The sequence below is a fragment of the Nematostella vectensis genome, chromosome 1 (genome assembly GCF_932526225.1).
Source record: "Nematostella vectensis chromosome 1, jaNemVect1.1, whole genome shotgun sequence".
In the NCBI taxonomy this organism is placed as follows: Eukaryota; Metazoa; Cnidaria; class Anthozoa; order Actiniaria; family Edwardsiidae; genus Nematostella; species Nematostella vectensis.
This window is the reverse complement of record NC_064034.1, coordinates 20,054,468-20,337,983: the sequence shown is the minus strand read 5'-3', so window position 1 is coordinate 20,337,983 and position 283,516 is coordinate 20,054,468. Positions and strand designations below refer to the sequence as shown.

General features: G+C 41.7%; 26 protein-coding genes and 5 long non-coding RNA genes across 36 annotated transcripts in view; 16 read left to right on the top strand and 15 right to left on the bottom strand.

The window, feature by feature from the left end:
- Window positions 1-4,699, top strand: part of LOC5504951 — a 9,479-nt gene extending 4,780 nt beyond the window's left edge. The window contains exons 3-10 of the mRNA XM_048728326.1: window positions 1,242-1,485; window positions 1,960-2,096; window positions 2,225-2,477; window positions 2,760-3,023; window positions 3,264-3,464; window positions 3,819-3,909; window positions 4,135-4,210; window positions 4,544-4,699. Coding sequence (XP_048584283.1) covers window positions 1,242-1,485; window positions 1,960-2,096; window positions 2,225-2,477; window positions 2,760-3,023; window positions 3,264-3,464; window positions 3,819-3,909; window positions 4,135-4,210; window positions 4,544-4,636 — 1,359 coding nt within the window. The 3' untranslated portion in view covers window positions 4,637-4,699. The remainder of the gene's footprint in view (window positions 1-1,241; window positions 1,486-1,959; window positions 2,097-2,224; window positions 2,478-2,759; window positions 3,024-3,263; window positions 3,465-3,818; window positions 3,910-4,134; window positions 4,211-4,543) is intronic.
- A 1,347-nt stretch (window positions 4,700-6,046) lies between these two features.
- On the bottom strand, window positions 6,047-7,739 carry LOC116612527. The gene is made up of 4 exons (XR_004293949.2): window positions 7,560-7,739; window positions 6,753-6,858; window positions 6,488-6,538; window positions 6,047-6,225 (listed from the first exon to the last, which is right to left on the bottom strand). It is a non-coding gene; the product is annotated as an uncharacterized LOC116612527 (long non-coding RNA).
- Window positions 7,740-12,692: 4,953 nt separating this feature from the next.
- LOC116612530 (extensin-like) lies at window positions 12,693-15,515 on the bottom strand. The gene has a single exon (XM_032373306.2). The coding sequence runs from the start codon at window positions 15,513-15,515 to the stop codon at window positions 12,693-12,695; it is 2,823 nt and encodes a 940-aa protein (XP_032229197.2).
- Window positions 15,516-17,354: 1,839 nt separating this feature from the next.
- LOC5504936 (multiple PDZ domain protein) lies at window positions 17,355-39,312 on the bottom strand. Its single transcript, XM_048728431.1, has 37 exons — window positions 38,996-39,312; window positions 37,982-38,579; window positions 37,568-37,811; window positions 36,968-37,108; window positions 36,316-36,498; window positions 34,106-34,202; window positions 33,906-33,997; window positions 33,447-33,624; window positions 33,010-33,102; window positions 32,734-32,807; window positions 32,502-32,574; window positions 31,832-31,926; window positions 31,289-31,463; window positions 29,910-30,076; window positions 29,475-29,649; window positions 29,068-29,238; window positions 28,673-28,852; window positions 28,317-28,473; window positions 27,385-27,423; window positions 26,822-26,977; window positions 25,832-26,087; window positions 25,065-25,211; window positions 23,631-23,877; window positions 23,228-23,305; window positions 22,447-22,958; window positions 21,822-21,926; window positions 21,619-21,693; window positions 21,185-21,542; window positions 20,661-20,812; window positions 20,441-20,524; window positions 20,012-20,129; window positions 19,810-19,885; window positions 19,618-19,648; window positions 19,265-19,381; window positions 18,680-18,827; window positions 18,290-18,395; window positions 17,355-17,765 (listed from the first exon to the last, which is right to left on the bottom strand). Exons 1-37 carry the CDS (start codon window positions 39,009-39,011, stop codon window positions 17,495-17,497), a joined length of 5,985 nt encoding a protein of 1,994 aa, XP_048584388.1. The 5' UTR covers window positions 39,012-39,312; the 3' UTR covers window positions 17,355-17,494.
- Window positions 39,313-39,865: 553 nt separating this feature from the next.
- Window positions 39,866-55,030, bottom strand: LOC5504935 (ATP-binding cassette sub-family D member 3). The gene is made up of 29 exons (XM_048728390.1): window positions 54,928-55,030; window positions 54,393-54,578; window positions 54,071-54,107; window positions 53,933-53,982; window positions 50,235-50,286; window positions 49,664-49,752; window positions 49,219-49,288; window positions 49,098-49,124; window positions 48,891-48,961; window positions 48,622-48,691; window positions 48,459-48,512; window positions 48,313-48,369; window positions 47,022-47,074; window positions 46,770-46,859; window positions 46,179-46,248; window positions 46,026-46,095; window positions 45,778-45,875; window positions 45,058-45,149; window positions 44,836-44,948; window positions 44,262-44,334; window positions 43,092-43,155; window positions 42,820-42,897; window positions 42,652-42,717; window positions 42,446-42,559; window positions 42,067-42,117; window positions 41,924-41,968; window positions 41,388-41,492; window positions 41,210-41,266; window positions 39,866-40,797 (listed from the first exon to the last, which is right to left on the bottom strand). The coding sequence occupies exons 2-29, from the start codon at window positions 54,539-54,541 to the stop codon at window positions 40,720-40,722; spliced, it is 2,043 nt and encodes a 680-aa protein (XP_048584347.1). The 5' UTR covers window positions 54,542-54,578; window positions 54,928-55,030; the 3' UTR covers window positions 39,866-40,719.
- Window positions 55,031-55,246: 216 nt separating this feature from the next.
- On the bottom strand, window positions 55,247-56,865 carry LOC5504949. Its single transcript, XM_001625754.3, has 3 exons — window positions 56,746-56,865; window positions 56,415-56,617; window positions 55,247-56,288 (listed from the first exon to the last, which is right to left on the bottom strand). Exons 1-3 carry the CDS (start codon window positions 56,831-56,833, stop codon window positions 55,647-55,649), a joined length of 933 nt encoding a protein of 310 aa, XP_001625804.3. The 5' UTR covers window positions 56,834-56,865; the 3' UTR covers window positions 55,247-55,646.
- A 1,378-nt stretch (window positions 56,866-58,243) lies between these two features.
- LOC125565515 lies at window positions 58,244-59,553 on the bottom strand. Its single transcript, XM_048728392.1, has 3 exons — window positions 59,391-59,553; window positions 59,022-59,230; window positions 58,244-58,855 (listed from the first exon to the last, which is right to left on the bottom strand). Exons 1-3 carry the CDS (start codon window positions 59,500-59,502, stop codon window positions 58,763-58,765), a joined length of 414 nt encoding a protein of 137 aa, XP_048584349.1. The 5' UTR covers window positions 59,503-59,553; the 3' UTR covers window positions 58,244-58,762.
- Window positions 59,554-60,020: 467 nt separating this feature from the next.
- Window positions 60,021-60,602, bottom strand: LOC125563048. The gene is made up of 2 exons (XM_048727732.1): window positions 60,466-60,602; window positions 60,021-60,289 (listed from the first exon to the last, which is right to left on the bottom strand). The coding sequence occupies exons 1-2, from the start codon at window positions 60,548-60,550 to the stop codon at window positions 60,021-60,023; spliced, it is 354 nt and encodes a 117-aa protein (XP_048583689.1). The 5' UTR covers window positions 60,551-60,602.
- Window positions 60,603-61,562: 960 nt separating this feature from the next.
- LOC5504948 (homeobox protein ceh-62) lies at window positions 61,563-63,090 on the top strand. The gene is made up of 3 exons (XM_001625768.3): window positions 61,563-61,769; window positions 62,030-62,229; window positions 62,450-63,090. The coding sequence occupies exons 1-3, from the start codon at window positions 61,679-61,681 to the stop codon at window positions 62,960-62,962; spliced, it is 804 nt and encodes a 267-aa protein (XP_001625818.2). The 5' UTR covers window positions 61,563-61,678; the 3' UTR covers window positions 62,963-63,090.
- A 1,582-nt stretch (window positions 63,091-64,672) lies between these two features.
- Window positions 64,673-68,702, top strand: LOC116618136. The gene is made up of 2 exons (XM_048727723.1): window positions 64,673-67,360; window positions 68,481-68,702. The coding sequence occupies exons 1-2, from the start codon at window positions 64,673-64,675 to the stop codon at window positions 68,700-68,702; spliced, it is 2,910 nt and encodes a 969-aa protein (XP_048583680.1).
- Window positions 68,703-72,030: 3,328 nt separating this feature from the next.
- Window positions 72,031-72,982, bottom strand: LOC125565531. The gene is made up of 2 exons (XM_048728393.1): window positions 72,846-72,982; window positions 72,031-72,669 (listed from the first exon to the last, which is right to left on the bottom strand). Exons 1-2 carry the CDS (start codon window positions 72,928-72,930, stop codon window positions 72,401-72,403), a joined length of 354 nt encoding a protein of 117 aa, XP_048584350.1. The 5' UTR covers window positions 72,931-72,982; the 3' UTR covers window positions 72,031-72,400.
- Window positions 72,983-74,057: 1,075 nt separating this feature from the next.
- LOC125563043 (homeobox protein ceh-62-like) lies at window positions 74,058-75,467 on the top strand. The gene is made up of 3 exons (XM_048727718.1): window positions 74,058-74,145; window positions 74,406-74,605; window positions 74,827-75,467. The coding sequence occupies exons 1-3, from the start codon at window positions 74,058-74,060 to the stop codon at window positions 75,337-75,339; spliced, it is 801 nt and encodes a 266-aa protein (XP_048583675.1). The 3' UTR covers window positions 75,340-75,467.
- Window positions 75,468-79,985: 4,518 nt separating this feature from the next.
- Window positions 79,986-90,418, top strand: LOC116612535. Of its 3 annotated transcripts, none has more exons than XM_032373317.2 (4): window positions 79,986-80,158; window positions 88,389-88,515; window positions 89,096-89,560; window positions 89,942-90,418. In XM_032373317.2, exons 2-4 carry the CDS (start codon window positions 88,426-88,428, stop codon window positions 90,038-90,040), a joined length of 654 nt encoding a protein of 217 aa, XP_032229208.2. In that variant the 5' UTR covers window positions 79,986-80,158; window positions 88,389-88,425; the 3' UTR covers window positions 90,041-90,418. The 3 variants fall into 3 exon arrangements, with proteins under 3 accessions (XP_032229208.2, XP_032229207.2, XP_032229206.2); XM_032373316.2 differs by lacking the exon at window positions 79,986-80,158 and adding an exon at window positions 82,531-82,797; XM_032373315.2 differs by lacking the exon at window positions 79,986-80,158 and adding an exon at window positions 86,048-86,313.
- Window positions 90,419-94,548: 4,130 nt separating this feature from the next.
- LOC5504947 (von Willebrand factor A domain-containing protein 7) lies at window positions 94,549-102,546 on the top strand. The gene is made up of 6 exons (XM_048725835.1): window positions 94,549-94,571; window positions 97,311-98,366; window positions 98,696-98,959; window positions 99,602-99,919; window positions 100,148-100,387; window positions 100,976-102,546. The coding sequence occupies exons 2-6, from the start codon at window positions 97,502-97,504 to the stop codon at window positions 101,542-101,544; spliced, it is 2,256 nt and encodes a 751-aa protein (XP_048581792.1). The 5' UTR covers window positions 94,549-94,571; window positions 97,311-97,501; the 3' UTR covers window positions 101,545-102,546.
- Window positions 102,547-105,877: 3,331 nt separating this feature from the next.
- Window positions 105,878-107,057, top strand: LOC125568117. Its single transcript, XR_007312109.1, has 3 exons — window positions 105,878-106,144; window positions 106,684-106,808; window positions 106,931-107,057. It is a non-coding gene; the product is annotated as an uncharacterized LOC125568117 (long non-coding RNA).
- A 569-nt stretch (window positions 107,058-107,626) lies between these two features.
- On the bottom strand, window positions 107,627-110,221 carry LOC5504946 (protein zwilch homolog). The gene has a single exon (XM_001625753.3). It carries the CDS (start codon window positions 110,138-110,140, stop codon window positions 108,140-108,142), a length of 2,001 nt encoding a protein of 666 aa, XP_001625803.2. The 5' UTR covers window positions 110,141-110,221; the 3' UTR covers window positions 107,627-108,139.
- Window positions 110,222-110,902: 681 nt separating this feature from the next.
- Window positions 110,903-112,126, top strand: LOC5504945. Its single transcript, XM_001625765.3, has one exon. It carries the CDS (start codon window positions 111,100-111,102, stop codon window positions 112,111-112,113), a length of 1,014 nt encoding a protein of 337 aa, XP_001625815.2. The 5' UTR covers window positions 110,903-111,099; the 3' UTR covers window positions 112,114-112,126.
- A 4,573-nt stretch (window positions 112,127-116,699) lies between these two features.
- Window positions 116,700-123,785, top strand: LOC5504933 (bcl-2-like protein 1). Of its 2 annotated transcripts, none has more exons than XM_048727256.1 (3): window positions 116,700-116,806; window positions 120,538-121,189; window positions 121,921-123,785. In XM_048727256.1, the coding sequence occupies exons 2-3, from the start codon at window positions 120,674-120,676 to the stop codon at window positions 122,029-122,031; spliced, it is 627 nt and encodes a 208-aa protein (XP_048583213.1). In that variant the 5' UTR covers window positions 116,700-116,806; window positions 120,538-120,673; the 3' UTR covers window positions 122,032-123,785. The 2 variants fall into 2 exon arrangements, with proteins under 2 accessions (XP_048583213.1, XP_032229199.1); XM_032373308.2 differs by lacking the exon at window positions 116,700-116,806 and adding an exon at window positions 120,231-120,402.
- Window positions 118,038-120,169, bottom strand: LOC116612533. Its single transcript, XR_004293950.2, has 2 exons — window positions 119,192-120,169; window positions 118,038-118,834 (listed from the first exon to the last, which is right to left on the bottom strand). It is a non-coding gene; the product is annotated as an uncharacterized LOC116612533 (long non-coding RNA).
- A 451-nt stretch (window positions 123,786-124,236) lies between the features above and the next one.
- Window positions 124,237-129,459, bottom strand: LOC5504944 (protein Abitram). Of its 2 annotated transcripts, XM_001625751.3 has the most exons (11): window positions 129,311-129,459; window positions 129,197-129,248; window positions 128,845-129,051; window positions 128,201-128,270; window positions 127,442-127,568; window positions 126,477-127,353; window positions 126,074-126,177; window positions 125,447-125,630; window positions 125,083-125,168; window positions 124,718-124,796; window positions 124,237-124,366 (listed from the first exon to the last, which is right to left on the bottom strand). In XM_001625751.3, exons 1-6 carry the CDS (start codon window positions 129,396-129,398, stop codon window positions 127,286-127,288), a joined length of 612 nt encoding a protein of 203 aa, XP_001625801.2. In that variant the 5' UTR covers window positions 129,399-129,459; the 3' UTR covers window positions 124,237-124,366; window positions 124,718-124,796; window positions 125,083-125,168; window positions 125,447-125,630; window positions 126,074-126,177; window positions 126,477-127,285. The 2 variants fall into 2 exon arrangements, with proteins under 2 accessions (XP_001625801.2, XP_001625802.2); XM_001625752.3 differs by lacking the exons at window positions 127,442-127,568; window positions 128,201-128,270; window positions 128,845-129,051; window positions 129,197-129,248; window positions 129,311-129,459 and having other exon boundaries at window positions 126,477-127,286.
- LOC5504931 (trafficking protein particle complex subunit 5) lies at window positions 129,446-135,443 on the top strand. The gene is made up of 7 exons (XM_001625763.3): window positions 129,446-129,576; window positions 129,644-129,732; window positions 132,620-132,746; window positions 133,056-133,113; window positions 133,205-133,264; window positions 134,494-134,558; window positions 134,723-135,443. The coding sequence occupies exons 1-7, from the start codon at window positions 129,463-129,465 to the stop codon at window positions 134,819-134,821; spliced, it is 612 nt and encodes a 203-aa protein (XP_001625813.2). The 5' UTR covers window positions 129,446-129,462; the 3' UTR covers window positions 134,822-135,443.
- On the bottom strand, window positions 135,397-139,489 carry LOC5504943 (cell division cycle protein 20 homolog). The gene is made up of 7 exons (XM_001625750.3): window positions 138,969-139,489; window positions 138,606-138,737; window positions 138,113-138,309; window positions 137,817-137,911; window positions 137,352-137,586; window positions 136,285-136,410; window positions 135,397-136,138 (listed from the first exon to the last, which is right to left on the bottom strand). Exons 1-7 carry the CDS (start codon window positions 139,402-139,404, stop codon window positions 135,845-135,847), a joined length of 1,515 nt encoding a protein of 504 aa, XP_001625800.2. The 5' UTR covers window positions 139,405-139,489; the 3' UTR covers window positions 135,397-135,844.
- A 126-nt stretch (window positions 139,490-139,615) lies between these two features.
- On the top strand, window positions 139,616-141,424 carry LOC5504930 (glutathione peroxidase). Its single transcript, XM_001625762.3, has 2 exons — window positions 139,616-139,819; window positions 140,824-141,424. Exons 1-2 carry the CDS (start codon window positions 139,682-139,684, stop codon window positions 141,265-141,267), a joined length of 582 nt encoding a protein of 193 aa, XP_001625812.2. The 5' UTR covers window positions 139,616-139,681; the 3' UTR covers window positions 141,268-141,424.
- Window positions 141,419-179,043, bottom strand: LOC5504942 (rapamycin-insensitive companion of mTOR). Of its 2 annotated transcripts, none has more exons than XM_032373310.2 (45): window positions 178,888-179,043; window positions 178,770-178,820; window positions 177,653-177,750; window positions 173,239-173,300; window positions 171,360-171,491; window positions 171,125-171,136; window positions 166,283-166,334; window positions 165,790-165,916; window positions 165,056-165,225; window positions 164,571-164,638; window positions 164,422-164,489; window positions 164,262-164,344; window positions 164,094-164,181; window positions 163,769-163,859; window positions 162,718-162,784; window positions 161,659-161,739; window positions 161,175-161,275; window positions 159,429-159,528; window positions 158,720-158,791; window positions 158,592-158,633; window positions 158,330-158,389; window positions 158,154-158,200; window positions 157,478-157,613; window positions 156,829-156,888; window positions 155,634-155,782; window positions 155,432-155,558; window positions 155,236-155,331; window positions 154,731-154,799; window positions 153,739-153,815; window positions 153,397-153,475; window positions 153,222-153,331; window positions 152,873-152,960; window positions 152,387-152,479; window positions 152,087-152,193; window positions 151,395-151,713; window positions 150,949-151,121; window positions 150,358-150,613; window positions 149,425-149,732; window positions 148,960-149,176; window positions 148,075-148,296; window positions 146,862-147,379; window positions 144,047-144,221; window positions 143,123-143,556; window positions 142,491-142,632; window positions 141,419-141,770 (listed from the first exon to the last, which is right to left on the bottom strand). In XM_032373310.2, exons 1-45 carry the CDS (start codon window positions 178,910-178,912, stop codon window positions 141,714-141,716), a joined length of 5,709 nt encoding a protein of 1,902 aa, XP_032229201.2. In that variant the 5' UTR covers window positions 178,913-179,043; the 3' UTR covers window positions 141,419-141,713. The 2 variants fall into 2 exon arrangements, with proteins under 2 accessions (XP_032229201.2, XP_048583211.1); XM_048727254.1 differs by having other exon boundaries at window positions 148,969-149,176.
- On the top strand, window positions 166,330-167,929 carry LOC5513841 (golgin subfamily A member 6-like protein 22). The gene is made up of 2 exons (XM_001633980.3): window positions 166,330-166,510; window positions 166,998-167,929. Exons 1-2 carry the CDS (start codon window positions 166,409-166,411, stop codon window positions 167,739-167,741), a joined length of 846 nt encoding a protein of 281 aa, XP_001634030.2. The 5' UTR covers window positions 166,330-166,408; the 3' UTR covers window positions 167,742-167,929.
- LOC125562702 lies at window positions 168,356-171,104 on the bottom strand. Its single transcript, XM_048727255.1, has 2 exons — window positions 170,266-171,104; window positions 168,356-169,616 (listed from the first exon to the last, which is right to left on the bottom strand). The coding sequence occupies exons 1-2, from the start codon at window positions 170,639-170,641 to the stop codon at window positions 169,201-169,203; spliced, it is 792 nt and encodes a 263-aa protein (XP_048583212.1). The 5' UTR covers window positions 170,642-171,104; the 3' UTR covers window positions 168,356-169,200.
- An 8,283-nt stretch (window positions 179,044-187,326) lies between the features above and the next one.
- On the top strand, window positions 187,327-189,364 carry LOC116621131. The gene is made up of 2 exons (XR_007308008.1): window positions 187,327-187,632; window positions 188,786-189,364. It is a non-coding gene; the product is annotated as an uncharacterized LOC116621131 (long non-coding RNA).
- LOC125562632 lies at window positions 188,060-188,712 on the bottom strand. Its single transcript, XR_007308007.1, has 2 exons — window positions 188,532-188,712; window positions 188,060-188,287 (listed from the first exon to the last, which is right to left on the bottom strand). It is a non-coding gene; the product is annotated as an uncharacterized LOC125562632 (long non-coding RNA).
- A 4,682-nt stretch (window positions 189,365-194,046) lies between the features above and the next one.
- On the top strand, window positions 194,047-210,576 carry LOC5504941. Its single transcript, XM_048727252.1, has 8 exons — window positions 194,047-194,180; window positions 195,681-196,111; window positions 196,341-196,508; window positions 196,805-196,881; window positions 198,146-198,198; window positions 198,310-198,413; window positions 204,699-204,758; window positions 210,452-210,576. Exons 1-8 carry the CDS (start codon window positions 194,152-194,154, stop codon window positions 210,535-210,537), a joined length of 1,008 nt encoding a protein of 335 aa, XP_048583209.1. The 5' UTR covers window positions 194,047-194,151; the 3' UTR covers window positions 210,538-210,576.
- A 15,931-nt stretch (window positions 210,577-226,507) lies between these two features.
- On the top strand, window positions 226,508-247,209 carry LOC5504926. Its single transcript, XM_048727707.1, has 7 exons — window positions 226,508-226,638; window positions 227,146-227,576; window positions 232,984-233,151; window positions 233,432-233,508; window positions 233,921-233,973; window positions 234,085-234,188; window positions 246,893-247,209. Exons 1-7 carry the CDS (start codon window positions 226,610-226,612, stop codon window positions 247,207-247,209), a joined length of 1,179 nt encoding a protein of 392 aa, XP_048583664.1. The 5' UTR covers window positions 226,508-226,609.
- Window positions 247,210-268,532: 21,323 nt separating this feature from the next.
- LOC116605921 lies at window positions 268,533-283,252 on the top strand. The gene is made up of 7 exons (XM_048731694.1): window positions 268,533-268,684; window positions 269,756-269,786; window positions 270,517-270,706; window positions 276,993-277,299; window positions 279,361-279,505; window positions 281,636-281,959; window positions 282,434-283,252. Exons 1-7 carry the CDS (start codon window positions 268,622-268,624, stop codon window positions 282,712-282,714), a joined length of 1,341 nt encoding a protein of 446 aa, XP_048587651.1. The 5' UTR covers window positions 268,533-268,621; the 3' UTR covers window positions 282,715-283,252.
- The last annotated feature ends 264 nt before the right edge of the window (window positions 283,253-283,516 follow it).

Below are 283,516 nucleotides of genomic sequence, written 5' to 3'. Positions count from 1 at the left end.
ACTTGATTCGACTTCACTGGCTTGGAGCAGAAACCACAAGGAGACTTGTACACTGGCCCAGGATTGAGCTCGACAGACCCACTAATAAACAGCAACGAAAGTGCAAGACAAAATGGTGGCCTACTGTAAATGGCCGATCGGCGAGTTGATGCACCTGGATAAAATGACTCCAGGCTTGCCGAAGATAGTAGTGTTTGCCCAGAAGGCACCTTCGCTTGTTTATCCATCTTTCCAGAAGAATTTGGAGACCAGAGGCTCAACGACACAGCAAGAAGAAACAAAACTGTGGGAGCTATGAATTTCATGGCCGCCATCTTGGAAGACCGCGTTTGTCAAAAACGACAATTTTTGGCTACATTTTCTTAATATTTGTTCAGCACTGGCTATCTGGTCTACGTATGATGGAGGTAGGGGCAGTGAGTGGGGAGATGGGGGGAGGAAAAAATCAGTGGAAATGGAAGGAAAGGGTATGAAGTGTGATGCTGTGTGGTAAAATTTGATTCGATTTCACTGGCTTGGAGCAGAAAAAAGATACAGCCAAAGATACAGTTAGGAACTAGTATTTTTAAGAACGTTTGATTGTTTAGATAACTCAATAAAGAGTAGTAGGTTTTTGCAAATAAATCCCGTGGCACGGTCGCATTGTACTGATTCACAAGGCAATGTGTATCTGAAAAATTGCATGCAATAAACAGAGCAATTCTATTTCAATGGTTTCACTCCAAATACGAGGCAATATGAACTAATCAGATAGGTAACACAAGAGCAATCAAGGAGACCCTTCATCTTCATCTATTAAACTTAATTTTCGCGACGTCAAAATTTCGCGATTTTGGGATGGCGATATTTCGCGATTTTCCTATTTTCGTAAAAACCAGATAGCTTTATTTTCGCGATTTCGCGATTTTGGGATTATAAAATCAAGCAAAGCATGTGGAATTAAGATGTGCTGTAATCATCAAAACTGAAACAATTGTAACAAAAAGATGCGTGGGCTAAATTAAGTTTAAAAAAAAATCTATACATAAGATGACTAGACAAGGTGTTTTCATAAAGCTTATCAAACGGCCAATATTTCCCCAAAGGCTTCTTGTGTACTTACTTCATTTTCGTGCATCCTAGATTTCGCGTCACTTTATTTTTGTGAATTTTTTAAAATCGCGAAATTCGCGAAATTAAAGTGACGCGAAAATTAAGTGTAATAAGGTACATGACCTTTAGCCTTTTTTGTTTTATTTCAGAATTCTAAAACACTAGCTTGTGATAAGTACACCGTGCGCGGTAAAATCCTGTCAAGAGCCCTCGGGGTCATGCATAATCTCTCAAAGCGAACGGAATGTCGACAGACGGTGATTGACAACAATGGCCTAAAAGCGTTGGTGCCATACCTTTCCGACGATGTGCCGGTATACTCGGCCAAGGCATTGCTGGCTCTCGCGTATTTGATCGACGAAAACAATAACAACGTCATCATGGCTAGCGCAAGTATGTCCTCCCCACCTAGACTGAAAGGAAGCACCCACTCCTGGTATTTTATCGAAAATGAAAACAATAACAGCATCATCATGGCTAGTGCAAGTATACCCCCTGCCCCTTATACTGAACGAAAGTACCCCCAAGGCGCGTACACAGGGGATGCGCAGGGCGCGCGCTCACCCACCCCTTGACTGCCAAAAAGTTGGTTATTTCTTAAGGAATCTTTAAATACTGTGCTTTTTCCATATGAAACCTATGACTGCGCCCCCCTAGCCGGTCCAGGGTACGCGCCTGACCCCCCTGTGCTAGTATCAATTCGAGAATAATGTGCAGTGCAAGCATGCTCCCCTCCACCTGGTCTGAAAAGAAGTACCTCCCTCCCGCCGCCGCCTTTGCTAGCTCTCGTGTATCGGATCGACAACGAAAACAATAACAGCGCCATTATGACCAGTGCAAGACAATACTTCGATTTCTTCTGTTTAGCTCCGATCCAGTTTCTGATCAAGTTGACGGATCGAGCGGCGCAAGACACCGCTCAACGCAGATGTCTCGGGTTCTCCACCAGTGAGCTCGCAGATGGTTTGGCGCAGATTGCATCAAACGACAAAAACAACAAACTGGTCAGTTAACACCAGCGCGATATGTGACATGATTTAAGATGATAATATGAGTATATATCATATAAGTATATCACGCACATTTATATATTTTGATAAAGTAGAATTATGTAACACATATGTCTTTTCAGATCGGTTTGAATGGTGCTATCCCTGTGCTAGTGCGCATGCTCAAGACTGCTCAAGATGACGAGGAGAGGGAAAATGCTGCTCTCGCTTTGTGGAGGATGGCGTTTGACAGTGACAACAGGGCTAAAATTGCCAAAGATACCGAAGCAATGAATCACTTGCGGATTCTGAGTCAGAGCAGCAACAGCAAAGTGAAGAAAAATGCAAATGGCGCCCTGTGGGAAATCGAAGGAAAACAAAAAGCACAAAAAGCAGGCAAGAATTCAGTGATTTTGCCCAACTGTGCAAGTGTCTTATGTTTTATATTCTCTTTCAGTGTTTTTGCCCAACTGTGCAAGTGTCTTATGTTTTATATTCTCTTTCAGTGTTTTTGCCCAACTGTGCAAATGTCTTATGTTTTTATTCTCATTCAGTGTTTTTGTTTATATTCTCATTCAGTGTTTTTGCCCAACTGTGCAAGTGTCTTATGTTTTATATTCTCCGCATTTGAGTCATATGGGCTTCCTTTTTATCGTCCATTTTTCTTACTTTATTTAGCCGCCACTGCTGCATCAAAAGCCCCAAAATCTACCACTGCGCATGCGCCAGAAGGTCACGTGATGATCAGCTACCAATGGGATGTTCAGGACGTGATGATTCAAGTTAAGGAGCTTCTTCAAGCCAACGGTTATCACGTGTGGATGGATATTGACCAGATGGAAGGCTCTACACTCGAAGCCATGGCCAACGCCGTGGAGAAATCCGCAGTTGTTCTCATGTGTGCGTCACGCAAGTACAAGGACAGCGTTAACTGCAGATCGGGTGAGTAACGCCATCCTCATGTCACGGAGGTACAATTACAGCGTAACTGCAGACCGGGTGGCAAGGACACATTTAGCTGTAGATCGGGCGAGTAACGCCGTCTCATGTCACGAAATTACCAAAAGATTGTGACCTGTTTATCGGGTGAGTAACGCCATCCTTATGTCACGCACTTACAATAACACCTTATCATGTCACACAAGTTCGAGGGCAGTGTTTTTATCTCCATGTATTTCTCAGAGGCGGAGTATGCGTACACCCAGAAGAAGCCCATCGTCCCGCTGATGATGGAGAATGGGTATAAACCTGACGGCTGGCTCGGTATGATCATGGGCTCAAAACTCTACTTCAATTTCGCGCCTGGGAACAATATCCGGGAAACGGCCGAAAAGCTGATGAGGGAAATCGGGGAAAAGGGAAAATCCGGCCCTGTGAAGGCAGGTCAGTAAAGCTATTTGAGTATTCCTGTCTGCAACATTTATCATAATTTCAACATCGTCCTCGTCGTTATCATTATATCGATATCTCACACCAGCTTTTTCATCGTCGTTGATATCGTCATCATCAACATCGTCACACGTTTCAAATATCATTTTCATACCATCTCCATATTGCTTATGTCGTCATCATCATTACCATACCATTTCATTATCATTCGTCATCATAATTAAATACACAGAGTCACATGATTGAAAATTATCGTGCTCCTGTTAAAGAACATTTGGTGCATATAGCCAATTGCAAGTATGATGCAAGTGAAGCATTATGAATAATACACGAGGCTTATTTCCGTAGACGTCGTCGATGCAAGCCCTTCAAAGAAGACTGACGTCTCTGACTGGGACGTCAATCAAGTCGTCACGTGGATGAATAACCTCGGACTAGAGTGAGTATAGAATGGATCTGTTATTTTATTAGCATGTTAAGCAAACATGAGCAAACATTGCTGACACTGTCGCGCTCGGTTTGCCACAAAACAAAAAAAAATTATGGTGGCTTAAAACATGGTGTCCCCCCCATGGGTAATGGACGGAATGTTTAAATCCTCCCCCCCCCCCCCCCCAAGCATGCCACGCTAACTTCTGTGATCACTTCCAATTTCTTTTTTCAGAGAATATAGCGGGACGGTCAAGCAAAATAAGGTCAACGGAGCGAAACTCAAAAAGCTTGCGGCGCTCAAATACGAGGTATGTACACGCTAGCCCCTCCACAGGTATCTCAAAGAGCAGAAAAAAAAAGAGAAAAAAACTGATTTGGGCAAAATAAAAATGTGGCAAAAATACGGAAGTGAGAAACCGGCTTTCCCTCTCTATTTGTCCTTAGTCTCCCTACTCCGCAATTTCCCCACAGGTAACCCGTTTTTTCTCTTCTTTTCTTTACAATGCGAGTGGCCTGCGGAGGAGGCTATGTACGTGCCACTTTGTTATTGTTTAAATGAATGGATTAATGTCAATTATTAACCTACAATTGGCTTATACAGCCTTATTATAGCGTTTTTATGTTTTGCTCGTTTGTCATAGAACGCCAAAAGCCTGTTCAAAGAGGACTGGGGAATGGACGGAATTGATGCCGCTACTCTCGCCGAGAACTTGAAGGAAATTACAGGAAATTGAGGAACAAAGGCAGGGCTCAAAACAATTGAATACATCTGAATTAAACAGCGCTGAATTAAAGAATTGTTTGTATGTTGTAATATAGACCCAAGCCCGTACCCAGAGGGGAGGGATGTGGAGAGGGGAGGGGAGTGTGTTATTTAATTGTGTCGCATTGATTATTTGTATGTGTTGCTTAAGAAAAACTAAACAGCAATAGGCTCTACGTTAAAAGAACAAAATGGAGGGCACATGCCCTTAAAAACTATATAGTCGCTACAACCCCCACAAAAACTGTTGACCTATTTCGCAAAATCGGTGCCCCCATTTGCGACAATGGGTGCATACCGGTTAACCTCTTGACAGGCACGCCTATTTCCCCCTCCCCCCCCTGAACAAATGTTGTTCACGTAGGCCTGAAACTACCGCAACCGCATACTAATGAAAGGCGCCCAACATTTGCACGGGGGGGGGGGAAGGGGAGTATTTATCTGTGTGACACATGATTGTGGGATTCTGTGAAGATGTATCATCGTTGAATGGGTCCATTAGTTTAGGCACGGATTGTAGCTTATGTGCATTTTATTAAGAAAGCCTCTAAGGATGCAAGACTTCAAGATCTGTTGCTTCTGATTTTTATTGCTGCAAATAACTCTTGTAACTTGTTCACAGTTTGATAGTCAAGTTAACAACTATGTAAGAACCATAGCCAAAATCCCAATGTCATGTGATTGTACGAAACTTCCCCCACATAGGATTTTCTTTGGTGCTAAACAAATTTCTTTTATAGAGTCGACCTTCCGATTAAGTAGGAGGTGGTTATTCCGAATGAGGAACGTTCACGTATAACGTTTACGGGAAATGCGGAAATTTGAACCCCTAGGAGAAAAAAATGCAGGAGCAAAAACTCCAAACTTTTCTTGGGGTGGGGGGGGGGGGGGGGGGCACTAAACCCCCTCTAACAAATCCCTTGCAAGTGTGCATATCGGGCTATTGAGAAGTAGGTTACATTTTTTGTGTGGATTATCAGCATTCCATATCTTTCAATTCGGTCGATTCCATTCAATTTACCGTATTCTGTTATTCTGTTTATCTTTCAATTCGGTTGATTCCATTCAATTTACCGTATTCTGTTGACCTCAACACTGTCTTTTTTCTACTGATTATGGGCAAAAAATAAAATACATGGCCGTGCTTACTACCCTCGTCAGCCACACCTTTGTTTTCATTTAATATTGGAAGGGATATAATGTGTTTAAAATAACCATCTAAAAAATGTTTAATACTTGATTTACCAAGCAAAATATCCCATTGGCTTCCTCAAATTAGCCGATGGAAATCTATTAGCCGATGGATGCTTTTTCACACTTTTTTAACTTTGACGATAAAATGAAAGCTAGACAGAGGCTAAATGACTCAATTACTAAGTTATTAGGTACAATATATGTATTTTATTTTACAAAAATATGTTACAAAAATATGAATTGTTCTAGCGTAGAAAACCCCGCCCTATATTAGTTGTTGGTATGCGCGTGTGAGTCAGCTGTTGCATCCGGGTACTTGCATCCGGGTACTTGACTAGTGCGTAATGTTTTTGTGGTGTCGTGCATCTGAAGGAGAAACATACAACGGAAATTAAAATTAAAACAATGAATTTCATGAGACGAACACACTTCCAATGATCGCTGGGGGGCCAATATAAAAGAGATGACAATATTTAACGTGTGACAACAAAAATAATGTCAAGAAAAAGCAATGAAAAATAAAACGATGAAAATTGTAAAACTCGTACTTTGTCAAGACTTCATAACTTTCCTAGATCGTGTTGCTTTATACAGATAGTACTCAAAGAAGTACTAAACTAAGTCCTACCATTCTATCAATCTTCCTCGTCTCAATTTAACCGCAGGTCACTTCTTCATTCTGTTGAAAAAAGATTTCCTTTTAATATAAGCTCATGGAATTTGCTATTATATTCAATGATGAGAATGATTATATGATGGCTATAGTACATAGTAAGATAATAATCGTTGCACGGAACCAATAAAACACAAACATCTGTCAAAGGGAAGCAAACTCCTCTCCCCTCCCCCACCCTCTTAGTAAGTGGTCACGTGTGGTCACGTGGTGTACTCACTGTCTGTAGAAGCGAAGAGTAAAGCAGATCAAAATAAGAAGAGCTATCACCAACACAGCGATCCCAATGGCAACAATTAGCACGATCACTTCATACTTGCTCATCGCTATGGCAACAAAACACATGACGTCATCACAATGCAATGACATTATTTATGATCATAAGAAATTATATTTTCTTATTAATGACATTTGATTGAACTACTCCTTAATCCCCACTTAACCCGATCACGTCAGTTTTAGATACACGCACAAGGCAGCTAGATTATATTATATCATATTATATTATTATTCGTTTTTAGTAGATGACCGATGTTACGAACTATGTGTGTTATACGAAGACTAGAAAACAAACAGTGAAATTCGATGCGAAATTGATGGGACATTAAAGTTTATTATTTATATAATTCATAATTCTTAATAATATTGATAATAATTCACCATTAGGCTGGTGTAAACTTCGACGATTCTTTTTAGAAAAATACAGTATTGATAAAGTCTGTCTATGCTATTCAGTATAGAGTTTAACGGTTGTGTTTTGGTCTAGCACAAAAAATTGCCCATTTACTAGCATTGAACAACGTCTAATAGAGATATCGTCATTGAGTTATAGAATAGTATGTGAGCCTACATTGTTAGAGTGTTTCTCATTAATCAATGGAATACCCTTAAGCTTATTCAGTACTGTTGCACTCTAATGTCTTTGCTCTCTTTACTGTTGGATTCACGTCTTATACTCTGACTCTACCAGTTTTTTGCACAGTTTTATAAAAATCACTTTAGTACGATTGTGGGAATATTTACCTACCTGCTACTGGTGAGACTAGGGCCAACAAAGTAACAATGAACAAACAAAGCTGCGATATAAACCTCATGGTTGTACACGGACACCTAAAGACCTGGATCAGGAGGTTTCAATCAACTTGATGTAAAAGCAAAGTTTGTTAAAAGTATGCGTGTCTCATTCATGCGCATATCTGCGTGGTAATGCAAATTCCGATCAAAAGCAGTCAGCCGCGACCGGGATACAAAGGGCGCTAGACTGAATGCGCTTTCTAGATGATTTCTACACAATTCGTGACGCATGAGCCGAGCACCTTACTATGAGAACACTGTCTTCATCTCTGGGAGTCATGAGTTGTAATTAAAAAAATCTAAATAAAATCAAGTAATGAAAGGCCATTTCATTACGAATTTTTTATGCAAAGGCTTAGTACTCTTAACTATCATCATGGATGATGCTAATGACAGATATGCTAAAAAGTTTTCCAACATATTAGATGCATTTGACCTAAAGCAGCACGTCAAAGGCATAACGCATAAAGATGGCCACACCCTAGACCTTGTAATAACTAGGTCTGATGATGACATCATCAAAGGGATTTCTGTCCGGAACCCGATGATTTCTGACCACCATGCCATACACTGTGAACTTGACCTTTGCAAACCACAGTTTGCGAAGAAAGTCGTGAATTTCAGAAAGCTTCGATCGGTTGACATAGACCAACTTTCTGAAGACCTTCTCAAATCTGAACTTTTTCAAAACCAACAAGTGAATATTAATAACCTAGTTATAAAGTATGACAACACCCTTAATGCACTGTTAGACAAGCATGCCCCAGTAAAGGCGAAACTTGTTACCATTCGCCCAAAAGCTGCCTGGTATACACCCGAGGTCTCTGAGGAAAAGAGAAAGAGACGGCGCTTAGAGAGAAAATGGGCTTCCACTGGTCTTCCAACTGACCGTGCTAATTATGCTACCAGTGTGGGGTAGTCTATAATCTTATTGATTCACTTAAGACCTCATACTACACATCGATCATACAGGAGCATTCTTTGGATCAAAAGGTTCTTTTCAAAATCATTAACAAACTTCTTGAGTCAGTTCAATATTACCCAGTTGCATCCTCTAGTGAGGTGTTAGCCAACAACTTTGCTGATTTCTTTAATGAAAAAATATCTAAAATCCATCTAGATCTAATGGAACAGCAAACCATGGTTGGCCCCAACCCTTATTGTGACCATACGTGTACAGTGGAAATGAGTGAATTTGATGTAATTTCAGAAGATGATGTTAAGATCCTAGCTCACAAGCCTATATCGAAGTCTTGTAATCTTGATCCTTTGCCGGCCTCCCTCTTAAAGGGATGCTTTAGTACACTCCTTCCTATAATAACCTGGATTGGTAATGCCTCGCTTTCATCAGGTGTAATGCCTGACCCAATAAAAGTTGCTGAACTTCACCCTTCATTGAAAAAGCACAATGCCAATCACCTACTTTACCCTAACTTTCGTCCAGTCTCTAACCTACCGATGGTTTCTAAGGTGATCAAAAAAGCTGTTGCTGAACAATTGACAAAGCATATAGTTAGCAATAATTTGGATTTTTCCCTCCAATCTTCTTATAAGAAATTCCATTCCACGGAGACAGCTCTTATTAAGGTGCAGAATGACATCTTATGTGCTATTGATGGTTGAAACTTGGTATTGATGCTACTGCTTGACCTGTCGGCGGCATTTGATACCGTTGATCATTCCATTCTTCTTTCACGTCTCTCATTGAGTTATGGCCTGACTGGCAATGTTCTCGCTTGGTTCCGCTCATACCTTACATCCCGCAAACTGTATGTACGGGTTGAGAACTGCAAGTCATCTTTGCGTAGCCTGGAACGAGGTGTTCCTCAGAGCTCTGTCCTAGGCCCGCTACTCTATCTTGCCTATACTTCGCCCATTGCTCAGATCATAGCACGACATGGCATTCTATACCACCTTTATGCGGATGATTCACAACTTTACGTTTCTTTTCGAGGTAATTCACAAGATGAACTTTTGATGGCTAAAACTAAAGTTGAATGTTGTGTTCATGAGATCAATGCCTGGATGGTGCATAATGGGCTAAAACTAAATCATGATAAATCAGAACTTATTCTTTTTTCCTCCAAGTTCTGTCCTGCCCCTAGTCTTGAACATGTAAAGGTGGAATCTGGGAGTAATTCTTGATAAGTATCTTTCTTTTGAAGATCATCTCAAAACAGTATGTAAATCTGCAAGATTCCACCTCAGAAATATTGGCAAAATTAGGAAGAATTGACAAGAATTCCACAGAAATACTTATACATGCCTTTATCAGTTCAAAACTAGACTATTGCAATTCCCTCCTTTATGGATTACCTGACTACCAAATTCATAAATTACAACTTATTCAAAACACAGCTGCTCGTATTATCAGCTTAACAAAAAAGACTGAGCATGTAACACCTATCCTGCAAGATCTCCACTGGTTACCAGTAAAGTACCGGATAATTTTTTAAGTTTTACTGACCGTTTTTAAATCTCTCAATAAAATGGCTCCACCATATATTAAAGATCTATGCAAGTATAAAACTCATTCCCGATCACTACGGTCTGCTTCTCAACAATACCTTCAGGTCAAACGGGGCAATTTGAAGACCTATGGTGACCGCGCTTTTTCGATTGCGGCTCCTAAACTATGGAATGAGTTGCCATTTCACTTAAGGACAATACAAAATCTTAATACTTTCAAGCAATGCCTTAAGACTCACGTTTTTAAAGAAGCATTTAATTTATAATTAGTTTAAAATTCCTTTTTTTAAAGAAGCATATTTTAAAGAAGCATTTAATTTATAATTAGTTTAAAATTCATTTTTTAAATATCACTGTTAATTATACATTACATATATATATATAAAATGATGGTTGAAGGCTTTCATAGAAAGTGCTCAATACTCGAAAGTAGAGCGGTGTATAGTGTTGGTTTGAGAAAAATACAAACTACATAGGTTTCCCTACAGGTCTGTTTCGTGGTTGCCCACTCATCAGGGGATTTAATGAGAATATTCCTACCATCGTATATATACTATTAACATTGAAATTTACATAATAATAGACTGATAGTTTTAGCTAAGGCGGTAAGAGGAACAATAGCGAGTTACATTAAATATGCGGGGCGAAAACTAACAGTGCGGAACGTGTGAAAAATTGATAGCGCGAAAATTTAACGGTGACGGGATTAACAGTTCTAATTGTTTCGTAGCAGGGCTTTGTTTCTGTGGCGGCACGAGGACACGAGTTCATTGCGTTTATTTAGAGTTGATAGTTTGGGTTGGCAGATGATCGTCAGCTTTTCCTTGAGGCAGAGGTTGCAACGCTTAGTGGTACTGTTGTAGGCGGAGTGGGAAGAAAGAATGCGCCATGAAATAAAGTACTCAATCATGCTGTCCTTGAGAGTCCAGACGTGTTTGCTGAGTTCGGTGGAGTTTCTGTGTTTGGCGTGTCGGAATGATGCGGTGTGGTTTCTGTACCTGGTCTTGAAGCTGTTTTCAGTGAGCCCGACGTATGTTTCCGAGGTGTTGTTGTCTTTTCGAGTTACGGTAGCTTGGTAGATAACAGATGTCTGTAGGCAGTTTCCGTCTAGAGGGCAGGTGTCTTTCTGTCGGCAGTTGCATGTCTTGTTGTTGGTAGTGGTAGGGGCGGAGCTGGCGGTCTCGGTAGCCGACGATGCGGTGATGATGCGCTTGTTGTGGTTGTCGATGATCTGTTTGGTGTTGTTCATGCAGCTGTAACTGATTTTGATGGTGTTTCTGTTGAAGATTTTACGGAGGTGGTTGTCTTTCGGGAAGTGTTTGTCTATCAGGGTGAGGAATCTGTGGCCGATGTTGGTGCTGGTGTTCTTGCTGAAGGGCGGGTTGTACCATAGGATGTTGTTGCGTTTGCGGGTTTTACGGTTGGTTACGGTGTTGGGTTCGTAGCGTAGCGTGTAGTTGTATCCGCTATCGTCGAGTGCTTTCTGGTAAGGTGGCGCGGTCTGGTCAAAGGAGGCTTGGTCTGAAGATAGGGCAGATAGGCGTCTGTTGATACCAGCAGGGATGTTCTTGGTGATGGAGGGCGGGTGGTTGCTCTCACGGTGGACATATTGTAGCGAGGAGTTCGGCTTTGTATAAGGCTGGTGTGCATTACGTTTTAGGTCGAGGGTGACGTCTAGGAAATTGACAACTTGTTTGTTTGCCTCAATGGTGATTCGGAGTCCGTTGTTGTTGAAGATGCGGCATAGTTCCTTTTTTAGGTTTTCGGTGGCTCTGGGTGTGGCGTTGGTGATGGCTAGTCCGTCGTCGCGGTAGAGTCCTACGTTCATATTGAGGTCCTGAAGTTGGGAGAGAAGGAAGTTGCCTACAAGTTCACAGGTTCCTGCGCCATCGAAGCTCCCCATCGTAACATCAAATATCGTGTTGCCTTTCTTCTGCCAGGGTGTTTGGTTGTGGACCAGGAAGGAGCTCTTGGAGTGGGTTATAATCTCTTTTTCATCAGGGGTGATTTCGTCATAGTTGGAGGCGAAGTCGAGTGCTCTTGATAGTAGGTCTTGGCTGATAGATGGGTAGAATTCTACAATGTCAAAACAGATGAAGTTGAGTTGGTGTTTGTTTTCGGCAGCCTTGAACCAGTCAATGACGGCTTTAGTGCTTTTCCATTGGTTGAAGTTTCGTTTCTTTGCAATTACGCTATTGATATATATATATATTTAATTATAATATCGATTTTTATAAATGTAACATTTCCTATTAGACACAATGTACTGTCAGGGTGATTTTTTAATTTTTATTTGTGTAATGTTTATTTGATTTATATATAATTGTAAAGTGCCTAGGGCAATTATTGATGAGGCGCTATATAAATGCTGATATTATTATTATTATTATTATTATTAGTTTTGTTCTTTTTAAATAATGTTGTTCTTCATTACTCGGGTTACCTGTGGTAGCACGAGTATTGTTCTTTCTGTAGGTCTCTTAACGTTGTCAAAAACGTATAACCCTGCGGTGTTGCTCAAAAAAGAATTTCTTATTTTATTTTTACGATGCGACGGGAAGAATTCGGAGCGACTAGAACAGCCACTAATAGCTGGGCTTGGACGTTGTGTTGTGGGCTAGTTGCTATGTGTTGAGCTGGTTGCATGGGATGCGAGGTGGGTTGTGAGCTGGTTGATGGTAGTGAGCATGATGGTTGCATGGGGTGTAAGATGGGTTGTGGGCTGGTTGTATGGGGTGTTAGGTGGGTTGTGAGCTGGTTGCATCGGGTGTGAGGTGGGTTGTGTCCTGGTTGCATAGGGTTTGAGGTGTATTGTGTCCTGGTTGCATAGGGTTTGAGGTGGGCTGGTTGCATGGGGTTTGAGGTGGGTTGTGGGCTGGTTGCATCGGGTTTGAGGTGGGCTGGTTGCATGGGGTTTGAGGTGGGTTGTGTCCTGGTTGCATCGGGTTTGAGGTGGGCTGGTTGCATGGGGTTTGAGGTGGGTTGTGGGCTGGTTGCATGGGGTGTGAGGTGGGTTGTGGGCTGGTTGCATGGGGTGTAAGGTGGGTTGTGAGCTGGTTGCATCGGGTGTGGGGTGGGTTGTGTCCTGGTTGCATAGGGTTTGAGGTGGGCTGGTTGCTTGAGGTTTGAGGTGGGTTGTGAGCTGGTTGCATCGGGTGCGAGGTGGGTTGTGTCCTGGTTGCATAGGGTTTGAGGTGGGCTGGTTGCATGAGGTTTGAGGTGGGTTGTGAGCTTGTTGCATCGGGTGCGAGGTGGGTTGTGGCCTGGTTGTATGGGGTGTGAGGTCGGTTGTGGGCTGGTTGCATGGGGTGTTAGGTGGGTTGTGAGCTGGTTGCATCGGGTGTGAGGTGGGTTGTGTCCTGGTTGCATAGGGTTTGAGGTGGGCTAGTTGCATCGGGTGCGAGGTGGGTTGTGAGCTGGTTGCATCGGGTGTAAGGTGGGTTGTGGCCTGGTTGCATCGGGTGTGAGGTGGGTTGTGTCCTGGTTGCATCGGGTGTAAGGTGGGTTGTGTCCTGGTTCCATCGGGTGTAAGGTGGGTTGTGTCCTGGTTGCATAGGATTTGAGGTGGGCTGGTTGCATGGGGTGGAGGTGGGTTGTGAGCTGGTTGCATGGTAGTGAGCATGATGGTTGCATGGGGTGTAAGATGGGTTGTGGGCTGGTTGTATGGGGTGTTAGGTGGGTTGTGAGCTGGTTGCATCGGGTGTGAGGTGGGTTGTGTCCTGGTTGCATAGGGTTTGAGATGGATTGTGTCCTGGTTGCATAGGGTTTGAGGTGGGCTGGCTGCATGGGGTGTGAGGTGGTTTGTGAGCTGGCTGCATGGGGTGGAAGTGGGTTGTGAGCTGGCTGCATGGGGTGGAGGTGGGTTGTGAGCTTGCTGCATGGGGTGGAAGTGGGTTGTGGGCTGGCTGCATGGGGTGTTAGGTGGGTTGTGAGCTGGTTGCATCGGGTGTGAGGTGGGTTGTGTCCTGGTTGCATAGGGTTTGAGGTGGGCTGGTTGCATCGGGTGCGAGGTGGGTTGTGAGCTGGTTGCATCGGGTGTAAGGTGGGTTGTGGCCTGGTTGCATCGGGTGTGAGGTGGGTTGTGTCCTGGTTGCATCGGGTGTAAGGTGGGTTGTGTCCTGGTTCCATCGGGTGTAAGGTGGGTTGTGTCCTGGTTGCATAGGATTTGAGGTGGGCTGGTTGCATGGGGTGGAGGTGGGTTGTGAGCTGGTTGCATGGTAGTGAGCATGATGGTTGCATGGGGTGTAAGATGGGTTGTGGGCTGGTTGTATGGGGTGTTAGGTGGGTTGTGAGCTGGTTGCATCGGGTGTGAGGTGGGTTGTGTCCTGGTTGCATAGGGTTTGAGGTGGATTGTGTCCTGGTTGCATAGGGTTTGAGGTGGGCTGGCTGCATGGGGTGTGAGGTGGTTTGTGAGCTGGCTGCATGGGGTGGAAGTGGGTTGTGAGCTGGCTGCATGGGGTGGAGGTGGGTTGTGAGCTGGCTGCATGGGGTGGAAGTGGGATGTGAGCTGGCTGCATGGGGTGGAGATGGGTTGTGAGCTGGCTGCATGGGGTGGAAGTGGGTTGTGGGCTGGCTGCATGGGGTGGAGGTGGGTTGTGAGCTGGCTGCATGGGGTGGAAGTGGGTTGTGGCCTAGTTGCATGGGGTGGAGGTGGGTTGTGGGCTGGTTGCATAGGGTGCGAGGTGGGTTGTGAGCTGGTTGCATCGGGTGTAAGGTGGGTTGTGGCCTGGTTGCATCGGGTGTGAGGTGGGTTGTGTCCTGGTTGCATCGGGTGTAAGGTGGGTTGTGTCCTGGTTCCATCGGGTGTAAGGTGGGTTGTGTCCTGGTTGCATAGGATTTGAGGTGGGCTGGTTGCATGGGGTGGAGGTGGGTTGTGAGCTGGTTGCATAGTAGTGAGCATGATGGTTGCATGGGGTGTAAGATGGGTTGTGGGCTGGTTGTATGGGGTGTTAGGTGGGTTGTGAGCTGGTTGCATCGGGTGTGAGGTGGGTTGTGTCCTGGTTGCATAGGGTTTGAGGTGGATTGTGTCCTGGTTGCATAGGGTTTGAGGTGGGCTGGCTGCATGGGGTGTGAGGTGGTTTGTGAGCTGGCTGCATGGGGTGGAAGTGGGTTGTGAGCTGGCTGCATGGGGTGGAGGTGGGTTGTGAGCTGGCTGCATGGGGTGGAAGTGGGATGTGAGCTGGCTGCATGGGGTGGAGATGGGTTGTGAGCTGGCTGCATGGGGTGGAAGTGGGTTGTGGGCTGGCTGCATGGGGTGGAGGTGGGTTGTGAGCTGGCTGCATGGGGTGGAAGTGGGTTGTGGCCTAGTTGCATGGGGTGGAGGTGGGTTGTGGGCTGGTTGCATAGGGTTTGAGGTGGGTTGTGAGCTGGCTGCATGGGGTGTGAGGTGGGTTGTGTCCTGGTTGCATCGGGTGTGAGGTGGGTTGTGTCCTGGTTGCATAGGGTTTGAGGTGGGCTGGTTGAATGAGGTGAGGTGGGTTGTGGGCTTGTTGCATGGGATGTGAGGTGGGTTGTGTCCTGGTTACATAGGGTTTGAGGTGGGTTGTGAGCTGGTTGCATGGGGTGGAGGTAGGTTGTGGGCTGGTTGCATGGGGTGTGAGGTGGGTTGTGAGCTGGTTGCATGGGGTGTGAGGTGGGTTGTGAGCTGGTTGCATGGAGTGGAGGTGGGTTGTGGCCTGGTTGCATGGGGTGTGAGGTGGGTTGTGAGCTGGTTGCATGGGGTGTGAGATGGGTTGTGAGCTGGTTGCATGTGGTGGAGGTGGGTTGTGAGCTGGTTGCATGGGGTGTGAGGTGGGTTGTGAGCTGGTTCAATGGGGTGGAGGTGGGTTGTGGCCTGGTTGCATTGGGTGTGAGGGTGGTTGTGGGCTGGTTGCATGGGGTGGAGGTGGGTTGTAGCCTGGTTGTATCGGGTGTGAGATGGGTTGTGGGCAGGTTGCATAGGGTTTAAGATAGGTTGTGGGCTGGTTTCTCAGGTCGTGAGGTGGGTTTAACACATTGACCCCTCAACCGGCCTGTACCGGCTTTGGGAAGTACCCACAACCCAAAAAATTCATAAATGCAAAATAAACACAACAAGATGAAGATACTCAGGCATCAGTCTAAGGGATAAATGGTCTTGAAGATATGCATCCAACCAAGGTGTTGGCATCTACTCTTAAGCCAAATAATAGCACAGGTTCTTTGACAAATCTCAAATCGAACAAGGAGAGAAAAGCAGAATCACCCCTCTCAATAAAACGCTCAAAATACCGCACAAGGGAGAGAGATCAGCAAAGACAGCTCAAGACAAAAATAGATACCTTTATTCTGACCCTCCAGGTACATTTCCATGGCCTCAAAACACAATGTCCACTCCTTGAAGGATTGTACAACCACGAAGATGTCTTTACGTATTGCAAAGCATTCTGGGAGATCCAGGGGAAAATTCACGAGGGGAGGGCCAGTCAACACTCCTCTCCCCAAAGTCAGATGTTTTTTTATAAGTTCTTTCACCCCGAAGCCAAACAAATCAATTCCAGGTCATACAGACTCAGAATAGCAGTGTAAACAATTTTGGAATCAATTTAGTTTCAGAAAAGACAGCATTTAGGAGAGCTGTGGTGATTCATTAGAAAATTATTTTCTCATCCAGGCAAAGCCAAACAAGACAAAATAAACATGAATCCACCTTTGCTTCCACCTTCAGCACTCAATTATGCCCCAAAAGACTTCATGATGTCCTGAGACACTCTCCTAATATGCTCATAGCTGTATTTTTGATGAAAAATACAAGCAACCATCAACTTGTGCTCGCTTTAGCACAACGACGAGGGATTAAAAGTGGGGACCGCAAAGCACTGTTGGAAAGCTTGGATACCGCTGACTAGGTGCAGGTGTGTTTGACTTTGACGGGCTGTATAAAACTCAGAATAGAGGTATCTGTTTTCAGTCTGCTTTTTGTAAATTCAGCTAAAAAAAAGCCAGGAGTCAATGGGTTAAAGAATGAAAATTATTCAATACATATTACATACACATTTATTCGTTTGCTAAAGCACAAACAATACCTAGTTGGTTCGTTATAAAAGGTGAGATAATATATTTATCTTCATCACTGCTTTTACTGAGCCCCTTGTACTATCGTTCCCCGAACTAATTTAACCCAAAATAAAAACAAACAAACAAAAACCAATACGACATCAAGCTAGTTCCTTGGCCAGAGTAGGCATTCAACTGTGGCAAGTACCGCTTTTGACTTATTTGTCAGCACAATATCAGTCCAAAATCAATTCGCGAGAAATCCTTTCCTCAAACAAAATTCTAATAAAATGGAGATACATCTCTCAAGTGGTATGTACAATGTGTCAATGTTTCCTTTATAATGTGTATCAAATTTCTCGAGCCTATCAGAATGCTTCTTCCTATATGGTGCTCTTTCAAGCCTTAATAGAGTACTGTGAGTATTATTTTTCCTCGGGTTTTCTTCAGTTGCGACACCGCGGACTCATGGGATACCCCTACAAGGCTTTGCCCGTTGACGGCGATGATCTGATCACCTCGCTTGAGCCTGCCGTCACGTGACGCGGCGCCTGTCGGGAAGACTGTCTTGACGTAGATGGGCAGGTCGCCATGGGGACTGCCATGCCCCCCAACGATACTAAACCCCAGTCCCTCGGGGCCCCGCTCCAGCTCGATGATTTTGGTCTGTAGAGGACTGGTGAGGAAAAGTGAGTCTGTTTAAAGTGCTGTAGCCAATATAGGAGTTGCGCTAAGAGATCACATGATCTTTCTGGGTGGCAAATTCAAAACAAAATAAGCAAACAAACAAAAACCAGAAAACAATGCGCCCGTCACATCAGAGAACGACAAAAAGTAAAATCTTTAAAGGAAACTAAACCCTTTCTGAAAAAAAATTCTGCTTTTTTTCGTAACCGCTGAAAAAGTTGCTTTTTGTTACTGTTATTTCGCCGCTATAAGCCTGAGCGCTCGTGATATCTTAGCGTAGGCTCCCTATTAAGGTTAAAAGAGGAGACCTAAGGTCTAAGTCTCGCTTATCCGAGTATGAGCTATAAAAGATGAATATCATTAGGAAACAAGCGCAAGAAAACGCAACTGCTTGATTTGATCGCGCTTGCGCTTGTGCAAGGCCGATTCTCACTTGTGTCGCGCTTGCATTCTGGTGAGAACCAACCTTTACGGTTATAGTCTTTTGGCAATACTCTCTCTAGATCCCCATACCTTTCGCTCTCCTCTTCGTCGTCTGATTGGCTCGGTGAGTCTTGCTGCACGGGGAGGGGTGGTGTCGCACGCTGGTTAGCTTCGGGTTCAGAGGGTATATCAAGATCTGCACGGCAAAAAATATTCAAATTTCATAAAATAACTATTTATTACAAAATAAGCCAAAGGGTGACGGACGTGGATTACATCAATAGAAGAAGAGAGGTTACGTGGCGTGCTAGTGATTAGAGGGTAATTGGGCGGGGTAGGGAGAGGTGTGGTAGCGTGCTCCTTCTGTCTGTCTGTCCGTCCGGGATGTGGAGGGGATGGGGAGGGAGGGGTGTAGTAGCGTGCTCCTTCTGTCCGTCCGGGATGTGGAGGGGATGGGGAGGGAGAAGTGTGGTTACATACCGTAGTTGACAGGAGGGAAGGAGTTCTCAATACTGCTTGTTGACTCGGCGCCAATCTGAAGCTGCGGTAGGCTGCTTAGTGACGAAGGCCGAGAGCTATTACCAGGCTTGAGCCTGGCAACGTTCAGTAAGACACGGCCAGTCGTCCTCTGCAACCAATAACAAACCGCGTCAACATACGAAATCTGAAACAACAAACCACATCAACACAGGAACTCTGAAACAACAAACCACATCAACACAGGAACTATGAAACAACAAACCACATTAACACAGGAACTATGAAACAACAAACCACATTAACACAGGAACTATGAAACAACAAACCACATTAACACAGGAACTATGAAACGAGAAACTACATCAACACAGAAACTCAAAAACAATAATCTGCCTGGGTGTCTTTTGGACGTCACGTGGGCGATCAACACAAAATGGTTTAAAGGCAGATGAAATGAACTCTCTGGTTTTGCCTTATATCTGCATTCTTTATACAGGCCCCTCTGTAAGAAGGCAGACCGGCTAGAAGAGGCTTCATTGTTTTAATTCAACACATTAAAGTTAGCAATGCTTACGGCTGACTAACCTTGAGGAGGCTGGCGGCCACGTCCTGTGTTGCGTTTCTCAGGTCTTCTCCGTTCACAGACAAGATCTGATCCCCGGGTACCAGCCGCCCATCCCTCTCTGCGACACCTCCTCGTACCTGCACACCAAACAACCAGCTTGGACAGGTGCGACTGATGGATCAACCCCAACAATAACCCTTGTCCTAGCCGAACCCTAGCCCTAGTCTTAACCCAACCCAACCCAACCCAACCCTAGCCCTAACCCAAACCTTACCCTAACCCTAACCCTAACTCTAACCCTAGACCTAGTCTTATCCCTTTCGGCGACCTCTTCTAGGACCTGAACCACAAAATGAACAATTCGAGAACTCACCACATCAGAGACAAAGACTCCCGTGTCATTTCTATAAAAGAAAAAAAACAAATACCATAAGCATAGATTGTAAAAAAACAACAACATATAATGGGAAATAGCGCCCAGGGTGTTGGTGTATCCAAGGTGTTGGGCGTAAAATGTCACGACCGGTCGAGCGCTCCTGGGTACAAGACTTAATACATCACCTACCTCCTGCCAACTATGCTCAACCCCAGGCCCTGACCGGGCACCTTCAGCAACTCCACATTCAAGTATTCAAACGCATCTAGAGAAAGATGGTGGTGTTAGTATGTTGCCGTGTGCAAGGTGATTTAGATTAATTATCCAACCTAATATATCTGAACTTCCAGAATGCGGCAGGCAGTGTGCCAAGAAAGTGGTCATAACTTACCTTCGTCCTTGTACTGAGACTCGTCCCGTAGTACTCTAAGCCTGACTATTGCTGGGGTCTGACGCAGCGCATTGATGGCCATGTCATGAGTGGCTTCCCTTAAATCACAGTTATTCACCTGAGCATCGTAAAAATAGATCGTAAAATTATAAACAAATTACGCAAATTCGATTGTGAAAATAATCTATTAAAAGTGGTCCCCCGCCCATAGCCCGCGGTCCTCTCTAGTGGACCTAGTATACTTACTTGAGGCACGCCCTACTCACCTCAAGTATCTGGTCTCCCGCCCATAGCCCGCGGTCCTTTCTAGTGGACCTAGTATACTTACTGAGGCACGCCCTACTCACCTCAAGTATCTGGTCTCCCGCCCATAGCCCGCGGTCCTCTCTAGTGGACCTAGTATACTTACTTGAGGCACGCCCTACTCACCTCAAGTATCTGGTCTCCTGCCCAAAGCCTGCCGTCCTTTGCAGCTGCTCCATCTTCGTACACTTCGTGAATAACGATTGTTCCCTGAGAGACAAATCAGTTACTACGACTTACAATAGAACTATAGTAAAAAATGTCCAACTACTTAACCGCTATCTGGCCTTTGTCATTCAAACAAATGGAATAGTACTTGGTGGTTTTTTATTGGTCAGTCCCCTACCAGCAAAGTATCCGCGCCGCCAACAATACTCAGTCCCAGGCCTGTTGATCCCTTGGGGATTTCTATCAGACACTCCTGACCGGGGATGATCGGGGTGGTTCGGGGGTCTGGTGCGGGATCATTTGGAGCGGTAGCCGTTACAGCAACTGACACTAAGAGAAAAGGCTTGATCTAAAAAAATGTCGACCAACTACTCCTTTTGCTATTGGTTACAATTGAAAGTACAACGGTTTATATGCAAGAATTACTTTCCACAAATGAAGCATGATACACTATTTACGATATTTGACGGAAAATATCAGTTACTCCCTTGAATTAGCCGATTGTGAAGTGGATTCTTTGAGTACTCGGAAGTGTGCGTCAAATCGAGCCGTTGTTCTGATGGAATGGTTAAAAACTCACCGAAATTTAAGCAGATTTAGTTCGATACTGAAATAAATATCTCATTTCCATAGGTTTTCTTATCGTACGAAACCTCACGCAAGTCGGATAAACGGAAAAGAAATGCTTCCTCCTTCCTATACCTGGCGTTGGTTCCTTTGCATTCACTGGCTTATCCCTGGCATCAGGCTGCCCTGGGGGTGAGGGTCGAGCAAGCACAGGCTGCGTTGGGGGTGAGGGTCGGGCAAGCACAGGCTGCGTTGGGGGTGAGGGTCTGGCAACCACAGGCTGCGCTGGGAGTGAGGGTCGGTCAAAGGCGGGCTGCGCTGGTGGTGAGGGTTGGGCCTGTACTGGTTGCCCAGGGGGCGAGGGACGAGACATAACAGCCTGTGCTGATGACGAGGTCGGAGTTGGCGCGGGCTGGGCTGGTTTGGTTGTAGGGTGACGTCTAGCGATCACTAGAGACACTTGCCCCTCAGTTCTCTTCAGAATACGAACCGCCTGCAGACAGAAAAGGGTAGAAGAAGGATGTCAGTGATGGATATTAAGTAGGTGTACCGGTCATTTCTAAGCTCACCTCTGCGTGGGAAAGACCGACTATGGCCTGGTCATCCACAGCGATAAGCTGGTCTCCCTTGCGCAACCTGCCGTCCTGAAATGATAACATAAATAAATGATAACGATAAATGATACAGATGAAATGATAACACTTCTACCTCCTGATGTTTCTATCTCTTGCAAAAGCCAATACAAACACACCAGCATAACAACCAAACTCACCTTAGCTGCCGAGCCTCCCTCAGTAACGCTTTTTACATAGATACCAGTTTCGCCTTCTCGGAAGCCCGGCCCTTCAACCACAGCAAACCCAAGACCAGTGGGTCCCTGATAAAAACACACGCTAAACTGTACGTGCATTGCTACAATACGCTCACGCTTTTCAAATGCAAAGACAAACGTTGAAGATTAAATATGAGAATTACAGGTCTGAGAAAGGCTACTGTCTATAGGGGAACGGCCATTTGATATTTGATATTTGACGGATTGAAAACGAAAATACCCCCCCCCCCCCCTAAAAATTAAGCGTTACCCTTAAAAAACACAATATAAAAGAGCAGCATTTAAAAAAACAAAAACGAAAAAACCAACCAAAAAAAACAATTGAGCAGGAAAACAATGCCCCCTTCTCCCTGTCCCCTTTCTCCTCCCTGTACCCATCCCCTTTTCCCTGTCCCCTTTCTCCTCCCTGTACTCGCTCCCTCCACCCTGTCCCCTCTCCTTCATGTACCTGCCCTCTTCTCCCTTGCCACCACTAATGGAAAATGTCTCCTCTTGCCACCATGCACTCCCCCTCACCTCTCCTATCAATCCACCAATGATCGTGTACTAGTTGTTACCACCGTACCTTAACAAAGTCGATGTATTCAACCAGCTGTCCACCCGACAGCTCAGCCAACAGAGTCGGCGATACCGTGACCGAGCCAGCCTGGGGACTAGACCTCTTCAAGCTGTCAGTGCTGCGTTCGGGCTTTGGCGCCACGGGGGGAGGGGTGCGGCGCGGCCCTGCTGCTACCTCCACCCCCCTGGGGGATATACTTGGCGTGCTCTCCGTGGTCTGGATGTTCGAGGGCTTGATGTCTGGTTCGGTAGAATGTGGCGATGCCTGCTGTCTCGTGCGGCTCAAGTACTCGGCGGCCTCACGTGATCGTCCCAGCGCAAGCTCCACGCTAGTGCCTGTGTTTTTCAGTACCGTGGAGGCCTGGTAGTGGGACATCCCTCGTACAGGGGTTCGGTTGACCTCGAGAATCTCGTCGGCTTGTTTGATGCGGCCATCTTGTTCAGCCGGTCCGCCGGGTTTGACGTCCACTATGAAGATACGATTGACGGCGACGCCCTTCCCTCCAGCGATACTCAGACCTGAAAACGTTACGCTATGATATGTCACACTAACACATATCGCTATGTCACGCAATGATAAGGCTTTTCACGCTAGAACAGTAACGCTTTGTCACGTAATGATAAGACAAGTCACTTAAACACAACAACGCTATGTCACGCCTCAATAAGTCAAGACGCTAACAGTAACACCAAAGTAACGCCATATAAAGTCACGCTTTCCCAGTAATGCTCTGTCTCTACAGGTCATGCGTTAATACAAAAGTAACGCCGTATGTAGTCACGCTTACCCAGTCCAGTGTTACCCTTGGATAGGCTCACTAACAGGTGCTCTCCCGTAACATCCGGGTACTTGGCCTGTAGCTCTCCTGGAAGCACAAGAGAGTAAGAGTAAAGGAAGGTTTATCTTTTACAATGTTGTTCTTGCCTCGAGTCTATCTGGTGCTGTGTGAACGTTACCTATGCCATTAGTAGATGGTTTTAATCAGGCCCTTTAATAGGTACAATGAAAAAAGTTGGTATACACCTTTTCAAAATTTCAAAATTTGTCGTCATTGCAAATGTCAAATGCCAATTGTCAGGGAACCTATAATGCAAACAGCATAACACTACGAATTCTGTTTGCTCATCAGAGAGAAAGGTGGGCTTTCTTTGGGTATTTTGGTGGACTACGCGCCACTACGCGACACTCACGTATCCTATCCTCGTAGGAAGGCATCTCGCTGTGGTCTGGAGCCGACACGTTAGCTTCAATGGTTTGCTCCTTATGAGGCGCGGTCTGCTCAAGTGATGGGAAGTCACGTGATGAGGAGTCACGTGGTGGGGAGTCCAGGTTCTTGGCCGAGATGGGGATATCCTTGTGTAAGTCATCTCGCGCTGTGATTGGCTGGCTGGGTTCGTAACTCGTGCGAGCATTGATGGTGGTCACGGGACCTTCGAACTGCAAAGAAAAGATAAGCACTTTTGTAACGATTTTCAATATACAGTTTTAAAAGACTTAATTCCATGGAGATCATTTCAGCGCCGACCAAATTACAGCATTCTGTTAGTTATCAGTCGCTAGTCGATGTGGCGGCTGCTATGGCATTGAGACTCGGTTTCAAATATTCATGTATATATTTCTCCCAGTTCTCCTTCGCAACACTATTACGAGATAAATATCACATGCTATAAAAACTTTTTAGAATACTTATGAACTCTGTACTCGCCTTGTAGTTATTTTTCTTTTTCGAGATAAATGTCACAAGCTCTTAAAACGTTTTAGCACACTTAGGGGCATTAATGAACTCTAGGCGTAATTAATATGTTCGAAACTCTTTAACGAAACTGTTCAACAGTTGGGAAACTTGTAGTTTTGGGAAGACAAGAATAAATCTGGTAAATACCTGGTAGAGCGAATCACTAAACCTGTGAGCTTTGGACCTACGGAATCTGAAAGGCATGTTGGCTGTATTCTGGTGTGAAGGCGTTAAGGCATAGTTACGAGTTCGGAAAAACATCTGTTACACCTCGCCCGACCTCGCCAGACACGTAACACGGTATAACAGACACCTTAATCACTCAAGCCCGCTATGCCATTAGAGAAATATGTCTAGTACTTGATCAACCAATATAATTATACTGAAAAGATGGAACGAATCCTTTCGTCAATTGAGTATGTTTGTTATTCTTGAACAAATCTGCAGCGATTGTATAAAAATAAAAAGGAATTCGTCGCGAAAGGAGGATAATACGCGGTTAAAGTCTTTGTTCTCGAGCTAACCACAATCGAGTGTCCAATGAATAATATATGAAGAGGCATCTCTAACTGGATCCTTAAAAACTCATCAGGTATGCCTGATATGAACAATATTTAGAAATCGGAGAGTAATAACAACGATGCAGGCGCTTGCTACTTCACAAGATACTATTTTCATTCGCATAAACACAAAATGATAATAGCAACGGCAACAACAATAATAATTTAATTATCCTACAAACATGGGTGCAAACAACACGCACACACACACACATTAATATAAACCACTGTTTTCGCCAACAGCTCAACGTTTCGGGCAATATTTGAGCATCTTGCCATCAACCATGATTGTTTGCAATGGCAGGTTAAGTGTCCGCTATCGTACTTACACTGCTAGGACTACCCATTGTGTCCAAAGACAAAGGATCTTCCTTGTCCTGGATAGTCCGGATCACAAATCGGACAGGACTTCGAGCTCGTCGGATCACTTCCGCAGCTTCCTCGTGAGAGGCGTTACGGAGGTCGTGACCGTCGACCTTTGCGGGTAGAACACAATAATCAGGTCAAATTTTACAGTATCAATTGCAATAAGGTCGTTCTACTATATTTGTTAGCATTTTATTTCCACAATCAATACATTTAGTAAAGGGAGGAGGAAAGAAGAGAGGAAATAAAGCCTCCCTCCACACACATATTTCCACCCCCTCCGCCCCACACTTACCCCCTTCCCTCCCTGCCCCCCCCCCCCCCCCCCCGACAACTCTAACACACAGTAAGGAAGATAACTAAAACAATACGGCATACGCGAAACGCTGGCGTATACAGGAATAGGAGGAACTGGGAGGAACTGACTGGAAGGAAAGGAGGGGAGGGGAGCATTTGAGGTGCTGTTGGCAGTTGGCTCTGTTACGCCAGTCCCTCTAACCACTGGGTTTGGGGTTCGATTCCCATTTCCCGACGTGAGTTGAGTTAGTTGGTTCATTCCTTTATTCCAAAGGAATTTTCATCGGGTTCTATCTAAGCTGCGTTCCGTGGTCAGACATGAGTCCAATGGTGGCTGCCTGAGGAACTTCTCCTAAATTCGACTCGTCCACGTTTTATCTGCACTCTCGTAATTCAGCGTTCCGGCTGCAAGGGGGGTATTTGATTTATCTACCTCTAGGATCTGGTCTCCGGCCTTAAGCTCGCCGAGTCGGGCCACCGAACTATTCTCCAGCACATGTCTGACGTGAACACCCTGCCGCTGACCACGCTTGTTGCCCGCAATACTAATACCCAGGCCCACCTCGGGCTCCCGTCGTAGCTCCACAACACGAAGTCCGCTTTCGGTCTCTACAAAAGGCACGTCGAACGGCGTCAGGAACGCGGGGCTGTCTTCACGAGTTGACGCTTCCTGCTTATCAATGGAAACCCTGATGAGAGAGGGAATGAGTTCTTTAAGCATTCGTCACAAGATACGCGGGTCTCCCTTTATCTCCCTGTCTACAGCCCATTTCGTCCTCCATCACCATCACGTGGTATTCTACCGCACTCCCCTTTCCTATCGTGTAGATACCTTATCGAAATGTCACGGGGTCCTTCTACGGCACGTGGTACAAAACAGACCATGTCTACCCCTCATTTTCTATCGTGTAGATACTTCACCTGAAACTCGCCGAGTCTTCCTCCATATCCTTCACATGATGGTTACCATACCTACTGGCCCTACACGTGTCTTATCTGCCTGTCTATCCCTCATTTTCTATCGTGTAGATACCTTATCTGAATGTCACGGGTTCTATCTCCGGCACGTGGTGTTGCGAACAGACCATGTCTTCCCGTTCTTTCCTATCGTGTAGATATTCTACCTGGTAGTTGCCGGGTCTTCCTCTATCTCCGGCACGTGATGTTACGAGCTGATCATGTCTAACCCTTTCCCACAAATTAATATCGTGTAGATATTCTACCTGGTAGTTGCCGGGTCTTCCTCTATCTCCGGCACGTGATGTTACGGGCTGATCATGTCTAACCCTTCCCCACAAATTGCTATCGTGTAGATATTCTATCTGGTAGTTGCCGGGTCTTCCTCTATCTCCGGCACGTGCTGCGAGCTGATCATGTCTAACCCTTCACCTATCTAACCCTTGCTATCGTGTAGATATTCTACCTGGTAGTTGCCGGGTCTTCCTCTATCTCCGGCACGTGCTGCGAGCTGGTGGACTGGAGCGAGAGTTGAGATGACGAACAGCTGTCATCTATGAACGAGGTTGGCGAATGAACTCTGTTCCTCACGTCTGTGTGTGTGCCCTCAATAAACGTGAACCTACAAACATAATCAATTCCAATATTACCGGAATCAAATACCAAAATAAATCGTGGTACCGTCATCGCTGGCACCGTGGTCCACGCACAGAAAATGAATAAAAGCGATCACAAAAAGTTGTTGTGGTGGCCATTTTTCGTTGACATCCATATTGCTTGAACCACTCGAGTATATTTTAAAAATTCGCGAGGAAAGACATAAAAGCCTTTATGACCAAGGGATAATCGCATGTAAATAAGTCGTTCCTCTTCTTCAATAAAACGAGGGAACACTCTAACACAGCTTATTCGCTCCATTGTGTTTTTTCAACATTCATGAAATTCGAAATTGTTTGTTGCCAGACAGGGAATTCTGCAATTGCTTCTCGATTTTCTCTGGGACAAGAAGCATTAACGGTATTCACTTACACAATGTCTTTCTGCAGAGATTGTTTTCGAAGCACGGCCCTGTAAGAGAAAAAGTATTTTTGAGCAGCTCTTAAACATTAAGGTAAAAGTTTAGCGTGTCCTGTAAATACCGAAATAAATGATTCCTCCATTACCGGACAATTCCCCGACTCCTGCCGTATACAAGGTGGTTGCACTGTTGGACATCCTAGTTAGTCTGGATAGCTGGATAGCTCAATCAAGCTCTCCTACCTTGCCGCATGTCTGGATAGCCCAATCAAGCTTTCCTACCTTGCCGCATGTCTGGATAGCCCAATCAAGCTTTCCTACCTTGCCGCATGTCTGGATAGCCCAATCAAGCTCTCCTACCTTGCCGCATGTCTGGATAGCCCAATCAAGCTTTCCTACCTTGCCGCATGTCTGGATAGCCCAATCAAGCTCTCCTACCTTCCCGCATGTCTGGATAGCCCAATCAAGCTTTCCTACCTTGCCGCATGTCTGGATAGCCCAATCAAGCTCTCCTACCTTGCCGCATGTCTGGATAGCCCAATCAAGCTCTCCTACCTTGCCGCATGTCTGGATAGCCCAATCAAGCTTCCCTACCTTGCCGCATGTCTGGATAGCCCAATCAAGCTCTCCTACCTTCCCGCATGTCTGGATAGCCCAATCAAGCTCTCCTACCTTGCCGCATGTCTGGATAGCCAATCAAGCTCTCCTACCTTCCCGCATGTCTGGATAGCCCAATCAAGCTCTCCTACCTTGCCGCATGTCTGGATAGCCCAATCAAGCTCTCCTACCTTGCCGCATGTCTGGATAGCCCAATCAAGCTTTCCTACCTTGCCGCATGTCTGGATAGCCCAATCAAGCTTTCCTACCTTGCCGCATGTCTGGATAGCCCAATCAAGCTTTCCTACCTTGCCGCATGTCTGGATAGCCCAATCAAGCTCTCCTACCTTGCCGCATGTCGGGATAGCCCAATCAAGCTCTCGTCATTGACAGCTACGATGTGGTCCCCAACACCAATACGTCCATCAATCGCGATGGCACCGCCCCTCATGACTGACGTCACCACACAGCCGGACCCGTCCTCGTCGCCCTTTAGTGATACACCTAGAGAGACAACAAGTTTGCCGATCATATCCCGATAATTCTCCGAGTTCGCCTATGGTATCCAAAAAAAACCACAGAGTTCGCCTATAATATCCAGAAAACCCACCCAGTTCGCCGATCATACCCTGATAACTCAACAAGTTCGCAGGTCATATCTCCATAACTCAACAACCCCACCGATCATATCCCGAGAACTCACCGAGTTTACCGACCATTTGTCGTCTGATCGTAATTGTTTGCATCCGGGACTTGACTGAGTCCGGGAGGTTGTCCAGGTCTAGCGAGTCACCCGAGAAGAGTAATGGCGGCCCAAAGTCGAACTTTGAGGATTGCTCGCTCGTGACCATCGAATCTGTGTCACTATCTTTGCCGTTATTTTCTGATGAAATAAATTTAATCGAACAGACAGTTTAAATAGCTAACGCTCGAAACGACAGCACAACTACTCTGTTTCACAGAGACGTACAACATACTTTTTTTAACATTGTTTTGATTTATGGCTTGTCTCCACCCCGCCTATGCAGAATATCTACTTTTTCCACAGCTTTTTTGTAGCATTTCTAATACTACCGATATTTTCTATCCGTCGCGTACCGATATTGTCCATCAGACTTATGTCGGCTTTGCCAGGTCTCGACTCATTGTCCAGGTCAAATGTCGGTAGAAAGGGTCGTTTGGTGTCAGGCAGCGACTCGCCCTGGTTGCTATCCTCCTCGTAGTCATCAGGGACAGGGATGGGTTTGGCCACTCCGATGATCACGTTACCTGTAAACAAAAATGTCAATCAAACATGTTAATCAAAACAGGGACGGACTTGGCCACACTGATGATCACAAAGAGAAAAAATAACTAAAGAAGAGCCTACAATATATGGCTTAATTCATGAAGGATGTTTTATCTTTATGGCTAAAAAAATCACTTGTCCTAATTTAACCTGTTTTTCAAAGTCTGGATACACCTGTTTCGAAAGGTTGCACGCAAGAAAAAATTTGATGTCTTACCCCTGTTTGTGCCTTTGAGCGTCTGTACGGCAAAGTCAAGCGATGCATGCTCTAAGTTGACTTCATTAACAGACATGAGTCGGTCCCCAGGATGGAGACTGCCATCCTGTTCTGCCACACCTCCATGCACAAGACTTCGGATCACAATTACTGTCTTCTCGGGGTTTGACGGGTCCTAATAACAGAGTACACCCATGTGATAACCAACCACACCCATAAGATAACCAAACACACCCATAAGATAACCAACCACACCCATAAGATAACCAAACACACCCATAAGATAACCAAACACACCCATAAGATAACCAAACACACCCATAAGATAACCAATTATTATTATTATTATTGTTATTGTTGTTGTTGTTATTATTATTAACCCATCAGATAATTATTAATAATTAGTTGCAACTATCCATACACAACTTCAAATACCTGGTAATCTAGGATGCTAAAGCCCAGGCCTTTATCCGCCTTTTCCAGCTCCACATATTCTATCTTGTTTGACCACATTGACTGGTCACTAACAGACTTCTGGCGGCGGGAGGATGATGGACTGGGGCCAGTACCCACAGGCGCATCAATAGTAGAGCTGACATCATCTATACAGGGTACATACGGAATAAACATACAAACATATGATTACTTAGTGAGGGCTAACCTCATCTATACAAGGTACAAACGGAAGAAACATACATACATATGATTACTTTGTGAGGGCTAACCTCATCTATACAAGGTACATACGGAATAAACATACAAACATATGATTACTTAGTGAGGGCTAACCTCATCTATACAAGGTACAAACGGAAGAAACATACATACATATGATTACTTTGTGAGGGCTAACCTCATCTATACAGGGTACATACGGAATAAACATACAAACATATGATTACTTAGTGAGGGCTAACCTCATCTATACAAGGTACAAACGGAAGAAACATACATACATATGATTACTTAGTGAAGGTTAACCTCATCTATACAAGGTACATACAGAATAAACATACAAACATATGATTACTTAGTGAAGGCTAACCTCATCTATACAGGGTACATACGGAATAAACATACAAACATATGATTACTTAGTGAAGGTTAACCTCATCTATACAGGGTACATACGGAATAAACATACAAACATATGATTAATTAGTGAAGGCTAACCTCATCTATACAAGGTACATACGGAATAAACATGCATACATATGATTACTTTGTGAGGGCTAACCTCATCTATACAAGGTACATATGGAATAAACATACAAACATATGATTACTTAGTGAAGGCTAACCTCATCTATACAGGGTACATACGGAATAAACATACAAACATATGATTACTTAGTGAGGGCTAACCTCATCTATACAGGGTACATACAGAATAAACATACAAACGTATGATTACTTAAGTGAGGGCTAACCTCATCTGTACAGGGTACATACGGAATAAACATACAAACATATGATTACTTAGCGAGGGATGGCCTCATCTATACAAGACACATGTGGAATTTGATTACTTAGCGAGGGATGGCCTCATCTTTACAAGGCACATGTGGAATTTGATTACTTAGCGAGGGATGGCCTCATCTTTACAAGGCACATGTGGAATACGATAACTTATAAAGGGATGGCCTCATCTATACAAGACACATGTGGAATTTGATTACTTAGCGAGGGATGGCCTCATCTTTACAAGGCGTATGGAATATTATAATTCAATGCAAAAAATACATATAATATTTTAATCAATTCTCATGGCAATAGCAAACATTTTCATCACAGTGTCCCACAGTCTGACTTACCTAGCTGAACCGTTGGCAAGCTCTCGACCTCTGACTGACTCATGGTGACTGATGTCTCTGGTTCTTCTGGGTAATCTTTCTTCCTGGCTACTACCAGTCTGAACTCCATGGGAAGTGACTGGATTAAAGTCACTACTTCATTGTGACCGAGATCCAACACTCCAACACCATTAACCTGTTGGTGGGAAAATGCTTGTTGATAAAACAACATACAGTATGGAGTGAGAAATCCTTATACAGCAAAAGAACTAACAATGTATAGTTCTACTAGATAACAAAAGAAACAGCTGTTTACCCTAAAAATAGAAAAGAATACAGAATAGCTGTAGAATAACTAGGTGGAATAACAGGACTTAGGGATCAGGGAAATAACTCAACACAAAGTTGATCTGGAATGTTTTCACCTCCTTGAGGTGATGTTGCTAGCATTAGTCCTTATGATTCGTAAAAAAATATTTTGAGGGGGGTACAAGTCCCCCTGTCCCCCCTCCCCCCTGCTATGGCCCTTTCTATCTGTGGGCGGCTGACACATGGTTCACAGACCTCGATCAAGTGATCTCCAGACTGTATGATGCCATTCTTGCCAACAGGGCCTTCAGGGTTGACTGCATGTATCCTATGCCATGGCATTGAGCCATCTATACACAAGAAAATACATAGGGAATAATTAGATCATGCCAGTGAAGTATTTACATACATTGCTATACACACTTTGAGCCATCTATACACAAGAAAATACATAGGGAATAATTAGATCATGCCAGTGAAGTATTTACATACATTGCTATACACACTTTGAGCCATCTATACACAAGAAAATACATAGGGAATAATTAGATCATGCCAGTGAAGTATTTACATACATTGCTATATACACTTTACCAAAAGCCCAAAACCAGAACAAACTTCACACATTGTTTAAGAAATGGTACTGTTAACTTTGTTAGGAGAGCATGAAGGAGAGAATGAATTTTGATTAACCAATCCTTTGTTTTTCTTTCCTTTTCAGAGTTTTTATTAAGTTTTAGAGTAGGTAGGTGGAAGTTATTTTATTTTATTAGTTCAAATTACACTTAAATCATTCTTTTAGAAGCTGGCACTCAGAGGAAAATAGCTGGTGGTTCCACTGGCGGACGGGTCCTAATGAAACCCCTGCAAAAAAATTCAATATAATGACTGCAAAGAGCATAAAATGACAGCTTACTCTACTAACCTAGAGGATACTGAGTGCCTTCAAGACTGATCCCAAGTCCACCAGCTGGACTAAACTTAGTCATCTCAGCCACCTAAAGAACAGAGATATTACAGGGGTTGTTATTACACAATGTCTTCTGTGGACAAAAGTGGGATAAATTTTGTGGAACAAAAAATGTTACAAAAATGTAGAAATAACCAAAACTACAGTATACATCCTCCCTTTTATAGAAAGGTTATTTGGAACTTACCAGTATCTCCATATTATCACCAATTATGGTCTGATAGTGTTGTTTTACCGCTTCTGTGTCCAGGGTCTGGAGTTCTGGGACAAAATATAACAATATTTTAACTTATGAAGTATTAAGTAAAGAATATTAATAATAGAATACTGTAGGTTGTCAAAACCACCCCTATCTATCCAGCTGCCACTAGATGTAGTCTTTTAGTTAAATTCATAGTGTTGCATCTTGCAAAAATCGATCTAGTGCAGCTGTAGTTGTGTTGACTAAATAAACTCTACAAACCTCTTTGCAACTCCGCTTCAGCCTTAGCATCTGCTGATTCCACTGCAATTGATTTCTCAGGCTGGATGACAACCGGAGTAACTGACCTAGGACCTGTATGCACAAACCAACAGATTAGAACACATGAATTAAATTGGTATTAAACTTCTTAAAATATGTACTATAAAAAATATCTTGACACATGCCTTGTGGGTGGAGTATTGACTACTATTCAGCATGTATTGACTACTATTCAGCATGTATTGACTACTATTCAGCATGTATTGACTACTATTCAGCATGTATTGACTACTATTCAGCATGTATTGACTACTATTCAGCATGTATTGACTACTATTCAGCATGTATTGACTACTATTCAAATGTGACGTTAGCCCCCTCCCTGGTGGTTGGACCGTTGACTAAAACTGCTTAGTAGGGTGCTGTCTAGTACTTACTATGCGAAGATTGAGGTGTTTGCCTTCCTGGTGAGAGGGGTGTCGATTGTGGTGTTTCTGGCCTGCTATGCTTGCCGGGGATATGCCGTGCGACCTTCAAACTAACAACTGGCCCAGTTTGCTTCAGGATTTCGACAGCTTCACCATTGTTCTTCCCATGAAGGCTAACACTACCAACCTAGATAAAAACAGTTTGCAATAAAATCATATTGAACATAGAAGATCTGTTATAAGCCTAGAAATATTTCTAGGCTTATAACAGATCTGCTACGTACCTAGAATTATTTCTAGGCTTAGAACAGATCTGCTATGTACCTGGACTATTTGATCAATAATCCTACTCTTCCAATATTTCTAGGCTTATAACAGATCTGCTACGTACAGTACCTGGATTATTTGATCAATAACCCTACTCTTCCAATATTTCTAGGCTTATAACAGATCTGCTACGTACAGTACCTGGATTATTTGATCGTTGACCCTCAGCCTGCCATCAAGTGCAGCAGTGCTCCCGTGTGCTATGCTTTTGATAAATATCCCTGCAAGCTCATCTGTAGACAATACATATGGAGTAATATGTGATTCAATATTCTATTTAGTGATGAAGAATATACAGTGACTCTAACACAATAAATAAAATAAAGAAGAGGTGGGAATACCTGAATTAGCTTCACCGATGTATCCAGCAATGGTTATTCCCAGGCCCCGGGTTCCTTTGACCAAATCAACATTAAATAACTCCACATCTTCCTCGCCCTACAGCAAATACAAACAAGGAGTTATTTAGTAATAAATTTACATAATTTACATAAAATGCATGTAAATTGGCAGCCAAGACAACACAAGTATTGGTAGCCAAGACAACACAAGCATTACTAGCCAAGACAAAACAAGCATCGGTAGCCAAGACAACACAAGCATTGGTAGCCAAGACAACACAAGCATTGGTAGCCAAGACAACACAAGCATTACTAGCCAAGACAACACAAGCCATTTTAGCCAAGACAACACAAGCATTACTAGCCAAGACAACACAAGCATTGGTAGCCAAGCAACACAAGCATTGGTAGCCAAGACAACACAAGCATTACTAGCCAAGACAACACAAGCATTGGTAGCCAAGACAACCCAAGCATTACTAGTCAAGACAACACAAGCATCACTAGCCAAGACAACACAAGCATTGGTAGCCAAGACAACACAAGCATTACTAGCCAAGACAACACAAGCATTACTAGCCAAGACAACACAAGCATTGGTAGCCAAGACAACACAAGCATTGGTAGCCAAGACAACACAAGCATTGGTAGCCAAGACAACACAAGCATTGGTAGCCAAGACAACACAAGCATTGGTAGCCAAGACAACACAAGCATTACTAGCCAAGACAACACAAGCATTGGTAGCCAAGACAACACAAGCATTGGTAGCCAAGACAACACAAGCATCACTAGCCAAGACAACACAAGCATTGGTAGCCAAGACAACCCAAGCATTACTAGTCAAGACAACACAAGCATCACTAGCCAAGACAACACAAGCATTGGTAGCCAAGACAACACAAGCATTACTAGCCAAGACAACACAAGCATTACTAGCCAAGACAACACAAGCATTGGTAGCCAAGACAACACAAGCATTACTAGCCAAGACAACACAAGCATTGGTAGCCAAGACAACACAAGCATTACTAGCCAAGACAACACAAGCATTGGTAGCCAAGACAACACAAGCATTACTAGCCAAGACAACACAAGCATTGGTAGCCAAGACAACACAAGCATTGGTAGCCAAGACAACACAAGCATCACTAGCCAAGACAACACAAGCATTGGTAGCCAAGACAACACAAGCATTGGTAGCCAAGACAACACAAGCATTGGTAGCCAAGACAACACAAGCATTGGTAGCCAAGACAACACAAGCATTGGTAGCCAAGACAACACAAGCATTGGTAGCCAAGACAACACAAGCATTGGTAGCCAAGACAACACAAGCATCACTAGCCAAGACAACACAAGCATTGGTAGCCAAGACAACACAAGCATTGGTAGCCAAGACAACACAAGCATCACTATCCAGAACAGCACAAGCATCGCTGGCCAAAATCACCCAGCACTGCTGGCCCAGCAATGTTGGTGCTGTTTGTACACCATGTCACAAGGCACTACATTTCCTTTGCTCTTGTGGTCAACCAAGTGAAGGAGTAACAGCAATGCTGGTTAATGTTGGAGCTGTTGACACTTGCTTTTTAATCACCTGGTATACTGGTATTTCTATGATCCAAATTTCACAAGTAAAGATCCATAAAATCCATAAAAGTATTTTATAGATTTTATCTGATTATTAACTATACCCTTGGCCTCAAGATTATCATGACTTTTATAAAGAAACAAATTGCGTCTTTGCGTGTCTGTTGGTTGAGAGTTGAGTGGGATGACATACCGCTTGGATGTCTTTGAGTGTCTGTTGGTTGAGAGTTGAGTGGCATGACATACCGCTTGGATGTCTTTGAGTGTCTGTTGGTTGAGAGTTGAGTGGCATGACATACCGCTTGGATGTCCTTGTGTGTCTGTTGGTTGAGAGTTGAGTGGCATGACATACCGCTTGGATGTCTTTGTGTGTCTGTTGGTTGAGAGTTGAGTGGCATGACATACCGCTTGGATGTCTTTGAGTGTCTGTTGGTTGAGAGTTGAGTGGCATGACATACCGCTTGGATGTCCTTGTGTGTCTGTTGGTTGAGAGTTGAGTGGCATGACATACCGCTTGGATGTCTTTGAGTGTCTGTTGGTTGAGAGTTGAGTGGCATGACATACCGCTTGGATGTCTTTGAGTGTCTGTTGGTTGAGAGTTGAGTGGGATGACATACCGCTTCCTGTGGCACCGCCTGTGGGGGGTCCTGAAGGGGCTCATTCTCCACCAGGCGGGATATGACGAGTCTGACGTGGGACCCTGCATCGCGCAGCACCTGTGCCACCTGCTCACTCCCCATGCCGCCGACATTCACGTCTCCTATCTGCATAATCTGGTCATGCTCCTGTAGACGACCATCCTATGGCATATAATTTGATGAAGTTTCCTTCGCTTAGTAAAAGCAGTGGCATACTTCCAGACAGAGCAAAAAATGGCATAAAATTTTCCAATTCTCAATATATAAGCTCAAGATTCCGCATACAAGGAGTTCCTCTGACCAAACGCTTAATTCCAAATTTTAAAGAAATTTAGAAGATATAAAATTTAGATATAAGCAAGCAAAGTTGGCTTAATTTTTGATCAGAGCCCGACTTCTCCCTAAAAACGAGGAGAATTCATACTTTAAACATTTGAAAATTGCACTTCAAGCCTCATATCTCGAAGACGATCCATTACAGAAAAACACTTTTTGATATGTTGGTTTATATAACATAAGTAAACTCTATGCAAAAATTCAAGTTTACCGAAGTTAACCAGACCTTACTTTGGGAAAACTTGCCATTTTTTGCTCTGTCATACTTCCATAAATTTGAATGTAAAAAGCCCACCTTGTCAGCTACCCCTCCAGGGAGGATAGTCTTGATTGACACTCCAGAGCTCCGCCCTCCAATAATGCCAAATCCAAGACCTGTTCCATCATTGTGTAGGTCTATTGTCTCAATTTGCCTCCAGTGGGTTCCATCGTCAGCCTGGAATTATACAGTTGGTAGTTTCATTACATCAACATTTCACAGCTCAACAATTCTGCACTTTTCTAACAGTCATACATTTAAATTCAATTTTTCAAAGGCATTGCTTACTTTCATCAACTAATTTTATATTTTTACAACTACAACTTTACAACTTTATTGGAGCGAAAGTCTCTGTCAGAACAAAGCCTCTTTTTCTCCGACTTCCTAAAGCTTGAAATGTCCGAAGAACTACTCTGTTTATATGGCTTCAAGCTAATGCTGATTTATTCCCCTAACAGTTAGGGACATACATGCCAGCTTAATCAAATCAAGAAAATAATGAAGCTTTTATTTGAGGAGGGGACATAAAAAAGGGAGACAATTTACTGTGAATATCATTAATGAAAAAGTAAAAAAAAAATCATTTTTTCAAAGTTTGTTACAAATGCACCCCCTTTTGGAAATACAGATACTTACTGGGATGGTGGTCGATGCATCGGAGACCAAGCTGACATTAGACGGAGTTCTGGATATCACAGAACTGGCACCAGATGTGGTGCGTGACGTCCCTGTCCTGGGAATACCACCTCGTGCAACTATCAATTCTACCTCCCCCCTGGTCTTCTGGAGCAAGACAATGGCTTCCTCGTGAGATATACCACTGTCTAGCTGCTGCCCATCAATAGACAGGATCTGGTCACTCTCCCGTAGGCGACCATCCCTGGGATAAAAAAGCATAGCATTTAGTGAAACAATAGCCGGATGCGACCATCCCTGGTATAATAAAGCAAAACACTCAGTGAAAGAGACAATAGTAAAGAACTACTTCATCTGAAGCCAAAAAAGTGCAGCATTTTGTGAGAGAGACAATAAAAGCTGTCCTGAACATACCTCCCAGCAACACCTTCTTCTTGAATCTCCTGGATAAAGATACCAAGCTCTCCTCGATTCTCACTTTTCAGTCCAACAACACTGAATCCCAGCCCTCCTTGGCCAGGCTTATTAAGAACAACCGTCTCCACCTCACGTCCCTGTGCAAGCCCTTCAATCTTTGCCTGAAATGCTTCGTCTTCCCCGTACTTGGATTTACTCAGTTCTTCAAGCAACTGTTCCCTGTTTTCTTCAGTATAGTCTTGTCCATCAGGAAACACATGCATGTCAGGTTCGGATTCAAGTGACAGGACACCCCGTTGGGAAAGAGGTGTGCCAACATCCACTTCTTGATCCACACTCTCCTCAAACGGGACCCCTTGGGGGAAGATCAATTCCCCATTTGGAGCAAAGTCAAAACCCTTGATGTTTTCATAAGACGTTCTGTGGTACTGTGTGTTTAGTTCTCTTAGAGACTGTTGCACTGCTAGTAGCTGATGGAATAGAGGGCTTTTCAGCATGGCCTTGATTCGCTCCAGATCCTCACCATTGTCGTAATCGCCCTGTGATTCAAGCTTTCTTTGGAAGCCATCAAGAATCTGCACAACTCGCGATGTCTCTGCAATTTAAGGTGCATAACTTGAACGCAAAAATTCAACTACAGTGTAGCCATTTAAACAACGATGGATAATAACAAACAAATATTCTTTAACTTGATAAGAAACGAAAACATCAAAGGGTTGAAAATTAGGAGTACTCCAACCAAAATTGTATGCATACAAACAAAGTAAAATCAAAATATAGAAGAAAATAAGAAATACTCTTTACCATGTAGCATTTTAGTAGTCGAATAAATCGGCTAATAGTATCACCGATGACATCGAGATTTAGGAATTCGCCATATTATTGTGATATGATAAACGTGCACGAAATGATTACTTACTATTCAAAACCAGTCTTCAAAAGGTTCTAGCAACATATACATAAATACATTAAGGCTATTTATAATGCGCATATGAAGAGAGGCGTTCTTACCTTCTAATCCAGGCATGGCTTCGGTGTTTCTGCTCTACAGGTTTTTGTTGTTTTGCGGTAGAAATTATTTTAACCTGCAACTTTCAAGTGGACTTTCGAATGGCCTGAACGAACAACTTTAAAGATTTTAGGAATTAATACATAAAAATAACATCACATTCTACACCGTCCTGCTAGACAATAGGCATAAACTCTTGCTGAACCGCATTTGTGATCTTTTTTTAAGTATTTCACGAAGGAATCACCGAAATTCCAAGCAAATACCACACGATTTTGAGATATGTTGAGCATGTAAATACGGAAAGATACGAGACGCTAGTTACCAGTCTTTCCGGATAACAACAGCCAACCCGTTATTGCCTCCGTGGGAATTTTTTTTTTATCTGGATGAGGTTCTATCCTCCTTGATTTCATTTTTTTAAATCTTTTTTTACTATGTACTGTTTTTTTGCCTGTTTAACGGACCTTCCCGTGCCCAGGGTTACAAAACTTTCTTTTTTAACAAGCGGTAAAAATATGCGTTAGAGACATTTGAAGCGCGAGCAAAGACCGCCGTATCTCCGAACATGGAGACCTTCCATTCCAAGTCGTAATACAAGCAGATAGCCAGGTTTTTTTCGACGGGGAACGTGCAGGGGTAGATATTCTCCAATAGGAAAAGACCGCTTTGCGGTTAAGAAGGGGTGGAGGGGCGGGGTCGAGGGGGTTTAAGGAGATGGGCGGGGTCGAGGGGGTTTAAGGAAATGGGCGGGGGCTAGTACACTACTGGGTATGTATCGCCGGACCCAATTCAACTGAACCTCCCGCTCAAAATTCTAGATATTGGTAACACATACAGTTGCCAGCAGATGAGTCAATAACTGGAGAATATTTATCGTGCAAAGGAGTTATTTTTATTTCAAATATTCATTAAATATCAGTATACCATCATTTATTAATTATGCAATTCGATATATAAAAAAGTACAAAGACAACAAAAGACGGGTAAAACTGTGTTCCTGCGATTGCAAAATAGTGAAGAGACTAGAAAAAAAAAGAAGAAACAGAGAAAAAGGGTTTTGGAGGATTAAAAAAAAATATCTTTGGTTCCACTTTAATTTGTTTTCTTTTTACGAATAAATTACCCATGACATCAAAAGCAAAATCTAAAAACATGCACTGTTTCCATCAAACTGCAATCAACCCGCTCATCACATCTAACATATTCCTTCTGAAATGGATCAATAACAGCTCTTGTTATATGGCAACGACTGTACGCGCGCTTTGATTGGCTAATTGCTAGTCACGCTATTCCCGTATTGCCTCAGAGGGCATTACGCGCGTATTGCACTACGGAAAATTTTTAAATTTTTTTAAAATTCTTCCCTTTTCCCTTTTTTACAAAAAGATAATGAAAATGCCATAGAATAAACAACTTAGTAACCTCGATCGTTCGGTCATGCCGGGAAATATCAAACTTCTGCTTTGCTGCATCGTAAGCCTCGGTCGAAACGCTAAGGCCTCGGTTTGATTTTTTCCGGCATGACCTCGCTCTCGGTTAATAAGCAGTCATTTTCCCCCTCTCAATTGGACCAATAATAGCCTCGGTGTGCTGAAGACAATTTCAACGAGATCTTTTGATTTGCACAAAAATGTAGGAATGAAGACGATAGCGTAGATATAGCACCCGAAGAGTGTCAGCGTGGGGCTGTAAAACTTGTGGTGAGATGGTGTTTTCGTGACGTCTATGACCCAAAGTCGATAGTAGTGGAGTCCATGGGGCTGTACTGGTAGCTCCCCCTTCCATCCATGTACAAGACGTACTGCAACATTACAACGAGCATGAGGAAGATGTCGCATCTCAACACGAAAACATGAGTGAGATGTTGCACGAAAACACGGCAACATGAGTGAGATGGTGCACGACAACACTACAACATGAGTGAGATGTTGCACGACAACACGGCAACATGCATCTCAACGCGATAACACGAGTAAGATGTTACATCTGAACACGGCAACATAAGTAAGATGTTGCATCTCAACACGACAACATGAGAAAGATGTTGCATCTCAACCTAGGTTGGGATCAATTCAAGTCAGACTTTTAAGGTTAATTTTTCTAGTCTAGCATATAGGTCCGGCGCTATAAACGCTGTGTTGATAATGGATAATTGAAAAGGTTACATTAAAAAAATACATTCATTAAATTATTTTAGAATAGTCACAGCTTACCTCGTGGTACTTCCAGAGTGATTTCCGGTGCGACACGGTAAAGAGCGTGATGCCAACCTGAAAAAAAAAACAGTAATAAATAATAATGGGAATTTTCCTCGTGTAAAAATAAAGAGAAGAAAGAGAAGGAAAAATCAACCTGTAAGAGTTAAAAAGAAGAGCTTAGGAAAACCAGTACCTCTCTGCAACGTGTGTACATGAAGCCCTCCACGTCCACACTCACAGCACTTGTGCACTCATCCAAGATGGCAAACTGAGGCTGGTGATAGAACAGGCGGGCCATCTGGGGACATGGGGATATAGTTAATGGATATGAAAGGAGATATACATTAGAACAAGGGGAACATATGGCGAACATGGTGGATAAATTTAATGGATATAAAAGGAGAGATACACGTTAGAATAAGGGGAACATATGGCGAACATGGTGGATGTAGTTAATGGATAGAAAGGAGAGATACCCGTTCGAATAAGGTGAACATATTGCGAACATGGTGGATGTAGTTAATGGATATGAAAGGAGATATACATTAGAACAAGAGGAACATATGGCGAACATTGTGGATGTAGTTAATAGATATGAAAGGAGAGATACACGTTAGAACAAGGGGAACATATGGCGAACATGGTGGATGTAGTTAATGGATATGAAATGAGATACACTTAAAGACAGGGGGACTGACTGAGAACTTACATAACTGCTAAGATACCTACCGCTATCCTCTGCTTCTCACCGCCACTTAAAACATCCATCCAGTCCTGTACAAATGAAGAAACGATAAGGAACAGCTACTCAAAACACGTGTATCAGATGTGTATTACCAGTATTTAAATGTATACAGTAACACAACACTTACCTGAATGGTATCCCATCCACCCTCGCGATCCAAGATGTAGCTCAGTTGAACCTAGGGCAATTAACAAGTTTCTTTAGACCCCACACGTATCCTCTTTCTTTTGAAAAAAACAACGGTTTTGTTATGGAACAGTTTCATTTCAAAACGGTCCGTACCCACGAAAACCCCCACTACTATATGCCAACTTTAACAGTTTTTTAAAGTAGGCGAATAAGGTTGCGAGAAATGTGCTACGAGATTGGCACCACATCACTAGCTTATCAACTTGGCCAAAAAATGATTCATTTAATAACACAATGGAATTCATCTAGTAATAAATTTTCTAGTTATAAAGTTCGCCACAATAGCGAACATCGCATCCTAACACGTTGTTCATTACCTGAGTAAGAAATTCCTCCAGCGCCTTATCGCTGATGCCCTTGCGTCTTTGGTCGGCCTCTGTGTCGGGGTAGACCACCTGGTCACGTAGGGTGCCCAGGGTCATGTAGGGCCGCTGGTGAGATAAGCCAGTAAACACGTGAGGAAAAAGGAGTTTATATGTCGCAGTCATGTGGTTGTAAACAACCACAACAACATGAGTGTTACCTGAGGGATGTAGAACAGCTTGCTTGGGTGTGGCTTCACTAGTTTACCGCTGAACAAAGGCCATAGCTGCGTGACAAAAGAATGTATAAAATGTCATGGTCGAGGGCCAATAATTTAGAAGATCAGAGAACTTAATGTGTGGAAGTTATTTTCTTTGGCATGGATTACCTCGCCGAGGATCCTGAAAAGGGAGCTCTTGCCACAACCATTCGGCCCACATACCAACACGTTCATTCCAGACCGAACCTGACGCAGAAAAGTAGGTAAGGCAAGATGCACACAAAGTTTATCATGTAATATATAGTACATATGAACTCTATTCGTGAGGAGACCGTGACACTCAAAAGTAACATAAAGGTTAGGAGTAACAGGCTACAGTAATAGTAACAGCCAATATTTTTCTGACAGGACACACAATATGAAATATAAATGACACTTACCTCGAATGTCATGTCGTCTACTAGTACGTCCCCATTAGGAGTGACAAGGGGAACATGCTCAAACCTAGAGACGATCAAAACAGCACATGAAAAGTCTACAAAACTAGTCCCAAATAGCACATGACAAGTCCACAAAACTAGTCCCAAATAGCACATGACAAGTCTACAAAACTAGTCCCAAATAGCACATGACAAGTCTACAAAACTAGTCCCAAATAGCACATGACAAGTCTACAAAACTAGTCCCAAATAGCACATGACAAGTCTACAAAACTAGTCCCAAATAGCACATGACAAGTCTACAAAACTAGTCCCAAATAGCAGATGACAAGTCTACAAAACTAGTCCCAAATAGCACATGACAAGTCCACAAAACTAGTCCCAAATAGCAGATGACAAGTCTACAAAACTAGTCCCAAATAGCACATGACAAGTCCACAAAACTAGTCCCAAAAAGCACATGACAAGTCTACAAAACTAGTCCCAAATAGCACATGACAAGTCTACAAAACTAGTCCCAAATAGCACATGACAAGTCTACAAAACTAGTCCCAAATAGCACATGACAAGTCTACAAAACTAGTCCCAAATAACACATGACAAGTCTACAAAACTAGTCCCAAATAGCACATGACAAGTCTACAAAACTAGTCCCAAATAACACATGACAAGTCTACAAAACTAGTCCCAAATAGCACATGACAAGTCTACAAAACTAGTCCCAAATAGCACATGACAAGTCTACAAAACTAGTCCCAAATAGCACATGACAAGTCTACAAAACTAGTCCCAAATAGCACATGACAAGTCCACAAAACTAGTCCCAAATAGCACATGACAAGTCTACAAAACTAGTCCCAAATAGCACATGACAAGTCCACAAAACTAGTCCCAAATAGCACATGACAAGTCTACAAAACTAGTCCCAAATAGCACATGACAAGTCTACAAAACTAGTCCCAAATAGCACATGACAAGTCCACAAAACTAGTCACAAATAGCACATGATGACAACCTCGTGAAACTAACCAGTTACAAATAGCATATAAAAAAAAACCCATTATACATAAGCCCTACTCCAGAATACCAAACCAACCACCACTTTACGTAAAGAGTCTTCAATCACAAATAAACTACACGTTTCCACCTACATGGATTAACCATACAAACCTGATCAGATGATCAGTCTCTACCATTTCCCCACGGCTACGGGTCAGCTCCTCTATTGATACTTTTTTCACTCCTTGAAAATAAAGGATACATTTATTTCATGGCATTTATAATGGCCATGCTAGTGTTCTCATTAATTATATTGTACATATGGAATGGACGAGAATATGGCCCACCCTCGGCCATGCAAAACCCTGTAAGAGCATACCGCAACTGGGAGATGGAACTTTTGATAAAACATGGTAATAATGACATGATGGAAAAACCTTGCACATGCACGCTGGGAAGAGATACAAAAAAAAACCCATGATTTCTTACAATAACCATAGATTCTTTGCGTTTTGGAGTGATGTTCTCTAGTCAAAACATTTGTACTGTGGGGGCAAGTTGCACATCCTCAAAATTTTTGCTTAGGGATTTAGTAATTTAAAACTGTCTTTGCGCTTTTTTACAAAAGCTACAAATTTCAATGCCTGTCAGATTAAACTTTAGAGCTATTACTGTTGCTTGGAATTCTGTGCCTTATTTGATGTGAAATGTGCGTATTTGAAACAATTAAGATTATCATGTATACCTGTTACTTCAGACTCATCAACTGGTCGACGGCTAGATATCAGTGTTCTCTGGTATTTGCCACTGTTCAAATCTTTTAGGACATCAGTCAGCTCAGATACTCTTGCAGTGAACCTTGAATCAATCAATAAAAATGGGAGGGAATCTTCGAGCCCAGTCTGTATAGCCTACTGTTAGTCAAATAAGCCTATGGTTTTCAATAGTGTTTCAAAGTATCTCTTACCCAGCTAGCCTTGTCATCTCTCTACCAGCCAGGACAAGTCTTCCAATGGCCTCAGCCATCTTAACCAGCATACGACCGCTACGATAGTAATCCTAAACAACAACAAATATCACAAATAGAGACAATGAAAATAATACCAGCATATGGCCATTAAAGGTAGTAATCCTGGATAACAAAAATCTAGACAATAACAATAACACAAAATTTGTCAAATTTGGTTTCAGGCTAACCACGAAGAGGCTTATATCAGCTGATAATAGAGAAAGATAATGTAATGTCATACCCATCAGTTATACAGAACTGGTGCGGAAGGCATAACACTGAGAGGCTTCAAATCAATTGCCCCCATGTTATTAGTAAAGCAGACATGACTGAAAAGTGTTTCAAATGAGCTCATCTCACATCAAATAAGGCAGAAGAGTAACAGCAAATAAAATAACAATTACATTTTATTAAGAGTTACATTTTTGTCAAGTGTTATTGAAATTTGTAGCTCTTGTCAGTGGTTCATAAATAGAGCAAAGATGATCAGGGGAAAATTACTGAAAAATCCAAAATCTCGAAGGTATACAATTCAAAGACACGGTATTATCAGTTTTGTTACGAAAAATAATTACAAGGAACCAACAGCCATTGTAGAAAGTTGTGGCTTCTTTAGTGTCTTGTCAAAGTGTGCATGTGCAACATTTTTCGGTCATGTGGAACAGGCTGATACTTTACCTCCATTCGAACGCTATGTGAGCTGCTGCGAAGCTGAGGGTTGTCATCTGTGAGAAATGGTCTGCTGACAACGTAGAATCCACAAACTGTTGCCAGATCTTAAGAGAAATGTGTGATATTTGAATGGTGGAGAAGACATAGATATAACTCCATACTAATAGCTAAATCAAAACAAAGGATTTAATTGAGGTTTATAGAAAAAAAAATGCATCATTGTACCTAGTGTATAATGTGGAATAAATACTTACATTTTGCAATAATATTATCCACAATTCCCATGATAAATCTGAACTGAACAAAGTCTTTCAAGTGACACATCTGAAGGTAGAAATTTTGATTCAACGATCAGTTGCTAGAATCAGTTGCTAGCTTTTGTTATCAATAACGGATGTGCAACATACCAGCCTATCAAAGGAGCTACGGATTGTCAACTGTTCTCTTTTGTTCCCTTGGTAAAATGCAATCTCCTCACTAAAACCAAATAGACAACAACACAATAACAACATGGGCATGTCCTCTTCTTAGTTTGTTGACTTTCTATATTAAGTTCTCTGAAATACAGGCAAAATTGGAAAGAACCATAAATAAAACTAGTGAGATAACAGTACCTTCTTATTAGTAAGATATCTAAACTCACCCACCAGGTGATACATTCCTATTAGTAATAAGCCTGGAATTGATGTATCCAAACTCGCCCTCTAGGCCATACGTACCTATTAGTAATAAGCCTGGAGTTGACGTATCTAAACTCGCCCTCTAGGCCATATGTACCTATTAGTAATAAGCCTGGAGTTGACGAACAGTATCTAAACTCGCCCTCTAGGGCATAAACACCTATTACTAATAAGCCTGGAGTTGATGTATCTAAACTCACCCTCTAGGCCATACGTACATACATATTATAATAAGTCTAGAATTGAGTATCTAAACTCTCCCTCTAGGTTATACATATCTATAAGTAATAAGCCTGGAGTAGGACATACATACTGTACCTATTAGTAATAAGCCTGGAGTTGACGTATCTAAACTCGCCCTCTAAGTGCTGCTCCTGAACAGTCATTCTTCCAACAGGGCGACGCAACCTTGAACATAAAGGTATAATTTTAATTAAAGGGTGTTTCTTGCTAGAGATTTGCAGAATGGTTTTCATCTGGAAGATTCAACCGTTTTGGTAGGATCTACCTTTCAATTTATGTGTGTCTACAAGGAATAGTTTCTAGCCATATTTTATTTCCACGGCATACCTTGTAAGTACAAAACCTGAGATGGCTAGATAGGCAAGCATGATGGAAGGACCCTAGGGAAAAAATTGCGTTTAATCATATCGTTACGATGCTAGCCAGACAAACACAAGGTTAACAGAGACTGACTACTAAAGAATTCAGGGTTAATCCATCTTTTAACACTACCTTTTTGACCGAAACCTTCAGATCAAATAGAAATAAAGGTAACAATTAATAATAAAAGGGTACTTTTCTAGTTTTTCATAAAACAATAAAATTATCTGTATTTCTAGAAGGTAAAATAATGATTGCATTTTAAGACTTAATTATGTGTACTGAGAACAGCAGCCTGCTAGCCAGCTCTCAGTTGGGGATATTCAGAAATGTTTTGTTTTTGAATATTGGGAATTCTGTGAAGGCTGGGGGGCGCTGGGGTGAGGGTGCAAAGAAATGAGAGCCAGCAATAAACCCCTCATATTGAATCTTCTGTGTTGGCCCATGAACACATGGCTGTGATTGGCTGAATTTGACATACATGTCACTCAAGCTTCTGAACGTGCCAAATCCTGTTGCAAATAGAGTCAGACCAGGACTTCAATGTAGCAGAAAGCAACAACAACAAAAGCGACCTTGTGCAATCTTTACATAAGTTGAAAGGCCCAAATGCAACCCCGAATGCAAAGCAGCCTGAATCAGGGAAAAGTCATGCAATGTTGCGTTTTTTCTAGGGCACTTGCCTTTAATCCTACAGTGAGAATTGTGTCGCAACAACATGGAAGGAAGGAGCAAACAAATTTTCAAACTATACCCTTGTTTCATTCTTTAGGATGTTGCACTCATAAGTTATACGAAATTATCATTACAGGTCTTGAGATTGGCTGTCGACATAGCAGAATTCGAGCATTTTAGCATAAGCTTGTGTTAATATGATCTAAACCCTTGTTTACTTTTGATTGATCAGCTAGATTTCAAGCCAAGTTAAGCCAAGCATGAAGTGAGTTGAGATTCAAAAAGATGGGGATTTCTTGCTGGCTCTCATTTTCTTCGCAATCCACATAATTACCAATATTTGAAAACAAAACATTTCTAAAAAGTCTGAATGAGAGCCGGCTAACAGGCTACATTAACAGTATAATTAATTTATTATTTATAAAATTTAACTTAAATAGTTCTATAAAATATACAACTCATTTGCAATTCTCCTCATCATCAACACATATCATCGGTAACATGATGTAAACACAGGAGAATCTGAAATTCCATTGCCTTATCACCAACACATATTATGTGTCATATACACAATGACAGATACCTGTAATCCAATTGCGCCACTTAACTTGTGAACATAGATTACAATATCCAAGAAAGGCTGCAAATCAATTAGAAAAGGCTTAGAAATGAACATTTGCTTCATGACAATAACATCCAATTTATGAACTTCAGTGTTACCATACTCACCTTGCTGACATTGGAGTACAGATCAGCCAGACAAGCACAAAATTTGTCCACATCCTATCAAAATAATAAAGTCTGCCATCACTTCAGAGTTATGTAACTGATTGAAAAAAAATTAAGAAGAGTGCTTTACTCATAAAATCGAGCAAAATATAAAGTGGAGTACCTGTGTCAGAAGCTGATCAGCATTTGCAATTCTGTTATCCAGATTGCTCATTTTGTAGTAGGTAAAACCACTATAGACATTAAAAGAACACTTAAGTTTTCCTGCAAAATAAACAACTAGGACAACAATACAACATATTAGGTTTTCTGCAAGATATCCCACTAGGATAATGAAACAACAGATTTCCTGAGGTACAACTCCCGTCAAAGACTCAAGAATCTCAGGTCTAAAGAGAAGAAATCTCTTAAAATGCTTGAATTGACACCAACCTGAGATATTGTTTTGTTAAATGCATTGTAAGCCTATCTCTGAATAGCAGTTTCAGCATATTAAGTCCATACTGAAATGGGTAGAAATCAAGAACAAAATTACTTTGTGTCTTGCACAAAAATCTTAACAATGAGTGAGTAATACAATATGCATTCAATAACACAATAAACACAGTTCAAGCAATTCAGTCAATAATACTTCCCTACCTTTAGAAGCTGGTTTACCAATGCAATCTAGAAGATAGAAGATAATCAAATGATTAGATGCTTACATTGAGTATTATGCAATAAAACAGATAAGTCACAAGACATCAAAAACCAAACTTACCAGTGGCATAGAGCAAACTAAGTGCAGCAAATTCTCTTTGAAACCGTCATAATTGCTTGTAATAATTGATCTACAAAGCAACACAAATTTTAATAAACAAAACAAAGAGAATAGTCCGTCCTTCAAGTGAATAAATCTACTGTTAGCAAGATATTCAAATTTTACACTTATTATAAATATAATAACGATGAATGATAATCATACTCATACAGACATCCGATTAAACATATTTATGATAGTATATCATATGTGTGGTGGCATGTACCCGGAATTAACTGAGAAAAGGGTGTGCAGTCATTGTATTATATGGAAAAAGAATAGTATTTGACAGTCTTTCATTACAAAATGATGCTTTTTTTTGGCCAAGAAAGGGGGTGGGTGCGCCCCCTACGCACCCTCCTGTGCTGTGCATGGGCCTGGTGTGTGTGGGCACAATGTCAAGTACCTTTCAATCACTGTGCCGTTATGAATCATCCAGACATCACAGTAGGTCCGGGCGATGAGAGACAAGGCCACAAGAGCTAGATAACCAGTCTGTATCAACAAAAAAGTATAAAAAAAAGAAGCATGTCATATGTCGTAATAGAAGCAACAATCATGTGCCACTCACAACGATAACCATAGGTATGGTAAACTTATGGCTAACTTGCTATAATCATAGAAGCAATGGAAGAGGATGCAACAGGTTGTAGTAATAAAGCTAATAAGCATGCCATGGATGAGTAATTTGAATCATAATTTTATCAATTCAAATCCAAAAGTTCATTTGCTCGAAATTTTTGTGTCTACTTAAATTTCTTGTTATGGTGTGCCCAGCCTTTGCTAATAGCTCTAAACAACAAACACTTCGTGCATCAGAATTGCCTTTAACTTCTTAACAATGCTAAATGGTTTTGGATAGATGAATGATTCATATGGCTAATTTAAACAAAATTATAAAAGTTGCCGGTATCTAGTATTTGGAAATGCGTTCCAGGCTCTCGGTATCTAGACACTTTGTTATAATTATATCTCACCTCGCGACAGAATACTCCTGGGATGATAATCTTAAGAATCTTGATCAGTCTCCTATAACAAATCACATAACAGTCAACTCTCACCTTCACGCACCCCCTACTATGGACACCTTCACATTACAGACAACTCTCACCTGACAGACACCCCCTACTATAGACACCTTCACATTACAGACAACTCTCACCTGACAGACACCCCCTACTATGGACACCTTCACATTACAGTCAACTCTCATCTGACAGACACCCACTACTATGGACACCTTCACATTACAGTCAACTCTCACCTGACAGACACCCCCTACTATGGACACCTTCACATTACAGACAACTCTCACCTGACAGACACCCACTACTATGGACACCTTCACATTACAGTCAACTCTCACCTGACAGACACCCCCTACTATGGACACCTTCAAATTACAGACAACTCTCACCTGACAGACACCCCCTACTATGGACTCCTTCACATTACAGACAACTCTCACCTGACAGACACCCCCTACTATGGACACCTTCACATTACAGACAACTCTCACCTGACAGACACCCCCTACTATAGACACCTTCACATTACAGACAACTCTCACCTGACAGACACCCCCTACTATGGACACCTTCACATTACAGTCAACTCTCATCTGACAGACACCCACTACTATGGACACCTTCACATTACAGTCAACTCTCACCTGACAGACACCCCCTACTATGGACACCTTCACATTACAGACAACTCTCACCTGACAGACACCCACTACTATGGACACCTTCACATTACAGTCAACTCTCACCTGACAGACACCCCCTACTATGGACACCTTCACATTACAGACAACTCTCACCTGACAGACACCCCCTACTATGGACTCCTTCACATTACAGACAACTCTCACCTGACAGACACCCCCTACTATGGACACCTTCACATTACAGTCAACTCTCATCTGACACACACCCCCTACTATGGACACCTTCACATTACAGACAACTCTCACCTGACACACACCCCCTACTATGGACACCTTCACATTACAGTCAACTCTCACCTGACAGACACCCCCTACTATGGACACCTTCACATTACAGTCAACTCTTATCTGACAGACACCCCCTACTATGGACACCTTCACATTACATTCAACTCTCACCTGACAGACACCCCCTACTATGGACACCTTCACATTACAGTCAACTCTCACCTGACAGACACCCCCTACTATGGACACCTTCACATTACAGACAACTCTCACCTGACAGACACCCCCTACTATGGACACCTTCACATTACAGACAACTCTCACCTGACAGACACCCCCTACTATGGACACCTTCACATTACAGACAACTCTCACCTGACAGACACCCCCTACTATGGACACCTTCACATTACAGTCAACTCTCACCTGACAGACACCCCCTACTATGGACACCTTCACATTACAGACAACTCTCACCTGACAGACACCCCCTACTATGGACTCCTTCACATTACAGACAACTCTCACCTGACAGACACCCCCTACTATGGACACCTTCACATTACAGTCAACTCTCATCTGACACACACCCCCTACTATGGACACCTTCACATTACAGACAACTCTCACCTGACACACACCCCCTACTATGGACACCTTCACATTACAGTCAACTCTCACCTGACAGACACCCCCTACTATGGACACCTTCACATTACAGTCAACTCTTATCTGACAGACACCCCCTACTATGGACACCTTCACATTACATTCAACTCTCACCTGACAGACACCCCCTACTATGGACACCTTCACATTACAGTCAACTCTCACCTGACAGACACCCCCTACTATGGACACCTTCACATTACAGACAACTCTCACCTGACAGACACCCCCTACTATGGACACCTTCACATTACAGACAACTCTCATCTGACAGACACCCCCTACTATGGACACCTTCACATTACAGACAACTCTCACCTGACAGACACCCCCTACTATGGACACCTTCACATTACAGACAACTCTCACCTGACAGACACCCCCTACTATGGACTCCTTCACATTACAGTCAACTCTTACCTGACAGACACCCCCTACTATGGACACCTTCACATTACAGTCAACTCTCACCTGACAGACACCCCCTACTATGGACACCTTCACATTACATTCAACTCTCACCTGACAGACACCCCCTACTATGGACACCTTCACATTACAGTCAACTCTCACCTGACAGACACCCCCTACCATAGACACCTTCACATTACAGACAACTCTCACCTGACAGACACCCCCTACTATGGACACCTTCACATTACAGACAACTCTCACCTTCATACACCCCCTACTATGGACACCTTCACATTACAGACAACTCTCATCTGACAGACACCCCCTACTATGGACACCTTCACATTACAGACAACTCTCACCTGACAGACACCCCCTACTATGGACACCTTCACATTACAGACAACTCTCACCTGACAGACACCCCCTACTATGGACACCTTAACATTACAGTCAACTCTCACCTGACAGACACCCCCTACTATGGACACCTTAACATTACAGTCAACTCTCACCTGACAGACACCCCCTACTATGGACACCTTAACATTACAGTCAACTCTCACCTGACAGACACCCCCTACTATGGACACCTTCATATTACAGTCAACTCTCACCTGACAGACACCCCCTACTATGGACACCTTCACATTACAGTCAACTCTCACCTGACAGACAACCCCTACTATGGACACCTTCACATTACAGTCAACTCTCACCTTCACGCACCCCCTACTATGGACACCTTCACATTACAGTCAACTCTCACCTGACAGACACCCCCTACTATGGACACCTTAACATTACAGTCAACTCTCACCTGACAGACACCCCCTACTATGGACACCTTAACATTACAGTCAACTCTCACCTGACAGACACCCCCTACTATGGACACCTTAACATTACAGTCAACTCTCACCTGACAGACACCCCCTACTATGGACACCTTCACATTACAGACAACTCTCATCTGACAGACACCCCCTACTATAGACACCTTCACATTACAGTCAACTCTCACCTGACAGACACCCCCTACTATGGACACCTTCATATTACAGTCAACTCTCACCTGACAGACACCCCCTACTATGGACACCTTCACATTACAGACAACTCTCACCTGACAGACAACCCCTACTATGGACACCTTAACATTACAGTCAACGCTCACCTTCACGCACCCCCTACTATGGACACCTTCATATTACAGACAACTCTCACCTGACAGACACCCCCTATTATGGACACCTTCACATTACAGACAACTCTCACCTGACAGACACCCCCTACTATGGACACCTTCACATTACAGACAACTCTCACCTGACAGACACCCCCTACTATGGACACCTTCACATTACAGACAACTCTCACCTGACACACACCCCCTACTATGGACACCTTCACATTACAGACAACTCTCACCTGACAGACACCCCCTACTATGGACACCTTCACATTACAGTCAACACTTTCTTTATTTTTAGTCAACAAAACTTCACAAAAGCAAGGACACATGATTTGAACTGGAGTGGCCTTCAGACAGAGGAGGGGGAGGGGCAACCAACCTTGGAGGACAAAAGGTCTGATATAACAAAAAGGAGTTTAACAAGATTATCAAATTACCTGAAAAATACAGCATCTACGGCTGCTCTGTCCTTCCTAATAGCTTTATCCTGATAAAAGTATACAAATATAAACACACTTTATATTTTTTTAAAGAAAAAGACATGGTCATTATTCTACAATATACTAACTTAGTACCTGCTCTAATGAAATGTGTAGGTCAGTTGCATCTAGTCTGAAAGAAATGATAAAATCAATAAAATAGAAAAACTTCTTGCAAAATAGTTCGGTAACAAAATGCATACGGGCTTTAAACAGGTCAGGGCAACCTAACAACAACTTCGATCACTTACAAAACACGGTCAAATAAGACTTCTTTACATAACAAGACTGACCATAATACCTACGAGGATAAACAAAAACTGTACTGAAATGTTTCATTGCCTTGTTAATGCACAAAAACCAGACTCAAAATGAGAATGCAAATGACCAAAAGATCTCTCAGCCGAGCTCAACTTACTTTCTCTTCCTCCTCTCATGCTCTTTTAGCTGCCTCCTCCACAGCACGTAAATCGCAGTGGCTGCTGTTGCAATCAGAGCTCCCGATGTCTTGGGAGTGAGCCATTTTTTCGGGTCCGGTGGAGCAAGCTTACTGAACACAGACACCATATTGGATTGCTTAGCCACCGCTCCTTGTGGCCCAGCTGCAACACAGGAAGACCGCAAAGTTGATATGATTACTTTTGCACACATCTGGAAGGCTCCCAAGAGAGAGTTTGAGCTGCCAACGTGGACCTCATGGCTAGGAACCTGGTTATCGCCTTCCTGATGCCCCTAATTTTTATTGAATTATTCGCTGGTGTAGTGTTGGGGCCGAAATGTCCAGCATAGCCGTAAAACCATCGCTCGAAGTTATTTCCTTTTTTTTCGCGTTTAATCACAGGTAGCCCAGGCTCACGGCGAGTGTAGATTTATTACAGATCCACCGATCCTTTCAAAATCCAAAATCGCACGGCAAAATAAACCTCGCAGAATCATAGCACACATATTTATCCTTCCAACCATACCCTTTGATCGTTTATTCGTCCCCGTTTTGCCGTTTGAGCGGCGAGAATCTTTCATTTGAATTTGAAAATATTCGTGATAGCGACGCTCGATGGGCCGTTGGAGAAAAAGACAATACACGCCATGCCAAATTATACCAGCCGGGGTAGGGTGCTTCGCATCAGTTTGACCTTGCCTTGTATCTCAGAGTTTACCGACGTCCCTCTAAACCTAATTACCACCCCACTTAAAGAAAATGCCGAAATAAAATCTGTCAATTTATCATTTATTCATTTGTTTGTTTATTTTATATTTGCAAACAATAAAAGATTGTTTGCAATCAATTCTATCTATAAACGCAACGAACATTCTCGGTACCGTATATCTTACAATAAGATAACATGTATTTTTTTTTTTCGTTTCATTTTTTGGGATATTGGAATGATTTTTTTAAGCAAATCCCTAACGGCTTTTTCGCCCGTCGCGCCGCTTGGTCAAACTGATGCGAAGCACCCAGGTTTAATTAATCACCATCAACCGTCAGTGTGCAGCCTAGGGAAGCTTGTGCTGTTATGCGATGATTCAGCATCACGTCTGGATGTATGGTCCACTTTTTTATTTAGTTTTTTCTCTCTATTTTCTCCTCAGATACGATGTTACTTCGGTAGAATAGTTTTAATTATTTAAAAAAAAATCGAGCAAAAAAAGGAATGTTACTTAATATTAATGATCATGATGAAGAATGGGGACCCAGAACTGCTAAAATAACAACTATTGATCGGACGTATATATCGTTAGTAAAAAAAAATACACAGAAAACCAACAAAACAAAGCAGTTTTCGGATATTTTAATACATGGGGTGTATTGAAATATTACATATAGAAATCGATGACCCCTAAGCCTCGGTGCAGTGCGGTCTTGTAGCATCTCTAGGATCTGTGTGTTCTGTTGCAGTATCATCTCCATCATCCGCTTCATCTCACCCATCCGTGATGACATCACGTCGTCAATCCCGTACGCTCTGCGCATGCTCTGTGGGGCAGTGGGGGTCTTTGGTCTGAAGTGCTCGTCGAACTCGGCGCCAAAGATGTAAGCGGGAAGCTCCTTACTCTCGGCTGGTCTATCGTAGAGAGGAGTGGAGCAGTACCGCGGGGAGCCTGGGTACGGAAAACAGAACATACGCGTGGAGCCTAAGGAGGAGTCAGACAACTGTGGAATGGACGGCGACGGACATGATTGGTCAGCGGCTGCAAGATGGTCATGTGATGAGAAGCTCCCGGTGTGGATGGAAATAGCCGCTGACTCAGAAGCTGATGGTGCGAGGTCTCTTAACTGGGCTCTGTTCTTGGCACGTTTTTGCTTGAGCCATGACTATAAATAAAAAGAGTATATGAACATTAATATTAACTGTAACGATTTCATGCCCCTTGCGAGATGCCTTTGGCGCAGAAGCCTTCTTGGCTTGATGATTTATTATGTTCTCATCATCTTCTTCACCTTAATTCGTTTGACGGGAGCTTTGATCTCGGCGGCGAGCTTGTGACGCGCAATGGTTGTCGGGAAGTCGTTTTCCATGAAGGCAGCATCAAGTTTATTCACTTGTCTTTTGCTGAGCTTACTGCGCATGCGCTTCGCAGTTCCTCTGATCCGTCTTTTCCGGTGAGGTTTGATTACTGCGGGGCTTCGCACAAGGCCTGAATCTGAAGGATGAGATAGAAAAAGAATTGTTAGTGCGGGTTTCAAACTGTCAAAATCACATTTTTTTATCGGGGGTAGTTGGCTCTTACGAGTCGGTGAAAAAAAACACGTAGAAATGAACTCGGCTTACCGCTGGACCGTGTCTCGGAGATATCGCTGTCACCGCCATACGTCAGAAAGCGTTTGACTTTCTCGATTGCGCAGGTTGTATTGTTCATGATGCCATAAGATGTTTGGTATGTTATGATCAGTGTTTGATTCAGAGAGTTTATATACACCTCATTCATAAAGAGCTAGGATAAACAAACACAAAAATAGACTTGCTAGACAATAGCATTGGAGGTGTGAATTTTTCATTCCTAGAAGTGCGAATTTTTCGGAATTTTTCGCTCTTTTGTTTCGCTCGATGCTTTTGTTTCTTTGTTCGGTTCATTAGCGAAGTTTTCCTCTATTGTTCTCATCTGCGCCACTTGTAAACTTGGTTTACTCAAATCAAATGAGAAACAAAGCTAAGAAAATGTGATGGATGTTTATCTGGTTCCTAGCCATATTGCACTTCTAAAATAGTTTCTTGAAAGTTTCGTTTTTTTCCATTTCAAAACCAGTTTTCAACGACTTCTACCAGAGCATTACTTTTGTTGTGCGACTATTCTACAACATCTCGATATAAATATTCTAGAAATCCTAGTTCGCTCACCGGATCTCAATATTGACCTTCTATCACCTTTTCACCTTCCATTCTGAATACTAAGTATGCACCTGCTAGTCAGAGGCTAGTCATACAGGTCATGCGCAGTGTTACTTACTCCAAAACCAGTTTAACGTTAACTCAAGATGAACATCTAATTTCCAGATATGTCCAACAAGCCAAACATATTCCTCAGCCTCATTATTCTATAGTATTTTATATGATTATTGTTTCTAGTCAATTAACGCGCTTTAGTACTCATCATTTCTAAAATTGTACCTTTTCCTTAGATCAACATCAGTTTGCAATTATTGCATCACCTTCGTTAGAGCAGTCAAACCAGTTTTTGCCAAATTGTTAATTAGTCAGTATAAATAGAAGTTCACTGTAAAACATATTGCACTTGTAATAACGACAGCTTGCTGTGGAGGCTATCGAGTAAGTTCTGTTGGCTTTGGAAGACAATCCCTAGTCGAGGAAGAGGTCTAGTAAGGATTCCCTTCTATCAGCCTCGCCTAGAATGAGCTTGAATACCTCCCTGCTTGCTAAAATGAGCTTGTCCTTACAATAAACGCTACTGTGAACCAGCAACCAGCCGTTCGTATTGTGACCTCCCGCATGCACTTTGACCTAGTTAACCCCCCAACAACACTTTATTTTGTTAAAACCCAAAACCTTGATCTCACAAAATTGTAAACATTGTAACTCAAATAGGATAGTTATCCATCAATAGAAATTGTAATCGAACTTAATTCTCTCTTGTACAATCCTGCATCCGATAGAAAATTCCTAATTAAATCGTAATAATCTCCCGACTGAGAGAGTTCGTTTGTGTTGTTGGTATGACCATGCTCCCTGTGAGAGAGTTCGTTTGTGTTGTTGGAATGACTATGCTCTCTGTGAGAGAGATTATTTGTTTTGTTGGTATAACTTTGCTTTATTTGCTTCTCGGGCGCGCCAATGGAGGGTAGTGTCTCGTTGTTCACCTCTGCACCATGTGATAGACCATCTCTCCTACTAATGTAATCAACCTTTGCATTTTGTTGAGGAGTCGTCGAGAGTGTATCGGCCTTTCGTGTCTCCTCGCTCTTGGCCTGTAATAGTTCATTTGTACTAACGTACCTCAATTCTGGGTGTGTTCGCAGAAAAGAGAGAGAAGCAACAGAGGGCGGCGTGTTTTCCTCTCTCGCCTCGACACCTGGCGCTGGATCCCAAACCACAAACTCACGCGCTTCTGGCTCTAAGAAATGCCTCAAAGGCACAGTGTTAGAGTAGTTAAACCTTGACGAGTCCTCCTCTAAGCCCTGGCCAGACGGTGATGAGTCGTAGAGAGGGCTAAAGTGGCTCAGGGGTTTAGTTGTAGAATAATCAAGTGAATTGCCGTAGTCCACTTGCGCGCTATCATTTCTTTGCGATGGAATTCTCTTGTAGCAGTCATTCCAAGATTCCGCTTGTGTAACTAACGTTTACGCTTCTGTTGAACGCTACCTGATAATTCGTCCCAGTTCTCTTCCATCTTTTTAAACCTGTTTCGGCGGTTTATGAACCATTGCTGAGAAGAGAACAAACAGAAAAATAAAACAACACGGAAAAAAGTTTACGCTATTCGATTTGTTTCTGCCTTATCAATGACAATAGTATGACTACAACATGGCTACAGACATTGTGTACAAATTAAAGGACTGTCCTGTTTTATGTTTAGTTCTGTTATCTCCTACCGTGATTCGCTTCTCGGTGGTTTGTAGTTCTGATGCCAGCATTCGCACGCGAGCCTTGCTTGGTCTACACGTTTCTTCGTACACTTGGAGCAAGCGAGTGAGTTTCTCTCCGTTAAACTGCAATCGCGCTGGGGCCAACCCTTGCGCTCGTCTTACGGCCTCGCCGAGCAAAGACACGTCGTATGAAGTGTTGCAAACTGGCCTGTACCCTGGTCGTGGAAAGGGTTTATAAAGATACTGCAAAGATAAGTCTTTTGAAGGGGGAAGGGTTGCAAAACGGCCTGTGTTCTGAGGTCGAGAAAAGGGATTATACTCAATAATTTGGAAGCGGGAATTGAAAGCTAACGCATGAAAAAAAAATCATCTTACCAATAAACCAATCGGAGCCATCGTGGTACGGTAGTTTGTTGTGAGCAGCATGATCTAACTGCGAGTTTGAAGTGCTTCTATCGATATAACGTCTCTCTTGCAGTATCTCCATCGCTAAGCACGACAAATGTAACGCAGAGATCGCGGCCGGATTTATCGAGGACTCTAAATAAACATCTTTTGGATTGAAAATGGCGGCATACTTCGCATTCCTCAGGGGAAAATATCGTGCGCGCGCATGGAATACGGACGCTCATTCTAAAGTCTCACGTGCTTTATTTATATTTGTGTTGTTACATGGTTGGATGAGGGAACAGGTTGCTTGTTATCCTTATATAAAAAAGTATTAACCTAAATATCTTTAATTGCTACGTGCATTATGCGTGTCACAAGTGAAGGTAGGAGAATTTTATTCGTGCGCTTTATTCTTTGTCACGTTATCTATTCTCATAAAGCTGAGTCTATGTGGATGCGCTTCTGCCTAAAGAAATCACTCCAACAGCAGCTACAAAGAACAACAAATTTGTCGTTAGCCCCCAGAGAAACACTACAAAACTGCTCGGTGCACACGGTTATATCAAGCAGTTTTATCGACAGGCCTCTAAGCATCGTCATATTTCTATTCCATCCTTACGCCGCTCCTTTTAAGCACAAATCATTAATCAAAGTTCCACTTATGGAGACAAAGTTTTGCTCGAGTTGGTCAAGTGGAGGCTTCTCTATCACTTCTGTGGCTACGTCATCACCGGAGTCACCATCAACGTCATCACTGACGTCATGAGCGTACACGGGCTTTTGCTGGAGTTGTTTGACATATAAATTGAAGCGCGTTCTGCTGGTCTGCGGTATCGCCATGCTGCCGCTGAGCACTTTTTGGTGACTATCAATCATGGAAATGCCTAAAAACAATGATAAATCATCTTAGACCGTATTTCATAATACCATTTTTAAGGCATATATACACGTGTAAAAGAAGCAGCATCTACCTAAATTTATTGTGAGATAGCGTTTTCCAAAGCCTTGGCACTTAATGGGAAACCACAAACACTGTTATACCGCGTGAGGTGGTACATACCGTAGTATTCGTTGATGGCAGAAATTGAGCTTTTACCAAAGTCGAGTCGTCTTCTTGACGTGTGTCTAGCTTGCGCTGAGCTCATGATGGACGAATGTCTTGTTTTCTGATGATATGTTCTTAAAGTGGAGGCGGTGATTGATTTTTAGAATCTGGTATTCATAAGGTTGTAAAAGAAGCCAAGCGCTAAACAATAGAACACACGAAAGTGATGGGAGTTGAATAGAACAAAACTCTTCACGGCGGCTGCTCACGAAAAAGTGCGAAAAATATTTTTCCTATTGTTCCATTGAAATTCACGCGACTTTTGTTTGACTATTAGTGTTGTGCGATCTTGTGCTTCCAGACGTGACTCGATGCTGGGTGTATGAAGTTTTATCCCTTTTTCACGAAAAAATATAAATTATTGTAAGATAATGTTTCCAATTTGCGTTTGGTAAATATAAAATGTTTTCTAACATAATATTATTTGTAACAAAAGATTCTGTACCATAAAATCATTAAACCCTACAGAAATCACAACTGTTGCACATGATACACAAAATGTTTATTAAGTACAAGGAAGAAAGTAGGAGAAGTTCCAGACATTTATTGGCTCAGAGCAGGAGTAAGCTAGAGTGATTTCTTAAACATGCGTAGCTGATACGCAAACGGAGTGAGACAAAAACTGCGGATTTTTTCGTTGCGTACTAGCGTATGCGTGTGAGAAAAAACGCCTACAGATCCGATAAGGAATAGGAGTGATACATATTTCTTTATATTATTTTCAATATTAATGCTTTCTATGTCAGATCAGAATCAGCGAGTATAGTAACTTGTAATAAAACCCGTTGATTTGCTGCTCTCTGCTGCTACAAGACAGACACGCGAAAGATAGGCTTGTTTACTGCATTTTGCCATATCAAATCAACTACTAAAACATGTATCCTTGGTTCAATGTTTCTATGAAATTCCTGGGTAGAAAAGCTATTCAACTTGGTTTATGTGCTATTGTTGTCATTTGTGTTGACGCGAGAACAATAGTCGTGGATTTAGCTCCTCCCACTAAGAGCGCATAAATACCCGGGCATGTGATCAACACTAAATCATAATCCAATCAGTGCAATACCAACTAGATACATCAGAAACACCGTGTTATTAATCAACTTTGAGACAGAAGCAGTTCAGCCTTTATCAACTTCTGCCAACTTGGAGACTCCCTGTTACGCTGAGAATGGGTTCCTACACATGCCGCTGGTCACGTGTCAAGCGTCGCCTGTGTTTCGTGGACGCCCCTAGTGCATCTCGGGCCAGCAAGCGATATGGTGAGTAGTGCACGTGTTCTTTGTCACGACGGATATAATGGAGGATATATTTTGTGTTAAAACCCATCTTAACAAAGATTGGCTGCCCCTTCCCTTCTTTTTATACTTTTTTCAAACGTATTTGACTATTCTAAATCGAAGAAACAACTTGAGCCAAATATGAATGTTAACGCTTAGCACCCATGGTTACACTTAAAAGGAGAAAGACCATGCTATCATATAAACTGATGATATTTCATTTGTATTTTATTTGTGTCCAGACTTCGTTCCGCTGGTTGAGCTAGAGCAACCCTTCACCTCTCCCCCACACACCACTCCTACATCAGTGCGCGTTAGAAAGTTCTTCTCGGCTGCCGACAAGAGCCGCCTGCTACAGGAATACGAGAGTAACATTCACCCGAATAAAGAGCAGCGTACACGACTCGCGCAAGAACTACGGACAAAAGAGAAGCGAATCCGGGTAAGGTTCATATAAATCTGCCAGAAGTCAGACCTTATGCGAAACATGTGGAGCAGTACATTCTTTTAGAAGTGTAGTTTTTTTAAAAATTTGATAGGAAACCGCCTCTCGGGATTACTGAACTCTTGAATGTTATGCGTAAATTTTTGACTGTTCAGGGATTGTTTGTCGCAGTGATGACTAGCTATAGCTAATTTCGCGTTTACTGTTGCTATTCTAGACTTGGTTTGCTAACAAGAGAGCCAGGGATCGTCGAAACAGGAACAAACTCTTCATTACGATGCTGCGCGATATTCGAAAAGCCGACGAGCGACAGCGGTGGGCTCACAAACGTGCTCTCAGGGAATCTCTCGATCAATCAGTAACTGCCACGTCACTGTACCAGCCATTCGGGACATCTCTGAACCAATCCTTAGCTGCCACGTCACTCGAGGCATCTCTCAGCCAATCAGTAACAGCCACACCCCTCTACCAGCCCTTGACTCAGTCCCTCCCGTCCAACAATCTGCACCAGTCTCATCACGAAGACAGCTTTCTTGATCAGCAATTTGCTGATCAGTCACCATGGCAACCGACCCCTGAAAGCTGTATCGAGTACACGCAGCCTTTTCCTGATAAAAGCTTCAAGACGACTGGTTCCCATGGCAACAACATGTCTGTAGATTATAGCTGGCTGATCTCTATGGTAACACCGGGATTATACGATATCTCTCCAAGTGCTGGATGTCACTAAAAGTGCACGAAAATATGATTATAATTATATAGTTATTCACATCATGTATATATAGCCCCTATTCAAGATATCATCATTTCAATTGTATTAGTAGATTTCAAAATAAAATAAAACATGCAATGTCAAAAGGTCTCTTTAGGCTCAACTCGCCCCCTTTCCCCTCTAACCCCCCATTCTCATTATGCCAACAACCGCTTACAAGAGTGGATTGCGTTGAACTCTGGGTAAAATCTCTTATCATAAACTGAATATTATTATATAATACTATATTACTAATATACACCTCATTCATAAAGAGCTAGGATAAACAAACACAACAATAGACTTGCTAGACAATAGCATTGGAGGTGTGAATTTTTCATTCCTAGAAGTGCGAATTTTTCGATGCTTTTGTTTCTTTGTTCTGTTCATTAGCGAAGTTTTTCTCTATTGTTCTCATCTGCGTCACTTGTAAACTACTCAAATCAAAAGAGAAACAAAGCTAAGAAAATGTGATGGATGTTTATCTGGTTCCTAGCCATATTGCACTTCTAAAATAGTTTCTTGAAAGTTTCTGTTTTTTCCATATCAAAACCAGTTTTAAACGGCTTCTGCCAGAGCATTACTTTTGTTGTGCGACTATTCTACAACATCTCGATATAAATATTCTAGAAATCCTAGTTCGCTCACCGGATCTCAATATTGACCTTCTATCACCTTTTCACCTCCCATTCTGAATACTAAGTATGCACCTGCTAGTCAGAGGATAGTCATACAGGTCATGCGCAGTGTTACTCCAAAACCAGTTTAGCGTTAACTCAAGATAAACATCTAATTTCCAGATATGTCCAACAAGCCAAACATATTTCTCAGCCTCTTTATTCTATAGTATTTTATATGATTATTGTTTCTAGTCAATTAACGCGCTTTAGTAATCATCATTTCTAAAATTGTACCTTTTCCTTAGATCAACATCAGTTTGCAATTATTGCATCACCTTCGTTAGAGCAGTCAAACCAGTTTTTGCCAAATTGTTAATTAGTCAGTATAAATAGGAGTTCACTGTAAAACATATTGCACTTGTAATAACGACAGCTTGCTGTGGAGGCTATCGAGGAAGTTCTGTTGGCTTTGGAAGACAATCCCTAGTCGAGGAAGAGGTCTAGTAAGGATTCCCTTCTATCAGCCTCGCCTTCTGAGAATCGTCTGATCGTTACCTCCTAGACGAGCTTGAATACCTCTGCTTGCTAAAATGATCTTGTCCTTACAATAAACGCTACTGTAAACAAGCAATCAGCCGTCGTATTGTGACCTCCCGCATTCACTTTGACCTAGTTAACCCCTGACAACACTTTATTTTGTTAAAACCCAAAACCTTGATCTCACAGAATGGTAAACATTGTAACTCAAATAGGATAGTTATCCATCAATAGAAATTGTAACCTAACTTAATTCTCTCTCTTGTACAATCCTGCATCCGATAGAAAATTCCTAATAAAATCGTAATAATCTCCCGACTGAGAGAGTTCGTTTGTGTTGTTTGTATGACCATGCTCTCTGTGAGAGAGTTCGTTTGTGTTGTTGGAATGACTATGCTCTCTGTGAGAGAGATTATTTGTGTTGTTGGTAGGACACCTCCACGGCAGCGGCACCTCCACGGGTTGCCCCACGTTAGAATTTGTCTGTCTGTTTTTGTCCAACGTTCAATTTCAAGTCTATCTTGCGGCCGGCATGTGGCCTATTACATCAGCTAAATGGCAGTCCTTATTCCTGGTGTGTTGGTGGCCCTGTTTTATCATCATTTGGCCTTGTTTCAGTCAAGATCATGGGTTCCCGAATCCGAGTGCTCATGTCCGCCATCTTGGAAATCCGATACGTTCTCTGAGCTCGAGAAGGGTTTATGACAGCGCTACGCTGAAGTCAATTAGGAAAACACAACCCAAGCAACGTATTGATAAAGAACTGTGGCTTCGTTTGAAGGATCTAGGCATTAGAAAACCTTTTAGATCCTCTCGTAAGTCCCGAGTCAACCGTTCGGATGGTCTCCCTGTGCCTGAGACCACAGGTACCCCATCAGTCGATGATGTCGCTGCTGGAACTCTTAAAGCTTCAATTCCTAGTTTGGTTTACAGTAATATCAGATCAATTCAACACAAGATCGATGAGCTTCAAACTGTTGTTAATCTCAATAGACCCCAAATCGTCTGCATCACTGAGTCTTGGCTGCACCCTGACATCCCGGATGCTGCAGTTAACCTCCCCGGGTTTTCGTGCTTCAGGCGCGATAGAACACACACGTCTGGTGGTGGTGTATGCGTTTACGTCGACTCTAACATCTCGTGCACAAGACTGTCTGACTACGAATCACAGGACATCGAATCGATATGGATTGATGCTAGACCACGCAGGCTCCCTCGCAAAATCTCCAGGATATTACTTGGATCTGTATACCACTCCACTAGTTGTGACGAGGTTGAGAACTGTAGGCTCCTAGAACATCTGCAGTCTAATACTGAGAGCTTCCTACGTAATCATCCAGAGGGACTTGTTCTTATCTGCGGTGATTTCAATCCCACAAGTACTCGGTTCAGTGTAGTCGCTACAAAGCGTGCTACGGGTCTCTCTCAGATCGTCAAAGTACTGACCCGTGATACCGGCATCCTCGACTGGTGCCTTACCAACATGCCCAACTCCTTCGCTCCTGTGTGCCAGCTGCCAAAGATTGGAAGATCCGACCACTACACGTTGCTTATAACGCCTATTCTGAGGTCTCTCAAACCTAGGGCTAAGACAACTATTTGGAAACGTGACCTCCGGCCCAGTAAGATCCGGGACTTTGGCTGTTGGATAACGCAGCAGCGCTGGACCGAAGTATTTGACAAACAGCTGGTCTCTGAAAAATTCCAGGCATTTTCGGATGTTTTGTATATGGCTGTCGATAAGTATCTCCCTCTCAGGAAGATATCGATCTGCAGTAGTGATAAACCGTGGGTATCCAATAAGCTCAAGTACCTTGTTTCCAAACGCCAAAAGGCATTACATCAATTTGGAAATGACTCACCGCAATTCAAAATGTACAGAAACTCTGTTCAGGAAGAGTGCAAAAAAAGCAAAGCCTCTTACTATAAGACCAAAGTCGCCAAACTCAAGAATACCAATGTGAAAAGGTGGTGGAAAGAAGTCAAGGGTCTATCTGGGGACAGCGGGTCTTCACGTGACTGGTCTCAACAGATGTTGTGTGACGACATTCCAACAACCTCTGACCTAGCTACTAGATTTAACAATTTTCTCGGTAGTTTAACTGCGCACTTTGAACCACTCCCGCCTCAAGCACCTGGGACATTTTACCAGGTCCCTGATGATCTGTTGATCGATAATAGGCGTGCGTACCAGGCCCTCCGTCAGGTGAAAACCAACAAGTCATCTGGTCCTGATCCAATTCCAGCTAGGATCTGGAACACCTTTGCAATCGAACTCGCTCCTGTGGTTTGCGATCTATACAATGCGTCGCTCATTCAAGGATACGTCCCTGCTCCACTAAAGCAGTCTGAGATCTCGCCCATCCCCAAGTGCCCCCGCCCTAAAGTAGTCGAAGATGACCTACGGCCGATCGCCTTGACATCACAACTCGCCAAAGTACTGGAAGGGTTTACGCTTCAGCCACTATTCCATCAAGTGCTACATCAACTGGACTGGTTACAGTTTGCAGTCGCTGGGAAGTCTACTACTGAAGCGCTGGTCTATTTGATGCACATAATTTTCGAGGCTCTCGACAAAGGGGACTGCTGGGTCAGACTGTTTTTTTCTGACTTCAGTAAAGGCTTTGATTTAGTGGACCATAACGTTCTAATAGCAGAAATGAGTCACCTAGGTGTCCATGAATGTATCATTCGATGGGTGTCGTCATTTGTATCCAACAGGAGTCAGTATGTTAAGATAAGGGATTCACGCTCCCATGTAATATCACCTAAGGGAGGAATCCCACAGGGCACCAGGCTAGCTCCGTTACTATTTGCAATATTGGTGAATAGGTTAGCGCGCGACTGGCAGTATCGCATCAAGTATGTAGATGACGCTACAGTTTTTGAAATTGTTCCAAGAAATTCTCCTAGCTACCTTCCGTTTGTTGCGAATGACATAAATAGCTATGCCCTTGCACGCAATATGCGCCTTAATGCCAAGAAATGCAAAGAAATGGCCATGTGCTTCCTTACTTATAATTCTACTGAGCTTGCTCCTATGCTCATAAATGGTTGTGTTATTGAGCGCGTGGATTGCTATAAGTTGCTTGGTGTCCACATCACCAGTGACTTCTCGTGGAATACTCACTGTGATGCTATCGTGAAGAAGGCCACCAAGCGTTTGTATGCAATCCGTGCGCTCAAGAAAAGCGGTCTATCATCAAACGACCTTATTCAAGTATACTGTAGCACAATGAGACCTGTGCTTGAATATGCTTCGCCTGTCTGGTCGGCATTGCCAGAGCACTTGGTAGAGTTAGTGGAATCGGTCCAAAAAAAAGTGCTGCGCATAGTGTTTCCAAACCTCTCTTACCATGAGGCATTATCACACGCTAGATTGGAAACACTATGCCAGCGTAGAGAAACGGCATGCATCGCTCTCGTGGCAAAGGCCAAACGCGGAGGCCCCCTTAAACGCTTAATTCCTATTCCTGTAGCAACGCACCATGGGTATGGTTTACGGTCCGGTACGGCGTCTGTTGTCCCCATCTGCGGCCGTACGAATAGGCTCAACAATTTCTGTACTTATCGTTATCAACAAGTTATGTAAATGTAAGATAACATGTATTTTTTTTCATTTCCTTTTTTGGGATATTGGAATGATTTTTTTAGCAAATCCCTAACGGCTTTTTCGTCCGTCGCGCCGCTTGGTCAAACTGATGCGAAGCACCCAGGTTTAATTAATCACCATCAAACGTCAGTGTGCAGCTTAGGGAAGCTCGTGCTGTTATGCGATGATTCAGCATCACGTCTGGATGTATGGTCCACTTTTTCTTTTATTTTTTTCCTCTCTATTTTCTCTTCAAAAACGATGTTACTTCGGTAGAATAATTTTAATTATTTAAAAAAAATTCGAGCCAAAAAAGGAATGTTACTTAATATTACTGATCATGATGAAGAATGGGGACCCAGAACTGCTAAAATAACAACTATTGATCGGACGTATATATGGTTAGTAAAAAAAATACACAGAAAACCAACAAAACAAAGCAGTTTTCGGATATTTTAATACATGGGGTGTGTTGAAATATTACATATAGAAATCGATGACCCCTAAGCCTCGGTGCAGTGCGGTCTTGTAGCATCTCTAGGATCTGTGTGTTCTGTTGCAGTATCCTCTCCATCACCCGCTTCATCTCACCCATCCGTGATGACATCACGTCGTCAATCCCGTACGCGCGTGTTTGGCTCTACGCGTGCTCAGTGGGGCGGTGGGGGTCTTTGGTCTGAAGTGCTCGTCGAACTCGGCGCCAAAGATGTAAGCGGGAAGCTCCTTACTCTCGGCTGGTCTATCGTAGGGAGGAGTGGAGCAGTACCGCGGGGAGCCTGGGTACGGGAAACAGAACATACGCGTGGAGCCTAAGGAGGAGTCAGACAACTGTGGAATGGACGGCGACGGACATGGTTGGTCAGCGGCTGCAAGATGGTCATGCGATGAGAAGCTCCCGGTGTGGATGGAAATAGCCGCTGACTCATGCCCCTTGCGAGATGCCTTTGGCGTAGAAGCATTCTTGGCTTGATGATTTATTATGTTCTCATCATCTTCTTCACCTTAATTCGTTTGACGGGAGCTTTGATCTCGGCGGCGAGCTTGTGACGCGCAATGGTTGTCGGGAAGTCGTTTTCCATGAAGGCAGTATCAAGTTTATTCACTTGTCTTTTGCTGAGCTTACTACGCATGCGCTTCGCAGTTCCTCTGATCCGTCTTTTTCGGTGAGGTTTGATTACTGCGGGGCTTCGCACAAGGCCTGAACATGAAGGATGAGATAGAAAAAGAATTGTTAGTGCGGGTTTCAAACTGTCAAAATCACATTTTTTTATCGGGGGTAGTTGGCTCTTACGAGTCTCTTATACGGTGAAAAAAAAACACACGTAGAAATGAACTCGGCTTACCGCTGGACCGTGTCTCGGAGATATCGCTGTCACTGCCATACGTCAGAAAGCGTTTGACTTTCTCGATTGCGCAGGTTGTATTGTTCATGATGCCATAAGATGTTTGGTATGTTATGATCAGTGTTTGATTCAGACAGTTTATATACACCTCATTCATAAAGAGCTAGGATAAACAAACACAAAAATAGACTTGCTAGACAATAGCATTGGAGGTGTGAATTTTTCATTCCTAGAAGTGCGAATTTTTCGCTCTTTTGTTTCTTGATGCTTTTGTTTCTTTGCTCGGTTCATTAGCGAAGTTTTCCGCTATTGTTCTCATCTGCGTCACTTGTAAACTTGGTTTACTCAAATCAAATGAGAAACAAAGCTAAGAAAATGTGATGGATGTTTATCTGGTTCCTAGCCATATTGCACTTCTAAAATAGTTTCTTAAAAGTTTCGGTTTTTTCCTAATCAAAACCAGTTTTCAACGACTTCTACCAGAGCATTACTTTTGTTGTGCGACTATTCTACAACATCTCGATATAAGTATTCTTGAAATCCTAGTTCGCTCACCGGATCTCAATATTGACCTTCTATCACCTTTTCACCTTCCATTTTGAATACTAAGTATGCACCTGCTAGTCAGAGGCTAGTCATACAGGTCATGCGCAGTGTTACTTACTCCAAAACCAGTTTAGCGTTAACTCAAGATAAACATCTAATTTCCAGATATGTCCAACAAGCCAAACATATTCCTCAGCCTCTTTATTCTATAGTATTTTATATGATTATTGTTTCTAGTCAATTAACGCGCTTTAGTAATCATCATTTCTAAAATTGTACCTTTTCCTTAGATCAACATCAGTTTGCAATTATTGCATCACCTTCGTTAGAGCAGTCAAACCAGTTTTTGCCAAATTGTTAATTAGTCAGTATAAATAGGAGTTCACTGTAAAACATATTGCACTTGTAATAACGACAGCTTGCTGTGGAGGCTATCGAGTAAGTTCTGTTGGCTTTGGAAGACAATCCCTAGTCGAGGAAGAGGTCTAGTAAGGATTCCCTTCTATCAGCCTCGCCTTCTGAGAATCGTCTGACCGTTACCTCCTAGAACGAGCTTGAATACCTCCCTGCTTCCTAAAATGAGCTTGTCCTTACAATAAACGCTACTGTGAACCAGCAACCAGCCGTCGTATTGTGACCTCCCGCATGCACTTTGCCTAGTTAACCCCCTGACAACACTTTATTTTGTTAAAACCCAAAACCTTGATCTCACAAAATTGTAAACATTGTAACTCAAATAGGATAGTTATCCATCAATAGAAATTGTAATCGAACTTAATTCTCTCTTGTACAATCCTGCATCCGATAGAAAATTCCTAATAAAATCGTAATAATCTCCCGACTGAGAGAGTTCGTTTGTGTTGTTGGTATGACCATGCTCCCTGTGAGAGAGTTCGTTTGTGTTGTTGGAATGACTATGCTCTCTGTGAGAGAGATTATTTGTGTTGTTGGTAGGACTATGCTCTCTGAGAGATAGTTCGTTTGTGTTGTCGGTATAACTTTGCTTTATTTGCTTCTCGGGCGCGCCAATGGAGGGTAGTGTCTCGTTGTTCACCTCTGCACCATGTGATAGACCATCTCTCCTATTAATGTAATCAACCTTTGCATTTTGTTGAGGAGTCGTCGAGAGTGTATCGGCCTTTCGTGTCTCCTTGCTCTTGGCCTGTAATAGTTCATTTGTACTAACGTACCTCAATTCTGGGTGTGTTCGCAGAAAAGAGAGAGAAGCAACAGAGGGCGGCGTGTTTTCCTCTCTCGCCTCGACACCTGGCGCTGGATCCCAAACCACAAAGTCTCGCGCTTCTGGCTCTGAGAAATGCCTCAAAGGCACAGTGTTAGAGTAGTTAAACCTTGACGAGTCCTCCTCTAAGCCCTGGCCAGACGGTGATGAGTCGTAGAGAGGGCTAAAGTGGCTCGGGTTTAGTTGTAGAATAATCAAGTGAAGAGTCGTAGTCCACTTGCGCGCTATCATTTCTTTGCGATGGAATTCTCTTGTAGCAGTCATTCCAAGATTCCGCTTGTGTAACTCGTTTACGCTTCTGTTGAACGCTACCTGATAATTCGTCCCAGTTCCCCTCTATCTTTTTAAACCTGTTTCGGCGGTTTATGAACCATTGCTGAGAGGAGAACAAACAGAAAAATAAAACAACACGGAAAAAAGTTTACGCTATTCGATTTGTTTCTCCTTATCAATGACAATAGTATGACTACAACATGGCTACAGACATTGTGTACAAATTAAAGGACTGTCCTGTTTTATGTTTAGTTCTGTTATCTCCTACCGTGATTCGCTTCTCGGTGGTTTGTAGTTCTGATGCCAGCATTCGCACGCGAGCCTTGTTTGGTCTACACGTTTCTTCGTACACTTGGAGCAAGCGAGTGAGTTTCTCTCCGTTAAACTGCAATCGCGCTGGGGCCAACCCTTGCGCTCGTCTTACGGCCTCGCCGAGCAAAGACACGTCGTATGAAGTGTTGCAAACTGGCCTGTACCCTGGTCGTGGAAAGGGTTTATAAAGATACTGCAAAGATAAGTCTTTTGAAGGGGGAAGGGTTGCAAAACGACCTGTGTTCTGAGGTCGAGAAAAGGGCTTATACTCAATAATTTGAAAGCGGGAATTGAAAGCTAACGCATGAAAAAAAATCATCTTACCAATAAACCAATCGGAGCCATCGTGGTACGGTAGTTTGTTGTAAGAAGCATGATCTAACTGCGAGTTTGAAGTGCTTCTATCGATATAACGTCTCTCTTGTAGTATCTCCATCGCTAAGCACGACAAATGTAACGCAGAGATCGCGGCCGGATTTATCGAGGACTCTAAATAAACATCTTTTGGATTGGGAATGGCGGCATACTTCGCATTCCTCAGGGGAAAATATCGTGCGCGCGCATGGAATACGGACGCTCATTCTAAAGTCTCACGTGCTTTATTCATATTTGTGTTGTTACATGGTTGGATGAGGGAACAGGTTGCTTGTTATCCTTATATAAAAAAGTGTTAACCTAAATATCTTTAATTGCTACGTGCATTATGCGTGTCACAAGTGAAGGTAGGAGAATTTTATTCGTGCGCTTTATACTCTGCCACGTTATCTATTCTCATAAAGCTGAGTCTATGTGGATGCGCTTCTGCCTAAAGAAATCACTCCAACAGCAGCTACAAAGAACAACAAATTTGCCGTTAGCAGCCAGAGAAACACTACAAAACTGCTCGGTGCACACGGTTATATCAAGCAGTTTTATCGACAGGCCTCTAAGCATCGTCATATTTCTATTCCATCCTTACGCCGCTCCCTTCAAGCACAAATCATTAATCAAAGTTCCACTTATGGAGACAAAGTTTTGCTCGGGTTGGTCAAGTGGAGGCTTCTCTATCACTTCTGTGGCTACGTCATCACCGGAGTCACCATCAACGTCATCACTGACGTCATGAGCGTACACGGGCTTTTGCTGGAGTTGTTTGACATATAAATTGAAGCGCGTCCTGCTGGTCTGCGGTATCGCCATGCTGTCGCTGAGCACTTTTTGGTGACTATCAATCATGGAAATGCCTAAAAACAATGATAAATCATCTTAGATCGTATTTCATAATACCATTTTTAAGGCATATATACACGTGTAAAAGAAGCAGCATCAACCTAAATTTATTGTGAGATAGCGTTTTCCAAAGCCTTGGCACTTAATGGGAAACCACAAACACTGTTATACCGCGTGAGGTGGTACATACCGTAGTATTCGTTGATGGCAGAAATTGAGCTTTTACCAAAGTCGAGTCGTCTTCTTGACGTGTGTCTAGCTTGCGCTGAGCTCATGATGGACGAATGTCTTGTTTTCTGATGATATGTTCTTAAAGTGGAGGCGGTGATTGATTTTTAGAATCTGGTATTCATAAGGTTGTAAAAGAAGCCAAGCGCTAAACAATAGAACACACGAAAGTGATGCGAGTTGAATAGAACAAAACTCTTCACCGCCGCTGCTCACGAAAAAGTGCGAAAAATATTTTTCCTATTGTTCCATTGAAATTCACGCGACTTTTGTTTGACTCTTAGTGTCGTGCTATCTTGTGCTTCCAGACGTGACTCGATGCTGGGTGTATGAAGTTTTATCCCTTTTTCACGAAAAAATATAAATTATTGTAAGATAATGTTTCCAATTTGCGTTTGGTAAATATAAAATGTTTTCTAACATAATATTATTTGTAACAAAAGATTCTGTACCATAAAATCATTAAACCCTACAGAAATCACAACTGTTGCACATGATACACAAAATGTTTATTATACAAGGAAGAAAGTAGGAGAAGTTTTAGACATTTATTGGCTCAGAGCAGGAGTAAGCTAGAGTGATTTCTTAAGCATGCGTAGCTGATACGCAAACGGAGTGAGACAAAAACTGCGGATTTTATCGTTGCGTACTCGCGTATGCGTGTGAGAAAAAAACGCCTATAGATCCGATAAGGAATAGGAGTGATACATATTTCTTTATATTACTTTCAATATTAATGCTTTCTATGTCAGATCAGAATCAGCGAGTATAGTAACTTGTAATAAAACCCGTTGATTTGCTGCTCTCTGCTGCTACAAGACAGACACGCGAAAGATAGGCTTGTTTACTGCATTTTGCCATATCAAATTAACTACTAAAACATGTATCCTTGGTTCAATGTTTCTATGAAATTCCTGGGTAGAAAAGCTATTCAACTCGGTTTATGTGCTATTGTTGTCATTTGTGTTGACGCGAGAACAATAGTCGTGGATTTAGCTCCTCCCACTAAGAGCGCATAAATACCCGGGCATGTGATCAACACTAAATCATAATCCAATCAGTGCAATACCAACTAGATACATCAGAAACACCGTGTTATTAATCAACTTTGAGACAGAAGCAGTTCAGCCTTTATCAACTTCTGCAAACTTGGAGACCCCCTGTTACGCTGAGAATGGGTTCCTACACACGCTGGTCACGTGTCAAGCGTCGCCTGTGTTTCGTGGACGCCCCTAGTGCATCTCGGGCCAGCAAGCGATATGGTGAGTAGTGCACGTGTTTTTTGTCACGACGGATATAATGGAGGATATATTTTGTGTTAAAACCCATCTTAACAAAGATTGGCTGCCCCTTCCCTTCTTTTTATACTTTTTTCAAACGTATTTGACTATTCTAAATCGAAGAAACAACTTGAGCCAAATATGAATGTTAACGCTTAACACCCATGGTTACACTTAAAAGGAGAAAGACCATGCTATCATATAAACTGATGATATTTCATTTGTATTTTATTTGTGTCCAGACTTCGTTCCGCTGGTTGAGCTAGAGCAACCCTTCACCTCTCCCCCACACACCACTCCTACATCAGTGCGCGCTAGAAAGTTCTTCTCGGCTGCCGACAAGAGCCGCCTGCTACAGGAATACGAGAGTAACATTCACCCGAATAAAGAGCAGCGTACACGACTCGCGCAAGAGCTACAGACAAAAGAGAAGCGAATCCGGGTAAGGTTCATATAAATCTGCCAGAAGTCAGAGCTTATGCGAAACATGTGGAGCAGTACATTCTTTTAGAAGTGTAGTTTTTTTTTTAAATTTGATAGGAAACCGTCTCTCGGGATTACTGAACTCTTGAATGTTATGCGTAAATTTTTGACTGTTCAGGAATTGTTTGTCGCAGTGATGACTAGCTATAGCTAATTTCGCGTTTACTGTTGCTATTCTAGACTTGGTTTGCTAACAAGAGAGCCAGGGATCGTCGAAACAGGAACAAACTCTTCATTACGATGCTGCGCGATATTCGGAAAGCCGACGAGCGACAGCGGTGGGCTCACAAACGCGCTCTCAGGGAATCTCTCGACCAATCAGCAACTGCCACGTCACTGTACCAGCCATTCGGGACATCTCTGAACCAATCCTTAGCTGCCACGTCGCTCGAGGCATCTCTCAGCCAATCAGTAACAGCCACACCCCTCTACCAGCCCTTGACTCAGTCCCTCCCGTCCAACAATCTGCACCAGTCTCATCACGAAGACAGCTTTCTTGATCAGCAATTTGCTGATCAGTCACCATGGCAACCGACCCCTGAAAGCTGTATCGAGTATACGCAGCCTTTTCCTGTTGAAAGCTTCAAGACGACTGGTTCCCATGGCAACAACATGTCTGTAGATTATAGCTGGCTGATCTCTATGGTAACACCGGGATGTTACGATATCTCTCCAAGTGCTGGATGTCACTAAAACTGCACGAAAATATGATTATAATTATATAGTTATTCACATCATGTATATATAGCCCCTATTCAAGATATCATCATTTCAATTGTATTAGTAGATTTCAAAATAAAATAAAACATGCAATGTCAAAAGGTCTCCCATTCCCATTATGCCAACAACCGCTTACAAGAGTGGATTGCGTTGAACTCTGGGTAAAATCTCTTATCATAAACTGAATTGTTTGTCGTGACCATGTATAGTATCGGGTAAAAATGAATGATACGAATGTCGGGGGACGAGCGTAAATCTAGAGAATTCATGCTTAACGTGCGGTGCTGCGGACACCAGACCTGTAATAATGGGAGTCACATGACCTGTCCATGCTTAACGTGCGGTGCTGCGGGCATTAGACCTGTAATAATGGAAGTCACATGACCTGTCTATGCTTAACGTGCGGTGCTGCGGGCACCAGACCTGTAATAATGGAAGTCACATGACCTGTCCATGCTTAACGTGCGGGCTGCGGGCATTAGACCTGTAATAATGGAAGTCACATGACCTGTCCATGCTTAACGTGCGGGCTGCGGGCATTAGACCTGTAATAATGGAAGTCACATGACCTGTCCATGCTTAACGTGCGGTGCTGCGGGCATTATACCTGTAATAATGGAAGTCACATGACCTGTCCATGCTTAGCGTGCGGTGCTGCGGCCAATAGACCTGTAATAATGGAAGTCACATGACCTGTCCATGCTTAACGTGCGGTGCTGCGGGCATTAGACCTGTAATAATGGAAGTCACATGACCTGTCCATGCTTAACGTGCGGTGCTGCGGACACCAGACCTGTAATAATGGGAGTCACATGACTTGTCCATGCTTAACGTGCGGTGCTGCGGACACCAGACCTGTAATAATGGAAGTCACATGACCTGTCCATGCTTAGCGTGCGGTGCTGCGGCCAATAGACCTGTAATAATGGGAGTCACATGACCTGTCCATGCTTAACGTGCGGTGCTGCGGGCACCAGACCTGTAATAATGGGAGTCACATGACCTGTCCATGCTTAGCGTGCGGTGCTGCGGCCAATAGACCTGTAATAATGGGAGTCACATGACCTGTCCATGCTTAACGTGCGGTGCTGCGGGCATTAAACCTGTAATAATGGAAGTCACATGACCTGTCCATGCTTAGCGTGCGGTGCTGCGGCCAATAGACCTGTAATAATGGGAGTCACATGACCTGTCCATGCTTAACGTGCGGTGCTGCGGACACCAGACCTGTAATAATGGGAGTCACATGACCTGTCCATGCTTAACGTGCGGTGCTGCGGGCATTAGACCTGTAATAATGGAAGTCACATGACCTGTCCATGCTTAGCGTGCGGTGCTGCGGGCACCAGACCTGTAATAATGGAAGTCACATGACCTGTCCATGCTTAACGTGCGGTGCTGCGGGCACCAGACCTGTAATAATGGAAGTCACATGACCTGTCCATGCTTAACGTGCGGTGCTGCGGACACCAGACCTGTAATAATGGAAGTCACATGACCTGTCCATGCTTAACGTGCGGTGCTGCGGGCATTAGACCTGTAATAATGGAAGTCACATGACCTGTCCATGCTTAACGTGCGGTGCTGCGGGCATTAGACCTGTAATAATGGAAGTCACATGACCTGTCCATGCTTAACGTGCGGTGCTGCGGGCATTAGACCTGTAATAATGGAAGTCACATGACCTGTCCATGCTTAACGTGCGGTGCTGCGGACACCAGACCTGTAATAATGGAAGTCACATGACCTGTCCATGCTTAACGTGCGGTGCTGCGGACACCAGACCTTTGGTTAACTCTTTGATCATCCGCGCGCTTTGATTGGTTCGCTATGTCGGAATAATGGTCTATTTTTTCACTGATTATCGAAAACTTGCTTTTTACGCCCAAACTTATAGAGCTTCACGTCAAAATAGTATGTTAACTTACAATAAATCTAAATCATAAAGTATTTATGGAATATCGGTTTCAAACTCCCTGTGTTTGACGATTTCCTGCCAAATGATTTGACGCGCGCGAAATTTTCACATTTGCTGGAAATTTATGGGAGAATAAAAGCAGCAAATCCTTTGTCTCTTTATAAAAAGGAAACAACAAATCACTTAAAGTTTTTTCCTTCATAACCTATCCATATTCAAGTTTCGTTTAGTGAGCTTATTTTATCGCCTGTGGAGGATTCAAAACGAATGAAACATTCCAACGATCAAATTCGGTAAGAAACAGTGGATCAAATTAATACTCTAGTCTAAAAAGTAATGGTGGTCAAAATCGAGAAATGTCTTCAATGGAGGTTCTGTATTTTGTGATGGTTAAAAACATTGGTTGGAAGTCAAAATCGATTTTTATCATTTGTCGGAGCTAACAAAACCTTGAAAAAAGGACACTAACATATTGAATGTTTGAAGCCTCGCCTACGGTATGTAAGGTTAACAAAGTTGTAAATCTAGCATAATGGTAATAAAAACAGCAACATGTCTTGTTCAGTCTCCTCTCGGAGAATACCGGTGAATAGTCTATTACCTTCGGCGAATAAACACGAAAAAGAGTTTATAGTAGTGTACATTCGTTACTTTCTGGGTATGATGGCACGAGATACTAGTTCAGTTAACTAGACTTCTTTTTCGGAGAACGCAAATAGCTTTTGACGGGAAATAGCGGAATCTTCCTTCCAGGTATACCCGATACCTGGGCCAAAATCTCAACTCAAAACCAAACGTGTAGACTTTGTCACCCATTGCCATTAGCAATTGATATTTAGGAGACTGAATGCATCGATTTATTAGAAAGTAACTTGGTTTAGGGACTCGTCCATTACTGAAGCCCACGGGCACTCAAGCACACTCAGTTGATTTTTGTTTGTCTTTGGCACGAAAAAAGTCCAGAGCGGTCATTTCCCAAAATAGACCTCAATTTATTTCACGATGCGTCACAGAGAGCTATGCGTGGCGTAACCGTATAAGACAGGGCTAGAATTATGGTTATTGCTTGAGGTGTCTTTGTTGTGCAGTTTGCTAGATAGCGGTGTTCGGGCCGCTCCATCTTCAGCTTAGCCGTAAATATTTAAACTGCCATATTCTACTTTTATCCTGAATTCGGAGGTCGATCCTCGGCCAGCCACCCCATATGCTTTTTATATTTTTGTTTGTTTTGCTTGCGGCCGAAAAGACGATCAGTTTTTAAGTCAAATGACGATAAGATTCTGAGTCAAGTCACTAGGCGGACAAATGACGACGGAGATTCTCTCCTGCAGATGGGCGCTAATTGGAGTCCCGTGGCTCTTAATTCGAAAAAGTAGACATATTGCATGTCCCGTGCGCGCTTAACCGCGCCCATATCATATAGGCTACCCCCCCCCCCCCCACACACACACACACACTGGTTGATCTCCGCTAACTACAATTAATATTGTGAATTTCTCTTTATCGGTGCATGGTAAACTTTATCAACTAAGTAATACTTTTTTTGTTCTCTTAGGATATAAAAGGCAACCAAATGGGGGACATTCCAATGACGCGAATGCAACACTTTTTTCTCTACTTGTGATATTCTAGAAGAAGGACATTTCAAAGCGTGAGTGCAACACCCATTCTTTTCTCTGTATATGATTTCTAGGAGGGGCACAAGTTTGGCGGTATTCGATACCCACACTCACTCCAAATCTTTTCTCTTCTTATATGAACAAGTGTACGAAGATAAGTTGACCATTAAAGGGGCACACGTTTAGAAAAGCTATATCTTGTTATGTAAACTCTGGTTAGAAGTTCATTGTATTGTATTGTGTTTTGCTCATCGTAAGAATGATCCATGAATCGCTGGTATGTCGCACAAAGTTTGATATGTGAAGCGTTCCATCCAACCACAGAGGTCAAGCCACAGACTGATAACTTGAGCCCTTATCACAAGTTTACACCAACAAACCGCTTCACACTGTCCTTGTCCGTTCATAACGTGCGATGGTGAAATTTGTACTGGTCTTCTTTAACCCATCTTTAGCATACCGCGCTTTTCATGGGTAATGATATTACGCATCAGGCTTTGATGAAAACATAAAGACTTGTCTATAAGATAAGATGGATTCGCTTGACCTGATTCGTAAAAACGCAAACAAAACGACAATTAACATAGCAAAAATGGGACTTAAAATACACAAATAGGACAAACTAAACAGCATAAAAAGGTACTATGTTCATAAAGTGTGTGTTGCCTATTTATTGCGCTTTAAAGATAGCCTTTTTCAACTATCGCCACATGACACTACCATTACAGACACCGCGATAGATACACCTCCGCCTACGCGTAGGGCTCGCTTTATGGCGTCGCCGTACGAGAAAGTTCTTCTCCTTAAGGTAGCGTAGTTATGTCTTAATATCACATGAATACCGGAGATCGGAAAGACTTAGTGAACGGAGAGTAATCAGGAAATCGCTATTTCGATTAAGTGGCATCTAATAGAGGAACATCGCGAATTCCAAACATCTTCAGCTTGTCTGCGTTGGACGGCTTGTCAGTATGAACACGCGTCCTTTTCGCGACTATCGATGGACGCGTCCACCACACCTCGGTATGACACTCGTATGGACGCAAATAGACCGCGGAAACACGCAGAGAATGATGAGAACGCCGCGCCATTAGCGAGGACTCGAGAATTCTTAAAAAGGAGAACCGGAATTTGGTCCAATGATAAATAGGGATCGCGTGAATAGTGTAATTAATAGTAAACTGTGACGACGAAGACAACAGACGAGGTATTGAACAGAAAAAGGACGAGATTGCACGGCACACTACACAACCAAGTAAGTTAAACAGAACCGCATTTTGTAGCAAATCAGTGGTTTTCAAGTAAGGTAAACAACATATTGGGGGATGTTACACAGAAGACACGTGGAACAATATCTTATTTGTTATCGTATGTTTTTATAGAGAGATATATTCTTTTTTGTAACCCGTATTTTAAGAAGCATATAGAATTAATATATTTCGTAATAATTCTAATTAATTTTTCACATTTCGCATGTTTCAGAACCAATTAGCCGAACTATGATAGGAGATTATTACATGAAAAATGAATGATATGAGAATATATTTCGATGATAAGCTTTGTTAGACGAAGAAATATGCAATGTGTCTATTACTAGACAACGAAGCTAATCGCGAGATACTCAAGCCATACGTCTGGTCCCACTTGAGAACGTAAAGATGATATTCGCTGATATGTTCGTTCCGCCGTAATCGACGGTCAAACACACTGTTATAATAACAATAAGCCTGTTAGCGTATAAGTGTGCAGTCGAAAGACGATATAGCTGTTCTTTTTACGCCTTTTAAGCCTAGACACTCATGGAGCTGTGCTAGAGGCCATCAGGGAAACACATCGCGCGGACATCGCGTCCATAAGACGGAGTGCGACATCTAAGCGTGGTGCGTCTTTCTGTTAGCATGTATAACAATGTGTTCACAGCTAATCATTCCACACTCATCGCCTTGATTGTCATTATGACCCTCTTATCGGTTGCTTTCAACGCTAGCCAGAAATAACGCACACAGCCCAGTGCCGCTCGTAAACAACACAAAATGAGGGCGCTTCTACAACACAGCGCAACTCGGCAAATAGTACAACGTGCTCGGTGTGTGTATGTGAGGGGAGAGGGGAGGGGGATCCCAAGCCATTTGGGGGGAAATCAGTACCCCCAAAAAACTTAACTGGGTTTTCGCGTCCTTACTGAAAGCATTAAAAACAGAGGCTAGAGAAATGATATTCTGTAATGCTCCGCTATTTATTAGATTCAAAGATTTGCATCCACAAGCAAATCATATGCTCTTTTCATGGCACTAGCATGGAATCTCAAAGTTAACACGTTTCTTTCTGATGAAGATGCGAATAAGGCAGAATAAACATATTGGACTTGTACAGTTATGCCTTAAGCCACTGGGAAGCATTTATCATCTTTATGGTTTTGTATTACACAATGCAGCTTTGTTGTTTTGTGATGCCATTTTTTCTATCATTACACTTCCAGGGGAGCGGCTAAAACCTGTAGTCTGGTTTCTCTAGTGTGAAATTTCTTCTTTTTATTCAAAGGTTTGCTAAATAACCCTTGACTTTGCGAAAATGTTTACCTAGTCACTAAGACAATAAGGCGATCGCACAGAAGGTATAACTTTTTTTAAGGGCCTCTTCCGATCAGTTCCCACGCGCCCACAGCGAACCTCACAAAAGTTGACTATCGTGGTCAACGTAATATGATAGACTATCAATATGGATTATTGATATGGTTCGTCATAAGATAGACTATCGATTGCTAAATATAACAAGAGGCTTCCGAGATGAGCTTTTTATAATCAAAATTTGTCTGTCAGTTAACCGCAAATGCGCAAGATAGCGTATGATGAGCCGGCGATCCAGGACCACGCACGGATGACATAGAATTTACCGAAATATTCTATCGCCTCCGGCTAAATCCCGCAAATACCAGTCATCCATTTTCAAAACAGCCGCACACAAACCTTTTTTTAAATCCCATTTATATGTTCTTTATCTATTGTAGTATTTCCTTTTAAACAAATAAGTCCTTTTGCGTAAAGTAAGATGTGCTACTGGTTCTACGGTATGACCTTGGTGAGGAGGCGGGGACTAAGTACTTGCGTCAGTAACTTCTATGTCCAATTAACGTTTCCGGAAGAAAGAAATAACTGTTTTTAAATGCGTTACTTGAGCCTATTTAAACCATAACAGGAGCACAATTAATTCAAAAGTTATTCGGTCCGTGCATTTCTACTACAAGGGCTGTCTCAAATTGGCTTTTATTAACCGGTTCTTTTAAGCTTTTTTTTCTAAGGCAAAAAAAGGTAAGGAGAGAAGACGTAGCTACTTTGGTTAGATAACACAACCAATTGGTATCAGTTCTTTATTCAATACTCCAGCGTTCTCGTGAGTTCAATAACGTGAGAGGTAGATCAGAGCTTAACCATGAGACCAACTATCTCCTTTTAATTTGTGTACATATCACTTCAAAGTGTCGCTCGATGCCGGGATAATAGCGCTATGGGTTTAAGTTATCCCTTTTTGAGGTCGATTAGTGTTCTCGTTCCATTAAGTATCCCATCTGCGAGACTGTCTGAGGATGCTGAGAGTGCCAATCACTGTCGCGCACCGCGCGCATCTCCATTCTGAGTGAAGCGCGGCTCACGGGAGCGCCGTGTCCGAGGAGCGAGCTTTAAATATCACTCTATTATTAGAATCAGGTTCACTCCAGCGTGTCATACGGGGGATACATGTCATACCTATGCGCGCTCCTGGGATTCAGATGCGTAGCTTAAGACCTAAGAGAGAGGCTATTTCCATTTATCCTCGCGCCCGTGTTCACTAGTAAGTCACCAGCGCCTCGGTTGTTGGGGATGAGATTGTACTGAAGAAGTTTATGTCTTGTAAGAGGTATGTTCACGAATTTTAACTCATTTTGACCATTTATAAGTATAATAGAAAGCATAGATTATCTAATAGCGATGTTAGGGTAACTGTCGTGTGATGCGCGTAGCATGTGGCAGTTATCCAAGCGTGAGTCTTTATTTATGCATAATTATATTATAGGATACAACGTGTTACAATAAGATAACGAGGCAAAGATTGACCCATTTTGGTACATTCGTAGTCTTTAATTTCGTAGATTTTTGATTTGGGTTTTCGTGTGTAGCATTCCAAATATACGTGCAGGACTTTTAAATAAATCCTCTACCAAAGGCCTTGTTTACATAGCAGGCATACCAGGACAGGCGTGCTGGCTGATAAAACCTTACCCTCGCTAAGATCACGGTTCGCCTAGCCTTGGAACTCTCCTTGTAGTAACTCATTACAGACACCTCAGAGATACTACCCGTATTTTCTTATAAATCTAAGAACCGTGAAACTTAGGTAGTACATGGAATTGAATGCCCCAGGCGAGAACCTGACACGTTTTTTTCCTAATCCACGTGAAGACGCATTAATAGGCTCAAAGCGTAATATTCACGAGAAATGCTTCTAGTTAGCAGACTCTCCCATAGCCTTTGACTCGGGGATACAACAAACCCACGCACTTAATAAATTTCCCAAGAGCAACAAGAGCTACCTTAGCCATATAACAGGTCTATATTTGTATTGAAATTAATGCTTATAGTAAAAAGGGATATCCTTTATACAATATTTGGTGTTTTTTACCAAGGGAGCATGACTTCATGAATTCACGCACTCGTGTTCTGACTGATACGCAAACGCAACGCAAGATATAATTTTCCAATTCTCACTGGAACGCACGAGCAAGTGCAAGGAATGTAACTTCTTCATTTGCCTGCGTTTGGCCAATTTCACTTGCATTTGTGCTTGTGTTTTCACCAAGTTTTATGGGATAAGGTTGTCAGCTCGAATAAACCACATTAAGGAGCATTACGTTAAGAAGCGATACGCACAATGCAGATTTAAGGGGAGGGGAACGGGGGTGAGAAATTTATATCACTTTACTTGTCTAGTGTGAGGTGGACAACATTCGTTCAATAAATACCATATAAGGTAATTTTGAAGGACCATATAAGGTACTTTTGGAAGTTCATGTATAACGCAAATAATTCTATAGCGCAGCGACGAGAGCTTACGTAATGAAAAAAAAAACTGAAAATAAAAAATTGGGAGGGCAGGTCGTAGGCAAATATGCATTTGCACCTATTTCAAAAATACGTTCTCAGCGTAAAAGGCTGATGGTAATTACTAAATGACAGTTCTGGTATCGAAAATACCATGGGCCATATTTTTTGTAATGCCGGACATATAGATGGTGATGTGTTTATTTATTATCTTCATTCTTACAAAAGATTTTTCCCATTGAGTGCTTGGTATTTAAACTACCATTTGTCATTCGCCATTGACACTGAGAACCTTTATCGAAATAGGTGCACCTTATTGCTCCTGTACATTTAAAAACATAACTCCGAAAAAACACAAAGAAGAGCTTTTTAAGTGTTCTTAGACCGCGCTTGGACTGGCATGAAACACTGGATCCTTCGTGCACGTAAGCCGTAAGCCATACAAACACCTGTTGGGTATGACAAGACGAACTTAATAAAAACGAACTTATTGGTACAAGTAACACCGGCCACACACCAGGCCTCACGTGATCTGGTCACATGATCAACACCTGATGTGGTTCGAATGCGCTTCGTACAACAAATACGACATTTTCGTAATTGCAACAGATTTTTAAAAATACGTTCCAGTATCGTGCGTGTCTTTATTGACTTAACCATAAATGCACTCACATATAAGTGAAATTATATATTTCTTACTTTCATTCCGGGCCAGATCCTGAATAATACGCTTTTTGCGTGCTCTGCAGACATTGTGTGGAACTTCTATCAAAATCCCTATTGAACACATGAGAGGAACTTGAAATTAATAATGCATACTTAAAGAAAAATCCAACATCTAACAATTCTCTGTTTTACGAAATACAAAAGCCTTCTAAAGAAGACAATGTATGTTTTTTCTCATTGTATTTCGATGTCTACGCAGGGTGGGTGGGTGGGGGAACACATTGACTCCCATATTGGAGAAAAATTGATTGCTAGATTGTTAGTGCACCAGTTTTCAAACTTTGCAGTGTTATGGGTTTTTCTTCCATGTAAAGAGGGCGGGCGTTCTTTTGACGGTAATTTGCTTGTCCTCGTGCGACACACTGTTCGTCTAGTTTCGTATATACGTCCATATTGTACGTATACCAAAATATACGAGCACCTTTTCAATTTTCGATTATTAAAAAACTCAACTTTAAGCCGAATAATGTGAAATCAAACAAGAACTCATCAATCATTTCATAAAAAATCTTATTTGTTTCTAGACAGAACTGGGTGCTTACGAAGCAAGTGGTTTCATTTACCTTTCTTACCGGAAATTAAAGTTTTTTGGAAATGAATGTGTTTCCCTGTGTGTAGTGGCTTTCACGAGTCATTGTCACTTCATTAACGTCAATTGATATAGTTTGTCTTCTCTCCATTATTTCTAGCGTTTTTTATTTACTTTTATGTATTGTCGCTACGAATTAAAAGCACACAAACTCATCAGAAAGAACTACTTTCCAAACATCCTGTGTTAAGCCTTGACGGATAGCTCCATTGAAAAGGAGATTTCACTTTATTTTCGTGTTAATAATACGAAAACATTTTATGGCCTTTTATGCCAAATACATACGATTCACATCATGCCTAGGTACATCTGTGTATCGCTAGATTAGCACACACTTGTTCGCTATCATAACCCACACATTTTTTAACCCTCGAAACTCGCAACTCGAAGCGGATGGCAGACTTTGACAAGAAAAGTCTCAAACAGGAACTTGCGAAAGCATTTAAGCTGGTACAAGATGGTTTCGCTCCTTTGACCTAAATTGGATTCGCGGGTGAACGCGTAATCTGTTTGTGTAATGATGCCACGGTAGGGGAATTCCATGGATTCCCGATTGACATTCTAGGGTGGGCGGGAATCGTCGCCAACTCTCGCAAGCACGCACCAATTACTAAAATTTCAATAAACACAACACACAAATATTCCATAGAAACATTCATGATCGTGCCATTAGGCTAATATACGCACCCTAAGATGATTCTATTAGCCCATTTCGTTACGCAAGGGTGTTCTTTTCTTACTTGAGAGCGTGTTTAGAATAGTGCTGCCGGTTATAATCAACACCCCGATGATCGTCTACTAGCAGGGGTCCTATATTTTCTGTTTATAGTGTTCCTTGGGTGGGATTAACGAGTCTTTAAACGCGGCACAGTTATTAATGGAACTTTAAGCCGATGACGTCAGCCAAGCGGGCCATATATACCGCTTAGATAGACGGCGCAAGGTAGATCTGAACTCAACAAGCCCGTGGCTACGATATTACCCTGAGTAGTTCAGCGAGTGCACAGTTTTCATTCATAGGTAAGGATCTATTTTGATGTGATTTAGAACTGCTTTGCGATAAATTGCAATTTTTTCTCGTCGAATGACGAATGTTTCCTTGTAACAGTTGAGTCTTTTAGCGTTTTATTCCATTTTTTCGGTATTTTTATGAATCAATAATTTTTTTTTTAATTTTGAATACGTTTGTATAAAAGGCGTAGCGACCGGACGCAAGCTGCTCACCTGTGGCTCCTGCTGCTGGATGCCTGCTCCGCTCGGTCATGACACACATCATATAGCCAATATCTTAATTATCAAGAATTCCTTTTTTTTCGCAAGCGAGCCGTATTCTCATCTACATTATGCGTCTTTTAAATCAAAAGTTTTGCCCTTGAATGAATAACTAGGTGCGTCACGTTAGTAGGGCGTTTTGAAATGAGCAGAAGCGCAGGACGCGTTTCCACAGTTTCACAGAGAGCGTTATTAACGTTTGTGATATGTTTCAAACAAATAAAACGAATGAAGATTTTTGACAGACAAGAAAGCTGTTAAAACAACTCTTTAAGATTTCCGTCGTGAAGGAATAGTGCATTATCTGTTGAGAATTGGGAGAAGATTGAATTATACAGACTATACAATGACATTGACATTTCAGCAATTCTAAAAATCCGGTGAAAATAGACACAATTGATTGAAGAGAAGTGTTTATGTGAACATGATAGGAATATTTGTCGCGCTAGTTTTTTCTTTCGTCTATCGTCGTCATCATTAAGTGTAACGCGTACTATCCCTTGTGCGTCTAGCATGGCTTAAACGCGAGCAATCCGCCAATAATCTGATATATAGTAGCGCGCACTCGGCACGGACTTGAAAGATGCGAAGAAAAATGGGAGGACTTCGCTTAGTGAAAATACATCCGCGAAGTGGTTTGTGAGGGTGGTTTTATTCTACAACTCTACAAACAGTTAGTCGGAAAGTTATTTTTGTAGTTCTATATAACACAGAGCGGGTAGCTTCCTAAAAATATAAAAAGAACGTGCCAGCAAGTAACATGTGATAACGGCACGCGCCGTAGATCGCCAACTTCAGCTTGCTCTTATAGATAACACACTTGTCCATCGCATTCCTCGCAAATCTCATACATACTAGATTTTCATGCCTTATATAGCACTGGGTCTAGCGCTCAAAAGGACGAAAATGCTTTGAGTGATTAGAAATTGGTTAGGCTAGACAGACCTATGGAAATAGACCTACAGAAATATTGTCAATAAAAAAATAACTAAGAATCGATTTTTTTTCTTGTCTGTCGTGCCAGACATTTCTCACGCTCTCTTTTCTGCTTTTGTTGCTTGAAGGGCATCGATTGTGGGTACTGTAATTTGGCATTATTTTATTATCAAGGAAATTAACACTCGGAAGACTGTAAACCGCCCGCGACGCTCATCAAATAATAGTCCACCACACGGATGTTAATTGAGCCATCCTAAACACTTATCAACTTCCATATCAAACTCTCTTTATCTTGACTAGTGGGGATGATTTTTGTTGTTCAATTGCTTCCGCTTTTTGTGGGAGCTGATAAGGGGTGGATCGTGTGCTTGATGGTCGCCGCTATGTTTATTGAGTGTGCGACGAACACAAAGTATTGTGCTGGCTATGGTTGCTTGATGAGGGTTGATCCCATTTCTCCCAAACACCATTTCAATGTCTACGCCAATATGATAATTCGCTATGACGAGCTATGTGTACACTGCAGTGTGTATAATGAAAGAATATAGAGATGAATAGGGGCAGATTAATGTTATTAAAACATCTGCAAGTTAAACGACCTTTTATTAATACATCATTGTACCATTAGGTGCAAATAAGAAAAACAAGAAAATAACTAATGGAGTTGTTTCCCTTTTCCAAACGCATTTATCAATGGTTTAGAAATAGGAAAAAGAGCGCTTACCATTTAAACGTTTGGCGTAACTTTAGCTTGTCTTTGGGAGCTTACCTAATCAAGACCCTTTTTGTATGACTTTTTTTTTGTCAGCGAGCTATCCTCGTGCCCGTGCTTATGCTCGTCAGTTTATCCCAGTCTCTTTGCTAAATGTCTTATCCTGTTGCAGGATCATTTAATCTGAACGTACTTATATAGCGACACTGATGGCGAACGTACTGCTTGTGTGCGCGCTGTTTGTACTAGTGGTGAACGCGCAACCGGTGGATAAAACAACACAAGATCTTCAAAGAGACGTGAGTAGTTTATACCGTAAGGGCTAGGGTTAGAAAACTGATGCTAGGGTAAGAACCAAGAAAACCCTCCAAGTAAACTTTAGTGATTTCTATCGTGAAGGGATAGTACGTGCATAAATACTAGTTCTAGGATCGTGTATAATTAGCGCACTTCGGCGACAAGGGACAAAGAAAATCCTCCAACTAGACAAGAGAGTTTTTTTATCGTGAGGGTTAGGGATGGAAGACTAGTGCCAGGGTTAGAGGACCAAAAAAACCGTGAAAAAGTTAGCGAGTGGTAGTAGTACTACCGGGGAGCGTAAAGTTTTTCTCATCTGAGTAAGGATTAGGGGGAGGCATCCTAGCATTGTTTAGTTGACGGTGGTCCTTGTTCGACAATAAACGAAGGGTAAAACATATGAAATTTTGCCAAGTGGAATTTACGAGATTTGTGTGACCAGCTCGATTGTTTTACCCGGTACCGGACATGGCAATCTTTGCTAGGGTCGACGTTAGTTAAGAACGGTTTCAAATGTAATCGTTCTAAGCTTCTGTGATAACGTATTCCATTCATTCAAAGTTTCGTATCATTCCACCGCAGAGCTCATCGAACGCCAGACGAACAGTGGCTGAGTACATACGGGAGCTGTTACAGTTATCAAACGAACAGGGTTACGAGAAGATAAGACCATCTATACGAGATGAATTAACCGAGAAAGCGCGGGAGAATGAGGCATTCAACAAATTCATCAGCTCCTTGATTAAGGACAAACAACAAAGTGAGGAAGAATCACAGCAAAGTGACGCGCGGACGCCACAGGGTGATGTCCTCGCTGACATCAGGAGGGGGATGAGTGATTCGGAGCAGAAGCGAGGAAGGTGTCGGCCCGGAATCTGGTACTGTCCCAAGCGCGATGCAGAGAGATTACAGGAGAAGAGACGGCTGTCCGCGCAAAAGTCAGCGGCACCGCGTCGCTGTCGCCCTGGTCTGTGGTACTGCCCCCAGGACGAGGGTGAGGAGACCAAAAGATCATCTGTTCGACTACAGAGACTTGATAATGCACAGGTATTTTATTGCTTAAATGCTTTTGTATGATTAAGTGGGTAAGAATTAAGAACATGTATTCGAAAGTGGAAGATATGACTGTGATACAACGGCGCAAGAAAGAGAGGGTTGGGGGCTTAGGAGTGCCTAGGGAGGGTAGCGAAGGAAGAAGGTTTTTTGGGAGAATAGTATGGGGTATAGGAAGAATAATATAATGTGTGGGAAGAATAGTATAAGGTTGTAGAAAGAATTATAGTATAAAGCGTAGGATGAATAAAAGATGGTTTATAAAGTAGAGAGTATGGAGGGTAGAGAGAATAATATGGATGTACGAAGAATAGTACAAGTAGTAGAATCGATTAACTGCTTCTACCATAATATCGTCCTTTCATTTTCCATCAGTCAACCGACAAAGAGAGCGATCTCAGGAAACTAGCGCTGACGAAAATTGACGGTGATGACGATTGGTTCACGAAGATGATGGAAACAACCCGAAGATAAGACGATAAGGGCGCGAGGAGACTCCAAATGAAATGCTATATTTTTAGTAGGGTGATGTTCTAGTCACCTCAAAAAGAAGAAAGATATGTCAGTAGAAAGAGCGTAAAGAATGTATGTAAAGACGATATCGTTTGGTAAAAGGAACAAGTGAAATGTGGGTGTATATGTGCATGACTGAATGTCAAACATAATTATTCAAAATATCATTTATTTATAATACCTGGGAACCAGAGATTTGTCATAAAGTTAAACCTCCCTTCTGGTTCCTGGTAGTACAAGCATGTGACAACAGGCCCGCCCGCAAGTGTTTTGCGTGACAAGAGAAACTGTAAAAAAGAGATCAATCATAACAATTAAAGCGTTGGTTCCCAGACATGACCGATTTGTGGTATGGAGTGTATTCGTTTAATTAGAGGGGAATATTATAGAGGGAAATTTTGGAAAGAGAGTCGAAACTCAAGGGAGATTGCTTTCAGTCAGATATGAGCTGAACTGAGTTGAATATGAGTTTAATAGATTGAGCTTATATAGATAGCATTCCGGCTAACAACTTTTATATGTTTTCCTAGAAGGGCGGAAAAATTGTTTTAAATATATAAACCTTAAAATCAATATTCATCTTCTTCTAGAATGGATATGCTTACGTATACCTTTTACAGTTATAATGTTCACAAGGTTTTCGTTGTGAGAACCAATCATAACACGGAGGGGCCGACTCCGCCATCGGTGAGACGGGTAGTGCAACTAATAAATCTATAATCATACTACTTCGCCTATTATCAAGCGCTACCAGCCACCTACATCATCTTTTGTATTTATTTACAAGTGGTTATTAAAAATAGCCAAGATGGGAATCGACATTGCGCGCGGGTAATACCATAGTGTCCCTCTCTTATCATATGCTCTCTTTCTTCTCATGTGTATTAAACAAACTCAATTGATAGATAGATACGTTTAATTCACCCTTTTGCAGTGGAAACTGAATTACAGGGAGTGCGCAATTACATTGATGACTATACAGTAAGACAATTAGCATATTTAACAGTCACAAAATTTGACATTCTGTTAGTATTACATTACATTGAATGAGCGATCAGATCTTAATTCATAAGGGTGTAAAATAAGCGATTTTCTGCAATTTTTTAGGTTAGATTGCGGATTTTGGTCATCTAAAGACTTAATAAACTATGTGCAGAAGTCAATACAAATTATCACAACAGCTTTTACAGCCGATGGAAGTGTATGCTTTCTCACACTTTTCAAGGATAAAAATATGTGGGTGACGACACAGACCCTTAAAAAATTCCGACTTAGGAGAGACTTTAGAAAGAAAACGAATAATGAAACGAAATATTCAACTTTCCAATATCAATCAATGGCTGTCGTTTATAGTCTAAAAAAGCCTTGGGCGAGCGCGCGGGAGACCTGTGATATTCTAAAACGTTAGGGACTAGGCTTCATTTCCAAGATGGCTGCCAGCAAAATCGTAGTAATGCACCAGTCCGGCTCCTAGAATCCCGGGATTTAATACCTGTAAAACGGTGGGGGGGGCATCAACAAGCTGGGAAAGGGGGCGGGGTATTAACGCTTTACGTCTGTCTGATGACTCATTTCAATGACCACTTCCGGTGGAATGGCGCACGCTGATTGGCTGTTGAGCGGTCTGGATCCTGCTGTAACGATCGCGGTCGTTACAAAAACTTTTCCGGACAAACGAATCAACCACAAAAAGGTTGTGTTTTCTACACTGTAATAGCAATTTGTTGCCTCTTTTCTGCAACGATGAGTTTCAATGTTCATATTCAGACAGTGAGTTTTACTACGAGAAGCTTACTATCTTAACTTTGTTTACCTTTACAGTTGCTTCTGACAGTTTCGCTGATGTTCGTGAAGATTTTGTTCGCAATGACCTTCAGTAAAATCCAGTTCGTATTTCCACACAATGCTTCTAATCATCCACAAATGCATAGCTTCTAATTAAGACAACCTTTGAATTTTTACCAACAATTTTGTGAAATAATTTATAGTCCCAATTGATCGTCGCTTTCCACTCGAATTGATCGTAGAGATGTTTTCTTTCACTTGAATTCTCCACAGACAGTAAGATATATTGCCTAAAATACTTCTCTTGAATGAAGATATATTATGCAGGAAAATTTCTTGAGTGATTTGTCTTTATTCCCCGTATAAAGAGACGATTTGCTATCTTTTTTTATCGCAAATCAAATTTCAGCAAACTTGAAATTGTCGCGCGCGTTGCAATCATTATGGCGGGAAATTGTCATAACACAGGGAGTTTGAAGACGATTTTCCCTAAAGACAACTAATCAAAATGAAATAACATAAAAGAAATGATGTTTTCATGTGAAGGTCGGTAAAATCGGCGTAAAAAGCAATTTTCGATTTCATTTTACAAATCGACTCGTTATTTCGAGCTTGTAAATCCAGAAAGGGTTCCTTCTTTTACTTTAGCAGCATAAGTTTTCCTTCTCGCACAAATATTTAAAAAAGCCATAAAATAAATAACTTATTAACCTCGCTTGCTCGGTCCGTACTGAGAAGTCTCAGACCGCGGGCTTTTTGTACAGACCCCGCGGTCTGAGACTTCTCAGTTCGGACATCGCGCTCGGTTAATTACTAATTTCGGTCATCGTGTCGATTTGGGTTTCCTGTGGAACAAACCGCCGCCATCTCGGAAACGAAATCTCACGTCCCCTCCCCTCATCGTCAATTAGTAGTCTATGCGTTGCCTTTCCAGCTTAGATTTGGACGGACTCTGTGGAAACCAAGATTTGGTCTACCTTTGGCAGTCCGCGATTCACCGGGATTTTTCGCACTTGCCTTGTGTTTCCGATAATTGTTGAAAGCTCCTTCTTCGATTTATACCGACTACTTTGCGAACCTCTGTTGGGACACAGCGTATGAGCAGCCCACCCTGGTCGAAGTCCATAGTGAAGACCACGCCCCGGTTATCTCAGAAAGATACGTATGGCAATGTCTGCAGCATTTGAAGAACACTGCAACCGGACCAGATCTCATCCCATCTTGGATATGGAAAGAACACGCAGAAATATTTACATCAATCATCTGCAAGATTTGGAACTGGTCTCTTGAATCAAGTGTTTGGCCGTCGTCATGGAAACGTGCCCATGTAACCCCCCTACCTAAAGTGGATGTACCAAAGGGCAAGACCGAGTACAGAGGAATCAACATTACGCCTGTTATCGCCCGAGCTTTCGAAAAAGCTGTTTATAACATTCACGTGCGAGAAACCGTAGAAGAACTTCTGAGTTCCACTCAGTTTGCATATAGAACTGGCGGGAGTTGCACAGACGCGCTACTATGCATGCAGCACTCGGTCTACGGCTATCTAGATAGTCCGGAATGCAAAGCCGTCAGATTGTTTGCGATGGACTTTTCCAAAGCGTTCGATAGCGTAAAACACGTAAATTTGTCATGTAAGCTTAAACAATTACCATTAAGTCCCTTTATTGTTAATTGGTATCTGAGTTTTTTGGCTAGCCGCCAACAGCGCGTGGTATACAATGGGTTTGAGTGCCATTGGAAATGTGTAAATCGAGGTACAACGCAGGGCAGCGTTAGTGGCCCGTATCTTTTTAACATATTTATCAATGATTTAGAAATCAATTTATGTAATCAGCCCGCTCTGTTTAAATATGCTGACGACTCAAATATTGTTATTCCTGTCTGGGCCAATGGCGAATGTCGCACGGACTTAGTAGATTTGTTTTTAACTTGGACAAAGGACAATGGCATGGTATGTAATTCATCTAAATGCAAAGAGCTAGTTTTCCGCAAGAAAGGGTGTAATCAGAATATCGAGTTAGTGAACAACATTCCGCAATGTACGGTATTACCGATTCTAGGGATTACCTTTCAGTCTAACGGCAAATACAGTGAACATGTGCGTTCCAAGTTAACAAAGGCAAATAAGTGTCTTTACATTTTAAGATCTTTAAGAAAGGAAGGAATTTGTCAAGAAGAACTCGATCACCTCTTTAAGTCTATTGTCCTTCCTAATTTCACTTATGGCTTGTCCGTTTTTGGTGCCTCAGACTCGGATCTCACAAACATACAGAACTTCCTAGAGAGATGCTTTAAAAGGAAATACATTTCAAACATTGTAAACATCCGTAAACTTCTAGAGGAGGCAGATAAGAAGATTTATCGTACTCGCTTAGATCAACCTGAATATCCTCTGAGCAAAATCCTGCCTAAGAAAAAAGACCAAAAATACAACCTCAGAAAAAGAAATGTGATTTATCCTAGGGTTCACTCAGAGCGATTCAAAAATACTTTTGTCAATAGGCTTGTCTTTAAATATAGTGACATATAATTGATGTAGCGCATTTACTTATAATCGGTTTCTCCTACATTTTGTAAACTTAGACATGTTGATTTATCTAAGGCAATAAAGATTATTATTATTATTATTATTATTATTATTATTATTATTATTATTATTATTATTATTATTATTAATACGATGGAGATATCAAAGAATTATTTGGTAAGTATGACGACTTATGATCCGATGTTTTACGGGGTTTGCTTATCATGGCTTTCGAAGTTTGTCATTTGATAATAAAAGAACTCGGATAATCAAACTAGCCCCTCACCTAAGGGCAAAGCGAAAGATATTCAAACAGCCCAAATCCCATTGCCTAGGGATTGTACTGTAAGGCTTTGTTTATAAATGCAACTGAGCGAAATAACTTTATAAAGGGAAGACAAACCAACCAAATTCTTAGAATGACGGGTAAATAATAAGCATTCAGTAGATCTCTGTGTTATTTGATGAGACTTGTGTATAAAGGGGAATGTAAAATCAATCCGAATAATCAAATTTTTCTGCCCCGCTTCTCGGCCCTTCTAATATCAGACATATATTTTTTTTGTTTTGTTTTTTATTTGATACTGGGTTTGCAGTATTTTATATTTTGAGTCTATTTTTCCACAGCAATGTCCAGTCCAGAACTAGAACTATGATTGCAAGTTATTGCCCAAGAAATAAAACAAAGTTGATTGCTACATCGCAGGCACAGAGGAGACACAGAGATTCTTTAGAAATCAGTGGGCTTCAGTGAATACTGCAGTGTACTTACATGCAGAAGCTATTGTTAGGGGGAAGCAGGAGATCATAAATTCTGTATAGTTCACTATATGTTAATACATGAGCAGTAATCTTTTCAGTAGCTATTGTCATGGCCACCACTTAGACCCAAATAGCTTACTGCGTACGTACAGGCATGCAGCTCGGGGTGGGCACAGGGGTTTTGCCCCTCCCACTCAACCACCAAAAGTAGTCTTTTTTTAAATATACTTAATTTCCATAATATCTATACTGCACATCCACTCCACAGCTAATTAGATTGCTTGTTATGGTTATCAGGCTTTACCTTTCCTTTTCTTGACATACAATGCCTTTAATTAAATAATTTCTTTTGTTTAATAAAATAAAGACTACAAAAAATTTGTCTTTGTTCTATTTCTCTTATAAAACAAGCAGAGAAACCATGAAACAGGGGGTTAATGATCAGCCAAGAAAAGTGGCTGCAAAGAAAAGGGGGTCTTGCATAAATCTGGCTTATGGAAAATGTGCAAACTGCCCAACACAAAATCTAAAAGTATATAGATTTAACCCTTGCAATTGAATGACCAACCAATCTATGAGCTCGAGCACTTCACTTCTCCATGAGAACTTCTAGTAAGTAATATATAATCTTTCAACAAATCTAATTCTCTGATAGTATTGAAGTTTGCTCGCTATCTATGGATGTCTGTTGATTTTCTCAATTTGGGGGTAGCCTGTGCTGAATTGGGTGTACCATGCAACCGCCTTTTCCTGCCGAAGTTAAGTTCACTGAACATTGCAGCTCAAAGAAAGGTAAGCAGGGTTATACCACAAGGCCGCCTAAAAATAAAAAATAAAAATCAAAAAAGAAAGACTTGAAACAAATCATATGTCAGCCCCCCGCGGAGCGCATTATCCAAAATGGAAGCCGGGTTATGCGAACTCCGTGTTTTCGGGGTTTTCGTGCCACTTTTCAACATGCTCCGCGGTTCCTGTGTACAATTGAAGTATGGATTTCTATGGTGGGTCGTTATCGGAAAACACCGGGGCCATGAGCCGGGGGTTTTAACAGCGTCACAGGTCCCAGTAGCCGGGAAAGTAACGAGCATTTCACACCACATGAATGATTTTCCCCGCTATGTCCAAGATTGACTGATATGCTACCCACTCCCAGATAGATATGGATGTTTCCTTCTACTCGAATTTTTATGTTAACAAAATGGAGGCTGACAGAAACACTTTAAGTCAGAAGTATGTATTTTGTTGTTGTTGTTTTTTTCATCCGTATGCGTAAAAAACAAGCTGTCCGTAATAGTGGGATGGTGGTGTCGCTAGAAGGCGAGAGTAGACTCGTGGGATGGGGGATATCCCATAAAAAAGACAGGGCCGATCGTCGGCAATCTCAGTTTGGTTTGGTCAACAGCGCATTGGACAGTTTTCAATGAGAGTACCCGATTTACGGTTATAGAGTTTAAAAAAAGTGGCTTTTTTACGTAAAAATGTTGAAAAAATAGGCGTTTTGATGGTTATTATTTCTCAAATTTGCGCTTAAAGCTTTATTGAATCTACGGTTAACGGTTTACCCCCTTTAAGCACCTCATATTGGGAGGGTCGTGGCAATTTTAGAAATAGATTACTGTTATAGTTACTGTCGGAAGTCGGAAGTTTTCAACACTCAGTCGACGCAGTTGAAAATTAAGTTTCTGGATACTATTTAGGACACATAATTAAATGATCTTTCGTTTTTGGTCGTGATTTCTTCCACGGGAGCATGCGGGCGGGTAATTTTATTCTTATTTTTCTATGTTTTTATTTTTTGCTAAAATCTTAAAACTTAGGCTTTTCGCGTGTAGAAAAATGATTCATCTAATCATAAGCACCATTGAGACAGTTTAGCGCAATGAAATTGTTTTCCGAACACAACTTTCGGCGTATGGCGCGATTGGATGCCTATCTTTTGCCTGATTTCTTGTTGTCAAAGAGCGCATGATCCTAAAGGTAAAATGGAAAAAGAGCTTAAAATAAAATAAAAAAAAGTTGTATGCTGCACAAATTCTGGCGGCACGAAACTATTTTTTTGCGTTTATGGGAAAGCAGAATCGCCCCATAAGAAATAGCAGTTGGTAAAATATTTATCTTTGTTGAAAATAACCACGTCGCTCCTCATTTTACCAGTTACCATGCATGTTGCGGTGCAAAAGGTGGTGGAGATGTTTGGTCCTATGCCATTACCCTTGAGTTTAGTCTTCCGTCATAGCTGAAGCAGCCTGTGTGACGCATACGATGTAATATAACACCAATTTCCGGTCAGATTTTCGCCTACAAAACATTCGACGCACTCGCGTAAGAAAATAGACTGCGAAATAATGGGTCTAGCCCGAGCAAGCGTGGTAGTAGCCTTTGTGGTTGTATTCTTTGCACACTCGGCATGGCCAGCGGGACTATTCTCAAGTATGGCCTCCGTTAGAAGCGACTTGATGGCTTTCTCTAGAGGATCAACGAGAACAGTGACAGTCACAAGGCCTGAGCTGAAGAAAGTCACCCCAGTCGTGAATCCCGTCCGTCCTAAGATAACTTCCACAAGCGACAGAAAGCTAAAAGTATTTCCCATGGTTGTGGGTCCTGTGGGACCTAAAGGTTCTAGAGGGAGACCTGGAGGTGGAGGCGGATGGGGATGGGGATCGCGACCGCGACCGCGACCACCACCAGCACCCAAAACAAAACTAGTGTACGTCAAACAAAAGAAAACATTTCCCTCTCGCACGACGCCTTCTAACAAGTTTCTAGAGGCTTTGAACACAATCGAACGCGCAATAGCAGAGGCGAACGCAGCAGCTAAATCAGGCGTTGGACTTCATTATTCCGCGGCTAAACTCACCGCTATTCGTGATAAGATCAAGCTTGCCGTCGATAAGAGAGGCTTCCCTGTCGGTCGCGCACTTCTCGGCAAGGCCTTATGGCTGATTAAGCATAACTCTACACCAAGGCGCGGGAAGCGAGCGGCGCAAGTAGACGCGTCGACTTACATGTCTGAGCTGAAAGTCTCGATGGGTCCTGCGAAATTCGACGAGTTTATGGCGGTTCATGGTGATGTGACGCTCATGTTCGCCATCGATACCACTGGCAGTATGTCGGCGGAGATTGAAACAGCTAAGAAGATTGCCGTGGACGTGATCAACTACCCGCGAAACAACCCCGTGAATTACATACTGTCTCCCTTTAGCGACCCAGGTAAGCGAGGAGCGTTTGATTGTTATCTCGGGCCCCATCTAAAATATGCAGTTAACAATCTAAGGAAGTCGGGGTAGTGCATTCTTTCAAGTTGGAGGGGGTGGTGGTAGGGGTACATTAAGAACAGATTCGTAATACAGCTTAACCGAAAATCCTTAGACGAATTGTAGAGCGACTGGGTAGGAGACTTGTTAAATCGCGACCTGAATCAAGTACGAACCATGCTCGCCACTTGTGAATTGCAGGTGCATCACAATTTCTTCCTGTTGCGTCTATGCACTGCAACACGTTTGTCAAATTCATACTTATATATTTGGCATTCGCCTCAGATACCGGCCCTTTGATCTTCCGTGACCTTTCCCAAGGCGCAAAATTCGTGGACGATATCAACAAGCTGCGAGCTAAGGGCGGAGGCGACTGCGCGGAGCTTGCGTTCAAAGGCATACTGGACGCCCTGATGGAGGGTCCGGACTGGGGGTCCCCCATGTACGTATTTACAGACGCCCCGCCCAAAGACGCCACACCGGATAACATACAGAGTGTCAAAGCAATGGCGGAATATCTCGGCGTTACCATCAATTTCTTCACTACAGGTAAACGTCGAGGCTATTGAGTAATATCTTATTAAAGTTAAGAGTAGACGTTATAAAATGGGTATAACCAAATCAACCAATCTAATCAATAGCTTTGCGCCTGCAGAAAAGATGGCAATAGGAAATGGCAAAGCCATAAAAAGTACTGATAAGTGGGGAAACAGCAAAAAGATAGATATATTAAATAAATAAATGAAAAAAGAAAACAATAAAGAAATCGAGCCAATTGGTCGATAATCGAACACAGAAGTCGAATTAATAAAAAATAGACCATACTTCCAGACATAGGCTGAAGCACCGTATGGCAGCATAAAGCTTTACCGCTAAGCTGGAAATTTAGACCGTAACACCGCTATCTAGCGAACTGTACAATACAAGGACATCTTCGATACTGGAATATTTTGAAATCTATCTATAGAATCTATCATTCATATTTCTTCTATCATTGCCATCTGGGACAATATCTAAAAAAAGCGCAATACTTTATGCCCGAAAATAATGTCTCGCATCCCTTATGGCAATCGTTGTATTCGGCATGCCTGTTTTACAGTATTGGAGCGGAACTCTGCCCCATTCAACAAATATGCAAATCACATTAGCATACAGTTTTATAAAACTCTTACTATGGTCTTGACTTGTCAGGCATGTGTAATCAGGCGGGAAGTAACGCCATCTCCCTTCCGTCCCCGGATCGCTTCAAGGAAATTGCTGAGGCGACTTCCGGTCAGCTGTTGACCCTCAAGAATGTCTCCGAGCTCCAGCAGCTTGATGCACTGACCGGAAGTGTCCTTGGCGGATCTAATATCATCAGTGCTGGCTCAAATTTCGTAAACCGGAAGAAGCGAAGTCCTCAAAACGGAAGTTATCGGTTCAAGGTGGACGACTCAGTGGAACAAATGTCAGTCTGCATAACTACTTCCGGCACCAATAAAAACGGCATCGAACTACAGGACCCTACAGGTGTGTGTAGCAGTATGCTTAGTATTGTTCGGGAACCCTGTGTGTTTATGCATATCTGTCCTTAGTATAACACCTGTGCTTATTATAGTTTCTACTATGAATAACAATCACATCCGGTCGTTTTTATCAGTGTTTGATATTCTGTGCTGATCATTGTTACTAAGGATTACCATAATATCCGGTCGTTTTACTCAGTGTTTGATATACTGTGCTTATTATTGTAACTAGGGATAACCATCACTTCCGGTAAGACGTCACTTTCCAAGGTATCAGTCTATCAGGTAAAAAACCCCAAGGCAGGGGCCTGGACCCTAGTGGTGCCGTCTATCGCTGGCCACCATGAATACTTTGTCAAGTCCACGAGTGACACCAACATAGACTTTGAGCATTACTTCCTGTTTGAGATGACGTCAAGAAAGCGCGGGAAAATAGAGCGTGCCGAGCTACCTCTGTCGTACTCTCTGAAAGGTGGGTCGTTTCGTTGACACTCCAGTTGATTATAAGAATCACCCCTCGGAGAGGGGGGGGGGGGGCAATACTGTCCAACACTGTCCCACATTGGTCATTTGGAATGGCAAATTGTCAAGCACTAGTCGCAAATGGCCAAATGGTAATATTATGTTGTGGGATGAAGGATGGGGGAGGGGTGGGTCTTTAATCAATACATGAGGCCAAGGCATACGGATGTGGCGAATGTTGGATTTGGTGAAAAATTAGGGGGAGGGTTAGTCCAATACTTAACAGATACTTAACTGCAAGTACCGTGGCCAAGGCATGGGGCTATGGCAAATGGTGGATTTGGTGAAAAGTAAGGGGGAGAGGTGGTTCCCTTATACTTAAAAGATATTAAGCACTGCAAGTACCACGGCCAAGGGATAGGGCTACTGTATTGTTGGCAACAAAATGACTTAGTAAAAAAGAAGTTATTCTAAGCCTTTTTAATACATGTTTTGGACATCCACCGTCCGCCTTATAACCTTTCTTATGAACTCACACAATCTGTCTTACAATCCATTCGTTAAAAAAACAGTAAATGAATAAATGTTTTCCCGTCAGGTCGCTCCATCAAACTAGTGATAACAGTAGCAGGCGCAGATAAAGTGAATCGCGAGACCGTCACTCTAGAGCTGATCAACAAGCAGGGGGGGCACGTCAGGGATGTACCACTGAGGTCAGTAGACGCAGCCGGGGTGCGCTATCTCGCCATATTCACCCCTCCCTCAACTTCCTACAAACTCAAACTCAAGGGAAGCACGAAAACGGGACGAGACTTTGAGCGCGTGTCAAGAAACATCGTGGAACCCAAGTCAATGCTGTTGCGTATTCTGGACTCGGTGACTGATTTCACCATTTCGCCTGGACGTAGAACCAGCATCATGTTCCAAATGTTCTCCGCGGCTCCCTCGAGGAAGACTATTGAAGTGAGCGTGATTGACAAGAAGAAAATCGGAAGAGTTTCGCGATCCACCCGAACCATTACTCCAGGCCGCTCGATCTTCATCCCGATTAGTTTTCTGGCTCCCCGCGGGACTCCTGTGGGAGAGACTATCACGGCTGTGGTGACGGTTACCGTAGAGGGGACTGGGGAGAGGGTGTCGCAGGCTGTACAACTTATCGTGATGTAGGCATGTCACGCAAGATGACTAATGAGATTTCGGTAACACAATGCGCGACAAGTCTAGTGAGCTACGGGGACTTTAGTGTCACGCAGTATATCGCCACAGACAAAACAGTTTACGGTACTACGTTAATTGCTACGCTTGAAGGTTAAAAAAATTACTGCAACTTTGATGCTAAATCGCTTTCTGACTTTTTTCAAACTATCAGAGTTACATTGGAAGCCAGCATTTGTTCGCAGGATATTGAAAATCTATTGTTAAAAATCTTATATTAAAAGTAGTTAGAAATCGTTATATTAGGGAGGTGCTGTAGACAAAGCACGGTGAAAAATTAGTAGCGGGGGTAGTTCAGCCTGTTCGGGATTCCTGTGCTTGCCCTGGGCCAAAAGAGCCTGGGTCTAGGCCTTTCCAGATTGTGCTCGGAACTATTTTAGCGCAATTTGGGTTTGGGAGAACTATTTGGATCAGAGAGCACTTTTTGGATAAACAAGTCAACTTCTAGCTTTTTTAACCCAAGTTACTAGATTTTGTTGTCTTATATAGACATTTCTAGTTTCCTTAACTACAAATAATATTATCTCAACTAGGCTAAGACTGTAAGACTGGTGATTTCGACATTTTAATGGGTAGCCTGTGCTTTGGTAACCACAAATATTGGTTACCCTGTGGAGTCCATTACAATAATAGAATGCCTTATCTAGAAGATCTGTTTGCCATGTTTTCCTGTTTTACATCTATTGTTATTATTTCTCGCTAGGAGATTGTTATAATTAAGGTCTGTTATCAGGTTTGACACTATTGACATTGGTGATGTTTTTAAATGAACAAGTAGTATCCAAGTAACAAAGGTAAACAAACACAAATTTATAATACAGTTAGTTGTTAAACACTAAAGTGTGATTTACCCGTTCATGGACAACAATATGAGATACTTTAATGCATGTATTTAATAAAAGCAATATTCTTTCTTTTATTCAAATTTTAAATAAAACACAACTTATCTCTAAATTGTTTTAAAAACATACGGTAATTTTCTTTTCGCCAATGAGCACTATTTGAGCACTATTTTGATTTTGGAGCACTTTTTGGGTGTTTTTGGGAGCACTATCTGGGAACGCCTAGCCTTGGTAGAGCTAACCCAGAGAGGGCATATTGGTATTTCGGAGAGGTGGCTACCTGTGACGGGCCGTAGCTAGCATGGGGATGAGAGGGGGAGCTGCCCCCTTTGAAGAGCAGGAATGTTACAAAAGACATATGGTAGGAATAGCGTCTGCTCCCGAAGCAAATAACAAAAATTTTCTAGCAATGGCCTTGGAAGATGCTAAGTAACATTTTGAAGAAATTGTGTGTGTAACATGCCGTTACAGGACGGGTTGTCATATTGTTCAGGTTAATTGTCGTATAGTATTTCATGTTTCTATCTTGAGAAACGGAAGTCCTTAAAAGTTTTGTTTATCTTTAAGGATAATTTAGATTTTGTTTACAATTGATGGTTTCCTTAGTCTAGATTTTAGCACGCCCGTGCACCCTCCGCTCCAATGACCTTTTGTGCGTCTAAATCCAGGGAGTGTCCAGTTTCTTATACGTGGCAGAATAGTGATTTCTTCTTTTCGTTTCGAAACTTTTATTTGGCAAGCTAATTTCTTGAATTTTCTTCGAAATTACATGCCATTTTCATCCCTTGGTTTGGACATTTTTTATTCTCACTTTAGGAATTGTCATTATTTATGGCCGGGGGGCTCCCACATGGGAACCCCCTCGGGATGGGGGATTGCATGTTTTGTTTATATGTATCTATATCTAGTATTATAAATGTAGTTTTGTGGTTTTAAGAGAAGGAGGGGGGTCAAACAAGTTTTTGGGTTTCTCCTGGGGGGGGGGGGGGGGTCAGTTAAATTTTAAAAGTTGCTTTATCATTAGTGTTATTTTAGAGTTACCTAGGATTGATTTTGTAAATACGCAGGGACGAGAGACCAACTCTGTGATTTCCCACGCCCTCACGCTTTTGGCTGATTGGTTCGTTTTGCCAAATGTATCCAGTTCTCCCTGTTCCCTTTTGGATTATTTGACATTTATATCCTTTCATGTGGAACCACCACGTAGATTACTGTCTGGTCCTAGCGTATAAATATAGGGAGCCTAGTTCTGTATGTAATGCTGCTGTGTGCTGGCCCTCGGGCAATAAAGCTTGAAAACAGCAGCCTCGCCTTCGTCTTCGCCCTTTACAATGTCCTTTTTCTCCTGCTTTACATTATTGACGATTTCTTATGGAGAACCAAGAGTGGCCAAGAATTTATATCCTTTGGGATACCTTTGTTTATTAGTTCCCAGTTCTATCAAAGGCTCGGTCGCTGGGTCGTTGTTTGTGTCTTTCTTCGTCATTCAAGTGCTTTCCCAAATCTAGACTTGAAGTTCTATTTTAAAACAAGCAAGCTACCTTTAAGGCCAATACAATGGATGCCGACAAGATTGCTCCAGCTCTAAAGTTTACTGCGGTTGTTGGCAGTGGTTTGCTCACTGGTAGCTCCGTCAAAGGTCTTTTCGCCGATTTGCCTTCGCTCAAAGAACACTCGCATGGATGCATTTTGAAGATTCTTCGCCTCCAGTTTTGGCGCGTGGGGAGAATCTATATGACTCTGATATCTGCAACCACTGCATCAGGAGTTACTCTTTATTTCATGGATAAAGATAAAAACATGCCGTATTTCGTCGCCGGGGGGCTGATCGCGAGCATTTTGCCTATAACCCATTTTCTACTGATGCCCGTTGCGAGACCCATGCTTCGTCCTGAGGCGAAGGAAGAAATGACCGAAGACAAAGTCCGCAGCTCGCTGGATACTTTGGGGAAAGTTCACACGATTCGCTGCCTTGTCGCCATGTCTGCGTTTGGCTACTTGGTTTATCAGCTGGTCAAGTAAACACTATTTTTTTAAAAAGTGGGAATATTTTAATAAATCAACTAGTCTATACAATTCATTATGACAATGTATGCATATAATGGATGGTTATGAATAATGATGCATAATAATGAATAAATTTTACTAAGACTATTGGATAATGTATGTCCTTAAAATGGAGCCAAATATAAGTTATGTGTTAATAATAAAAAAGATTAAGCTTAGCAGTATGTGAAGTGTATTTTTCTCTTCAATTATTGATATTGAGTATAGCAACTATTAAAGTGTGATAACACTTCCATGGTCACCAATACAATTTTTGAAGAAAGCTAGACAATAAGCTTGCGAGAACTATTAACTTCAAAATATTCCACTCTAATGTGCACTGAAGCATTTCTTTGCCCCATTAGTTGACCAGCCATTATTAATAATGGAACTATGGAACTATGAATGTCAACCATGTAAAATGTTATTGGCTTACTTCACAACTCATCTCAAGAAAGGTCAAATAAGGTCCATGCTAATAGCTAATATAGTATAAAGCTGATAGAAAATCAATAGAAATAACTCTATATAAATTCCCTGTTACAGCGCAACCAGTAAAACCATAAACACCTGAAATATGTATGAAATGTTTGTTCCGGCCAATCACTAGTGAAATGTTCAAACAGTCAATTAGAAACATGTCTCAAGAAGTCACAGTGTCTGAATTCTCCTGTCTGATTTGTCAAGACAATAAACATTCTACACATACTTTTAGGTGTTCACAGTTTTACTGTGAACTTCAATAGCACTTTGAACAGTCTTTTTGAGTAACTGGTGATCTTTTAAAATGTTTCCGTTACTTTATTCAAAGAACAAATTGAACATATTTGCTCAATTTAAGCAGAACAACTTAAAAGAGTTCAAGAACCTGTGACGATAATGATTGTGATGTTGATGCGGTGATGATGATGACAACGACAATGAAGATTGGTACATAATGATGTTGATTTTTCAGTTATGTAGAACATACAGCCACTTCCACATCCTCGTGCTACTGAAACGATTGCTCATTGGAATTGGAAAAGAATAAATACTTGTACTTTTACGTACAAAAACCAAGATTTGCAGAAATATCTTTTAGGTTTTATTGCAGGCCCGTACCAAGTATTTTTCTTAAGGGACGGGGGGGTGCAAATCCGAAAGTGTGGACCTTATTTACCGGGGGAGGGGGGGGGGGGAGAAGTTCTCTGATAAAAATCTAACCACCTCCGAAAGAGCAAAAAAGGATTTTTTTATTTCAGCATTCCCATGTGACGTTTATTGTCGGATTTGGCTACACCAGAGTGATCTAGCTTGTGATTTATAGTTTTGAATACAAAAAGCACGTCTATTGAGAACAAAAAGAAGACTTTTGGCCGTTGTGGGGGGGGGGGGGGGGGGTACGGGCCTGTGTTGTAGGTTTCTAAATTACTTTTGTCCATTGCATTTATCGGATAGCGAGAGATGGAAAGTTATGTTATCGTTATCCAGCTGTCTTTATAACACCGTAAGGTAAACAAATGATGCTTATTGATGCTCTAAACATCTTTAGCCTCTCGTTAGAGCTCTTACACCCCTGAAAACTCAAGCCCACACGTGGCATAGTAATAACACAAACGTCCAAAACCTCAAAACCACCTCCATCCGGGTGCTGAAAAGATTCTTCGCCATCTCGCAAAAAAAAGGTAAGTTTGTTTTATATTACTATACGAGAGATATTTTAAATAGTAAAACAACGTGTTGCTTTTGTGGCCCATTGAGATTGGAGCTTAATAACTAAATGAAATGTCCATCTAAATATCCCATAGATGAACAAGTTTTAATCTTTAAGTTTTTGATTAACTCTTTAATAAACGAGCTATTGGCTTTCATGTAAAAGGGATTACAGTAAAAATTATTCATTCATGTGAAAATGCTTTCTGTGTTTACTGTGGTTCATAAAACCGCACAGCCTGCATTTACTGACATGCAAGACTTATAAAGCTTTTATTAATTTATTTTTATGCGCAAGCAAAGTTTAGGGGATAAAACATATTTCTATCACTTCACAAGTGGTGAGTTTGTAATATGGGATACTTCGATCAGTAAGCGCTTGTCATTCCGCCCAAGACTACTCATCCCATTGTTTATTTGGTTATCCATCACATTACGCCACAAAAACAATACGACTATACGGGTGATCAGTGGGGGCAAGCAAAACCCTTCTCATATGATTATATCACAGGAACGTTCTACCATGAGGACACCAATCCTCGTTTTATCCATTATGCTTGGCCTAGTGCTCGTCGCTCCATATGCCGCGTATCCCATGCTAAAAGCAAGGATGTTCAGAATTCCTCATCCAATCAGGTATAAGCTTACAAAACGTATATTTCCATTAGCGTCCCATTCTGACGGAAATGGGCGGGGGATAGAAACAATTTGTTCTTCATCACTATACTGACGTACTGATGGCTGTTCTGGCGTTTTAGGTGATGGAGATCAGAGATGCAATTTCGGGCGGCGTTCTTGAGACCCCTGTTGATAGCTTTGAGGAGAAGCGCTTGATAAATGAATGATATAATTGTTTGAACAGAGAAATAAAATTTACAGTCTTTTAGCTCCTTTTTTTTTTGGGGGGGGGGGGGGGGTGGTGGAGCGGAATTCGTTACCGAGCCGTTACATCTGTAATGGACGATCCTTCACCAAAATTCTAAAAAATTCTACGATAAAGGATGACAAAATATTTATTTGTCCTAATTAGGATCACGTTTAATTAAAACCTGCGCAGCAAGCATTTCAAGCCCAGTAGAAGCCAAACTCAACTAATATTAAATTTGATTCATATTACCAAAATAACTATGACGTTTGTTTTTAAGCTTGGATCAAGGCTAGGGGGCGTTAAATAAGTTCATTAGATAGGGGGCGTTTATTAGATCATTAACGGTATGTTACTTTTTCATTCAGTATGGACACCCTGTGTCAAATCATGGGGAGGGAGCATGGGGGTCCCCAAGGTTTTAACATATTGGGTCTTTGTAGTGTGTTTTCGCCAATTGTTTATAGGCTGTTGAGAGGTTAATCTGGATGACATTCTAATTCTTTGTCGTTTTAAGTCTATGTAAATTGCTTAAGAATAAATAATATATTTATAATTAAATAATTGCTTTAAAATTAATTCAAATTACCACATTTACAGCCTTTTTAATGGGGGTATTTAGCTTCAAACTTTTCATAAAATGATCAAAATGCTTGAAAAAATTGACAAGAGGGCTGTGAACAAACTAATAAATCACTTTCAACCTCCTAAATGCCCAACTTTTAGAAACCATTTTTTATGGTGGCGTAAACAAATTTCTATATTAAAAGATTCTTGTACAAAGAGGTGTTGCCAGACAGACATCTACAGTCTATATTCTACATATTTACTACATGAAAATTAACACATTCCTAAAGTATTTTACAAGCTTGAACACAACCAAATCATATTGGTCATTTAGACAATTGAAAAATTAAATTTAAAAAAATACCCTTTACCATAGCCAATGCAACAGTGTGCTGGCATGTCGCTTTTATTACTTCTGTATCTTTATTAACTTTCCAAGATTCATTTATGATGTAATACTGGTTCCTAGATGTTATAGCCATTGCATATCAGTAATGAGTTACTGTCTGTATTATAGCCACATCCAGGATTTTTCTTACTTGATATTCAACTTGCATGGTATTAAGGGTAGAAGAGTCTGCTTGGCAAAAGTAAGATAGTAAGGCAGTTTAGATCTTTGTAGGCCATTAATAGTACAATCCCCATCCTCATTCAAAGCGCTTATATCAAGCACTGAGTTCTCTGCTTTCCCTGTTAGCATTGTTGTACTAATGTGGACAACGGAGACAATTTCCCCCTTCTTGGTCTTTGATTTGAGTGACACACACCATGTGGAAGGCTTTTGACTGGCAATGATTTGCTTGATGGCCGAGCTAGAAGACATTCCAAATGCAGGCAAGGAGAGTGAGAACACAGGGTGATCACCAACCGTATGATGCTTATAGTAGGTGAGACTGGACTGGGTGAGAAGCTGAAGGTTTGAGTGGCCCACATCTATTACAGACTTAGTGGTCAAAATGAGGTCTAGAATGTTATGCATTTTTCCAACCATGGAGACACGGCTCACCAAGTCAGGAGAGGTGTCCGTATAATATGACAGTTGCTCTTGTGTGACTAATTCTTCTGATAAGAAATAAGTAGTGAGGTCACGTAGTAGCTTCTCTACACCTATTTCAACCAGGCATCTTAGGATCTCACTTTTATCAGAGATTATTTCTTCCATTCGCATTCTCAATTTGTGCTTCTCCTCATTAGTGTCACAGGTAAGGACAGCTCTCATAAGCTCAGCAATTGAACTAGTATTAGAACCATACAAGATTGGCTGTTGTTTGCCACTGAGTGTCGCGAAGAATGCGCTCTGAATGCTTGCTGCGACGTCTTCAAAGTCAGCTGCATCCTTAAGTACCATCCAAAGAGATTCTGTAAAATCTAGCTCTTTCCTGGCTGCAAAAGTATCTTGATCAAAAGGCAAGCAGTCATTTGTATCATCCATCTCCTTTTCTGAGGCAGGGGTTTCTGTATCCACAGAGTTCTGCTTCTCCAAGAGCTTAGCAGTCCTGTCAAAAGCAGACTCCAAATCTTCTGAATCAAATGGCCACTCTTTCTCTTGTTCATTCAGCATCTCACTCAAAATCTTCAGTTGTTCAACTTCCATGTTTAGCTTAAGTGCACAGAGTTCCATGCTACCTGGAATGTTCTGCACATGAAGGACACTGTTACAGCTAAGTGGGGGCATCTGCAGGACATCACTAACATTCTCCCAGGCAAACTCAATCAAGACTGAGCTTAGAGTGTCTCCCTGTGGCTCAGAGGATGCATGAGAGAGTCCCAGGAGCTCAAAAATAGCATATCCACAAGTCTGAATGGGTCCACTAGTAGAACCAGCATGCCATTTTTTAAAGAAGTTTATGTTTGGTAACGCATTGGGGTCAATGAATGGGCCACGGCTGCTGACTATGACATGGTTTATGGTGCTGTGTTTCGGAATGGAAGCTAGGTGAGCGAGTGACATTTCATTTGCGCTGTTTTCTCCTGACACCATCACACAAAGAGGAATGTTCTTAACTTCTTCACTTATTTCATGGTTGTTAGCTAATGCGTAGTCAAATAATGATATTAGATAGCGTGCTTCATCCTTTTGTACAGGATTAACTGATGCGAGATTCGTAAGCTGCACATCGAAAGTGCTTGTGCTTCCGTCTGATCCAGTGCTCACTCGGTGCAATGGCTCTCTCCCGTTTATGTAGTACACCTCCATGGAAATCGGAGTGCCAACCAAAACATGTTCAATTGTCTTACGAGATAACTTGCTGTGCGTGAATTGGTAGGTTTCTTCGCCGTCCTCGTCATGGGATACCTCTAAGATGGCTTTACTGACAAGGAAAAATCCGTATTCTGTTTTTGTGATGATATTTTGAAGTGGATGTTTCACTCCTGGCGAGACGAACGAAATATTGAACATCTTGGTGGAGCCGTCCTCGTCTTCAGGAATCGTTTCAAAGAACGCCTCTTTAAAATTATCATCTATTACCTCCTGGGAAATAATATTGTTTAAAACCAAGCAGAGAGCATGAGAGTTTTCTTCAAAATTATCCATGGTTTCAGGGAGTTTTTTGGAGTTATCTCAACGATTCCCGCCGGAATTTTTTAGACAGCAAGGCATTCTGGGTTATCAGACTTAGTCTCTATCGATCCAAAAGCCACAGGAAGCCTTAGAAACTCGAGATGCCTGTGGAGGATAGATAATTACTAAGAAATGGAAAATACAATGAATGAATAATCAGGTTCGTTAATTTTATGAACGCGACAGAGCTGCCCTAAAAGTTGGAGGGGGACTCAAGACATAAAAGCCGTTAACCCCACCCCAAGTGTCTTTACGAACCGACGGCAGGAGGGAAAAAAATGGCAAGTTTCCCAAAATAAGGTCTGATTAACTTAGGTAAGCTTGAAATTTTGCATAGAGGTTCCTTATGTTATGTAAACCAACATATCAAAAAGTATTTTTTTCTAATGGATTCGTCTTCTAGATATGAGGCTTGAAGTGCAATTTTCAAATGTTCAAAGTATGAATTCTCCTCGTTTTTAGGGAGAAGTCGGGCTTTGATAAAAGCCAACTTTGCTCGCTAATATCTAAATTTCATATTTTCTAAATTTCTTTAAATGCGGAATCTTGAGCTTATATATTGAAAATTTCATGCCATTTCTTGCTCTGTCTACGGCACTATCGTTAGCGGAAAGTTCTAATTACACCCATTCAAATCATTCATTTTTGCCCCTTGAACTTGCAAAAAATGCAGTTGACATAATTTTGATGGTCCGTCATATACCACCGTCATCAAAGGAATATCTGTGGGGGACCTGTGGTTCATGGCGCGGCTATTGAAACAAATGTTTTTTCCTAGGTCAAATTTTATCAAAACATTTACAAACATTAACCTTTAAAACTAGCATAAATATTGGGCAAAACATCGAATCGAATGCAAATTTAAGCAATCGTATTAGTTCTTTGTCAGAAGAGAGACAAATCAAGGATCAAGTTCAGCAATTTCAGTCAAAATGTCGTGCTGCAACTTAGAAATGGTGGGCAAAGTGTGCTGCATTGTATTGATTCTGCTACAAGGCGCTGTCCTCGACTACTATCTAGCCGTGAAACACGCCTCAAAATCACTAGGGTTCATAGCTACTGACATAGTAGTCGTTATCGTATGGATAGCTGTGGTATTTGTGGCCAAAAGGCGATGTCATATTCACATGAAGCTTCGCCTCCCTCGTTGCCCTCGACTTCGGATGAGGTGGAAGGGAAGGGACCGCGGAGATAGGATCGATGCACCAGATGAGGAGTATCCTGACGAACTACCCTACGCCTTTATCGCCTGGTTCGCCTACACTGCTATAACGCTTGTTCCCGAAATCGTTGTGATATTCAAGAATTTCGCAGATGAGCTAGAAGATGTGAAGATTCTTGGTCAGAATGTTTTGAAGGTAGCTTTATGCATCACCCCTATGCTTTTTCTTCTGCTTGTGAACTCCCACCATAATACCAAACAGTCTGCTAGGAAATGGTACATAGATAAACTGACAGGAGGCGTAACGCTAGATCTCATGGACAGTATCGACATACTAGAGGTTCTCTTTCTAAAGGATGCTATTGTAGACCTCCCAGTTGCACTTGAGAATATCATAATTGCATTTGCTTGCATCAACTTTTTTCTCCCAACACTAGCTCTGCTTGAGTTAAGTGTGAATAAGTTTGATGGGCAAGTGAGATCAGTGTCATTCCAGATTTTATACTCACTGAGTTACATTGGGCTGGTGAATGTGCCATTTTGGATCATCCGTGTTTACATATGGTGGGTTTTCAGCCAAGACGTGTCTGTCTTCATTGCCAAAAATATTATCATGACTGTGATATACTCAATGGATATATATGAATCCCTGACATCTGAGAGACCAAGGAAATGTGAAATATGTGGCAACTCATTCTTGAAATCTTGTTTTGAGGATCATATCAACCAGTGTAAAAAGCCAGAAAGTCTGACTGGAAATGACCAAGAACTACAACAAGTTTAAGTCTGGCCACGAGCAAGAACAAGTTTTAGTCTGGACATGACCAAGAACTAGAACAAGTTTAAGTCTGACCATGGCCAAGAACTAGAACAATTTTAAGTCTGGACATTACCAAGAACTAGAACAAGTTTGAGTCTGGCCATGACCAAGAACTACAACAAGTTAAAGTCTGGCCATGGCCAAAAACTACAACAAGTTTAAGTCTGGAAATTACCAAGAACTACAACAATTTTAAGTCTGACCATGACCAAAAACTTGAACAAGTTTGAGTCTGGCCATGGCCAAAAACTACAACAAGTTAAGGTCTGGCCATGGCCAAAAACTACAACAAGTTTAAGTCTGGACATTACCAAGAACTAAAACAATTTTAAGTCTGACCATGACCAAAAACTTGAACAAGTTTGAGTCTGGCCATGGCCAAAAACTACAACAAGTTAAGGTCTGGCCATGGCCAAAAACTACAACAAGTTTAAGTCTGGACATTACCAAGAACTAGAACAATTTTAAGTCTGACCATGACCAAGAACTTGAACAAGTTTGAGTCTGGCCATGACCAAGAACTACAACAAGTTTAAGTCTGGCCATGGCCAAAAACTACAACAAGTTTAAGTCTGGACATTACCAAGAACTGCAACAATTTTAAGTCTGACCATGACCAAGAACTTGAACAAGTTTGAGTCTGGCCATGGCCAAAAACTACAACAAGTTTAAGTCTGGCCATGGCCAAAAACTACAAAAAGTTTAAGTCTGGCCATGGCCAAAAACTACAACAAGTTTAAGTCTGGCCATGACCAAGAACTTGAACAAGTTTGAGTCTGGACATGACCAAGAACTACAACAAGTTAAAGTCTGGCCATGGCCAAAAACTACAACAAGTTTAAGTCTGGACATTACCAAGAACTACAACAAGTTTAAGTCTGGACATTACCAAGAACTACAACAAGTTTAAGTCTGGACATGGCCAAAAACTACAACAAGTTTAAGTCTGGACATGACCAAGAACTACAACAATTTTAAGTCTGGACATTACCAAGAACTAGAACAATTTTAAGTCTGACCATGACCAAGAACTTGAACAAGTTTGAGTCTGGCCATGGCCAAAAACTACAACAAGTTAAAGTCTGGCCATGGCCAAAAACTACAACAAGTTTAAGTCTGGCCATGGCCAAAAACTACAACAAGTTTAAGTCTGGCCATGACCAAGAACTTGAACAAGTTTGAGTCTGGACATTACCAAGAACTACAACAAGTTTAAGTCTGGACATTACCAAGAACTACAACAAGTTTAAGTCTGGACATGGCCAAAAACTACAACAAGTTTAAGTCTGGATATGGCCAAAAACTACAACAAGTTAAAGTCTGGCCATGGCCAAAAACTACAACAAGTTTAAGTCTGGACATTACCAAGAACTGCAGAAAGTGTAACATGGCATTGTACCAAACGGTGTGACAAGTCAGATTATCTGTCTGAACATTATCAGTAAAATGTTCCAAACAGTTTAACAATCCAAATGATCAGTATGACAAGCCTGATAATCTGAACATGACTTATAAATTGTAAAACTTGTAGATAATCTGACTAGATATGACTTGTAAATCTTACCAATCAGTATAACAAGCCAGATAAGCTCTAAATCAAATTGGAAGTATAATGTTGTACATAGTAGTTCTTGTCCATCCTTGGAGCAAAAGTAACTGGAGCTGGATGGGGGGGGGGGGGGGTGGTGGTGGTGATATTTTTAGTGTGCTGACAATAAGAGGTCGGCCAGCACAGCATGCAGAGGCCAGCAAAGGAACAATATGAAATTAGAGTGGGGTGTGTTAAAGCCAGATAGCTAACAGGACAACAACTATAAAAAGGCAAACTTTAACGTTTAAGTAATAGAAATTATAAATTGGAATTTATAAAGAACTACAGTAGGTCTAGCTGAGAAATGACTGAGTGTTTATTAAAGCAAATCAACAATGTATGTTTTTTTAAAAGAAAATAATCATTTCAGAATTTAACTGATGTCGTAGTCCGTGTAGAGCTTAGCCTCCCGTGCAGGCGTTTTTAGGCAGGCATTGCTAGCTCCCCCTCCTGCTTGTGGAGGGGGGGGGGGGGGGGGGGCACCTGCCTAAAAACACCTGCGAGGGAGGCTATGTAGTGCTAAGTACCTTATTTTCATTTTTAAATATTTTGAAATAATTTGAAATAATAGCTGTTAAGTTAGGATATTAAACATTAATTTTTTTTTTGTTATTGTGGTAAAATTTTATAAAAAGTGCAACCAATCAGATAATTTTCTTTCCTCCTTTCATCAATGATTCCTTACAAATGACTGAGCAAACAAGGTGTGTTGTTATCAAATCCAAGCATTAAGTTAGGGCAATGAATCACGAAAAGTACTGCAGTTTTTAACATTTTGCAAAGCAGCTAAAACGCTTGGTTTCTAATCATGATATCTCTGTGCAAGGCGCTGTTCAATCTAAAAGCACCAAATATGGTGCGAGAGAAGTTAAGAGAGTTCGCAGAGCATTGAAACTAGCAGTAAACCACGTGATGTACTGTGTCTACAGACGGATCCAACCCTGCCCATGTGACAAGATGAGTCCAACTCTGGTTGACCCCGTCGCTATTAGTTAAAAATACGATTAAGGTTATATGCGTCTTTGGATAGAAACAAATTCTAGACGCATCTAGTGACCTATTACCAGAGCTAACAGGCTAAGTATACCTATTTCAGTGTGGTTGCAGGCCAGAAATATTGGTGGTGGTGGTGGTGGTGGTGGTGGTGGTGGGGGGGGGGGGGTGCACAATACAGAAACATTGAGAAAATATTGGGGGGGGCACAGCCACGACCCTACTGGTCATTTCCTTATAATTTTTGAAAATATTGGAGGTGGAGGGGGGCGTGCCCGCAGTGCCCAAACACCTGCTGCGACCCTGTATTTCAACTTAATTGATCCATGGTCAGTGTATTATTATTTTGGACCCCACCTTGCTTTTCTTTTAAATACACGAACCTGGTGTACTTATAGTTAACAATGATGTACAGAACTGTAAATGTCATGTTCTAATATTACTTTGTTAGCTGACAATAGAGCTTGAAGACCATACGAATTGGCCTGAGTATCTGGGCGATTTCATTTCTCTAAAATCCGTTTCGCTATATATACACTTCATAGGGAACCAGAAACGGGCCGAACAGTCAGTCTAGTTTAACACTCAAAGCGTATTATTTCCAATGTAAAATTATAATGTATTGACTCTCTGCGAACATAGTATACAGTGCACTTTGATAAGGGCCAACCCTGCCACAATATCCCGCTCCCGCGCAACACCTTGTCACACTAAGCATCCAGTTCCATCGCCTTATTCACGCAAAGTAACCTAGATACTTTCACTTAAATATCGTTAATTAGGTATCATACTAAAATCGCGGATGGTTACTTTTACATTCTGTGACTTGTGTTGTCTCTCGGATGCAAGAGCAAGCGCAAAACAAGGTACAACCAGTCAAACCAGGGTCATAAAATTTGGGGGTCTCCCCCCACCCCCGCCAGTCGACGTCACATCCTGGTGTGGTTAGAGCGGCGAAGGTTTTGCATGATCCTGATAGATCCTTGACTAAACATTTGCTTTGCTTTGATGGCTATATCGTGACAAAATACATGACTCATTATTTGCTGTGTTTTTGTGTGCGCGCGCTAGAATGGTCAGTTTGAATTTATACATTCTTATATGTAGGGCGTTTTCCCCAATACGGGGAACGGGCGCAGCATAGTGCAATAAACTCAAATTGGTGTCCGAAATCTACACGGTTTCGTATGTGTCTTATTCGGTCTCTATTTTTTTAACCGCATAATATGATTGGATTTAAAATGGAGAAAATGTCAGCGGCATGTATTGTGGGTTTTTTTAACGCTGCACAAATTGTCATAAGATTTTTTCCGGTTAAAATAAAGTTCAACATCAGAGGAAACTTCTCTGCATGACCATAAGATGAAACAGTAAGCGAAACAGTTTTGTGACCATCGTAGACAAATATTTCTATCATTATAATGAAATGATTACGATGATGATAATGATGAAATCTCGTGACACAAACCAAAGAAATGTAATGGCCAAAGCTTGGTCAGCAGTCGCTAACACGTGTTCGTCTCGGGATTGTTGAAAACCTCGTGAAAAATCGAGTCACCGGCCATCAAGCGCAAGATGAAAACCGCAAGCCTACGTTTCATAAAGATCACACTAGTACGCTGATAATTGTGAATTACGAGTATTTCCCGTCATTTAGGAAATCATTTTTTTCTCGTGAGAAAATAAAAATCGGTTATTAAAACAGGCTAGATTTGCTTTCCTAAAACGGAGGAAACTGGCGGCTCAGCACGGATTCTTGCGCCAGGAAGTCTGGCTTTTGCCTCATTGTGTCCCGTGATAGCCGGTCATATACCTAGCGTGACCTGACATTGTCTATTTTAACAAGAGAGCCATTTCCTCCTTGACGCTTATTGTAAAACTGTCATACCGTCCATCTATGGTGCGTATTCTTCGGACTTAGTCCAATAAACCCGAACGAACACTTATTAATATTACATAAGCACGTACAACGACCTTACGAAATCAAAGAAGAGCTGCATTGGTTCATTCATTGGTTGCGTGGAGTTGGAAGCAAAAAGAGCAATTTGCGGAAAAAGCGTAGAAATTGAAAAGGTGAGTTTCTTGTTGAAACATGGTGTGCCAGTTTTGCTTGTAATAATGCAAGTACTCTGTATTGGTTACGTCTCACTCTTCCCATTACATGCTTTCTATAAGTCAAGAAAAAAAAAATCAAAATCTTGTGACATTTGGTGCGAAACATATCCCGAAAAAGATGATTTTCTCGCATAAAAGTTTTTTTTTTGCTACTGTGTACGTTTTTTTCCTATTCCCTTTTAATTAAGAAATTAAAGGTGGTTCATAAGGACCTTTTGAACTTATGCTTTCTAAGGTGGGGATGCAAAAAAAAAAAAAATCTCGTAGTCTGATGACTGTCAGACAACGTTTGAGTGTACTGATCGACGAATTCTCTTTTTGTGAACTTTTTAAGGAAAAATCTCCTAACGGTTCATTTTTGGTAATATCTATTTTATTGAGTAGTTTAAAATTTTCTCTTTTAGCTTCGGCGCCAAGTGTGACTTAGTACTCTCACAGTCACCCATGTCGATTAACTTTTACTATCGTTTATCGAAATAGATGTTGGCTGAGCACTGCTCTAATAACGATTTATGTATTGATATATATATATATACTTGTGAGTGATTCGCCGGCATTCCTCTGTCGCACCTTCGTTATTTTAGACTTACTGAAATGTGCTCTCTCAGACTCCCAAAGGGTCGCGGTCGCCAAGCGACCCAAAGCTTGTGTGGTCGGTGACATATACACAGAGAGATAGAACGGGAATTTGCTTAATTCTATCGTTATTTCAGTGATGCGATTCCCTGTGTGTAATTGATTCCCTTTCGGTCTATCCCGAGTGAGTGTGACAGTGAAAGCCGAAGGCTGAGCGAGCGCCGACGGCAATCATACAAGAGGCGAGAGAGGGAGCGGCTACACAGCTTGGACCCACGGGCTCTAGGATAATCTCTTGAAATAATAGTAATAATAATAAAACAGTGATGACGCACGCAGGCCTTTCTTCCTTTGACCGCGATAAAACACGCGACAAGAACCGTCGATGAGTGCGTGCAAAGACCGCTGTCTCTTCGAGTATACCTCCACGTAGTCCGTTAGCTGGCTAGTATAGTGGGGTTATCTGTCCAGACCTGTGTCGTTGAGGCCGGACATGGATCAGTAGTTATTGACAATGCTGGCAGGAGTTACCTAGCGATTAGCACAAGGGCACGCGACGTTAACTACCACAATCACATAATGGCGTGAGGATCAAAGTCTCAAACACGAAAGATACATTACAAACAAATCTCACTTCATTTAAAAATGACCTTGGAACATCTTCTTTATATTCGGTGCTCCCCTTATATCTATTTGATAACTTAAGGACATTTTAAACGACGATTTAGTTATTTTCTTACATATGTTATTTAAAGAACGGTAGTGAGGTTATTCATAGTTCGTGTACAACGCCTCTTTGTTCTCTGACCTACTGAGTAGTTTTTTTTAACTTACGAAGTTCCGGTTCCTTAAACATTGATAATAGAAACCCTAGGCAACGCGAGCCATAATAAAGTGCGCCTATGGGTTCAACGATCGGATTCATATTTACATATGTTTTGATTTTGATGTTGATAAACATCCTAACATCCGCGATCTTACATAACAGCAACAGTAAAAATATTTAATTTATGAAAGCATATTTTACATCATATGACGACGAATGCCATTTCTTTGTCGAAAAAAGAAAAAAATTGTTTCTGTACAGTATCTACACCATTCCCCCCCTTTTTATCACCGTGTATTTATGACCCCGCAGGTCTAACTTTCTTGCCATTCGAGCTGTCTCCATTCTCTATTCTCAGCTTTGGAAGGCTGTTTAGTTGATCGCCGATTAAGGCAAGCATTCTGCCGATGTCTTTATACGTTTGGACGTCACATTTCTTTGTCAAGTTTTTCTCGAACTTCTGCTTGCTCTTCGGCGACAAAACCGTTCTGGATTCCGGTACATTCCCCTCTACTGTACTCGCACCAACAATCATACCACCGCCTTTATTTTTTTCTCTGCCCGGATATGACAGCGATATGGCTCTACGAAATAACAAACGCCATCAAAATGTGATCCGTCAAAAGGGTCTTTAATAATAAAAAGAAAAATGCGTATTAAAATAAAATACTGTGTTTTAGGAAAAAAAATGGTTTTATGGCTAGACGAGACTAGCCTGGTTCAATATTATTATTTTTGCTATCGGCTTTTCTCATCTGCGCGAATCACCCCATATCTCGCTTAGGTTGGGTTTTTTGGCTTCCAAATGGTTTTAGCTATTCAAGCTGTTCACAGTGCTACGCATAAAGCAGGTATAATTGATTCCTAACTTTGTTTTGATCAACTTGTTGCACTAGAATCTGTGAATAGCGATATGTCATGGAGTTTTTCTAGCAATGTACCTGTAAAGTTCAGCTATCGAGGAGTTGATCACCGCTCACTAAAGGCGAACCAATCGCATAGCCATAAGCAATGACTCCTGCTTTCTGTTTCTCGGTGTCAGTTTTCTCCTCTCCTTGCTCACAACAAAAAAAGTTCCCGCTCAAAAATTATTCTGCGTTTATATTTCACCAAAGTTTGAAGTCCTGCCAAGTCGAAGCAATGTTGACCTTTGATAGATAGAATGCTCAATTCTGATTGGTCAATCAACGATTCTGTGGTTCCATCGAGTGACGTGTTATTGTTTTGTGGACAAAAGATCGTGTGCTATTGTCTGTGGACCAATCAGCTTGCGTATATTTCGAGAGATGATGGACGGCACAAGTTTCGCACGTGCGAAAAACCCATGCTGAAACCACGAATTACCTCCCAACATGCAAAGCATTTGGACCTGAACATTTCCCCCCGTCCACGTAATCAATAATTCATAATGGTAGAAATGATTTTTTGCAAAAAAAAAAAGGCAGAAGAACTGAAGGAGCGTAAAAATGACAAATGTTGGTAAAACTACGTTCCCTTAGCAACTGCTTCGAGAAAAATATGTTTCGAAACTATAATTTATGAAACTCAAAACTAAGTTCAACTTAGAACTGCTCTCAAGACATGGCTCATTATTAAGTTTTTTGTTAGAGCGTTTTTTTATCTTATAAGAGAGTACAGATACAAAATGTTAAAACGTTTCTAAACAATGGTAGATATTCTGTTTTTGTTGTTGTCCAATAGCTATTCCATGGGAAAAGGCCTAAAAGATCAAATATTGGTTCTGCATATTATTTAGATAGCGTTTGGAATCTCTCCCACTGAGAGTTCAAAATTGTAGTCTCTCATTTGAAAGGGAAATTTCGCCAGTTTCATCATAGGCTCTGTTTTGTTATTGGCGATAAAGCGCAACCCACTAAAGTGTGTTTGTCTTATGGTCTGCATAGCTTGACAGGTAACTAGACTCTTGACCAATCACAGCGCGTAATCCCATATCAAAGGGCTGCTTCGCTCTTTTCACTACGCCATTGCTAGATCGTCGCCGTTGGTCTGCTTGTCAATTGTCGAAAAACTTCCTTCTTTGCGCCTGCTTCGCTGTGTCTTCTCCTTTACAATCTCTGCACTGCATTGCTCAACTAACTCTTAAAGCATTTTTCCTTCGATTTACCTGGATTTAATTGACCTACGACATACCGTAAGTTCTTGAGTTCGATTTGTAAGGCGCACTTTGTGGCGTGTGTTTTCTACGCACTGAATGGTCATCGTACTCATTATTCATAAAAATTTGTCGCCCGTAAAGCTCTAATCCTTGACCTTTTTTCCTTTACAGTTAATCATTCCTAAGGAGAATACAAGAGAATTGGAAACCATCGACTACGACCACTCATTCAAGGACAAAGTGTTGAAAAACGAACCAAATCCAGTACGCAACTACGAATAAACAAGAAACTATTCACGTATCAACTATGGCCGGAGCGACAGCTGCATTAGCTGCGGAAGGCATTTCTCATACTCTCGATACTTCAGCCTTCTCGGCGCTAGAAAAGGACATTGTTCAGGAAGCATTTGCCCTAACTGTCGACTACATACCATATAGACTACGCAGTAAATTCGACCAAAGCCAGTTAGCTGGCTTGCCTCGCGGCTATCTTATTCCTCACTCGCCTTCAACGTCAGAAAACAAACTGCGCTCTCTCGCCTCGCACATGGAAGCGGAATACCCAGATTTATTCGAGACGGCGTGTACAAAGCTTGGAATCACGCCCGCTACTGCTAGATCGACGTTTTTCAGCGTAGCCAAGGAGATATTCCAAACTGGAATCAACTGGGGTCGAATTGTTGCTCTGTTCACATTCGGCGGAGTTGTCGCTCATCATTTTATCGAAAGCGAAAGACCGGAAATGGTTCCTCATGTCGTCGAATGGATCCCTTCCTTTATAGCTGATAATCTTCTGTCTTGGATCATGGAAAACGGAGGATGGGTGAGTTTAAAAAAAAACTCGGGCATTTACTATTTTATATTATTACATCATCATCAAATCTAGAAGTAAATGCCCAAAGAAAACTTTTGTTTAGAACAACAAAAATTGTTTCCCCTTCGATCAAATCCGACAACCATTTTCGCGGGAAAATATTGCGCGAAGGGTGTAAAACATATTTTTTTGAGGATAAAATATATTTTCACATCTGTAGGAAATATCCCAAAGGTTTCGTCATCAGGCTCAATGAATGTCTTTATTTTTCAAACCTGCCAGAATGGCTGTAAACTGATCTCAATGCATAATTGATTGCTTGGGTTTTACTTTAGGAAGCAATTTTCATTAGCTTTTTGTTCGCATTTCGCTGCGTCAGTACTCGCAAATTATCATTCAAGTATCCAGACAGGGCGGAATATATTTCACCTCGCAGTCTCCGGTTAGAGGAACAAATCAATATTTACTGAGCAGTTTGCTTTATCTTGTCTTACTTCCCTATGGGCAATACGCTTCACCCCTGGTGTGTGTGATTACAATCTTTTTGCTGAGTTATCAAAATACTCATAAAAGCAGACACCATATTGCTACCAAACCAACCACTAATCCGCAAATATGCTTTAGGTGTTTCTATTATCGACACTTAGTCAAAATGACGGGGGTGTTGGAAGCACTTTTAGGGTATCCATGGCATTGGCTGCAGTAAGCGAGGCTAATCTTGATGTTTGATGTCATTACAGGATGGCTTTGTCAAATACTTCTCTGAGTCATCTCAGACAGTCTGGAAAAGCATATTTGCAGTGGGAGGATTCTGTGCCGCCGGGATCACCCTACTAGCATTAAGTAAATAGAAATATGACAGTAGCATAGAATAGTCCTATATCAGATGTAATATAAAGATCAGATCAATATATGCCAATAGGTTGGATTAGGTTGTACCTATAATGCTCAGCTGGTCTGGCCTAGAAGGTACGGAGGCATTCTCGGCATGCATGGCACTTTGGAGACCAAATGCCTTACACAAAGTTTAGTCACTGTTCTTTCCATTTGCCAATTCATGTGCATGCAGATAGACAAAGTCTGTTGTTTTATCCGAATTTGCATGCATTTGAAATAGGACATGAAAAGAACAGTATCTAAATCAATGCATGCCGCAATGCTATTACTTTATATCAGTTTTCCATCAAGGAAATTTAGGTTTGCAACATTTGCAGATAACTAATTCTTTCAAGCACGCAGACGTTAACTATTTTTCTACAACATTCTTTAAAAAGTGGTTCTTTGTTGGTGCGGGTCTTTACATGGTGTGGTTCGGGTCTAATAGTATGGCTACAAATGAAAGCATTGGACCACTCTGTTTCTTACATACAGAGAGCTTTGCCTTGATAAAAGCTATTCTCTCTTAACTGTTTCGTACTTCTTTGCTTGGATATTCAGCTGAAATGCCTCTAATTCTTCTATAAACCTTTTTCAAGTTTTGGGCCATGGTACACAGATGACAGTGTGGGTTTTAGTGATAAACACATGAAGGTGATTGAAGGAGTGTGCATTACAATGAAAGTATAGTTTTATATAAATGTGATATAGTGTGTTTGATTGAGTGGAGATAGGTGATGTGTCTGTATGCTAATATTGTGTTTGGGGTGTTGAGCTGTGTTGATTGGCCATTGTGTATTTGGTAGCGTTGAGTCTTTTTGGTGGTGATAACTTCACGTAATCACAGCCTCTGCCATAACTGCTTCTTTTCTGTACCCTCCTAGCTTATGCGAGTGCATAATCACATCACTTTTCTATAGGTAAAATGTGTTCTATACTAATTTTTATGATGTAGTGTTACATCTAGTTGTGGCACTAAGCAATTTCTTTTAACACTTTTTTGAAAATTTGTCATTATTTTAAGTGTTACTTTGCTTTATTACTTTTTACTTATTTAAAATGTACCCAATTAACCAGTGTTTAGTGTTTGTGTTCTTATATTAGACGATGTACACTTTCACAGATATGCATACAGTAGACTAGAGAGTGCGTTTAGAAAGTGTGGTGACTGAGTGAGAGTGTGGAATATAAACAAAACATGATATGTATATTGTAGACATTTCATAATATTTATTGAAATAGCCTCCTACTGTAACCCAACATAAACAAGATGAACCTGGTAACCCTTAATTTGCCCTTGTCAAGGCATCAAATGACCTTTTCCCTAGCAGAGGATGGCTAAGTTCTTTGGGTGAAGTTTACTGTTATTACCACTAGACTAGTAAAGATTAGATAGACTAGACCTGTAGGTGCGTACCCAAGGTTTGCTGAGTAGGGAAAAAAAGGGATAGTATTTGACAATCCCACAATAAGAAATGAACAACTTCTTGGCCGGGCGTGTGCTTGCACTCAGGCACCCCCACCTAGGTATGCGCCTGACTTGTATTAGCAATCATGCAGCCTTTAGAGTAGAACTACTGAAGTTTGTGGTAGGACCACCTGTCACAGACCTTGATATTTAACTTGTAATTCATGATGAACAATGTGCATGTGGTGACACGCCTTAGGGTGAACAATGAACTGCATGTAAGGGAAGAATTAAAAGCACAAATAAAGTCTGTGTTGTTTACCCCTGCATCAGATCATGATCAAAACAGTCCTTCCTTTATCCCTGAAACATATCAGAATTCAAAGCCATAGCAGGGACACGTCTCCCTCCACCAATATATATATATATATTTTTTTTCATAAGAAAATAGCCAGTATAGGCGTGCCTGTGCCCGCCCAAACATTTCGTTGACTGCTATAGCTCTGGAATTACAACAGTGCATCAGATCAGAATTAAGATAGAGTTGTTTATAATCGGACATGAGAGGGGGGCAACAAGGGTCTGTCCGGTATCTGAATGGTAAAGACAGATAAATTGAAATTAAATCTTTTGGCTTAGTAACTTTAGTATCAACTATAAACCACCTCCTGAAATTCCAATATCTTATTTCTGTGTTCTTGTCCTTTTGAGCCGCTCCAAATTGTAACACAGTCTCGCAATACATGAAAATGTACTTGACACGCAGGCGGAGTTACCGTATAGAAACGTTATACTTCCATTTATTTCGAGATAAGTATTTGTTGGTAAAGAGACAGATTCGTAAATTCACACAATTAAGCTTCCGTTGTCTTTGATCGGTTGTCGTCGATGGCGGATGACATCTGAAAAATTCTGTCAAGGATAGCTAATAGTCTTGATAGGCTGCGGGATAAGTGAAAATCTGTATCTCGTGGAAAGATAAAAACAGGTTTTTCAGAGTCGCTTGTCTGACTGATAACGCGACCACGCCCTCCCCCACCCCACCCATATACAAACACACGTACAGTACTGCAGGTTCCAATAGGGACAAGGCTATTTTCAAATGCAGAAAAAAAAGAAAAAAAAAACGGTGGCAAAAATGTGTAGGAACATTCTTTTTTCTACAGTTCTAACAATCTATCATGATGGCGACAGTTCGATTGCGAGATTGAACGAATGGTTTATAAATCACCAATACACAATTTAAAGGATACGTTCCTTGGAACTGGCTTTAACGTCAAAGAAATTTATATCTAAATTCTCGGCAAGGCGTTTTGCTAGGATGCGCATCTTCTATAATGAAGTAACGCAGATGACACATGTTTAGTCTTATCCACCATAGGAAACTCCCCCTTCCCTCCCCTATCCTGCCACCTATTTATTCGCTTTCCAATTCAATGCGCTGTATGCATAGTGACCCGTGTATGCTAGCGACCGAGAATGTTCGTAGAACGCAAAGCCTCAGTTAACCACTGATTAGTTAATTCAGTCGAAGTGCGTATCCCCTATTATAGTGCTTTAGTGGCGTTACAGTTTTAAGACTGGGGCCATCCTACAGCCCGTGATCACAGAGCGTTACCTTATCGTTCTTGGAATACGAAGTGATCTTCTGTTCGACCACGTGATACCCATTAAACACCACGTAATAATACATCTGTCCCGCTCCTATTATAAACAAGAACACAGAGAACTGACTGAAATGAGAACGAAGCTTTCGCAGTGTAGGGGGCTTGACAAGATGACCCGGAGCAATTTCACAGTAAGAACGTTTTTTTGCGTTTTTTCCTAGCTCTTGTAGTAAGTGCAACGGAATAAGTGAGAAAGATACTGAATTATTTAACAAGTACTGGAAAAGTAGAAGAAAACCCCCCTTATACGCACGGTCTTGCGAACGCCTTGTGTCTTGTCTTACGTATACACAGGGTACCGATGCGAACACCTACCATGCTTTTGGGCCTTGAGTCGTATGTACACATTGTGAAACTCCCCACCGCACACAGGGTGACCGCTTGCCACAACTTTGTATCTTTTCTTTTTAAAGTCAAGCTCGCAAGTACGCTTTCCCCTGCTCTCCCAGGCGAGCAAACCAGATATTATGCTGACTAGCACGGGGAATAGCATAAATTGCTAGGGAAACAAAAACGTGCCAATAAGTAAATACATAGTCACGTGCCAGGGAAACGAAAACCATGCCGCTAGGCAAAGGCATGCTAGCAAACCAGAAAAGCACTAGGTCAATAGACCTATGCAAGGAAAAACACAAAATACCTATTACGGCTTAAAAGTAAGAAGAACGCTGTAACCTTGAGCGGAAGCGGCCGAACAAGGAAAAGTATTGGGCAGAAAACAACACTTTGTAGCCTGGGTGTCTCCTAACTTCGCTTTGGCCAAGCCTTCTAGCACACAAAGCGCACGAATAACGTTTTTCAGGATTATGAATCATAATTACTTCAAGAAAGCGGCTCTGATTGTGTGCGCATATTTCTTCCCACACCAAGGAATACGCTAATTCGATTCAATAGCGGTTTTATCCCAAAGTTCTTTGGGTATGAAGTTATCTCACCCCTTACCCCAGCGCTTTCAAAGATGGACCAAAAAATGAGAATGACGACGGACGTGGAGAACATGAACAGGCTGTAGATGTGACGACGGCTACTCAGATGAAGGATGAATTCTGAGGACGACGAAGGAAAAGTTTGGCGTCATTGAGAATTTTTTATTTTATTGCATCATCTGTAAGATCACACTACTTTTTATTTTATCTATCTTACATATTGCCTTTTATCACAAAAAATAGACGTGGTAGGTCCAACAAAGCACAGGCGCACTTCATAGCCAACGCTTATGATGTTGTGTTTTTTTATTATTAATAGCTCCAGTGGCTATTTATAACAAGAAATTATTAGAATGGGAGAAATTATGTCACACATTTGTTTCCCTCTTTGTAAACACTCTCTTTCTCTTTGTACTTACTTGTTTTATCGGTTCCTCTTTCAAAGGGGTAATGCGGATTTGCTGTGAGCCTCCGGTTGAAAATCGCTTCTGGTTTCTCGAGGATCTCGAGGCTTTTGATTGTATTCCATAGCATTGTTCTTTCGCGCTCTCATGAAGAGAGGAGTTATAATGATGTACATTGTGATGTCATCTTCCTTCGTGACGTCAAAAGCGCGCGTGGATCTTCTTTCGATGGCGAGCGTGTGTCATGCTTGACATACTACACAGTTGAATATTTTCTAATTACATTCTAGCACAGGAGATCCGGAACATTATTATCTGCGTCAATTGAACATCTCTATGACACTCTCCAACTGTCCAAGAATTTTTGTTTTGTTTGTTTTTATCGGCGAGGACGCGCGCCTTTTAGCCATTAGTTTTTACGCAAACACTTCCCCGTTACACGTACCCCTTTGGGATGGGTTCCCTGTTGGGCCAACAATGGGAATAATTTTTGACGAAAAAAGGCTTAGTAACAATTGCAATTACATGCGCGGGGGAACGATATTTTGGTGCCCTTTTATATAGGCTTGGTTTGCAAACCGGAGACCGAACGTAATGTTACAGTAAAAGAAAACAGAATTATACACTCCAAACAGCCTGTCACGTGTATGTTAAAAAGCGCGCAAGACTATCTTAGATTTACGATCTAAACAAGGAAGCGACATTATTAAAATAATGAAAAAGATTTTTAAATTCTCTGTGATATGTACAAGGTATTTTCCAGACATGCCTTCGATCTTAAAAAAGGACGAAACACAATGTTGCCATTCTTCTAAAGATGACCCTCATGTCAGCTTTATTCTTTTTGCTTCTATTTCATTTTGTTCATTTGCATGACCTTCTGGTGTTACCCCTAGAATAGAACAAATTAAAAAAAAATGAAACAACTGGAAACTACATTAGAAGAAAGAAATATCGGCATATTACCTTGCTGAATTTACCTTGTTCACTTAGTTTCCTCTTGTCTAACAAAAGATGATAGCTTTCAGGAGATAACAGCTTGTCAAAGTACTCATTGACTTCGGTTAATTTTGGTAACACCACGGCAATGAATCCATCAGTTTCTGGCTAAAAATTACAACACAAAACATGCAACTACACCACAAACGTAGAGGCAGGAAATTATTTTGGGAATCATGAGAGTCAATATTAAGAGTGAGCAATGAGAAACAAACAAACAAACAAAACACACATTTAGAGTACAACAAGAAACAATTCTTTATTTGGACATAAAGGGCTGGTTAAGCTAGGAGATATGTCAAGCGCAACATGTCTCCTAAGGGTCGGACAATTTGATATTTGACGGAGGAAGTCGATTATTTTTTTGCTCTCTTTTTCCCCATTCGCTATTTTTGTCGGGATGCGGTGACTTTCTCTTACAGTTTTTGGGAGTCTGATTAGATCATTTTCTTAATGTGTATTGTGTAAATGTGTATGCTGAGAAATTTAATGTAGACAATTAATGTAGACCATTTTAAAAAATAAGGCCTAGACTCTAATGTTTGAGAACAAGCTTGCCACAGGCTCTTTTAAAGGACAGCAATTGATTGATATGGATTGTTATCCAAGAATGTGGTTTTGGTGGTTTTACTAGATCCTGAGTTATACAAACAACAACAACAACAACAACAGAGAAGAAGAATGTGTGTCATAATACAATAACACATAACACTGGTATCCTAATTCAGGACAAATAATACCTTTAATTTGATCAATTCTGGAGTCTTCAGTAGCTCTTGGTTGATTTCAACTAATTTTCCTTTTATACAACTGAAAAACGTTTAAAAGTAAACAACAAGGTTCACTAAAAAAAAGAAAAAAAATAGATATATATATTCCAAACAAGCAACTCTACTACCCTAAACCCCTGTTTTTATTTGTTTAACCACAATAGCCCAGGTTAAACATACACATGCTAAAGATAGATATATAAATTTGTTTAATTGCAACTCTTGTAGAATACATGACTGACAAATGACGAAAATCAAGTTGTGTTACATGGATTATTCTTGTGTACACCGTGAGATCTAAGTGTGTATCTGGTATTGCACTCTGATTCTGTCTGTGACCAAGCAATGTAGGGTTTTACTAGATCTTTTTGTCTTGTAAGCTAAGGCTTACAAGATAAAAGCATAAAGTTGAGGCTCTCCTAGAATTCTAGCACATTAGGCTCAACTTGAGGTTATTGATTATAGGTAAAAATTCTGTACACTTAGATCAATTTTTGCACACAAGGTAATATCAGGAAACTGCTTGGAATTTGTTGTCTACAACAACATCAACAACAATAAAACATGCGAAAGCAAAATAAAATAAAACTGCAGGTCTTGGTTTGAATGCATACCTGTTCAATGTATAAGTAGTACCATTAGAGCACGTCACTTCACATAGTGCGTCATCTGGCATCATCCACTGTGCTCCTTTCTTGGATTTACCAGATACATGGTTATCAAGTCGATTAATTTTGGAACTTATTTGGAAATTGATACTTGTGATTGCACATTTTTCCTTCACTAGTGGGTGCTCTGGGGACACTGTCACCACACAGATCCTGTACGTGGAAAAAACGTGAACAATTTTCAGGGAATGTCAATAAAAATAGCGTTTTAAGGTCAGGGGATTGATTGACTGTCTCTGGATCGCATTTTGCTAACAAGTCTGCGCCGTATTTTGTTATTATTCTAATCTAAACTCACTTGTTTGAATGCAGCAGAACGCATTGGTCTTCCCCGCAACGACCATTCACGTCTAGAAATAAATCCATCAGTTAAATAATAACACTGGCTACATCTTTGCTTTGCAATACAAACCTGTCATATATCCTCGGGAGAAATAACGATCAACTACTGTCTTTCGTGTTGCCTCTGAAGGAACTGTGGCATTCACTTCGTCCGCCATCTTTGAAAGTCAGGACGCATAGCGACCGCGCCTGATTTTCAGCTTGATTTACTAACCAGGCCTGATGTTTCCTTGCGTGGTTACCCAGCTTAAAAAAAAATCCAAGATGGAGGCTCGCATTGGCAAAAGTCGAACGCCGAATATCCTCGACCGGCCGCTCAGCAAAGGCAGAAATGAGGTGATCACTTATTGGACATGCTCTACACATAGCGTGCTGTGTTGAGATGTTTATTTCTCTTCTCTAGATCAATGTGAGCACGTTTGCGCTGTTGTTCTCGGAAATGACTCAATACTGTCAGAATCGGGTGTTTACAGTCCCCGAACTACAGACAAAGTAAGCATTAGGCATTTTAGTAGACTTCTGTACCATTTAACCGCATCAGGGAACTCCAAATGATGAAATCTCATTATAGCTCTCTACAACCACTGCGATTAGAGAGATAGAATACTTAATAGATACTGTTATTGATCGAAGTAAATACCCCGCAAAAGAAAAAAAAAAAAAAACGCGGATGGTAATGCAATGCTATTCGTGGATTCCTACGTGGTCTTTATATAATGTATAAATGGCTATGTGTGTACGCATGCTCACGTCAAAGATTCAAGGGGAGGGTGGTCTTCATATCCTGAACATCATCTTTTAAGAACAAAGCAAATGTATAAGTGTATATGCGTGTATGTACGCATGCTCACGTCAAATATACAATGGGAGGCATGGTCTACATAAAAAAAATGAAGCAAATGTATAAGTGGCTACGCATGTATGCGTGCTCAGATGAAATAGACATAACCCTAACCTTAACCCAACCTGATCATTTCAATGATAAACAATGATAAATTTTAATTGAAGTCTATAAAGTTCTATACGAATAAACATGTTGGCAAATCCACTTGAAATTGTTGGAACAAACACCTAGACAAAACAATTGTTGAAAGTTCACAAATACAATAATATATAACAAATTTATGTTTGTATTGGAACTATAATCTATATAAATATCAAATTAAGGTAATCTACAATATGTTAGAAAGGTCACCTGTCAAAATTAAAGTCAGATAAAAATGGAAAGTTGTTTCCATGAAACTGGAATCGAAACTAAAAAAGTCGGTGGCAACATGTCCTGCGTTTGTGAGGGCCTGTCAGATCTGTGCTCCCACCAATGAGTGGACTGTCAGGATATTCTTCGCTACGTTCTGCTCCTTTGGGTACGAGTGAGGCTCGCAGAGGTCCCAAGCAATGTTGGCTGGCGCCGTCTTGACAAACCCTCTTGTCGGCCATACTTACCTAATGACATGGACCGGTATGTGTTTGCCATAAACTCCAATGCGCTCGGCCAAACTGCTGGAAGCCACAATATGTGACAATGGCACCGTTAAAGCTGAGAATGGTGGCCTTGACATCTTTAATTCGGGGTTGCGTGGCCTCGTTATCCACACAGCCTACCCGCAGGTGTCAATAAACTGTAAAAGATAATAAAAAAAAAATACAAAGATGTTAACAAAGATAAATATAATTGCTAGAATACAGGTGGAGACCTTTTGCGAATGATTTAATGCATATCCATGCACAAATTAAATAGACCCAGTCAGCAGTCACATTATTTAGATAACAGTATGTTGTTGGGGCTATTTGCGTTGGAACTTTGTTTTTTTTCCATGACATGATGGACATGAGATGTTGAAGCGGATATATAAGTTTTAACGCCAACAATGAGTTTTATCAATATCAGACTTACCTCTGTCTCAAATTGCTTTTGCGAATCAGCATATAGTATGAGCTTCTCTGCTCACTACACAGACTCGGCCTCTATGGCAGGTACCGTTGGGTTGAGTTTCTGTTCGTCCAGAAGAGACCCAGCAACGTGGTTGAAGATGTGGAGTGCCGCTGCCACCTTCTTAATTATGTCCATCTTCTTGCACTTAGGAATGGAGTTTTCTTCTTGGATTGCCTCGTTTATTTTTTTGAATCTCAGCCGTTTGCAGAGCATTGAGTTGGAGAGTGTCTTGATATGGAAATGAATTCATTATGTGTTGCTCTCAGTGCTGTTTGAACGTATCTACAACATTGTCATTGACATCTTGTAGAGGCTGGTCTTTCAACCATTCCACAGCGGTTGCTGTTCCCTTGATGGCGGGTCGAAGGCATGGCAGAAAAAGGAAAAGGAACCTGTCCAGAAGGCCTTGGCCTTGGTCCATTCTGGCAATTTACCTTGCTGCAAATGGAACTTGTGTGGTTTCAGTGATGGTAACTGTTACATTAGCAGAGATTTCTCGTTTCTTCTCGGTGGCAGAACTATCCGAAACACTTTCACCAGAAAACAGTTTGCAGAGAAGCTAGGCACCGCCCATAGCATTCTTGTCATCTGACTTCAATATTTTGTTCAGTAGGTCGAAAAACATGGGGAAACTAAAAGGTGCCCTTTCGTTTGTGGATCAGGCTAGGGATGACGATTGTTTCAGACTGTTGAAGAGTTTACATCAACTTAGCAAACCATAGAGACATAGATGATGAACCACTCGAATGAGTTCATGAATGAAGATGCTTCCACACAAACAAGATCGAGGGGCACTGGTGCCAGATGAAAAATAGCTGGTGAAAGAAAGAACATTACTTGTCAAATTTGGCAGAATTCATTTGGCATTATGTAAACAGACAAAAAGAATTTTTTCTGGGTATTCATGAACGATGTCGAAAGCATCTACAATCCAAAAGACAATGAAAAGCCTCATCCAGTGTCGGCTAAAATTAAAAAACACACACAAACAGAGACCAAGAGAGGGGTGGATAACATTTGACGCATAGCCGACATAAAGATAACTTCACCTTCATGTTGTCTACTTTTTAATTATTAAAATGAACTTCGCTATGCTTTTCTTCTTGTCATAAATAACTTAACTTTGCTAAATAAGTTTAAACAATGAACAGGGGACGGGTGGATACAATTTGACGTGCAGACACGTAGCTGACATTTCATGTTGTCTACACTTAGCCAACATACAGATAACACGTTGTCTATGGTGTTTAGATATTTGATAAACTTTATCTATACAAGGGGAGGGGTGGTAAACATTTGCACATAGATGCGTAGCCAAAAGACGACATCTAACAAGAGCGGGTATTGAATAGTAAAGCTGAATAAGCGCCTCCCCATAATTAGAAGATAATAAGAACGCCCTCAGACTGCTTGCATGAAAAATCTAATCATGCCATTCTTCCCTAGGCTGTCAGATCTTGGGCAGCATGTTGGAGCCAGGATTCTTGATGTGCTAGTACTACGTGAGAAGGGACTTAAGAGGGAAGTCAGGGTCTTAAACATCCTACTCTTCATTAAATCTGTCTTATGGAAGGTGAAGTATATCATGGCATGTTACAAGCATTTTAAGCCTATCAAATAGTCTTCATAAAGCCAACCCCTCTACCCTTTTTCTACGCCTTTCTCTAAAGAATAATGGCAAAGCTATTATGCTTGCTGTTAGGGTACTATTTTGATTATTGAGAGACCTCTGCTAGAAAAGAGTCATTGAAGGAGTCGTGGAAAGTCTTAGGCTAGATTCCCCTGTGAGTGAAATTCTCTAAACAGAGGTGACTACTAGGAATCTAGTCAGGCACTCTGGGTTCAGGCAATTTTAAGAAGAGTGTGTGTTCATATTTTTCAGTCCTTGTTTGGCAAGGAGGCTGATAAACTGGAGCAAGCCAATGATGATGACAAGACTTGTATCCTTTATGGCTTGCTTCTTATTGGCTTGGTTATGTACACAACACCCAAGTGAACATTATATATTTTGTATTCCTTAACTACCGTTAGATTACATTATAGAGAAAGAGCCACTTGTCAACAGATTTATTTCAGTTCCGAAAGACAAAGGTAGGAATTCAAGAATTCAAGTATGCAATCAGGCGCATACCACAAGGGGGGGGGGGTAGGGTGCAATGGCCACCAAAAAGAAGGTAATTTCTTAAGAAATCTTCAAATACTATGCTTTTTCCATAAGATAGCAATGACTGTGCACCCCTCAGCCAATCCTGGTATCCACCTGGAAATCTTTTGTAAATAACTACAGTCAACTTAATGGTTATGTTTAAAATGACGTCATTAGGTGACGTCATCACAGCAGAAAAAGCTTTTATTTGCCTTTCCTTGAATTTTTTTTTTTCAAAGGATTTTTAGTCCAGAGTATTCATAATTTCTTTCTGAACAAACGTGAGCATGGATTTGAAAAAATACGGAAAAATCAATTTTTCAGACCAATTTTAATTAAAATGTGCAAGCCATTGGGATATTTTGGTCATATGTTTTTCATTTTGATCGGTATGCCTTATTCCATGCTCAGTTTTTAACAAAAAAGGTTAAACAATATTTTTGTACAAAAAATTGTCATGATTTTAAAAATTTAGGGTGCCATTTTACCTTTTTTGTGCGACCAGAAGTCGTTTATAATGCTGGGGCTGTGGCACAGACTATTTTTTGGAGCGGCTTCTTAGCCACAAATCTAGTGCATGGCACAATCTGCCATGTTTTGTTTTGGGACTCACAATTGCACGGAAAATAATGTTTTACCACGCTAACAATGTTGGATATACTGGAAAAAGGTTCACAGGCACTGGTTGTTTTGATTGTTTGAGTGGACTCATGGATTTTAGCGAAAATCGGGCATTAACAAGCCGCATCTCAGGCTTAGATCTTCTTGCGTACTGCATTTTAACATGATCAAGATCATGTTGTTCCTCTTTTCCTTTTTTTGCTACGCCCAGTTGGCGGCATTTTAGCATATGATAATGATAAATTGTATATAAAATAGTCCCTTTAAAAACGAGACATCTTGTTGCAAAAGGGGGATAATGAAACATTTTTAACAGGCGAAAAGTTTGTAAACAAACCCGTGCGTGCCTTGAAAAGCCTGCCATTTTCAAACCGGAAGCGATTTTTTCCCGCCTAAATTGCAAGAGCGCACATCAGCGTAGCAACCAAGGTCGCATAACACCTAAATTCCGAACACCCTTAATGAGAATCAACCTCAATAAGTTACAAACAAAGCTACAAACATTCATTATTTTTAATATGTAACTTATTATGCATCTTTTAATACCTCTCAGGGAGTCTAAATTGCGCATCATTTGTGGCTGGGATAGTTGAAGCAGTACTACATGGATGTAACTTTGTAAGTATTTATCACTTTTGTCCACTTATGAATACAGGTGGTCTCTAACACAAATGAGGATGGGACCTCCACTCAAAATTAGTCCTTGTTGCATTAGGTATTCAATTGCCTACTTTGTATCAGTCTTTATTGCATTAAATGTTCAATGCTAATTTTATTTTCAGCCTGCAAAAGTCACAGCCCATTGGCATAAAGGCACCACCCTCATGGTCAAGTTTGAGGAGTCCGTCATTGCTAGAGAGAAGACAATGGACGCAAGATAACTGCTACAAATATCAATTATTTTATCTCAAATCTAACAAAAGCTAATCCCAACTGAGCATTCCTGTGAAAAGAAAACTTAGTAATCTGAATCAAAGGAATGTAACATTAAAATGGTAATTTTTGAGTAAGTGTAGAGTTTGACAAATATGAGTTTAAAGAAAGCCAATCAAGCCGCTGTTTTATGCAGTCACACAAGCATCCATTCCCATCAGCTAATTCAAAAGAGTAACCGAGATGTTTTCAATCAAATATCATCAATAATGTATTAGACTTAATTTTTAGATTGTTATTTTGAAGTTCTTGTGAATAAACCTCTGTATTTTCAATGATAAACAATAACAAAGGAGTGGTTGATTGACATTCTTTAAGGAACAGGGGAAAGTTTGTCAGAATGTAACAGAATAATCTGCGAACTATTTCCGGCTGCACGCAGGCTAGTAACAGAATTTTTTTTTTTTAGTAAAAAACAAACAGTGAAAACTAATGAGTTCCAGGGGTGTATGAGTTTAGTGTTGGATTATATTATTATAGGACGACAGATAACAGCCATCTATTAAGTATAACAAGCATTACAACCATGTAAATTCCCTTTTTATTTACAATAAACTTATTTGAATTTTTTTTCCTAGAATTTTAAATGCTTTCTAACCTTCAACATTTTAAAAGTACTTTATGCATCTTAAATGATGCTATCTTAAGTAAGCCCAAGGGTGAAGTCCCTTAATATTGTTGATGTAAACATAGAAATAATAATTGCCTAATTTTTCTTCCCTCAATATCCTAAATAACCACTATTACCCAGGGAAGAATATATTATGTACAATTTGATTATCATAGGTCAAATTTGGACACCATCTCCTAATCGTGTGCAAGTAATCTTGAAATGTAATATTTTATCTTCATTTGTATTTGAAATGACACATGAAATGTACTGTATATGGTGTCAAAATTATACATTTTTTATAATCCTGACTATAAAACAAACTAATACATTCAATAATCATCCACTTAAGTCTTTTTATCTAGCGAATGCCCTGTCTTATGATCGAACTACTACTAAAGCTTGCAGTCTTTGCCTTTTTCTTGGTGGGATCAGTGGTAAAGCACTTCCAGAGTCTTAGTGTCTCATCAGCTGCCGCGGACACCACTGTCTGGCCATCTGGACTCATCGCCATATGCAGGACACGGCAAGAATGGCCAGTCAGCTCAGTCATCTTGGTCATGCTTGGGTATTTCCAGACAATCAATTGGTTTTGGGCATACCCATGACTAGAAATAAGTTCCTTGTATTCCTTGGACCACAGGATTGAACACACCTGAGAAATGTGAATGAACTGTATTAATCAGTGGTGGAACCATGGGGGAACCATGTTACAATATTAATATTGCTGTATTCATCTTGCATCTGTCTCCCTTATCGAACTCTAGGATCTGTATTTATGTCAGATTATCTGATATTTACCTGAGACTTTGTGTCAATGCTATTGAGGCAGCTACCAGTAGAAGCATTCCAGAACTTGATCTGTCTGTCTGCTGTGCCACCACCACTTGCCAGGACGTTACGCTGGAATGGACACCAGTCCAATGCCTAGAGATGTGGAAACGCAATTTAAATACAAATCTTTATATTGCACTGGAATGGGAGGAGAACATACAATAAGAGATGTGACATGTCATGCAACAGTCTTATGCTAAGAGATGTGACATGTCATGCAACAGTCTTATGCTAAGAGATGTGACATGTCATGCAACAGTCTTATGCTAAGAGATGTGACATGTCATGCAACAGTCTTAGGCTAAGAGATGTGACATGTCATGCGACAGTCTTATGCTAAGAGATGTGACATGTCATGCAACAGTCTTATGCTAAGAGATGTGACATGTCATGCAACAGTCTTATGCTAAGAGATGTGACATGTCATGCAACAGTCTTATGCTAAGAGATGTGACATGTCATGTGACAGTCTTATGCTAAGAGATGTGACATGTCATGCAACAGTCTTATGCTAAGAGATGTGACATGTCATGTGACAGTCTTATGCTAAGAGATGTGACATGTCATGTGACAGTCTTATGCTAAGAGATGTGACATGTCATGTGACAGTCTTATGCTAAGAGATGTGAAATGTCACAGTCTTATGCTAAGAGATGTGACATGTCATGCAACAGTCTTATGCTAAGAGATGTGACATGTCATGCAACAGTCTTATGCTAAGAGATGTGACATGTCATGTGACAGTCTTATGCTAAGAGATGTGACATGTCATGCAACAGTCTTATGCTAAGAGATGTGACATGTCATGCAACAGTCTTATGCTAAGAAATGTGACATGTCATGCGACAGTCTTATGCTAAAAGATGGTACAATACCATATAATTAACCTTTTTGTCAGAGGGTTCCATATAACCTATAAGATATTGTAGTTTTCAGACTAATGGCACTGTGATGTAATCCAACCACAGTAAAACTGTTAATAATGTAGGGAGTACCATCACTCCAGCAAATAAAAGAATAATTATTATTTGTACCTTAACCGCTGCCTGATGCTGGGACAAGCAGAAGAGTGAGTTGGTAGAGATGCCAGAAGCGCTGATGTTTGCATCCCAGATGTTCAGGAGATTATCGTTGCCACCACTTGCCAGGTATTTGCCGTCGGGTGACCACTTGAGGCCACAAACTTCCTGGGTGTGCTTGTCCAGAGTTGCGACGTGGTGCTCTGCAGCTCGCACATCATGGTGGTGAATCTTACCACTCCGACAACCACTGCAAACATTAAATTTATTAATTAAATCATGTTAGCGGCAGCTGGGAGATGCAGTTAACAAGTCAAGAATTGTTTGAAAGTGTGAGAGTTCAGTGCAAAAATGCTTGAGTCATCTGACTTATAAGTCATTGTATACTTAACTACCTCAATACAGAGTTGGGACACTGGTTAACCACACCCCATGTGTACTGAAACACTAAAAAACTTAATCTTATTGTAGTCTACATACCTGGACACAATAAAGGAGTTCCATGAAAGGGCCCCTATTCTTGATGGGTGACCAGTCATATTACGGATCCTCTTTTGGCTTTCAACATCCCAAAGCTGGAATTCAAAAGGGATACTGTACATCAAATTTTCAGTTCTATCTGCGAAACTTTCTCAACCAAGGGTTTTTTAAGTTCCTAATTGTAACACAATCATTACTCCATAGCAATATTTTAAAATCATATATTTGTTGCTGGGCTAGTATTTGATGTTGACGTTATATTTCCACAAAAAGTGACCAGCTCAGCACAAATTTACCTCGACTGCACCATCGCTAGTACCAAGGGCTAGGTAGTTTCCTTCAGCAATCCATGAGACGGAACCAACATATGAGTCAGGCGAGTCCATCTTACAAAGCTGGACAATATCCCCAGAGCTGGCATTCCATAGGTACACAAACCCACTAAGGGCAACTGCAAGATGGTTATTGCAACTCCAGTCCAGTAAGTTGAGATCTGGAAATGAGCAAAAATATATTATTTAAATATGAATAATTAACACATCTAACTTTGATGTTGAATGCATATTCCACATTCACTAGAAAAATCATTGTCATATTCAATGGATTGGGGGGGGGGAGGAAGAGGGCAGATTCTTGAATTGGCCAAAAAAGTTCCTAAACTAAAAAAAAAAAAATTTCTTCCACCATATATGTAACCACAGGAATAATAAATGAGATTTATTTAAGCTCGAGAAAGATACCGAGGAAGCTGAATATGCCTATCCAAGTGTTTGTGGTAGCATTACTTACAATAGTCATCGATGAGATCAGGAGCATCGAGTATTCTCTCGGGGACTTGTGGAACATGTCGCCAGTTCTTCTTCTTCGACACAGAGGTCGTTTTGCTCTGACTGTACAGAACTCGGAGATCGTTCATATAACCTGGAAATTTAAGTGTAGTCATGAATTATTTAAATCATATAGCTTTTAAACATCACAGATGCAAATGAATCCATGCTTTCAAACAAAGCACAGCGCGTGCTGTAGTAAGTGAAAATCAAAGCGCGAACTCGCTCGCTCTTCCAAAAGAATGCGGCTGATAATTTATTTGCTCGCGTGCTAAATGACTCGAGTTTTCACTAAATTAACAATTGAATGAAGGGCTTCCTTTACCTTCTCTTGGTGTCGGTGCTTTATTTTTATATGCAAGAATTCTTGCGTTGATTTCGCTGCCGTTCAAATTGTCCGCCATGCTCTTTTGGAAGTCTTGCTTGGTCGGGCTAACAGCTTCGTTCTCTTCGTCTTGTGGTCCCTTTGCAACCAATTTAAAGTAATTTGCCTCGAAGTTCATACTGCTTCTGTTAGCAATAAATCTGTCTTCTGATGGCGTCTTTGGAGTTTTTGCCGTGAGCGGTGTTTTATTCGAAGATTTCGGCGTCTTTGTAGGCGTCTTTGTGCTTGTGTTCAGTCGTGAAGAGTTTCGGAGTGGCGATGTTTGTGATCGACCAGAGCTCGCTTTTCGCTGCCATCTCGGTGCAGGACCTTTCGCTAGCGGTGCATCGAGCTTTAGAAGATCATTCAGCTCCGTTTCGAAGTTAAAATGCGACATTTCTGGTATAATAAAAGTATTTTTTGTCGGTAATATTTTAATTTGCTGTGTTGAAAATGAGTTTTTTCATTCAAAACTTCGAAAGACGCGCTGCCACAGCTCGGTTTACGCTACGCCGATTCCGATTGGTCGATAAAGAAAACTTGAGTGCTGATTGGTCAGAATCATATGATAGAGAAAAACTTTGACCGGTTTCTATGGCACTAGTACACAGGCCCCTGGCCGTTAGGTTGTCGTCTCGAACATAAAAACCGCATTCAAAACATCCCATCTCGAAATGGAGCTTTGTAAACAATTTCTTCTCCTGGGGATAGCAACGTTGCTTTTACAACCCTGCTTCTGCTCACAATTTTACTCTTTCACTGCCAAAGATATCCACGGGCAGGACGTATCGATGGAGAAATATCGAGGAAAGGTACGATCCCGGGAAAAGGGCGCGTGAATTACCGCACGCGCGACTATAGGAATGTAGGACTTTTATTATATTGGGGATTAATTTTTTTTACCCTTCACTGAAAGTGCTACTAATAATAGACAACATGTTACTTGGGGCGTTTGCTTGTTGTTGTAAAATACTGGTTTGTATCTGATGCAGTGAGGTTTGCTTGTCAAAGGCTACGTGGCGCTGCTGGAACCCATGTAATCTTTCAATCGCAGTACAAGTACCAGTGTCTAGGGGTGAATGTTATACGTGGTGTAGGATAACAAAATATGGATTGGCTTAGGACAGTTAGAAATGTAGAAATTAGAAACAATTATGTATTAAAATAAAGTATATAAAATTCGTCTGAAGTACAAGTAACAGAAACCTTGTGACTTTTTCGGTTTGGAATGTATAAAATAGTCACATGAAATATTGGTCACAAATTGTATATATTGTACTAGAGCTAGGTGAGTGTGAATTTTAGCTTCCATTTATTTTTTCAAATTTTTTGTCCTGGAAAAAGGGGTCAATTTACCATTTGCATGTTTTTTTTAGGCCAAAAAAGTGTTCAAAATGGCAAATTGGACATTACCGCCATATGAAGCCACCTTAAATCACTTTTTTTATCAGTCGAATGGGAATTAAAGTCTCAGATATCAATTAAAATTGATTTGGCAGGAACTGTGTAGCCTTGCTACAAGGAGTTGACATCTGTGGTTTGAAAGTTTAAATGGCTTCACGAGCTTTGCAATGTTGTTGATTCAGAATTAGTACCTAGATAAAGTATACCACCGAATATGACACTGATGCCATTAGGTAGTTACAATGTCGGTTCTAGTGCTAGCCAATAAGAGACTGCCAAAAACACAAGGCTTCCAAAAAAAAATTGTTTATGATAATTTGTTTTGTTTTTGTTCACTTGCAGTTCTTGATAATTATATTTTGTATTTGTTTACTTGGTAGTTGTTTGTGATAATTTGTTTTTGTTTACTAAGGTTGTGCTAATTGTCAATGTGGCCAGTGAGTGTGGGTTCACAGATGTCAACTATCGAGAGCTTGTAGCCCTTCACAACAAATACTCCAAGGAAGGGCTGGCCATACTAGCCTTTCCTTGTAACCAGTTTGGCAAGCAAGAGCCCAAAAGGAACTACGGGATCTACCGCTTTGCTGTCGACTATTATGGCGTGCAGTTTGACATGTTTTCCAAGATTAAGACAGTTGGCGATGGCTCACACCCATTATATAATTTCCTGGTAGAAAGTACTGGTTTCCCCCCTATTTGGAATTTTAACAAGTATTTGGTCAACAGAGCAGGTGTTGTTGTGAAGTATTTCAATCATTCTTTTAATCCAAGCAGTTTTGAGAGTATTATCCTGAGACACCTTAGACCAGGAATCCATGATGGATTTGAATCCACAAGCATCAATGATGAACTTTGAATATCAAGTTTTTTTTAAAGAAAATAATTCATTTTGATGTTAATACCACAATAATATTTGTAACTATCAAGAATATTTTTACAATATAATATATTAATACCAAAAAAACACTATGTAGTTTAAGCTTGTTAGTAGTAATAAAATCAGGATCTTTCAATTCAGCAATTATTTTTATTGGTATTTTCTATTATAGATATCCTCTGTATATGACAACTGACCTCATTACATCTTTAACTGCTATTTTCATAAATACTGTTGCTTACTTATCTACTCAATCTAGCTATCAGTGTTCCACAAATTTTATCCTTTACGTAGAAATGTTGCTTAAGTCACTACATACAGCCTATGCTTTGCAAAGTAAAGCAATACAAGCATGGATGTATCTTTTTATTGAAGGCCTATATCCTGTCTGCATATTGTAGCACTAAACATTCTATTTCCTCGTTTCAGCATCCAGATGAGCTTATGTCACCATTTGCTATATTTGTAGCATAGTCTGTGATCTGTAGATAGCAAACAAAACAGAGTTACGGAAAATACTATATACTGACAGGTCGTTGTCATACTTTGATTTCAATTGATTCCACTCTTATAGAACGATCAGCCACATAAAATGAGACATGTCTTGTAGGAAGTATAAGTGACTTAGTGACTGTTATAAACTATACCCCAGTGATTATTATACATTAATGACTACTATAAACTATACCCCAGTGACTATTACACACTATACCACAGTGACTATAATACACTATACCCCAGTGACTATTATACACTATACCCCAGTGACTATTATACATTATTGACTATTATACACTATACCACAGTGACTATTATACACTATACCACAATTACTATTATACACTATACCACAGTGACTATTATACACTATACCACAATTACTATTATACACTATACCCCAGTGACTATTATACACTATACCCCAGTGACTATTATACACTATACCTCAGTGACTGTTATACACTATACCCCAGTGACTATTATACATTATTGACTATTATACACTATACCACAGTGACTATTATACACTATACCACAGTGACTATTATACACTATACCACAGTGACTATTATACACTATACCTCAGTGACTATTATACACTATACCACAGTGACTATTATACACTATACCCCAGTGACTATTATACACTATACCACAGTGACTATTATACACTATACCTCAGTGACTGTTGTACACTATACCTCAGTGAAGATGACATCATCAAATATGTTAGTGAAGATGAACCTCCTGATAGACAAGCGGAACTGATAGATACTCATCAGATCAGCTACTTCACACAGCATACAGAGGTCTTGGAAGATGTGGGGAAACCGGGCTTTTAGTCTGAAAAGAAGATCATAAACAATTTTCAAAATGTTAATTAACCACTTCTTTCATTATTGTTTACTATTGGTAATATGAATGGTTTATTCGCACGAAAACCTCAAGATAATCTTACATAATTGATGTCTGAAACCAAATTTGATTAAAAGTAGCTCAGTTACTTGGCTGAATTAGCTAGATGCTTTGTGTGACGTGGGATTGTGCAGGAGCAACATAAACTGGCAGCATGATTTTGACCTGAGTTTATACTGTAGTAATGGGAAGAATATGAAAGAGAGACAAGACATCATGATGATCATGATCATCAAACCCCCTTCTCTCTCCTTCGCCCCCTTCCCTGCATCTTTTTTTTGCACTTGCTCCCCAGGAACCGCATGTCTCATAATACAAGATGGCGCACTATCACTGAACATAGAGGGTTTTCCACAATGATAATACCGAGTATTGTCTGCAAGCAGGCTGTAAGATAACCATTCATGATCGTCCTTACTTGAGTAATCCTTCCTGGTGAGACTTCGAACCCACCGCACTACTGAGGGTCACCACAAGTCGCAAAACCTCCTTGCGGATCTGTGCCCTGCCGTGCTGTGAACTCTCATCCAGGTTCTTTTCCTCAACCCCCTCCCCTTCCTTGCCGGCAGGGGCTGAACTCTCCTCAGTACTGGTGTAGTTGCTCCCCCCTGACGAGGTATCAACAGTCAAGCTACAGATGGAGATCTTTTCTGGGTCAGAGACTGAGTCAGTTGACTTGCGCCTCTCGTTCATTGACTTGGATCGCTTGGAGTAGATGCAGCCAAGACAGCGGCTCGGATCATGCTGCATGGGCAGGTTATCTGGCTCAATAGGGTGGGAGGGGAGGGTCAGGCACTGCGGATCAGGAATGAAGTGATCCGCCCATGATCCTTGGAAGTCATAATCTTCAACCTGTCAAAACAGACAGAAATACAGGGAGATAATAGATAAACAAGGTTGAATCGTTATCTTTAAACCTCTGTAAAAGCTGATCACATTCCGATGGCATATCAAGCATGTGGAAAAGTTTTGCATTTTGGAAATATAAGAAAAAACAGTAGAAATGAAGATTGTAGCCTTTTTTGTCTCTTTGGAAGTGTGAACTCCAGTTATCTTTACAGAAACTAGTTTAGAATTAAGTGCTTAGCGTCAAGGTTTGTTTGCTCTCGTCTTCCAAGCCTTCTCCGTTGTCTTTGCTAAACTCTCCACTACATCAAAGGGAACACTCTGGATCTGCACTAGGTGTCTTGTGACAGCCCTCTGTTATAACATTCTCTATGATAGCGGCAAATCAAAAGTGACATCACTAACTAACAAGCCGGTCAGCCAATAAAAGCCTTGAAAAGAGGCAAGATCTGCAGTACAAGAATTGGAAAGTAGACATAAAATTCTCTATTATTACCTGGAAAAAGACGCTCAGGTTAAGGGGAAGACACAAACCAAGGAACTCAGTGATTGCTGAGGAGCTTTGCACAGATGAGCTCAGCTGACGGAACTCATAACTACTGGAGGAGCTGCCGAGACTGTCACGAGGCTGTGTGTAGGGCATTTCCATAGAGGGGGACTGCGCACCAGATCTGTTGGACGAATTGGTAGGTGGGTCATTATTGGGTCACTATCCAAAAACGATGACGCCAGATAATTTCAGGCAATATTTATGGATAATTCCAATTGGAAATGCAATGCTAGTTTGAATTGAAGATGCAAAAAATCACAAAAAAATCCTGTTTGCACAAGGCCTAGATCATATTGAACACAGTGTCTTACCCTCAAAGTTTAAACTGACACCGTTATCATATAAATTTAAAGTCTTCCCCTCCACTGGTGAGCAAGACCTACCTCATTTCACTTAACTTTCCCGTCAAAATTTCGCGATTTTGAGATGGCGATATTTCGTGACACTTTTTTTATCGCGATTTCTCTTTTCTCGTTAAAACCAGGTCAATTTATTTTCGCTATTTTGGGACATTAAAATCAAGCAAAACAAGTGGAATTAAAATGTACTTTAGTCATCAAAACTGTAACAAACACATGCGTGAGATAAATTTAGTTCCACAAAATGCTATAAATTCAGAGTTGTCCAATTCAAACCTTCACTAAATGTACATTAGAAAGCTTATAAATGGTTAATTCACCCGAAAGCTTTTTTGTACTCACTTAATTTTTTCGCATCCCAATTTTAGCAACACATTATTTTCGCGTCACTTTATTTTCGTGTTTTTTTTTAAAGTGTAATAATGTAAATCATATAATTGCATCGTCTTACCCTCAAAGTTTAAACTGACACCGTTATCATATAAATTTAAAGTCTTCCCCTCCACTGGTGAGCAAGACCTACCTCATTTCACTTAACTTTCCCGTCAAAATTTCGCGATTTTGAGATGGCGATATTTCGTGACACTTTTTTATCGCGATTTCTCTTTTCTCGTTAAAACCAGGTCAATTTATTTTCGCTATTTTGGGACATTAAAATCAAGCAAAACAAGTGGAATTAAAATGTACTTTAGTCATCAAAACTGTAACAAACACATGCGTGAGATAAATTTAGTTCCACAAAATGCTATAAATTCAGAGTTGTCCAATTCAAACCTTCACTAAATGTACATTAGAAAGCTTATAAATGGTTAATTCACCCGAAAGCTTTTTTGTACTCACTTAATTTTTTCGCATCCCAATTTTAGCAACACATTATTTTCGCGTCACTTTATTTTCGTGTTTTTTTTAAAGTGTAATAATGTAAATCATATAATTGCATCGTCTTACCCTCCACATGTGAACAAGACTTTAATCATATAACCATAGAGTCTTACCCTCCACGTGTGAACGAGACTTTAATCATATAACCATAGTCTTACCCTCCACATGTGAAGGAGACTTTAATCATATAACCATAGTCTTACCCTCCACGTGTGAACGAGAATTTAATCATATAACCATAGAGTCTTACCCTCCACATGTGAACGAGACTTTAATCATATAACCATAGACTCTTACCCTCCACGTGTGAACGAGACTTTAATCATATAACCATAGTCTTACCCTCCATGTGTGGACGAGACTTTAATCATATAATCATAGTCTTACCCTCCACATGTGAACGAGACTTTAATCATATAACTTTAGAGTCTTACCTTCCACATGTAAACGAGACTTTAATCATATAACCATAGTCACCCTCCACGTGTGAACGAGACTTTAATCATATAACCATAGAGTCTTACCCTCCACGTGTGAACGAGACTTTAATCATATAACCATAGTCTTACCCTCCACGTGTGAACGAGACTAATCATATAACCATAGTCTTACCCTCCACTTGTGAACGAGACTCAAATCATACAACCATAGTCTTACCCTCCACATGTGAACGAGACTTTAATCATATAACCATAGTCTTACCCTCCATGTGTGAACAAGACTTTAATCATATAACCATAGTCTTACCCTCCACATGTGAACGAGACTTTAATCATATAACCATAGTCTTACCCTCCACGTGTGAACGAGAATTTAATCATATAACCATAGTCTTACCCTCCACGTGTGAACGAGAATTTAATCATATAACCATAGTGTCTTACCCTCCACATGTGAACAAGACTTTAATCATATAACCATAGAGTCTTAACCTCCACATGTGAACGAGACTTTAATCATATAACCATAGATTCTTACCCTCAACGTGTGAACGAGACTTTAATCATATAACCATAGTCTTACCCTCTACGTGTGAACGAGACTTTAATCATATAACCATAGTCTTACCCTCCACATGTGAACGAGACTTTAATCATATATCCATAGTCTTACCCTCCACGTGTGAACGAGACTTTAATCATATAAACATAGTCACCCTCCACGTGTGAACGAGACTTTAATCATATAACCATAGTCTTACCCTCCACATGTGAACGAGACTTTAATCATATAACTTTAGAGTCTTACCTTCCACGTGTGAACGAGACTTTAATCATATAACCATAGTCACCCTCCACGTGTGAACGAGACTTTAATCATGTAACCATAGTCTTACCCTCCACGTGTGAACGAGACTTTAATTATATAACCATAGAGTCTTACCCTCCACATGTGAACGAGACTTTAATCATATAACCATAGTCTTACCCTCCACGTGTGAACGAGACTTTAATCATATAACCATAGTCTTACCCTCCACGTGTGAACGAGACTTCAATCATATAACCATAGAGTCTTACCCTCCAGCCAAAGGCTTGTAAGTGCTGCCGTAGCTCGCCTCCAGGTCTCCCCCAAAGCTTCTGAGTCTGCGCAGACTGCTTAATGCCACGTAGCCGGACGCATCGCGCGCACTCGTGAACGCAGAAGTATCAAGTATGTTTCGCGCGTTTTTATTAGAATCCCCTGAAATCACGGTGATGTTCTCATTATTCCAAAACAGGGAGTTCCTGTTCATGACCTTCTTGCGCCTGTACCCATCTGATGCATATCCGCTACTCATGCCCCGCGTCCGGCCAAATGACCGGGTTAGGTCGCCACTTTTCAGGCCTAACCGCCGCGCAAGCTCCGCCTTCTCACACGATTCTGTCCGGCTTCGTCCCTTGAAGGTCCAGCTGTCCGGGTCATTCTCACTCTGTGATCCGGTCACGAGGAGTCGGTCACGACGAAGGTCGCTGACGTGTGAGCTGTCGAAGCTGATTGAACGCTCCTTCTCAGCGCCAGATCTGAACACTATGGTCTTGTCGCTAAGAATCTTGACCTGGAGAGAAAAAATAGTCAAGTCAAATGGGGTGAGCGCCCTGTTGTATGCGAATAAAAACCACTAATGTATTGTTATTAAAATCGTAGCTGCCAAACCTAACGGCCTAAAAGCCTTGTTTTCATTTTGCAGACAAAATCTATTGTCGCGTTTATAATTATGACCAGTATATACTACTTATTAACCGAGCGCAAGGTCCATACGGCCAAGGTATACGCAAAAATAACAAGGACTGTGATTTCTCAGAACGGACCAAGCAAGCGAGGTTAATAAGTAAATTATTATTTGGCTTTTAATAACATTTATATAAGAAAGAAAAGTGAAACACTTGGAACTGGCATTTTTCTCTTGTTGTCTTCAAATTGTCTGTTTTGCTCCTCGCATTATGGTAATAAAACTCATTGTCTGAATAACTATATTTGCTCATCGTTGCAGGATAAGCAGTAACATATTGCAATAAACGAAAAAAAATTGTTGCTTATTTTCTCCAGTGAGTAGTCGGTCCGGATTTTTTTTAAACTACGGCGGTACAGGAGGATCCATCCTGCTAACTAGCCAATAAGCGTGCGCCATTTCATCACAAATAGTTGCTGCCAAAGCAAATAGCGTCGGCTGAATCTAATGTTGCGAGCGCGTTATTTTACGCGAAGGACTAGAGTAGAGTGACGCAGACAACAGCGACGAGTGTTACTAACCTCTGCAAGACTATTGTTGCTTAGCAACTTGAAGTCATCGCTGATATTTGTCCCACGTGGCAAGCCATCTTCGTCAGACGAGTGGCAGCGCTTGCTAGAGATCTTACTGAACTCTGTGCTTCCGTGGAAACTGGAGCTGCGGTTCTCGGAGAGCAGAGACAAGGTGGGCGACTTGGTGCGCCGCTTTTCCGTCAGGCTGATGCTCCGCTGTCTCTGGAGGATCTAAGATCACACGGCCAGCATGCAGAGCGTCACTCGTAACATAAGGCATTGCTAGGCAACACATATATCCGAGTATAACACGTATCGCGCCCCAAACGTTTGTGACAACAGCGCCTGCCTACTTGCGTGACATACCCTGCCTTGTGTGACTCGTGCGACATGCCCTGCCTTGTGTGACTCATGTGTGACATACCCTGCCTTGTGTGACTCATGTGTGACATGCCATGCCTTGTGTGACTCATGTGTGACATGCCCTGCCTTGTGTGACTCATGTGTGACATGCCCTGCCTTGTGTGACTCATGTTACATGCCCTGCCTTGTGTGACTCACGTTACATACCCTGCATTGTGTGACTCACACGTGACATACCTGCCTTGTGTGACCCACACGTGACATACCCTGCCTTGTGTGACCCACACGTGACATACCCTGCCTTGTGTGACTCACACGTGACATACCCTGCCTTGTGTGACTCACACGTCACATACCCTGCCTTGTGTGACTCACACGTCACATACCCTGCCTTGTGTGACCCACACGTGACATAGCCTGCCTTGTGTGACTCACGTTACATACCCTGCCTTGTGTGACCCACACGTGACATAGCATGCCTTGAGTGACCGACACAGGACATAGCAGGCGTTGTGTGATTACGTGACATACCCTCTCTACCTGATGTCCCTCATCCTTGACGCGCGTGACGTCACGTGGTTCTGCCTCACCCGCGGTCCCGCGGGACGGGTGTAGTAGTTGCGGGCTTGGGAGAGGACTCTCGTAGCTTGTCCTTAACCTTGCTGCAGGTGCGTTATCTTGAGTGCTGCTAGAACTCGCAACACTTGATAATGCCGGCCCGAACTTTTCCCCCTGCACAGGGATAGGCCTACACGCACAGACAAGTATTTAGGTGAGACCTCCTTCTCTTTCCTTAAGTGCCAAATCTTTTTTTTCTCTGTAACATCTGTCCATCTATGTATTTTCCCTCTCCCTTAGCGCCGACCATGCCTCCCTAAACATTACACACCCTCCTGATCCTTGTGTCTTTGGAGCCAAAGTCCCCGGGGTAGTTAGACGGGAAGTTCTGGTAGAACATCGCCCTCTTTACATTAATCATTCTCCCCTGATCCCTACCTTGCCACTGATGCCTGTGTGTCGTCGGAGCCAAAGTCGCCGGGGTAGTTAGCAGGGCTGTTCTGGTAGGAGGTCGCCTCGCTTGTGCTGCTGCTGTGCCGACTATGACTGACTTCCTGGTACTCAATACTCCCCTCACTACAGCAGCTGCTCACAGAGCTGTTGGACCGGACATGGCCTACCGGGATGGTAAGCTCTACAACGTTCTCGTCACCAGCCCTTGCTACCTCTGGCTCCGTTTCTGCAGTGGACTTCATAGCGCTGTTAAACATTGCCCCGATGTGTAAAGACTCAGAGCTTGTCGTCGTCTTGAAAACAGAATGGAAACGTAACATGGTACGCGGAAATGTCACACAGTGCAGGGAAATGTCACATAGTTCATAGAAATGTCGCATAGCTAGTGGAAATGTCACCTAGTTCATAGAAATGTAACCTAGTTCATGGAAACTACCTACACATGGAAACGTCATATAGTTCATAGAAATGTAACCTAGTTCATGGAAACGTCACCTAACACATGGAAACGTCACCTAGTTCACAGAAATGTAACCTAGTTCATGGAAGCGCCACCTAACACATGGAAACGTCATATAGTTAATCGAAATGTCACCTAGTTCATGGAAATGTCACCCAGCACATGAAAACATCACATAGTTCGTAGAAATGTCACCTTGTTCATGGAAACGTCACCTATCACATGGAAACGTCATATAGTTCATCGAAATGTCACCTAGTTCATGGAAATGTCACCCAGCACATGAAAACGTTGTAGAAATGTCACCTTGTTCATTGAAACAACACAAAGTAAACGTAACATAGTTCATAAAAATGTCACACAGTATTACATATGGAAACGTCACACATTGGTTGCTGACCAGTGAGTGACATCACCATGGTTACAGACCAGTGAGTGACATTACCATGGTTACTTACCGGTGAGTGACGGTGCTTCATTTCCAGTACATCATCATCGTCAGCCTTGAACTCATGCCCAGACATGACTTGGTCCACATTCGAGACGGCTCTCCTCTTCAGGTCAGTGGTGGGCACGAGACCGCTTGCGATGAAGTTACCGTCACTGCGATTTCTTCGGTGTGACAACTTGGGCGATGACTCCTTCTTTCCCGCATCTGGCTTGGACAGACCTGAGTCCTGTAGCAGTCTTGCCATGATCCCTCCAGGAACCAGCCTAAAGATACAAGCCTATCAACACTTGATTTTTCACTTGGTCGAGAATGTGCTACATATGTTTGCATAGTACATCATGCTCAAAGGAATTGAGTGAGTCTAACAGCGGTCCCAAAGATTTTGATGTTTGCAATGCCATTGGCCGAGAGTATATAAGCTAACATTGTCACGGCAGAGAGTTCTATAAGCGAGAGTTCTTTCTATACTCATAGGGCTAACAATATGTCTCTGAAGTCGATATCATCTAAAAGAGGTACTTGTCTTAGGCATGATATTTCTTACATCTGATACTACCTAATAAAAAAGGGAAGACGGTTCTATTACAAAGGTACACACCCTTCGGGTTCTATAAGCGGATGGGATGCCGTCTTGTTGTCGTCCCCGAGGTACACGCCGCTCGCGTCGTCATACAAACCACTCTCACGTGTAGCTATCTTGCGCCTTCTCTCCGCCTCCTCGAACCATCGCGCCAAGATCCCTCCACTGTCCGACCTGTCGTCACGTGGAGGCTACAAGGTACAAGACAAAGGAGAGTAGCAACCAGGAAAACAAAGGAGAGAATAGGGAATTAACGAGCATGCCGTGTTACACGGCTGAGTACAGGCACTGGGAAGAGATCCTGTTTGCTACAGTGGTTATTTGAAAGGACTAACTACTCACGCTTTCTGACGTCACGGGCGCAGCCCTTTATGTGTTTATTTTGGCTTGAATTTGCCACTCAAAAAGTCACGTGACTTACTGTGTATCCTTAGTGTGTATACGTACGGAGACAAGAGCCATACCTTCTTCGTGGTGGTCTTCTCCTCGCCAAGGTAGATTCCACTCAACTCATCATAAGCAGTCGACGAATCAGGCCCTTTCTTGGGCTCTTCACCGGTATAAATACCCGAGTCGGAGGTCTCGGTTATCTTGCCAAGGTTAAATGCTGTGTAGGCCGGCGTTAGGGGCGGGTTGACGGCTGTAGGGATGATCTGGTCCCTTGAGTCGAGTACTGGCCATTGTTCTTCGCCCATGTGGCGAATGCTCTCCCATTCGAGGTCTTGGAGGATATCAGCGCCCTGGCGAGTCTTAGCTATCAGGCCCAGGACATAGAAACACGTACTGCAAAAACAGCCACGACTTAGAACAGATTCCCAACACTAACCCTTGCGAGTCTTAGCGGTCACACCCAAGAAAAAGGAAACACGTGATGCAAGAACAACCAAAACCCAGAAACAAATGGATTTAATTGTCGATTGGTCAGTCTCTGGTACATAACAAGATTGGGCAAGGGGTGATGTGCAGGAGATACAGTGAACATATCGAAAAACATTGTGTTTTCAAAGCCAGTGACGAATTTATTACGTCTCAGAGAAACAGCCACAGAGTTCCGCATTCTCTGTAATGACAATATTGTTTTGGGGCCGTGGTGCTAAAACAGATGCGATGGGGGTGTCCACCGCACGGGTACCAAAAAACAAACCAAAGAACATACCCTCTGATGGCGAAGTTTTCACTCTCCTCAGCCATGCGGACAATATCAGGAATAACATCCTCCTCCATGAGCAAGGTGATGCCCCAGTTAGACGAACCGCAGTGGCCCTGGAACAGTCAGCGAACCGTTAACAATATAAGATAATAGCGATGCCCCAGTTAGACGAGTCGCAGTGACCCTGAAACAGCGAACCGTTAACAATATAATAAGATGAAAGCGAGTTAGACGGCCCCCAGTAGGATGGCCTGAGACAGTGAAAGTATGGTTCTAGTGATGCAAGTATAAAGAAGTGTTACTTACCAGAGCCCATAGCGCAGCTTTGATCTCGATGACTTTCTCACGCGTGTCTGGCTCAAGTGTTTGGATCGTTCTCACGCACAGCTCAATATCATTCTGGAAAAACACACAACAACACCTTTATTTGTTATAGTTCTTTGCCTGTATGCTTCGCTCATGTGGCAGCAAGGTCACGTGGGTCAAGTAAGGGCAAGGTCACGTGGGTCCGGTGAGGGCAAGGTCACATGGGTCCGGTGAGGGCAAGGTCACATAGGTCTGGTGAGGGCAAAGTCACGTGGGTCCGGTGAGGGCAAGGTCACGTGGGGCAGGTGAGGGCAAGGTCACATGGGTCCGGTGAGGGCAAGGTCACGTGGGTCCGGTGAGGGCAAGGTCACATGGGTCCGGTGAGGGCAAGGTCACGTGGGTCCGGTGAGACAAGGTCACGTGAGGAGCATTTCCCGCCTACGAGGGTGAGGAGGGGGAGGGGCGTATCTATAGTTTCCGTCTCACCGTTTTCTGAAGAAGCTTGAATCCGTTTTTCTTCTGAACGAGTTTGCCGTACAAATGTGGTGGCAAGAAGCAGTCCTTCACAGTTTTTCTATAAAAAAAAGAAAGCAACGCTTTTAAAATCTTACTGCAGGTAGCAAAACTTGCAAACTGGATCGTCACAAGGGCAACAGGTACATATTAATCAGCTTCGTGTTAACCGCGGTACGTAGCTCTCCTCGTCTGTAGGCTTGGTGTATGTGGTAGTGTCATGTTGGAAAATAATACTAACCTTCGTGTTGACCGCCGTAAGTAGCTCTCCTCGTCGAGGCTTGATGTATGTGGAAGGGCCATGCTGGTACATATTACTCACCTTCGTGTTGACCGCCGTACGTAGCTCTCCTCGTCTGTAGCCTTGGTGTATGTTGTTAGCGACTCTGCCAGCAGTTCCTCCACCCACCTCACATACTCGCGACAGAATTTCTAAAAGACAGTACCAAGGTTTACAAATCTGTAGAATCAAAGAACTGAAGCTCCAATCCCCTTACCTGCCTCCACTGCTCAAGCAACACGTGCAGGTAACCGAGTGACTGAAGATAGGTGAAGCCGCGCTCAACTGCAACAAATCTAATAAAACAAAAAATCACATAAAACAACAACTTTGATGCTCCGTTGATTAGAAAGCCTCCGTCAACCTCAATTCTGTCATCCTAGCAAAATACCAAGAATGAAAAAGCATCCATTTCCATCGCAGCTAAACTAAGGAAGATATTTTGAATTGAATTTGGGGAATGGAATTTAGACAGCTTTTGCTTGCATTATTTGTCTTCCAATGTTAAATGAAAACAACAAGAGGGCTGGCTGTTGTTGGGAGCAAAAAGCTGTCTCACCTTGTCATGAGACGAATTCCTCTCTCACCGAGATGCAGAAGAACTGGTCGTAGCTGGACTAAATACTGCAGATTTGCCTGAGAAATACATAGTGAAGGCAGTTATTCCCTAAAACTCTAACCTTCTGTTATACAATGTTGAGCACCTCGGTTAAAATACTGACACCCTGGTTAAAATACTGGACACCTTGGTTAAAATACTGGACACCTTGGTTAAAATACTGGACACCTTGGTTAAAATACTGACACCTTGGTTAAAATACTGGACACCTTGGTTAAAATACTGACACCCTGGTTAAAATACTGACACCCTGGTTAAAATACTGGACACCTTGGTTAAAATACTGGACACCTTGGTTAAAATACTGGACACCTTGGTTAAAATACTGACACCTTGGTTAAAATACTGGACACCTTGGTTAAAATACTGACACCCTGTTTAAAAAACTGGACACCTTGGTTAAAATACTGGACACCTTGGTTAAAATACTGGACACCCTGGTTAAAATACTGGACACCGGTTAAAATACTGGACATCTTGGTTAAAAACCTGGACACCGGTTAAAATACTGGACACCTTGGTTAAAATACTGGACACCTTGGTTAAAATACTGGACACCTTGGTTAAAATACTGGATACACTGGTTAAAATACTGGATACCTTGGTTAAAATACTGGACATCTTGGTTAAAAACCTGGACACTTCGGTTAAAATACTGGACACCTTAGTTAAAATACTGGACACCTTGGTTAAAATACTGGACACCTTGGTTAAAATACTGGACACCCTGGTTAAAATACTGGACACCGGTTAAAATACTGGACATCTTGGTTAAAAACCTGGACACTTCGGTTAAAATACTGGACATCTTGGTTAAAATACTGGGCACTTCTGTCAAATATTGTGAATAAAATAAGAAATGGCAACTATATCATACAAACTTAATGTAATGGCCTAACAATTGAAAAGTTTTAGAAGGTTGCATTTCCCACCTCATCCTCGCAGGCCTCATCCAGCACATCAGCCGCCTCGTTTGCCACTTGGGTCTCTGTGTCATAGAGCTGAGAATAGCAGAAACGTATATTAAACAGAACACATGAACAAATTCAAAACAGTATTTATAATAAGAATTTTTAGTATCAGGCACAGTCACACGTCTAGATCTAGGGATAGGAGAGTCACACTCAAGGAAATTACGGATGCGGGTCGACAAACAAAATTAACAGACTATGAAATGACAACTACCATTCTAAATGAGACCCCTGACAGGCCCATAGGATTCGGACTGGGCTGCGTTTTTTTTAAGGTTCCTCATAAGTCCAATTAGAAGCGGTGTTTCCACTTTACAGAGAAGAATATTCTAAACTTGCACTTGCCTTCTTGAGTCATAAAGAACCTTTATGGATTGCTTTTAAAATACCCATCTAAAACAACAACAAAATAGGCAACTTGGGATGGGGGGTGCATTCCCCCCACCCAGAATACAAACAAAATTACCTGAGTAACTAGGAATTCCATGCCCCAGTTGTTGAAGAACAGCACTTTTGATCTGAGTAGCACCCGCATGTGGCTCGTGGCGTAAAGACGGGTGGACTAGCAATAAGAGTGTGTACATTATAAGGCACAAATACACAAACGGTAAAAATCAGCAGAGATACAATACTACATTCTGGGATGAGCACTGAGGACATACCACACTTGATGCAGTGAGAAGCTTGGAAAGTATGATCCTAGAGATTCCTGTGTCCTTGTAGTCCAGGCTGGCAATTATTAGCTTAAGTAAGTTTTCTTGCCCTGGAGTCGAACACATTTCTAACAAACTATAAAAAAAACATTGGCATATTAATAAGCTGGGCTTTATTCAGAATCCTTATAAAAATGACATGTGGTCTTACTATTGGTAAATATCTGTCTTTTCTAGGAGCTTGGATGATGTGCTGTTCTTGGAACATGAAATTCTTCCTAGAAACAGGATGTAGTCACGGCTGAGGGTGTTTTGAAGGCTACTGCTGCTCAGCACCCCAGTCATGTTAGGCGACAGCACCTGGTGAAGAACAACAATAATTAACAACAACAACATACGTCAAGTTACCAACAACAACAACAGATGTCATTTAGGTGACAGTACCTAGTTGAGAACAAAAATAATTAACAACAACAACAACAGACGTCGTGTCAGGCGACAGCACCTAGTGAATAACAATAATTAACAACAACAACAACAGAAGTCATGTTAGGCGACAGCACCTAGTGAAGAACAATAATTAACAATAATTAACAACAACAACAGAAGTCATGTTAGGCGACAGCACCTAGTGGAAAACAATGATAATTAAAAACAACAACAACAACAACAGACGTCATGTTAAGCGACAGTACCTAGTTGAGAACAAAAACAACAACAACAGACGTCATGTTAGGTGACAGCACCTAGTTGAGAACAAAAACAATTAACAACAACAACAACAACAACAGACATCATGTTAGGTGACAGCACCTAGTTGAGAACAAAAACAAAAACAACAGACGTCATGTTAGGTGACAGTACCTAGTTGAGAACAAAAATAATTAACAACAACAACAACAACAACAACAGACGTCATGTCAGATGACAACACCTAGTGGAGAACAACAACAATTAACAACAACAAAAACAGACGTCATGTTAGCTGATAGCACTTTTTACTACAATTAACAACAACAACAACAACAGACGTCATGTTGGGTGATAGCACTTTTTACTACAATTAACAACAACAACAACAACAGACGTCATGTTGGGTGAAAACAGCTACTGTAGGGGAAGAATAAATCTAGGTCACAACAGCATCAACAAAAACAACAACAACAGACATAATGTTAGGTGACAACAAAAACAACAATAGCATTAACAACAACAACAACAAAAGCCACAACAAATGTTAGAGGACAGAACCTAGTGGAAAACAAAATGCCATAACAACAGCAACAGACAAATTGTTAGGTGACAACACATAGTGAAAAACCACTACAGAGCCACAACTACAACATTAACAACAGTACATGCCACCCTACATGGGTGACTTGTCAGCACACTAAACGGTGTCATACCTCTAGCAGACACTCTCCTATCTCTTGTGTCAGCTCTTTCAAAATCATGTCTCCCGCGGCCTGAATTACACACAGCAAGTTGGCATTTTGTCAGATCAGTTTTGCATTTTCAATTTTGCTTAAACAATGCATAAAATACCACAATCAGACAGGCTTCACAGATAGTCGTGTTTGGAAACTGTGCTCATGATGGCCAACTTGATGAAAACGTTTATGATACCAATGGCATGACACATGGTTTCGTAGGCTATGAACCCTATGCAAATGAGATAATCATTGTAGTAGTAGACCAAATCTGCTTTAATCACAGTGGATTTCAATCCACCGTACAATTAAAACAGCTCAATTGTATTTTTTACCAATTACATAATACAGGGAAAGTCTTTAACAAAAATGACTCGAGTTTTTAATATTCAAAACAAAACAAAAACCTCTGTCAAGCAAGTAGGATCTACAGACTTTAAGCACAGCATGCTAAACCCAAAATAAATAGGGTAATGAATAGATGTACAATCGTACCAAATCGTACTGGTAACTACTCATGGATAGAGTAAAAAAGGTTTTGTGAAATTATCATTAGTAGGTTTGGAATTTATTCTAACACTTCAATACTACAATACTACACAGTATTTTATTTCGTGTGACTTACATCATCTGTGTCAAGAAGGAAGTCTATGAGTAGCAGACCAGCACGTGAGTATGTCTTCGCCATGTTATCAGTGATTGAGACAGTACAGAACTGCTGGCTACTGGGCTTGTAGAAATACAGCAGGTTACGGATAAACCTAGAAGGACACGATATAAGACAGTAAAAACAAGATATACTAGACAAGTTATGAATGAACTTAGAAGGGAATAGGGGAAAATATAAGACATTATAAACAAGATATACTAGACAGGTTATGAATGAAAATAGAAGGGCATAAGAAAAGATATAATACAGTTTGGCACATGTACAGTTTGACGTCTGAATCAAAAGTTTTCCAAAAAGCATGGACCATACCAGCACTGTTGTACGGCAAAAGCATGGCACTGGTTTAAATGTTAAGCTTTGATGTGGCAAATCAAATGCTATATTTATTTTGTGCAATAGAAACTCTACATCAAGTCAACTTTAACTCATCGCAACCTTTTGAGTCCAACTCATTTAGTGCAGCATCTGAAACAATGTTGAGCCTAATGTATTTGGGTCACATAAATACATGTGATGTATGAATCAGGCCTAAGTGGTACACGAGATAAATTGCAAAAGTTATCATTAATTTTATAACATTAAAGGGGGGTTTCTCCATAAAAATTGGGTTTTAACTCAATTTTGAGCGTACCTTTGGTTGTTGGTCTCTTCCAGTTTCTTTAAGGACAAGGAGGGTGACTAAAACAAAAATGCACAAATCTTCAGTCTCAAAACCTCAGACTTTAATCCTCTCTTACTGAACTAGCCTCCCTTGCAGGTGTTTTTAGGGAGGATAACTAATATCCCAATGACACAAGTTGCCAGCACCTGTAGAGTGGCTCCTATCAGCTCCCAGTCCCATTTGCGAAAATCTTTTTCTGTTGCCACCTAAATAGAAATTTGAAAGGCAATTCATTAACCTGCATTAACATTCTGTGCTATGATGGTATAGCCTAGTATAGCACAGGCTCAAAGAAATAGGCATGCAAGAAGAAAAAGCAGGAAGGCAAACAAACAAAAAGGCCGATAAACAGAAGGGCCGACAAGAGGATGGGGGATCAATGAATTTACCAAAACATAAAATTTTCACCTGTGTGTCCCGGATAGCAGCAACATCTGCGTCCTCTGGGTCCTACAATAAAACAAAAGGAATTATTATATGATATGCTGTATAAATGCCTTTATATGAACAAATGGGTACATTGAAGTAACACATACCTTGCTGAGGCACTGTAGGAGGCGCTCTTTGTGTGATTTGTCTGGTTTCACTTTTGGCTCAAGAGTATTGGCCTGCAAGTGGAACAATGTTGTCATCAATGTCACAATTGCACTGCATATGAGCAATGCAATTGGTATAGTACAATTAGTATAATTACAATAGATCCCAAGGCGCGTACACAGAGGGGGTGCACAGGATGCGCAGAAACCCGCTATTAAGGGAAAAAATGTGGGTCATTTCTTATTCAGGAATCTTTATATACTGTGCTTTTTCCATATGACACCTATGACTGCGAACCCCACCTCTGCCAATCCTGGGTACACGCCCGGATGCAAACACCACTAAGCTAAGCCATCAAAATGCTGGAAATTGTACTAAATTTACAGTGAGTCTTGTGATGTTTTAATCTCTCTCATATCGTCAATGAGTTTTGTGATGTTTTAATCTCTATCATATTATCAATGAGTTTTGTGATGTTTTAATCTCTCTCATATCGTCAATGAGTTTTGTGATGTTTTAATCTCTCTCATATTATCAATGAGTCTTGTGATGTTTTAATCTCTCTCATATCATCAATGAGTTTTGTGATGTTTTAATCTCTATTATCAATGAGTCTTTTGATGTTTTAATCTCTATTATATTATCAAGGAGTCTTGTAATGTTTTAATCATTATCACATTATCAATATTACCCGGTTAGTCTCATTACCTGGTTGAAAATCTGTTCTAGGTAGAGACTACATGGTACTGGTTCTCTCTTCTTCATCTGGTGTAACCGGTCCAGGCAGTTCACTGCAGCACTCGCACGCCTAGAAACACAGAAGAAATGATTTTTTGAGATGGAATACACTCCAGTATTACAATATTCCTCGTTTCAGAATATTCCTCTTCATTTCCTATAGAACTTTGCATCATCCCTTAAAGCCGCATTGTCACCAGTTTACTTCCGGAGGTCCGACGGAAACCTCAACAGTTAAAAGACAAAAGAATCTATTAGAATCCGAGATATTTAACAGGCCATCCGCTCTAAATTATCAATCACATCCTCAAAAAAACTTCCAATAGACACACTGCTTTCACTATAATTTTGAAATATTTTTTCGCGTTTTCCGTTAAAAATCATCGGATATTGTTACATAATCGACCGGAAGTAAACTGGTGATAATGCGGTAATGATCAATACGATTATATTCACTTTGAGGCCAGAAACAAGTGCTTGTAAATCTTGTTTATCTCGTTTTTTCTGGCATCTGTCCTCTTATAGATGCACATATGACGTCAAAGCGTGTTATGAACAAAAAATGTATGCAATGAGACAGAGTCGATGCTATGATGTCTTCTGTGTATCTATTAAGGGACAAAGACACAAAACCATGAGATCTATTTGTTTTATACAACAACTAAAATGTTTTCTTTCTTTACAATCTAGTTTTTGTGAGGGCATGCGAGCATGTTTCCTCTAATAACACATGGATCCTTTAACAATCAGAGTGTGCGATTTTACATAGTTGTATAAACTAACATATCAGTAGGACAGTAAGCCACAGTGACTTTGTACTAAAAGACAGTACAAGGTCAGACAGTACAAGCTCAGACAGTACAAGGTCAGATAGCTCCGTGTGCGCTAGGATCTTGAGGGCACAAGCCACTGTGTCTAATTTTAAGCCAAAGGAATTAGCAATACTGATGGGGAAGTAGCCACAACAGAGAAGCTATAGCATAAAATTTAATTAACATATCTTATTGGTCTCTTTAATTTCGTGACATTTAAGCCCCGCAAAATCCTATTTGCTACGAACTTTAACATTGCAAAATTTAATACATTTTTCTTTTTGTTTCCCTTGTTTATTTTTTAATTTTTTAAATGACGACCAAGACAAAGATGATTAAGAACTTATGATTCTTAACTTTTGTCTCACAGCTTCAGGGTATGTCAAAGTGTTAGAAAATAGCATCAAGCACAATATGCTTTTTACAGTTTTGTTTTGTTGTTAAATGTTTAATCAAATTCTCAGGGAAACACGTTTTTGACATTTTTGCGAAATTGAAAATGATTTTGCACCCAAATTGGAAAATCTCGCAAAATATGCAGATCCTTTTTTTGCAAGATGATAACCGATAGTAACTGGAGATTGTCAAGAATTATCCTTCGTGAAAATATTATGCTACCTGGAACTAGGAAACAGCCAAAATGAGAGAGAGTTTATTCTTCGGCCTGTGTTTTTCCGATTTGCGATTTTCATCAGTACGTTATCTTGACATATTAGAAATAGGATTTCGAGGTAAAAGATCATGATTCAAAATTCCGAGTATCGAAAACAGGCATTCACCACCATGGCGAACTTAGTTAGCAATAGAATTCGCCACATGAGGAAGGAATTCACGTTTTGGGAAGTGCCGAGCACTAGCGCACACAGGATAGCCACAACACTTTCGCACCGAAACTCAAACATACCCCCTCTCGGCAGCTGACACCTCAAATGATGTGGCTGTGTTAACCAGCGATGGAAGACAGTGGCTGTGTCGACTGCACTCGGGTGGAAGTAGGGTGTTTGCCTGATGAAAGACGTTGTAAGGGTAAGGTGGTATGTTAAATATTATATGGAACAGGGATGTGGTCTTGGAAAATACTTTTATGCACATTAAAAAGTGAGAGGTTGCCCACCCTTACAATTTCAAAACTTTAAATGGTGAAGCAATATTTGCTGAAGGTATTTGGTATGTGGACATAATATAATATTATGAAATATATAATATTTGAAGAAATTTTGAAAGTATTATGTTGTTTTCCTATTTCCATCAGAAAAATCCTGATAGCCTTATACTAATCTAGCAATAAAAATGAATAATTTCGAACACTTGGTATTTTGTTAGGATAACAAAATGATGGCTTACACAGGTACTTTATATGTTAGATATAAGCAGTTGACTGTTTTTACCAGATGCAAGAGCTCTCCAAGAAGTATTGTGGCTTGAACCGAGATGAAGCAATCAGAGGAGGTGATCACTTCTACCAGACACTAGAAGGGAGAGAGGGAATATACTGTGTTAAACATTCAATAGTGTACAATACTCCACCATACACTAGAAAGGAGAGAGGGAATATACTGTGTTAATGATTTAATAGTGTACAATACTCCACCAGACACTAGAAAGGAGAGAGGGAATATACTGTGTTAATGATTTAATAGTGTACAATACTTCACCAGACACTAGAAAGGAGAGAGGGAATATACTGTGTTAAACATTCAATAGTGTACAATACTTCACCAGACACTAGAAAGGAGAGAGGGAATATACTGTGTTAAACATTCAATAGTGTACAATACTCCACCAGACACTAGAAAGGAGAGAGGGAATATACTGTGTTAATGATTTAATAGTGTACAATACTCCACCAGACACTAGAAAGGAGAGAGGGAATATACTGTGTTAATGATTTAATAGTGTACAATACTTCACCAGACACTAGAAAGGAGAGAGGGAATATACTGTGTTAATGATTTAATAGTGTACAATACTTCACCAGACACTAGAAAGGAGAGAGGGAATATACTGTGTTAATGATTTAATAGTGTACAATACTTCACCAGACACTAGAAAGGAGAGAGGGAATATACTGTGTTAATGATTTAATAGTGTACAATACTTCACCAGACACTAGAAAGGAGAGAGGGAATATACTGTGTTAATGATTTAATAGTGTACAATACTCCGCCATACAAAAGAAAGAGAGGGAATTGACTGTAAAAGATTTAATAGTGTACAATAAAATGTTAATTGGTGTAGAGAGCATGATGGAAAATCCTTCAAATCAGCAGATTTCAACCCAAATGAAGAGAAATTCCTTGGCAAGCAGAACCAAATAAAGAATTTTAGAGTCACATTTTAGCTAGCATTCATACAGGTGTGTAAATGGTGCAGAAAAAGAGCATGTTTTGAACATTAATTACCCAAAATATAATATAAAAACTTTTCTGTCATGCCAGATATCCCACCTCTAACAATCCTGCATTCATGAATGCTGCAAGCACTAGGGCTGTGTAGTTACTCACAAGGTTGGTTCTGTAGGAAAAATGGATAGCGGTACTATCAAGTTAAAAATTGGGGTGTTAGGACATGTGGTTAGGACATTTTGTCAATGGGGTAAGATCATGTGTCAAAATGGAGTTGGGCTATGTGTCAACTGTCAACCAATGAGAGAGTAACACTGTATATGGACTGCTTGCCTGCTTGTAGGCAGCGCCCTGTGTTGAAACAAGTATTTTCCCTGGAGTTAGATATATGTAAGAGTTAATTACCGAGAGCTGAGGCAATAAGCAATTAAGCCGAAGGCCGAGGGATGTATAAGCTTATTGCAGAAGGCTCGAGGTAATTAACTGACTTATTACAGATTGACAAAGGTTTCCATGCAAAAAATGTTTTTCAAAATCTTTATCTTTGAAATTGAAGCCTGATTGAACAAAGAGTGGTGTGGAGGATTCAAGCGGCATTAGCATATACACCTATTTGAAAATATGTTGTCAGCGCAAATGGCAAATGGCAGTGCTACCATCCAAAATTACCAAGGGACTCCCCACAGTTCACCAAAAGCAGGAAAATGGGAATAACTCATGCGATTAGTTTACTTGTTTTTTACTCTTAGGGGTAATTATACCTACAAGCCGTGATTGGTCCTATAACTACCATTTGCCATTCGCCATTTGCACCGACAACGTTAATTGAAATAGGTGTATATTGAAAAGAGAGGAATTAGAGCCAGAGCTGTGGCAGCAGGATCTGATAGTTTTGTAAGTTTTGATAGTAGGTGTTCGACTGTATAAATGCAAGGGATGTATACAAGCTTCCCCGGGATGTATCTCATATACATCCCTTGCATTAATAATGAGCAATCTAATTCAATTCATCAGTGCCGCTCTTCCCTGCTGAATATCAAAACCCTCCCCGGGCTCTTATCTACTTGCCTATTAATGAGGTTTGTACGTGAAATTAAGCCCTACAGAAAACAATGGAAACCGTGTCAATCATGTAATAAGAGGAAATACAAACCTCCCAGTTGCCCTGTGAGGAAGCAAATCCTTTCCCTCTTGTGCCACAAAGTTTTCCTGCAGTCTCCAGGTGTCTTGCATGACAGAGGGGTCTGGAAAAACATTTTGAGATAATTAAACAGGATATAGGAGAAAACTGAGGGGTCATCATTACCATCGCAAGAAAAAAATATTGCCATCGTTATTGTTGTCATCATCATCGCCATCTCCATCGCTATCGCCGTGGCCATCACCATTAAGATCACAGTCACAATCAACATGATCCCGTGATCTCCACTACCATCATCATTTTACAGCATTCAAGAGAGATTTAATGAGCAACTTACCCACACTCATCAGTGCAATGTTAAAATCATCCGTCCATACTGCTTGCTTGATTCTAAAAATCTGAGATATGATATCCATGATCCCTCTCTGAAAAAAAGGAAAAGAAAAGACGTGAGGATGCATCCAGAAAAGACCTGTCTGCGCTCCGCCATTCAACAAAATCATACCCTGACTTCTGAGTTGTTAAGACAGAACACTCCAAGTAAAGATTGCAGTCCTTTTCCATCTGGCTTGCAGAAACTGATTATCCCTGTGTCCAAAAAAACAACAACAAATACTTGGCAAAACATATCCATCACCTGCAGAAATCATAAGAGTGTCCTTTACCTGACCATGATCGGAAAACAGCTATGATGGCCATCTCACTTGCACGAAGTCTTGCCTCTCTGTCTTCCCTATAAGACAAAATAGTAATATTTTTCAAAGTCATGTTAAATAAGTTGAGAGTTACCAAAGGTTGTATAGTCTGCACCTACTTGAAAAGCTTTTCTGAGGTATCGGCATTGTGTCTGTAATGAAGATCTGTAAAGGGAGCCAGAACTCCCTACCGTGGAAAACACACAAATGTGTAGTCAGTAAAAAAATACCATAGTACTAAAGTAAGCATATACCAGGGTTAAAGAGAGAATAAACCAGGGCTAAAGAGGTTAAGTAGAGAATAAACCAGGGCTAAAGAGGTAAAGTACAGAATAAACCAGGGCTAAAGAGGTTAAGTACAGAATAAACCAGGGCAAAAGAGGTTAAGTAGAGATTAAACCAGGGCTAAAAAGGTTAAGTACAGAATAAACCAGGGCTTTAGAGGTTAAGCACAGAATAAACCAGGGCTAAAGAGGTTAAGTACAGCATTTAAACCCAGGCTAAAGAGGTTAAGAAGTATAAACCAGGGCAAGTGAGGTTAAGTATAGGATAAACCAAGGCTTTTAAGGGGATAATTCGGGAAGGTACAGTAAAGTGACCTCACCTCAAGCCCCACATCGGAGCGCACATACGGCCTGGAGTCCGAGTTATTCAGAAGAAAGAGTAAGGTCACCATGAGCGCCTCGTTGAGTCGTGGTACTTGGCAATCAAGCACGTTCCTGATAATGGCATTGATTCCACCACTGTATGAAGCTAGGGCAGAGTTCTTGATGGCTGATTCCAGTAAATCAAAGATAAGTACAAAATGACAGCATACAAACAGGCAATAGGGAACTTGCACTAAAAAGTCATGTGATTTTTTAAGTGGCAATTTCATGCTAAAATAAGCACAAAAACTGGCTGTGGCAGTTACATCAAAGAGCAACAGAAAAACAATTTTCAACAAAAATAAGCCCTTTCTGATATTTATGCCTGATTAATAAGTACTGAATATGTTGCTTTCTGTTGTAACAAGCAACATTTCTTAAACAATTGGTTCCTTGCATTATGTATTGATTTTTTCCTTTTAAAACACAAATACTGTGAGGCTGAAATGCATACCTACAAGATTTTGGCTTCCTCGGTGAGTTTCACTCTAATCATGATTGCTTTATAATCACACCTTAAAACTCATACCTGACCACAGAACACAGGCCAAACCAACACACAAAGTGGGCATCAAACTCTGAACTAAGGTAAGAGACACAGTGACTCTCTGCCAACTGCACCACACAGGTTCCCATATAAAATGAGATACATGTACAAGTAATCTCTGTAAATTTGAATGGATCAACTAACCTAATTCACACAAAGTAGCAAGACATGCTGTTTTCAATCTGTCTGGCTCCTCGGAATTATCACTTCCTGTCGACACCAAGCAAACGGCCAATGACATGGGGCAGGATTTGGGGCACACAGCAACAACCTGTCAAGTAGAAACAATAAGATTCAGGAAACACAACACTCAAAATAGAGAAGAATTAACACCTTTAAACAATTTAACACATGTATACAGACTGTGGTTTACAGGTTTATGTGACAAGTCACATGAAAACATATGTACCAGTATCGTAAACATCACAATTGTAGAACAGAAATCTTGTCTTTGCTTAATGGGAAGTTAAAGTATGCATAACAGAAGCCCCACTTTGCTAAACAGAGCTTTTCCGCTTGAGAAGCATATAAAAACAGTGGGTTAGTGAGCTTGAGGTATGTTTCCATGTAAACCAACTCACATGTGCAGAAAAAACTCAGATAATTTATTTAGTAATCTGTTACAGCATGCGTTTACCTTTCGAATGAACCGCAGGGCCTGGATCCTCTCGACCTCATTGGCAATAGTAGAGACCTTTAGATCCGAGAACCAGGTCCACGACCAGGACGAGTTTTAGCTCGCGCGTTGTGTGCGCATGCGCAGATGGCCTGTCACGGTCACGCTACTGTCAAAACTGGTCGCCCTCGAGTGGGCGACGACAAGTTTACACAGCAAAGTGGTACTCACGGGACCAGTTTGTTCAAGGTATGTTTTTTATTTTTGCAAATCATTCTGTTCATCAAAAGTCTATAGGAAATATTGACAGTGTTGTGAAAGGTAAATGTGATAAAGAATTCAAGCAACTCTGTAAAAAGAAGATGCATATCTATCGTTTTTTGAGATACAAATAAAGCGGCTGAAACTTCGCGGTCTTCCCTTTGTTGCTTTTCTCGTATTGTTTTGATTCTTCATTTACGATAAAATTTGCATAATTCAGTTACCCTAACGATCATTTTCAGAAAATATATATTTGGAGGGCTAACTAAGGGCTGAAAGTTTCGCTTAAGTTTTTTTCACGCCCACATTTTTCGTTTTTATTGTTCCCAACATGTTTGATAACAGTGAGCATTTGCCACCGTAACACTGCAATGTAAACAAACTTCATCTTTTTTACTATAAGCCTAAGTACTCGTAATTTTCTGTAATTGACTAAATTCAGACGCTTAATAGACTCAATCTTGATTTTTTACAGTACAAAATGTCTGAGGATAAAAAAGTGGCGGAAAAAAGAGAGCTCTTTATATGGAAATTTGACAGCGATGTCTCACTTCTGAAAGAGGTTATTGCGGAGGAGCCTCACAAGCATCCTTACGCATCAAAAGAGAGAGGACAGAAGTGGGACAAAATCGCCCTCAATTTAAAAGAAAACCATGGGTTTAAGGTCACTCAAAGGTCGGTGAGAAAGAGGTTTAATAGTCTGCATGAAGACTTTTTAAAAAAAGAGAAGAAGGAGAAGAGAGACAGTGGGGGAGAGGTGATGTACGATGAAAAGCACCAGATGCTTACAGACTACAACGAGCTTATAGAGGACTGGGAAAGGGAAAGGAAAGAGAGGGTGGATGACGAGAAGGTTATGGCAGAAGATATGAGGAAGAAGGCAACAGAGAGATTAAGTGCAACCAAGAAGAGAAAAGAGAGTGGCGAAGACAAGGGCGAAGAAGACCAACCAAAGAGAAAGACACAGCAAAGTTTGGTGCAATTAATGGAGCAGAGCATAGCAGTACGTAGTCAGGAGAGGGCAAGAGAGCTGGAAATCAGAGAAAATGAATTAAAGCAACAGCAGCATTTCCATGGCTTCCTGCTCCAGCAGCAACAACAGGCACAGCAGATGCATATGCAACAGCAACAGCAACAACAAGCCATGAATATGGCCATGATGAATGTCCTAACAGAGATGCTGAATGCTGTTAAAAATGCAAAGACCTACTATTGTTAACAGCATCTCTGCAATAATGTCATGTTTTTTTAATGTTTCTTTTATAAATTATATTGATAGTCAATTGCTGACATTTTATAGCAGAGTTCAAGTACTTCTCTACTGAACACTTCAGCAATCTGCTTGGTGCCAAACTCTTTATAGAGTAGATTCTTTGGAAAATAAAGTTAAATCATATTTTCTACAAAGTGGGCTACATTTATTATTCATGGGTCAAAGTTGTGTTTGTTCAACAACAGACAACAAAAGCAGTCAAATTCCATGTGGCATCTGTTCCCAGGAAAAATCCACACCTCCTCAACAGAAAAGGCTTTAGAAAATACAGGGGAGGGGGGGGGGGGTAGAAAAATCAATTAAACCCATTCAAACTGTATTTGTGACTTGCATCTCTTCCATGTGAGGGATATGAATACATAATTTATGAAATCACTTAAAAGATGGATATAAGGCCAGATACTTTTCAAGATAGCCACCCTCTTGTGTAGTGCCCACTTCAGCTCTGGACATGGGATAGAGGTGAAAATACTTGCATACAGGTAGCATGTGGCCTGTACTCTATCATCTGAGGGTTTTGAGAGGCATGTATCAAGCAAGTATCAACTCTCTCACTCCACAAGAATCTAAAAGTGTTTTATTTTATAGAATACCTGTAGCAATCAAAAATCTATATACTCGAACGTTGACAACCCCCTGGCTTAGTTTTAATTTACTTTGAAAGAACTATAGGTCAGCATTTACTTTGGTTAGTCCTCCCAAGAAATATTCATGGAAGCCGAAAAATTAAAGTTCACCACCTAAAGGAATTGATTTTCCTAGGCTGCCATCAAGGAAACAAAAGTTTCTTTTTATATGCAAACCTTTCAAAAGTTGCCAAATAAAGCCAATAGGTTTGGTACTTTCTAAGTAACCAGATTTTTTGCCACAAGTTGCTTTAAACACTAAAAGAATCTGTCTTAACAAGCCTCGTATAATTAATATAATTGGCTCCTTCATATTCGACAAATAACAAAAAAATAGAAACTAGCACTTTTAAGCCCAATGAGCTTTGGATAGAATTAAAAACAGAAACTAGCAGCTAGCTAATAAAAGACTGACAGAAAGTGCCATATTCCATTTAAAATTTGTAATCCCCCAATCGAGGAACTTTGCTCTACCACAGTGGAAATCTAGAATCTCTCATGTTACCCTTGTGGAAATGTCAGATAAATTTATGCACCCTATTGCTAATCAAGACTCTAGCAAACATATAGAAATCTATAGTCGAAATCAAAGCCCCCTGTGGAAAACCAGGTTCAAAACTGAAGACCCCTAAGGAAATCCAGAGTCAAAATAAAAGACTCTTTCTGGCTCTTTGATATGAGGGGAACAAAAATGGAATAGCCCAAAGAAACCTTTGCTACCAGAGTAGCAGGGGATGAGCAGGGACCAAAATTTTGACAATACAATATAATTATTTTCATTAAACTTGAAAGTACTCTTGAATAGTAGGTGGCTCTAGGTCAAAAAAAGAGCTAGACATAGAGCTGTATAAACATGTATGAGCATTCCGTAGAAGAGCACAGGCAGCATACATTGTACCAACTGGACTAAGTCCCATCTTGAGATTCTTTTTGAAATCCAGAAAGGCAAAATAAGAGACAATGTCCCCAAACACCCACTCAACAGCCGATCGAACTTTGCTCATTGAAGAATTGAAGGCCTCTTGGTCGGCTGTGAGGTGAGCATGTTTGTATGGTGCCTGTAGCTGAACTCTGAGAGGGTAAACAGGATCCCCATAGATGCAAAGTGGCTGCCGTGCTTGATCAACAGAGTATTGCTGAAGTTGGTGCAGTAACCCTGACATCTGTAGCATCCTCGCATCATGCCTCTTTCCCTCTGTATGTGTAAGAAAATTTAACATTTGTTAAATTCATTGTGAAACAATTTTATATTTAGCTGTGGCATTCTAAAACATAAGCATGTTGTTGTAGAGGGAGAATAATATTTTTACGAATGAGAATATTGTGAAATTCTAAGTCTTGTACTGGAAATGTGAAAAAGTATGTTAGTTCTTCAATACACATGTCTTTTTATGTGCAAAAAAAGGAAGAAAAAAAGTTCCTAATAGTACACAGTACTAACAAACTATGGTTGGCGCACAAAGATAAGTTCATTTGCAATGTAACAGATAGAGACTCAGACCAAGTATATGTGAAAGAGAAATTACATAGTGTGAAAAATGAATGGCTGTAAAATAAGCTCTCTTTTATAGTAGTAGTATGTACATGCTATGCACTGTGGGGCACTGTTTACAGTATTGTTACTAGGTAAGTCAAAATATTTTCAAACAGCCAATTAGAAAACCTGCACAAATCATGGGGTCGCAACATCAAATTTCTAGATTAAAAATAATGCAAAATCTAATGTAACCAATTTTAACATTGACATTAATAAAGACTTTCAAAATATTTTATGAAAGAAACTATAGTACATGTATGGGGATCTTCAAGTGATCCAGTGGGTCAAACAATAAAAAAGCACTTACCGACTGGACCAAACAGGTTGGCTATTAGGCCATTTGGCGCCACCACGGACTGGAATTTAATACCATGAACTCTTTTGTGGCCATTATACATTATTCTTTGGTGCTCCCCTGGACGGCAGATGGGTCTTACAGTGCCATCAACAAAACCCCAACAGTTGTCCAGCGCAGCACCTTTTCGGCTGATTGCCCGAGCAAACGACTCCAATTGGAATGGCTGTAACCAGGGTTGATTCAAGTCAAGTAGCAGATGACCATGTGTATTCACAATAAAATCGGTGACCTCTGATAAAATGAGGCTAAGCTCAGGAATAGAGCGACCAAACCGTGGGATCATATCACCGAGTCTGCAAGGGTATGCAAACCTCCTCAAAAACATCAATAGTCAATAGTCCTTCTAAACCAGAAGAAACAGTTCCATTGATGCACTTGAATGACTCCGGGATTTGAAGAGCTTCGAGAAGCAGGTCAATTTCGCCACGACCGAACCTAAACTCAGCCTTTAGTTCAGCCTCAGACATATCACCGAGTGTCTCCTCGATCCGACTGTAATTCTCGTGAGGAATGGCAGGATTTTTCCGATTTTGCTCCAAGATAACTCGAATGACATCTTCCTCCTCCAAAAAATCGTCGAGGTATAGCATAATTGAAGATGTTAGAATGTTTTTCTTGGAGAACATGGCTCAAACATGGCCAAACTATGAACAAACTTAATAAAATTGCATTCCGACGGTTTGTTTACTATCTAAATGTTGCAATTTGACGACAACCAGGCCGAGGACTAGTCTGTAGTACCAGTGCGCGCGCGGCCAAAACTCGTCCTGGTCGTGGACCTGGTCCACGGATCTAAAGGTCTCTAGTATTGTCCATGGATCTACAAAGTGTGGGTCATACACAGTAAGTACACACCCTATTTTGAATACCCAGGGATGGTGATAAAGCTACACTGTACATAGATTTGATGACATGAACTATCTTAGTGTTTAACATGGTCGTGATGAACACTTTTTATTCAGAAATTGGTTGTGTTCAAAAAGCAGTTTTTGTTCCAATACCCCCAAATCTTGACAAGGAAGCACCACCCCAACAGACTTTACCTGATAATGAAGATGTCCATTCTGACTTTGAGCATTTTCTCAAAAGTTGTTTTGTCGCTAAACAGGTGTCGAAGAGCTCGCACACCAGCGGCGCGCACTTCCTTGGCAGGCATTGTCAATGGGACTTGTAAACTGCAACAGAAAGTAAAGGGTTGTACAATATCTTAAAAAATGTGTTATATATTTCAAACAAGTCCAGCGTGAGACAACACATATTGAGCAAACCCATGCTTGTATGCATTATCTGAACAAGTTCAACAATGCAAAACATCTTAAAGAATGTGTTCAAGGATTTGAGCATCCACATTTTAAGCAAACATGCTTGTATTGTGTTATTGTGGACCACACACTATTCACATGGTATACAGAACTAGGCCACTAGCAACCTAGAGCTGCTATCATATACAAGCTCTTATTGATGATAAGGCTTTTGAGTGTAAAGATCATAGGGGAACTTAAGGAACCTTGAATTTTTCCTATCATTTCATGGCCCAAGAGCAAGCTTGGAAGCAACAGAAACATCTCAAGTCAATAAGCTTTCATACAGCTCAAGCAAACAAGAATAATAATATATTTATTATAGAATTGCAGCTGTGTTATGTTGTTTCTGAGCAGGTCATATGAGGTTGCAAGACCAACTCAATGACCAAGCATGGCACTGTAGCTGTATACAGGGCTTCTGGAATTTCTGCGTAATTTGGCTAAATTTTGAAAGACAAAACATTTAATTGCACAGCTGATGTGTTCTTTTAGGGTTCTTACCTCTATTTCTCGTAAAAAAAGAGATATATTCTCCGTAAGAGTGCGATATTTCGAACTGAATTTCGAAAACAAATAAAATGACTAGGCGTTCTTTGCTGAACTGCGAAGGCCTAGGACTAATAATAAAATACCTTTTTTAAATGGCTGGTGGCTAGGAGCCAATGAAAACTTGCCTAAGATATTTTCAAGCAAAAAAATAAAATAAAATATTTTGTGCTTTCCTTTGGTACAAATTGTAGTTTGGGCGTAACAGTTGACGTTCCGTGTAATTTAGCGCGTAATTCAGTAAAGAATCCCGCAAAATTGTGATTTTTAAAGAAAAATGTATTGCAAAATCAAGCATAATTAAGCGCTTAATGATTGACTTTCCTCGTAATTTAGCGGATAATTTAGCAAAGAATCCTGCGTAATTTTGAGTTTTTTTTTCCGTGTAGTTCCAGAAGCCCTGTGTATAATAAAGCTGGTTTTTAAATACTAGGGAGATGATAGGATACTGGACATTCCATCTAAAATGCTTAAGGAAAATGCTGAACATTTGCTGGAAAGACCACATCAGCAATGAGGAGGCCCTTTAACATGCTAACATAGAGCCACTAAGCAGTGAGATCGAACGGAGAAGATGAAATTGATAGGCCATGTACTCAGACAGGATTGGGAATGCCAATGCAGCGTAGCCATGGCCCGGACGCCTGAGGGGAGAAGAAAGCAAGGGAGGTCGAAAACAACCTGGAGAAGGACAGTGGAGAAGGAGAGAGACAAGCAGGGTGGACGACATAGGAGGAGGTGCTTGAAACGGCAGATAGAGAGGGGTAGAAAAAGAACATGGTTCCTCTGTGAAATTTCTAAAATGCCAAAAATGGGTAAAACTTTATTGAAAATAGTATAACATTCATAACTCCTTTTTAATTTTTTTTTCTCGTTCACTTGTTTTGATACCACCAATCTGAAACATGAGGCTGACCCCCCCCCCCCTCCCCCCCGTATGCTACCAATGCTACATCCAGTGAGAAACCTAAACTCTGAGTGATCACATTAAAGCGTGCTTCTCACACAACTTAAATGCAAGTTCTATCTGAACTAACAGTATATACTTAGGACACGAATTAGTGTACTATACCATTTAATGATGTCTTCCATGCAATAACCAAAATTTGTCTTTTCGTCAAAGTTCTGGATCAACTAAAGAAATCACAAAATAACAGTTTAAATCATTAAATTTGATGTGTGCTTAAACACCCTTTTGGCTCATTAACTGACAGTATTGTACTATCTCACATTGATTGCAAGGGTTTATTGCAGCAAAATTTATAGCAGTGCTCTTTGTTGCAGGAATAGTTTAATTTGAGGGATGGATTTGGAGGTATACATGGGCAGATCTAGGGGGGACTGAGAAGACCGTGGCCCCAATTTGCCAGATATTTGGCTTAAAAATAACAAGAAATAAAAGGAAATCCATGCAAGAACAATATTCCCCTTTTTGGAACTCCTCGATCGGCCCCTGGTATTTACTGCTACGAACCTAAGGGCTTATTTAATGGATTCCTTCCAAAATAAACATTTTCTTCAAGATCAGCAACATCATGGGTTAGTTTCTAGGTGACACCTAACTATGTACCTTGGTAAAGTTGTTTATGTAGCCCATTCGTTTGGTTGTGTACCTTGGTAAAGTTATTTATGTAGCCCATTCGTTTGGTTGTGTACCTTGGTAAAGTTATTTATGTAGCCCATTCGTTTGGTTGTGTACCTTGGTAAAGTTATTTATGTAGCCCATTCGTTTGGTTGTGTACCTTGGTAAAGTTATTTATGTAGCCCATTCGTTTGGTTGTGTACCTTGGTAAAGTTATTTATGTAGCCCATTCGTTTGGTTGTGTACCTTGGTAAAGTTATTTATGTAGCCCATTCGTTTGGTTGTGTACCTTGGTAAAGTTATTTATGTAGCCCATTCGTTTGGTTGTGTACCTTGGTAAAGTTATTTAATGTAGCCCATTCGTTTGGTTGTGTACCTTGGTAAAGTTATTTATGTAGCCCATTCGTTTGGTTGTGTACCTTGGTAAAGTTATTTAATGTAGCCCATTCGTTTGGTTGTGTACCTTGGTAAAGTTATTTATGTAGCCCATTCGTTTGGTTGTGTACCTTGGTAAAGTTATTTATGTAGCCCATTCGTTTGGTTGTGTACCTTGGTAAAGTTATTTATGTAGCCCATTCGTTTGGTTGTGTACCTTGGTAAAGTTATTTATGTAGCCCATTCGTTTGGTTGTGTACCTTGGTAAAGTTATTTATATAGCCCATTCGTTTGGTTGTGTACCTTGGTAAAGTTATTTATGTAGCCCATTCGTTTGGTTGTGTACCTTGGTAAAGTTATTTATGTAGCCCATTCGTTTGGTTGTGTACCTTGGTAAAGTTATTTATGTAGCCCATTCGTTTGGTTGTGTACCTTGGTAAAGTTATTTAATGTAGCCCATTCGTTTGGTTGTGTACCTTGGTAAAGTTATTTATGTAGCCCATTCGTTTGGTTGTGTACCTTGGTAAAGTTATTTATGTAGCCCATTCGTTTGGTTGTGTACCTTGGTAAAGTTATTTATGTAGCCCATTCGTTTGGTTGTGTACCTTGGTAAAGTTATTTATGTAGCCCATTCGTTTGGTTGTGTACCTTGGTAAAGTTATTTATATAGCCCATTCGTTTGGTTGTGTACCTTGGTAAAGTTATTTATGTAGCCCATTCGTTTGGTTGTGTACCTTGGTAAAGTTATTTATGTAGCCCATTCGTTTGGTTGTGTACCTTGGTAAAGTTATTTATGTAGCCCATTCGTTTGGTTGTGTACCTTGGTAAAGTTATTTATGTAGCCCATTCGTTTGGTTGTGTACCTTGGTAAAGTTATTAATGTAGCCCATTCGTTTGGTTGTGTACCTTGGTAAAGTTATTTATGTAGCCCATTCGTTTGGTTGTGTACCTTGGTAAAGTTATTTATGTAGCCCATTCGTTTGGTTGTGTACCTTGGTAAAGTTATTTATGTAGCCCATTCGTTTGGTTGTGTACCTTGGTAAAGTTATTTATGTAGCCCATTCGTTTGGTTGTGTAACTTGGTAAAGTTATTAATGTAGCCCATTCGTTTGGTTGTGTACCTTGGTAAAGTTATTTATGTAGCCCATTCGTTTGGTTGTGTACCTTGGTAAAGTTATTTATGTAGCCCATTCGTTTGGTTGTGTACCTTGGTAAAGTTATTTATGTAGCCCATTCGTTTGGTTGTGTACCTTGGTAAAGTTATTTATGTAGCCCATTCGTTTGGTTGTGTAACTTGGTAAAGTTATTTATGTAGCCCATTCGTTTGGTTGTGTACCTTGGTAAAGTTATTTATGTAGCCCATTCGTTTGGTTGTGTACCTTGGTAAAGTTATTTATGTAGCCCATTCGTTTGGTTGTGTACCTTGGTAAAGTTATTTATGTAGCCCATTCGTTTGGTTGTGTACCTTGGTAAAGTTATTTATGTAGCCCATTCGTTTGGTTGTGTACCTTGGTAAAGTTATTTATGTAGCCCATTCGTTTGGTTGTGTACCTTGGTAAAGTTATTTATGTAGCCCATTCGTTTGGTTGTGTACCTTGGTAAAGTTATTTATGTAGCCCATTCGTTTGGTTGTGTACCTTGGTAAAGTTATTTATGTAGCCCATTCGTTTGGTTGTGTACCTTGGTAAAGTTATTTATGTAGCCCATTCGTTTGGTTGTGTACCTTGGTAAAGTTATTTATGTAGCCCATTCGTTTGGTTGTGTACCTTGGTAAAGTTATTTATGTAGCCCATTCGTTTGGTTGTGTACCTTGGTAAAGTTATTTATGTAGCCCATTCGTTTGGTTGTGTACCTTGGTAAAGTTATTTATGTAGCCCATTCGTTTGGTTGTGTACCTTGGTAAAGTTATTTATGTAGCCCATTCGTTTGGTTGTGTACCTTGGTAAAGTTATTTATGTAGCCCATTCGTTTGGTTGTGTACCTTGGTAAAGTTATTTATGTAGCCCATTCGTTTGGTTGTGTACCTTGGTAAAGTTATTTATGTAGCCCATTCGTTTGGTTGTGTACCTTGGTAAAGTTATTTATGTAGCCCATTCGTTTGGTTGTGTACCTTGGTAAAGTTATTTATGTAGCCCATTCGTTTGGTTGTGTACCTTGGTAAAGTTATTTATGTAGCCCATTCGTTTGGTTGTGTACCTTGGTAAAGTTATTTATGTAGCCCATTCGTTTGGTTGTGTACCTTGGTAAAGTTATTTATGTAGCCCATTCGTTTGGTTGTGTACCTTGGTAAAGTTATTTATGTAGCCCATTCGTTTGGTTGTGTACCTTGGTAAAGTTATTTATGTAGCCCATTCGTTTGGTTGTGTACCTTGGTAAAGTTATTTATGTAGCCCATTCGTTTGGTTGTGTACCTTGGTAAAGTTATTTATGTAGCCCATTCGTTTGGTTGTGTACCTTGGTAAAGTTATTTATGTAGCCCATTCGTTTGGTTGTGTACCTTGGTAAAGTTATTTATGTAGCCCATTCGTTTGGTTGTGTACCTTGGTAAAGTTATTTATGTAGCCCATTCGTTTGGTTGTGTACCTTGGTAAAGTTATTTATGTAGCCCATTCGTTTGGTTGTGTACCTTGGTAAAGTTATTTATGTAGCCCATTCGTTTGGTTGTGTACCTTGGTAAAGTTATTTATGTAGCCCATTCGTTTGGTTGTGTACCTTGGTAAAGTTATTTATGTAGCCCATTCGTTTGGTTGTGTACCTTGGTAAAGTTATTTATGTAGCCCATTCGTTTGGTTGTGTACCTTGGTAAAGTTATTTATGTAGCCCATTTGTTTGGTTGTGTACCTTGGTAAAGTTATTTATGTAGCCCATTCGTTTGGTTGTGTACCTTGGTAAAGTTATTTATGTAGCCCATTCGTTTGGTTGTGTACCTTGGTAAAGTTATTTATGTAGCCCATTCGTTTGGTTGTGTACCTTGGTAAAGTTATTTATGTAGCCCATTTGTTTGGTTGTGTACCTTGGTAAAGTTATTTATGTAGCCCATTCGTTTGGTTGTGTACCTTGGTAAAGTTATTTATGTAGCCCATTCGTTTGGTTGTGTACCTTGGTAAAGTTATTTATGTAGCCCATTCGTTTGGTTGTGTACCTTGGTAAAGTTATTTATGTAGCCCATTCGTTTGGTTGTGTACCTTGGTAAAGTTATTTATGTAGCCCATTCGTTTGGTTGTGTACCTTGGTAAAGTTATTTATGTAGCCCATTCGTTTGGTTGTGTACCTTGGTAAAGTTATTTATGTAGCCCATTCGTTTGGTTGTGTACCTTGGTAAAGTTATTTATGTAGCCCATTCGTTTGGTTGTGTACCTTGGTAAAGTTATTTATGTAGCCCATTCGTTTGGTTGTGTACCTTGGTAAAGTTATTTATGTAGCCCATTCGTTTGGTTGTGTACCTTGGTAAAGTTATTTATGTAGCCCATTCGTTTGGTTGTGTACCTTGGTAAAGTTATTTATGTAGCCCATTCGTTTGGTTGTGTACCTTGGTAAAGTTATTTATGTAGCCCATTCGTTTGGTTGTGCTCATTTCATTCTTGCTTGTGATGTTATGCAGTAGTTCCCGCATGTTGTCTGCAGGATCTGAACAAGAAATAGATGGGGCAATCAGCCAAAGTTTAGATGCTGTTCCTTGCATGTACTGTTCTAAATGCAAATGTATGAAAATAAATGAAGTTGGTTGTTTCATCTCTAATTGCATGTATTTGCATTGGGGTATTTTGGGTTTCTAAAAATATCTAATTGCCCCTATGGCTCATTTATAATTCATTTTAACAAGTTAGAATAGTGATGTATTAATTGTTATATGAGAATAGGTATCATATTTCACTATCATTGGGATTCATGTTCACACCCAAGGACTCTATATATTATAATTCCTATCATCTCTTTTTAAATTTTCTCGGCTTGAAAATAAATCTCTATTCGGCCAATTAAACCTGTGTCTGTGATTGATGTATTCGTGTAAGTTACTGTTGGGATCTTTTCTAGTGCCATAGGAAAGGGGAATTTGGAACCACATGAAAAGCACAGTGTCTACACTAGACCTCAATAATGGGTTGTGTCGTTGTGTTCCGCTAAACGAAGCAAACGTCATGGGTCAAACAATGGCTTATCATGGTCAAGCAATGGCTTATAGACGTTATACATACATTAAACAGTACACAAAGACACAGCCCAATAATGACATCATAACACAACTCTGGTGAAAGGGTTATAAGGGGGAGGCCTATTACTTTTGAGGCGGGAAAGGTGAAAGATTTAAAAAAAGCTTATTTCCTGTAGCACATTACAGAGGGAAAAATCATGAAAATTGGAAATATAATGCATTGCTCTTTAACCCCTTAAAGATATCACCAAAAACTGTCTTCGGCAAGAAACTCCGGCACAAATCGAATCTTCCACCCCCCCCCCCCCCCTTTCCTTTATGGTCCACTATTACGTTCGCTATGGTGAAGGGATCTCATCTGTAAATAAATAAACTTCATAATGAAAATGTCAACGTATTCAAATGTGTGAAATATTCAGAAAATTCTACAATGAACCCTTCTAGCACAACTAAAGTTGTCAAAGTAGACATGTAAGTTGTGTTATAACTTTACCTCTAGTGAGGTCGAGAGGACTTTGTTCCTCGAAAGCATCATATCTCGAGCCTGAAACACAAGGAAAATTAACCTCGACAGTCAAGCAATCAACAGATGAATCAAAAGAACTACTGACCTGTCGAGGTGTAATGCCTTCTCATGGTGCTGTATCGTGGAAACGAAGGAATTAGGAATTATGACATTTATGGAGGGGAAGCAATTTTCCACCGGCGTAGAGGAACGGTGATCTGCAGGATGTCAGCGGTTAATGTATACGTTCGGAGGTGACTACTTCATGTAACCATATTAAAGTGTATCATAATAGTATATTATATTGTATTATAATTAATTTTCATATCTTCTCCTTTATTTTCCTGTATTTTCCTATATTTCCGTGGTTTACACTGTGTTTTCTTGTATTTTCCTGTATTCTCCTGTATTCTCCTGTATTTCCCTGTATTCTCCTGTGTTTTCCTGTATTCTCCTGTATTCTCCTGTATTTATTAGACATATTTCCGAATTTTGAGGATGGCCTTAACAAGAAACATGAGCAGAAATTGGATGCGCTTCTAAGTTTTTATAGAAGAGAGATAGTAGATGTTATGGGAACGACAGTGGATCATAAAGATATCGCGTTTGATGCTTCGCATGAGGTGATTGCGATGGATGGTGAGGAGCAGGACTACATGGTTGATGGAGGAGCGGAACACGAGGCTCGCGGTGTGGACAATATTATTTGAACATTATCTGGGTCTATTCCAGAAACTATTAATACTAATACGGTTACTAGTACAGTGGGGGGAGTCTCTTATGGGTCTTAACGTAGTTGTTAATTTATCTAGCCGGGAACTTATCCGTGGGGAGGTTGCTCTTCTTTCTAAGGGTCTTAAATTTTGTCCTACTCCTAATGAGTTGGATGTTTTTGCTTTACGTAAGGATATTAATGATTTCGTTAGGCGTATAAGGTTAAGGGAATTTTTTTATGATCCGGATGCCGTAGATGCAGATTTTTCGGAAACCCCAGCTTTTAGAAAAAAAAATCATCTTGGTGTCCGGAAAAAGGTCGCGAAATTGCTATAGAGGCGTACGCTAAAGCCTTGGAGGAAGAGATCTTATCTTCAACCAAACAAGGTAAGATTTATAGTAATTTGACACAGGATGAACGCCGAGCTCTTAAGGATTTAAGGTATGCTAAGGATATAGTTATAAAAGAGGCGGATAAGGGGTCTGGGGTAGTGGTCATGGATAAGGATAAGTATATTCAAGAGGCACTAAGACAGCTCAGTGACAAGGAAGTATATAAGGAAACCAAGGATCTCACGCAGTATATTACGGAGCTTGTAAATAGAAGGGTACGTAAGTTGTCTGCTGATGGATTTATAGATGATAAGACTCTAGATTATCTTATCATCAATGGTAAGCCTAGGGCAGGTCGATTTTATCTCCTTCCTAAAATACATAAGAAGGGTAACCCAGGTAGGCCAGTCATATCGGGGTGTAATACTTGCACTGAAAAGATATCTGAGTTTGTAGATTATCATATTAAGGATTTGGTGCCATCTTTACCATCCCATATTAAGGATACTAAACATTTTCTTAATATAGTGAGAGATATGGGAACTTTACCTCAGGGGGCTATCTTAGTCACAGCAGATGTGGTTGGGCTTTACCCCCACATACCCCATGATGAGGGGTTGGAGGCTCTTAAAGCCGCTTTGGACAAACGTGGTAAGTTAACAGGTAATTATATTCCTACTGAGGACCTTGTGGACTTAGCTCGCATTGTCCTGGAGAATAATAACTTAGTATTTAATAAGAAGCATTATTTACAGGTATTAGGTACGGCTATAGGTACTAGAATGGCACCATCATATGCTAATCTTTTTATGGCTGAAGTTGAAAAGGAAATCATAGACTCTTCTCCAGTTAAGCCTTATTTATGGCGTAGGTATATCGATGACATTTTCATGATCTGGACTGAAGGTGAGGACACTCTGAGAGAGTTTATGGCTCACATGAACTCTATACATAGAACTATAAAATTTACGTTTGAGTGGTCCACTAGTCAGGTAAATTTTTTGGATGTTTCACTTACTCTTAGGGATGGGTTAATATCTACAGATCTGTTTAGTAAGCCTACTGATAAGCATCAATATCTTTTTCATACGTCCTGTCATCCTTCTGCTTGTAAGAAAGGCATTCCTTTTGGGCAGGCACTACGTATCCGTAGGATATGTTCGGAAGACTCTTCTTTCGAAAAGAGGGTATTAGAGTTACAAGGTTATTTAGTTGATAGGGGTTATGACAGCAGGTTTGTGGGGAGGGAAGTTGACCGAGTTAGACGTATTCCTAGGGACGACACATTGAAAGACAGGCGTAAAGGTAAGAATGATCGTGTACCTTTTGTAGTCACTTTTCATCCAGCTTTACCTAATTTACCTGGTATTCTTCGTAATTTACAGCCAGTTCTAGAATCTTCTAGTAGATGTAGGGGTGCTATTGGTAGGGTACCTATGGTGGCTTATAGGAAACCTAGGAGTTTAAAGGATATGTTGGTGCACTCCTCTCTTAAAGAGGATGGTACTCAGGTTAGAGGTTGTGGTAAGTGTGGCGGTAAAAGGTGTAGGGTGTGTAACTTTCTTAAGACAGGGCGGGAGTTTCGCAGTACAGTTACTAATAAGAAATATCTCATTAATTTTGACTTGGACTGTAACTCAGATTTTGTTGTTTATCTAATTAATTGCTCTATGTGTAGCAAGCAATACGTAGGGTCTACTATCAATAGTTTTAGGAAGCGTTTTAATAATCATAAAAGTAGGTTAAATAAGCACCCTAGTTTACCGGTTAGTGAAAAAGTTGAGGATGAACTTATCTATCAACATTTTCATTGCGACAATCATTTAGGTCTTAATAATGTTATGGTACAACTTATAGATAAGTGTAACTCTGAGGCTCAGCTTAGGGAAAGGGAAGGCCAGTGGGCTTATCGGCTTAAGTCTATCTACCCGCGGGGTCTTAATAGTGATGACTTTTTTTGTAGTAGGAACCCACGTAGAGATGTGTAAATTCTTTTTATCCATAGCGCGCGCTATTCTAGAAAATGCGCGTTTTTTGTCAGTTGTAATGTTTTTGCGTCTCGCGCCACTATTCTGATGTAAATAAGCTTGTAACGATTCACCTTCTTCAGTCTGCCCTGAAGAAGTCTTATTAAAGACGAAAATTTGGCAGAGTCGATTTCCAGTTTTTGGAGAATTGTATTCATTGTTCTGGTACGAGATCGCGACAGTTTGGGCTTTTTGATTCTACTCCTGTATTTCCCTGTATTCTCCTGTATTTCCTGTATTTTCATGTATTCTCCTGTATTTCCCTGTATTCCCCTGTATTCTCTTGAATTTCCCTGTGTTCTCCTGTATTTTCCTGTGTTATCCTGTATTTTCCTGTATTCTCTTGTATTTCCCTGTATTCTCCTGTATTTCCCTGTATTCTCTTGTATTTCCATGTATTCCCCTGTATTCTCTTGTATTTCCCTGTATTTCCCTGTATTCTCCTGTATTCTCCTGTATTCCCCTGTATTCTCCTATATTTCCCTGTATTATCCTGCTCCCTGTACCCTGTATTCCCCTGTAAATCTCATGTATTTCCCTGTATTCCCATGTATTTTCCTGTATTTCCCTGTATTCTCCTGTATTCCCCTGTATTTCCCCTGTATTCTCTTGTATTTCCCTGTATTTCCCTGTATTCTCCTGTATTTCCCTGTATTCTCCTGTATTTCCCCGTGTTCTCCTGTATTTTCCTGTGTTCTCCTGTATTCTTTTGTATTTCCCTGTATTCTCCTGTATTTCCCTGTATTCTCCTGTGTTTTCCTGTATTATCCTTTATTTCCCTGTATTTCCCTGTATTCTCCTGTATTTTCCTGTATTCTACTGTATTTCCCTGTATTCTCCTGTATTTCCCTGTGTTCTCCTGTATTTTCCTGTATTCTCCTGTATTTTCCTGTATTCTCTTGTATTTCCCTGTATTTTCCTGTATTCTCCTGTATTTCCCTGTATTCCCCTGTATTCTCTTGTAATTTCCCTGTATTCTCCTGTATTTTCCTGTATTTACCTGTATTCTCCTGTATTCCCCTGTATTCTCCTATATTTCCTTGTATTCTCCTGTATTTCCCTGTATTCCCCTGTATTTTTATTAGCGTACCCACCAGCAACCTATAAAAATATTTCTTCTCTTCCGGTGCCCATATATGAGCAGTAGGAATCCTACCAATTCTTACCGCAGCGACGTCATATTCCTACCAAATTACAAGGCTCGGTCACATATTATAACGTGACCGCTTAGCAAGGATCACTTGGATTCTGTAACTCGTTGAGAACAGAAGTTCTCTATACTATCTAGCCTCTTTCAAAGCTTACCCCTCTGGTGTATGAAACTCCAGTTTGGTTACACTGTGTGCTGAGTTCAACCCCCTGTGCACACGTACTCAACAAGCTAAATGGCTACACAACGAATCTGCCCCGAGTTAAGGGGACTTGGGATTTCAGCGCAAAACCATTAATTTTTATCCAAATTGACTTATCGTTCAGAAGCATAAAATACTGGACACGTTTATTGCCAAAGGATGACCAGGCTCTTTTGAAAACAGTAATTTTTTTATGGAATGTGTGAAGTATAACAAACATTTAAAAATTGAGCTCAGCTTACTCGGCTCTTATGACAACAGGAAATATACTAACGAACGCAATAAACTGAAAATTGTTTAAGAATAATAAGCAGAAGCCTATCAGTTAGCCTACCTGTTAGCTAACCCTGCTATAAAGCAAAGAATTGCTCTAACTCTACTAACAATAAGTAACCACATAATTATACAAAGGCTGAAGAAAGAATTAAATTAATTAAATTTCGTAGTCAAATGCAAAGGATTTAACAGGGTAAAACTGTGATCATAAATCCTACAGCTAATATAGAGGGGATAAATGCAAAACTGACATACGACTGTTTCCTATTAATGGCAAATATTTAAAAAAATAGGCTGTTTCTATAACGAAACTAGTCTGCGTCTGTCTGTCTGTCTAAAGTGATCGCCTTATCAGGCTGGTGGATCATTATATCCTAATAACAACTCTAACTTAATTTTATTGTTGACTATTTTGTTGCTTTTTCAAAATGTGAGCTCGATGTTTAGACATGTACAATGAAGTCTAAAATGAACATAGCCATTAAAGATGATACGCGGAAGATGTTTTTTTATTACTTTTGTGTCTTCCCTCGTCTAATCTATAACAATATATTACCTTTTAATGATTTCCAAGTCTTGTGCTCCGCTTGAACAGGTATTTTTCTGAGAAAGATCGCACTAGGTAGACCTCAAAACTTGCTGACATTTGTTACATTTGCTGACATTTGCTACGTACGCTGACATTTGTTACATATGCTGACATTCGCTACCTGATCATAACCTCGGCAAAGAGAATGAAACTCTACCTAATTACTTCTTCTTAGTGTCTACTTCTTTGTCATTTTGGAACTCTGTACCTAATTACTTATTCTTAATGCCTACTTCTTTGTCATTTTGGAACGAGTTCGTCTTTCCTGGCAACTTATCATGTTGCGCTGCCAAAAGCCTTTACGCGCTTATAGTGGATGATGCTATTCTTTGGGGAAAAGGATCTAGAGACTACGCACTTTTTCTATAACTTAGGGGTCAAAACTTATGTTGGTCTCACCTATTTTTCTTCTCTCTGAACGAGCACAGCGGCTTATTTAGGTCCCCCAACGGCCTTAGTAAACTACGAGAACAGAGTTGTTCCAAAACTAAGGGGCGGGTTGTTGGTTTCAGGGGGTAGTGAAGGGGTGGGGTGGGGGTGAGATGAGTTTGAATTAGAGTAAATCCTAAAGATAAAACAAACATTGAAAATGAATGATATAGTGTCGTCTTTTATGAAGTATTTGACTTATCATTAAGTGAAACCACTTTAACACGGGTATCCCTATATTGACTATACGGGGAAGTGGATAAAGTAGGGTAAAGTTTTTCCTTTTCTCTTTCCTACATTTGTGTATACAGTTCCCACCGCTTTTCTGTCATGGACAGGGCTCCGATTATATCAGTTTGCTTTCACATTAATCTCAAAGAATTACAGACCTTTAGCGGCACCTCTTTTGGGCCAAATACCCACCTCACCTGGCAAAATGTATAATATTTTTAAATTTTGTTTTAAATTTTTATATAAGAGGGGTCTTTTACTTTTTATTTTTTAATTTCCACTTAATATAGTAAAACTGTGATCATAAATCCTACAGCTAATATAGAGGGGATAAATGCAAAACTGACATACGACTGTTTCAAATGTCGCAAATATGACAAAAATAGGCTGTATCTATAACAAAACTAGTCTGTGTCTGTCTGTCTGTCTGTCTGTCTGTCTGTCTGTCTGTCTGTCTGTCTGTCTGTCTGTCTGTCTGTCTGTCTGTCTGTCTGTCTGTCTGTCTGTCTGTCTGTCTGTCTGTCTGTCTGTCTGTCTGTCTGTCTGTCTGTCTGTCTGTCTAAAGTGATCGCCTTATCATTTATGTATGAAATTATACTAACTGCTATCCATTAGGAAGTCTCACGCTGGTGGGTCATTATATCCTAATAACAACTCTAACTTCATTTTATTGTTGACTATTTTGTTGCTTTTTCAAAATGTGAGCTCGATGTTTAGGCATGTACAATGAAGCCGAAAATGAACATGGCCATTAAAGATGATACGCGGAAGATGTTTTTTTATTACTTTTGTGTCTTCCTTCGTCTAATTTATAACAATATATTACCTTTTAATGATTTCCAAGTCTTGTGCTCCGCTTGAACAGGTATTTTTCTGAGAAAGATCGCACTAGGTAGACCTCAAAAGTTGCTGACATTTGTTACATTTGCTGACATTTGCTACGTACGCTGACATTTGTTACATATGCTGACATTCGCTACCTGATCATAACCTCGGCAAAGAGAATGAAACTCTACCTAATTACTTCTTCTTAGTGTCTATTTCTTTGTCATTTTGGAACTCTGTACCTAATTACTTATTCTTAATGCCTACTTCTTTGTCATTTTGGAACGAGTTCGTCTTTCCTGGCAACTTATCATGTTGCGCTGCCAAAAGCCTTTACGCGCTTATAGTGGATGATGCTATTCTTTGGGGAAAAGGATCTAGAGACTACGCACTTTTTCTATAACTTAGGGGTCAAAACTTATGTTGGTCTCACCTATTTTTCTTCTCTCTGAACGAGCACAGCGGCTTATTTAGGTCCCCCAACGGCCTTAGTAAACTACGAGAACAGAGTTGTTCCAAAACTAAGGGGCGGGTTGTTGGTTTCAGGGGGTAGTGAAGGGGTGGGGTGGGGGTGAGATGAGTTTGAATTAGAGTAAATCCTAAAGATAAAACAAACATTGAAAATAAATGATATAGTGTCGTCTTTTATGAAGTATTTGACTTATCATTAAGTGAAACCACTTTAACACGGGTATCCCTATATTGACTATACGGGGACGTGGATAAAGTAGGGTATAGTTTTTCCTTTTCTCTTTCCTACACTTCTTTATAAAGTTCCCACCGCTTCTCTTTCCTGGACAGGGCTCCATAAATTCAGCTAATGAAAAATGTCAGATCTAGATTGTTATGAGGGTTGTGATTGCAGAATTAGCAACAAGCAACAAGTAGGAGGACTTCTTTTTGACCATTGTACCTTTTGTTTTAACAACAAGTAGTCTAGGATTGATGAAGTGCGAGAGTAAATCGAAAGATTTACAGCGTAGTTGCATATCCGCCCACTGCTGAGAACTGGATTCCTTGGAGGGTTACAATAACAAGAGGAAGTCGAGAAGGAATGAACAGCTTCCCTGTTTCCCCACACGACAGAGGCGATAATTTTAACTGCTATCCCTTAAGGATAAATCATCTAAAACGGAGACCTTTTCCTGTCCCCTAAGGTCAAAACTCATTTTATTTTGCTATCCCTTAGAATTTGAAACTCATTTTCTCGAGGAGCATATGTTTTTTTAGAGGTGTCCCACCCCTACCACCCTAACCCCTGTCGCTGCCCTGTTCACCCACCGTTAACCAGAATATCAAAGAACAATTTCATTCGTTAAATAAACATTGTTGTTTATCATGATTCTGGTCAATGGTGAGAAAGTAAGTCCGCTTCAAAACTCAACTATGCATCTGATGTTTGCAGAGTTTCTGTAAAGGTATACAAAACAAAAACCCAGTAACGGTACGAACAGTGCGAGCTCGATGCAAAAAAAAATCCTTTACATTTTTCATTCAACATGGAACATTTCCAGCCTCGAGTTAAACTCGGGATGAATTTGAGAAAGCGAGCATTTACTGTCATAGATCTGACGACTGCAAAATGACGCTTGGCTACTTTGCCATCGCCTGCACATCGCGTTACACTGAGAATCGCTGTTAGTAGAACTGAGACATTCTACTACAGTTGCAATATAATCTGGATACACTGTCTGAAAACGAGCCAATAACAAACCGTCACCCGTCACCGTCATTGGTCACATCATGTCAAATCCCAAAGAAATCAATCAAAACCGCGGGTTTGATGTTGCTCTCCTGTCACATTTTCGAGTTTTGAGTTGCAGTGTCGCGTGGTGAACGACAGTAAAATTGGCGGGGAAAACATGACAAGTATTCAGACCTTGATGACCGTGAAAACAACTAGTGAAAACTACTAAACAGCTAAGGAACACAAGGAAATCTTGTTAAGAGGTTTAATACTTGGAAACAATGTTAATGGTGACTACAGACTAGAAAGAGAAAACGGAGTAAGCTTACACTTACGGCAGCTGTTCAAAGGGATGAGGTTCAGAAGAAGGAGTTTGTCAAAATTGCAGGTATGTGTATTGTTATAATGCATGTCCAAATCTTACTTTAAAGGTTTCCTTGGAGAGTGAGAAGTTATGTACCTATTTCAGCCTATAGAAAAAACATAAAATGTTCTTTGCGCGCCTTATTAGCTTTAGGAAAACTGGGTAAATTTGGTTTGGAAGAGTTCAGGAGCCGATATCTCTTAGGGTGTAAAATTCGACCAACTGCTATTCCTAAGGGAGTAATTAACCTTTTTTTTTTTTAAATTCTGTTATCTCTTAGGGAATAAAATTCGACCAATTGCTATTCGAAGGGGGTGTTTTGGCCTTTAAAATTTCCTTGAACCACACCCAATTTGTTATCGGAGTCCCCCTCGCACATCTTCACGACTCCTCCCTGGTGCCGGAGGAGTGGTGGAGATATGCTAAAAATAGCTCAATTCTCAGACACAAATTAAAAAGATCCTGGATCAAATTTATTTCAACAAGACAGCACAGCAGAATAAGAAAATATATCTGTAAAGGGATGTCCAATATTCCACTCCATATTTGACAACCAACTGCCACAAGCATAAAGCATTGGAAAAGGATGTGCAAGCACCTGCATAAAATGCAGTGAAAAATTTAAACAATCTCCAGGTGCATTTTCCCATCAGTATTGTTCACCTTTACTTTGGATTCACTGAAAAGAATGAAAAGAATTAATTGGATTCAATGAAAAGAATAATCATGGGGTTTTTGGTAATGGTGCAAATAGAACGAGTTGTGTGAAATTGGTAAGAAACCTAGAAAAGATAACCAAACAAGGAATATTCAAAATGCAAAATACATATCAATTTCAGTTCTTAGGCTATAGGCATGAGAAATGGCCCTGACTTTGGAGTCAGATAAGAATGAGGCAACAACATTAAAGTACCTCTATTTACCTGTGGGGCAACCCAGAAATGCCGAGGGTGGTATTGGCAGTAAGGGTTTTTGTTCTTAGAAAAGAGAAAAGGGAGGCTAGTGGTGTCTTATCACTTGTCCAAGGCAAACACTGCAATGGTTTTCCTTTGATGGTTTGAATGACTGTCTTTTTGTTTGAATGGTTTCAATTCCATGGTTTTACTTCCATGCATGGTGTTGTTGTCCATTTTTTTGATTAAGGATGGTTTGTAAGGTTTTCCTTCCATTCTTGAAGGTAGCCAGTTAGGGAAGTTAAGACTGTTACAGAATGGAAGCTGATGAGTGTAAATTAACGAGGAATGGGTAAGTCACTGAAGTACAGGCTAGCCAGTTGGAGGCAGGTAAAGTGGTGAAAGGCAGGTTAAGTCGATAAGGGTATGTGAGATGATGGAGGTTGGAATACCTAATCAATATAGATATGTTCAAATGAAAGTATTGTTCTTTTATTTTTTTACTTGCTCTTGTATAGATAAGGGCTTCTTGGTCCCCCCGCATAATTCAATGCGGTATTAACGATCACTAGATCGGGGTATCACCCTTGCCAAGGGCTCATTGTCGCCAAGTTTTTATCTGACGCTATCTTGTAACCTAGGGCAATGGGAGGCTAGAGGTGGGATATCACTTGCCCAAGGTGAACACCTAGGGTAGTGGAGGGAGGAAACGCCTGACATCTCCATTCTACACCCCATGGATGTGTAGCCACTGCCCCTCAGGGGTTTACATGGTTTTCCTTCCATGCATGGTCCCATTGACCATGACCATTTCTGCTCTTGCGTCTTGGGTGTAAAGTTCAAAGCTGCTCGACTTCCTAAAAGAAAAGATGAAAATTTACATGTTATGGTGGTTTGTATGGTTTTCCTTCCATGGTTTGAATGGTTGTCCTCCATTGGTTTGAATGGTTTTCCTTCCATGCATGGTCCCATTGATCATGACTTTGATGGAGGGTGGTTTGTATGGTTTTCCTTCCATGGTTTGAATGGTTGTCCTTCCATGTAGGATAGCATTTGATGATGGCTATGATTTGACAGTAGGCTGCCAAGGTGCAAGGGCAGAAATAATTGTCTGGATGGCATGTAGTGGGAGGTGCTTCATCTGAGGGGCTTGAACATCCACAGCAGATGGTCCTGGCTTGGATTGTCGTCATGAAGTTCAGTAATCATTTCTGCTCTTGCGTCTTGGGTGTAAAGTTCAAAGCTGCTCGACTTCCTAAAAGAAAAGATGAAAATTTACATGTTATGTATGACGACTTAGAATTCGTCAGGAAATCATGATAAGCAAAACATTCTGGGGTGTGCAAAAGTCCTGAGACTAGCAATTAAGAACACATCACTCACTAACTAATAATATGATAATATGGCAATGACAGCTTGCATGCTTGCATTTTTTTACCAGGGCAAGCATAACCCAAAAAAACTGAAGACAAAAGCTTTTTGATTTTTGGTAAAGAAGCGATGAATACCAACAAAGAAAGTGAAAGTGAATTCTACTACCCCAGAGGCAAAATTTGCAAGCAAAAGCCAAAACAACAAGAACAACAACAAAAGTGACCTTTCATGACTATAAAGAGAAGATGCCTAACAACCAGTAGAAACTGAAAATATCAATACAAGGGCAGAAGAGCAGGAAGGACAATTGGAAAGACATCAAGTGATTTTAATGTTTTTTGTTACTGCTGTAAGGTATATTTCAATGAACCAACACCAGTAATAACATTCTTTGATTATTATATTCATACAAAAGTTCATATCACATCACAAAATTAATGTCATTCTGCTTTTGGCAAGTGTTCTTACCAGCGACCAGCCCTTTTGATTGTGCTATCATCAGCACCACATCTGGCTGCCCAGCGTGCTGCTGACCTTCTAATGCTATGTGTGGTGTATGGCTTCTCAAATAGGGCCTTGGTCATCTACAAGCAAGAGGGAAATAATTAATAAACGCATGTATAAAATATTAGAGAGGGAGCACAATTTTGTCTGCATATATACCTGTATTTATCAACAAGCATGCAGTGCGACATGCTTGAGAATCCAGCATACTTTGCAGGCACTGCCAAAGGCCACTACGGGCAGTGCGAGTGTGATACAAAATTAAGAAAAGTGCATGGCATGGTCATATTATTATAACATTTGTAAGAATCTCTAAATTAGTTTTAAAATTCCTGCAACTTTTCTCCTCATTTTGTATTTGCTTTGTATTTGTTTTTGAAAGGAAACCACAAGAATGAGAGAAAAACAGTATTTTATAATTGTAAGCCAGGCGGAAAAACAAGTGATATTATATAATTGACTGTTCCTTATGACAAGAAATTAGAGATTTGATAAACCCTTTCACTATCAAAACGGCCAAAAGCGGCCAAACGGAAGTGTGACGTTTTTCCTGGAGCGGCCAAAAGCGGCCAATTTGCATACAACTCAAAACAATCGTTCCTCTCCTCCCTAGGGAATTCATGCTGCAGGAAACACGTGGACTATTGTTCTTACGACATTAGCCAATCAAATCCCACCAACTGCGCATAATTTATCATTGTATGAAGTGCGTGAGCGCCGACCAAAAACTTATCAGTCACCCCTGTACTGCAAACATGGCGGAATCTTTAGCGATCGATGCGAGCGAATTTAGAGCGATTTTTGGTGTTAATCCTGACGAGAATGATGATGTAAACAATTCTAAAAATGAGTTTCAGGGTTTTGAACTTTACAATACAATATAACACTATAATCTGATAATATGGATACACGAAAATGATACACTTTAATATGGTTACATGAAGTACTCACCCGTTCGGAACCGATCGTTGACACGTCGTCGGAAATCCCGACTGGCTGAGAGACGCCTGGAAATCGTAAGGAATCTAGTCTCCCGCGCAGCCGTGCGTGCGTGACCGACACAAAGAATCTACAAGACTAGTTTTACAACAAAATTACGCTCTTCATTTTCTTTGCATTTTAGTGGTAAAATCCATGACAACACTCATTTCCAACGGGGGTGATTAGCCGAGGGGAGCGGCAATATATCCCGGGGGGGGGGGGGGGGGTACTCCCTATATCCATCGGACGGGGATCATCGTCGTATCTTTTAGGGTGTAAATTTGGAGCCTTGGGTGTCTTTTAGGGGTGAAAATGAAAATTCCCAGATTTTTTCTACCTCGGTGGTATCTTAAGGGTGCTATTATATACGTTTATATAACGCCTATATACGTTTAATATCGAAGTCTCCCCTGTCCCCACCCACCCCGGGACAGGCATGTTCTGTCCAGCCGTGCGAAAATCATTCACTTAACGGAATCCTGTTACAGGTTACAAAGAAATACTCGCTAGGATTAACCGCTTTAATAAAATTCAATAATGAATATACACTAAAACTATAAATGGAATACTGCTCCCAAAATAGAATAAAAAATAAAAGGAACTTCTAACATGATGACAATGAATTTTGAAATTTAAAAATATTTTTCTTTTAGAGGATAGCATTACTCTGCTATAGTAATTAGGCCAAATGAAAGAAGATATTTCAATCCTGGTCGCCTTTTCTTCTTCGGGACAATGCAGGCGGGTGTTTTCTGTTTTTGTTTATTGTCTTATTTTCTCCGATTCTCAAAATATAGCCTTTTCGGACCGTGTAACACTCCAGTTCCGCAGCAGTCCTAGTTCCATATCACTCAGCATTTTTTTTTATCTATTTGCCTTGAATATTGTAGATTGAAACAATCCAAAACTACCTAAATGATACAAAACTATTCACCTTTCCTAAGATATAAATCCAGCTTATTTCATCAAATGGTTTGTTCAGAAAGTATTGTTGTTTCGAAGCGATTTTAATAATTGTTGCTAAAATGACCGGCGTTTACTCCACAATGAACTGACCCGCGTCACGAAAGTCAGATGAAACTATACCTCCTTTAACAAAAATGTCCTAATTTTTATACGAATGCTTATTAGAAAGAATATCTGTTAATGTGTATGGGTTTTTTTTTTCTGGCTTGATGCGATTTTTTCGATTTACATATTGCTTTTAGTTTTTCGTGCTTCCCGGAGGTCGTGGGTATAGTTCTGTATCACCCTGCGCCCAAAGTGTGTTTTTGGTTTGACTGCAGGTATAAAGCCGCAAAAAGGATTGATTTAATTATACCGTTCTCAATCATTTTATTCCTAGTAATGTTAATTTAAAACGTTTAATTTTTATTATGTGGGCCTTTTATTTCAGTCATTCGGCTGAATAAAGAACTCATTTTAAAAACAACCTCCTTGATATTTTTAGCGCTCGATAAAATATTATTCTAGATTAAAATAATTACTGAAACTATGATTGATATATCAATATCCTAGGATGATTAAATAAAACGGCTAAGATCAACCATAGTTTTTAAAATCATTAGCTGGCTAACTTAAAGCCAAATTGTCACCAGTTAACTTCCGGTCGATTACGTAACAATCTCCGATGATTTTTAACGGAAAACGCGAAAAATATTTCAAAATATTGAAAAGTGTTTATTGGAAGTTTCTTTGAGGATGTGATTGATAATTTACAGCGGATGGCCTGTTTAATATCTCGGATTTTAATAGATTCTTTTGTCTTTTAACGGTTGAGGTTTCCGTCGTTCCTCCGGAAGTAAACGGGTGACAATGCGGCTTTAAAATAGCCTCCTACGCCGGCAACTCCTAATGAAAAGGACGGAAAGAATGGGTTACCTGTGGCGAAATTGCGGAGGAGGGAGACTAAAGTAGAGAGGGAGCAGCGCTTCCGGTTTGTCACTTCCGTTTTTTTGCCACAGGAAACCCAATCCTTTTTTTTCCTTTTTCTGGTCTTTGCGATGCCTGCGCAGAAGGCTAGTTATTACAGAAACGACAACAACGCATTGGCGTCCGTAGCATTCACATAACGGCATTTTGTTGAGCTCTCGTGCACGAAAATTAACAAAATAAATCACCAAATTCTAGGTCTCACCTTATCCTATTATCGTCTACAGTTTTCTTTTGCCATTTTAGTATTTGTGTGGGCTGTGACATTTATTTAGAAGAATTATATCAGACCGTTTTTGCAATATAAATTTGTTACCGAAATGCGAGCGAAAGCCCATTGACTATTTTTGGTTTGTTAACCTGCTGCATTGCGAAGTTAAAATCATTTTTATACATTAATTAAGAGCAAAAGGAAGGAATGTGATATGTTAAATATATTTGTATTAATTCTCAAATTAGAAAAAGCTCGTACCAGACGACAGAATTTGTGTGTGATACGGAACTATTCCCGCTAGGAACTACTCCCACTATGTGCAAACAGAAAATACCATATAAATGAAAAAAAAAATTGAAAGTAAATTTGTTGTCGTCTTAGAAAAAAAATCATGAGCATTTGGCCCTCCGCAAAAATGATAGAGCAATTTAAATATGAAGTGATACGGAACCAGGGAACTGGTTATCGTATACAAAAAGGCGGAGATGTTTTATGTTAATCCTTTGTTCATTTTTTATTAATTGGAAGTTCTAGAATCGTATGAGTAACACTGTGGAAGAAAGTTGAGTGCCAAACTTTGTGATTCGAAAGAAGGTTTGCCAAACTTTGTAACTCAAAGGCAGTTGACAGGCTCAAGAACTCCTGATGAGAAATAACACAAGTTACATCTATCAGTAAGTGGAAAACTTATCATTTTGGAGCTTTATATTTTTGTAATAGAACAGAATGTGAGACTGGTACCACTGGGTAGAGTTTGCCTTTGAGTTGGCTCCAGTCATCAGTGACATTTATAATGCTTCACTTAGAGAGGGCCATGTTCCACTCATCCTCAAGACTGCAGCGGTATGTCCCATACCAAAACAGAAACCTCCCAAGGCAATTGACAGTGACCTGAGACCCATATCATTAACTTGTCAAATAGCTAAGGTTATGGAATCATTTACACTTGATAGGTCGCTGCCCCACATTTTAGACAAGCTTGACTCTAGGCAGTTCGCAGTTTCTGGGAAATCAACATCTCATGCAATTGTTTATCTTTTGCATCTTACCCTAAAGGCCCTTGATAAAGGGAATTGTAGCATAAGGCTTTTCTTTGCCGATTTCAAAAAAGGTTTTGATCTGATAGATCACGGCATCCTTTTGCGCAAGCTTTCTGAATTTAGCCTCAATCCGGCTCTTCTTCGGTGGATCGCCCATTTTTGCAGGGCCGGGTACAATTTGTGCCCATTGGTAACAAAGCATCAAGCACCAGGCCCCTGTTTGGAGGAATTCCACAGGGTACCCAACTAGGCGGTTATGATAAATGATCTTTTATCGTCCTGGCCTTTACGCGCCAAGTATGTGGACGATTTAACCGTATTGGAAGTAATTCCTAGACACTCTCCATCTGTCCTTAACTTTATTGTAAACAATATTCAGTCATTTGCCAGTGAAAACAACATGTCCCTCAATCCTGTTAAATGTAAGGCCATGGAGGTTGACTTTCTTCACTATAATAGCTGCGTGTGTCGTCCAATCTACACGGCTGGTGCTCTTATTGAGTCCATGAAGTCGTTCAAGCTCCTCGGGGTATACATATCTAACGACTGGTCTTGCAACGTCGATTATATAGTCAAGAAAGCCAACCGCAGGCTCTATGCATTGAGATCCCTAAGAAAGTGCGGAGTGCCCATAGTGGACATGGTAATCGTATACTGCTCGCTCATAAGATCCGTTCTGAAATACGCTGGTCCGGTTTTTGCAAACCTGCCATGTTATATATCGGATGCTATAGAGCCTGTTCAGAAAAGGGCACTTCGTATTATCATTCTATCTATCCATCCATCCATCCATCCATCCATCCATCCATCCATCCATCCATCCATCCATCCATCCATCCATCCATCCATCCATCCATCCATCCATCCATCCATCCATCCATCCATCCATCCATCCATCCATCCATCCATCCATCCATCCATCCATCCATCCATCCATTCATCCTTTCATCCATCCATCCACCCACCCATATAAGTATAAGACAATCACTGCACAGGACCAAATAACAGATAATTATTCTAAGTTATTAGGTTTAAAAAAAAACGCTCTTTTGGGTGCAATTTTTTACAATATACAGTAGATTGTGAGAACCGTGATTTTTTATCCTTTTCACTTTTATCTCAATTTTCTTTAAGGCGCCTTATTTGCTGTTTCCTAAACACCTGTCTTTTGCTCCACGGAGCATGCGCGAAGCAATGCGGGCCAGGGATGCAGACAGAATATGGGACTTACCTGAAAGGTCACGTGATGGAAGAGCGGCCAGGGATTGGTGTAGAAGGTTGCACTTCCGGTTGCCTTGACCATGCCGACTGCAAAAGCATCAACTTCGACCGGGCGACCCACATGTGTGAGCTGAACAATGCAAGCAAGGAGGACTTCCCGGAGCACGTTACCCGGGATCACAGGTCCCTTTACGCCACTAACGACTTCCATGAAGAGCCGATCTTCGAAGAATCTTGCGCTCATTGGCTGAAACGTTATCCAGACCTGAAGACTAGGTATTACTGGATCAAGACAAAGAACAAACGGAAGAAGATGAGAGTATACTGTGACATGGAAAGATTTGGTGAGCAAATGGTGCAAGCAAAATATAATTCTATTTTAGAATATTATTCTTTTTCATCAAAAAATAGCAGTTAAATCCCGGTGGTTCGAATCTTCAAGAAAAATACTCAGCCTGCTTAGCTTGCGGTTTTGATGAGTTTCAAATCAGTTTTTATTATCCGTGAATACACTAATTTGAAGAAGGACGCTAAAATGAAGACAAAAACAATTATTATCTTTCTTCTTTTAAGGCGGCGGGTGGACGCTGGTTGTGACTATCAACGCCAAGAACAACGATCATCTTCAGAAAGCTGAGAACAACTGCGCAGACTCCGTCACCTGCGTGACCTTCACCGAGACTGACATCCCGGGCAGGAAGCTCTCTGATGAAGACATCCACGAGATCGCAGGGAACGAAGGTAGGCAGAACTGAAGATTTACTGGATTATTTACAAACTGAGATGCATCCTCGTACGGCCCGCTCAAAAGCAAGGCAACACTGTGCGATCAACGCTGTATTATGAATATCGTTCATTTGGGTCATGCATCTTATGGAGCCTCAAATTTCTCATGGCCTGATGAGATTCGCACTTGTGCCATAGAACGATTAAATAATACTCGGGTCCATATAAGTTCCCGTACAGCACCGCGGTCAATAAGTCGTTTGTTTATTGGCAAATAAAACATCATGGATTTAAATGCGTTCATTTTGTAGGTGTTTTCCAAGTAGAAGTACCCTTAAACTCATTGTCTATTGATGCTGTCAACAAGAATGACACTGTCTTCTACAAGGTTGGAGGGGAATAATAATAATGATATTACCGTGGGCTCGCGACGGAAGGGGAAGGGGGGGATTCTCATAAGTTTCGTGTATTAATGTGCACATCTTTGTTATAAATTGGTGTCACACAACGCGGCCTTTACCTCTAGTATGATTTGTTCCTGAAGAAACACTCGACACCTCGACACCATAGTCCCTTGCGCTCTCTTCAGGATTCCTGTGGTACCAGCTTAGTCTCTTGCGCTCTCTTCAGGATTCCTGTGTTACCAGCCTAGTCTCTTGCGCTCTCTTTAGGATTCCTGTGTTACCAGCTTAGTCTCTTGCGCTCTCTTCAGGATTCCTGTGGTACCAGCTTAGTCTCTTGCGGTCTCATCAGGATTCCTGTGGTACTAGCTTAGTTTCTTGCACTCTCTTCAGGATTCCTGTGGTTGGCCGTGGTTGACTGCATCGACGGTGTAATAGGGAAAGGGAGCAACCTCGTCCCCAGGGTCTTCTGGGTAATTTCCAAAAGGGAGAACAAGGGACCAATCTCGCTCCCAGGGCTCACGTACCTTTGTGCCAGTCGCAAGGTACAAGCCGCTGTACCTTGCCGCTGGCACAAATATACGTGGGCTCTGGGACTAGATTGAGGGAACATTCTGTTGCGCATACGCATTTCATTGCGCGCTATGACGATCAAAATGGCATTTGCGGAATGTTATGACAATACTAGTACTGTTAATGGAGTGTAGGGATATCTACTTTAACCAACAAATTCCCACAGAAGGCAACTAGAATGTTTGTATGTAGTTTAGCTCGCATCAGCGATTACCGGATACCGTTTTGCGTGCTAAATATTATCATAAAAATGCCAAATAGTTAACCATTTACAGGAATATTAATTATTTAATTTTTTGTTAACGTCTACACTGGCAAAATTGGAGAACACCTTTAACTTTACTTGTTTTGCGTCAGTTTTGAGGATAAATACCAAGGTGAAAGTCATTATGGTAATATATTCTTTTGTTACAAATGTAGTTTGAAAATCATCTAGCTTAATTAGTTCCTCAAGGACAGAGGGCCGGAAATAGTTCCTCCCAAGTCATGTAAACACATAAATTCTAAAAATGAAACAAAGCGGTCAGAATTTTGGTAACTTGCTCTAAAAAAGAAAGAAGGAAAGAAAGAAAAAACACACTTGATTTAATCATTTAGACATTCTTAAGACGTCATAGGATTACTAGCATAAGAAAAACATCTTTGCAGATCTAAATCTCGCCCTATTGCTGCTTTCAGATTCCCAGTGGAGCTCAAAGCTTTGACTCTTCATGCAAGGGAGACCAGCTTGAGTAAGTTTCAAGATTCGAACAAAATCCATGAAGGCATGAGTGGCATTTAATCAGATTATCGAAGGAATGAGAAATTCTTTAATAAACATCACATTTGATTACCATTTCCAGCTGTCCCCGCATCATAGTTTCGTTTGTCTACCCGTACAAGTGGGAGTCCAATCCGTGCAATGATATTACTGTTGGCTACAAGATATATCCGAAAGAACATAGCGGTAAGAATCTGAGAATCAGTGTATGGTAACTTAGACTTTTAGACTTAGACTTTTTTATTGTATCAAATTGTTATTTGTTTTAGGTGTGACTGATCCGCAAATAGACGAGCTAATCGAGACGGATCAGTCACTTACTTATTTACATAAATATTAAATATAATTGTATAAGCAAAGTTAAGTGAGAACTAGTATATTATGAAAATTTTAAAATTTGAAAAAATTTGGGAGAAAAATGAAAATTTAAATAAACACTTCTGGTCTAAAATATACGAAGGGATAAGACCACAGGCAGCCCAAGGCTACTGTCAGTGGTTTATAAACTAGGAATGTATGGGGTAAATTAGCTAGCGAAAAAATAGACCGCCTTATGATGTTTCTATGATGAGATATGAAGATTGCCGTTTTTAGTGTCGTCATCGATGACGTCATACTAAATTGACGAATCGTTGCACCCCCCTTGACACCTACATGACGTCTGCCAAGTTTGGTTGTCTAATGTTGTTTCTATGAGTCAAAATTATAAGTTATAACATTTATGGGCGATATGTTATTACATTTATGGTTAATAAGGTTTATAAAATTTATGGGCGACGTGTTCTAACATTTATGGTTGACTGTTAATTACATTTATGGGTGACTGTTTTTACATTTATGGTTGTTATAAAATTTATGGGTGATACAGCCGTTAGCCGATGAAGTCCCCAACCTAGTAAGATACACAATTCCTGGCGGGCTTCAAACTCGCTCGACTGAAATTCTATCGGCAAAATTTAAATAACGGAAGACTCAAACACAATATTACATGGTCTAAAGTTTTATTTTTCACGATAAAGTATTTTTTTCGCTAACATATAAATTCCCCCATACATTCCTTTATAAACCACTGAAAGTAGCCTTGGGCTGCCTGTGAAATGTGAAATCTATTTTTTTCTAGAGAGCTCAGAAATCCAATACTCATTTTCTTGGCTGCGCAAAAGGGGATTGAATCGAGGGTATCATTGTCTTTTTTGGCCGAAAATCTAAAACAACGCAGGAATGAAATTGAATGATTAATTAGCTGATTAATATCAGGTTTAGATATAAAGATGAGGGGGACTAGTATAGTGCACCCACATATTTTCTCATGTAATTTGATTGACATCTCGATCTACGTCGCAAATGACTAAACCCGGGCTTTCATGCCTTTTTTTCCAAATGTTGACCAAAATACCTCAATATAACATATTTTATTAACTCGCTTTTGCTATCTATACAAATGGATGTCATTTGTTGGAAAAACAGATCAATAATATATGCCAAATCTATTATAAATTATGAAAGGTAATATGTACCTGGCCGTAGTAATATCCAATATCTTGAAAAAAAAGGGTTGCTGCGACAACATTCGTTATAAAGAGGCCACATTTGTTATAAGGTAGGCCACATTCGTTATAAAGAGGCCACATTTGTTATAAGGTAGGCCACATTCGTTATAAAGAGGCCACATTTGTTATAAGGTAGGCCACATTTGTTATAAAGAGGCCACATTCGTAATAAGGTAGGCCACATTCGTTATAAGGTAGGCCACATTTGTTATAAGGTAATCCACATTTGTTATAAGGTAGGCCACATTTGTTATAAGGTAGGCCACATTCGTAATAAGGTAGGCCACATTTGTAATAACCTGCCACATTTGTTATAAGGTAGGCCACATTCGTTATAAGGTAGGCCACATTTGGTATAAGGTAGACCACATTCGTAATAAGGTAGGCCACATTTGTTATGAGGTAGGCCACATTCGTAATAAGGTAGGCAACATTTGTTATAAGGTAGGCCACATTTGTAATAACCTGCCACATTTGTTATAAGGTAGGCCACATTTGTAATAACCTGCCACATTTGTTATAAGGTAGGCCACATTTGTTATAAGGTAGGCCACATTTGTTATAAAGAGGACACATTTGTTATAAGGTAGGCCACATTTGTTATAAGGTCGGCCACATTTGTTATAAGATAGGCCACATTTGTTATAAAGAGGCCACATTTGTTATAAGGTAGGCCACATTTGTTATAAAGAGGCCACATTTGTTATAAGGTAGGCCACATTTGTTATAAAGAGGCCACATTTGTTATAAGGTAGGCCACATTTGTAATAACCTGCCACATTTGTTATAAAGTAGGCCACATTTGTTATAAGGTAGGCCATATTTGTTATAAGGTAGGCCACATTTGTTATAAGGTAGGCCACATTCGTAATAAGGTAGGCCACATTTGTAATAACCTGCCACATTTGTTATAAGGTAGGCCATATTTGTTATAAGGTAGGCCACATTTGTTATAAGGTAGGCCACATTCGTAATAAGGTAGGCCACATTTGTTATAAGGTAGGCCACATTCGTAATAAGGTAGTCCACATTCGTAATAAGGTAGGCCACATTTGTTATAAGGTAGGCCGCATTTGTTATAAGGTAGGCCACATTTGGTATAAGGTAGGCCACATTCGTAATAAGGTAGGCCACATTTGTAATAACCTGCCACATTTGTTATAAGGTAGGCCACATTCGTAATAAGGTAGGCCACATTTGGTATAAGGTAGGCCACATTCGTAATAAGGTAGGCCACATTTGTAATAACCTGCCACATTTGTTATAAGGTAGGCCACATTTGTTATAAGGTAGGCCACATTTGTTTTAAGGTAGGCCAATTTCGTAATAAAGTAGGCCACATTTGTAATAACCTGCCACATTTGTTATAAGGTAGGCCACATTTGTTATAAGGTAGGCCACATTTGTTGTAAGGTAGGCCACATTCGTAATAAGGTAGGCCACATTTGTTATAAGGTAGGCCACATTCGTAATAAGGTAGGCCACATTCGTTATAAGGTAGGCCACATTTGTTATAAGGTAGGCCACATTTGTTATAAGGTAGGCCACATTTGGTATAAGGTAGGCCACATTTGTAATAACCTGCCACATTTGTTATAAGGTAGGCCACATTTGTTATAAGGTAGGCCACATTCGTAATAAGGTAGGCCACATTTGTAATAACCTGCCACATTTGTTATAAGGTAGGCCACATTCGTAATAAGGTAGGCCACATTTGGTATAAGGTATGCCACATTCGTAATAAGGTAGGCCACATTTGTAATAACCTGCCACATTTGTTATAAGGTAGGCCACATTCGTAATAAGGTAGGCCACATTTTGTATAAGGTAGGCCACATTCGTAATAAGGTAGGCCACATTTGTAATAACCTGCCACATTTGTTATAAGGTAGGCCACATTTGTTATAAGGTAGGCCACATTTGTTTTAAGGTAGGCCAATTTCGTAATAAAGTAGGCCACATTTGTAATAACCTGCCACATTTGTTATAAGGTAGGCCACATTTGTTATAAGGTAGGCCACATTTGTTGTAAGGTAGGCCACATTCGTAATAAGGTAGGCCACATTTGTTATAAGGTAGGCCACATTCGTAATAAGGTAGGCCACATTCGTTATAAGGTAGGCCACATTTGTTATAAGGTTTGCCACATTTGTTATAAGGTAGGCCACATTTGGTATAAGGTAGGCCACATTCGTAATAAGGTAGGCCACATTTGTAATAACCTGCCACATTTGTTATAAGGTAGGCCACATTCGTTATAAGGTAGGCCACATTTGGTATAAGGTAGACCACATTCGTAATAAGGTAGGCCACATTTGTTATAAGGTAGGCCACATTCGTAATAAGGTAGGCCACATTTGTTATAAGGTAGGCCACATTTGTAATAACCTGCCACATTTGTTATAAGGTAGGCCACATTTGTAATAACCTGCCACATTTGTTATAAGGTAGGCCACATTTGTTATAAGGTAGGCCACATTCGTAATAAGGTAGGCCACATTTGTAATAACCTGCCACATTTGTTATAAGGTAGGCCACATTTGTAATAACCTGCCACATTCGTTATAAGGTAGGCCACATTTGTTATAAGGTAGGCCACATTTGTTATAAGGTAGGCCACATTTGTAATAACCTGCGACATTTGTCATAAGGTAGGCCACATTTGATATAAGGTAGGCCACATTTGGTATAAGGTAGGCCACATTTGTTATAAGGTAGGCCACATTTGTAATAACCTGACACATTTGTTATAAGGTAGGCCACATTTGTTATAAGGTAGGCCACATTTGGTATAAGGTAGGCCACATTCGTAATAAGGTAGGCCACATTTGTAATAACTTGCCACATTTGTTTTAAGGTAGGCCACATTTGTTATAAGGTAGGCCACATTTGTTATAAGGTAGGCCACATTTGTTATAAGGTAGGCCACATTTGGTATAAGATAGGCAACATTTGTTATAAGGTAGGCCACATTTGTTATAAGGTAGACCACATTTGTTATAAGGTAGGCCACATTCGTAATAAGGTAGGCCACATTTGTAATAACCTGCCACATTTGTTATAAGGTAGGCCACATTTGTTATAAGGTAGGCCACATTTGTTATAAGGTAGGCCACATTTGTTATAAGGTAGGCCACATTTGTTATAAGGTAGGCCACATTTGGTATAAGGTAGGCCACATTTGTTATAAAGAGGCCACATTTGTAATAACCTGCCACATTTGTTATAAGGTAGGCCATATTTGTTATAAGGTAGGCCACATTTGTTATAAGGTAGGCCACATTCGTAATAATGTAGGCCACATTTGTTATAAGGTAGGCCACATTCGTTATAAAGAGGCCACATTTGTTATAAGGTAGGCCATATTCGTTATAAGGTAGGCCACATTTGTTATAAGGTAGGCCACATTTGTTATAAGGTAGGCCACATTTGTTATAAAGTAGGCCACATTTGTTATAAGGTAGGCCACATTTGTTATAAGGTAGGCCACATTTGTTATAAGGTAGGCCACATTTGTTATAAAGTAGGCCACATTTGTAATAACCTGCCACATTTGTTATAAGGTAGGCAACATTTGTTATAAGGTAGGCCACATTCGTAATAAGGTAGGCCACATTTGTAATAACCTGCCACATTTGTTATAAGGTAGGCCACATTTGTGATAAGGTAGGCCACATTCGTTATAAGGTAGGCCAAATTTGTAATAACCTGCCACATTCGTTATATGGTAGGCCACATTTGTAATAACCTGCCACATTCGTTATAAGGTAGGCCACATTTGTAATAACCTGCCACATTCGTTATAAGGTAGGCCACATTTGTTATAAGGTAGGCCACATTTCTTATAAGGTAGGCCACATTTGTTATAAGGAGGCCACATTTGTAATAATCGCCACATTCGTTATAAGGTAGGCCACATTAGCTGGCTGCTAAGTTGAATTTTCTTCTAGTTCAAAAATTTCAACTAAATAAGCACAGGCCTACCCCCAGAACAAAAAAAAGCATATTGGTTTGTTTATTTGAGCACCAGAAACCGTATAAGTGCAGAGTCCACAAATGTAATAAACACCCACACATGTAATACACAAACAATTATTTTTTTTTAAAGAAGTTGCCCACAAATCTAGATAACATAGTTAAAATCTGTGCAGTGCAAACAAACAAAAGGGGATTAGGCACTTTGAGTATCTCTGTTTCACCCGCCCCAACGTTCCCTCCCCTCACATGCCAAATTGTTGTGTGTGTGTGTGTGGAGGTGGGGGGCTGATTTAGGCATGCCCATGAAGGGACGGCGGAGCTGGCCTTAAACACCACCAAGCCAGGAGAAGTGATGTTTCTAAACACATTTTCCAGGGGTGTAAAATCTATTGTGTAGAGGGTCTGGGGGCATGCTCCTTCATGAAATTCTCAAATGAAATCTAATTAACATATCATTTCATACCACCAATCTGAATTTGCAGATTCAGTGATGAAAAGTTAATAAAACCAAAACTGCAAAAGATAAAAAAGTGAGAAGCCACACATACTTTATAGGATAATGGTTTACAACACTGGCGAAACGATAGTCATGAAAGTGCAAGCTGAAGGGGTATCTCATTAGGGGATCTGTGGTCTCCCGAGAACAAAATTAAATTTCCTATTTTTAGGAGCCAGAATACCTGTTTAAAAAATTACGCCCTCCCCAAAAACCTGTTTTAAAATTTGAGGCTCTCCCCAAAATCGACGCTCAAAAAATCACAACCCTCCCCTGAAATATAGCAGCCCCCCCCCCCCGTTAAATAATGACCCTTCCCTAATTCTTACATCCTGCCTTGCCAAAATTTTCAGTAATATCTTCCTCCTACTACGAAATTTGTAAGAGTGAACGTAAAATAGGCTGGGGGGTTAAAAGTATGACGTCCTGGTACAAATATCGTTTCAGTTTTCGATACTCATGATAACGGTGAATGCGGCGAAAGATGGTTTGGAAGCCGACACTCAGGTGAGTCTCGTTCACCTTCCAACACGCATCAAATAACTTACCCGGGCACACCACAACAATACCGCAACCATTCCGCCAGTACCATCACCATATATAACAATTCTACAACCACCACACCAAACCACTACAATAACTATTCCACCACTACTAATGCTACCGTAACCATTTCACCACTACCATCAATACCGTATATAACCATTCCACTACTGCCATCACTACCATATATAACCATTTCACCACTACCATCACTACCATCACCGTAACCATTCCACCACTACCATCACTACCGCAACCATTCCACCACTACCATCACTACCGTAACCATTCCACCACTACAATCACTATCGTAACCATTCCACCACTACCATCACTACCGTAACCATTCCACCATTACCATCAATACCGTAACCATTCTACCACTACCATCACTATCGTAACCATTCCACCACTACCATCACTATCGTAACCATTCCACCACTACCATCACTACCGTAACCATTCCACCATTACCATCACTACCGTAACCATTCCACCACTACAATCACTATCGTAACCATTCCACCACTACCATCACTACCGTAACCATTCCACCACTACCATCACTACCGTAACCATTCCACCATAACCATCACTACCTTAGTCATTCCACCACTACCATCACTACCGTAACCATTCCACCACTACCATCACTACCGTAACCATTCCACCACTACCATCACTACCGTAACCATTCCACCACTACCATCACTACCGTAACCATTCCACCACTACCATCACTACCGTAACCATTCCACCACTACCATCACTACTGTAACAATTCCACTACTACCATCACTACCGTAACCATTCCACCACTGCCATAACTACCATAACCATTCTACCACTACCATCACTACCGTAACCATTCCACCATAACCATCACTACCTTAGTCATTCCACCACTACCATCACTACCGTAACCATTCCACCACTACCATCACTACCGTAACCATTCCATCACTACCATCACTACCTTAACCATTCCACCACTACCATCAATACCGTAACCATTCTACCACTACCATAACTACCGTAACCATTCCACCACTACCATCACTACTTTAACCATTCAATCACTACCGTAACCATTCCACCACCACCACCACTACCTTAACCATTCCGCCACTACCATCACTACCGTAACCATTCCACCACTACCATAACTACCGTAACCATTCCACCATTACCAGGACTACCGTAACCATTCCACCACTACCATCACTACCGTAACCATTCCACCACTACAATCACTATCGTAACCATTCCACCACTACCATCACTACCGTAACCATTCCACCACTACCATCACTACCGTAACCATTCCACCACTACAATCACTATCGTAACCATTCCACCACTACCATCACTACCGTAACCATTCCACCATTACCATCACTACCGTAACCATTCCACCACTACAATCACTATCGTAACCATTCCACCACTACCATCACTACCGTAACCATTCCACCATTACCATCACTACCGTAACCATTCCCCCATTAACATCACTATCGTAACCATTCCACCATAACCATCACTACCGTAACAATTCCACCAGTACCATCACTTCCGTAACCATTCCATCACTACCATCACTAGCGTAACCATTCCACCATTACCATCACTACCGTAACCATTCTACCACTACCATCACTATCGTAACCATTCCACCACTACAATCACTATCGTAACCATTCTACCACTACCATCACTACCGTAACCATTCTACCACTACCATCACTACCGTAACCATTCTACCACTACCATCACTATCGTAACCATTCCACCACTACAATCACTATCGTAACCATTCCACCACTACCATCACTACTGTAACAATTCTACCACTACCATCACTACTGTAACCATTCCACCACTACCATAACTACCATAACCATTCCACCATTAACATCACTACCGTAAGCATTCTACCACTACCATCACTACCGTAACCATTCCACCACTACCATCACTACTGTAACAATTCTACCACTACCATCACTAGCGTAACCATTCCACCACTACAATCACTATCGTAACCATTCCACCACTACAATCACTATCGTAACCATTCCACCATTACCATCACTACAGTAACCATTCCACCACTACAATCACTATCGTAACCATTCCACCATTAACATCACTACCGTAAGCATTCTACCACTACCATCACTATCGTAACCATTCTACCACTACCATCACTACCGTAACCATTCCACCACTACCATCACTACCGTAACCATTCCACCACTACCATCACTACTGTAACAATTCTACCACTACCATCACTACTGTAACCATTCCACCACTACCATAACTACCATAACCATTCTACCACTACCATCACTACCGTAACCATTCCACCACTACCATCACTACCGTAACCATTCCACCACTACCATCACTACTGTAACAATTCCACCACTACCATCACTACCGTAACCATTCCACCACTACCATAACTACCGTAACCATTCTACCACTACCATCACTACCTTAACCATTCCACCACTACCATCAATACCGTAAGCATTCCACCACTACCATCACTACCGTAACCATTCCACCACTACCATCACTACTTTAACCATTCAATCACTACCGTAACCATTCCACCACCACCACCACTACCTTAACCATTCCGCCACTACCATCACTACCGTAACCATTCCACCACTACCATAACTACCGTAACCATTCCACCATTACCAGGACTACCGTAACCATTCCACCACTACCATCACTACCGTAACCATTCCACCACTACAATCACTATCGTAACCATTCCACCACTACCATCACTACCGTAACCATTCCACCACTACCATCACTACCGTAACCATTCCACCACTACAATCACTATCGTAACCATTCCACCACTACCATCACTACCGTAACCATTCCACCATTACCATCACTACCGTAACCATTCCACCACTACAATCACTATCGTAACCATTCCACCACTACCATCACTACCGTAACCATTCCACCATTACCATCACTACCGTAACCATTCCCCCATTAACATCACTATCGTAACCATTCCACCATAACCATCACTACCGTAACAATTCCACCAGTACCATCACTTCCGTAACCATTCCATCACTACCATCACTAGCGTAACCATTCCACCATTACCATCACTACCGTAACCATTCTACCACTACCATCACTATCGTAACCATTCCACCACTACAATCACTATCGTAACCATTCTACCACTACCATCACTACCGTAACCATTCTACCACTACCATCACTACCGTAACCATTCTACCACTACCATCACTATCGTAACCATTCCACCACTACAATCACTATCGTAACCATTCCACCACTACCATCACTACTGTAACAATTCTACCACTACCATCACTACTGTAACCATTCCACCACTACCATAACTACCATAACCATTCCACCATTAACATCACTACCGTAAGCATTCTACCACTACCATCACTACCGTAACCATTCCACCACTACCATCACTACTGTAACAATTCTACCACTACCATCACTAGCGTAACCATTCCACCACTACAATCACTATCGTAACCATTCCACCACTACAATCACTATCGTAACCATTCCACCATTACCATCACTACAGTAACCATTCCACCACTACAATCACTATCGTAACCATTCCACCATTAACATCACTACCGTAAGCATTCTACCACTACCATCACTATCGTAACCATTCTACCACTACCATCACTACCGTAACCATTCCACCACTACCATCACTACCGTAACCATTCCACCACTACCATCACTACTGTAACAATTCTACCACTACCATCACTACTGTAACCATTCCACCACTACCATAACTACCATAACCATTCTACCACTACCATCACTACCGTAACCATTCCACCACTACCATCACTACCGTAACCATTCCACCACTACCATCACTACTGTAACAATTCCACCACTACCATCACTACCGTAACCATTCCACCACTACCATAACTACCGTAACCATTCTACCACTACCATCACTTCCGTAACCATTCTACCACTACCATCACTATCGTAACCATTCCACCACTTCAATCACTATCGTAACCATTCCACCACTACCATCACTACCGTAACCATTCCACCACTACCATCACTACCGTAACAATTCCACCAGTACCATCACTACCGTAACCATTCCACCACTACAATCACTATCGTAACCATTCCACCACTACCATCACTACCGTAACCATTCCACCATAACCATCACTACCTTAGCCATTCCACCACTACCATCACTACCGTAACCATTCCACCACTACCATCACTACTGTAACAATTCCACCACTACCATCACTACCGTAACCATTCCACCACTACCATAACTACCGTAACCATTCTACCACTACCATCACTACCGTAACCATTCCACCACTACCATCACTACCGTAACCATTCCACCACTACCATCACTACTGTAACAATTCCACCACTACCATCACTACCGTAACCATTCCACCACTACCATAACTACCGTAACCATTCTACCACTACCATCACCATCGTAACCATTCCACCATAACCATCACTACCTTAGTCATTCCACCACTACCATCACTACCATAACCATTCCACCACTACCATCACTACCGTAACCATTCCACCACTACCATCACTACCTTAACCATTCCACCACTATCATCAATACCGTAAGCATTCCACCACTACCATCACTACCGTAACCATTCCACCATTAACATCACTTCCGTAAGCATTCTACCACTACCATCACTACCGTAACCAATCCACCATTACCATCCCTGCCGTAACCATTCCACCATTACCATCACTACCGTAACCATTCCACCACTACCATCACTACCGTAACCATTCCACCACTACCATAACTACCGTAACCATTCTACCACTACCATCACTACCGTAACCATTCCACCACTACCATATCTACCGTAACCATTCCACCACTACCATCACTACCGTAACCATTCAATCACTACCATCACTACCGTAACCATTCCACCACTACCACCACTACCGTAACCATTCCACCACTACCATAACTACCGTAACCATTCCACCACTACCCTCACCTTAACCATTCCGCCACTACCATCACTACCGTAACCATTCCACCACTACCATAACTACCGTAACCATTCCACCATTACCAGGACTACCGTAACCATTCCACCATTACCATCACTACCGTAAGCATTCCACCACTACCATCACTACCGTAACCATTCCACCATTAACATCACTTCCGTAAGCATTCTACCACTACCATCACTACCGTAACCAATCCACCATTACCATCCCTGCCGTAACCATTCCACCATTACCATCACTACCGTAACCATTCCACCACTACCATCACTACCGTAACCATTCCGCCATTAACATCACTTCCGTAACCATTCTACCACTACCATCACTACCGTAACCAATCCACCATTACCATCCCTGCCGTAACCATTCCACCATTACCATCCCTGCCGTAACCATTCCACCATAACCATCACTACCGTAACCATTCCACCACTACCGTAACCAATCCAACACTACCATCACTACCGCAACTTACTTACCTCTGCTAATTTGATTTAAAACAATGCCATTGACATTTTTATGGTTAACATCCACAGGCAGCCGTATTACTTATGGCTTAATTTACGCCGGGGGTACGGGTTTGTCACCGGGAAACCGCCAAGGCTATCTTTGGGTGAAGTGATGATGATAAATTTAAATATATGCTAAGTCAGCTTACCAATCCACATGGCTACGACACCTTCAATGGCATTTTTAACTCGTGAATGCTTGCAAAGCATTTAAGAGTTATTGGATGGATCATCCGTAAACTTTTTGTTGTCTTTCTGTGATTTAGCAACACAGCAATCCTTGATACTATCAGATCAAACAGAGCAAAAAAATGGCAAGTTTTCGATAATAAGGTCTGGTTAACTTCGGTAAGCTTGAATGTTTGCATAGAGGTTCCTTATGTTATATAAACCAACATATCAAAACGTGTTTTTTTCTAATGGATCCGTGTTCGAGATATGAGTCTTGAAGTGCAATGTTCAAATGTTCAAAGTATGAATTCTCCTCGCTTTTTAGGAAGAAGTCGGGCTCTGATAAGAAATTAAGCCAATTTTGCTCGCTGATATCTAAATTTCATATTTTCTAAAATTTCTTTAAAATTTGGAATAAAGCTTTTAGTCAGAGGAACTCCTTGTATGCGTAATCTTGAGCTTATATATTGAGAATTGGAAAATTTCATGCCATTTTTTGCTCTGTCATCAGATCATATCAAATCATATATATTTGTCATAAGAGTGATATCAAGTTTTTATATTTATTTAGTGGCTACAAGGTAAATAATATATACGGCACCGTAAACATTTAAAATAAGCGCTATATTAACACAATAGCACGGCATAGCGATATTGGAAGTGTGTGTATGTAATAACGCTCGATCCTTTTGTGTACCATACAGTACAAATTAACAAGCCTAAGCCTTGCAACTTGTACGCGGGCCTTGATAATTAAGGATTGCACACTTGGGTGATTTGTGTTGCGTTATCTCGAAGGGATTCAAATTGAGGATACATTTTTAATAAGAGAATCATATTCAGTTGATTGGCGGCCCTAACTTCAAAGACCCTTAGGTGTGAGATTTAATAAAAGAAACATGTTTAGTTAATTTGCAGTAGCAACTTCAAAGACCTTAAGGTGTGTAACCGCTTGGTTAAACAATGCTTGTGTACAACAACAAACCTTTGCGTGTAATTTATGGAACACACGCGGAAGGTAGCTCCGTCCTGTTGTCACCAACTTCGTTTTTGTTGACACTTTGTCTTATCTGACAACATAATTAACCTTTGAGTTTTTCGATTATAACTCTTTCCTTTTTGAGTTTTAGTTAAAGATTTTAGTACCGTCAGTTACGTTAGATTTAGCTCTTCCTTTCTGTTGCTACTTTTACTACTTTTATATTAGTTTTATGTTGGAAAATATGCCTATAAACAGCATCTGCGTATGTCCTATTTTTTCATTCACCCCTGGGCCAACCCGTGTACCCGTTACCTAGAAAATCTGGAAAACCAATCAACTTCTTCATTGATGATGTAATGGTACACAAAACCCATGAGCGCCTGCAGGCATACACACGCAGATGCACCCTGCCTATAAAAGAAGCAACCGTAAAATTGTATCCAGTTCGTCTAAAGTTCAAGTTCTAGTTCGTCCAAAGTTCGTCTAAAGTTCAAGTTCTAGTTCGTCCAAAGTTCGTCTAAAGTTCAAGTTCTAGTTAGTCTACAGTTAGTTCCAGCTCTTCCATAGTAAAGCAGTGGGTCTCAACAGTATGGTCTGTGGTCTCTTTTCTTCCCCCCGTTTCAATTGACAAGACGTTTGAGTACACTCGTGCGCAAGCCATCTTGTCACATATTCTTTCGGTGTTCAACTTCCGGTTAAAGCCTAGAACTATAAAAAGGGCCATATGTCATCGACCTGTGACCGCTACGTTCATTCTTTAGTATGACCGTAAAGGATATATAAGCTAACTTCTTCAGAAAAGTCCTCCATGTGGGTTGAGCGGGCGCATGCGCCTTCGTCACTGTCGTCAATCGGTCTTCTATGTTTCAGTCCAAGTCAAGCTGTTTGTTTGCAAACAAAACAAGTAAAATGCTAGCAAAGCTTTTAATTTATTTGTTTTAGTACTTGCCGATTCTCGTCTCTGGGTTTTCGCATTGTTTGTTTGAATTTGTGCTGAAAGAACGACTAGCTAAAACTGCGACTTTTAATTAACCATTCCACCACTACCATCACTACCGTAACCATTCCACCACTACCATCACTACCGTAACCATTCCACCACTACCATCACTACCGTAACCATTCCACCACTACCATCACTACCGTAACCATTCCACCACTACCATCACTACTGTAACAATTCCACCACTACCATCACTACCGTAACCATTCCACCACTGCCATAACTACCATAACCATTCTACCACTACCATCACTACCGTAACCATTCCACCATAACCATCACTACCTTAGTCATTCCACCACTACCATCACTACCGTAACCATTCCACCACTACCATCACTACCGTAACCATTCCACCACTACCATCACTACCGTAACCATTCCATCACTACCATCACTACCTTAACCATTCCACCACTACCATCAATACCGTAACCATTCTACCACTACCATAACTACCGTAACCATTCCACCACTACCATCACTACTTTAACCATTCAATCACTACCGTAACCATTCCACCACCACCACCACTACCTTAACCATTCCGCCACTACCATCACTACCGTAACCATTCCACCACTACCATAACTACCGTAACCATTCCACCATTACCAGGACTACCGTAACCATTCCACCACTACCATCACTACCGTAACCATTCCACCACTACAATCACTATCGTAACCATTCCACCACTACCATCACTACCGTAACCATTCCACCACTACCATCACTACCGTAACCATTCCACCACTACAATCACTATCGTAACCATTCCACCACTACCATCACTACCGTAACCATTCCACCATTACCATCACTACCGTAACCATTCCACCACTACAATCACTATCGTAACCATTCCACCATTACCATCACTACCGTAACCATTCCACCATTACCATCACTACCGTAACCATTCCCCCATTAACATCACTATCGTAACCATTCCACCATAACCATCACTACCGTAACAATTCCACCAGTACCATCACTTCCGTAACCATTCCATCACTACCATCACTAGCGTAACCATTCCACCATTACCATCACTACCGTAACCATTCTACCACTACCATCACTATCGTAACCATTCCATCACTACAATCACTATCGTAACCATTCTACCACTACCATCACTACCGTAACCATTCTACCACTACCATCACTACCGTAACCATTCTACCACTACCATCACTATCGTAACCATTCCACCACTACAATCACTATCGTAACCATTCCACCACTACCATCACTATCGTAACCATTCCACCACTACAATCACTATCGTAACCATTCCACCACTACAATCACTATCGTAACCATTCCACCACTACCATCACTACAGTAACCATTCCACCACTACAATCACTATCGTAACCATTCCACCATTAACATCACTACCGTAAGCATTCTACCACTACCATCACTACCGTAACCATTCCACCACTACCATCACTACTGTAACAATTCTACCACTACCATCACTAGCGTAACCATTCCACCACTACAATCACTATCGTAACCATTCCACCACTACAATCACTATCGTAACCATTCCACCATTACCATCACTACAGTAACCATTCCACCACTACAATCACTATCGTAACCATTCCACCATTAACATCACTACCGTAAGCATTCTACCACTACCATCACTATCGTAACCATTCTACCACTACCATCACTACCGTAACCATTCCACCACTACCATCACTACCGTAACCATTCCACCACTACCATCACTACTGTAACAATTCTACCACTACCATCACTACTGTAACCATTCCACCACTACCATAACTACCATAACCATTCTACCACTACCATCACTACCGTAACCATTCCACCACTACCATCACTACCGTAACCATTCCACCACTACCATCACTACTGTAACAATTCCACCACTACCATCACTACCGTAACCATTCCACCACTACCATAACTACCGTAACCATTCTACCACTACCATCACTTCCGTAACCATTCTACCACTACCATCACTATCGTAACCATTCCACCACTACAATCACTATCGTAACCATTCCACCACTACCATCACTACCGTAACCATTCCACCACTACCATCACTACCGTAACAATTCCACCAGTACCATCACTACCGTAACCATTCCACCACTACAATCACTATCGTAACCATTCCACCACTACCATCACTACCGTAACCATTCCACCATAACCATCACTACCTTAGCCATTCCACCACTACCATCACTACCGTAACCATTCCACCACTACCATCACTACTGTAACAATTCCACCACTACCATCACTACCGTAACCATTCCACCACTACCATAACTACCGTAACCATTCTACCACTACCATCACTACCGTAACCATTCCACCACTACCATCACTACCGTAACCATTCCACCACTACCATCACTACTGTAACAATTCCACCACTACCATCACTACCGTAACCATTCCACCACTACCATAACTACCGTAACCATTCTACCACTACCATCACCATCGTAACCATTCCACCATAACCATCACTACCTTAGTCATTCCACCACTACCATCACTACCGTAACCATTCCACCACTACCATCACTACCGTAACCATTCCACCACTACCATCACTACCTTAACCATTCCACCACTACCATCAATACCGTAAGCATTCCACCACTACCATCACTACCGTAACCATTCCACCATTAACATCACTTCCGTAAGCATTCTACCACTACCATCACGACCGTAACCAATCCACCATTACCATCCCTGCCGTAACCATTCCACCATTACCATCACTACCGTAACCATTCCACCACTACCATCACTACCGTAACCATTCCACCACTACCATAACTACCGTAACCATTCTACCACTACCATCACTACCGTAACCATTCCACCACTACTATAACTACCGTAACCATTCCACCACTACCATCACTACCGTAACCATTCAATCACTACCATCACTACCGTAACCATTCCACCACTACCACCACTACCGTAACCATTCCACCACTACCATAACTACCGTAACCATTCCACCACTACCCTCACCTTAACCATTCCGCCACTACCATCACTACCGTAACCATTCCACCACTACCATAACTACCGTAACCATTCCACCATTACCAGGACTACCGTAACCATTCCACTATTACCATCACTACCGTAAGCATTCCACCACTACCATCACTACCGTAACCATTCCACCATTAACATCACTTCCGTAAGCATTCTACCACTACCATCACTACCGTAACCAATCCACCATTACCATCCCTGCCGTAACCATTCCACCATTACCATCACTACCGTAACCATTCCACCACTACCATCACTACCGTAACCATTCCGCCATTAACATCACTTCCGTAACCATTCTACCACTACCAGATTACCGTAACCAATCCACCATTACCATCCCTGCCGTAACCATTCCACCATTACCATCCCTGCCGTAACCATTCCACCATAACCATCACTACCGTAACCATTCCACCACTACCGTAACCAATCCAACACTACCATCACTACCGCAACTTACTTACCTCTGCTAATTTGATTTAAAACAATGCCATTGACATTTTTTATGGTTAACATCCACAGGCAGCCGTATTACTTATGGCTTAATTTACGCCGGGGGTACGGGTTTGTCACCGGGTAACCGCCAAGGCTATCTTTGGGTGAAGTGATGAAGATAAATTCAAATATATGCTAAGTCAGCTTACCAATCCACATGGCTACGACACCTTCAATGGCATTTTTAACTCGTGAATGCTTGCAAAGCATTTAAGAGTTATTGGATGGATCATCCGTAAACTTTTTGTGGTCTTTCTGTGATTTAGCAACACAGCAATCCTTGATACTATCAGATCAAACAGAGCAAAAAAATGGCAAGTTTTCGATAATAAGGTCTGGTTAACTTCGGTAAGCTTGAATGTTTGCATAGAGGTTCCTTATGTTATATAAACCAACATATCAAAACGTGTTTTTTTCTAATGGATCCGTGTTCGAGTCTTGAAGTGCAATGTTCAAATGTTCAAAGTATGAATTCTCCTCGCTTTTTAGGAAGAAGTCGGGCTCTGATAAGAAATTAAGCCAACTTTGCTCGCTGATATCTAAATTTCATATTTTCTAAAATTTCTTTAAAATTTGGAATAAAGCTTTTAGTCAGAGGAACTCCTTGTATGCGTAATCTTGAGCTTATATATTGAGAATTGGAAAATTTCATGCCATTTTTTTGCTCTGTCATCAGATCATATCAAATCATATATATTTGTCATAAGAGTGATATCAAGTTTTTATATCTATTTAGTGGCTACAAGGTAAATAATATATACGGCACCGTAAACATCTAAAATAAGCGCTATATTAACACAATAGCACGGCATAGCGATATTGGAAGTGTGTGTATGTAATAACGCTCTATCCTTTTGTGTACCATACAGTACAAATTAACAAGCCTAAGCCCAACTTGTACGCGGGCCTTGATGATTAAGGGTTGCACACTTGGGTGATTTGTGTTGCGTTATCTCGAAGGGATTCAAATTGAGGATACATGTTTAATAAGAGAATCATATTCAGTTGATTGGCGGCCTTAACTTCAAAGACCCTTAGGTGTGAGATTTAATAAAAGAAACATGTTTAGTTAATTTGCAGTAGCAACTTCAAAGACCTTAAGGTGTGTAACCGCTTGGTTAAACAATGCTTGTGTACAACAACAAACCTTTGCGTGTAATTTATGGAACACACGCGGAAGGTAGCTCCGTCCTGTTGTCACCAACTTCGTTTTTGTTGACACTTTGTCTTATCTGACAACATAATTAACCTTTGAGTTTTTCGATTATAACTCTTTCCTTTTTGAATTTTAGTTAAAGATTTTAGTACCGTCAGTTACGTTAGATTTAGCTCTTCCTTTCTGTTGCTACTTTTATATTAGTTTTATGTTGGAAAATATGCCTGTAAACAGCATCTGCGTATGTCCTATTGTTTCATTCACCCCTGGGCCAACCCGTGTACCCGTTACCTAGAAAATCTGGTAAACCAATGAACTTTTTCATTTATGATGTAATGGTACACGAAGCCCATGAGTGCCTGCAGGAATACACACGCAGATGCACCCTGCCTATAAAAGGAGCAACCGTAAAATTGTATCCAGTTCGTCTAAAGTTCAAGTTCTAGTTCGTCCAAAGTCCGTCTGAAGTTCAAGTTCTAGTTCGTCCAAAGTCCGTCTGAAGTTCAAGTTCTAGTTCGTCCAAAGTTCGTCTGAAGTTCAAGTTCTAGTTCGTCCAAAGTTCGTCTAAAGTTCAAGTTCTAGTTCGTCCAAAGTTCGTCTAAAGTTCAAGTTCTAGTTAGTCTACAGTTAGTTCCAGCTCTTCCATAGTAAAGCAGTGGGTCTCAACAGTATGATCTGTGGTCTCTTTTCTTCCCCCCGTTTCAATTGACAAGACGTTTGAGTACACTCGTGCGCAAGCCATCTTGTCACATATTCTTTCGGTGTTCAACTTCCGGTTAAAGCCTAGAACTATAAAAAGGGCCATATGTCATCGACCTGTGACCGCTACGTTCATTCTTTAGTATGACCGTAAAGGATATATAAGCTAACTTCTTCAGAAAAGTCCTCCATGTGGGTTGAGCGGGCGCATGCGCCTTCGTCACTGTCGTCAATCGGTCTTCCATGTTTCAGTCAAAGTCAAGCTGTTTGTTTGCAAACAAAACAAGTAAAATGCTAGCAAAGCTTTTAATTTTCTTTGTTTTAGTACTTGCCGATTCTCGTCTCTGGGTTTTCGCATTGTTTGTTTGAATTTGTGCCGAAAGAACGACTAGCTAAAACTGCGACTTTTAATTAAGTCCGAGAAACACAAGGGAACAGCCTCTGTTAGCAGGGTCTCTGTTTGCAGGGTAATAAAAAAGCCTATGCTAGAAGGACAAAATAGAAAAAGGAAAGATTTTCACAAATTAGTTTTTCACAATTCTTCCTAATCAGCTCAACTTAATATCAAACAAAACTCGTAATATATAGATTTAGGCATTGCCTAAAAGCGGAGCTCCAAACGGCCAAATCTTTGCTTATTTTCGCGATGACGTCATCTCATGACTTCAAAACAGAAAAATTCTATAATCTTAGCTGTTAAAGCATCTGCAATGATAAATGTAGCTTTATAAAATTATTCGGGATGGTACCTACAAAGTTACGTATGCGTTTTCGATTTTTCAAAAATATAAAATTTTGGCACAATTTTAATTTTCTCTTATTTGAATAATTTCTTTAATTTTCAACATATCGGGCAATCGATACGTAGTTTTATAGAGGGCAACTAGATAAGTGTTATCCGTCTAAAAAAATCGCGAAGCGTCCGTATTTCGCAAAGATTATAGAGTTAGAAACGCAAACCGGAAGTACAATTATCTACGCATGCGCAATTAAATATTGTGATAGCCTGGTTACTAATGCTAATGTAGTGTAAGAATTTTGATACCAAAATATTGACTCTCTTCCCGCGTTTTAACAGTGAAATACGTGTTGAAACAACTATTTTCTTGCTCAAATGAGCACATCAAGTCGCTAAGAAGCTGCCCTAGGTGAAAAATGCTTGCCAATTTTTAATATACGTTATTTGATGTTTATTACGTGGTTCTCGCCAGTTTCGGGCGTTTGTTTTCGAAGCTAAAAATGTCGCACGCGCGTAAATTGTTTTCCCGCAAATTGATTTTTCCGCCCGAAAGAGTGAAGTTCCCGGATGGTCGCGCGCGCGCCTAACAACCGAATCGCCAAGTAACGAGAAATGTCCTAACACCCTTAATAAAATCGGAATAGTTTTGGTTTTAGTGACGACATCGATGACGTCACAAATTACGTGACAGTATTTTTGTACCCCCTTGTCACAAACATGACGCCTGCCAAGTTTTGTTTTGAAACAATGTTTCTTTCAAGAGATATAAATGTTTCATACGTGACCATATTTTGGCACCGCCCTTGACACAAACATGACACCTACCAAGTTTGGTTGTTATACATTGTTTCTTTCACGAGATATGAATGTTTTTCATTTTAATGACGTCAGCATTTCTAATACTCTGCCAAATTTTCGTCTTTAATAAGACTTTTTCAGGGCAGACTCAAGGGTTAGGGTTAGGGTTAGACTCAAATCTGCCCTAAAGAAGTCTTATTAAAGACGAAAATTTGGCAAAGTCGAATTTTAGTTTTTGGTGTATTCTAATAATTCCAAGATATCCATAGACAGTATAGTCATAGCAGTCAATTTGCACAGCATACTTGCTATTGTTCATTTGTAATAATTCCAAGATATCCATAGACAGTATAGTCATAACAGTCAATTTGCACAGCATACATGTTATTGTTCATTTCTAATAATTCCAAGATATCCATAGACAGTATAGTCATACTGTCATAGCAGTCAACTTGCACAGCATTTTTGGAATCCCAAACGTCCTTTTAGGTAGTTACACGAAAACGAGTCTGATCTACAGAGCCATCCATCCATGGACACTTCCGTGACAATGCGCAAAGTGACACACCGCTGACCCAAAGCCAGGGATCAAAAGATTAGTGTGCTGGTCGGCCTTGTGGACTCCCAGCAATTACATGGCAGTGATTTTTTTAATTCTAAATCCCATTTAGAAATAAACATTCTAAAGACACCTAGATCCCCCTCAAACTACCCCTATCAGTCAACTAAAAAAGGTGTTAAATGCTGGCTCCGCTTTTAGACAGTGCCTAAATCTATATATTACATTCCCAGAAATAAGGGACATTAGCCAGCGGTTTCTCTGGGCTCACATTTTGCTAGGCCCGCGAGAAATAACAGCGGTATCACAAATAAAAACGAGATTCCGGCCAGCACAGGGGCTTCCCTTTTGTTGTTACACTAGAAGTTTTTAGTCAGGTTGACTAAAATTCCAAATAAAAGTAGTATTAGCGGTATTTAAACGTGCAAGGGGCATCTCTGATTTGATACGTCCAATGATAATGGAAGTGCGGCAGTCTTGCTGAGGTTGGAAAACATCATATGCGCAAATTTAAAAAATAAATTTTTTAGAAGGTCATTATGGTTCCCCTGTGTCTATCCCAGAAAGCCGTGGGGCCGTTTAAAAACAAAATGGAGAACGGACGAACTGAGAGAAGTTGTTCTTGCGGAGCGCACCGTTTTCCTTGCTTCAGTCTGTATCTTAAAGACAACAATAATGGTTCCTGAACTAGGCATAAATACATCAAATGTTATTTCTTCGGGAAAAAGATTGGAATTTGATGGAAGGATAGTCGATTTACCAATTTCGAGTCCTGCACCTGTGATGCGGCGAACAGTTCTACCTTTAAAACAACTACTTTTATGCCCGATTTCAATGAAGTTACAGAGAATGTATGGAGGATTGTATGCTCTCAAGCGAACAAAAGTGCAATGTCCAAGGAACAAGTATAGGGCTTTCTCTGGCATCGTTTGAACGGAAAGTGTATCACTCGAATGGCAAGGGTTTTTTTTTCGAGTCCTGCATCGTGAGCCCAAAATCTCTGAAACGAGAAAATTTGATAAATTGTGATGTCTCCCCACATTTCCTTATAATAAATGGCAGCCATTTTGACATTGTATGTACGTTATTACGCATGCGTGGCGGCCATGTTGTCTCTTATTTCTGGGAATGAACTTTACACTTTTTAAATCTCAAGAATTGCTTTACAATGAACCTGCATTATTTATAGAATGGAGAATTGAAAGTGGGATCCAGAAAATTTTACCTGAAATGTTGGACGGAGAATAAGACAAAGCACTACAAAGTTTTCATAGCGATTCGTCCACGATGTCCGCCAAATGAAAGTTGTCAATGTAAAGTCGCTTCAGTTCACTTGCTTTTCTAGCCTAGTCTTTTCAAGCCTAGAAAGCTCTGAGCAAGCACTCCTTGTCATATCTTTTGAGGATGGAGTGACCGTTGGCGTTTAATCTGGTCTTTTAGCTTTCCAAATGTTTTGAAAAGTTTCTGAAATTATCGGCTTCTTCTAGCCGCTCTTTCTCAAATGTGACAAACTCAACGCTTAGGTCACAAGTCTTACTATTTAAGGAGAATTAGATTTTGATAAGAATTCTACGCATCTCTTGATTGTGATAGTTATTTCTTAGTTATTTTATATAAGCAATAAAACGCCTCCGGCTCGTGACTTTCAAGTTTTTTTATCAATTCTCCCAGCATCCCCCGCGTGTCTGTAAAAACCAACACAGACACGGGATATGCGTTTTATTTCTTAATTTTGGTATAAGCAAATATATATAGCAATGGCACGTTAGTTTAGCGGTGCGGACACTTGACTCCGACTGCAGCGACCCGGGTTCGATTATTATTGATATCTTTTTTCTGTTTTATTTATTTTATTTTATTCTATTTTAATTTTTTATGATAATATTAATTAATTATACTGTCCTTGGTGTGTCATGACGTTGAAAAGAAAAAGGGTATCAGGACAGATGTCAGCATTTTTAAGATGTCTGCATCTTTGATGTGTTCATGCTTTGTTCAGTAACCTGTATAGCTTTTATGCACACAAAAAATAACTAGAAAAATAAATTTGCATTCACGAGTTGGCTCACAGAGACTTTGATATGTCGCATTCGATTCACGCTCTCATGCGCCCAGGAGATTGTAAATGAGAGGATCTTAATACTAGTTTCGAAATAACACAAGCGGTTGTCATTTGCACAAAAAGACACGTATGAATGCTTTAGCTGAGTATGTTTAATCTTAATAAATAGAATCAAAATCTCTGATGCTGCGTTGTTAATATTCTAGAGGGAGTCCAATATATCCATGCCTTACTCCCCAACCCCTTTCTTCCCCGATCGGACTAAAATCTTATTTGAAATACAGTCCTTAGCTATCAAGAGTGTTGTGGCCTGAAAGAACCACCTCAGGCGAAAATAATTTCGAAGGCAAAGAATGAACTCCCCACAGTTACTAATAAGTAGAGCTAACAACTTCCCCACATCTTCCTAACTGCAAATCGCGCGTGCAGCCTAACGTCACTGTAGCTCACTTAGCTGACTGGCAGGTCCGTGAGCGCGCATCTAAAATAGCCTCCCGTCTGAGCACAGGGAGCCCAAGCTCACAGTTTGCGGTTTTTGGGTTTTGTGAGAAATTCTTAAAAAAAACACAGAAGCGGTTAGAAGTGATCATTTAAACTACCTCTGTGAAGTTTCGTAAAATTCGGTCACCCTTTCCTCACTCAACATAATATAAGGGAGCACACGGAGCGATTCGACTCGCTCACGACCAACTTCTCTCGAAAACGACTTTTTTCACAAAAATGCACGGTGTCGTCAGACGACCGACCTAGAACTGTTCTCCGAAGATGTGCCCGTGAATGACATCAAATCCACACAAGCTCGTAAATGTCATTGCATACATCACGCGTGATAAAAATGATTGACAGCATTCTAATCATTTTTGCACTTGCTTTCTTAATACCGAACCTGGCTATACCATAGTTTCAATATACCTAGCAGATGATACCTAGAGTTACCTGCTCGTGAAGTCAGATCCAACGTTCTACCGGTAGTTGATGTATACGGAACGGGAATAGTATCCAGAAATATTAGGGGAGGAGCACCTTATTGCCTTACACAGCTCTCTATCAAACGTTTTATGTATAAGCTTCTAATCTTTTACTTTCTTTTTTTCTTGAAGCGCATTTGATCATCATCTCGTCATAAAGAGGATGGTTGACTGTATTGATTTTTTTCTGGGGGGGGGGCAGTGCCCCTTCTGCTACGGCTATATGCCGCGTCAAGTCGAGTAATAAATAATCTATTGAACCATGTATTCTTCTTCTTAAATATTACAATCTGCTTCGAGTTGAATATTTGGCATAGTACAGACCATCAAAATGTAATATCTCCCTTCGTTGAATTTTAACTTGAAGCAATTTCGTTTTCAGCAATTTTCAGCAATTTGAGCGGTACCCTGAAGTCACAGGTTCTCTTGATGAGATCCAAATCAACAGCCCGGCCAAAACCAGACCTGTCAACTCTCTCGGATAGGAATCCCCAGGTTTTGCAGCAAATCTCCAGGGTCCGGTTCCTGAAAGCTTAGTTAGCAGTTATCGGTAGATAAATATGCACTTTATCCCCAGATAAATCTAACCGTAGATAAATTGGGTTCCTGGAACAGCCGACAAAGTTATCCTCTGATAAAGTAGCAGATAAAGTTAGCAGAGGTCGGGAGGACCCGATAAATCGCTATCTGCCGATAAGTCAAGCAATCCAAGATGGCGGATGAGCTGTTGCCATGGTTATTTGAGAAAACACAGGTCACTCAAGCTTGAAAATAAAACTCAAAGCTCGTACTATTGGGGTATTAGAGAGAAAAAACCTCAAATAAAATTAGACCCTCCAGCCAGTCGGGACAGGTCTTGGATGGACTAAATGCCCGACAGTTTTCAATTTATTCAAAATAACCCAGTAATTTTTTTTCCTAGTGAGTTCAAAGTATTCTATATTTGTTGAGAAAGGACAAGGGAATCTGAATTGAGCTTTATTGTCGATATTGAATGATTTCCGTTGTCTGTGTACACCATAATTTTAAATAAATTGAAAACTGTCGGGCATTTAGTCCATCCAAGACCTGTCCCGACTGTCGGGCATATAGCCACTGCGTTTTACAATTGAAAATTACATAAGAAGTACCTGTGTAACACTCCGCCATTCAATATTTTGACGCTTTTTAGAATAAAAAGGTTATAAAAAGAGAAATTGTGATTTTTTCATTTAAAAGTTCCGTAAGAAATTAAAAACCAGCTTTCAGACGTCTTTTTTATTTTTGTTTTCTTTGTGTTTTAAAGTATTTTAATAGATTTCATTATTCGAATTTTCATTCTCCTTCTCTTCTCATTCGGTTCCAATCTAACGCGTGTAGGCTTTGGAGGGAGGGGGGAGGGGCTGGCCCTAAAATGTAGGGGAGGGGGGGGTTAGACATAACCCGGTGCTTGTGTAGCCGCCACGTGGGTTATGGCTTTGTTAAACTATGAAGAATACATAAGATACCTTGTCGAGCAAAACATTCACACGTTATCTTAGGTTAGGGATGCTTTGGTTACAAATTATGGCGTGCAGCTTGGATGCTCAGAGAGGAGCTTACAATGATTTTGTTCTCAAAGGAACATATGCTTATGGCAGGCCTTCGAGTCGTGATATCGACGAGGAGACTTTGAGGAATCATGTATAAAAGAAGTAAATCGACAACTGTTTAATAATATGTTAATACAACTTTGTATGCTTTTACAGGGAGAGGTTTAGCATAAGCATAAGTTTAGTACTAAAACGAGAAATGTTTTGGGAACCCCTACAAATAACTAAATATTGTCAGAGACCTGCCTTGTCTCCCGCCCTGATAAATATTAAAAATTAGTAATAGTCCCTCCCCTCCCTTCTAATGTACAATCTTTGACGGATGCCCATCATACGAGTAAATGTGATGAAAATAAAACACAAATGTTTAACAAATATTGAAATAGGTTTATTTCGATTGCGATTAATTTCCAGGACAAAAATTAAATAATGATACTTATTATTTATATTTCGAGGCAAAAGAAAAAATAAGATTTGCAAAGCTTTGAAATTCTTCTAAAATAAAAATTTTAAGTTCCCTTTAGGAAAACATCAAAATATTGTATTGCGGAGTGTTACATGTAATAGATTTGTTATTTGATTTCCGATTTTGAAACGCAAAATAAGAAATCAAAAATTAAAAAAAGGGGGGCTGAATTTGATTTTTGATTTCTATAAGGAAAGTTTAAAATGAAAATCACGTTTAAATCTTCAATTTTTTTTACTCAAAAAATACCAAAATATTGAATGGCGGAGTGTTACACGAACAATTCAGATTCGCTTGCCCTTTCCCAACAAATATACAATACTTTGAACTCCACTAGGTTGACAATTTACCTGATATTTTTTGTAAATCGAGAACTGCCGACATTTTGCAGAATGCCGTAGAAAATCCCCAAATGTTCACTAAAATTAAGATGTTATGGTGTACATAGACGACGGAAAACATTCAATACCGACAACAAAAAGATCAATTCAATTTGTTTGTCCTTTCTCGACAAATTTAGAGTACTTTAAACTGACAATTTACTGGGTTAATTGAATTTATTTTTAAAACTGTCGGGCATTTAGTCCATTGAAGACCTTTCCCGACTGTCGGGTTTAATAGCCACTGCCTTAAAAAAATCCCATGAATTCTATCATTTAGATTCCAAAAATCCGAGAACATCTTTGGAATGACCATCCATATGCAAAACTCGACAACGTAAATCATGATATTCGCAGATTTTATTCTTATATTTTGGAACAATATTTACAACAAAAATACATAGATCTTTTTTTTTCGATTTTCCAATCTTTTATTTCCAAGTTGGCCCTGGTCCCCCTTTCAAAATTCCTTAGCCTTGATATTTGACAAAGTCAAAATATTAAAATATTCCATTTTGCAATTTTATTTAATTAGGAAGGGCGCAATATTCTTTCACACACAGTGATAACCTTTTTGAATATACTATACCAATATTTTCTGCACAGCAGTTATCATCCACCATGTGGCGAAGTTGAAAAGCTATCATTTGTCTCACTTCTGCTTACTTCGTTGAAAACATAATAATTGGGTTCTCTATTGTTGTGAGGATATTGCTGTGGAAGCGACAGCAGATCGAAGAAAATCGTTTGGTACCTGCCTTTTTTAGACAAAAGCTTCACAATACCATGACTCGACCTCGCAATCAAGTCCATGTAATATAATATATCAGTGGCATACAAAAAAGGCGGAAATGTTTTATGTTAGTCTGTAATTTGTTCATTTTTTATTAATGTACCACCCAATCTCTCATGACGCAAGACTGATGACAAATAGAGTTCTAGAATCGCATGAGTAACACTGTGGAAGAAAGCCAAACTTTGTGATTCGAAAGAAGGTTTGCCAAACTTTGTAACTCAAAGACAGTTGACAGGCTCAAAAACTCCTGATGAGAAATAACACAAGGTACATCTATCAGTAAGTGCAAAACTTCTTATCTCGGAGCTTTATATTTTTGTAATAGAATAGAATGTGAGAGCGAGTCCAGTTTTCTGGTTTAATTTTCTTTTTGACGAGCTAAATTCGCAAGAGCTTTTTAAATGGTGAACAAAGTTTTGATTCACCTCAAAATAGTTATAAGCTACTTAACCGTTATGGCATGTTTTTTAGCTATAAAGGCCGTTTCCTTTTTTACACGCTTTTGTGACCAGCGTTTAGATACACTAGATAGTTATTCTATATATATTTAACATTTTCTGGAATAATTAGGTTGTACTTTTTCGACGTTTCGGCAAGGCTGCTAAGAATCCTGATGAAGGCAGCATTGCCAAAACGTCGAAAAAATACAACCCAGTGATTCAATAAATTGTTAAATATATATAAGGATAGGACAATCAGTGCACAGGACCAAAAACAGATAGTTATTAGGTTTAAAAAACGTTCTTTTGGGTGCATTTTTTCACTTTCTTCTCAATTTTCTTTAAGGCGCCTTATTTACTGTTACCTAAACACCTGTCTTTTGCTCCACGGAGCATCCGCGAAGCAATGCGGGCCAGGGATGCAGACAGAATATGGGACTTACCTGAAAGGTCACGTGATGGAAAAGCGGCCAGGGATTGGTGTAGAAGGTTGCACTTCAGCTTGCCTTGACCATGCTGACTGCAAAAGCATCAACTTCGACCGGGCGACCCACATGTGTGAGCTGAACAATGCAAGCAAGGAGGAATTCCCGGAGCACGTGACCCGGAATCACAGGTTCCTTTACGCCACTAACGACTTCCATGAACAGCCGCCCTTCGAAGAATCTTGCGCTGATTGGCTAAAACGTGACCCAAGCCTGAAAAACGGGTATTACTGGGTAAAGACAAAAAACAAACGGAAGAAGATGAGAGTATACTGTGACATGGAAAGATTTGGTGAGCAAATGGCGCAAGCAGTAGTATAGGACTTGGCGGTTTCAGCGCACTCCTACGGAATGTGCTCAAACCAAGCCAAGTCTATACTACTCACCATTGTATGGTGTCATATTCTGGTATGATTGTATGGTATCACATTTTGGTGAAACTATATGATAAAAGATTTTGGTGAAACTATATGATATCACATTTTGGTGAAACTATATGATAAAAGATTTTGGTGAAATGATAACTATGTGTTATCATATTGTGGTGAAACTATATGATAAAATATTTTGGTGAAAATATATGATACAGGATTCTGGTGAAACTATATGACAAAGATTTTGGTGAAACTATATGGTATCACATTGAGGTGAGACTATATGATACAAGATTTTGGTGTCAGCTTATGAATAAATTACTGGAACTATATGCTTTCTTCATTTCGTGGAATCCGTGCGGTGTGTGCGGGTCTCATTTTATGGTCACGGCTGTTGCGTGACATTCTTGAAATTTTAATTTTTAGGAGCGAGTAAGGGGACCCCCCCGCGGGCAAGTATAAACATGTCTATTGTATTTAGGGACTTTCCCGCTGGCAAAGTGGAATGTTCTAGATTTGCCTAGAGACATGGCAACGCAACAATATTTTAATTCCTAGGGGTGAATCGCGGGCGAGTATAAACATGTCTTCTTGTCCAGACTTGGTGCAAAAAAGCGCAGGCTTGGTTCGCCTGGGCTCGGCATCCGGATCCACGGGCAACTCCTACTTGGGTAGATCGTCATCCTCTCCATGCTCTCGTTTTCCACGATCTCACCTATGGTCTTCGTATTTGAATGTCGTGACTACTTCGTTCCTCACCTTATTAACGCCTGACTTTTTGTAGTCTTGTCCAATTTTGTGGAAGGAGTAGTCGGTGGCGCTCTCGGATCCGCCGGATCCGATCTTGTACTCCTCGCGGTCTGTCGCTACGGAGAACCTGCCGAGGTTGTTGTGCATCTCGCCCTTTGGGTCTTTATAGATTTGCATACCGTAGGCCGCGTACGGACGCTCCTCATCGTCGTAGTATACCACCACAGACAGTGTGATCTCTTCGCCTCTGTCGTTGTAAGTGACGACTGTTGACTTTCTTACCAATCTTTCAATTTCCATGTTGGTATACTACTATACTAGAAATTATTTTTAAATAGTTTCGGTGCGTTAAGATGGTATACCTTCTCCAAATTAGTGGATGCCAGTATGTGTCAAATAAAGATTCATCTGTCAAATGGGTGATCGGGGTTATTGTCCGATCTTATAGTGCCCGTAGGCTAATTTTTTGATTCCGTCTTTTGATATATACCTTTTATCATCAAAACAGCTGAGTGACACTTTATTGATTTCATAGCTTCCTAACCTATGGTTTTGGCTTCTGATCGTTTTCATCATCTGCCTGTTGTCCATTAATGTCTTTCTATAGTCTTCATGTTTGATATTACTCTTGATTACATTCTTTTTGGTTCCCTTTGCTGTCTTTCCTCCTGATTGGTCGCTTTTCACATAGCTGTACATTTTGGATCGCAGTCCGACAAACTCGCAGATGGGGATTGCTGCAGCCTCGTCTTTGAACTTACCAATGCCTCTCTTGTTTATTTCGTTGAAGTATGTGGAGCTCTTAGGGTAGTCGCTATTGTCGAATCTGTGTTTGTCGTTCCAGAGATCTTGGTATACGTCTTCTGCCTCTATCTCGTAGGTCAGGCTGTCTGTATCTGTGAATAGTAGCCTTGCCTTGTGTCCGTACTTCTCTTTGATGTAGTTGTAGTGGAAGTCGTACATTTGTACCTTGCTAAGGTCTAGGATGCACATGCCCACATAGGCTGGCCTGTTTAGGGTCAGCGTCTCTTTGATTTTGTGGACAGCCACTAAGTCCTTGTTGAATGTTTTACTACTCACATAGGAGTGCTTGCTTGTCAGTTTGATTAGTTTCTTCTCGTCAGTCACCAGTCGGAACCCCCTACCTTCGGTGATATCTTGGCTGACAAGTCTGACGTGATACTATCGATGCCTTGTTTCACATATCGGTCTGCCGCCTTCCTAATCGCTCTCTTAGCGAAGCTCTCCGAGCTTTCCGACAGCCTTTGCCCCAGTCGCGAACAGGAGCTCACCAACACTTCCACCTTCTGTTGCCGTAGTAAATTTAGACTTCATCGCCCCACATTCACCACACTCTCCAACCATACGGAGGCGCCCATTCCTAGATACCTCTGTTCTCTTGTCGATGGTATCAGTGTATTTCCTCTGTCGCAAACAGTACATTTTGCACATTTTCTATATGATATCGTTAGACAATAGATGCGAAAGTCTGGATGAGGGTCTCATTAATCTCGTCAGGTCTCAGTTTGAAATCGAGTAGAATGTCGATAGGTCTCCGCCCTATATTACGCTGTTGGATGTAGTAGATGCAGTAGTACCTACACATAATCGAGTTCACATCTTGGATCTGAGATGAGTTGTATTCAATCGGCTTGTCGCTAGTTCTCGTATATTTAACACACTCGACAGGGGGTTGGAGGCCGAAGCTGTCGAAGTTCTCCACGCATTCGTTATCCGTTTTATTACACATAGCGACCCAATGTGTGCCATCACCGTCGAAATAGTCTTGAAAGTTAACGATTAGACTACTATTGTTTTTAATCTCGCGAGGTAGCATGTCTTTGCTAAACGTCCCAACGTAGCTTTTGACGTTCCTCATAATTGTGTCGATCTATTCCAGGTTCCGAGGAAGGGGGGTGGGCGGCTTATTGTCCTTGGGAGTACCAACCCTTTTGCTGTCTTTTTTTAGCGCGCCTCCCCTCGGTCTCCTAACAACTGTCCCAGGCAACGCGATAACGGTGTCCTCCCCTCCCTAAGGCTTTTTCTTAGACGTACCAAACACCCTTTTACTATACGTCTGCAACGCTTGTTTCTCTTTTCCCAGCCGTTTTATAGCGGCTTGTGACTTCGTTCCTTTTATCTGTTGATTTAACGCATTGATCTTTTTGTCTACGGAATACTTCAATGGTGTGGTCTCTAGAGTGGGGTCGATATCATGCTTTATGAGCCTCTTCGTATCCAATGCGCCAAACTGAGACATTGGCGCCCCACCAACAGCTTCTTCATCTCCACCGGCCTCTTCTCTCCCAACCTCTTCAGCGATCGACTCTAACCATTACTCGACTCCTCCCGTTGATCCTTTTGTTGAAACAGCTTCAGTTAGACTATCTACAGCTTCCACAATATTCTCTTGGTTCTCTTGTAGCTTCTCTATTAGTTTATCCTGTTTCTTATCTACGTCTTCTTGAGCCTTTTTAACCGTCTTCGTTATAGGCTCGTACACCTTGTCACCAGCCTCTTGCACCGCAGAGTCTTCTTGTCTAGAATCTTCTGCTTTAAAGCCTTCAAAGGTCAAACCCCCGAACAAATGAACGCCCTCAGACCTGGACGAAGGTCATATATCACACACAACGCATTATGGTTTCTAAACAACCAAAGCCTTTGGAGCTCAACATCAAGTAACCTGAAAATAATTAGAGGAGCCTATATATCAGAAGGGCTGTATCCTAAACACTAAGGCTTCTACCTAGTAGTGTCCCAAATGGGGCACAAGAAACAATAGCCATCTCTCTACCTATCGGTAGCACTACCTGACTGACAGCATCTAGAGGCTACACCATTCGAATCTAGTGCTGATGCATAGACCCAAATGTGATGCTTGCGATGGGAACCATCAACATCCAAATGGCTGGGTGGGGCTTCCGTGGGGATAGCATTAAGAGAGGCGCCATAGATGGGAAGCAAGGCTACCGATTCACTGAGGCTGTAATCGACACAGGTAACTTCATAGGTAATATCACTTTCACCGTCTCACATAACTCACCAAGCCCACAAAAAATCCAAGTGTATGCCTTCGGTATCGAAGGCGAAACAGCAGCGAACTACCAAGTGAGCGAGTCAGTCGCTGACGATATAGGAAACAGTGCCCGTATAGCTTCATACAGAGCAAAACACATACACAAATCCCTGAGAGTATTTGGTAATGGAGGTTGGAGGGAGGTTATTGATTTTAACATCAGTCTAGGGTTGAGGAAAAGCCAAAATATAGTTAAACTAACTGCGAATTTAGTCCTATACTGCACGGAGATCAGTGGTGTGCCCATTGACCAGAGGTTCTCTTCGCTTGAAAGCGAAGCGTGGGGGTGGCCCTTAAGCATTTACTGGGCAGAACATTCTAGCGTCTAGTAACCAAGTAGGTGCCTCTTGGGGTGTGATCATGCCGAAACACCACCTACACACGAGCACTGGTGTAGTATTCGACAACCCTCAGACACTTTCATCAGTGGCATACCAGTTGTACGTATGGGAGTCAAACCATGTCATTCTCCACATCAACACCGAGACGGGCGCTAACTCAACGCTTTTCACTAGCAATGTAATGTGTGAGGAGCTATCCGGCGATGTTGGGTACATGTACGGCAGCACAAAACAAGAAACGTACATCGAGATTATCTAACCATATAATATAATGGACAACATGTACGAAGCGAAACCACCCCAACCATCCCAACCGAGGAAGGCAATGGTAAAAGTTTCAGACTACAACAAATCTGCTCTATTAAGAACTCTATTAGCGCGAACCTCGAACACCACCAAAGAGTTAGGAAAAAAGTACGCGAAGTCCCGGTCGATTATAAACAAAATAGCTATCGGGTCAGGCTCTCTCTCAGACACCAAAATCTTGTATCATATAGTTTCACCACAATATGATAACATATAGTTATCATTTCACCAAAATCTTTTATCATATAGTTTCACCAAAATGTGATACCATATAGTTTCACCAAAATCTTTTATCATATAGTTTCAGCAAAATGTGATACCATATAGTTTCACCAAAATCTTTTATCATATAGTTTCAGCAAAATGTGATACCATATAGTTTCACCAAAATCTTTTATCATATAGCTTCAGCAAAATGTGATACCATATAGTTTCACCAAAATCTTTTATCATATAGTTTCAGCAAAATGTGATACCATATAGTTTCACCAAAATCTTTTATCATATAGTTTCACCAAAATGTGATACCATACAATCATACCAGAATTTGACACCATACAATGGTGAGTAGTATAGACTTGGCTTGGTTTGAGCACATTCCGTAGGAGTGCGCTGAAACCGCCAAGTCCTATACTAATGCAAGCAAAATATAACACTTTTTAAGAATATTATTCTTTTTCATCAAAAAATAGCAGTTAAATCCCGGTGGTTCGAATCTTCAAGAAAAAGACTCAGCCTGTTTAGCTTGTGGTTTTGATGAGTTTCAGAACAGTTTTTATTATCCGTAAATCGCTAATTTGAAGAAGGACGCTAAAATGAAAACAAAAACATTTATTATCTTCCTTCTTTAAGGCGGCGGGTGGACGCTGGTTGTGACTATCAACGCCACGAACAACGATCATCTTCAGAAAGCTGAGAACAACTGCGCAGACTCCGTCACCTGCGTGACCTTCACCGAGACTGACATCCCGGGCAGGAAGCTCTCTGATGAAGACATCCACGAGATCGCAGGAAATGAAGGTAGGCAGAACTGAAGATTTACTGGATTATTTACAAACTAAGATACAGGGTACGGCCCGCTCAAAAGCAAGGCAACACTGTGCGATCAACGCTGTATTATGGATATCGTTCATTTGGGTCATGCATCTTATGGAGCCTCAAATTTTTCATGGCCTGATGAAATTCGCACTTGTGCCATAGAACGATGAAATAATACTCGGGTCCATATAAGTTCCCGTACAGCCCGCATTTTTTTATTGGCAAATAAAACATCATGGATTTAAATGCGTTCATTTTGTAGGTGTTTTCCAAGTAGAAGTACCCTTAAACTCATTGTCTATTGATGCTGTCAAAAAGAATGCCACTGTCTTCTACAAGGTTGGAGGGGAATAATAATAATGATATTACCGTGGGCTCGTGACAGAAGGGGAAGGGGGGGTTCTCATAATATTCGTGTATTGATGTGCATATCTTTGTTATAAATTGGTGTCACACAATGCGGCCTTTACCTCTAGTATGATTTGTTCCTGAAGAAACACTCGACACCTCGACACCATAGTCCCTTGCGCTCTCTTCAGGATTCCTGTGGTTCCAGCTTAGTCTCTTGCGCTCTCTTCAGGATTTCTGTGGTACCAGCTTAGTCTCTTGCGGTCTGCAATCGTCGGATATCGGTCAGCATCTGTGCGCCTAGTCATACATAATAGTCCCATGTTTGAAAGGGAGAAGGTTATAGTCGAGCGATGAGAAACTGCCTCTTCTATCCTGACGGTTTCAAAATTGCTGCTTTCAGATTCCCAGTGGAGCTCAAAACTTTGACTCTTCATGCAAGGGAAACCAGCTTAAGTAAGTTTCAAGATTCGAACAAAATCCATGAAGGCATGAGTGGCATTTAAGCAGATTATCGAAGGAATGAGAAATTCTTTAATAAACATCACATTTGATTACCATTTCCAGCTGTCCCCGCATCATAGTTTCGTTTGTCTACCCGTACAAGTGGGAGTCCAATCCATGCAATGATATTACTGTTGGCTACAAGATATATCCTAAACAACATAGCGGTAAGAATCTGAAAATCAGTGTATGGTAACTAAAATATACGAAGGGATAAGACCACAGGCAGCCCAAGGCTACTGTCAGTGGTTTATAAACTAGGAATGTTGGGGGAAAAATACTTTATCGTGAAAAATAAAACTTTAGACTAAGTAATATTGTGTTTGAGTCTTTAATCTTCAGTCTATTTCAATTTTGCCGATAGAATGTCAGAAGATCGAGTTTGAAGCCCGCCACGAATTGTATTTCTTACTAGGCTGGGGACTTTATCGGCTAACGGCCATCACACAACTACTTCGAGGCCCGATAAAACTCACAAAAATCGACCAGCCGCCAATCCAGCGCCAAAACACTTTGAAAACATACCTTAGCTTTCAATTGAACTGAGTCACCGATATGTGAATTTCACTATGTGAATTTACACTTTTTACCGCCGACTGTCGAATTCAACATATGTGCCTGTGGTGTTCGGCAAGGAACAAAGCAAAAAGAAACAGACTCGTGGTCTTCCACATTTAATACAAGATGGCGGATCTCTAACATGTGTTCTACCATGGTGCATTGCGCACCCTAACAATCCATAATGCAACGCGGCGGACACTACATCCCCCCCTTACTTAGCATTAAAGTCCATACTAGGAGCTAAATAACTATAACAGCTATAGTAGGGGTCCTACGCATGTATGTAAAACTGAAAAGAAAAATAAAACTAACAAAACTTATTGTAGCACATAATCCTTAAAACGAACAGGTTGTTGCCTAGTGCGCGCAGGTCGCTGATTGGCTAGAGAACCAGGAGACGCTGGCATTTCAGCTGTACAATCAAGTGTGGACTGGTTCTGGGTCTCAGGTGCGGTTTGGTGTTCCTGCGCGATTTCAGGTGGAGTAGGCAGCATGTCTGCGGCGACTGCTTCCTGTGGTTTGATGAACTTCTTCATTTGTGCTACATTCCTCATCTTCCTATTTCCATCAGAATCCTCCAGTACAACTGCATTACCTGTCTTCTGCAAAACCTTGTAAGCTTCAGGCTCAAAAACTGGAGAGAGTTTGTTCTCGCGGCGAGTCTGTCGCAGCAGTACTTCATCGCCTTCATCAATTCCACTTGGCTCAGCATGTCTTCTAGCATCAGCATACTCTTTCTGTCTGGGTTTTGATAGTGCGTCTCTGTCCCTAAGTTTGTGTTGCCACTCTGACTCTGTCGCTCTATCCTTCGGAATCTTTACACTAGGTAGCTTGTCTCGGAGCTGCCTTCCCATTAGGAGTTCGGCTGGCGAGCATCCAGTTGCGGCATGGTTTGTTGTGCGATACTGAAAGAGGAAATCATCAAGCGCTTTCTTCCAATCATTTCCTTGCAAGTTTGCTATCCGAATCACTTTAAGAATTGTTCTGTTACATCGTTCCACTTCGCCGTTGCTCTGTGGCCAATATGGAATTCCTTTCTTATGTTCTATGCCTAAGAACTCTAAGAAATTCTCAAATTCTTTCGAGGCAAAGGGCGGTCCGTTGTCGCTGCGAACCGTGTATGGTATGCCATGTGTTCTGAATATTCCCTCCAATGCCGTGATGACGTGTGGCGCATCGGTTTTCTTAAGGAGTACTACCTCTGGCCATCTGGAGTAGTTATCCACAACTACCAGCAAGTGGTTTCCTCCAGGTATCTCAGTCAAATCTGTGGCGAGGTCCTCCCATGGTTCTTCAGGTAGTTCTGTTGATCGAACAGGTTCCGGTTTGCCACGTGGTCCAACTAGCTGGCAGGGGTAGCAGGCCTTGATGAACTGTTCAGCCTGTGCATCCATCTGCGGCCACCATAGTTTGCTTCGCAGGCGGGATTTTGTGCGCACCATTCCTTGGTGTCCCTCATGAGCTAAAATAATTGCTTGCTTCCATAGGGATTCTGGTAGCACAATTCGGTTTCCACGCATCACTAATTGTCCGGCAATCCACAACTCCTTTGACACTGCTTTGTACAAGGTACCTGTGAGGCGGGTGAAGTCTCCACTTCTAATTGCTTCGCGTACCAGAATAAGGGTTGGGTCCTTCTCTGAAACAACCTCTACATGCTTTGGGGTCATGGCGACAGGTACTGCGGCCTTTGCAGTGCTAAACACATACTCGCTGGTTGCTTTAGAATCAGCTGTCTGTACTGGACCAACTGGTAAACGACTCAGGGCGTCGGCTGAATTTTCCTTTCCGGAAATGTGCCTGACCACATAGCTGAATTGCTGAAGGTACAACAGCCAGCGTTCAATCCTAGCAGACGGGGGTTTAGACGTTGGACCCAGGACTGAAATTAAGGGTTTGTGATCAGTTAGTATTTCAAAATGGGTTCCATAAAGGAACATGTGAAATTTCTCACAGGCCCATTTGACAGCAAGGGCCTCTCGCTCGAACTGTGAGTAGCGCTGTTCAACCTTACTAAGCTTACGACTTGCGTAGTACACTGGTCGAAATTGACCATCACCAGGTTGTCTTTGCTCTAGTATGGCCCCCAGGCCAACTGGTGAGGCGTCAGTGATAATCCTGGTCTGGGCTCCCTGTGTAAAATAAGACATGACTGGTGCACATGTTAGCAAGTGCTTAATTTGTGTAAATGATTCTGCCTCTTTGGCACCCCATTTCCATTTAGCATTTTTACTGGTAAGATCCCACAGGGGAGCAGAAATGGTTGCAAACTGTGGAATGAATTTGGCACAAAATTGAGCAGAACCAAGGAAACTTCTCACCTCTGATTGGTTGGTTGGTGCAGGTGCCTCGACAATTGCTTCGACTCTTTTGTCAGATAACTTAAGACCATCTGCAGAAATGGTGTCTCCCATGAAATCCATACTCGAGGCTCCTACCACACATTTCTCATAGTTGAGGGTGAGCCCGCTGTCTTGCAGCTTTTGGACAGCTCTTTCCAGGTTCTCGTCATGCTCCTTTTGGTTCCTACCCACTATAAGAATGTCGTCATGCATGTTGAAGGCTCCAGGGCAGTCTTTCAAAACTTGCCATATCAGGTTCTGGAACTTCTCGGTAGCCATGTTCACACCGAAGAGCAATCGACAGTAGCGATATAAACCTGTTGGCGCTGCGAAAGTAGTTATGTCTCGGGACTCTGGGGATAACTCGATTTGATGGAAAGCCATGTTTAAATTCAATTTGGTGAAAATCTTTGCATCTGAGATTTCTTGTAGGGTTTCTTGCATAGTAGGTACTGGGTGTCTTTCTCTTAAGATAGCCTGATTGGCCTGGCGCATGTCCAAACAAATGCGAACATCTCCATTTGGCTTTTCGACTGCCACAAGGGGATTGATCCAACTTGTAGGACTGTTTACCTTTTCCACCACACCAAGCTTCTCAAGTTCCTCTAACTTGTCAGCGACCTTCTGCCTGCGACTAAAGGGAATCCTACGCAATGGTTGTGCTACTGGCTTAATATTCTGATCAATATGTAACTTGAGTTTAAAACCTTTAAGCTTGCCCAAACCATGAAAAACATTAGGAAATTTGGCCTTAAGCGCTGCTTTGCTGTTTAACTGAGTATTTATAGCTGAGAAATCTGAGCTACAACTATTAACCTGAACTCCTACTTTGAGTATGCCTAGAGCTTCAGATAATTCACGACCTAACAAAGTTGACGCTTTTCCAGAGACAATGAAAAACTTTGCGCGCTTATCCACATTTGTTTCTGGTACATGCACATTAAGCATACAACTACCCTTAAGATTTAAAGCATCACTAGACGAATATGCAAAAATTTGCTTGCTACTTGGCTTCAAAACAATGTCTCCTTTTGATAAGTCATTGAATGTCCTTTCTGACATAAGGTTACAGCTTGCACCCGAATCAATGATGACATTCTGTATAACACCTCCAATAGATATCTCCATAGTACCAGGCGGTGACTCTGTGTGCGTGCAGAATACATTAAAAACCATCTTCTTCCTCTTCGCTATTAGTTTCTTGAACATCAACAGCTTCCACTTGTCTTACATGAGATGGCTTCCTGCCCTTTGATTTTGGTCCACTTGCAGACTTTGCTTTTCCAGATGTCTGCTTTGATTTGCAGCAGACCTTGAAATGTCCTATTTTCCCACATTTTTCACATTGGTGATTTTGGCTACATCTGCAGTCAGCAGCTTTATGACCCTGCTTATTGCAACGATGACATCTGCCATCAAACTGTCAGGCTTCTGTTGTACTCTCAATTGGTTAACACCACCTTGATCTGGCACAAGAACTAGTGCTTCTTTGTCATGGTACGTGTTGACAATTTCCAGGAGCTTGCTGAGAGTCAGACCTTCCTCACGAAAGAGTTTTGCTTTGAGGGGTTTATCCAATATGAAGGTCAAAATTCTATCTCGAATTTGACTGTCCTTTTGGTCGTTGTACTCGCAGTGTTCGCAAAGGGTTTGCAGTCTAATTGCAAATTGATGAATCCTCTCACCGGGTTTTGGTACCGCTGTCAAGAAGGCTTGCCTGGCCATCGGTACGTTTTTCTTGAGTTTGAAGTGTTGAGTGAGGGAGTCCATGGCTGTTTTATAGTCCTCCCCCTGTTGTTCAGCCGTAAAAACGTGAAAAATTTCTCGTATTCCAGCTCCTGCTAGGTGAAGAAGTATTGCTCGTTGTTGTTTCGAGTCTTTGATGCCAGATGCAGTGCAGTAGAGCTCAAATTCGAACTTCCAGATTGTCCATCTTTGTTCCAGCGTGGCTGGTTCGCCAATGCAGTCGAAGGCTTTTGGCGTTGGTAATCCTGATAAACAGACGGCCATACCGGCTTTTTTTGACAGATTTAACTTCAGTATGTGTTTATCCAGTTGTTGATCCCATCCTCGTCGCCAGAATGTGGTGTTCGGCAAGGAACAAAGCAAAAAGAAACAGACTCGTGGTCTTCCACATTTAATACAAGATGGCGGATCTCTAACATGTGTTCTACCATGGTGCATTGCGCACCCTAACAATCCATAATGCAACGCGGCGGACACTACAGTGCCAACAGATTTTGTGCGCTTTCTGACCGAGGGGCTCTAGGAACGAGGCACTGCTCGGAAATTCAAACTTCGAGAAAAGTTAGACCGCCTTATGATGTTTCTATGATGAGATATGAAGATTGCCGTTTTTAGTGTCGTCAACGATGACGTCATACTCAATTGACGAATCGTTGCACCCCTACATGACGTCTGCCAAGTTTGGTTGTCTAATGTTGTTTCTATGAGTCAAAATTATAAGTTATAATATTTATGGGCGACATGTTATTACATTTATGGTTAATAAGGTTTATAAAATTTATGGGCGACGTGTTCTAACATTTATGGTTGACTGTTAATTACATTTATGGGTGACTGTTTTTACATTTATGGTTGTTATAAAATTTATGGGTGATACAGCCGTTAGCCGATGAAGTCCCCAACCTAGTAAGATACACAATTCGCTCGACTGAAATTCTATCGGCAAAATTGAAATAACGGAAGACTCAAACACAATATTACATGGTCTAAAGTTTTATTTTTCACGATAAAGTATTTTTTCGCTAACATATAAATTCCCTCATACATTCCTTTATATAAACCACTGACAGTAGCCTTGGGCTGCTTGTGAAATGTGAAATCTATTTTTTTCTAGAGAGCTCAGAAATTCAATACTCATTTTCTTGGCTGCGCAAAAGGGGATTGAATCGAGGCTATCATTGTCTTTTTTGGCCGAAAATCTAAAACAACGCAGGAATGAAATTGAATGATTAGCTGATTAATATCAGGTTTAGATATAAAGATGAGGGGGACTAGTATAGTGCACCGATATATTTTCTCATGTAATTTGATTGACATCTCGATCTACGTCGCAAATGACTAAACCCGAGCTTTCATGCCTTTTTTTCCAAATGTTGACCAAAATACCTCAATATAACATACTTTATTAACTCGCTTTTGCTATCTATACAAATGGATGCCATTTGTTGGAAAAACAGAACAATAATATATACCAAATCTATTATAAATTATGAAAGGTAATATGACCTACAATATGAATTACCTGGCCGTAGTAATATCCAATATCTTGAAAAAAAGGGGTTGCTGAGGCCACATTTGTTATAAGGTGGGCCACATTCGCTATAAGATAGGCCACATTTGCTATAAGGGGGCCACATTTGTTATAAGGTAGGCCACATTTGTCATAAGGTAAGCCACATTTGTTATAAGGTAGGCCACATTTGTTATAAGGTAGGCCACATTTGTTATAAGGTAGGCCACATTTGTTATAAGGTAGGCCACATTTGTTAAAAGGAGGCCACATTTGTTATAAGGTAGGCCACATTTGTTATAAGGTAGGCCACATTTGTCATAAGGTAGGCCACATTTGTTATAAGGTAGGCCACATTCATTATAAGGTAGGCCACATTCGTTATAAGGTAGGCCACATTTGTTATAAGGTAGGCCACATTCGTTATAAGGTAGGCCACATTCGTTATAAGGTAGGCCACATTTGTTATAAGGTAGGCCACATTTGTTATAAGGTAGGCCACATTTGTTATAAGGTAGGCCACATTTGTTATAAGGTAGGCCACATTTGTTATAAGGTAGGCCACATTTGTTATAAGGTAGGCCACATTCGTTATAAGGTAGGCCACATTTGTTATAAGGTAGGCCACATTTGTTATAAGGTAGGCCACATTTGTTATAAGGTAGGCCACATTTGTTATAAGGTAGGCCACATTTGTTATAAGGTAGGCCACATTTGTTATAAGGTAGGCCACATTTGTTATAAGGTAGACCACATTTGTTATAAGGTAGACCACATTTGTTATAAGGTAGGCCACATTTGTTATAAGGTAGGCCACATTCGTTATAAGGTAGGCCACATTTGTTATAAGGTAGGCCACATTTGTTATAAGGTAGGCCACATTTGTTATAAGGTAGGCCACATTTGTTATAAAGAGGCCACATTTGTAATAACCTGCCACATTTGTTATAAGGTAGGCCACATTTGTTATAAAGAGGCCACATTTGTTATAAGGTAGGCCACATTTGTTATAAGGTAGGCCACATTTGTTATAAGGTAGGCCACATTTGTAATAACCTGCCACATTCTTTAGAAGGTAGGCCACATTTGTTATAAGGAGGCCACATTTGTAATAAACTGTCTGATGTCTCATGAAAGAATCATCGTATGACAACCAAGCTCGATAGGTGTAATGTAGTTATCAAGGGGGTGCAACGAGATGGTCACGTGATATGTGACGTCATCGATGACGTCATCAAAAACAAAAACATATCTATATCTCATTTAAAACCAACTATTATTCTCAATTAAGTATAATCAACATGTTTCCTACATAATAGTAATTACAAATATCTCTTGATAAAGTAATATTTTTAACGCATAATAGTAATAACTAAACGTACGCCTTATCATGTTGTAAGGATGATAGCAGTTGATAACAATAATAAGATAACAATAGACGTTTATAACTTAAGTGTCCATCTTGGCAAAACATACGCGCCCATTTATCTCTGGCGAAAAGTAATTTTTTGGACACATACAGGCATCAAAATACACGTGCTTCTAGGCCAACCAAAAACTAAACGTTTGCGCTCGTTTGCAACTATGGTCGATCTAAAAATAGTATTTTTTTGCCCAAGAGTTAGGCGCGCACGTAATATCAGAGATCGGCACTTTCATTCATAGATATCTGATAATACAAATATATGTGCTCAGCCAATAGAATCATAACAGTATCAAAGTTAAGGTTTCTACTTTCTTCTATTAACTTTCTTTCAAACAATGTTGATGATTATATACCAGTTAAAGCGGACTGGCACGAGCCGCCATGCGTGGGTTCACAGACTATGAGAGATTATTTCTTTTTATTCTATAATAAGGCCATTTCCAGGTCCGTAGTACTTCATCACATATCATCACATATCCGCGGTAGGTGCGAGAAAGGGTCCTTGTTAACTCCTTGAATCGCTTGGAGGTACCTCAGAGCTAGCTGAACACCCTACATCTATGTGACGGCCACGACTAATGATAGCAAAACAAAGTAGATCAATTTTAACAAAATTTCGTTCGGTACTCTGGCCATTAGTGGACTGTTATTAGAGGAAGTATGGACTACATTGACATTATCATCTGAAATAAATTCTATTTGAACAAACTGGCTGTCCAAATCATCAACATGTTGCACTACGGCCTGCGATATCTGAGGTTGGATATTGTCTTCTCTCTCCTCTCTTTCTTCTCAATCGTCATTATCGTCTTCCATCTCCTCTCTTTCTTCTCCTTCGTCATTATCGTTTTCCGTCTCATCTCTTTCTTCTACTTCGTCATCATCGTCTTCCCTCTCCTCTATTTCTTCTTCTTCATTATCGTCTTCCCTCTCATCTATTTCTTCTTTTTCATTATCGTCTTCCCTCTCCTCTATTTCTTCTTTTTCATTATCGTCTTCCCTCTCCTCTATTTCTTCTTTTTCATTAGCGTCTTCCCTTTTCTCTATTTCTTCTACTTCGTCATTATCGTCTTCCTTTTCTCTTCTTCAGCTTTCTCGTCGTCTGAGTTTCCTTGTGCGTCATCAGTACATGTGAGGCTTACATAGTGTTCGCCATGATTTTCTGTATAGTGTCCAATATGCACTGTTCCTAGCGGTAAAACACCTATAGGCTGAAACGTATGCTGGGCCCTGGTGAATGTCAATTCCAAACAAATTGGCCGCAGCATACAGAGTGAGTTTGTCTCCGAAAGTACCGTCCTCCGCCAAATACACCAAGTAATCCTCCCATGTTTGAAAATGAGGAACTGTCTCTAGCAGTGGAAACCAGTCGCTTTCGAGCAACTGGGCTTCAAGATATTGCACAATTTCCAAACGCAATGTTTCAGGGGATCGATAAATTTGAAACGCTCTGAGTTGATTAAACAGAGAGGCAAACTGGCAGTTGCCATTGCCCGGAGGATTGTAGGACACAATAAAGCCTTGTTCTTCTATCAGGGCAGTATAGTCAGCTCTTGTCATTGTCATTTGTCAAAGGTAAAAGCCTTTCTGTGTTTTTGGATTTTATCATTCGAGAGCCTGGCGAGCTTTTGCTTCTTCTCCGTTAGCATCCGGCTTGTGACGTCATTAACCGATATCCACTTTTCCTGTCTTTAGTCACTTGTTGATGTGTTAAACGAGACTTTATAACAATGCTTCCCACAATGTCGTTTTAGTATCTTGGCCTCTATGACACAACGTTTCCTCGGGACACGCCCTTTCATAGGAAGGCGTATGAACACTTTTTCACCGACTTTGTACAGGGAAGGAGGATGAAGTCTGCCATTTGTTCTTATAATGCGCTCATTGCACCTCCTCGTTGCCGTCTTTGCTTGGTGACGAATTACCGACACGGATTTGCTTTGCTTCATATAATCCTCAGGCGTTGGCGAAAGTGTGTCTACATTCCTAAATCGTTCATTGATGAGCTCAATTCCTTTTAGCTCAATTCCTTTTATTTTGTCCTAATCCCCCGCGGGTTGCGTGTTGTTGTTTTGCCAACTCGATAGGAATGAAAAGAGATCATGTAAAATAACTTTAACTTAAGTAAGCAAGATTGGCAAATATACTCACATAAAGCTAAATCCTCGAATAGTTTTATGAAATGTATTATTCTTGGATTAATTCTCAATTCACCGGAATATTCACAAAAATCAATATCATATCTAATGTCTAACTTACAGTTTTCGTTTGACCATTAGAAAGGTAACGGATGTTGAGAAACCACGAAGAAGCAGCAAATTAGAGCGAAAACGGTGTTTGAAGCACGAGGTTTTCCGCTCTTGATTCTGAATGAAGTCTCGTTTTCGAAATCTTGCAATCCTCGAAGTACTACATCCCCTTAATAAGCCGCAACTGCCCGTATCCTTGATGCTAGAATGAAATTTTCGATGGTATGTGTGCAAATAGTGTGGGGTTTTTTTCGGTGTCAAGTCACAAAACAGCAGCAAACAACAAGATGTAAATGCCACAGCGCGGGGTTAGGGTGAGTAAAAATGCTCACGCTCAGTGGTGGGGTGGTGGTTACTAAAAATAGCCAGATTCGGAATCGACATGGCGCGCGGGTAATACCCTCTCTTATCTTATTCTCTCTTGATAATACCTCTATTCCATTTTCTAATGAAACTGAAACATCTCCACCTGCTCTCCAATACCTCTTATAGGCAGCTTTCTCGGCATCTGTACATTCCTTCAATGTTGGGAGGAAATTGCCCTTGGCGATGTGTACCAGTGCCTCGTAGACACTATCTCGTATTGACGTTTTCCAGCAGAAACAAGATGGATAGCCAAAACTACAAAAAAAAACACTACCGGCGTCCACATCCACACACGCGCCAACTTAAAAAACATCCGAAAACATCAGAGAAAGAGGCTGTGAAATGTGCATATCGAAAGTGTCCTTTGTGCCCAGTCTAGACAAAAGTTACAAGGCGCCCATAGCCGGCCCCATAACACACTATGTCACAATATGTATCCTACAGCTGAAGTTTTTTAAAACATTATGTTGCCAGCTTTTGGAAATTTTCTGTTCAAGCCATCTGAGCGAATTAGAACCTTTTCAAAGATTGAATGCCGTTTTTTTATCTCGCACTCTCCTATTAGTGCACTCAGCTGGCTTCAGGCGTCTAGACAAAAACCAGACGACATCGAGACGGGAAGCCAATGTCCATTCCTTGAAGGATTGTACAACCACGAAAATATCTTTACGTATTGCAAAGCATTCTGGGAGATCCAGGGGAAAATTCACGAGGGGAGGGCCAGTCAACGTACTAGACGACTGCTCGGTCTAAATGCTCGCAATACGTCGATGTCGTAACATAGGTGATTATTTTTTTGACACCCCTGGATACTACCAATTGGCTGTCACACGATGTTTTTTTCATGAGATATACTAATGTTTTATTTGATGATCTCATCGATCTCATCGATGAAGTCACACATCACGTGACCACCTCGTTGCACCCCTACTTGACACCTTCATGATACCTGACATGTTTGGTTGTCATACAAGGTATCTTTCATGAGATATGGATGTTTTTGTTTTTGTTGACGTAATCGATGACGTCACACACCAAGTGTCCATTTCATTGCACCCTCCTTGACGCCTACATGTCATCTACTAAGTCTGGTTGTCATACGATATTTCATTCTTTCATGAAATATAGATATAGATATATTTTTTTTATGTCATCAATGACGTCACACATCACGTCACCATCTGGTTGCACCCCCTCGTTGACACCTACATGACACCTACCAAGTTTGGTTGTCGTACGTGCTTCTTTCATGGGATATGGATTTTTTTGATGACGTCATCGATGACGTCATACATCACGTCACCATCAAGTTGTACCCCCGTTGATACCTACATGACACAATAACTTTGGTAGTCATACGTGCTTCTTTCATTGTATATGGGTATTTTTGTTTTTCGTGACGTCATTGATTACGTCACATCACGTGACCACCTGACTGCACCCCCCTTGACACCTACATGACACCTACCAAGTTTGGTTGTCGTACGATGTTTCTTTCTTGAGATACCAGACAGTTTATTACAAATGTGGACTACCTTATATCAAATGTGGCAGGTTATTACATATGTGGCCTCAACAGGGCCTTGGCTGTGCCTCTCCCTAGCCCTCCCCACCCCCACCCTCGAGGCCTGCTACGGCTATGAAATATAAGGGGAACGTCATTATTTGTCGGGGGCTGGCTGCTAAGTTGAATTTTTTTGCTCGTTCAAAAATTTCGACTAAATCTTAAGCACAGGCCTACCCCAGAACAAAAAAAAAGCATATTGGTTTGTTTATTTGAGCACCAGAAACCGTATAAGTGCAGAGTCCACAAATATAATAAACACCCACACATGTTATACACCCACAATTGTTTTTTTAAAGAAGGTGCCCACAAATCTAGATAACATAGTTAAAATCTGTGCAGTGCGAACAAACAAAAGGGGATTAGGCACTTTGAGTATCTCTGTTTCACCCGCCCCAACGCCCCCTCCCCTCGCATGCCAAATTGTTGTGTGTGTGTGTGTGGAGGTGGGGGGCTGATTTAGGCATGCCCATGAAGGGACGGCGGAGCTGGCCTTAAACACCACCAAGCCAGGAGAAGTGATGTTTCTAAACACATTTTTCAGGGGTGTAAAATCTATTGTGTAGGGGGTCTGGTGGCATGCTCCTTCATGAAATTCTCAAATGAAATCTAATTAACATATCATTTCATACCACCAATATGAATTTGCAGATTCAGTGATGAAAAGTTAATAAAACAAAAACTGCAAAAGATAAAAAAGTGAGAAGCCACACATACTTTAGGAGATAATGGTTTACAACGCTAGCGAAACGAAGGTTATGAAAATGCAAGCTGAAGGGGTATCTCATTAGTGGATCTGTGGTCTCCCTAGAAAAAAAAACAAATTTCCTATTTTTAGGAGCCAGAATACCTGTTTAAAAAATAAGGCCCCCCCGAAAAACCTGTTTTAAAATTTGAGGCTCTCCCCAAAATATACGCTCAAAAAATCACAACCCTCTCCTGAAATATAGCAGCCCCCCGTTAAATAATTACCCTTCCCTATTTCTTACATCCTGATTTGCCAAAATTTTCGGCAATATCTTCCTCCTACTACGAAATTTGTAAGAGTGAACGTAAAAAAGGCTGGGGGGTTAAAAGTATGACGTCCTGGTACAAATATCGTTTCAGTTTTCGATACTCATGATAACAATGAATGCGGCAAAAGATGGTACGCAAGCCGACACTCAGGTGAGTCTCGTTCACCTTCCAACACGCATCAAATAACCTACCCGGGCACATCACAACAATACCGCAACCATTCCGCCAGTACCATCACCATATATAACAATTCTACAACCACCACACCAAACCACTACAATAACTATTCCACCACTACTAATGCTACCGTAACCATTTCACCACTACCATCAATACCGTATATAACCATTCCACTACTGCCATCACTACCATATATAACCATTTCACCACTACCATCACTACCGTAACCATTCAACGACTACCATCAATACCGTAACCATTCAACCATTACCATCACTACCGCAACCATTCCACCACTACCATCATTACCGTAACCATTCCACCATTACCATCACTACCGTAACCATTCCACCACTACCATCACTACCATCACTACCGTAACCATTCCACCACTACCATCACTACCGTAACTATTCCACCACTACCATCATTACCGTAACCATTCCACCACTACCATCATTACCGTAACCATTCCACCACTACCATCACTACCGCAACCATTCCACCACTACCATCACTACCGTAACCATTCAACCATTACCATCCCTACCGTAACCATTCCACCACTACCATCATTACCGTAACTATTCCACCACTACCATCATTACCGTAACTATTCCACCACTACCATCATTACCGTAACCATTCCACCATTACCATCACTACCGCAACCATTCCACCACTACCATCATTACCGTAACCATTCCACCATTACCATCACTACCGCAACTTACGTACCTCTGCTATTTTTATTTAAAACAATGCCATTGACATTTTTATGGTTAACATCCACAGACAGTCGTATTACTTATGGCTTAACTGACGGCGGGGGTACGGGTTTGTCACCGGGAAATCGCCAAGGCTATCTTTGGGTGAAGTGATGATGATAAATTCAAATATTCGCCTACCAATCCACATGGCTACAACACCTTCAATGGCACTTTAAATATATAATATCCTCACTTCATTTTCGCGACTTCTCTTGGGTCACAAAAGTCTAGCTTACATATTCTAGGGCGGAGAGTGTGGGCTCCTGAGCCTTTTTAACTCGTGAATGCTTGTAAAGTATTTACGAGCTATTGGAAGGACTTCTGTGTGACTCAATCGTCGGATGGATCATCCGTATACTTTTTGTGGTCTTTCTGTGCTTTAGCAACAATCCTCAGATCATATATTGCTTTCGGTGTTCAACCTCCGGTTAAAGCCTAGTACTGTTAAAGGGCTATGTCATCGACCCGTGACCGCTATAGTCCAACCAATCTACGGTTTAATTCGAGCTAATTGCAACACAAGGTTTTCCCTTTATAACATACTAAAAGTCTACAAAAAATCGGAGCACGCAAACACCCCGAAAAACCGCATCGAATTTCCCCATAGTATGATAAACCACAGGGATCCAAAACCATGAAAATCACAAAAAATATATAACTATATTTCTACCTGGATAAAAATCAACGTTATCTGATATAGCTTATCTGTTTTCAGGCGCGTACCCAGGATTGGCCGAAAGGGGGGGAGGGGGGTTGCGCAGTCATAGGTATCACATGAAAAAAGCAAAGTATTTGAAAATGTTTTAATAAGAAATGACCCACTTTTGTCCGCCAAGGGGGGGGGGGGGAGGGTTCGCACATACCCTGCGCACCCCCTGTGTACGCGCCTGGTTTGGGGCAAAATTCACAGGTTTCTAGCTATCTTTACGGGTATTTAGAAGGGGAATCAAGCACCGCGTAATTATTATCATTAGTTCGAGTTTGTTTGATTTTAATGGCGTCGATCTCAAGTTTATTGTTATCTTTCTGCAACCCTACTTTCAGTTATAATTATTAAGTGTGATTTTAAATGCAGGACCACAGTAATACCAGACGGAGTCTGAATGGGATTATCCTGTAAAACATTGGTAAAAAATATAAATTTTGTCACCATCACGATACTTGTAGACATTCAACCCTTTTAGACTTTTCTGAAAGTTCTTGCGAAAAGATTGCCCTTTTTTGCACAACCCTACACTGAAAAATACTATCTGTGCAAGAAAAAGGTAAAAGACCTTGTGTTGCAATTAGTCCGATGTTGGCCCCGTAGATTGATTGGACTACTATGGTCATTCTTTAATATGACCGTAAAATATATATAAGCTACTTGACTCCGACTGCAGCGACCCTGGTTCGTTTCTCACTGATGACAAGCTATTTTTATTTTTAATTGTTTTAATAATAATAATAATAATAATAATAATAATAATAATAATAATAATAATAATAATAATAATAATAATAATAATAATAATAATAATAATAATAATAATAATAATAATAATAATAATAATAATAGAAATAATAATAATAATAATAATAATAATAATAATAATAATAATAATAATAATAATAATAATAATAATAATAATAATAATAATAATAATAATAATAATAATAATTTTTCAGTTGAAACCGTTGGTCACATCACGCTATCGCCGGGCGAAAACCTACTCGAAAACAGCGTAGACCACGGGTTAAACGAAGAAGGGTGCGAACAAGGACTTGTATTGAAATACATCGTGAAAATAAAAAAAACGTGACGATAATTTCGTCAGGTAAGGGACGTGTGATAATAATAATAATAATAATAATAATAACAATAACAATAACAATAACAATAACAATAACAATAACAATAACAATAACAATAACAATAACAATAACAATAACAATAACAATGACAATGACAATGACAATGATAATGATAATGATAATGATAATGATAATGATAATGATAATGATAATGATAATGATAATGATAATGATAATGATAATAATAATAATAATAATAATAATAATAATAATAAATTATACTGTTCTTGGTGTGTCATAACATTGAAAAGAAAAAGGGTTCAGGTCATTTTTATGTACTCTCAGCATCTTTGATTTGTTTATGCTTTGTTCAGTATCCTGTATATCTTTTATGCACACAAGAAAATAACTAAAAAAAATTGCATTCACGAGTTGGCTCAAAGAGCCTTCGATTTAAATCGCATTCGATTCATGCTCTCATGCGCCCATGAGATTGTAAATGAGAGGATCTTAATACTGGTTTCGAGTGGAATATATGTTTTAACTATGTTCTATGTTCTATTTTAAAACTTAAAAGTTTTAACTTAATAGCACTAGTGCAGGCCCGTACCCAGGGGGGTGCACCCCCTACACCCCCCCCCCCCCCCAACGGCCGAAGGTCCACTTTCGGTTCCCAATGGACGTGCTATTTGTAGACAAAACTATAAAGCATAAGCTAGATAACTTTGGTATGCAGCCAAATCCGACAATAAACGTCCCGTGGAGAGAATGCAAAGACATAAAAAAGATCCCTTTTTGTTCTTTCGGGATGGTCAGATTTTTATCAGAGAACTCATTCCATCCATCCCTCCCCCCCACACCCAACCGGAAAAATTAGGTCCACTTTTTTGGATTTCGCACTCCCCCAAGAAAAATCTCGGGTACGGGCCTGTTATGTAGTGGTTGTCATTTGCACAAAAAGACATGTATGAATGCTTTAGATGAGTATGTTTAATCTCAATAAACAGAATCTCTGATGCAAATCTCTGATGCTGCGTTGTTAATATTCTAGAGGCAGTCCAATATATCCATGCCTTACTCCCCAACCCCTTTCTTCCCCGATCGGACTAAAATCTTATATGCTATCAAGAGTGTTGTGACCTGAAAGAACCACCTCAGGCGAAAAGAATTTCGAAGGCAAAGAATGAACTCCCCACAGTTACTAATAAGTAGAGCTAACAACGTTTGGGATTGCTGCTAAGCAACAGGATTCAAGAGGCACTAGGTTATTTTGTGCCTGTCTTTATTCATACATTCCTGTCCGTGTAACACTCCGCCAAACTCTCCGCCATTCAATTCACGACATACCTCAAGGTATGCCTTGAAACAGGTAAACATACTTCCCTACCCCTACCCCCCACGGGACGCATATCACAGGATTTGCCTCGAAACAGGTAAACATAATCCCCTACCCCTATCCCCACGGGATGCATACCCCAAGGTATGCCTCGAAACTGCATATCAAGCAATGGCTGTGTTTTTTTTAAATGGTCTAAAAGAGCCTGGGGCGAGCTTGCGGGAGACCTGTGATATTCTAAAATGTTAGAGACTAGGCTCCATTTCCAAGATGGTTGCCAGCAAAATCGTAGTAAACACGAATTCCTGCAAGTTTACGTAGACATTCGCGTTTTACAAAGCTCTAGAGCAATAAAAAAGCGAAAAAATGATTGAAGCGGACTACCAAATATGGTATGTAATGCCTAATAAGGAAATGACCGAGCAGGCTAGAAAAACGATAGTTTTTAAAACAAGATTGACTGATATGGTAAAAATAATCCCCTACCCCTACCCCCACGGGATACATACCCCAAGGTATGCCTTGAAACAGGTAAAAATAATCCCCTACCCCCACGGAATGCATACCCCAAGATATGCCTCGTAAAAGGTAAAAATAATTCCCTTTTCTTTACCCCCACGGGATACATATCGCAGGATATGCCTCGCAACAGGTAAAAATAATCCCCTTCCCCTACCCCCACGGGATGCATACCCAAAGATATGCATCGAAACAGGTAAAAATAATCCCCTTCCCCTACCCCCACGGGATGCATACCCAAAGATATGCATCGAAACAGGTAAAAAAAATTCCCTTCCCCTACCCCCACGCGATGCATATCAAGAGGGATACATACCCAAGAATGAGTTCTGCTCCTATCAATAGAAAGGAGCATGCGGATATATTTGCTTTCTTGTAAATCTTCCAGATTTAACAAATGTTTGCGCCAGACAAGATTTTCGAGCAAAGGCCCGGTTACCGTCTCACCAATCACGTGATCCATACCGAAACCGATGTCCCCTCTTCTCATGAGGGCATGGGCTGCTGTCTGGTGGATGACAAACGATGCTAGTCCGTGAACTACAGCGCGCTAGAGAACAGATCATGCCAACTGAACAACGCAACGGCCACCGAGTTTGAGGGACACCTGTCAATCAAACAGACAGGCTGGGAGTACTACCAGCCGTCACACTTTATTACAGTTGTGTAAATAGGATGGTGAATCACTGGCAGTTCCCTTGTCCCAGGCCTTCCTATCGGGTTTCTTACGGTCATCCTGTGAGTTGTAAGAGCTTTGATGTCACAGGAAATCACGAGGTTAAGCCCGCCCCAGACCCCAAGCTGCCTCACGGCCCAATTTTAAGGATAGGGGACCCGGTGAGAGCCTGGGCCTAGGCTGCGCAGGGGAGGGGGGTATTCCCTAGGTTTGAATAAAGTAAGCGTAGTTCAGTCAATCTGTGGTCTCAGTGGAGCTTATTTTAAGAATTTCTCTCAGTGGATTTTGAACAGGTGATACAACTTAGTTAACATACTAATAGTCCCCAAAAATCCCTTTGGTGGAACATCCTGAAATGTGTGATTATTTCGGAGCAAAACTAAGGGTACCCGCGTCGCTAAAACGGAAAAAAATAACACGTCTCAATCAGTACACCCATTGGCCCATTGGTCAAAGTTGATAATAGACCCAGTTTGGATATCAAAGCAAACTGCCCCTGTTTTATATCTTTTCCCAATATTTTTGTATACGAAAAAACACAGGGCAGGGCACTCGTATCGAAAACACTAAAAAATTGAAAATACAAGTCTGAATCAGAACATTTCAAAAGTCACAGGAACACTTTTGTGTTTTTTTGAGGTTTTACATCGCACCATTTCTAGCAGCGACCCGTGTGCTGGTGGGAAGTCTGTTCGAACTGAACAGTTCCTTCCTTTTCCAATTCTAAGGAAGGAGACTTGGTAGGATAAACTTGGCAGAATGTTCGCATGCTATGTAAAGCGGCAGCTGTATGTGTCGGGGGTAGAGTGTGGCCTCGGGTTCTATTTATGCCTACGACGCATGCAGCTTTCGCTTTTAATAGCTTACGAACATTCTACCGGCTTCAATAGTGGAGAGGAGACTGTGTTCTCCTAACTGACAACAGGGGATAGGAACGTTCACAGGGAAAGCTTGAGCCAATGCAAACAGACTTGCCTGTAAATCGGATTGCAGCACCAGAAGATGAACCTTCAAGAAAAATGATCTAGACTGTAGTGCGGCGTGTGGAGAGTGTAAAAGTCAGACTTGTCACAATTCTGGACTAATCGAGCCACAGGTTCCCCAAGCTAATGTTGTATTTTACGTGTTTCAGTCATAGTTACTGTAAATATATGGTGCGTTACAAAAATAATTGGGACGAAAAATATGATAAAATACCTTCAAAGTTTTATTACCTGTTTGTTGAGTTGTTATTCACATCCCAGTGAAGTTTCAACCCATTTGTGGCAATATTGAGTGATTGTAGTTCCCCACATAATAAGAGAGGAGTATGAACAGAACATTAAGCTGCAATTATTCTTACATTAAGCGTTAGGATTACCTTAAGCGGAAATTTTTCTTACATTAAACGCCAGTGTTACATTAAGCGTCGATACACCGTATGCAGTGCGGAACATTACCATTTTTGGTTATATTTGATAAACAATCTGACAGATGAGTATTACTATGCCCAGTCTCACGCGGACACGTCTCAACTCAGAGTAGAAAAACAGTGCGGAACATTACCATTTTTGGTTATATTTGATAAACAATCTGATTAAGCAATCAGAGATAAGTATTACTATGCCAAGTCTCACGCGGACACGCCTCAGCTCAGAGTAGGAAAACAAAATGACGGTTTCGTCGAATGACTAAAATCATGTTGAACGCCGCTTTTGAACTCTCTGCTAGCAGTGATTTCTTCTTATCTGTTTAAGCAAGGATTTCACTGACTCAGTGCGTTAGATATATCCTATTTGTGTTGTTTCTCATCGGCAAGAGACCTAATTTGCAAGGTTACTTTTACGACTTCACCGAATTGTACTGTAATGTACTGTAACGCGGAAGGGTAAGACACTGCTAGCAGGGTATAACGTTGATCGCCAATTATTTAGTTGTACGTTTCATTGAGTCATACAGCTGCACAGAATTTCCCTGGATTTATCTTGCTTTCAAACTCGAAATGAAGACACTCCAAGAAGAAATTTTAGCTGGGATATTGAAACTAAAATGAATCTCATACAGAATGGCAGCGAGTCCCGTTAAAAAAATTAAGCTAAACCGTATATAGAATGGCCGCGAGTCACTGTTTGTTGTATGCAATCAAAAGACACTACATGGAAGTACTATGTTTAAATGTTTACATTTGATCCTGGAATCAATAGATTTGCTATGATCTATAAATCTCATTATACATTGCTGCATTAGTTTGCTATTACTTGTTGTAAAAAAAGTCATTACCACAAATATGGCTTTTTAAAAATGGATTCTAGAGGGGGCACTTGTTCTAGAGGCTATCTAATGTGCTTATTCAATAAGGGGTGTATGTATACCTAAGTGTTATATTCTTTTTATCGAACAAAGGAAGTTTTGTGACACAAATCGTGCACAATACATAGGTTCTAACACCAAGGTAGAGCCACTGAGGGGGTATTTCATTGTGTGTGCAGGCAAATGGAAAAGGCAAAGAGTGTAAACTAGGATGAGAAAAAGGCATGGTAAGGGCAAAGTGGTGGTGACTAAGGGTATGTCACATGGGGGGTGCTGACACAGGTTGTGAAGACAAAGTAGCCTTGTACCAGGTTTGATTACTAGGCCTTGGAGATAATAGGAGAATGGGAGTGTAGTCATACCCTGGTACCAGAGGCTCTAAGCTTCACTAGGGCAGATATCATATGGAAAATATCTATTTTTTTCATATTTGGTGATACTTTTCTCATCAGTCTCTATTATATGTGCAAAGAGTCTTTTTTACAAAAAGGGAATTAAATAATTTGATTTGGTAGGCCAGTTTGAGCGTTGAAGCTCCCTTTTAAAACTATAAGGGTGCTGACGCAGGGCCTTGGAGGTGAGGAGGATATAGTTTTTTTTATAAAAGGAAATAAATAAATTAAATTTGATAAGCAAATTTTCCTTCTAAAGCTTCATCTATAGTATTTTTACGGGGCTGGCAAGTTTCAAGCTATTGTATGTTTTAGGAGTAGAACTCGGGTTTGGGTTACTTTTTTTGGGGGAGGGGGGTATCTATTCTTGGTAGAGTTTGTGGTGGTCGAAGGGCAAGACATTTTGGCAAAGAACCCCAGAGACAAGGGAAGGGTAGAATGCTTTTCGACTAAATGTTTACACGGATTTTCGTACCTATTCTTCGGCGATTTTTCCATGTTGAAGTATAGACGTTGGGCCTTGACTCGCACTTTCGTTCTCACAATTCAACCTCCGCTCTCCTCAACTTTCACCATACCTTGTGGGCACTCATTTCGGCTTGTGGTGAAGATTGTTTTAGTATGCCATGATCCTCATTTATCCTAGTTTAATCCTGTCAAGGTTCTAAGCCGTAGAATTTGGTCCATCACACTCATATTCCTCTTTTTCTAAACGTAAACATTACGAAAAGAGTTCGATTTTACGGCAATAAAAACGTTCAATTTCAAAAGGTTTCCCGAACGATATTTTACTTTAGAACACAGGAACTCATCAACCAAATATCAAACTTGGTATAGAGCAGGATATTTTGCTGTTTTGGTCACTTTTTGCAATGCGACGTCATTCAAGTGAATGACGTCGCATTGAATATTTGCATGAAGTAAGTAAATCGATATTACCAAAAATGGTAATTTACTGCACTGGTATGTGCAATGCCCCCGATTCGACAGCCAGAACAAACAACAACAAAAAAAACAATAGGAAACTCTGTGCGAAATGTCTGTCTGACATCGCAGCCCGCGATGCGGACGACTAGAGACTGGGTGGCACAGGCATGCCCAAACACTCGTCCCGCCGGCTGTGATACGGGCAATTAGAGACTGGGTGGCACGAGGTATACCCAAACACTCGTCCCGCCGGTTGTGATACGGGCAGTTAAAGACTGGGTGGCACAAGGTATGCCCAAACATGAACGCTTACATAGAGAAGATTCTCAATAGCGTGCCTGACAAAGAGGCGCCCGCCGTACTGGCAGGGCTGGTCCAGAACATCCTGGACGAGGGCATCCCCGACGATGTCAAACACAAGCTCCTTAAGCCGCTCGTACCGGCGAAAGTGTGGACAAAGGAAGTCTGGCGCGAGTTCGACCGCGGCCGCAACGTTGTGGTGCTCACCCCCGAGAACGACCTCGCCCACGACCATCGCAACAACCCGCGCCTCGCGGTGAAGGCTCAAACCTACCACCACTACCTCTGCATACCAGCGGAGAAGACGATAGAGGAGTGGATACCTTCCGAGCTGGGGCACAAACTCGACCGTCTCGCAGAAGTAATCATCATTGACGAGTGCTGTAAGGTACAGACTAAAGTGCTACGCGCCATCCTAGGGTATCTCGCCACGCGGCCGTGTCAGGTAGTGTGTTGTGGCGACTATTGGCAGGTCCCGCCCTGGGGAGATAAAGAGGGGCCTCACGATATGCTCAAGGAGTGGGCACAAGGGAACATTCGCTGGTTCGAGTCCGACTACCGCTGCCTGTTTGAAGACTGCGGAAAGCCGTACAGTACATGCCACTGCGGCTCTGCCGCGCCCTCCTCCAGGCTCCACGACATAAAGGGCCGGATTTGGTGTCAGCCAGATTCCCAACAGCTTGAGGTGTTTCGAGAGGAGTGGGATGGGGTGGCGTTCGACGCAGCGATCGAGCAGTCCCACCCAAGCGATATGTGGGTGTGCTCGACCAACAAGATGGGGGCTCTTGTTCAGCAGCGATTGGTAGAGCACAACAGGAAAAACTACCCCCGATTGCCAGCAACCATCCGCTTTGACCCCGATCCTAGCGTCGCGCATCGTTATCGCAAGCAAGGGCGGCCGGTGCCCGTGCCAGGCAAAAGGGGTGAGAAGGTCGACGCGTACAAAGGCACGGTAGTCGAGGTTCCTTTCGACGCGGTCCTTAACGGGCTTCCCCTCGAGTGGAAATACGTGGGCTGGGGGACAGTCCACCGGGTGCAGGGCAAGACTATCCAGACTCCAAGACGTTTGTTTATCATAGACCACAGCTTAGAGGGCTGGATCACGAATGCTGTATACACCGGCATCTCCCGCGTGCGGCGCGCCGACCAGATAGTCCGCGTGGTCCCCCCCCCCCCCCCGACGCCTTGGTTCCCACAGGACCGCAGGCTACGCCCAGTAGAGAGCTCATTATAGCGCGAATCAAGCGATATGCTATGGACGACAGGCAAAAGGGTCGCACAAAGTACACGGGACCGCACCACGTTCTGACGGTAGACCACGTACTCGGGATGATTGCTGACGCGGAAAAGAAGTGCACGGTCTGTGGCACTCAGCTTCTGCTTCAGGGGTACACCAAGAGTCATCCCCAATGCTTCAGTATCGACCGGCTGGACGACAGTCAGGTTTACTACAAGTGGAATGTCAGACTCACGTGCCTTAGCTGCAATAGAAGGCACAAGCGCTGATCACGCTGGCGTGACGCTACGCAACTGCGAACGCGTGAAGCCGTGCTTAGAGTACGCCGTGTAATACAACACTGGCTGTCCGGGCTCCATGACCCTCTTTAGTATTGGGTATGCCTTGCTTGTCCACCACGGGTCCGTCGCTCGCCGTCGGCCCTTGTCCTGAAGGTCTTCCTCGTTTACGGCGATGTACAGCCCCGTTCCGACCTCTATGGGAACCTCTAAGGGGGCTTTTCGGCTTAGAGAGGCACGCGCCTCAGCTTCATGGCGTCTTTAGGCGCAAAGCCAGTCATGCGAGTCTTCGTTGCGTTTATGTCTGAGATGACGATTGGCAAAGCAGTAACCCACTCGCGGTTTGTCTCGCCGGATGCAAGCTCCTTCGAGTACTGCGCACGAAATAGGCGCTGTGCCAGCCAGCGATGGAAAGAGTCGGCGAAAGCTTGGCTCCTGTGGTGCCCTGGCTCAGCCCGTCGGACCTCCACCCCGTGGTCTGTTAGAAGCTTTGTCGTCGCACCCTTGAACTCCGTGCCGTCATCAACAATGAGGACTTTAGGCCATGTGAGAGGTCCCTCTGCATAGATGTCAGCGAGTTCGCGGGAGACGACGGCCGCGCTCTTAGTCCTCAGTGGGCGGGCGGCTTTATATCGTGAAGCAACGTCAACGACAGTCAAGGCATACTTGTACCCGCGGTCGGTTGGCAAGAATAGCAGGTCCGACTGGTGGATACGGTTTGGTATCTGCTCCGAGAAGTGGGCGTAGGTAGTCGGAGGAGGGGGTGTCTGTGTGTAGCCCCCGACGGGCTGCGAGCTTACCCACTTGCGCACTCGATCTATGGAGGCTGAGCCCTTGGGAAGTTTGGCATGCAGAGCGGTCACTCCTTTGAAGCCACCTCTGGCGTAGTATATAGGACGAAGGAACGCATCGAGTTCTTCGTCGGACATGCGCTTCGCCGCCATTACGTGTCGGCAATAACGTATCGCGATACATTGCAACGGGTGTATCAGTCTCCAACAGGCGGTTGCCGTCTGCTCGGGCAGTGCCGAGGCGGTCTTTCTGAGGTCGGTCTGCAATCATCTGCAATCGTCTTATACGTCCCGGACTGTCGTATACGTATGTCGTATGCGTATACGTATACACGTAAACGCATAAGTATACGCATGCGCATACGCGCAGCATGGAAAAGGGCCGCCTAGATGCGGTGCCGGAACGGCAGCTGCATCACAGCAAGCGGCTAGCTGTGTAGCCGATGGCGAGAGCGCCGGCGCCAATGTACGCCAACCCGGCGTTTTTCTGCGTTTTGCTGGGGATGTAGTAGTCGGACAGCTCAGGAGCCCGCATCGACTCCAGGGATTGTTTTGGCCGGGTCTGGTTGTAGAGTTTGAGCGCGTAGTCAGTGTCGGTGAAGTTTTGCTTTGCGAGGGACCCTTTCTCGCGACTTAGAGCTTGCCAATCGAGGATTTTTTGTCGTCGCTGTTGGTAGCGTCCATAGTCTTTTTGGTATTTCTCTAGGGCCTTGTCGTGCCTCTCTTTCTCAGCTAAGGCGGGGCTCTCATCGTTCGACAGGAACTTTGCGAGGTAGTTGCCACCAACGAATGCAGTCGCGTTTAGGACGGCGCCGCCAACCAAAAACGCGATGGAGGCCGTCGAGTAGTGTGTGTACGTTTCACGTGCGCACACTTCACGTGCTGTGTGTAAGTGAACACGAGTCTAATACATGGCCTACACATGTAGTAGTGCGCCACAGTACACTACTACATGGGCAGGATCTTCTGGTTCTCAAGGTAACCCTTCAAAGCGACAGCACCTGCAACGGCGGCAGTCATTTTTTGCGTAGTTCATGGCGTTCGCGGAGGGGTCTTTGGTGGAGTCTTCGCGCAAGACCTTGCGCCCAACTCAGCCGATACCGGCGACGAGGCCGGTTATGACTGCGGCGTCGGTGATGGTCTTTGTAATCTTGCTCTGCTGCGTCGTCGACATTGCGATGCACAGACGTGCGGATATGGGTAGGGCCCTTGTGTTTAAATGTCTGCTTACTCCATGGCTAACAGTCGAGATTTGCACTGTCCGGGAGAGCGAAGCGCTGTCGCCGGAACGGCAAGCGGTCGATCCTTGATCTGCTGTGAGGCCGCCAGCGGCGGCCTTGCGGGCGGAGTCACGCCGTCGGTACCTTCGGTAGCAAGTGGATCGGTAGCTCGCTGGTTAACAGCTGGTGTACGAGTGAACGAGGCAGCTAGCTCCCGCCTGCGTGTGTTGAGGCCGATCAATGACACTAGAAGACCAGCGACCCCGATAACCGAGCTAGCCGACCAAGCAGAGTTGCTTTCCGGGACTGGTGTGTGTATGATGCCGAAGGCATCTTCGTCGCGCGCGCAAGCCCTCGCGTCCCTGCGGCTCGCTAGCGACCGGCGACCCAACGTGTTGCACGACACGAAGTGTCTCTTTCTTCGCTCTGTTAAGTCGGTTCCACTCTGCCAAGCGCCTTCCAGCTTTGACTCGCCCAGGGTGTTTAGGTCGGGTCGCGGGTGGTTCGGGGCTTGTGATTCTCTCCGCCAACGCCGAAGGCGTACGTGCAGGTTCATGAGCAGCTTGTTCCGCAGCTTGTTTGTCAGGTTCCGCGAGATGCTGGGCACTAGTACCTCCTTGAGGTTCCTCCATTTGTGATGCAACTACTTGGTTGCTGAAGAAGTGGCAAGCTTTCAAAGGAACGTCTGCTCTGGGATGGCAGACTCGCCACTGTGCGTTTGCGGGCAAACCACTGGTGAGTCCGCAACTGCTAACTCTTGTTTACACCGCGTGTCAGCGCTTGCCGTCCGGCGGTGTTCACATGACGTGCTACGTGTAACGCCCCGACGGCTAAAGCCATCAAACGACCGCAGCGTATAGACAGGCTTCCGCACAATGTGCGGAGCTCGTTGTTGATTATGTACATGGACACTAGGTCATTGTGAAGATCGACCACACTGTCTATCGGCAGCGCCATGCCTACTAGCTTGGTCGTAAGCTTCAGAAAGCTGTCTGCCAGGGCGTCTGTAGTCCGGCTGGCTAGAGCGGTCTCGTATCGCTTCTCGTACTTCCTCACCTCCTCGGCGCTCATGCGTTTGACGTCGTCGTGAGTCAGGGCCTTGCCTACCATTTCTCTCGACTTCTCCGAGGCTACGAAAATCGCGAGTTTCTACCTCGCGTCTGCTATCTCAGTTTGCTCACCTCCGGTTGCCGTTCCGGCAGGCTGCGTCGAGCAGCCCAACGACTCGACGGCCGGGAGGCCGGCGGCGCCCCCCTCAAGAAGACTCTCAAAGTATTCGTCGCTCATCATGCACCCCTGCCGTGGCTAAGGTGCAACACGTGTGATCAATGCGTTATGCCCTAGGGCATACGTGGGCGGTGGTTTACTGCGCTTACCGTTCAACTAGGGCGATGGTATAAGGGTGACGCAAGCAAAACTCTAACTTCGAGAACTTTTTCGTCTTGAGGGCCTTCATGTACTCTTTCATCTTCTCTTCTGAGAGCTCCGCGCCGTAGTCATGCAGGATAGCTTTCATGTCCGCCTTGCTCGGAGTATAGAAGACCACCAAGGCCGCGATGTTCTCACGGAACGGCTTTGTGATGCTGGTGATCTGCTGCGTGATCACCCACACGCTAATACCCACGTGGCGCGCGCTGAACGCCAAGTTGACGAGCTGGTCAGAGCGCCTCTTTACGTCTTTCGAGGCCGCACAGTCGTCGAGTATGATTAGCGTATTAGTGCCGTCGAAGAGAGCGGAGACAAACCTCAGCAGTATGTCGATCTGACCCGCCTCAGGTGTGATGACAAACAGACGATTGTCGCCCTCGGCGAAGCCGTCGTATGTTTTGTTGTAGACAAAGGTAGGGCACATGAGTACGATGTAGTCAAACTTGCCCCGGAAAGGGCCGCGCAGCCGGTCCACTATGAATCGGGTCTTCCCGCATGACGTCGGGCCCACGATGAGAGCGTTAATTGGGATGTTTTTCGGGTCCATACCGCGCTGCCGCAGCGCTTCGTGCACTTCGTGTCTGTGCTCAGTATTGTATGGACTCTAGCTGTCCGTTCATAAGGTTCATTTGGGCGTCGGCCACCACAAACACGTGACAGTTTACGGTACCCGTGCCGCTTGCCATGCGTTTTATCCCGAGGTGCACACCGTCGCGGGGATTGACCAATCGGAGACCACCCGCATGGATAGCACTCTCGTCCGTCGTTCGAAGGTCGATCCACAGAGCAAACTTGTTATCGCCAAAGAACGACTCGGGGCCGATTGCCGGGGCGGCAGGGGCTCCGCTGTGCCACCCCGGGGAAGGGCGGACAAACCGCCTTTTCGCCTCCCTCCAGAAATCCGTGGGGCGCAGCCCCTGGCTGAAGACCTTGTTTGGCATGCCGTCGATTGTAACGCGAACGCTCTTGATGTCGGGGTACACGAACTTCTCAGAGTCGCGAGCCCCTGCCGTGTATGGCTCCACAAAGAGGAGGAACAGACCACTCATAGACCTTCGCGGCAGGTTGACACTCTCGTTGATTATGCTGTCCGTCCCTTTGCTAATCACGAAGGTCTTGTGAAGGTTCACTTGCTCGTAAAAGAACGTTGTGCCGTTTTGGTAGGCGGCGGCTGCAGACCGGGCGAGGTTGTCGTCCCTCAGGCTTTCGTATTCCAGCTCTAGATTTTTGACGCCATAGGATAATTTGGTAGCATCGCTTCCGACTACTACCTGGTCAACCGTTGCGAGCGTGATCTCGAAGAGCAGCGCCTCGGAGAGAGCCCTTGGGTACAGTACGCCGTGGTCCGTCAGCAGAGAATGGTCTAGCGGGACGGTGTACTTCGCCCCGTGGGCGGCGTTTAGAGCGTTCTCCTTGGCGTTACCAGTCGCTTTATCGCCAGCCTTTGAGCGAAGCTTGCGCATGTTTTCTGACTGTATGCCCTCTCTCTCGACCTTGGACAGGTAAAGCTCCTCATACGTCTTGAAGACGTCGTAGCGGTTGGTGTCCTGGAGCGTTTCTCCTGCAAACGTGATTTTCAGGCGGCTCACGAGATTTCGGCCGACGTTGTTCACGATGGTGTTATTTGCTTGGCCTGAGATGGAGAGATCGAAACCGACCCTCAAGGAGCCAGTCACGAGCGTGACGCCTTCCGATAGCTTTGGGACCGCCACATATAGCGTCTCGCCTGGGGAGGCCGTCGACGGGTTGAGAGTGACCCGATGAACAGTTCTCTCGGCCTTCAACCCCTGAGGAGTTCTGGGTGTTCGTTGGGGGTCAAGTTTATCGCTGACTGACATCCCTATTACGTATATTATATATCATATACGTATATATACATAAAGTACGAAGCCGCGTGGCTATGGTGCGGACTGTTAGACATGTCTAATATAGCGTAACACGAGTTATGCGCACGCATCATGGGTGATGTTGGCGTCGGCATTGACGATACCTTGCCGGGTGCGTCCGCCGATCGCGGAGCGGGGGACGACGAGACGACGCCCCTTATCCCGTTTGACCCCGACGATGGGGAGTCGATCCCAATGACGAGCACGTCATCGCGTATGCATGCTGCGCATAGCATGGCTACGCGAAGCGCAACGCAAACGACCGCTAAAACCTCGTTCACCACAGAGGGTGCAGCGACAAGACTCGGTCTCCCGTCCCTCAGGGAGGAATACCCAGACCTTAACGAGAATCTGATACGTTTCCAGTCAGACCGGAGGGGAACGACGCTAATACAGCTTCGCAGCCTCGGCAAAGGAGGTTGGACTAAACCAAGACAGCTGTTCAATGAGGACGTGGGCGTTCGACAGGACGTTGCAAAGCTGAAAGGCTTCAAGCTGGCGATGAGGTCCGTGGCAGAGATAGACGCGGTCATCCAGAAGAACACAGAACGAGCCCAATAGCTGCAAGGGGTGGTAGCCACAGACAGGGAGACTATCGACGACCCTAACACGTCAGAGAGCCGCCGCCAAGAGGCCCGTAAGCGCAACGAGAAGAGGCTATCCGAGATTGACGAACTAGAACGCGAAAACCGAGAGCTCGAGAACCAAAAGCCGCTAAGAGAGCGCATCAAAGCCATCTTCAAAAAGTACGGCTTTACCGTCACCGCTATCGGGTTGGCCGTAGCGACGACGATCGCGGCCATTGTGACGTCGCTCGGCAAGTCGCTCTCCTCCGTGGCCAGAGGGGTCGGTAACGGTCTTAAGGCTATCGGAAAAAAGCTAGGCGAGCTTCTCCCTGGGCTAGTAGGCAGCATCGCGAACTTCGTGTTTAAGGCTGCAGGTTAAAAGGTGAAATTCCTTGGCGAAAATGCGTGGCTGCTCATTCTAGCCGTAGCCGCGTTCTTGGTTCGTCGAATGCAAAGCAATCATCGGAACAAGTAATACGCCGCGGCCACCGCGAGTGCCGACAACCCCGCCTTGAGGGCGGTGTGATAACTTTTTTCGCCCGATAAGGGTGCGCTTGCCGTTCCGGCGGCAGTCATGCTATGCGCAGTGTGCATACGTGGAGAGGGGGCAGGGCCCTCTGCGTGCACTTTCGCAGTGGCGGAAGTCTTGCTTCGCACCTCGCGGTCGATCCCAGGGTCAGTCACGTGTTGCACCCTAGGATGCCCACCGGCCATGTTATGAGCACCGACTGGCTTTTTCTCGGTGTTGATCGCGTTTGCGCCGAGCGTCATGGAGTCTGTGGCTTTCTGCAGCTTATTGTTGTATCCCACGACCCTTTGCGTGTTTATCACCAGATCGCTCGGCATCAGCCACACTCCTGGTGCGACCGCAAGTCTCACCTTGGCCTCCTGCACGGCTAACTGGTACCTTTGCACCCTTTAAGCGATGTCGTTTTCTATGATCGCGTCTTCAAGCAGCTTCGTGAACTCCGCCTGCGCCTCCATGGCCGGCCCGCCGGACCCCGCGATAGAGGAACGGACGTTTACCTGCGCGCCAAGCACTGTGTAGACGAACGCCTCGACCGAGCGATCCAGTCTTCCTAGCCCTGCTTTCGTCAGCCCCTCACCTTTGGGAGGCGCAAACCAGCTATATTGCACGCCCCCGTGGTCGTCGTTGCGTATGTAACCCACCTGCTTCCCACTTTTGTACGTCCAACCTTCGTCGCTAAACAGATTGAGGTAGCCACGGATCACGTGCACGTTGCGATACCCCTCCCCGGGTAGAACACAAAAACATCGCCTAGCCCGTGGTTCCGCCCGCCTTTCCATCGGAAGTCCGGCTTACGCGGCAAACCGAACTCTACACATAGACGCTCGAAAGCGGCCTTCTTGTAGGGGTTACCTTTTTGCGTGAACGGGCTGTCGCCAGGCAGGGGGGCGCCGAGCTCGTAGAGTATCCTCCGGGTGGTAAAGTAGACGTGAAACCTTAGAAATCCCCTGATGACAGAGGGGAGCGTGGCGAAAGCGGGGTCGGTTAGGGACACCCCACATTCGGCGGTTGCGCACCAGACCGCAAAGTTGAGTTGCTGTGGCCAGTACCCATAGGAAGGCTCCGATAGCCACCGGCGAGACTCCTTGGCGGACTTGTGCGTGACTACTGTCTCTTTGAATATGTCTCGGACCCTAGTCGTGAATGATTTGTCCTCAGCCACGTGTATCTCTAGCTGCGTAAGTAGTGGGGTGACGTCTGAGGCCGTGCTCTGCACGGGGGTTGCGGGTACGGCGTAGAGCAACTTTTGCGCGAGGGTCAGAGACCTAGAGAAACCGGGTTTTGCGCGTTTGAATTGTTCGGCTATAGCGTGTTTGATATGTTCGGCTATAGAGGCTCCCGCCGCAGTTGCCGCCTTCTTCGTCTCTCCCACTTCCCTTCGGGGAATCGCCTCCTTGTTCAGCATCCGCCAGCCTTCCCAATCCATGCTCAGCCCTATTAAACACGAAGGCGGGCTATGTTCAACACAATGGTGGTCCTACATACTGTGCTCACCAAAGGCGAACAGACGCTCTTCTTCGAGCGGCCGATAAGGCGCCCACGCTTCGTGGCGCTCCGGCAGTGCTCGCTGTTTAACAGCTGGTATAATCTCGAGCGGGAGCATCAGATAACGACTATAGCCTCCCTCCCGCCCATCGCTACTCTGCCAGCCGGGCACCACACGGCCGAGTCCATCGTGGAAACGATCAACCGCGACGAAAACGAGATTCTGACCGCGAAGCTGGATCCCCTCACCGGGAAGATCGCGCTCATGTCCAATGGCGTTGCGTTCCTGAATGCCGAGCTTTGCGCACTATTTGGCCTAGAGGCTAAAGACGATCAGTTGGGGGAGCGAGGCCTCGCACTGCCCTTGGGGGGTGCCCCACTTAAGGTGGCTTTGCCGAAAATAGAGGCCCTCTACATCTTTTGCGATATCGTAGACCGCACGCAATGCCTCTCCTTAGGCGAACCTTCAAACGTTCTCGCTTGCCTAGAAACCCGCGGGAGGCCGCACGAGAAAGTCGTCTATGGACCCGACATCCCCGTTTATGCCGCAGCATCTTCCTCTGAGTTTGTCTCGAGTATCCAAATATGGATCAAGGATGACCGCGGTAGACGGGTGGACTTTAAGGGCAAGCCTGTTCGCCTCGTATTAGAGCTAACCTAGGTCCGACATAGCAAGCATGGCAGACAGCGACGTTAGCAGCGGTGCCATATACCCCTCGCTTCCCAGCGTCTGCCCACCGAAGGGTACGCACATGACGCCTGCCGCTCCGGCAAGCATCGGCGGCGACGTGCAAAGCTTCCGACTCCAGAAAATATGTGACACTCGGGCGGTTCTAGACAACGAGATAACGCATCATCGACAGGTGCGGAAGAACTATAAGCGCGCCTTCGCCGTTACCCATGCTGTGTCTGTGTGTCTACGCGAAGTGGTCCCGACGTAGATTAATAACCAGCAACTGTTAGTCTACGCGAAACGCGTTTCGGTGCCACTGAAAGCCCCCAGCCTGGACCGGGGCTGGGGGGTTCGGAGGGACCCGGCGCGCCCCCCAAGCCTAAGACGGGGCTGGGAGGCCCGGAGGGGCGATTCGCGCCTCCCACTCATTTCTATGAAAGGCCTCAGTGTCCCCCCCCCCCTTTGACACTTCCCGGCCTTGGTAGGATGAAAAAAAAAATGTTTCACAGCTAGTCAAATTCCTTATTTTACGTTAAAGCTAATTACCGAAAATTGTGGAGGCAAATTAGATATTCTATTTACATTTTGACGCGCCAGCGATCCGTTGGCACCTATTGTTTACTTCGCACATATAGCGAGCTAAGGCATTGAAATGCTCATTTTGCACTTCCCCGTATATTCGTTTACCTTTTGGAGTATTTATGGGTGTTTTATAGCACGAATAGATGCAAAGAAGTTTATTTCACATAGTAGCTTATTTCACTAGATGACTTGTTAATTTAGCTGACCGTGTTACTTGTTATGTTGATTTAGTTTAGATGTTTTTTTTGTAAGAATTTGTTTTCTGTTGAGCGCTTTAGAATATATGAAGATAGTTTTAGCGCTTTATAAATAAATTATCATCATTATTATTATTATTAATAATAAGCGTCTTCTTGTGAAAATTTATGAATTCGAAACTGGACTATACACGAAGTGCTTGGATTCGCCTACGATTTGTTTGTGTCTCAAGGAGAGCGCAAATTCAGTTCAATTATTGTACTGAGGACAAGATTGAAAAGCTTCGCTCACGCATGATTTCTGTGCTCTGCATGGAAGGATTTCATCGCATACCGCAGCACTTTTTCAAGTCAATCCGCCGAGAACCTGGCCGGCATATATATTATTACGACTTCGCACACTTCTACATTTCCCGTAATTTCCCATAGGCTTTCCACAAGGCCTCCCTCTATGTTGGAAGACCCAAAATGCTACAAATATTTATTGTATGGCACTAAAAGTTTGTAGCAGCAATGATATAATTTGGTTTTAAATGTATACGCTGGTTTGTTGGGGTTTTCTCTGCAATTTTTTTTTTCAAAATGTGTGGCAAGCTTTTCCATTGTTCTATTCACTTCCGTTTTATTTGCGCATGCTCACTAAAGCAAGCTCGAGAGCCAATAAGAATCGCCCTAGAAATTGATTATCCCAGAGCAAACCTTGCCGATGGCACAAAGGTACGTGGGCTCTGGGAACGAGATTGTGTTTTGCTGTTTTGCCGGGCTCTAACGCATGCGTGGTATCATTCGGAGGTTTTAGGTCTAACACGGTCCACAGGAATACCGTAATGGTCGAGGGCTCGGGTGGTAAAAGAAAAGACATGCGCTTTATTTGCTTAGGAAGAGAAGGCGGGGGAAGGGGGGAGGGGGTGGACCTAGCAAGGGTTCAAAGGGGAAAAATGGAAAAGGCCGGGAGATAATGAGGAGAGGTGAAAAAAGTACAAAGAGCAGCTATATCAGTTTGGGATACAAAAAAGGATAAAATGAATACACTAATAACACAGCTGTCAACTCTCCCGCATTAGGCGGGAGTCTCAAGATTTTGAACCTTTTCTCAAGCCTAATTTTCTTGAAAATATCCATATTACAGTATACTCCCGCATTAGCTTTCTTGGTAATTCTGATACATTCACTGTATTTTTTCAGATTTTTCTTAAAGTGAGTTTGAAAGCTATGCAATAAATATGCAAATACGTTTGTCGGTAAAGCTTTAATAAAAATAGTCTAAAGTTCTTTGGTAAGCAGATAAGAAAACCGCTTTGGCGGCTGGGGAAGGGAGAAGGGATGCGAGCCCTGCGCCGGTTATCACTCCACACACCTGCCTTAGACCTTCCATTAAAATTGTTAATTATAATTAGCAAAGAGAAGTTTTTTAATGAAAAATGTTCGTTATTACAGTCGATCCCGATAAATGGAATAAAACCAAGAGTGAAGTTTCTCTAATCTAATAATTGGGATAATTGGGTTTTAAAAATAACACACATACCGCGAATAGCATTTTACCCCAAATAACGTGATTGGTCAAAGAGAAGAGGAAAAATGAAAACAGAAAAGAATAAAAGGAAAAGAAGAAAAAAGAATAAAAGAAAGCATCTGTTGGAGTTAATGAAGAAATAAATTCTTAATGATCATTGCTTCAGCTGCGAGCTTAACCAAACTTTAACACATTCTTCATCACACATCAGATCAGTTTTCCCTGTCAGAGGAAGGTTTCCAAGAGTCAGAATGCCGGCGGCCAGAAGAGCAGTTCTGCCAGTTCTGAGACTTCTTATCTGTCTGCTTTTTCAGGTAGGAATCGTCTTAGAGCTCCTTTCTTCGTCTTAGAGCCATTAAACAAATTAAACTAGCATAAAGAAGTGTAATTCGAGAACTGAAAAAAGCTACTTGCCCGCCCAGAGCCTCCCCGCTTCGCTTGTCGCGACATTTTCGAAAAAAGATAAAGTATTTAACCAAGTTTCTCTTGAATAATATTCTAAATGTCAAACTGTCTGATAAAAGGACACGGTTATAAAAAAGACGTATTTTGAAAAGCGCTTAGATAATCAACTTATTTCATTGATAGGTCCGTGAAAATTTTTCATACTATAAATGAATCTTCAAATTTAAAATTATTTGCCTTTTAGATGAGAGCATTACTCTGTTATAAGGGCAAATGAAAACAAACAAAAAAAGATTACAGTTATGGCCGCCTTTTCTTTTTCGGGAGAATAGGGGCGGGCAGTTTTTATTTTCATTTTTCTGTTTTTCTTTAATGTCTTATTTTCTTTGAATCTCAAAATTAGCCTTTTCTCGCAGAGACAAATGATTCATCCAATCAGACACTATTCGACATTTGTTATTGCAGTAAAAGGGATTCCCGAACATACTTTCATGGATGGCCTGATTAGGTGTCTAAAATTCACATGATTCTATAGGTTTTACAGAGAAAGAATTAAAATAAGAAATAAAGTTGTACGCGGCACAAATAGGTACTGGGGCAATGACCATAAACGACCATTTTGTATGTGGCCTTACGGCATTACATTTCATCTATTAAGGATGTGGAGAAGCCATGTGTAGTTCGTTGTTTATGACTTGTTGACTTGTTTCTTCAGAGCGTCCCTTTTTTACAATTAAAATCGTTTTTCTGACTCACTCCTTCAATAAGCACCAAACGCGAACCTAATTGAAGAAAAAACGCGAACCCGCGCTCAAAACGAGGAAGAGTAAATAAAGAAATGTCCTGCAGTCTATTCTCGATAACTCTCAACAGATCAAACCTAAAGTTGTCGGGAAATTTCGAAAGCGTCAAATTTAAATGTGTACCTAAGTAATTATGATTGTTCAAAGTTGCAATGTTGACTTCATATTAATTTTCAGCTTGCATCGTTGAGAAGCGCAGTGACAAAAGGTGAGAATTGAGACAAGTTCACTCGAGTTTAGGCTTTTCAATTATTATCTATGTTCCCTCAAACCAATTACAGAAAATGTTAATTATATCCGAAAATCAAATATCTTCTTAAAAAAAGCACGAGTAGTATTCATGGTTTGCGTACGCCTTGCAGGTGGTGATTGATTGTGTTCTCCTTAGATAAAGATTCAAAAACTATTTGCTTCTCACCTTAATGAAAACGTCTTCGTAGGCGGGCACCTGAAAGGTGGTGTCAGGGTTCAAAAAATAATAATAATAATAATAACAACAACAACAACAACAACGACAAAGACGACGACGACAACCACTACTACCACGAATATGACGATGACGGTGACGATGACGATGACGATGACGATGACGATGACGGTGACGATGACGATGACGATGATGATGATGATGATGATGATGATGATGATGATGATGATGATGATGATGATGATGATGATGATAATGATGTGGAAAGTCACATTCCTGGTTATCTTCATTTCTTTTTAATATTTTTGTTTAAATGTCGCCATAAATATCGTTTAGAAACAGTAAATTAGGGGGAAATATCGTGAAACTGGTGTTTCCACACCACCACCCCCTCCACATTCCCTTTGTTACTCGCGTGCTACCACCTGTAGTTTTTATCCTTTTGATTGCCTTATGGGAAAATTTAACGCGTTTCAAATAGACTAAGTTGCATTTGGTACTGTTCTTGTAGCAATGCCAAAGCCTATCGGTTTGTACAACTTCTCCTGGCCATACGGATTCGAGGATAGGACTGGTATCGGGCTTCCTATGGACCCGGCTTTTATCTCCAAGGCTTACGGACCTTACGGAGACAGAGATGGTGCCTCTCTTTTTATTTATACACCCATCCAATTACCTGGAAGTGATCAAATAGACACAAGGTAAGACACACTAGGCCCTATTAGGCCCCAGTCGCAAGGCGAGGCTATTCGAGGCTAGATACGCCATTTTGTGTGGTGTTACCTGGTGAGATTTGGTAAGGTGTGGCGAGGTAAGGTGTGGTAAGGTGTGGCGAGGTAAGGTGTGGTGTGATAAGGAGTGGTGTAGTGTGCAAAGGTGTGGCGTAGCAAGGTGCGGTGTGGTGTGGTAAGGTGTGGCGTAGCAAGGTGTGGTGTGGTAAGGTGTGGTGTAGGGTGTTAAGGCGTGGTGTGTCATCCTCTAAAGCTACCGGCCCAGACGAAATAGGCGTTAAAGTGCTCAAGATGGTCTCTCCAGTATTCTCAAGACACCTAACAAGGCTTTTCAACATGTCCATTGAAAAGAACTGTTTTTCAGCCAAGTGGAAAGTAGCGAGAGTCTCACCTCTGTTCAAAGACGGGGAGCATGGTAACCGTGATGATTATAGGCCTATTTCAGTGCTCTCTGTTATGTCCAAGATACTCGAAAAACACACAGCTACATCCTTTATGGATTACCTTTTAGAGAATGGACTACTATATGAACTACAATCAGGCTTCCGTGCCGGACATTCCACCGAGTCTGCTTTGATTAAGTTGACAGATGAAGTTCTATTCAATCTCGATCGTGACCAGGTGTCCGGGATGGTATTTGTAGATTTCAGGAAGGCTTTTGATGTTGTCGACCATCAGCTCCTTCTGGAAAAGCTGAGTGAGCCAGCATCTCTTTGGTTCAAGTCATATCTTACGGACAGACAGCAATTTGTTGCTCTGAATGGTGAGCGCTCTGAGTCCCGTATGGTTAAACAAGGTGTACCTCAAGGCAGCGTCCTAGGGCCGATTTTGCTATTGTTATTTGTAAATGACATGCCGCTACATCTGTGACACTCTTCTGTTGACATATATACAGATGACACAACAGTTACTGCAAGCACACACTACTCCAAGATCCATAGTCTGACTGTCTCCTTAAATAACGACCTGGCGGCAGTCGACGAGTGGGCGTCCAGAAATAAAATGTACGTTAACAACGCAAAGACCAAGGCTATGCTTGTCACGGGGAAATGGATAGAAGGAAGGTTAAAAGATATCCCGCTATGTTTGGACTTAAGAATCGGAGATTCCATGATTGAAGAGATTTCTTCGTATAAGCTAATAGGCATTACCTTGGACAGTCAAATGACTTTTGAGGTACATATAGACGAGCTAAGGAAAAAACTTTCAAAACGTATAGGACTAGTAATACATATAAGTCCCTTCTTAAAACGCCACCAACGGGTGGTCATAAGACCTACCCTCATGTATGGGAGTATGGTGTGGGATAGCTGTAGTAAGGATTGTTTACTAAGTATTCTTAAGCTTCAGAAAAGAGCAGCGCGTATTATTCTAGATGCTGACAGACTAACACCAACAATTACTCTATTCAACACCCTTAGCTGGCTGCCTTTCACTAAGCAATCATATATAAAAAGAAATGTTATCACCTATAAGCGCGTAAATCCAAACCTTAACACTCCAATATATTTAGACAGATTACTTATTAAAAACTCTGACATCTTTTAGGACAGACAAGATTTTCGAAAATAAATTTGATATGTCCTAGTTATAAACGTGAGTCGGAAGGAGGGCGAACATTCGCAGTCAGAACAATAAAGGAGTCGAACGCCATAGAAACCAGCATTAGAAATAAAAAGACATTGTCAAGTTTTAAGAAGAGCATTTTTAAATCATTAATTCAGAAACATATATCTGATAACTTTTTATATTGATAACTAACATTGATTCCTGATATATATATATATATATATATATATATATATATATATATATATATATAGGTATGTTAGGTGTTAGGTGTGGTGTGGTAAGGTGCAGTTTAGTAAGGCGTGATGTGGTAAGGAGTGGTAAGGTGTGGCATGGTGTGGTAAGGTGAGAGTAAGGTGTGGCATGGTGTGGTAAGGTGGGAGTAAGGTGTGGCATGGTGTGGTAAGGTGAGAGTAAGGTGTGGCATGGTGTGGTAAGGTGAGAATCAGGTGTGGCATGGTGTGGTAAGGTGAGAGTAAGGTGTGGCATGGTGTGGTAAGGTGAGAGTAAGGTGTGGCATGGTAAAGCTCTGTATGGTAAGGTTGTGGTTTGGTGTAGTGTGGTAAGGTGTGGTGTGGTAAGGTGTGGCATAGTAAGGTGTAGTAGTGTGGTAAGGTGTTTTGGTGTGGCCTAGTATGGTGTGGTATGATAAAAATGAAATGTGGTAAGTTGTGGCGTAAAAAGGTGTGGTGTGGTAAGGTGAGAGTAAGGTGTGGCATGGTGTGGTAAGGTGAGGGTAAGGTGTGGCATGGTGTGGTAAGGTGAGGGTAAGGTGTGGCATGGTGTGGTAAGGTGAGAGTAAGGTGTGGCATGGTGTGGTAAGGTGAGAGAAAGGTGTGGCATGGTGTGGTAAGGTGAGAGTAAGGTGTGGCATGGTGTGGTAAGGTGAGAGTAAGGTGTGGCATGGTGTGGTAAGGTGAGAGTAAGGTGTGGCATGGTGTGCTAAGGTGAGAGTAAGGTGTGGCATGGTGTGGTAAGGTGAGAGTAAGGTGTGGCATGGTGTGGTAAGGTGAGAATCAGGTGTGGCATGGTTTGGTAAGGTGAGAGTAAGGTGTGGCATGGTGTGGTAAGGTGAGAGTAAGGTGTGGCATGGTAAAGCTCTGTATGGTAAGGTTGTGGTTTGGTGTAGTGTGGTAAGGTGTGGTGTGGTAAGGTGTGGCGTAGTAAGGTGTAGTGTGGTAAGGTGTAGTGTGGTAAGGTGTGGCGTAGTAAGGTGTAGTGTGGTAATGTGTAGTGTGGTAAGGTGTGGTGTGGTAAGGTGTGGCGTAGTAAGCTGTAGTGTGGTAAGGTGTGGTGTAGTAAGGTGTAGTGTGGTAAGGTGTGGCGTAGTAAGGTGTGGTGTGGTAAGGTGTGGCGTATTAAGGTGTAGTGTGGTAAGGTGTGGCGTGGTAAGGTGTGGCGTGGTAAGGTGTAGTGTGGTAAGGTGTGGCGTAGTAAGGTGTAGTGTGGTAAGGTGTGGCGGTAAGGTGTGGTGTGGTAAGGTGTGGCGTAGTAAGGTGTAGTGTGGTAAGGTGTGGCGCAGTAAGGTGTAGTGTGGTAAGGTGTGGCGTAGTAAGGTGTGGTGTGGTAAGGTGTGGCGTAGTAAGGTGTAGTGTGGTAAGGTGTGGCGTAGTAAGGTGTGGTGTGGTAAGGTGTGGCGTAGTAAGGTGTAGTGTGGTAAGGTGTGGCGTAGTAAGGTGTAGTGTGGTAAGGTGTGGCGTAGTAAGGTGTAGTGTGGTAATGTGTGGCGTAGTAAGGTGTAGTGTGGTAAGGTGTGGCGTAGTAAGGTGTGGTGTGGTAAGGTATTGTGTGGTATGGTAAGGTGTGATGTGGCGTGGCGTGGTGTGGTGATATTTGGTAAGGTGGTGTGTAGTAAAGTATGGTGTAGTAAGTTGTGGCGTAGTAAGGTATGGTGTAAGAAATTGTGGTGTTGTAAAATGAGGTGTGGTATGGTAAGTTGTGGTGTAGTAAGTTGTTGTGTGGTAAGGTGTGTGGTATGGTTCGGTATGGTAAGGTGGTTTGTAGCAAGGTGTGGTGTAGTAAGGTGTGGGATGGTATAGTGTGGTGTGGTATGGTGTGGCGTAGTTAGGGGTGATGTGGTGTAGTGGGTAAGTTGTGGTGTGGTAAGGTGATGCGTAGTAAGTTGTGGTGTGATAAGGTGTGATGTAGTGTGGTTATATGTGGTGTGTGTAATGTGGTAAGGTTTGGTATGGTGTGGTGTGGTCAGGTTTGGTGTGTAAGAGGAGGTATGGTACGGCGTTCTTTGGTGTGCCGTGGTGTGGTAAGGTGTGGTATGGTATGGTGATATTTGGTAAGGTGATGTGTGATAAGGTGTGGCGTAGTAAATTGTGGTGTGAAAAGTTGTAGAGTGGTAAGTGGAGGCATGGTAAGCTGTGGTTTTGTAAAGGTTTGGTATGGTGTGGTGTGGTTTGGTGTGGTGTGGTGTAGTAAGGGAAGGTATGGTACGACGTGCTTTGGTTTGCTGAGGTGTGGTAAGGTGTGATGTGTTAAGGTGTGTTGTGGTAAGGTGTGGTGTGGTAAGGTGTGATGTGGCGTGGCGTGGTGTGGTGATATTTGGTAAGGTGGTGTGTAGTAAAGTACGGTGTAGTAAGTTGTGGCGTAGTAAGGTATGGTGTAAGAAATTGTGGTGTTGTAAAATGAGGTGTGGTATGGTAAGTTGTGGTGTAGTAAGTTGTTGTGTGGTAAGGTGTGTGGTATGGTGCGGTATGGTAAGGTGGTTTGTAGCAAGGTGTGGTGTAGTAAGGTGTGGGATGGTATAGTGTGGTGTGGTATGGTGTGGCGTAGCTAGGGGTGATGTGGTGTAGTGGGTAAGTTGTGGTGTGGTAAGGTGATGCGTAGTAAGTTGTGGTGTGATAAGGTGTGATGTAGTGTGGTTATATGTGGTGTGTGTAATGTGGTAAGGTTTGGTATGGTGTGGTGTGGTCAGGTTTGGTGTGTAAGAGGAGGTATGGTACGGCGTTCTTTGGTGTGCCGTGGTGTGGTAAGGTGTGGTATGGTATGGTGATATTTGGTAAGGTGATGTGTGATAAGGTGTGGCGTAGTAAATTGTGGTGTGAAAAGTTGTAGAGTGGTAAGTGGAGGCATGGTAAGCTGTGGTTTTGTAAAGGTTTGGTATGGTGTGGTGTGGTCGGGTTTGGTGTGGTGTGGTGTAGTAAGGGAAGGTATGGTACGACGTGCTTTGGTTTGCTGAGGTGTGGTAAGGTGTGATGTGTTAAGGTGTGTTGTGGTAAGGTGTGGTGTGGTAAGGTGTGGTGTGGTAAGGTGTGGTGTGGTATGGTGATATTTGGTAAGGTGGTGTGTAGTAAAGTACGGTGTAGTAAGTTGTGGCGTAGTAAGGTATGGTGTAAGAAATTGTGGTGTTGTAAAATGAGGTGTGGTATGGTAAGTTGTGGTGTAGTAAGTTGTTGTGTGGTAAGGTGTGTGGTATGGTGCGGTATGGTAAGGTGGTTTGTAGCAAGGTGTGGTGTAGTAAGGTGTGGGATGGTATAGTGTGGTGTGGTATGGTGTGGCGTAGTTAGGGGTGATGTGGTGTAGTGGGTAAGTTGTGGTGTGGTAAGGTGATGCGTAGTAAGTTGTGGTGTGATAAGGTGTGATGTAGTGTGGTTATATGTGGTGTGTGTAATGTGGTAAGGTTTGGTATGGTGTGGTGTGGTCAGGTTTGGTGTGTAAGAGGAGGTATGGTACGGCGTTCTTTGGTGTGCCGTGGTGTGGTAAGGTGTGGTATGGTATGGTGATATTTGGTAAGGTGATGTGTGATAAGGTGTGGCGTAGTAAATTGTGGTGTGAAAAGTTGTAGAGTGGTAAGTGGAGGCATGGTAAGCTGTGGTTTTGTAAAGGTTTGGTATGGTGTGGTGTGGTCGGGTTTGGTGTGGTGTGGTGTAGTAAGGGAAGGTATGGTACGGCGTGCTTTGGTTTGCTGAGGTGTGGTAAGGTGTGATGTGTTAAGGTGTGTTGTGGTAAGGTGTGGTGTGGTAAGGTGTGGTGTGGTAAGGTGTGGTGTGGTAAGGTGTGGTTTTGTATGTTGAGGTGTAGTAAGGTATGCTGTAGTAAGCCGTAGCGTGGAAAGGTATTGTATGGTAAAGTTTTGTATTGTGGGGTGTGGTGTGGTAAGGTGTGTTGTGGTAAGGTGTGTTGTGGTAAGGTGTGTTGTGGTAAGGTGTGGTGTGGTAAGGTGTGATTTGGTATGATGAGGTTTAGTAAGGTATGCTGTAGTAAGCCGTAGCGTGGAAAGGTATTGTATGGTAAGGTTTTGTATTGTGGGGTGTGGTGTGGTAAGGTGTGTTGTGGTAAGGTGTGTTGTGGTAAGGTGTGGTGTGGTAAGGTGTGGTTTGGTATGATGAGGTGTAGTAAGGTGTTGTATGGTAAGGTTTTGTATTGTGAGGTGTGCTGTAGTTAGTCGTGGCGTGGTAAGGTGTGGTGTGGTCTGGTAAGGTGTGGTGTGGTAAGGTGTAATGTGGTTAAGTTGTGTTGTGGCAAGATGTGGGGTGGTAAGGTGTTGTTTGGTATGGTAAGGTGTTGGTTGGTGTGGTAAAGTGTGGTTTGGTGTTGTAAGTTTTGACATGTCAAGAAAAGATATTTGTGTAGTACGGTGGGACGTAATGTGGTGTGGTAAAGTATGGTAAGGTTGGTATGGTAAGATCGGTCGTGGTTTTTAACACATCCATTCCATCTTCGTTTATCAACACAGGTATTCCATTACTGCGCTTATCTGGATACGCCAGGAAACTGCAGGCCCAATTTTTCAATACGACAATAACAGTCTTAAGGGGGTACACTTCTGGTTTCGCACACCGACCGAACTATACCTGCAGATACCAGAACGTGGCACAGCAAAAACATACGGTGCCTCTACATACAGCAACCTCACTACCAACACCTGGCACCATGTGGGGTTCACATATGACTACTCCACTGGCCTGCAAAGGCTCTACGTTAATGGTACTAAAGTTGCAGAGAAGAATATCGGTACTCATGAAATTGCTACTAATTACGAGGTGAGGCTTAAATGAGGGGTTTTAATGCTTATGCAAACACTAGACAGAGATCGTCGAACCGCTTTGCAGGGGAGGGGATCCAGAGGGTGGTGCGAGGTTTTTAAAAAAATAAATTTGGTGGCGAATTTCTAGCACACTCTTTGTATTCTGGACCTATTTAGCTTTAATTTTCGTTTGTCTTTAAACACGATAACCCCAGCCAGATTCACTACTGATATAAAGAGGTAATGCGCTGAATTAGGACCGTCGCTTACAGGACCGGCGGAAGGGAGGGCGCCCCCTCACTTTTCTGAGCGGATGTTTCTTTATATATGAACGTTTTTTCAAGCGGGTTTCAAGCGGTACTTATGCAACCGTCATCAAATTTGTTAAACAGTCTAAAATCCTATACATACAAACTTTTTCCGCGTTCTTATAAATAGCTCTTAAGGATTTGGAACCACCACACACACCTCCCCCTGAAACCACCAACCACACCTCCCCCTGAAACCACTACCCACCTCTCCCCAAACTTCACCCCCTGGTTTAGGCTTTCCATATTATCACCCCGGATTGAAATGGTCACGGCACATTTTGGTCTTGTGCGATGGAGAATCTGGTTTTCATATGATCGCACTGGAATTCAAGTGAACGTGTGCGATTATAGAAACTAAGGCTATGTTTACACGGTGCCGGACGAACTTTTCGTCCGCTCAATAATTCGTACGGTTACGCGTACCGTTTACACGGGACCACCCTAACCGTACGAAAAAAGAGACGCCTAACCGTACGAAAATTCTTACGGTAAATTCGAGGACAAATTTTCGACCGGATGAATTATCTAACTGCCTTGAATCGTGTAAACACCACAACCGGACGAATTTTCGTACGCTACCGATGATTTTAGGCGCGGTGGCATAACTGCCTGGCTGCTCAGTAGATGAACAACCTTGGTGGAGGCCGTTATTTTCATCTCAAAATGATACCAATACTGCTTGGAATACTACCAAATGTTGTTGCAATGATGAGCAACATTATCGTGTCGGTTTTGCAGAGAATGTGGCTTATCAGGCCAATAAACGACGAATTTTGAAGGCAGTTTTCATGCAACAACACCGAAAAAACACCGCGGTGAAAAAGAACAGACAAACAAACAAAGTTTTGGGTAAGACCTGGCCGGGTTTCTCTTGGGTGGGAAAACTTTGTGAGTAGCTGCTGTTTGCAGAAAACCGCTGACCAAGTGTGATATTCGTCCGGTTCCGTGAAAACACGACGTACGTATAAATTAGTGAGCGGATGAAAATTCGTCCGGCACCGTGTAAACATAGCCTTAACCTGTGACCTTATGCGACGTGTCCGACGAGTGTGATCATATGGAAACTACTTTACCATGGCAATGCTATCGTACGGTCAATATACCTGCATTACCTACCTACCTATACCTACCAATATACCTGATTCGAGCACTCAAAAAATATGAATCATATGAAAACCAGCCTGTAAACAGCAATGTCACCAGTTTACTTCTGGTTGATTGATTTCTAAATTGTAAAAGCAGTGTGTCTATAGGAAGATTCTTTGAGGATGTGACTGATAATTTAGAGCGGATGGCCTATTAAGGCGACTTACTAAAGTAACAGAAGTTCGACACCTCTCCACTTTGCGCGAGCGCATTGCACTGATTTGTGGATATAAATGCACTACATTATCAAGGAAGGATGAAAGCTCATATATTCAAAAATATTTTGAAGTTAGGGCGTGGTCTCTCCAAGATATGACGTCACCTAATGTAATACCGTGTAGCAAAAGCGCAAAGTGGAGAGGTGTCGAACTTCTGGTACTGTAGTAAGTCGCCTACAACGCGGGTTCTAATACATTCTTTTGTCGGTTGAGGTTTGCGTGCCCTCCAAAAGTGAACTGGGACAATGCCGCTTTAAGCTATAATTAGTATTGTTTGTTTTCCGTCCGGGACCTTTAGCTTAACTTACTTATCCAAAAGAAGTGACAAACACAATGATCAATGTAAATTCCAGGTTTTACACCTTTATCAAACCACTGACCGGGAATTATCTCACTTCATAGCTTCGCTTCGGGAAAAACTACGGAGTAAGATTACTCCCTGGTGGCACATATGGGATAAAAGCCCGCATGTACTGTTTCCAGTTATATGACCAGGCTCTCAGCCCTGACCAAGTGAACGCAGCCAGGGACATGTGCATCAGAAAAGGTAACTCTCCTATTTTTGCCAGAGCATATAAGGCTATATATGGGGGTATAGGTATAGGCTATGTTAGGGGGTATATGGGTTAGCGATCAATTGACTGATACCTCCTACCCTAAAATTCTGCAAAAAAACGTTCGGAGAGGTGGGGCTGGTCAATTTCGGATGGTAGCTCGCTTAGAAGAGGGAAACTTAAATTCTAAACCTCCGTTGCCTTGCGGCATACCCCCTCAGGGGAAAGGAAGTCCTGGCTAAATCCTGACGGAAAATCCGATGCTGGAGTACCAAAGGCAGCCTGCCCTTGCATTGTCAGGACCAGTAACTCCTGTGGCGCAGCTGGTGCCAAGCTGTATTGATTTTGTCCCCCCTTGGATCCTTCAACTTCGCGGAGGGAGGGAACTGCTGCATGGGCAACAGCTGTCCCTCGATATTACCCTGCTCAGGCTCTGTAGCTCCACTTGAGAGGACACTCCAGAGTCATCGAAAGAGAGGCTGCACCACTCAAAAAAGAAGGGTCGTCCGCGCATCAATGCCAGCTGTGTCAGCATACCTGTGAGAACCCAGCAGTTTATTAACAGTTTCAAAGACGCTCTCGACGAGGGAGCGGCAGGAGATGACCCCATCAATTCCATGTGGCCCCGCCTCCGTGACGCTGTGTACAACTCCGCAATTACTGCCTACGGGAAGAAAGAGCCGAAGAGCGCCGACTGGTGCGAGGCCCATCGAGAGGAAATGGAGCCCGTGACTGAGGAGAAGCCCAGCTCAAGAGCTCTTCAAGCCCTACGGACTGCTAGGGACAAAGTTAAGCAGACCGCCCGTCACTGTGTCCTTACCTACTGGCTGAACCTCTGCAACAGTGTACAGACAGCTGCAGAGTCAGGGGATGCAAGAGCAATGTACGAGTGCATCAAGAAGGCAACAGGTCCAACCCCATCCAAGACTACCCTCCTCAAGTCACTGTCACGGACGTAGCTCTCAACGCCATCCCAGACCTACCAGTCATAGAGAAGCTAGACATCCAGTGTGGCTTCAGTGCTAGCCGATCAACAGCAGACTTGATCTTCTCTCTACGTCAGCCACAGGAAAGGTGTCAGACGCAGCACATGCCACTCTACATCGCCTTCATCGACCTTACAAAGTTAGTGAAGCACAAGACTTCAACAGTGCAAAATCTGGTCCTGGGTACTGAGAAAACCCCCAACAATCGCTATTAAAAAGTACACCCTTGAGGTTGCGGAGAACTTCACCTACCTCAAATCCACGATCCCTAACACACTGTCCATCGACTTGGAGATCAACAAGGCAGCTGCAAGCATGGGCAAACTGAACAAGCGAGTGTAGAACAACTCCAGCCTCATCGAGATGACCAGACTGTGCGTCTACCAAGCCTGCGTGCTCAGGCAAAAAACAAGCTCAACACCTTCCACATGAGGTGCCTGCGGCGCATACTGCATATTTTAAGTGGCAGGACAAGGTCCCAAACACAGACAGGTGCTGAATCGAGCCAACATGAGCATCATGCAGACTATAATCATTCCCAAAGACCTTCTCTATGGTGAGCTGGCTGTAGACCAAAGAACAAGAAGGCGCCTGAGACTGCGGTTCAAGGACATCTGCAAGAGGAACATTAAACAGTGCTCCATCGACCCCCAACTCATGAGAGAGCCAAGCTGATGATCGCTGACTTGCAGTTAGGCAGGGCACGGCATTCGCAGAGGCTGAGCGGAACGAGATTGCCGCCCAGAAGAGAACCAGGAGGAAGCAGAGGCAGCAAAAGATTCAACAGTCTTCTGTCTTCACTTGCACCAAGTGCGTCAGGGACTGCCATTCTCAAGTCTGACTGCACCGTCATTCCCTGCGGTGCAGATAGGCTCACAAGGAGTGGCACCATCGTATCCCTAGACAAATGCCGACGAGGGCTCCCCAAATTCGCCGATCCATTAATGTCCCACCGATGCCAACATCATGAAACATTATGTACATTTTGAACAACACCCCATACTGATATTATGAATACCCGTCCCGCCGTACTAACATAATAACAACTCTGCCCTCCCATCTCTTGCAAAAATGCTGTATTGTTTTAACCTCTATTACACGAGAAATGCGCGTATAACACTTTTTGTTTTCTCTAAGAACTTTTCAGACAGTGCTTCAATTATAAAATATTGAAGAGTTTTCTGGAGGCAAAGAGTCACAACTGGTACTACTTCAAGGGCAAAAAGGCAAAGAAAATTCGGTCCAGCTGCCCATTGAAGGCAGATTGCCAAGTCTGGATCAACGGGACACACCCTTCAAGGGCACAAGGGACAGTAGAACACGAGCTGTGCTTTCGTGGGGCGAGTGGCTGCTGTGAACACAAGGCGAGGGTGGAGGTACGACAATGCTATGGCTATAACGTCTACAAGTTCATGGGTCTTCCACCTCGAGATGCATATCCCCAGATATGCCTCGAAACAGGTAAACATAATCCCCTTCCCCTACCCCGACGGGATGCATACCCCAAGGTATGCCTTGAAATAGGTAAAAATAATCCCCTTCCCCTACCCCGTCGGGATGCATACCCCAAGGTATGCCTGGAAACAGGTAAAAATAATCCCCTACCGCTACCCCCCACAAGATGCATACCCCAAGATATGCTACGAAACAGGTAAACATAATTCCCTACCCCAACCCCCACGGGATGCATATCGCAAGATATGCCTCGAAACAGGTAAAAATAATCCCCTTCCCCTACCCCCCACAAGATGCATACCCCAAGATATGCCTCGAAACAGGTAAACATAATCCCCTACCCCTACGGGATGCATATCACAGGATATGCCTCGAAACAGGTAGAAATAATCCCCATGGGATACATACCCAAGAATGAGTTCTGCTCCTATCAATAGAAAGGAGCATGCGGATATATTTATTTTCTTCTAAATCTTCCAGATTCAGACATGTTTGCGCCAGACAAGATTTTCGAGCAAAGGCCCGGTTACCGTCTCACCAGTCACGTGATCCACACCGAAACCGATGTCCCCTCCTCTCATGAGTGCATGGGCTACTGTCTGGTGGATGACAAACGATGCAAGTCCGTGAACTACAGCGCGCGAGAGAACAGAACATGCCAACTGAACAACGCAACGGCCACGGAGTTTGACGGACACCTGTCAATCCAACAGACAGGCTGGGAGTACTACCAGCCGTCAGACTTTATTACCGTTGTGTAAATAGGATGGTGAATCGCTGGCAGTTCCCTTGTCCCAGGCCTTCCTATCGGGTTTCTTACGGTCATCCTGTGAGTAAGAGCTTTGACGTCACAGGAAATCACGTGGGCGAGCCTGCCCCAGACCCAAAGCTGCTTCACGGGTTTTTTTTTTTTAAAGAAAGGGGACCCGGTAAGAGAGCCTGGGACTAGCCTGCGCGGGTGTTATCTTTTGGCATCATTGATACATGCGGTGCAGTGAACTTAATTACATTTTTGTAGTGTTTTCATTTATGCACGGAAAGATATGTCAGTTGTATCAATATTATCAAACTTTAAACAAACTATTAGTAATCACACTAATGTGTAGCTTTCAGAGTCTAAATCAGTGGTAAACCTTTTATTATATAATCATATTATATAATATGATGAACTATCGTAGGCCTTGGATAAGAAATGTGCACACAAAGAGGCAACTGTGTAAAACTTTAATATACTTACATTCATTGTAACCTAGATTGTATTGTGTATTGGAGCCAGTAAAGATCCCACGGTACCTCCCAGCTGGTGTAAAGTGTGTTGTCTTGGTAGGATGAAGTTCCAAAAACTAAGCTTACAACGCTCATGCCCCCCCCCCCCCCATCCCACCCCCCACACACTCCAGAATTCTCTGTCCAATTTCTTTTTCAATTTCTTTATGGAATTTTTTTTCTTTATTAAATTTTCTACCGCGCTGCTACGCACGCAGTTTTAGCGCGATTTTTAGGTCACGTCCAGGTTTTATGAGTTTTATCCAATTCATCCAAAAATAATACAAAAGTGTTTTC

What these genes read in the sequence shown, in the direction of transcription:
- LOC5504931 (XM_001625763.3), top strand. Translation starts at nt 129,463, where the DNA reads ATGTTTCCTTGCGTGGTTACCCAGCTTAAAAAAAAATCCAAGATGGAG. An exon ending in TCAGCAAAGGCAGAAATGAG is followed by an intron (nt 129,577 to 129,643) that starts GTGATCACTTAT and finishes TCTCTTCTCTAG; the next exon opens with ATCAATGTGAGCACGTTTGC. An exon ending in TACTACATGGATGTAACTTT is followed by an intron (nt 134,559 to 134,722) that starts GTAAGTATTTAT and finishes TTTTATTTTCAG; the next exon opens with CCTGCAAAAGTCACAGCCCA.
- LOC5504942 (XM_032373310.2), bottom strand. Translation starts at nt 178,912, where the DNA reads ATGAGAAGGCATTACACCTCGACAG. An exon ending in TCCTCTCGACCTCACTAGAG is followed by an intron (nt 177,751 to 178,769) that starts GTAAAGTTATAA and finishes TTTCTTGTTCAG; the next exon opens with ATCCTGCAGACAACATGCGG. An exon ending in CACCAGGAAGGATTACTCAA is followed by an intron (nt 142,633 to 143,122) that starts GTAAGGACGATC and finishes TCTTCTTTTCAG; the next exon opens with ACTAAAAGCCCGGTTTCCCC.
- LOC125562702 (XM_048727255.1), bottom strand. Translation starts at nt 170,641, where the DNA reads ATGTTTTTGAGGAGGTTTGCATACCCTTGCAGACTCGGTGATATGATC. An exon ending in CAACCTGTTTGGTCCAGTCG is followed by an intron (nt 169,617 to 170,265) that starts GTAAGTGCTTTT and finishes TTACACATACAG; the next exon opens with AGGGAAAGAGGCATGATGCG.
- LOC5504930 (XM_001625762.3), top strand. Translation starts at nt 139,682, where the DNA reads ATGGAGCTTTGTAAACAATTTCTTCTCCTGGGGATAGCAACGTTGCTT. An exon ending in TGGAGAAATATCGAGGAAAG is followed by an intron (nt 139,820 to 140,823) that starts GTACGATCCCGG and finishes TTGTTTACTAAG; the next exon opens with GTTGTGCTAATTGTCAATGT.
- LOC116618136 (XM_048727723.1), top strand. Translation starts at nt 64,673, where the DNA reads ATGTGGCCTATTACATCAGCTAAATGGCAGTCCTTATTCCTGGTGTGT. An exon ending in CATCAAACGACCTTATTCAA is followed by an intron (nt 67,361 to 68,480) that starts GTATACTGTAGC and finishes GGTCTATCGTAG; the next exon opens with GGAGGAGTGGAGCAGTACCG.
- LOC5504933 (XM_048727256.1), top strand. Translation starts at nt 120,674, where the DNA reads ATGGCCGGAGCGACAGCTGCATTAGCTGCGGAAGGCATTTCTCATACT. An exon ending in TCATGGAAAACGGAGGATGG is followed by an intron (nt 121,190 to 121,920) that starts GTGAGTTTAAAA and finishes ATGTCATTACAG; the next exon opens with GATGGCTTTGTCAAATACTT.
- LOC5504946 (XM_001625753.3), bottom strand. Translation starts at nt 110,140, where the DNA reads ATGGATAATTTTGAAGAAAACTCTCATGCTCTCTGCTTGGTTTTAAAC.
- LOC125565515 (XM_048728392.1), bottom strand. Translation starts at nt 59,502, where the DNA reads ATGGAGATACTGCAAGAGAGACGTTATATCGATAGAAGCACTTCAAAC. An exon ending in TGGCTCCGATTGGTTTATTG is followed by an intron (nt 59,231 to 59,390) that starts GTAAGATGATTT and finishes TTCCACGACCAG; the next exon opens with GGTACAGGCCAGTTTGCAAC. An exon ending in CCACCGAGAAGCGAATCACG is followed by an intron (nt 58,856 to 59,021) that starts GTAGGAGATAAC and finishes TTCTCTTCTCAG; the next exon opens with CAATGGTTCATAAACCGCCG.
- LOC116605921 (XM_048731694.1), top strand. Translation starts at nt 268,622, where the DNA reads ATGCCGGCGGCCAGAAGAGCAGTTCTGCCAGTTCTGAGACTTCTTATC. An exon ending in GAGAAGCGCAGTGACAAAAG is followed by an intron (nt 269,787 to 270,516) that starts GTGAGAATTGAG and finishes CTGTTCTTGTAG; the next exon opens with CAATGCCAAAGCCTATCGGT. An exon ending in GGACATGTGCATCAGAAAAG is followed by an intron (nt 279,506 to 281,635) that starts GTAACTCTCCTA and finishes GTTTTCTCTAAG; the next exon opens with AACTTTTCAGACAGTGCTTC.
- LOC116612535 (XM_032373317.2), top strand. Translation starts at nt 88,426, where the DNA reads ATGGCGAACGTACTGCTTGTGTGCGCGCTGTTTGTACTAGTGGTGAAC. An exon ending in CACAAGATCTTCAAAGAGAC is followed by an intron (nt 88,516 to 89,095) that starts GTGAGTAGTTTA and finishes ATTCCACCGCAG; the next exon opens with AGCTCATCGAACGCCAGACG. An exon ending in AGAGACTTGATAATGCACAG is followed by an intron (nt 89,561 to 89,941) that starts GTATTTTATTGC and finishes ATTTTCCATCAG; the next exon opens with TCAACCGACAAAGAGAGCGA.
- LOC5504943 (XM_001625750.3), bottom strand. Translation starts at nt 139,404, where the DNA reads ATGTCGCATTTTAACTTCGAAACGGAGCTGAATGATCTTCTAAAGCTC. An exon ending in AGCACCGACACCAAGAGAAG is followed by an intron (nt 138,738 to 138,968) that starts GTAAAGGAAGCC and finishes TTAAATTTCCAG; the next exon opens with GTTATATGAACGATCTCCGA. An exon ending in AGCATCAGGCAGCGGTTAAG is followed by an intron (nt 136,411 to 137,351) that starts GTACAAATAATA and finishes CCACATCTCTAG; the next exon opens with GCATTGGACTGGTGTCCATT.
- LOC125563048 (XM_048727732.1), bottom strand. Translation starts at nt 60,550, where the DNA reads ATGAGCTCAGCGCAAGCTAGACACACGTCAAGAAGACGACTCGACTTT. An exon ending in TGCCATCAACGAATACTACG is followed by an intron (nt 60,290 to 60,465) that starts GTATGTACCACC and finishes CATTGTTTTTAG; the next exon opens with GCATTTCCATGATTGATAGT.
- LOC5504935 (XM_048728390.1), bottom strand. Translation starts at nt 54,541, where the DNA reads ATGGTGTCTGTGTTCAGTAAGCTTGCTCCACCGGACCCGAAAAAATGG. An exon ending in TGATGAGTCTGAAGTAACAG is followed by an intron (nt 44,335 to 44,835) that starts GTATACATGATA and finishes TTTATTTTCAAG; the next exon opens with GAGTGAAAAAAGTATCAATA. An exon ending in TTTTCAGGATCCTCGGCGAG is followed by an intron (nt 42,718 to 42,819) that starts GTAATCCATGCC and finishes TTTGTCACGCAG; the next exon opens with CTATGGCCTTTGTTCAGCGG.
- LOC5504947 (XM_048725835.1), top strand. Translation starts at nt 97,502, where the DNA reads ATGGGTCTAGCCCGAGCAAGCGTGGTAGTAGCCTTTGTGGTTGTATTC. An exon ending in CATCAATTTCTTCACTACAG is followed by an intron (nt 98,960 to 99,601) that starts GTAAACGTCGAG and finishes TTGACTTGTCAG; the next exon opens with GCATGTGTAATCAGGCGGGA. An exon ending in CGAACTACAGGACCCTACAG is followed by an intron (nt 99,920 to 100,147) that starts GTGTGTGTAGCA and finishes TATTGTAACTAG; the next exon opens with GGATAACCATCACTTCCGGT.
- LOC116612530 (XM_032373306.2), bottom strand. Translation starts at nt 15,515, where the DNA reads ATGCAACCAGGACACAACCCACCTCACACCCGATGCAACCAGGACACA.
- LOC5504936 (XM_048728431.1), bottom strand. An exon ending in CTTGCCAACGGTTCAGCTAG is followed by an intron (nt 30,077 to 31,288) that starts GTAAGTCAGACT and finishes TACCCTGTATAG; the next exon opens with ATGATGTCAGCTCTACTATT. An exon ending in CAGGAGACCAGATACTTGAG is followed by an intron (nt 20,130 to 20,440) that starts GTGAGTAGGGCG and finishes TACGATGCTCAG; the next exon opens with GTGAATAACTGTGATTTAAG.
- LOC125563043 (XM_048727718.1), top strand. Translation starts at nt 74,058, where the DNA reads ATGGGTTCCTACACACGCTGGTCACGTGTCAAGCGTCGCCTGTGTTTC. An exon ending in TCGGGCCAGCAAGCGATATG is followed by an intron (nt 74,146 to 74,405) that starts GTGAGTAGTGCA and finishes ATTTGTGTCCAG; the next exon opens with ACTTCGTTCCGCTGGTTGAG. An exon ending in CAAAAGAGAAGCGAATCCGG is followed by an intron (nt 74,606 to 74,826) that starts GTAAGGTTCATA and finishes TTGCTATTCTAG; the next exon opens with ACTTGGTTTGCTAACAAGAG.
- LOC5504941 (XM_048727252.1), top strand. Translation starts at nt 194,152, where the DNA reads ATGAGAAATAACACAAGTTACATCTATCA. An exon ending in ATGACACTGTCTTCTACAAG is followed by an intron (nt 196,882 to 198,145) that starts GTTGGAGGGGAA and finishes TGCTGCTTTCAG; the next exon opens with ATTCCCAGTGGAGCTCAAAG. An exon ending in GTTTGGAAGCCGACACTCAG is followed by an intron (nt 204,759 to 210,451) that starts GTGAGTCTCGTT and finishes TAACATCCACAG; the next exon opens with GCAGCCGTATTACTTATGGC.
- LOC5504944 (XM_001625752.3), bottom strand. Translation starts at nt 126,591, where the DNA reads ATGCTATGGAATACAATCAAAAGCCTCGAGATCCTCGAGAAACCAGAA. An exon ending in CCATCTTTGAAAGCGCTGGG is followed by an intron (nt 125,631 to 126,073) that starts GTAAGGGGTGAG and finishes TTGTTTCCCTAG; the next exon opens with CAATTTATGCTATTCCCCGT. An exon ending in ACTCAAGGCCCAAAAGCATG is followed by an intron (nt 125,169 to 125,446) that starts GTAGGTGTTCGC and finishes TGTTTATAATAG; the next exon opens with GAGCGGGACAGATGTATTAT.
- LOC5504948 (XM_001625768.3), top strand. Translation starts at nt 61,679, where the DNA reads ATGGGTTCCTACACATGCCGCTGGTCACGTGTCAAGCGTCGCCTGTGT. An exon ending in TCGGGCCAGCAAGCGATATG is followed by an intron (nt 61,770 to 62,029) that starts GTGAGTAGTGCA and finishes ATTTGTGTCCAG; the next exon opens with ACTTCGTTCCGCTGGTTGAG. An exon ending in CAAAAGAGAAGCGAATCCGG is followed by an intron (nt 62,230 to 62,449) that starts GTAAGGTTCATA and finishes TTGCTATTCTAG; the next exon opens with ACTTGGTTTGCTAACAAGAG.
- LOC125565531 (XM_048728393.1), bottom strand. Translation starts at nt 72,930, where the DNA reads ATGAGCTCAGCGCAAGCTAGACACACGTCAAGAAGACGACTCGACTTT. An exon ending in TGCCATCAACGAATACTACG is followed by an intron (nt 72,670 to 72,845) that starts GTATGTACCACC and finishes CATTGTTTTTAG; the next exon opens with GCATTTCCATGATTGATAGT.
- LOC5504945 (XM_001625765.3), top strand. Translation starts at nt 111,100, where the DNA reads ATGTCGTGCTGCAACTTAGAAATGGTGGGCAAAGTGTGCTGCATTGTA.
- LOC5504949 (XM_001625754.3), bottom strand. Translation starts at nt 56,833, where the DNA reads ATGAACAATACAACCTGCGCAATCGAGAAAGTCAAACGCTTTCTGACG. An exon ending in CTCCGAGACACGGTCCAGCG is followed by an intron (nt 56,618 to 56,745) that starts GTAAGCCGAGTT and finishes CTCATCCTTCAG; the next exon opens with ATTCAGGCCTTGTGCGAAGC. An exon ending in CTCCCGTCAAACGAATTAAG is followed by an intron (nt 56,289 to 56,414) that starts GTGAAGAAGATG and finishes TTTTATTTATAG; the next exon opens with TCATGGCTCAAGCAAAAACG.
- LOC5504926 (XM_048727707.1), top strand. Translation starts at nt 226,610, where the DNA reads ATGAGAAATAACACAAGGTACATCTATCA. An exon ending in CTGTGACATGGAAAGATTTG is followed by an intron (nt 227,577 to 232,983) that starts GTGAGCAAATGG and finishes TCCTTCTTTAAG; the next exon opens with GCGGCGGGTGGACGCTGGTT. An exon ending in ATGCCACTGTCTTCTACAAG is followed by an intron (nt 233,509 to 233,920) that starts GTTGGAGGGGAA and finishes TGCTGCTTTCAG; the next exon opens with ATTCCCAGTGGAGCTCAAAA.
- LOC5513841 (XM_001633980.3), top strand. Translation starts at nt 166,409, where the DNA reads ATGGCCTGTCACGGTCACGCTACTGTCAAAACTGGTCGCCCTCGAGTG. An exon ending in ACGGGACCAGTTTGTTCAAG is followed by an intron (nt 166,511 to 166,997) that starts GTATGTTTTTTA and finishes GATTTTTTACAG; the next exon opens with TACAAAATGTCTGAGGATAA.